General features: G+C 38.2%; 5 protein-coding genes across 11 annotated transcripts; 2 read left to right on the top strand and 3 right to left on the bottom strand.

Moving 5' to 3' along the window:
- Positions 1–3,315: 3,315 nt before the first annotated feature.
- On the bottom strand, positions 3,316–16,707 carry ppil6 (peptidylprolyl isomerase like 6). Of its 3 annotated transcripts, none has more exons than XM_018094316.2 (8): positions 13,424–13,598; positions 13,063–13,158; positions 12,037–12,225; positions 10,790–10,852; positions 7,655–7,802; positions 7,119–7,175; positions 5,141–5,276; positions 3,316–4,547 (listed from the first exon to the last, which is right to left on the bottom strand). In XM_018094316.2, exons 1-8 carry the CDS (start codon positions 13,535–13,537, stop codon positions 4,436–4,438), a joined length of 915 nt encoding a protein of 304 aa, XP_017949805.1. In that variant the 5' UTR covers positions 13,538–13,598; the 3' UTR covers positions 3,316–4,435. The 3 variants fall into 3 exon arrangements, with proteins under 3 accessions (XP_017949805.1, XP_031758453.1, XP_031758454.1); XM_031902594.1 differs by lacking the exon at positions 13,424–13,598 and adding an exon at positions 16,624–16,707 and having other exon boundaries at positions 4,409–4,547; XM_031902593.1 differs by lacking the exon at positions 10,790–10,852 and having other exon boundaries at positions 13,424–13,603.
- Positions 16,708–22,968: 6,261 nt separating this feature from the next.
- zbtb24 (zinc finger and BTB domain containing 24) lies at positions 22,969–39,448 on the bottom strand. 2 transcript variants are annotated; one of them, XM_004914556.4, is made up of 7 exons: positions 39,294–39,448; positions 32,428–33,380; positions 29,960–30,127; positions 28,052–28,135; positions 26,904–26,987; positions 26,735–26,816; positions 22,969–23,874 (listed from the first exon to the last, which is right to left on the bottom strand). In XM_004914556.4, exons 1-7 carry the CDS (start codon positions 39,431–39,433, stop codon positions 23,091–23,093), a joined length of 2,295 nt encoding a protein of 764 aa, XP_004914613.2. In that variant the 5' UTR covers positions 39,434–39,448; the 3' UTR covers positions 22,969–23,090. The 2 variants fall into 2 exon arrangements, with proteins under 2 accessions (XP_004914613.2, XP_002940597.2); XM_002940551.5 differs by lacking the exon at positions 39,294–39,448 and adding an exon at positions 39,113–39,170 and having other exon boundaries at positions 22,970–23,874.
- A 10,436-nt stretch (positions 39,449–49,884) lies between these two features.
- On the top strand, positions 49,885–57,952 carry LOC496998 (uncharacterized). 2 transcript variants are annotated; one of them, XM_012962944.2, is made up of 7 exons: positions 49,885–49,907; positions 49,996–50,164; positions 50,381–50,589; positions 51,914–52,040; positions 53,849–53,943; positions 55,504–55,684; positions 57,777–57,950. In XM_012962944.2, the coding sequence occupies exons 2-7, from the start codon at positions 50,008–50,010 to the stop codon at positions 57,899–57,901; spliced, it is 894 nt and encodes a 297-aa protein (XP_012818398.2). In that variant the 5' UTR covers positions 49,885–49,907; positions 49,996–50,007; the 3' UTR covers positions 57,902–57,950.
- A 2,096-nt stretch (positions 57,953–60,048) lies between these two features.
- Positions 60,049–115,326, bottom strand: ak9 (adenylate kinase 9). 2 transcript variants are annotated; one of them, XM_031901891.1, is made up of 39 exons: positions 115,225–115,326; positions 112,386–112,499; positions 111,900–111,963; positions 110,595–110,647; positions 109,551–109,647; positions 106,151–106,263; positions 104,384–104,566; positions 103,011–103,121; positions 102,774–102,848; positions 100,850–100,951; positions 98,465–98,604; positions 98,212–98,392; positions 95,657–95,801; positions 94,228–94,293; positions 92,948–93,090; positions 91,759–91,915; positions 88,893–89,007; positions 87,634–87,731; positions 86,419–86,514; positions 85,339–85,431; positions 83,084–83,290; positions 82,587–82,726; positions 80,238–80,450; positions 79,422–79,676; positions 78,126–78,247; positions 76,330–76,549; positions 74,732–74,800; positions 74,350–74,559; positions 72,888–73,106; positions 72,426–72,639; positions 71,825–72,026; positions 70,137–70,283; positions 69,535–69,752; positions 68,878–69,074; positions 68,034–68,203; positions 66,937–67,035; positions 64,274–64,376; positions 60,834–60,948; positions 60,049–60,349 (listed from the first exon to the last, which is right to left on the bottom strand). In XM_031901891.1, exons 2-39 carry the CDS (start codon positions 112,491–112,493, stop codon positions 60,147–60,149), a joined length of 5,463 nt encoding a protein of 1,820 aa, XP_031757751.1. In that variant the 5' UTR covers positions 112,494–112,499; positions 115,225–115,326; the 3' UTR covers positions 60,049–60,146. The 2 variants fall into 2 exon arrangements, with proteins under 2 accessions (XP_031757751.1, XP_031757752.1); XM_031901892.1 differs by having other exon boundaries at positions 94,228–94,284.
- Positions 115,327–115,384: 58 nt separating this feature from the next.
- On the top strand, positions 115,385–235,759 carry fig4 (FIG4 phosphoinositide 5-phosphatase). Of its 2 annotated transcripts, none has more exons than XM_031901894.1 (24): positions 115,385–116,391; positions 118,358–118,473; positions 134,745–134,843; positions 135,861–135,984; positions 145,663–145,819; positions 146,161–146,211; positions 147,461–147,603; positions 150,193–150,321; positions 150,823–150,923; positions 154,993–155,155; positions 163,085–163,182; positions 184,905–185,038; positions 185,861–185,977; positions 186,504–186,549; positions 188,440–188,588; positions 188,761–188,927; positions 191,137–191,275; positions 197,536–197,594; positions 199,417–199,564; positions 199,652–199,735; positions 208,424–208,619; positions 211,471–211,553; positions 215,667–215,753; positions 234,886–235,759. In XM_031901894.1, the coding sequence occupies exons 2-24, from the start codon at positions 118,411–118,413 to the stop codon at positions 235,061–235,063; spliced, it is 2,715 nt and encodes a 904-aa protein (XP_031757754.1). In that variant the 5' UTR covers positions 115,385–116,391; positions 118,358–118,410; the 3' UTR covers positions 235,064–235,759. The 2 variants fall into 2 exon arrangements, with proteins under 2 accessions (XP_031757754.1, XP_031757753.1); XM_031901893.1 differs by having other exon boundaries at positions 147,461–147,612.
- Positions 235,760–264,654: the final 28,895 nt, after the last annotated feature.

Below are 264,654 nucleotides of genomic sequence, written 5' to 3'. Positions count from 1 at the left end.
CACAATGTTTTATTTTGTTATATAGGCGCAGGCAGGCAGAAGCAAATACAGAAGCGGCAGTACTTCTCCAGAATACCAGCTGGAAATAGAGGTTAGAATGGCAAAAGCGTAAAATGATGGCGATTGCACAAGCCAGGGCCAGGGGCTCTGCTGCCATGAGGCGAGTTTCGCGCAGGTCTCCTTAGTGACCAAAGCTCCTGATTACTTCAAGAACTGAAAATCCATTTTTTTAAATCAGAATTTCAGTGCAGAGAGCGGTATTGCCCATCCTGCACTGGCGATTCAGCACCCTCCCAACACAAAAAAAGGGGGGGGGTGCGCGAATGCTGAACTGGCAGCTACAGCTTGTTGTCTTGCAGCATTGTAGTCCAGCCGTGTCATTAATTTCCTCCCTTAAGTTGGCCATACACGCACCGATAATATCGCACAAAACCTCGTTTCGTACGATATTCGGTGCGTGTATGGTATGTCGGCGAGTCGACCGATATCGCAGGAAGCTGCTGATATCGGCCGATCGGACCAGTTTGAAAATTTTGATCGGGCGCCATAGAAGGCGCCTGACCAAAATCTCCCTTCAGCGCTGAATCAGCAGAAGGAGGTAGAAATCCTATTGTTTCTACCTCTTACCTGCCGATTCAGCCCTGAATGGTGTGTGGCGGATCTGACGATGTTTCGTGCGACCATCGCCATGTGTATGGCCAGCTTAAAGCTGGCCATATGCACCGATGATATTGTACAAAACCTTGTTTTGTCAGATATTTGGTGCACGTATGGTGGCTCGACCAGGCAACCGATATAGCAGAAGGCTGCAGATATTGGTCGACTCATCGATCGGCCAGGTTAAATGCACCCAAACAAAATCTACATTCAGGGCTGAATCGGCAGAAGGAGATAGAATTTCAATTGTTTCTACCTCCATATCTGACGATTCAGCCCTGAATGTCAGTGGAGGGTGGGAACAATCGGTCGCACAAAAGATCGAAAATTGCTACGTGTATGGCCACCTTTAATCCAAAACTGTAAAGGTAGGATAATTGGCTCCTGAAAAAGTTGATCACAGAATACATATGACAGGGGCCTTAAACTTAAGCTCTTCGGGGACAGTGACTGATGTGTATGTTAAATGTCATTAAAGCGCTGCGTGTGGAACATTGTCACTATATAAACAAAAGGTCATACAGCGCAGGCAGGAAAAAGCGAATATGCTCTCATCCACAGCTCCCTGTAGTCTCACTGATAGGCACAGCTTTGGCCTGAGTGCAGCTACACAGAGCGGAGATTGGCCTGAAAAATTCAAAAGCAGGCTTTTTCAAGCCGGCCTCTGATTTGCTCAGTGTAACTGCTGATACTGTGCCAGTGCTGCCTATTTTTATTTTTGACTTTTCTTCTGAATTTTAGTTTAAACTTTATCATCCTCTAACTGGTGTTCCAGTCTGGCAGTTTAGCAATCTAGGTGCATCCTCTGAACTCCAGGGATTTTGCTCAGCAGTGCCAAAGATAGAAATGTATCATTTTATGTATCAAATTAGAACTTACAGTTGGTGATGGCCCTCTCAGCAGCTTCAGCGATACATGAGAAGGAGAAGTATTAATAAATGTAAGTACTGTATAAGTCAAATTTTTTAGCACCCAAAATGTGCTGAAAAAGTCACCCTCTGCTTATACTCGAGTCCCTCCAGACCCTAGCCAGCACCCCCTGCTAACCGATTCCCGCTGCCCCTGCCAACCACGGACCCCTCAGGTACCTACGGCTGTTAGTTTGCTCTTCTGCGCGCCGCAGTATATCTTTCTTCACGCCTTGCTCCGCCACAGGCGTGACAAAGTGACATCACGTGCCCCTGCATGTCAATCCAGGCTTCCAACACAGAGCTACAGTAGATCCTAATTATAGTTACCGCTAATCGTAACTGATACATATCATGTGTGTTTAACTTCAATCAATCAATAATTACCTATAATTAGTACCTAAGTACAGTATTTACCACTATTAGCAATGCTGACCAGGTTTATCCATATCATGTGATCAGCGTTGCTAATACAGGTGAATACTGTCAATTATTATTAATTTGAAGTTAAACACATACAGTACAGTAAACTAGAGAGGTACATTTCCTGAAGAAAATGTGAGTGGTGCTTGCCGTGGCAAAACTCGTGCCCCAATATTACAATGTTTCCTTCAGTTCGGTTAATTGCCCCCTGCTGGGGCAATTTATCGCCCACCCCCTAGAAAAGCCATTGCACCCCATTCCCGAATAAGCCGCACGGTTTGACACCTCATTCATGGGTCTACGACAAACGTGGTTAATTGCCCCCTGCTGGGGCAATTATCCGCCCACCCCTCAGAAAAGTCATTGCATCCCATTCCCGAATAAGCCGCACGGTTTGACACCTCATTCATGGGTCTACGACAAACTAATTATTTGCCAAAATCCCCATTATAAGTCAATGGGGCAAATTTGAGGACCTCTCTTGCCCCGGGGGTAAAACTTATACTCTTGTGCGGGGTATCTTCTGACACAGGTTGCAAACCTCTTCAAATGTGGTAAATTTCACATTTCTAAAAAATTCACTCTCTGCGCTACAATCCGTCAAAGTTGGCCTCAATGTTAAGTCAATGGGATTTTTGGCCCGGTTAATTGCCCCCTGCGGGGGGCAATTAACCGTCCACACCTCAGAAAAGTCATAGCATCCCATTCCCGAATAGGCCATACAGTTTGACACCTCATTCATGGGTCTACAACGAACTAATTATTTACCAAAATCCCCATTATAAGTCAATGGGGCAAATTTGGGGACCTCTCTTGCCCCGGGGGTAAAACTTATACTCTTGTGCGGGGTATCTTCTGACACAGGTTGCAAACCTCTTCAAATGTGGTAAATTTCACATTTCTAAAAAATTCCCTCTCTGCGCTACAATCCGTCAAAGTTGGCCTCAATGTTAAGTCTATGGGATTTTTGGGCCAGTTAATTGCCCACTGCAGGGGCAATTAACCGCCAACCCCTTAGAAAAGACATAGCACCCCATTCCCGAATAGGCCGCACGATTTGACACCTCACTCATGGATCTACGACAAACGGTGCGGGACAAGTTCCGTGCCGAACTTTTGTACGGAAGAAGAATAATAATAAGCCTGTGAGATAATAGTAGTGATGCTTTGCAAGCACCACTAATAATATACAGTATAAGATCTGTAGCATTTCTAGGCTTATTCTCGAGTCAATAAGTTTTCCATTTTCTTAGGTAAAATTAGGTACCTCAGCTTATATTCGGATCGGCTTATACTCGAGTATATACGGTATTAAAAAAACATTTTAAAAAAGCAACTGAAAGTCTTTATTTCTGCCAAAAAAACACGAACTGTAAAAAGTGTTTGGAATGTAAGTAACCCTTTAAGCATATAATTCAAAATGTGTTATTGTGTTAATTATATTTATTTTTCTCTGTAATAATAAAACAGCACCTAACTGTAACTAAGCTTATGAATCCATATTGGTGGAAATTAGGGATACACCGAATCCAGGATTTTGTTCGGTATTCAGCCTTTTTTAGCAGGATTCAGATTTGGTTTTGTTTTCATGTAACCCTTCCAAAACCTAATTAGCATATGCCTATTAGGGTTCGGTCCGTATTCAACCTAATCCTTTACAAAGGAATTGAGGGTTCGGCCGAATCTGAAAAAATTTGGTGCATCCCTAGTCAAAATCTTATATAGGGTGTATTAATTTAACAGGTTTTATTTCGGTTTGAAGAACACATAACAACAACAAGGGAAAAAGGGCTTCGGGGTTTAAGTGGGCATCATCACATGTATAGAAGAGACTTGTACAGTATATTTAGTGATAGCAGTGATACCTTAAAACAATGCACAATGTTTACACAAAGGTCTTACATCCTGTTTGGTGATTTAACATAAGTAAGTTGAGAAGTATATTAAACAATAAATAATTTGTTCACAAAACAGTGTCTGTCCAGTTCTCCCAAATGTTTTCATATTTTTGTGGACATCCCACAGTCATGTAGGTTAGTTGGATCAGAGGTAGCATAGAGCAGATTAGGCTGAACCATTTTTCAAGTGTTGGGGCATTAGGAGACCACCGTACTTACGTCAAGTATACGAGGGTTAACCAGAGAGTACATTGGGAGTTGGTGGGGGCTATCTCAGCTACCACTACCAACATATTTCTGGTGAGAGTATTTTGAGAGAACAGATCCTATACGCTTATAGGGTGTTTCATGCACAATAAGCAAAGATCCCTTTTCTTTACATTAAATCCTCCTTTAAGAGATGAAATGATAATTATCTGCTGTGTGTTAGGTACGCTTGCAGATTGTTGTTATAATATAGGAAGCGTAAGTTTAAAACTTTTGAAAGTTCATATAAAAATATACCATAGAACAAGAAACCACTTTAACATAATGACATTGTTTTTTAAATTAAGGCGTAAAAATGCCGCAGTCTGTGATTTTACAATCAGTGGTTGGTCTCTCATTGTATGTTGGAATATCTTCAATTTCTTTAAGAACACCACAACCTTCAACCAGTTGCCTAAATCGGGAAAGGAATATAAAAAAGGTATTACAGTTATCTGTTTAAATAACATTAATCTTTTTTAAGCCAGGTAATAATGTTTTGATTTATTCTACATAAACACTGACAGGGTTAGATGAGAAATACACAAGTAATTAAGGAACAGATTAATAAACGACTAAATTCCTTATGTTTAGCACTGAACGGGTCAGGAAATGTTTCAAGGATTGCGGTTTAGTGATTTATTTAGCATGTTTGAGGATTCTACAGACCGTAGTCCCTCTGAATGCAGTGTGCTCCATTTCCTGCTATTTCTTTACTTGTGCTGAATGCTGGAAAGACAGAACAGCTTATCTGCTGCCACAGCAAGCTAAATAAAAATTATTTGTCTGTGCAGCCTTATCACAAAGGTACACCTCAAACCACACAAAAATTTTACTTTTCATAATGAAACACAATTGATGTAATCAAACACTTTCAGTCCCTTCCCTACTGAAAGCTATTGTATGGAAAATAATTTAACACAGAATTGCTAGACCTTATTTTATTCTGTAACAAAATATGTGCTTTCTTTTTAACAAAATGAGGTGAATTTCAGATTATGAACTCACCCAAAAGCCACACATCTTCGATCCAGATATGAAGTGGGCTGTAAAGTGATGTAGAACTGGGAGCCATTTGAGTGACGTCCTTTATTGGCCATACCAAGAATACCTCGCTTACTGTGAGGAACTGCGAAATTTTCATCTGCAGAACAAATTATTCTTAAAATACAACCTACAATAGGTTTTTCTTAAATTACACTGGAGACAGATATGTACAATAGGAAATGTTTTGAGCTTAAATGAGCTCTATACCAAAAAATTGCATTAATGTAAACTTACTCAGAATGGTCCTTTGACCACTTTTGCAATTTATATTACCAGGCCTGGAATTTGTAAAATCCCAGGCCTAGGGTGGCATGCTGCCTGCTTTCTGCAGTAATAGGGAACTGCATGGGGGGACTGTACAAAATTTCAAATGTCCTGTCCCAGTGCATCTGTTTCTTCATGTAGAGTAGACTTACAGTGTAGACACAGCCCCCTATTGGTTATTTCTCTTGTGCTTTCATGCGCCTGTGTGTGCGTTTACATGTGTGTGCTTGGTAAGGGAGGGGGCAGCAGGCTGGGTATGTGTTTGTATGGCAATTATGGCCAGAGAAAAGGTGTAAAATGCAGGAAAACCTAAAAAGGGGGCATGTAAATTTGAGGTTTCTCTTTACAGTATTAAGAAGTCAATGAGATGTTTATTTATCTGGAGGAACAAGCAAGATACTAGAACTCAGGTATAAACAATATTCCTGAACTTTATATTTTGCAACTGAAAAGACATTTCAGTGGTTGTGTTGTTTGAGGTCAGTGCATTCCTTAATGGGGGTGATGATGTATAAAGACTCAGCTGAGAATGACTGTACTATGCATTGTTGTTGTTATTGGAAGTAACCTTATGAAAATTAACCTGATCTCAGTTATTAAATCAGAACTACAGTCATGAAAAAACTGACCTGTCCTTTTGCCAGAATATACCATTACTTAGCATAGGTTGAAAAAACTCCCACACTGAATACAAATAGAGACTTGGTATGCAAGCAGGAGCATACTACATAGGGTTGTCCTGTTCAACGCTTTCTAATCTGGGTAGTGACATCACAGGGGCGGGAAAAACAACAGTGAGTGGTAAGTTTTTTCTGGGGTGGAACAATAATGATTTAAGACACTGCACTGACTACAGGGTTAATAATGTGGCATGTGGGATTGATTTTGGAAAAACCTGGATAGGCAATTTTTGAATTAGACAGCCTGGGCACTTGTCATAATTAAGAAGCGAAGTTCTTGGCGTTATTTATCTTACAATGACATATTTTAATGAAAAAAACTATGCGATAAGCGTTATTGACCTTTAGTGAATCGGCCCCTATAACGCTTATCGCATAGTTTTTTTCATTAAAATATGTCATTGTAAGATAAATAACGCCAAGAACATCGCTTCTTAATTATGACAAGTGTCCTTTTATTGAATCGAGTGCAAAATAAGAAGTGATAAGATTTTTAACGCATGCTATAAATAGCACTCCTTATTTATGGCAACCCTATTACTACAATTGCTCACTTTTTCATCAATTTCATATTCAGCCCACATTTAATATGAAATATATGCTGGAGATGAGTGGAATTGTTTTGCAGCACTGACATTCCAAGTCTCTATGTATAGACTATGCTGATTTTGGTTAGTGAGGCACACCCAAACTACCAACACTGGGCACCAACATGATGTGTAAGCATGCTACAAGTTGTTTGCTTACAGTAATGAACAAGTAAAATATGACCATATTTGTTCATGTTTTAGTACAGTCACCATAATAAGAATGTACAATGATACAATTTAAAGGAAATTATCTGTGATAAATGGTTTGCCTTAAGATAGGCCTTGGGCCCTCCACATTCCTTATCTTATTTATCACTGGCTTAGAAAGCATGAAATATGGCCACATGAGGCACCTTAGTCACTAATGCAGGGTTGAAATAAACAGACACAAATATATTTTGTTACCTTCAAATGTTTCTCCAAAAATGGATTCCCCTCCACTTCCTTTTCCCGATTCTATATCTGTTCAATAAAAATTGTTTTCTATTTACTCACATTATATATGTATATATTATAGCAAAATGTTTTACTTTTGTAACATATATATTTTAAGTCATGTATACATATTTCACTTGATGGTGTTTTTCAATGCATACATTTTGGTTTGGAATTTGGGAAAGTGTTATTTCATACATAGAAAAGATAGTGTTTGATCACTACACATTCCCTGGCCCTGGCTGTATTATTATTCATTTATTACCCTGATGTGATATGGTGGCTTGGAAATTTTGTGATCACTACCTTGTAATTTAAAACTAGCCACGCCATTATTATTGACTTATATTTAACTTATCCTTGGAGCGCTCCCACAACCCCCTTGTAAATTCTTGTAACAAGAACATACAGTTATTACACATTCAGCTTAGCAGTAAATGTGAAACAACAAATAAGGTTGAATATTTCAGATTGCATGTTGCATGGTTTTATGATTATTTAATTACCTCCTCCTTGTATCCAGCCATTTTTCACAATGCGATGGAAGATGGAATCTTTGTAATGCAATTTGAGACCACTGAGTGACACCCCTGCTGCCCCAGTGCATAGGCTCTGAAAGTTTTCACACGTTTTAGGGCACAGATCAGAGAATAACTGCAATAAAGGCATCACAGTGAGCAAGAACAATCTGTACCTGTGACCTGTGAAATATATAATTCACATAATTTTGCAATATTATATAGCTGTATGATCTGCACTTGTTTTTGAATACACATGTGGTGGGTCATTTATTACCATTACCATTTAAAACCATTTGATACAAGGTCCCCCTCAAAAAATTATTTTTAGGGGTCTGGCATGTACCACATCCCCTGCACGCTCGCATAGTTGTACACCCCGCCTGCTCACTCTCAAGTATGAGAGCACCTGGCAGGGGGGATGTCGCAATTGTCACAGAGAAAGCAGTCCTGCACCCCCCCCCCCCATCCCCCAGATGGTCTGCTTTCTCTATAGTTAAGCCACTATGCATATACTACAGCTAATGGAAAGTAGGCAAAGTATTACAATTTTTAAATGGAAGAAATATTATTATTGCAAATTTTAATGAGGTGCTTTAGATGTTACATCTCCTATGAACTGAGGTTTCCTACACAAAACACCAGAACATGTATAGAATAAACTCTCATGTATTGGCATGTTTCAAGGGTAACTAAACCTATATCTTCTATACCTTATCATAAAAGAACTTCTTTTAGCCCCTATAGTTTATATGGGGCTAATTAACATCATTCTCCAGTTAATATTTATTATGGGATGCTTTGCTTTATGTATTATGGGCTACTAATGATATGGTCTGTGCTGTTTCTTAATCACTGGAATGGGTAAATGTTTTTAAACATGGGGCTCATGGTAGTTTGGTATTATGGAATACCATACTTGCTTCTGAAGAAGTGGCGAAGGCCATGAAACGTGTTAAGCATATGGTATAAAACTAAGGTTCCAACATTGTGATGCTGCTATGTTTTATTGTTTTACTGACAGGTCAAATACTCTGTTTCCTTTGCCTAAACAATATATTAGAGCTAGCTGTCTTTCTGAATAAACTCCAACACAAAGCAGCAAGAAGAGAGATAGATTGCTACGAGGAGGAGGTTGTTGAGGAAGCATTAAAATAAAAACTATGGTACCATGTTTATGCCAGTGGCAAAAATAATAAATAAAAAAAAAACATCTACATTCGGCATGTATATAGATCAAGACCAAAGCGTGTGATACACCAGTGAGACAACACTCGTGCAATCAAGACCACATGCTTCAGGACATGAAGGTGTTAATTCTAAAAGGGAACTTTAAAACTGAACAAGAAAGAAAGATCTATGAATTCAAATGTATGTAATTATTTAACGCATTAAGACAGGGCCTTAATTTGGGGGTCAGGTTTCATGTCACACTATTTGACCTGACTGAATCCAGAACCCTGGACTATTTACAACCCACCCTCCACAAGTTATCTCTATCTGTAACGTCCTATAATTCATTGCTCATGAACACTTTTCTCTAATCTAACAATACAGGTATAGGATCCATTATCCAGAAACCTGTTATCCAGAAAGTTCCGAATAATGGAAAGGCCATCTGCCATAGTATCCATTATAAGCAAATAATTCTAATTTTTGAAAAATTTCCTTTTTCTCTGTAATAATAAAACAGTACCTTGAACTTTATCCTAACTAAGATAAAATTAATCCTTATTGGAGGCAAACCATCTTATTGGGTTTATTCAATATTTAAATTATTTTTAGCAGACTTAAGGTATGGAGATCCAAATTATGGAAAGACCTCTTATCCAGAAAACCTCAGGTTACAGGCATTCTGGATAACAGGTACCATAACTGTATAATTGTTGTGCCATTCCAGCTTGCATTTGTATTTTGGCTGACGAAGGCTCCTTAGAGCTCCAAAAGCTTGTAATGTATTTTTATTCTTAACCAATATAGGCATCACTTCTACAATACTGTTTTTTTAATTATTTGTTGAGGAACATGCTTATTTTAGAAATTGTACAGAATTATTAATTAGTCATATTTAGAACTTTTCTTATTTCCATAAGATAAAGTCTATATTAAATATTCATTTTTGCAACAGTTGCCCATTTAATCTTTACCACATCTAGTAAACCATAGCAAGCAATTACCTGACCAGTAAATGCTACCTGCTGCTTGGTTGCTATGGGTTTATATACAAGAAGCCTGCTTAAGAACATTTATTACTGTATTAGAGTACAGCAATGCTGAAGTTCCCCCCCCCCCATTCTATTTACACACTGCTTTCTAAATTACCAACTATGTTGACTTCCTGTATGTCAATTTGTCAAACCATGCCAGTGCACTACTGTTCTGTATAGGGACTCAAATGTATAGCTATCTTGGCTACCGCAGAAGACAAGTCTTACTGAAATGCTTTCCCACAAGCACTAATGTGAATTGCTGGTGGGAAAGCACACACAGTGCTTTATTTTCCAAAGTTTCCTGCACATAATTTATTCAAATTAGAAAAAAAAATACAGATTCAGAAAAAATTCACAAAATCAAATTTAAATAAATATGCATTAAGTCATTAATGCTTATGGTGTATTTCTACACCAATCACCCTTTGCCTCCAAAAGAATTTAACCAAATGATGAAGAAACAGACTCACTTTGGGACATATTTATAAAGATGTGAAGCTCAATTTACATCAGAAAAAGTCTAAAATCTGGAGTCAAATAAATAACATATTTTTAAAAATAATACTTATAAAAAGTTTCCTTTGGAATAACATTCATATGTAAAAGCCTGTGTGGCTATTTAGAAAAGTGTGTATATTACACTGGAATGAATGCCAATATAATACCCTTGTATTGCTGCTTTGTAATTACAGTTTATAAATATGCCCCATTTGTATGTGATGACTTGTGTTATATAAATTAAGCTTCTTCTTTTGGATAAACCAATGTCAACTCCAAAAACCATAAGGTCCAAACATCCAGCACCACAAAATATCCGTGTTAGCTAGATTTCTAATAAAGCACTCTAGATACTGTAAACCTTTGCTATATATATATAACATGAAAGAATGCCTAAAGGATTGAATCATCTTACCTCAAAGAGTAATCTTCCCACTGGTTTTCCTTGGATCGATATGTCAAGGTACACAAACACATGCTGTAATATTATATTGATTGTGTGATTATGAGCAGCTATTTTTATCACTTTTATAAAATGAATGTTTCTCAGATAAATGAGAAAAAAAGAAACCTGTTTTAAAACAAAAAGATTTAAAAATTCTATTTCTAACATTTAAGGGGGCATTTACTAACGATTGATTTTTTTTTGGTTGACATGAAAAAAAAAACAATTTTTTCGCGATTTATTATGCAACAAAACCACAACAAATCTTAAAGAAAAAAATACATGTAAAACTTGTCGAGATCATGTAGAAGACAATGGCAGATGTCCTTTTTACAACTGGAAGATCTGTGGGGTTTTAGAGGTTTTCCGGTTTTTTAGACACTGTAGAGCCACAAAAATTCAAATGTTAGTAAATGCCCCTTTCAGTGTTATATAAAATTATTTTAAAGTATTTAAAGTATTTTTTTTACTGAGTGACATGGTAATTATAAAGCATTGTTTTATCAATATCCACATCACACAAAACTAATAAATGTAATGGTGAACGCACACAGACCAAAGTTTTGCATTGGTTGGATGGTTGTATGCTTCTTATATTGCAGGAACCTGCAGTTTATCACAGGTAAGTTTACATAAAAAATAAAAATGAAATCTAAATATTTCTTATATCTAAAAGATGGCATTTTTTTACATTCAATTTTAGGATTTTTGTGTAGAAGAAAATAAAGTGTAGTCATTTTTTTCTAGCTGAGGGACAAATCTGGCGAGTTTCTGTTTTAGGCAATCATAACTTACGCAGCCACAATGTATTTTATAGATGGTACATGCTCTTATGGATAATGGTAAAATGTGGAAACAAATGAATCTGTATGAAAAACTGTGTTTGGTCAGATTTACCAGTTTAGCTGTACTTTACAGACCAATTTAAACCTTCTCCATACACACTTGTTCAACTTTTGTAAAGTATTCTTTTCTGGTACATTCACTTATGTTTAACTGCAACCAGTCCAAAAACAATAGTGTCTTTACTGTTATCATAAATTAATTAAAAGAAATTAAAATAGGGGTTCAGACTTCGGGTGAGGGTCACCTTTATTATATGATCAATTGACCCATATGAATGACTAAATAAGCCAAAGATCTCTCCAAAAAAGTGGATCTGTTCAGATATGCCAACCCATTTAGTTCTCCTATAAACACAGCTGGTCTTCACTTACTTTTGCATCGCTCAAATGCTTATTGTGAAAATCTTCAGCCAATGCTTTGTATAAGGCTAAAGGTCTGTAATCCCTGTATCCCCAATTCATGTTTGCCCATGATAGCAATGCTGCTTCGTCTCCAAGAAACTGACTGTTCATGAAGCACATAACACTGGAGGAATACTCCCATGTCTCCCCTTTAAGTTCCTAAAGAAATATAAAAGAATGTTTTTACTGCAGTCAGACATAATTTTCTTAAACATACATTATTTTATGCCATATGTATCTTCTATTACCAGACATGAAAACATATTATATAAAATATCTAAGTTAAAATTGAGGTTCAGCCAAAAATCTTGTGCTTTTAGTACTTTTGGGGTGAAGACACATGGAGCTACTTGTGGCTACTAAAATAGACAATGCTGATCATTTACTGATAATCGTCTCTACATGTGTTTTAGCAGGGGCAATTCTCAGCATTGTCCATGGCAGGGTATTTTCTGGAGTTTAGTAGCCGTGAAAAAGTAGCTGCTATTAGTAGCTCCATGTGTCTTCACCCTTAGTGCTTTTAGTGAATGTCTTAAATGAATTATCATTCTAATCTAAAAACTCAACTTTTCATTACACGCAGTTATTAAGTGGTTGATAGACTAATCAGTTTTACTGGCTGATATATTAGATAGCTTTAAGAAGGGGTTGGATGGCTTTTCAGAAAGTAAGAAAATACAGGGTTATGGAAGCTAGCTTATAGTACAAGCTGATAAAGGGATCCCATTGCCACCTAGGAGTCAGGAAGGAATTTTTCCACCTCTGTGGCAAATCCTCCGGATCAACCAGCAGTTTGGTAGGATATATATACATCAAAGGTTGAACTAAATGACCAAATAACTACATAGAAGCACTCTTGCCATACACTGTTTCCAGCACATCTTGTGCCAAAAAGGCATAATACATACAATATTGGATCTATCTGTGAACCTGTTTGCTTGAGAGAGTAAATAAATCAAATGTATAAATAATAAATATAATAACATAAATGTATACCTTTTTCTTTTCAGATAAATAACGTTGCCATTCACAGTCCAGTAAGGGAGTCACAACTGGATGATCAAATTCTGCATCAAATGATCTTTTAAGTACCTGAAAGGAAAACATATATATATTAGATAGATATTTAGATAGATATTTAGACACTGAAAAAAGAAAATACTTTATAGGGAACTACACAATAGCCATTTATTGGACAATAGCGTGCATCCTCCAAGTCACGTGTATTTGCACTTTTTACAGTAATGTAACTGGTTACATATAAGCTGCACTTCTGCATAAAATAACAGGTTTCTAACAGTCATAACACCATAGCAAACAGGCAATAAGTAGCAAAAAGCAGCTTGGGTTGGGTTACCTCAGCCGCACACTTGGCGACGTGAAAAGAGGGCTCGCTAAGGAGCCCCACAACCTGTAGTTGCACCTGCTCAGGAGCCATGATGCGATCTTCTGTGCCAGACTCCGTCCCCATGGCAACAGGACGCCGAGAGAGAGAAATAGAGAGAGAGGCGTGAGTCTATCGGTGGGACAGTGACGCAAGCGCTTGCTGTGATTGCCGTGACAGCTTACGGCTAGTGGCAGCACACGCGTCCCCTCGTTTATGACCTTCACTTAATACAAACAAATGTGCAAAAAAAACAAAATAAACTACATACGCTGATTGAAAGGAGTTGCTAAATCTGCTGTGGAAGTCGGGAGTTTCCATATTTGCTCCTGAAGTTTTAAGTCAGCGTAACAATATGCTGGTTGCTATATTGCAGATTTTGGCAAACTGGCCGCCTGGCATTGTGGGCCGTGCCTAGGATTACAAACAGGCCCTGACATTTCTAGGAAACAGGCCCAAACAGATCCCCAGCCTACTAAATAGTTACTGTCTAGGCATCACCATTAATGAAAGGGAATTATAAAGCAAATTACCTAGACCCTGCAATACTCACAAGATATAGGGCTCTACATAGTGGAAAAACAACAACATGTGGCTATAGACTGGAAATATTTGCAATGTGCCCATCCAAAATATCTAAGTTTATGAAGATTTCTGACTTGCATAGTTGAAACACTGCCATCAGTACACTACCACATTTTCCAAGCACCTCTCCAGAAATCAAAATGGCCTCAGAGCTTTCAGTTTGCAGTATTGTATCCCCCACATGTCACAGTTTGTTGCCCTGTATGTAAAAGATTAACAAAACTGGTAAAAACCCTTAGGGCCGTGACACACGGGGAGATTAGTCGCGCTGTGACAAATCTCCATTGTCGCGGCTGACTAATCTCCATGCCATCCCACTGGCTAGAATGTAAATCGTCGGTGGGATGGCATACGTGGCACCGGGATTTGCCGAAGTTGCCTTGAAAGGAAACTTTGGCGAATCGTAGCGCCGCGTATGCCATCCCACCGGCGATTTACATTCTAGCCAGTGGGATAGCATTGCGGGGAGATTAGTCGCCCATGACAACGAAGATTTGTCGTGCGGCGTCTAATCTCCCCTGAACAGTTTGATGCACGAGTTTGCATAGGATACCAAAGTATATGACCCAAAGATGATAACAGTGTGTACAAAATCGTCATGGATGTTATATTAGCTGCTGCAAAATGATTTATTTACTGCATTTTATGTAGCTGAAAGCCACAAAAAAAATACCCCAAAAAAACATTTATAGAAAGTATACATTCCTTCAGCAAAGCTTAGCAGTACAGATGACATATCTGAAATTGCCTTCAAGTCTGCATTTTACAGTATCTTATCGCCTACATGTCATTAGATAAGATCAAACATCCTAAATATGAATGCCAAGGGTCTGCTGAATAGTTTGATGCCCAGTATGCATTGAATTACTCAATTATGTGGCATGTAGGGACCCCCTAACATTATACAGACCCAAGAAAACCATATACGGTGTATTATTGGAACTTTCACTTTCTGACAAATCCAAAAAAGCAAAATGCATCTTTTTACTCCAAACTGCAAAGCTACACTTAAGCAAAAGCGTGCGTTTTACCATTATATGCCTCACACATACTAACATAAAACATCCTAATATGAATAGCAGTGCTTTGTGTGTTCACCAGTATTAAAATATTGCAAAAACAAGTAATCAAGAACAGTGCAGAATAAGAATGCAATAAAATCAAATAAACCAGTCAAATCATTATATATTTTTTCACCTAGTGAGATCAGTGGTCAAAATTACACTTCAGTAGTCTCGCTGTTCTATTGTTTTATAGACAAATTAGGGGGGGGGGGGTGGCTTTAAATGCCTCTTCTCTGCCCAGACAGTAGGAGCTACATTTGGTGGCACTTAGAGCCTGTAATTGCTCTAGTAATATTCTGAGATAATTTGCAGTTGGTATTCATTTTTTATTGTAGTTTTTTAATTAATTCAATTTTTGTTTGGGAGCTCTTCCGCTTGGAGTTTCTGGTTGCTAGGGTCCAATTTACCTTAGCAACCAGGGTGTGGTTTGAATGAAAGACAGGTATATGAATAGGAGAGGGACTGAACAGAAAAATTAATAATAAAAAGTAACAATAACAATAAAATTGTTAGAAGAAGAAACTATGACACTATGAAAACTATGAAAAACAAATAATGAAAACTAATTGAAGAGATGCTTAGAATTGGCCATTCTATAGCATACTAACAGTTAACTTAAGGGTGAACACACACTGAGCTACTAGTAGCAGCTACTTTTTTATGGCTACTAAACGCCAGAAATACCCTGCCATAGACAATACTGAGAATTGCCTCTGCTAAAAAACACGTAGAGACAATTATCAGTAAATAATCAGCATTGTCTGTTTTAGTAGCCACAAGAAGTAGCTGCTACTAGTAGCTCCGTGTGTCTACACCCTAAAGGTGAACCACCCCTTTAAATGTATAACAGCACAAGTGTACGCAGTACTTTACAAAGTGTAAACACAAAAACAGATAAAATATAGGGAAGCCATTCTGGCAACACAGCCCAGGGCTGAAGCTATAGTTAATTCACCCCTGCTCCACAGCCCAGAACTGCTTTACTCCTCATCTGCTACTGCTTCCCATTCAAATTAATAGAAAACCTACCTTCCACCTAAGCTGTTTAGACTGGGCATGACAAAATAGGTATGAAGCTGCGGAAATTTGCTATTTTCCTCCACTCATTAACAAGTCCTCATGGTCATCCAGGACTCACAAAACAGGCAGACAGTTATGGCCTAGACCTGATTGTTTATTAGACACCGCAGGCACGATAGAACAATATATTTAGCAGGTCCAGTAGATCCCTGGGGGCCCAGAAGGATATAGATCTAGTGGATAAAGATTATACTATAATGCCCATATCTACTTGCCACTATTCTCCTGTCAAGGAAATCCATTTAAAAGCACTTTGTTTAACAATTTTTATAAAATGTTTGTGTAACTTGTATCTGTAAATTGTTGGGAGGCCTAACTGACCTGCTCACCTAACTCCCTTGGAGCCGTAACTTGTTACCTGCTCTGTTAGGTTTTTTTTTTGGCCCTGGCTGCTAAGAGGAACAGAATTTTGTAAAAACCAGTATTACAGGTTCTGTCACATACCATTTGGTGCTCCTAGATCAGATTTACTTCCTTTCACTCAAGCACACTATGATCACATGCATTATAATTAATACCCTTCAGAGTAAAATACACACATACCTGGCTAGAGACACACCCTTCATTTCTTTAGTTCTACTTCAACCTTTTCCCCTGTAAATGTGCAGTAAAAGAAATATTCCTGGGCCAAGTAGTATTTCTGGCCATCATAATTAGAATAAACTGGGTACATTTAGTGACCTAATTCTTTTCATTATCAGGGTCTAATCAGTCAGACAATCAGGATTCCTTGCAGTAGTTTAAAAGAGATACAGGAATATGAATAGGAGATCATTGCCGAAACCGACACTTTGTCAATGGAATTTTCCACCTTTTTGGCATAAACTCATTTCACTGGGTTCATGTAGAAAAGGTGCATAAACACTTTTTTAAACTTTGAAAAGAACACAGATATACCTTGTTTCACAGATTGAAAGGAAGCCCTGTTACTCATAAGAATCATTTAAAAAAAACCCTTCAGCTACGTTAAATAGTTAAGCTGAATTGAAAAAAGGTCAAGGTTCATCAAGTTTAACCCCTCCAAGTCAACCCCAGTTCACATATATGGATTTATACCAACATATCTATACACTCACATATATAAAATATATATGCCAACATCACTGCCCTCACTGTGAAAAAAAAAAAAGTAGAGTAGATCGCTTCACAATAAACTAAAGCTGGCCATACACGCACCGATAATATCGTACAAAACCTCGTTTCGTACGATATTCGGTGCGTGTATGGAAAGTCGGCGAGTCGACTGATATCGCAGGAAGCTGCTGATATCGGTCGACTCGCCGATCGGCCAGGTTAAAAGATTTTGATCGGGCGCCATAGAAGGCGCCAAAATCTGCCGTCAGGGCTGAATCTGCAGGAGGTAGAAATCCTATTGTTTCTACCTTCTTATCTGCCGTTTCAGCCCTGAAGGTTAGTGGCGGATTTAACGATCTTAAGATTTAAGATCGCAAATCGCCACGTGTGTGGCCACCTTAAGGGGATTGAGGGGATTAGATCACTCTGTGAGCATAAAAGGGGTGGGGTGTGTGGTTTCCAGCTATCATGGTTTCCTCTTAATCTGTGGAATCAGGTATGTTTGTATGAAGAAAAATATATGTATTTAATTATTGAAATTCAGATTGTATTTATGAACCTTTTTACATGAGCTTGTGCCTAAATGAGGGATATTTATGTTTTTAAAGGAGGATAGGATTAACCCTTTCACTGCCAGCCGATTTGTCCCAAAAGAACATCTACTGCCAAGCCATTTTTAGACATTTTGCACTCATTACATTTGCTTCGGTTTCTTGACAAGAAAACCTACATGAAATAAAGCATGTTATATATCGTTTTTTCCGGAACGAATTGGGTTTGAACATTGTAATAAAATTTTGTACTTTTTCTGGAGATTTAACACATTTTTTGAGTGAACTATGTTAAAAAAAAAAGTGAAATAAAGAAAAAAGTATTTTTATTTTGTGTTTTTTTTCCAAGAATGATTACATTAACATACAAAAATTGTACTGTTTGTAAAAGCCCCAATTCTGCTGAATCCAACAATACCAAATATGTATTGGTAACCCACTTTTCTTGTACACAAAAAAACACCCCAATAATAAAACAGCATTTAGTGCAATTTTACATCGAAAAAAAGTGAAAAGGCCATCTCTATTTTAACATGGCATATCCTATGACAGAAATGGAATCCCCCCATAAGTCACACATTTTTAGAAACTGCACACCTCTAGATTTTTAGTTGTGGTGTAGTTTTTGCTCTAAATGTAGCTCCTGTCATACAGATGCCGTAAATACATACACCATATTTTTAATTTTTTTTTTTTTTTCCTGAAACACTATCACAGTCACAAAGTCCAAAATAAATTTGACAATAAAACACCAATGAAAATTTTCAAATGAAGGCAGGTTATGAAAGAACAAGTTATCCAGAGTAAAACGATATGCCACATGCATGGGTGCACCTAAAGAAACGGCTTCCAAACAGCCCACAACAGGGGCAATGCATAAGGGCAATTTCAGCTGGAAAGTGCACACCTTGCAGTTTTTCAGTCTAAACTACCCCTTACTTGTGAAATACCCCCACAAACTATATGTTTTCTGAAAGTGCACATCAGTAGCTACTCAGCAGCACCATTCTTGCTTTCCTACATGCAGAATTGTGGACACAGTTCTCCGTAGAAGTTTGGGTTTGGCCGGAAATAAAGAAAAAAAAAAAAACATCCAAAGTTAGATTTCTCCACGAAATTGCCATAACAACGAAAAAAAAAACCACTAAAAAATCTGCAACTTGTCCTGAACAAAACGATACCCCACATGCATGGGTGCACCTAAAGACACGGCCTCCAAACAGCCCAAAACAGGGCAATTTCAGCTTAAAAGTTTGGAGGTGCACACCATGCAATTTTTCAGTGTAACACCCCCTTACCTGTGAAATTGCAAAAATGCAATAAAATCCCTGAATATACAAAAAAGTGATTATGACCTAATTACTACTGAGATAAAAGTTACACAAGCAAAGTTCTCTAAATACAACCAAGAACAATAAATAAGCAAGAACAGTAAGGGGCTGATTTACTAAGACACGATTTCGAATCCGAATTGGAAAAATTCAGATTGGAAACGAACATTTTGCGACTTTATCGTATTTTTTGCGATTTTTTTTCGGCGTCTTTACGATTTTTGCGTAAAAACGCGATTTTTTTCGGCGTCTTTACGATTTTTGCGTAAAAACGCGAGTTTTTCGTAGCCATTACGAAAGTTGCGCAAAGTCGCGATTTTTTCGTAGCGTTAACACTTGCGCGCAAAGTCGCGCCTTTTTCGTAGCGTTAAAACTTAAAAGGCGCGACGTTTCGGGCAAGTTTAACGCTACGAAAAAATCGCGACTTTGCGCAACTTTCGTAATGGCTACGAAAAACTCGCGTTTTTACGCAAAAATCGTAAAGACGCTGAAAAAATCGCGTTTTTACGCAAAAATCGTAAAGACGCCGAAAAAAATCACAAAATTACCGATCATTACGAAAAAAACGCAATCGGACGCATTCGGCCCGTTCATGGGTTAGTAAATGTGCCCCTAAATGTACAGCAACACAAATCTAAAAATGCAATGGAACCACTGAAAAATGCAATAAAATACAAAAAAAAATATGTGATTATGCCGTGTGACTTGCGTTCAGGGTACCTGATCACTTGTCACACTGCAAAATCAAGCTAACACAAGTAATAAAACAGAAATAAAGCACAACGCAGAACTGAAAAAGCAATGAAACAAATAAAATCAATAATATAAAATAAAACTGATCAAACAGTGATAGTGTATAAAGGCTAAAAATGGAAAATAAAATAAAGGCAAAGTAAAAAATATGTATGTGTGCACACTTGCCAAAGGAGTGTATGTATGTGTGTGTGTGTATGTGTGTGTATGTATGTGTGTGTAAGTGTATGCCTGGGCAAAAAAAGTAAAAAAAAAAAAAAAAAAGTGGAAACTGCAAAGAAAAGTAAAATTAAGCAAAAACAAAATGTACAATTAGTGTGATGTGTATAATGTTGCAAAAATGGTATCTGGGGGCTGGTAAGGCAGATGTCAAAGGCAGGCAAGGCAGATCTCGGTGCTGGAGGGTCACAGGGGGTGCAGGCAGGCTCCACAAGTGAGGGGGCGGCGCCTGGGGCTGGCTTTAAATACCCCATGCAGCAGGCCATCCTGATGACGTCGCTGCACCTTGGGGTCATTCCAGGGGCGATCAGAGGGGCAAGAGGACGTGTCCGATCCGGTATGCTCGTTGCCTAGGGGGTTGTGTGGCGGGGAGCGGTGAGTGCAGAGAACGCGCTTCCTTAATGGAAAACTTAGCTCCTACGTGCTCGGCACATAGTGACTTTTTATGCCAGCACGTAGGAGCTACGGTCTTGGCAGGGAAAGGGTTAATCACTTGAGAGGTGGGGTGTGTGTAAAATGTTAGACAACACCAGTGATTGTAATCACTTACCTGACACCCTGGGCTAGTGCTCCTGTTAGTAGAAAAATGCACCAGCCTGGGGTTTCTCCATGCAGTGATCCTCTTCCTGCTTCTTGTTTACACAGATGCGTTTGTGCAGTAAAGTGAAAAGCCAAACTTTAAAAGCAAAGCCATCTTTACCACTGGCCCCAGGCCACGGAAGTATAAAGAACTAGCAGAAGACAAATTGCTCTGTGGTGCTGTCTAAGGCCTGCTAATTGGCTTCTGAAAAAAATGACCCTAATGTTCGTGATAGGGATCCTAGATTGGAAGCTTCACTGGGGCAGGGAATGATGCAAATGATGAGTAATCACTTTAAAGCGCTGCAGAAATGTGTTGGTGCTATTTAAATACCAGGAAATAAGGCAGAGTGGGCAATTTTTGGGCTCTGGCACTTTTATATTGTACAATAAATGGTTTGTTCATTGTCATCACGCATCTGTAAGAAAAGGAACACACCTAAAGGACAGAAGGTTGGAGCATTAGATATGAGGCTATGGGCAGTCTTAATAATATAAAGGTAGTGCCCTGGATGAACACACTGATAGATGGGGCAGTGACAGCTCTAGGCCATTTGCTGAGAATATATCCACATTATAATTTGTCATAGCTCAAACATACTCATGTGTGTAGAAGCAAGAACATTAAAAGTAGTCAGTATTTCTTTATAAAATAGAACATCTAAAAAAAGAACAAAACAATCAAGACAACCCCAAAAGTGTGTTAAAAGAGTTTAATGGAACACAGAGTATTAATCCTTTTTCTATAGCTTAATGTTGTGATACACATGGCAACTTGCATAGCCTTGGATTCTCCATTCGTTGCACCTAATAAACTGTATTATTGCACTTTATGATGGCTCCCTGCAAAAACTTGAAAAAATAAAATGACATTTCCATATGGAAATATATTACATTTGTTTCCTAGTCAGATGTTAATTGAAAAAACATTAATGGTCTCCTCCAAAATACATTTTAACAAGTAGGTCACAAAGAAAAGTAGTACAGCCCATATTTTTTAACCTTTTTATGTCTTTTAAAGGACATGTCAACCCCAAAAATTATTTTTTTGCCCAATAAAGGAAAACTTAATTCTAGGCAACTTTGCAATATACATTAATTACATATTTGTATTGGTTTCTGAGTTATTTGTATATATAACTGCTATTAAGGGCTGTGACACAAGGGGAGATTAGTCGCAGCACGACAAATCTACCTTGTCGCTGGCAACTAATCTCCTTGAAATGCCATCCCACTGGCGAGAATGTAAATCGGCGGTGGGATGGCATACGCGGCGCTGCAATTTGCCGAAGTCGCGGAAGTTTCCTCTCAATGCAACTTCTGTGACTTCTGCAAATCCCAGCGCCACGTATGTCATCCCACGGTCGATTTACATTCTCGCCAGTGGGATGGCATTTCAAGGAGATTAGTCGCACAGCTGCTTGTCCTTTTCTATTCTCTGCCATGGTGGCTCTGGCGTTTCTACAGCAATTACATTTACAAGCAACTTTTAAAGCACTAATAATTTTAATAAGTTGTTTAGAATTATGTTTTATTAGGCAAAACATCATTTTTGGGTTTGACATGTCCTTTAAACATCTTTAAAAATACACATATTGAGATTATGGATTATCTATTTTAAGGAAAACTATATAAGAACTTTATTCTTAAACAGACTATTTTATTTATATTTCCCCTGATTACAATTTAGTGCAAACCTTCATCCCTGCATACACAAATATGTTTAACTGTATACATTGTTCTTTTCAGTGTGGTTCAAATTTTCTGGTTGTTGCTGACAAACAAGCTGTTGTTGGCCTACTGACTGGCAGTTGTCATACAGAGGAAACACAGTTATGCATTACTACTAGCAAGACACACGTTGAGCTTTACTCACTCTTCTTTTGTTTTCAGGAAGCCAATAAAGTAAATCCAAATTGCCCTTTACCTTAAAGGAACAGTAACACCAAAAAATGAAAGTGTATAAAAGTAACTAAAATATAATGTGCTGCTGCCCTGCACTGGTAAAAGTTGTGTGTTTACTTTAGAAAGTCTACTATAATTTATATAAATAAGTTGCTATGTAGCCATGGAGGCAGCCATTCAAAGGAGAAAAGGCACAGGCACATAGCAGATAACGGATAAAACACTATTGTATTCTACATAACTTATCTGTTATCTGCTATGTAACCTGTGCCTTTTCTCCTTTTTTCCAGCTTGAATGGCTGCCCCCGTGGCTACACAGCAGCTTATTATATAAATTATAGTAGTGTTACTGTAGCAAACACACCAGTTTTACCAGTGCAGGGCAACAGTGCATTATATTTTTATTACTTTAAAGCTCTTTCATTTTTTGGTGTTACTGTTCCTTTAAGTTTATTCACTGCAAAGGCTTTTATCAAACACAGAATGCATGCTGTCCACATTATAAATTTTCTGTGTTTATGAAAGAGTTATTGGTATGTATTACAATAGTCTGTGGCTGGAGTTGTGCAGTTCCATGCCGACTAGCCTGATTCACAGATAAATCGGGCTGCCTGTGTTCAGCAACACGGACACTTTGGTTCCCCAGATTATGAGACTGGTGAGAAGGCCCATGGATCAGTGGCATTTGTCTGACTGTTTCAGACATTAGAATCTCTGAAGTCTGACTTATGACTTTCTCTGAGAAGGTGATCACGTGCATTTGTTTAGGTTGCATGGACTGAACTTGGTTTTCCAATAAGTCCATGTTGTGAATATGTTCCACATGCTGAGGGTGGGTTGTGACAGACAAATTGTGCAAAGGAGGAGGCTGATGGGTAATCAAGGTGAGGTTGTTGGCCTGGTCTGCTATCCCTTGGGAAGCATCGGCAGTAACAATACTGATACCTTGATCGTGTCCAGACATAAAGTTCAAGTTGTGGACAGTGTCTGTCACAAGTAATTGAATTTCCTCTCCATCTGTTGTTGCAAGCTGGTACTGCTGTAGCTGAAGGATGTTGCGCACCTCATCAGCACCTCCACTTATAGCTTCTTGTACCTGAGAATGCTTTTCTTTGCTGTGGATTTTCATGTGGGTCTTCAGGTTGTCCATTCGGGAAAACTGTAAACTGCAGTCAGGGCATGAGAAAGGTTTCTTACCACTGTGTAAAATGCAATGTCTTCTTTTGGCACTGGAGTCAGAAAAGGACTTTCCACAAATACTACAACTGTATGGCTTTTCTCCCCTGCAAAAGAGAAATAAAATCATTCATTGCAGTAACCATCTTTATAGATTTTTTTTCATAGATTATTATTCATGAAGATGGTTATCATTTATAATATATAACCAGAAGGGGAACTCTCATGTAATTGTAAGGAAAAATAGCTGTCACCTCCTATAAAGGAAAAGAACATAATAAATAAACTATCACACGCAAACAATGCTGTGGAAAAGGCCACAGATTAATTCAGGAGTCTACATAACAAATAAACACTTAACAATTAACACATCCTAGGAAAATATATGTATAGGTTGTTGGTCCCAATGAGCCAATTGCTCCCTGCCTATCCCAAGAAAAGTAAGAGTTTTTTATACTGCAGCTAAGTTAAATTCAGCACAGCTAAATATGAAACCTTATATGCCTCTCACTATACCCCGTGTTCCCTTGACTAGTATGCCTATCCATGGCCATTCTATTACTTTTCAGTTGTGAAATCCATCTTGTAATCCAGGATTTGCAGATTGCTACAAATTTGGGCCTGGCACTAAATGCCAGAAGTTTTTTGAACATTTGGTGCTCTCTCACTTTAGGGTAATTTTCTGGGGGGAATATTTACTTTACCTAGAAAAACTATACATCATTTTTTTCAGGAGAACCTGAGCTTTCTAAATCTGTCTGAATCTGAGTTTTTGTGTATTTCCACTTCTGTAACAAGATTTAGAGCTTTAAATACAAAAAAAAAGATTTTGCTATGATTTTTTTGCTAAGAATTGCTATTTTTCATGATATAGGGATTTTTACCACAAAATATTTTATTTTATGGACAAAAATACAACTTATTTGGAAAGACTCAAACATGCCAATACCAGATATGTATAGTTTTATGGAGATTTCTGGCTTCTATAGATCAAAAACTCCCAGCAGTAAATTACCAAATTTTCAAAGCAATGCAGCAGGATATTATATACTTTAGATTCCAAAGGTTTTACCCCAGGAAATCATACATTTTTGAAAAGTACACATTCTGCTAAATCCGAAATGGGTATCATGTTTTTCTACTCCCTGAGTACCTAACAGCAATCCTTTTCTGAACTTAGCAGTTTCTATAAAAGTCTACTGAATGGGAGTGTGTTGGGGGTTTCCTTAATGGAGAAGGATCTAGGGGTTTTTGTTGATAACAAGTTGTCTAATTCCAGGCAGTGTCATTCTGCGGCTACTAAAGCAAATAAAGTGCTGTCTTGTATAAAAAAGGGCATTGACTCAAGGGATGAGAACATAATTTTGCCCCTTTATAGGTCCCTGGTAAGGCCTCACCTTGAGTATGGGGTGCAGTTTTGGGCTCCAGTCCTTAAGAAGGATATTAATGAGCTGGAGAAAGTGCAGAGACGTGCAACTAAACTGGTAAAGGGGATGGAAGATTTAAACTATGAGGTGAGACTGTCGAGGTTGGGGTTGTTCTCTCTGGAAAAGAGGCGCTTGCGAGGGGACATGATTACTCTGTACAAGTACATTAGAGGGGATTATAGGCAGTTGGGGGATGTTCTTTTTTCCCATAAAAACAATCAGCGCACCAGAGGTCACCCCTTTAGATTAGAGGAAAGGAGCTTCCATTTGAAGCAGCGTAGGTGGTTTTTCACGGTGAGGGCAGTGAGGTTATGGAATGCCCTTCCTAGTGATGTGGTAATGGCAGATTCTGTTAATGCCTTTAAGAGGGGCCTGGATGAGTTCTTGATCAATCAGAATATCCAAGGCTATTGTGATACTAATATCTACAGTTAGTACTAGTGGTTGTATATATAGTGTATGTATGTGAGTGTATAGATTGGTAGGTGTGGGTTAAGTGTGCTGGGTTTACTTGGATGGGTTGAACTTGATGGACACTGGTCTTTTTTCAACCCTATGTAACTATGTAACTAACTATGTAACTATGAAAATTAAAAAAAATCGCCTTAAAGTTTCCCTTTTCAAGCACCTTATTTCCCACATAACATTAGGTACCTAGAAAACACATCCTAAATATGAAAGCCAAGGGTCCACTGAACAGTTTGATGCCCATTGTGCATAGGATCACGAAAGTATTTGGAATTTAGAGACCCCAAAATTAAGTTAGTGCATGTATATTTCATGGCATATATAGCTACTACAAAAAAATACACCACCTGATTTATGTGTGGTAAAAGTTGCAAATAAGTAAGTCTACTCCAGACTTACTTTGACTCTAAAATGGGTGAATTTGTCTTTGAATGGCAAAGCACCAAACAGCAAAGCTAAGCTAAATGTAGTGATTTTTATGTAATTTCTGGAAATTGTCTCAAAGCTTGCAAATTACCCCATTATATGCCCCACATTTCGTAGTGTTCCAGCAAAAAAGCATTCTAAATGTGAACGCCACCAGTCTGCTAAATATTCATAGATTTACCAAACTGTGGGTTTTTTTTTTTAAGCAACCTGGGGTATGAGGCTGCAAATCCGACTGGAGGGGTAGAGGATGAAGGTACTGAAAGCAGGCTGTGACCTTTGCTGGATCCCCTAGGGGAATGGTGCTAGGGGGGTCCAGGAAGTGGAGGAAGCAGCAGGCATGTAGTTTCCACATGCTTCCTATGGGGCACCTCAGGATTCTGACATGATGCTCTCACTAACTTACAACATTTATATTCTATTGGTGAGAGAAAACATCATGTATGTTGTCAGTGACCCAGTTTCTTCTGACATTGGGCTTTGACGCAGGGCAAAGTTTTCACAGACTAAGGTATTGTTTATTTGTCTTCAGTCGATCAAATCAGTGTTGACATTTTTTGCCTGACTCATCATACATTTTTAATCAGCTCTGAGTAGCAGGACCGCAATATTTTGTGTGTTAGAGACAGGTGGAAAGTTATATTACCTGTGTATCCTTATATGCGTTTGTAGAGAACTTTTAGCTGTGAAAGACTTTCCACAAATCTCGCAAGTAAAGGGTCTTTCACCTAAATAAAAACAATTAAATATTTATATCATATGTAAAGAAAAATTTTATGAGATCCACACGATAATAATGAAAAATCATTCTGTACCTGTATGAGAACGCAGGTGTTTTTTTAACTGAGCACTGTCCATAAATTTCCGTTGGCAAATAGTACATTCTGGTAATGTCCGACCTTGGCATCATATAAAAAAAACAAAAACATTCTGAATGAACTGAAAGTGTCAGTTGTTAAAGAAGCAAAGTCTTTGTCTTCTGTAAAAAACTATACTGTACAGGCCATTTATTTTAGATGGGTTATTAGATTAGTGATTAAAAAAAAACTAATGCACTGTGTGCATAATGCATGGTGTCTTTGTAAGGCACAAGGGGCATTTGAACCATTAAATTGCTTTCATAGATGTCATCAAATTAAGAATTGCCCTTTCCTAAAATATCCTATTTAAATAACCAACATTTCTGTTTGATTTTTTTTCACTATTTGAGTATTTTTACGCTAAGAAAACGTATTTTTCAAAAACTCGAATGTCTGGTATTTATTACCTGCAAACAAACTGAAAACTTCTAAAATCATCTAAAAACTTGTGAGTTTCTACAGAAGTCAATGGGAGTTGTCCTAGGCAAAGTCAAGTCAAATTTGTGTTTGTAAACTCAAGAAATTAGAAGTATTCAAGTTTTTTTTTTTCAAATTAGTGTTCCTTATTAATAAACAAGCATTTTATATGCAAATTTATTTGATTAAGAAAAACAAACTTGAAATTCACAAACTTGAAAACTGAGAAAGAAGCCCATTAATGTGTGGTGTTTCACATTATAGAAAAACCCCTTAAAATAATGGCACAAGTACTGATTTGAGTGTTTGGTTACTTCTTGATTAGTAGCTCTGGGGGCAGGTGACAAGGGTGCTCAAAATTGCTCCCCTCTTATTTCACAACTCGGCACCATCAACTGTGGTTGCACCTCTCATGTCCCAAATGGCAAATGCCTACACATAGGTAAACCAGCATTTCCAGATGATTACAATATAGCAAGCAATTCGAAGCACTTTATCTCCTGACAAAATATGGTTTAATCACTACATGACCGCCCTTATTCAGAAATTAATAAGTCCTGAGCATTCTGTATGATAGATCCCATACTTCTACTACACTTACTGAAAAGCATGCCGTAAAGTGACACCGCACACTGCATATTGGGACTAAATATATGAAAGGTGGCCTCAGAGCCACAAGCTCTCACCTGTATGAACACGATAATGACTTTTTAACTGTCTTTTCTGGCTAAAATATTTTCCACACTGGTCGCATGTAAATGATTTCTTTCCTGTGGGCAAAAAGGACAGTGCACTTAAAGCGCCATTTCACACTAAACATTAGGTACCTTTGTTGCAATAAAACAACAATTCTGCTTTTGTTATAGGCTACAGCTGGGTTAAAATTGCAGGGACAGAATGGTGATTGTGCTTCCTAATATTATAATAAAAAAAAGAGACAACAGGTAAGGTTCACAAGAATGTATAGTTTAGGTAAAAATTAAAGAACATGGTGCACATTTAAAATTTTAAAGAATATAAGTTACGAGCCAGGTTAACTTCTTAATGATGTACTTGAGGTTCAACTGTCTTATCTCAGGTAGGGTAGCCTCTGAGAGTTTCGGCACCTGTTCACATTTAAGGGACACAATAATTCGAAAACACATTTTTACTTCAAATAAATTTTAGTTCTGCATCTAACTGGTAACACCTTAAGTAGGAAGATATGCATGCAAGTGTAGGGAACTGGTAAATTGTACCTTTTCTAACTCTGGGTTCCCTAGTATTTGGACAGCTATGAAGGGTCCTAAATGTAATAGGAAGTAAGTCCCTGTTCCTGGGTCATAGCATGACCCTTTGTACATTTTCACAGTTTGTCCATAAGGTGGCACTGTGGTATAAAAGGCTAGAGCCATGAGGCCAGACAGCCATTTTGGTGAAGTCTCTGCTGAATAAGCAGGCAGGCTGTGGAATCTGGGAGTAGGTAGGTTCAGAAAGAATAGCCATCTCCTGTTATAGATCACACTAGAGGGCTGATTTACTAACCCACGAATCCGACCCGAATTGGAAAAGTTCCGACTTGAAAACGAACATTTTGCGACTTTTTCGGATTCTGTACGAATTTTTCGTTACCAATACGATTTTTGCGTAAAAACGCGAGTTTTTCGTATCCATTACGAAAGTTGCGTAAAAAGTTGCGCATTTTTCGTAGCGTTAAAACTTACGCGAAAAATGCGCAACTTTTCGCGTAAGTTTTAACGCTACGAAAAATGCGCAACTTTTTACGCAACTTTCGTAATGGATAGGAAAACTCGCGTTTTTACGCAAAAATCGTATTGGTAACGAAAAAATCGCAAAACATACGAAAAAATCGCAAAATACCGATCATTACGAAAAAAACGCAATCGGACTCCATTCGACCCGTTCGTGGGTAAGTAAATCAGCCCCTAGGTGTGATAGACAGGCAGGGCTATTTAATGAGCCGCATTTGCTCCAACCAGGATTGTAGAGGCATTTTAAGCCGGGTATAATATTGCCCAGAGTAGGGTTAACAGTGTACAGACCTAGGGTTATATAGTGATCACCCAGGTTCCACTGGAAGCCATAACCTGAAAGCTGGGAGTTAATCCATTGTGCCCTGCAGCTAAAGGGTTATTGTGACTATTTCTTGTAAGTACTACCTATGCTGTGAAATGCTACCTGCCTATTCTATGCTGTAATTACTCCTAAGTGGCTGTGTAAATAAACAGTTCGTGGTTTCAAGGTTAAGAACCACTGGCGCCCATTTATTGAGAAATACACACATCCACCTGGCCTCCATACAAAGCGAGGGCTCACCCCTGAAAGATCCAGTCTCATCCGGGATAAAATATGGTGTAGCTTGTGGTAATTGAAGGGCTAATTTACTATAAGCTTACACAAGTAATGGTGCTATTAAGCAACATGGCACTGTGATGGGACAAGGGAAGACCTTTTTTCTTCAGTGTATTTAAAGCCTCAACTTAATTAGCAGCATGATATTTGTTTACTTTATATGAAGCGGCTTGTGCCATCCCTCAGTTTTAGTGATGATGTTCAATACAGTAACTTCAGTAAGATTCTTAGAATCCGTATACCTGCATGTAGGCTCATGTGCTCCATGAGGGAATGCTTGGTGGCCAATGCTTTGTTGCAGACAGTACAGGTGTAGGGCCTCTCTCCAGTATGTATGCGTTCATGAACTTGCAAGGAATGCTTCTGGGAGAAACCCTTTCCACATTCAGCACAACGGAACGGCCGCTCTCCTAAGTTATTCAAATTTAAAAAAAAAACATGAAAACAACTAATAAAACAAATGTTTTCCCCCCTTTCTGGCACTTATTCCAATCTCATATGAACAGTCCTTTCCCACTTGATTGTTATTATAAGTTTATTTGCACAATAGCAGAATTCTATTGATAAGCCAGCATCAAGACCCATTGGAGATACAGTGTATTCTCCAAAGGCAGTTTTCAGGCAGTAGAGATGAGCTGAAACATATCTGCATCTTCTAGTAAATAGCAGGCTGCACTTCTACTACTGGGCGCTTCTTTGTTACCTGGAAAATGCCCTGTTTGTCATGGGCCTGAATTATTAACAATGTTAACCTTAGTGAACTAACAGCAAACATGCGATCTAACATCTGCAAATATACGCCACTAGCATCATAGTTTTCCTTTGTAGGGCATTGAAGAGCTCAAATGTAATAGATGAGAATACAGGCACTGGTGGGTATAGGGCTCCAATTGGTGGGTTTCCACATTCCCTCACCCAACAACCTTTTGACCGTACTAACCTCACCCTACTTAAAGGGATTCTGACAGTATACAAAAGTCATTCCCAGGATATCAAGACCTGGGGTTGATATGGACATGACTTTTCATATATTGTCAGAATCCCTTTATTAAATACTCATCACTGTATATATTAGCCCTGTCTGCTTGGAAATCCAAGTGTCATAAGGACTAACCTGCCGAAATGAAAAATCCATAGTCTGTATTAATGTAATTCTATTATTGCCTTTAACTGTTGCATTTTCTTCTCTCACCCTCCAGCCACAATATTCCTGTTAGTTTGTAGTGGAATGAAGAACAAATCCTTAATAAAGAAGTTGGGAGGAAACATATTTCATTTGATCCATCCATACAGGATCTTGTATATGTATTTTGTAGGATGAAGAATGTATTAACTCTACCAGTCCTGCATGTGCTGGATATTCCCCCCCCCCCCCCACAGTGCTTGTAATCGTTTACCTTATACCCTGTGCTGATGGTCCTGTTAGGAGAAAACCACACCAGCCAGGGGTAGCTGCGAGTGAGCTATCCTCTTCCACCTGTCTTTGTTCTTCCAAATCCCAGGCGCAGTAGGGTCAAAATGCTGACTTACAAGCTCTACTGCACTAGCGGCGCGAAGACAGAAGAAGGAAGAGGATTGATCTCTTGCAGCTACCCAGAGCTGGTGCGGTTTTCTCCTAACAGTAGCACCAGCCTGGGGTATAAAGTAAGTGATTACAATGACTGGGGAGTGGCTAACATTTTGGCACACCCCCAGTGATTGTACTTTTCCTTCTCCTTTAAATAAATGGGTGAAAGAGATTTGCCCAGGGCTCACAAGTACAGAGTGAATCACCATTAGCCATTTAACTTTAAGATGTGTTTTTCTTGAGGTGCCACATGTAAAAGTAGGCTGTAAGGTACTGCTTGCTTCTTCTGCCAGGTCTGAGCACAAGGTTACAAGATATGTTGGTTGTTTTCTTTTCTCTTCCAGGTGTTGAAGAGCAGAAATAGGTGGGAATTCAAGTAAGTTGCAGATATAACCCTTTACATTATTTAAAAAGGTGTGCACAATTCTTTAGGAGCAATGCAGTGCTGTAGAGTTTATGCATTCTTAGTCCCAGAAAATGCATACTTTACTCTTACCTTTACTTCTTTCTTAAGGATTTGCTCTTCTCTCCACCACAATTATAGTGGTTGGGGCCTAGGAAGGAAATACAACAGGTTAAATAGATAGTAATTATAGTAGAAAGAAAGTACTAAAAACAGCACTGATTCGTAAAGGAGATTTGTATTTTCCATTTAGTTAAGTAATTCATAATAACACATGGATGTTGTAGGTGCCATTTCCAGCATTAGAATTACATATGTTTGTGTATGTTTAATTAAGGTAAATACTACCACAAATGTAATAGTGGGATGAGGGGACTGTGGGGGCTTACCAGTGGAATACTGACAGGCAACTAAGTCTGTAGGTCCTACACTCAACTCATGGATAACATACTTGTACATACTTAACCTCACAGCCCCTTACTGCCTAGGATGCTATAAGAAAAATAACACCTCCGCTTACCTACTGAATTGGTGTGAATGCACAAAACTTGAAACCGTGTGTAAAAGGGACAGAAAGATAGAGTTTTCAATATCTATTACACTTAAAATCACTGAAAGAGTTAATGTGGACTTTATATACAGTATACATGATACAAGATCTGATGTAAATCTCCCCATTTCTAAAGCATATCATACCCTACGATTTGGGCATGTGTATGTTAAGACAAGCATTTTCTTACCCGTGTGTATTCTTTGGTGAATAGCTAAAAAGTGATTATTTTTAAAACTTTTTTCGCAGTCCTTGCATTGAGCCTCCAGACTACTTTGCTTTCTCTTCTTGCTTGTTAATTTTACTGGCTCTGCGTGACACTCATCTCTATCTTCCATAAGTCTGTAATCTCTCAACTTGATGGATCTCTGCAGTCTGCGTTTGCTGTGCCTCTTCAGGAGAGCATTTCCTTCCTGAAAATTTGGACTGGTGGCTCCCTTTAGCTGAAAGCCCTCCTCTGAATCACTTGCCAGAGCTGCTTCATGACCATTTGATGTATTTCCTTTAAAAAAACTTTTGCTAGGCTCTGTGCCATGTTCAGTGAATTTATCGGATTGCTGCACATTGGTTTTAAGAGAATTCTCCCCCTCTTTCTCATAACAGTGTTTTTTTGGCCTTCCTCTCTTACGTTTCTGAGGAATACCATTGATTCTATCAGTTGTGGTAATTACTGGGGCACCAGAAGAGATTTTTTCTGTGTTTTGATCCTCCTGATAATTGCCATATGCTTTAACCAAATCCTCTACTTTTAGAATCTGTGCAGTTGCCAGTATTTGTTGGAGGGCTTTTTCACCTACTTGGACATTGCCAGTGTAGACAAACTGCAACAGAGCTTCAAAGATCTCAGCAACCATCCCTTCCATCACATATACGGACTGTCCTACATCCCCTTCTTCAGCAAACATCATGGAGAAATATTCACTAGTGGCAGCTAACACAGCCTTATGGGCCCTGAACTGTACATTTTCTACGATCAATGTTATGTCACAGAGGAAATCCTTTTTTCTCTGCTCTTCAAGGCAGGTGAGAACTCTGTCAGTGTGAGCTTTGGAACTGATATTCACCTGCACCTCTATGACTGGTTGAAACTCCAGTGTGGCTTCTTCCATTTTTTTCCATGCGAAAAGAGCATAACTGCAAAGTCTACAAAAATACAAAACAAAACCATAACATTAGAACATGATAATTGTGGTAAGCAACACAACTGATTTTTCTTTTTTTTTTTTTCAAACAATTAAAAATAAAATATTGTCAGCAAAACTGTGTGATTCAGTTTAGCTAGCCATGTTGATTTACTGGTCAACTGATATTTCAGTTCAAATAATTCACGGTCTACAAGCCCCTGTAAGTTATGCAGCCTGTTGCCTTCTAGCTACTGCTGAACCAGCTTCACCTGATAAGTCCCCCACAATCACAAAAATAAATGTATTTTCACTGTGTAGTATTTAGACATTTAAACAATGTAGAGAATGTAAAATATGCATTTTAACCAGTTTATTTCTTTTCTCCCTTTTTTTTCTGGTTGTTGCCTTGACCTTCCCATACTAACACTCCTTCGCTTTTCTTCTTTGGCCTGCCTAGGAACATAAATATATTGTTTATTTGGATAGCATTATTTACTCTATCATGGAATGCTCCTTTCTATCTTGCTTGCTGAAGAAATCAATAAAATACTATTTTGGAAATATGCATTTTATTGCGATTGCATACATATGGGAGCCTATGAAAATCCACAGTAAAAGTATGTTTATAAAAATAACTCCCACTTCAACGCTAATCAATTACATGGTATAACAATTTAGAGGTAGCCATATATGGGATGATAAAGTTCCTTCAAACCAAGTCAGCAGATTATTGATACCTGTAAGCACTCACTAGAGCATGCCTGACAAATATCTTGGGCAGTCTAGAAAATGCTGTCTAGAGATGACCCAATCGGCGTGTTAAAGGAGAAGGAAAGGTAAAAACTAAGTAAGCTTTATCAGAAAGGTCTGTGTAAATACAGCCATAAGCACTCACAGAAATGCTGCACTGACTTCTCTGTAAAAAGATTAGTTGTGTCTGTTTTCCTCTGCCAAAGACACACAGCTTTCAGCTCTCTCCTCTCTGCTGCTCCCCCCTCCCTCAAGAATGCTAAGAACTCACTCTCTCCCCTTAGGAATGTGGATCTGAGCCAATCGGCAGGAAGCTGATTCATAGTATAAGCATGTTTACTTGGTCTGGGTGTCTGTGCAGGAGTGAGGCATTATGGGAACTTTCTTTACACAGCTCAGCGTTTTTTCTTCCTGTTTGGCTTCTGATCATCTGTAGCATCAACAAAGCCCAGCAACCAGTGTATCAACTGTACACATTGGTATGTTACAGAACTTAGTAAAGCGGAGTAGGAGCTGGGCAATGTATCAACTAAAGCAGCGTTTTTCAACCACTGTTCCGCGGCACACTAGTGTGCCGCGAGATGTTGCCTGGTGTGCCGTAGGCAGGGCACCAATGTACTAGGGGGGCACTGCTCTTGGCACCAATGTACTAGGGGGGCAGTGATGCTGGGCACCAATGTACTAGGGGGGCACTGCTCTTGGCACCAATGTACTAGGGGGGCAGTGATGCTGGGCACCAATGTACTAGGGGGGCACTGCTCTTGGCACCAATGTACTAGGGGGCACTGCTGCTGGGCACCAATGTACTAGGGGGGCACTGCTGCTGGGCACAGAGTTAAATTTTTTAACATTTTCTAATGGTGGTGTGCCTCGTGATTTTTTTCATGAAACAAGTGTGCCTTTGCCCAAAAAAGGTTGAAAAACACTGAACTAAAGTATCAAAATTTAAGAAATCTGACAATCTGTCTTAAAAGCAAAGGTGAAATTACTGGGTTAACCATTTACCTGATACCGCAGGCCAGTCCTGTTAGCAGAAAACTGCACCAGCCCAGAGTGCTTCTGAGCGAGCACTATGGAGCTAACATGTTCCTTTTCACATCAGGACAGCATGCGCAGCAGAGTGAAAGCCATTTTTTTTTAACTCTACTGCACCAGCACTGGCCCAGGGCAACTAAAGAATGAAGATGATGATAGCTCCAGAATGCTCACTTAGAAGTACCCCAGGCTGGTGCAGTTTTCTGCTAACCAAAGGCACTGGCCAAAATTATCAGGTAAGTCAGTGCTGTCCAACTTCTGTGTACCGAGGGCTGGAATTTTTCTGGCCTACATGGTAGAGGGCTGCTAATGTTGACCATTACCCTTTTTTAAAACTGCACCTATTTCAAACCACACCCATGTTTTCAAAAGAGCTTTGGCATTTAGCCTACTGCAATGTGCAGTATGAAAGTATAAAGAAGCCTGGTGTATATAAAAACATTATGACAGTTTTATAAACAAAATATCACGAACAAGGTCATTCTTTATTTATTCCCTGCTAACTTTAAATACCAGTGTTTAGCAATGCTTAAAGGAAAAATAAAGTCAAAGTCACTTGGGGGTGCCAAAATGTTAGGCACCCCCAAGTGACTTTGACCGCCTACCTTTTACCCCGGGCTGGTGCCCCTGTGAGGAAAGAACAGCACCAGCCCGGGGTAGCTGCCGGCGCTTCCTTTTCCTGATTCGCTGCGCGCGCATGCGCAGTAGAGTGAAAAGCCGAACTTAAATGTTAAAGTCGGCTTTTCACTCTACTGCGCATGCGCCCACCGCTGGCACTCAGGAAAAGGAAGCCAGGAAGACGGAAGCGCTGCGCTCCAGGTGCCCCGGGCTGGTGCTGTTTTCTCCTAACAGGGGCACCAGCCCGGGGTACGAGGTAAGCGGTTAAAGTCACTTGGGGGTGCCTAACATTTTGGCACCCCCAAGTGACTTTGACTTTCGTTTCCCTTTAAGCATGCATATAATATTGTAATTAAAATATTATGCTTATCTTGAAACCCATTATCCAGAAATTTCCAAATTATGGAAAGGCAATCTCCTATAGACTCTATTATAAGAAAATAATTTTTTTTTTTTTTAAAAATCCTTTTTCGCAATAATAATAATAATATTATTATTATTATTATTATTATTATTATTATTATTATTATTATTAAGAGTACTTTGTGCTGGATCCCAACTAGAAATAATGAAACCATATTGTAGGGTAAATGATTAAGATCCCCCTCCAGTAATTTAACCTTTCCTTCTCCTTTAAAAGTCACAAAATAATTGTTTCACTCACTTATGCTGTAACCCAGTGCTGTGCAACTGGTGGCCCGCGGGCCGCATGCAACCCCCCTCTGTGTGGCACCCCCACCTGTCTGGCTGCTTTGATAACTTACCTTTGTGTAAGCTTTAAATGGTATCAGTACTGGCCCCCTGCATGATTAACACCTCAGATTCAGGCTGTAAACCCCCTGTATTGTTTAAAAATGTAATCCCCTATGTTGTTCACACCTTTTGTATGTATGTATATCTTTATTTATAAAGCGCTACTTATGTATGCAGTGCTGTACAGTAGAATACATTAATACAAACAGGGGGTTAAAGATAATGGATAAATACAAAGTACAACAATAAATACAAATAAATACAAGGTACAGTTGCAATAAGAGTCAGAAACAAGATGAACGAGGTCCCTGCCCCGTAGAGCTTACAATCTATATACCTTTTAATCCCTACATTGTTCATCCCCTGCATTGTTCACACCTCAGGCTCAGGCTGTAATCACCCACATTGTTCACACCTCAGAGGAGCAGTAGAAACCCAAAAATAAACCCTGCACACTATAAAAAGAACATATACTGAGGTGGTACTGCAATTAAAAAGTTTTTTTAATATATAGTTATTGTGCAGACTGTAGGAGCAGTGGCAGCATTGCGTCACTGTAGGCTGCCTGTGTGTGCCATACTCTGCCTGCCCTATGCTACCTCTGTGTGCCTTACACACAGGCAGGGTAGGGAAGGCAGAGTATCGCACACACAGGCAGGGTAGGGAAGGCAGAGTATGGCACAAACAGGCAGGGAAGGGAAGGCAGAGTATGGCGCACACAGGCAGCATAGGGCAGACAGAGTATGGCGCACACACAGGTAGGGTAGGGAAGGCAGAGTATGGCACACACAGGCAGAGTATGGCAGGTTTTTGCTGTACTACCACCATTAATATGGCTATGGTCATGCGATAACATGGGTGTGGTTTTAAAAAGGGGAGTGGTCAAAACTAGCTTCCATTGTCGGCCCTCCACTACGGAGGCCGGAAAAATTCCAGCCCTCAGTGCCACAGAACTTGGACAGCACTGCTGTAACCATATTGTGCCTTTCTAACACTGCTGTGTCAGTGTTCATGCTGTGGCATGAACATGCACATACTGACCGAGTGCACAAGAGCCAGGACACTTATTCAGTGTGCGCGTACTTGGGATCTGCATGACATGTATGCATTGGGTGCAAGTACTGGCTCTGGCAAGTGCTCAGTAAGTGCATACCTGTGCCCTAACATGGCTTCCTACAATGGATAAAAATAAAGCAGTGATAGAATTTTACCCTTTATATGCCACAGACAGTAAAAGTACCCAAGTACCAGAGTGCCATAGCCGCAGATTTTATATTATTAGGTTAAATCAGGAATCCCCAGCCTTTTATACCCGTGAGCCACATTCAAATGGAAAAAGTTTTGGAGAGCAACACAAGCATGAAAAGAGTTCCTTGAGGTGCCAATGAGAGCTATATTTGGCTATTTGATAGCCCGATTGTTGACTGGCAGCCCACAGAGGGCTCTGCTTGGCAATTACACTGGGATTTTATGCAACCAACGCAAAATAATTATTAACACGGGAGCACTTACCGCCTTTCATCCATGTGTGCTACTCACAGATCAACTCCCAATGGCCTCAAACAAGTAGAGAAAATCCAAAGAAAGCGGAGCACACACTCCCTTTTTGATAACAATGAAAGCGGAGCACAAACTCCCTTTTTGATAACAATGATATATATGTATAGATTTATACTTTTTCTATGGTTTTTGCTATTTGATTTGATGTGTTTCTGTGGTTTTTCTGATATGTTTAGGGGGGTAAGGGTTGATACATTTGCTAATCCCATCTGGCACCGTTTAGAGTGCTGATTTGGGTATAAATAATTCCTCCCATACTGGAACTGTTATAAGCTTCTGATGAAGTGACGTGAGGTCACGAAACGCGTTAAGCTTAAGTCCTGATGCTATACATGTGCCGGTTTTAATATGACTGAATAAAGACTGTTTTTATTTTTCACCATGTGGTGCTCCGCTTTCTTTGGATTTTCTCTTTTATGCAACCAAAACTGCTTTGAGGCCACTGGGAGCAACATCCAAGGGGTGGGTGAGCGACATGTTGCTCATGAACCACTGGTTCGGGGTTTTAAGATGACATTTTAATTTTCTGCCAGTGTCCAACGCAAATGAACGGTTAAAACAGCAGCAGCAAAAGCCCCAATTAGCCACATGCTATAGCATTTTCTTTTAAAAACAGCTACATTGATACTTGTCAAATTAGACCATTGCATCTGGACTGATTTCTTCCCACTGTTATAATGAAACTATAATTGTACTAATGCATTTGTACTTTTAGAATGAAAATAAAAAAATCTGGATTTTGAAGGGAGGGGGGTTATTCCTAGCACAAGTGCTGTGAAAATGTTCACTTTGACATTAGAACTATAGAATACGTTGCTTCATAATGTGTCTGAGCCTATTCTGCAACAGGTGGGAGATCCTGGACTGAGCCCCCATTAGCTGCTACAGAACAACACTATACTCTGAGACAGGTTTGTCAGGACCAGAGGAAATGTTTATTTGCAGAGAGAATGCATTATTTAGAATGAAAGTCAGTACATACAATGTATAGGGCAGTAGTGATTCTACATAACAAGGACTCGCTTCATCACTGACCTGCTGGGAGCCCTCAATTCAATGGCAGTTTCTTCAGTCTTAAAGACAATTCCTCTGTTTTTTCATGCTGTGACAAGGGAAATATTTCATTTTACGAGCCACACAATACAGCTCCCCCTTTCTTCCCTTCTTGTTTCCTGGAAAAAAACACTAAGCTGCCACAAAGTCCCCTACAACCTACATTAAGCCTGCCTGCGTCCCTGTGTGTCTCTCTCCTGTGCCGGCAGCTCTGCTCCAACCTCCCCCTCTCCCTGCTAGGCCTTCCTTCCTGAACTGCTCACAGGGCGGGTCTCCTCCCCCTCCCATCACAGAGTCTGGCATTCAGTGCGCAGGGTGGCTTGAGCTGAGAGGTCACACTGAAAACAGCACATACAGTAGATACGGGCCAAGGGTAGAATAGCTAGGGAGAAAAACCTAATGACTGTCGCACAAAAGCAGAAATTTGACAAGATTTGTAGTGAAAAAATGAAAGGCGAACCTATCAACTTTGCTTGGGATATCAAGGAGAGAATCTGAATTGTATATTACCCTCTGTAACAAAAAATGTTATTTAAAGAAACACCTTTATATTATTTTTTCTAATAATGTCATATAAATAAAATATCTTTAAATATTAATATGGTTGCTTTACCTACACAGCCTTGTTTAGGGTGACACCAGACACAAAATACAGTGCTGTACCTGTGCTGTGAGCCCTAATATAAATACATAAGATTAAAAAAACATAGCTGCAAGAAGCCACTATCTTGGGCAACATTCATTTGACGCTTTGCTGGCCCATAGCTACCAAGTCAGACTGACCCGTTTGTTTATCCAAAGACTCTTGTATGCTAAAAGAATTAAACCCAAAGGGAAAAATGGACACGTTCCAGGAGACTTTCCTGTTGAAACTCACACAATTTAGTGGACAAGCATATGTCATGAGTAGTGCTGTGTATCCTATCGGCTTAGTTATAAAACACAGGCAGGGCCACTGCTGGCCAAATGGGTGCCCTAAGCAGAAATTTACTTTTGTGCCCCCTCCCTCAAATATTACGGAAGTAAAAATAAAATAATAAAAAAAACACCTACTATAGGGGCCCCACACACAGTGCCCCCAATATCCCCCATAGACAATGCCCCCATAGTAAGTGCCCCCAATAGCCCCCATAGACAATGCCCCCATAGTAAGTGCCCCCATAGATTGATTGAACTATCCGGGACAGCGGGATGCACTATAAAAACCAGCGGGACAGTGTTGGGGGGTATGTTATAATATATAAAAACAATTTTTTTGAGCAGCTGGTATGGTGCCCCCCTGGGAGTTGGTGCCCTATGCAGACTGCGTACTCTGCTTATAGGGAGCGGCAGCCCTGAACACAGGCACAGCTATGGAATGAGGGGAGAACTACACCCTTAAAGTCACACACTTTTAAGAGGCAGTACACACCCTGGTATGCAGTCGCACACGTCAAAGTATGGAATGAGGGGAGAACTACACCCTTAAAGTCACACACTTTTAAGAGGCAGTGCACACCCTGGTATGCAGTCGCACACGTCAAAGTAGATGATAGGTTATTTGTTCACACAAGAAGTAAGCTCTATCCAAATCAACCAATGAGCATTATACCCAACAAAATTACAATCAAATGCATTCCAGTATGTAAAGCAAGCACTACACATGTAGAATGAGCCTAACACAAAACATAGAGAAACTTTCTTGTGGTCTAATTTAAAGGGATTCTGTCATGATTTTTATGGTATACTTTTTTATATTTTACACTGTTTAAATAGCAAATAATTCACTCTACCATTTAAAATGTTATTCTTGGACCAGCAAATGTATTTTTTAGCTGTATTATTGATGTGTAGGCGCCATCTCAGTGCATTGTGCCTGAGTCTGAGCTTTCAGAAGGAGCCAGTGCTACACATTAGAACTGCTTACAGGTAACCTATTGTTTCTCCTACTCCCATGTAACTGGAGGAGTCCCAAGCCAGACTTGGATTTCTTACTATTGAGTGCTATTCTAATATCTACTGGGAGCTGCTAGCTTGCTACTTTCCCATTGTTCTGCTGATTGGCTGCTGGGAACTTGCAGCTCAACAGTAAAGTGTGACTGAAGTTTATCAGAGCACAGGTCACATGGCTGTGGCACCCTGGGAAATGAAGACTATGGCTAGCCCCATGTGAGATTTAAAAATTTAATTTAAAAAAAATCTGTTTTTGAAAAACAGATTTCAATGCAGGATTCTGCTGGAGAAACTCTATTAACTGAGGTTATCCCATGACAGTATTGCTTTAAAATGTAACTAAAAAAAAAAGAATCCTATTTGAGACTAATTAGTAACATTATATTTTTCTGTTAAAACACTAGAATCATACATATTGAATATGGCATATATTACTAGAACATATCTTATGTCAGAGGTCTGGCCCATGGGGATCTCCAACTTAACAATAACTACTGTTTACTGAATCCAGTTTGTCTTTGGACATTACAGATCGTTGGCCTATGTGAATGACTGACCTCCCACAAAAAAATATATCCTGACATGATCCTAGCAAGTTGCACATGATCCAGGTCATACCAAAAGAGTTCGTTGACTTTCATGTGTTGGTGTTGTGCAAAAACCTAATATTTTGTCACCCCCCAGTGATTGTACTTTTCCATCTCCTTTGAGTGAGTTATTGCTTTTTAGCAAAGCTATAAAAAGGGTTTTTTTTCTCATTGCCTAATAAATATGTTTACCAAGAAGATGTATTTTTGGGAGGAGATTTGGGATAACTGAGTCACTGGGTTTATGATATCAATTATTTTGAACAAATCCACTTTAACATTTACCCAGGAGCAATTACACATAAATTGGAAGCCTCTTGTACATATGATTCTTCAATTATACCCACTTTCTATGCATTATAAATATCCCTCTACTCCCTCTAGTACTACATTAGCCACTTATAGTTAAAGGAATATCATAGTCTAAAGCAGGCATGAGCAACATGCCTCTCAGATGTTACTGAACTATTTCCCCAGCCTGCTAATAGTGTCAGGGGGTACTGAGTGTTTAACAATATCTGGTGGGACACAGGTTGACCAACCTTTCATTTTGCATTTTGTTAAAATCATGAGCAAAGATATGCTCTAACAGCCACTTGGGGCTTTGCTGTAATTAATTTTAATGAAAAGCAAGTAATAGGTTGTTTGCCTGCCAGCTGGAGCTCACAAATGGAAAATCTAGGAAGTATTCACCATTAGTTGAAGTGACGTTACTCTTCAGGATGTCAAAGATGCGAGGTGTAGTGATATCTCTGCACACGTTGTGATTTGGTTTCTAGAAAAAAGTAAAACTATTACTTATATATATTTACATTTCAGTCATCGAGATTTTTTGAAAAATCCTCTTACAGTGCCGTTTGCATAGTTAGATGTACGTCTGGCTGCCATTAAAACATTGTGAAAGCAGAAAAAGATGTGTTAATAGCTGTTATGGCCTGCCACTCAATTTATTTCCAGTCCGTCACAGAAGAGAATCCCTGCAATAAACTCTAATTTAAAGTGGAAACTAATTACTTCCAGTCCTACTTTAATAGACAATTTTAATGCAACAATTTAAAGCACCTGCTATCTTAATTTTTTCCCTTTTATTTATGCATTTTTTTTATAGTTTGTCTATTTTCTGATTTGTAGTGCCCCTTTGTTTTAGGGAAGCAGAGAGATTTGAGGCTTTGACTCACTGGTGCAAACAGAACATGCAGGTGCCATAACATCAACCACATTGTGAACATGGACGTGGGCAAATAACTACACTGCCCATGAAGTATTATGAGGTCTTTAGTAACAAGAGGAGAAGTATGAGCCACTTAGCTCTTTTTGGATCCACAGTTTTTAAGTGTTGTGTAGTTACACAGTAGCCATGGCTAAAAAAATTTTGTCACAATATGTAAACAGAGTAGAAGAATTGGCGTAAAAAAGAATTGTCCAAACAGTTGTCCCTGCACAGATGAGCTCATAAAGACATTATGAATGACCCAAATGGGCTTTGCCTACCACAAATGTGCCTGATTTGCCAAAACTCTTTGGGGCACATTTACTAATCCACGAACGTCCGAAAAGCGTCCAAATGCGTTTTTTTCGTAATGATCGGTACTTTGCGACTTTTTCGCGAATTGTCGCAACTTTTTCGAGCTCTCAATACGAAAGTTGTGACAATTCGCGAAAGTCGTAATGGCAATGAAAAGTCGCGACAATTCACGAAAGTTATAATGGCAATGAAAAAGTCGCGACAATTCACGAAAGTTATAATGGCAATGAAAAAGTCGAGATAATTCACGAAAGTCATAATGGCAATGAAAAAGTTGCGACAATTCGCGCAAGTCGTAACGGTTTCGAAAAACTCGCGACAATTTATGGAAAAGTCATAACTGCAACGAAAAAATCGCAAAAAATACGAAAAAGTCGCAAAATGTTCGTTTTCCAATCCGAATTTTTCTCATTCGGATTCGGATTCATGGATTAGTAAATCAGCCCCATAGTGTGCTTTGTTGCAGTTTGAGCACAAAGTTTGTCTGACGTTATTTCCAGTGTTTGGCGTGTGACTGAGATATGTGATCAATTCTTGATGCAGGGCGCAAAGAGAACCTCAGAGCTACTGCCTGGTCAGGAGTTGGTGATAGTTTCAGGCTTCCCCTTCGTCTATAGGGACAGCCCTTAGCAGTGAAGATCTGTGTCTCCATCTTCTTTTCTGCTTATTCCCTGAACATGCTCTGTGCTTCCTTCAGTTACCTGAGCTTAGGGGCTGACTCACATACAGACTGTACTGTACATACAGTATATAATATAAATGTCATAATATTAGGCTGATTAGTAAATATTTCAGATTATTAGTACATGGCAGCTCTGAAACCAGTGTAATTAGCATCATAATTTAATAATCAGCCCTGTAGCACCAGCAAACCTATTTGCTGCTTGATTATTTGGGACAAACTCTAAGCTTAGCCTCTCAACAACACACCAAGCATGTGAGTTTCAGTGACACTTCTTACAAAATCCAAGATGTGGAGCTCCTGTGACAACTTGTGACAACCTGAATCATTACTACTATACTATAAGGTCAGTATAGAAAATATGGCATTTCCAGCCATAATCATTTTTTAGGGTTTAGTTCTCCTTTAAAATTTGCTTTCAGTGGAACAAAGGGCCTTAGCCTAAACTATGGAAAACAGCCCCAGACCTGTTTTTCTATTCCCCAAACTTTACTATCTGCATTATGCAGTTATGCAGGTTGTGTTCTACTGGCATCAACAAAATCCAGACTTATCCATCAGGCTGCCAGATGATATCATTACATTTATCACTCCAAAGAACTTGTGTGCACTGCTCCAGAGTGCAATGACTGTGACCTTTACATAACTCCAGCAGATATTTGGCATTGCATATAGTGATGTTAGGTTTGCCAGTGGTCACCAATCAAAACCCCAGTCTCCCTGCAAATAGTTATTGTGCTGAGATTACTTCCAGAGACAGATTGGACCTGTGATGAAGTTAATGAGTAAATGAGTGTTCCAACTGACCAGTTGTGTAACCATACAACATGGGGGCTGTATTGTAATAAACTTGGGAGATCTGACTGAATATTAGTCTGGAGCAAAAAAACTGGAGCAGAAAAAGTAGGATAAGCACTTATGTAAGGTCTATACATGTGTCTGCAGTGACAGCAATTCTTATATATGAAGACATAGGTTTGTTTGTATGTTCTTTATACCATGAACAAATACAATGAAATGTCTCAGGGTCCAAACTCTCATTCACAAGTATGTCACAGGTACCTTAGTTAAAAAAAAAATCTGTCACGCATGCAATTGCCCAGCAATTCTCAGCCCTTCATTTGAGGTGTTATTTCATGTTGCCCCATCATTAATTTCAATACAGAATGCAACAAAACTTTAAGGTTAATAGCTACTTTTGTTAACAAAACTTTAGTCCCCCTGCCTTTGATTCTATCTGACCAGTCAGATTTTAGCATTCCATGGGTATTCTGTGGGCATTATATACTGGAAAAAACATGTCCCTTACAGTTTTAAAAGCTGCTGATTTGAATTTTGACATCCATTTTCACCAACACCAAATCCTGCCCACTTAAACAATGAGATTGGCAATCCATTGTATCAGAGAACAAGTATGCAATGCATTTTGTTTAGAAAAAAATATTAGCTTAGCTGTATTTAGGTTTTGAGCTTTAGACTGTCATATGTTTACTACAAAATCACTTTATTTTATTACTAAAAACTCTTTTAGCCCATGAGATTTTGCCTTTTCATAGTTTTGAAGCACTACTCAGCAGCACTCCATTGCACATAAAAACTGCATACATGGTCCACCCACATGGCCAAAGTAGCAAAAACCTTTTTTTGCAGCTCTGAGTGCCATTTGCATTTTGTTGCACTTTGGTTTTGGGAGGGTGCTGGTCCCTCCAGCAGTGTGCACCGGGCGTTTAATTATTTTGGAGAGCCAAAGGGTGTGCGGGATAGGTCTCTGTTTTGTTTTGCCACCCACACTCACCACCGGAGGAGCATTTTTTGGCCAAAATAATTTTGTATCCCCAACCAGAGTGTGGGTTCTATTAGCCTGTACCTTTGGTGGGGGAAACAATTTTGCTGTGATAGGTGGCCCTTTAATTTCCCTGGCAATGCCAAGCTTATATATATATATATATGGGCTTTGACAAAGGCTGGGGTGCCAGCCGAAACGTTAGTCGTTTGTTCACCTTAATAAATTGATTTTCAAGTTGCATAAGACCTGAGTGAGCGGTTCCTGTATTTGGGCTACAATTTACATACTGACTTTTTGAGGTATCTGCACCCAGGCGAATTATACTTGATTTAACGTGAGTGCCGGCTTCCTATGATCAATATATATATATATATATATATATATATATATATATATATATATATATATATTTAGATACAGATGACCCGTAAATGCTACCTGTTGATTGGTTGTTATTGGTGATTAGAGCACTAGCAAACTTTGCACCTTTTATTATATAACCCCATAGTATAGTACGAAAGTGACATATTAATGTTGATAAATTGGTGGTTTTGGGGGAAAAAATTAATTAAGTAAAATAACTGGAAGAGGCAAAATGCATTGCTTACTACTACAACTAGGTATTTGCAACTATTTTCCTTTTTCGACTTTAGTCATACCAGTAGCACTTTGCCTCATATTGGTTTTGCAACAAGAGAACCTTCTAATATTTATCAAAAAACATGTTACAGCCAGTTGCATAATCACTCTGCACCAGGCCCCCCTGCATACAAACCTTTAGAAGGGCCTGGCGCAGAGTAGCAAACTCACCCAACCCCTTCAGTTACCTGCAATATTTCTCTGCTTCGAAATGCTTTTCCACCGGCAACAGCAGGAGTCGCCAGTGGAATACCCTTCCCATTGCTTTGGTGCAATGTTGCTTGCAAGAGGAAACGTTGCATGACTTCGGAATACGGAAGTGATGAAATGGCGTTTCCACTGGCACCTCCTATTGTTGCCGGACATTTTGGAGTGGTTAGTCGCCCTTTGTGGTAATCTGTGGTACTATTTGAAAATTAACGTTCCCAAGTGTCTTTTGAATAATAAATCTGCCTGAAAGTATAAGCCAAATACACTCCTGAACACTGAGCAAACCTTGTAAATACTTACCACTAACAAAACATTTTTGTCTTATGAAAGATGTAAATCTAAGCAGCATCTTTCCAATGTACACTTTTTAGAAATGCTCAGTGATTTTCAAATTACCATATACCCTCGGCTTATACTCGAGTATATGGATGTGCTGACTCTGGCTTGATGTGCAGACGTGTGTCCATGCATACCTGCACGCGTCCGTCCACACACGTCCGTGACTTTTCTTTTGCTTGCAGAGTGCTTCTGCAGATACAGAGGCCAAGAGTACAGAGCTTACAAGGGCAGTGGAGGAGCTTCACAAGCTTCTCAAAGAAGCTGGCGAATGTAAGTCAGACTATGCCATAGGTTCTAAGAATTCTGCAATATGGTATAAGTGTTGCACTAAATCTCATGGGAAGCAGATATGGCTGTTTTGACCATGAGCCTTTCTGGAGCCTGTGCATGGGTTCTGTGGTCTATAACTGGCTTTACTTCTCCTTTTAAGATACAATCTGCCCTCAGCATAATGGCAATAAACATTCATTTTTTCAATTTGAATTATCAGTCAGGCCCTTACCATGCCACAATGACAGGTAATTAGAGCATTGAAGTAAGATATTATGTGATTGACTGATATATCTTATAAAAGGTGGCTTATTACATTAACTAAAAAAATCATTATATGAACTTTATTACCTTCATTCACTTAAATGTAAAGTGGTTAATTACATCATTCATAGCACAACATCATGCAACAGAATCTAGATTTTTTTTTTTGTACATGTACATGTAGATTTTTTTTTGTACATGCCCTTAAAGAGAAAGGCAACCTTTTAAGTTAACTTTTAGTTAAGCATGCCCCACATTGGAAAGCACTGTTACTCACTGCAGACCAGCAATGTAACTCTTCTTTACACAGTGGCCCAGAAACACGTCACATTGACCCCAACATTATGTGATATAATGGCACCAGCAAACTATGACACAATTGCCCCAGCATTTCATGATAGTGACCCAAAAAAGGTATCAAACTGTGCCCCATGCAATGTATAACACAGATACTGAAGTATTTACTTATACAGTGGCCCTCAGTGACATATGACATGGTATATGGCAATATATGATCCAGTAGCCCAGCAATATATGACACAGTAACAGTGACACTGATGTGGCTGATATCTCCTTCCATGTATGACATTTAATATATAGGTTTAATGATTTATTTAATTACAAAAAAACAGTACTAATGATAGGGTGTGTTAAATGCCTACAGTGTATCTGCACAACGAGCTAGTAAGTGGTCAAATAACTTGTTATTTAAAAAAATTAAATTTGTACTAAGTCCAGCATCAAGAATTATTTTGCTCTAGTAACTACTATTGTAGTACTGTGGTGGGACTTGTACACTGGGGTCCACTGAGGACACCCCCTCACGTGAACTGATACTGGTACTTGATAATTAGTATGGCAGCTTTCTTAGCCTTCCCAAACTTGTTTTTGTCTGCTGTTTTTTTCTTTCCCTAAAGTTATCTATTATTTATTTATCTGTTATTTATTTGATTATTGAAACTTAGCAGTAGCGGCTGCATTTCCCACCCTAGGCTTATACTCGAGTCAATAAGTTTTTCCAGTTTTCTTAGGTAAAATTAGGTACCTTGGCTTATATTCGGATCGGCTTATACTTGAGTATATACGGTACTTGTAATTGCAACTGTAAACAGTATACATCTGTCCCTTTCTACTTTGTTGCTTCTGCCAATTAAAATAATGTAGAAGAAGGCAACCTTGCTTTTTTCTCGAGTCTGTTAATCCACTGGCTTTTGCTACATTTTATTAAAAGTCAGAACCACCAGTGCAGAGAATAGAAAGGGGTAGTTAGATACTGCTTTGAATGGTAGTAATATTTACAAATAACTTTTAAAAACATTGACAGTTTTTAATTAATTTACATTGTAAAAAGTAGTAATTTATCTTGGGGTTTACATGGGGGGGGATTAAAAAAGAGAAGGGGAAGAAACATGTATTGCACACATACAGGCAGGCAAAGTAATTCACTGTGCATTTCCCAACAGACGGATCTGCAGGAAAGGTAATTAAGTTATATAGAAAATAGAAGCAGACAGTGATTCTGGAGGTGATTCTGGGTCAGTGCCACAGCTAATAAAGACATCTCTGTCATGGCAGGGTGTTACTTTTCAAAGGTCATTCTTTTGGTTGTTTGTTTTTCCCTAACTATGCAATGTATCTGTATATTGCAGTCAAGAATTTAAATATAAATGATTAAATATAATAATAATACTTGTATATTATACATGGTATGTGGTTATATACATATAAAAAAACTATTTGCAAAACAAATGTATTAAATTACCATTATAGGTTAAGTTTTTTTTATAACAGTGCTTGCTGTTTACAAGTGATTTCTCTTGTTTTGCTCTTCATCTTGGTTGTTTCTGCCCAGACTTGTTGCCTCAACAGACTACAGCTGCACTAAAGGTGGCTGTACATGTATCACCAGTTATGTGAACTGGGTTTGTAAACAGGGGCATAGCTTGCTTTATCAATTTTAGCTATGTGTGTAGAAATGATGCTAGCCAACCAATAGTGCCCACACTCCCAAATGACAATAGATGTGCTTCTGAGTTGAAGGCTACATCCATCCCATAGACCAGTGATCCCCAACCAGCGGGGATGTTTACTTACTGTGATAAATGTGCTATTTAAAGATGAGGAATCAGGTGCTTAATGTTGGCTTCAAGAAGGTGGTGGCCAAGTACAGGCCTGTGGGTTTTTTTGCTGGAATCTGGAGTGAGCCAGCAACTCTATCCTATATGTATCTAAGCTTTCATACCCTTACAGAGAAATATGAGGGCAAGGGTCCAAAATTAAAAGCCAGAGACAGAAAAAAAGGCAAATAAATAAAAAAATAAAAAGCTAATATTACTGAAAAGAACAGGTCATTGTATGACATACTGAAATTTAACCTGAAGGTGAAGAACCCGTTTAAACGATGCCAAAGTCTACATGAAAGGCCAAATTACAAAAACAGGAAATGTACAATGACATTAGGAAAGCTTTTGGATTTGTATTCTATAAAAGCCCTTTTACACAAACTGATAACACTATTTCTAGTGCAGACAGGAAAGAAACAGGTACAGTTACTCTTTGTTACTAATAAGCTACTAGTAAACTCGTTTATTAATGGTACATTTTAATCATTGTTTTTTTTTTACAATCTAGGTGTGGCAGAAAATGTCTGACGTCGATGTCGATGCAAATGATCCATTTGTGTTCAAATATCGAGGAGTATATTTTCAGACTGAGTATACTACTCCCCAAAAAATAGATTCTATCCAGGACTTTAAAGTAAAAGACACTGATGTTTTTCTGGTTACATATCCAAAGACTGGTAAGTTATTTTACAGTACATATTTTACATACAGATTATCCCCCTTCGGCTATATGGGTATACAAACCTTACTGGGTGATTTCGGTCAATGGACAGTACCCCATTCTATTATTACAACCTACAATACCCATATAATATATTTAGATGTATTTCTTTTCAGTTAGTTGAGTCATTCTGTTAAAGTTATTGTATTTGCATATAATTTATCTTGTGCAGGGACAATCTGGACACAGCAGATTCTCAGTCTAATTTTCAACGAAGGTCATCGAAATGGAACAGAAGCCATTGCTAATGTCTTCAGAGTCCCATGGATTGAATATACCCATAGCAAAGTAGACTATGACAGTCGCCCATCTCCTCGTCTTTTTTCATCGCACTTGCCTCATTATTTAGTTCCAAAGGATCTGAGGAACAAGAAAGGCAAAGTAAGTATCCTTGAATACAAATACTTATTTTTCAGTCAGCATTCAGAAGAAATTACTGCTAACAGCTCACCTCCATGTTAACATCTTGGATGCATGTAAATCACATTCCTTGACATGCCAAAGTAGATACAAAAGTGCCATGTGTGCAAGTATATTTTATTTTAATAGATTTATTTGTTTTAATTTGACGTACCCACCCTACACACTAATATATTTAACAGTGGCAGCAGCTTATTGGTATTGTACAGATGGAGCATTTGGTTGGCACAAAATGTGTGAGATACAGTCATGTAATCAAAATGCGTGAGATACAGTCATGTAATCAAAATGCATGTAATCAAAATGCCATTTATATGGCACTTTTCTCCCATGAAGGCACTTTACGGCAACCAGGGCATCCATTATTGGTGCACTAAGTATGCTGGAGTCAAACCAGAGTCTCTAGAACCACAAGGAATCAAAGCAGAGTCTCTAGAATGAGATTTCTTGGTAGCTTAATTCTCAGAATGTCTTAATGTCCTCTATATATATATATATATATATATATATATATATATATATATATATATTGGTAATGGGTGAGTGCAGAGGACCTCTTGTTCTCTCTCTAGAATGAGATCCCTCTAGGCCAACTCCTTCTCAAAAGAGAAAATTGTGTGTACAACTTAAGAACAGCTTGTTAAAATCCAGATATAATGTCATACAACAAGGTACATCCTCAATGTATTATTGTTAATAAATGCCTGTTGTATTCAAGTAATAATGTTTTAGGATTTATATTTTTTTTACCATCAGTCCATGCAATGTTTCCCATACTCTTCTGAAAATACCGTCTACACATCTGTACCGCCATTTAAATGTGTGCTTAATGCTACATTATATATTTTTTACAGGGATTTAGTTTTACCTACAACTTGGTTTAAAAGGATAAAACTTTCAAATGGGTGCCCTTTTTATTGACCACCACTGGGATCACCTGACTGTAGTTAGGGATGATGAGTGCTACAACAGGGAGTAGTAGAATCCTTATTGGAGGACCAAACAGACCAGGAATGACTTGATGGAGTTGACCAGTTATATTATATATTGCAATATATGAACAAACAATCCCTGTTTTGTTTGGGCATTTTTTGGTAATGCACAAATGTCTTAATGTCCTTCATATATTGATAATGGCTAAGTGCAGGTGATATTTTGTCTTTGCATGAATTATTCTGGTCACGGCCTTATTGCACCACCGCCTAATGGTTTGAAATTGTTTAATGGTGAGCACAACTGTTTTGTTATAATGCTATAACAATTATTTTGCTCTTTGCATCCATAGATCATTTACGTTGGCAGAAACCCAAAGGATGCAGCTGTATCATATTATCACTTTTATAATGTAATTGTGAGACTTAAACAAGTAAATGACTGGGAATCATTCTTGGATCGTTATCTAACAGGGGAAGGTAATGTATCTTTGTTAAGTAAGCAAGAAAAGACAGACATAAATACAGTGCTTTGCAAAAATATGTAGACCTGTGACCAATTATTTCCTGTTACTGGACATTTGCTACACTGAAATTTGGTTCTCTGAAATATATTTAAAGCACTAAAACTCAAATTAGGTGCAGATTCACTTAGCATTAAACTGGAGATTTCAGATTTTCAACTAATTAGATTTTAACAAGACTTTTTTTTATACTGTCTGGGAAGTGTTTTATTGACAAGTTTATCAAAGCAGATAGATGTGTCCATTCAACAGAATGTGTTTTATTACAAGTCACAGTCAATCACATTTATCATCAGTGGGTGTTAGTTTGCACAAATCAGCAGCAACACTGAGGAATAACATACATTTGAGAAAAATCTCAAGATATATTAAAAAAAACTCAAATATTTAAAGGAACAGTAACACTAAAAAATGAAAGAGCTTTAAAGTAATAAAAATATAATGCACTGTTGCCCTGCCCTGGTAAAACTGGTGTGTTTGCTACAGTAACACTACTATAATTTATATAATAAGCTGCTGTGTAGCCACAGGGGCAGCCATTCAAGCTGGAAAAAAGGAGAAAAGGCACAGGTTACATAGCAGATAACAGATAAGTTCTGTAGAATACAATAGTGTTTTATCTGTTATCTGCTATGTGCCTGTGCCTTTTCTCCTTTGAATGGCTGCCTCCATGGCTACATAGCAGCTTATTTATACAAATTATAGTAGACTTTCTGAAGTAAACACACAACTTTTACCAGTGCAGGGCAGCAGCACATTATGTTTTAGTTACTTTTATACACTTTCATTTTTTGGTGTTACTGTTCCTTTAATATTTAAATGCTCTCATGAGTATTCAATGTAATATTTTGTAGAACCTCATTTTGCAGCAATAACAACTATAAGTATTTTAGATTAAATATTCACCAAGTTTGCACACTAGGGGACACATTTACTAATCCACGAACGTCCGAAAAGCGCCCAAATGCGTTTTTTTCATAATGATCGGTATTTTGTGACTTTTTCGCGAATTGTCCTGAATTTTTTGAGCGCTCAATACGAAAAATTCGCGACAATTCGCGAAAGTCGTAATGGCTATGCAAAAGTCGCGACAATTCACGAAAGTCATAATGGCTATGCAAAAGTCGCGACAATTCACGAAAGTCATAATGGCTATGAAAAAGTTGCGACAATTCAAGAAATTTGTAATGGCTATGAAAAAGTCACGACAATTCGCGCAAGTCGTAACGGTTACGAAAAAGTCGCAACAATTTACGAAAAAGTCGTAATGGCGACGAAAAAATCGCAAAAAATATGAAAAATTCGCAAAATGTTCATTTTCCAATCCAAATTTTTCTCATTCGGATTCGTGGATTAGTAAATCAGCCCCTAGGAGTAAATTTGGCTCAGCAGATTTACTCAGGTTTACTCCACTGTTTAATACTGCAGTAACTCATTACAAAGGCTCAACATCAAGAAATGAGTTAAAAATATTCCTAAAGAGAAACAAATGCATTTGTTCTATACACGGGCTGCAGGAAATCATTGAGCTGAGGGAGGCCTGGGGGCCACAGTTCCACTGGTGTCCCTAACACCTATGGTTCAATAACAGTTGTCAAGCTCCATTCTGCAGGTCATTTTTAGACTCATTTATAAACCCCAACTTAAAAATAACCTGTAAAATGTTGTATAGCATACGAAACAATGGCAATGCAAATGTTTTATGTCGTTTATTAAAAATTGAAAAAAATGTCTTTTGCAACATTTTTTTTTTATCCCTTACAGTGCTAGGGGGTTCTTGGTTTGATCATGTTAAAGGATGGTACACACACCAGGAAGATTTTAATATTTTATTTGTGACATATGAGGAAATGAAAAAGGTAAGACCTGTTATTCTACCTAAACAGGCATTTAATAGAAATCATAATGGTGTAAAATTGACCAATAAGGTCAACTGAATATTTTTTAAGTCTACACAAGATATTTATGTAGAAAGAAGTTAAAGAAATAGTTCACCCAAAAAAATGACTTTTAGGAATCTATATATCGGTATTTCCTTTTCACTTTGCTTTTATTTTTTGGTGGGGTGAGGGGGGGGGGTGCAAATGAAATTAGTGAATCAGCTTTACAACATTATTACTTTTTTTTACTGTAGAAAACTCATATTATTAAAGGGGATCATGGGGACCTGCTCTGAGGTCACTAGGAACCATTTTAACAAAGTTGGAACCCACTTTGGGTTCTGAGTTTTGGGTTAAGAGTCCCTATACTATTTAAAACATAGCAAGTTGCAGGAAACCAAGAAAAACAAAAACAGAGGTAGAAAAAAACCTATATATAAAAAATATAGTGCAGTAGCTTAATATTATCCAAAGACACAGTGCAATACTCTTCTGACATTTTAAGATAGTATTTATTAACACTGGAGACGAACATAACAGGTAATGTTGCCCATAGCAACCAATCAGCAATTAGATTTGAACCGGATTGGTTTCTAAGGGGAACATCACCAGTGCTAATAGATACTCCCCTTAGTAGAAAAGAAAATGTTAGACAAATAATGGCACTGCCCTACTGAGGGAGTTCAGTTAAAAAAATACATGAAAACCAATAGATATATACATAAGCACCTACATAAGTGATCTGGATCTCAATGATTGTGCTGATTAGGAAAAATCTGGCTACGTTGCAAGAGAGTTTTACTAGTGTGGTATTGCCAACATTCTCTACAGGACCTCAAAACTGATGATACTACTGTATGATACCACTGATGATACACTGTCTGATGCAGAAGCTTATGGACATATTAAGACATACTGAGACCCACCCCAGATCTAAGAATGCAAAGGAATTTTAAAAGACGACACTGCTGAAACATGGGAAAAGTCTAACAAAATGTTGGCAACTTTCATGGTGTAGTCCAACTGGCTTTTCTAAGATCAGTGAATATTCAGTCATATAACTCAAAGATATTAAATGGAAGGATAGACAGTACTTTAATAATGACACAAGGAAGCTCAATTGTATTACACTTTCACCTTGAAAATTCACGGACGCGTCTAAAAAATCCAGCCCTGCTAGTTGAACTAATTCTGCTGCCATTATAGTTATAAAACCAAAGCAGAAACTGCCAATGCCTGGTTGTTTATAGAAAACAGCATTTGAAGCTTTCCCTTGCATTTGCACTTTATTTCTAAATAAATATTTACATAAGGCTCATTTATTTAATGGGCCAAACTGCAAAGAACTGGCATAATCGCCATGTTTTTAGGTCAGAGGAAACCTTGCCCCCTTCCTTAAGTGTGTCTAGTGCTGTCAGGCCCAACTCTGTCGTCTCTAAATGGCCCATTCAAAAACAAGTCTTATACTAGCTGCCAGAATTTGGAAAATGTAGTCTTGACAATGTGCAGCTAAATGATGTGTATTTGCCACTGTTGTAGGACCTACGATCCGCTGTTCTAAAAATTTGCAAATTTGTGGAGAAAGAACTTAATGAGCAAGAAGTGGACACTATTGTAGAAAAAGCAACCTTCAAAAACATGAAACATGACCCTCTCGCTAATTATACTAATGTGTCAACAGACCATTTAGACATGAAGAATGGAACTTTTCTTCGGAGAGGTATCTATCTATCTATCTATATATATCTACTTCTACAAATCATTTTTTTTTGCTGCCTGTATTTAATCAATGAGATATTAAGGGCATCAGAAGTGAGTTCTACAGCACATAGCAAGTCCCATTGACCGTGAGAGCAGATCTTGGTGTATTATTGTTACTGGCACTAGCATGCCCACTGATGAGGTAGACGTACCGAAATCTAGAAACATTTTGAATTCAGTTTTTTCTTTTTGTTAGGCTAGCCATTCATCTGGCTTTTTGGGTTTCTTACTATAAAAATATGTTTAAGGCTAATTTACCCATTAAGGCTGATTTTTCAATTTACAATTTCCATTTTTTTTCTAATTTAAAGTGATACTGACACCAAAATTTTTTTTATAAAAATATGAACCTACTTCCAAACCTACCTATAGGTCATGTTGACTGTTTTTTCTTAATAGTCCTATTCCTCTACATAAATCCTACTGAAGATCCTGAACCCGACAGTCTGGCATCCCGACTGTAGCTTCTCAATCTGTCAAAAGGACTACGTCATAAACTGGGAGGATTCAGCAAAGAGTTCCCCCTCCCTCCCTTGCATCGCATTGTAAACTAGATAGCAGGCAGGCTTGACCTTTCCATTGCCTGCCTACTTCAAAGGGCTGACCCCCCTCTCTGCTCTTCGCTCGAAGAATTAAATAGCAGGCCACCTTAAAGGACAAGGAAAGGCTAAGTCACTTGGGGGTGCCAAAATGTTAGGAGTGACTTTAATCGCTTACCTTACCCCGGGCTGGTGCCCCTGTTAGGAGAAAACAGCACCAGCCCGGGGTACCTGCGAGCGAGTGCTTCCTCCTTCCGCCTTCGTTTTGCCGGGACCCCAGGACCGGCGCATGCGCAGTAGAGTGAAAAGCCGACTTCTCTCTTAAAGTTTGGCTTTTTCATTCTACTGCGCATGCGTGCGCGCGCATGCGAAGCAGGAAGGAGGAAGCGCTGCAGCTACCCAGGGTTGGTGCTGTTCTCTCCTCGAACAGGGGCACCAGTCTGGGGTAAAAGGTAGGCGATTTAAGTCACTTGGGGGTGCCTAACATTTTGGCACCCCCAAGTGACTTTGCCTTTCCTTGTCCTTTAAGCTTTCCCGTGCCTGCCTGCTTCTAAGGGCTCTCCCTCCCCCCTCCCCATTACACATAGACAACGTAGCTGAGCTTATGTCACAAAGCAGCTGAAAGCAGAAGGGGTGTTGCAGGTTTGGGATTGGGCATATTTATTCACTTGGGAGGCATTTAAATTAAAACCAGGAAGAGGGGAACAAACATGGCTGCTCTGTGGGTCTGTAATTCGTGCTACCATAATTATGAAGTGAAAAAACTTTGCAGATTTAGTTTATAAGGAATTTAAAGCTGATACAAATTAAAACACAACAGCAGGTGTAAAAACATTTTTTAAGTGGCTGTCAGTATCACTTTAAGAACTCTAAAATATTGAATGTGTGCTTATTTAATAACAAACTAGAATTTTAAAAAACGTGGAAAAACATTAAACGCAGTGAAATCACATTCGACTCAGATTTCAAATTTGTATCTCAGTAACTCAAACTGAAAAATAGCTTGAATTGTGCTAATACGACTCCCATTGAGCTTTTAGATTTATAGATGACTTTTCAAGTTTTTTGCAGAAGTTTTACTCTAGGTTACCCTTAGAGTTGCACCTACCTTTAGTCATTCATGCGACAATGCCATTATAAATGCAGCATACAGGAAGTGATGGCATTTACCCACGAATGCTGTAGGAAAAGCTTGCCTTGCAACTTGTGTGTGAGTTACCAAAGCAGACGCTAATTTGTGTCCACAAAAGTTGCTGCGCACACTATTTAATAAGCATCTGCAATGATGCTGGAATTCTGAGGAAAATGCTGCATTGTGGGTGCAAATATGGCGATTGACTTCAGATTTTGCAGTTACATTTGTAAAATTAACCCTGTGGTATGATTACACTACCAGCTCCTATTGACTATTGGAAATAACCATAATACTGCGTAAAATATCTGGCTAATTTTTACTTACTTGTGCAGATTATGATGTACAATCTTTCTTTGTTTCTTTCCATTAATAACCAGGTACTGTTGGAGACTGGAAAAAGCTTATGACTGTAGCACAAAATGAGAAATTTGATAAGATTTATAGTGAAAAAATGAAAGGCGTACCTATCAACTTTACTTGGGATATCAATGATGGAAACTGAAGTGTTTATCACCCTCTCAAGCAAACAAATAAAATGAATTTTGAGACTTTACTTTACTTTATTTTTTATTCACAATTTAAACAGAGGAAATCACGGTTAGGTGTATCATATGGTTCATCGGTGTTCATCTCTGGGTAAGGGTGAGGGGGGAAAACGGGGGAGGGTTGGGGGTGAGTATAGATTAGTATGGGGTTGAGGGGGCAACACTTGTTGCAATTGGCAGTTGAGATTGTTTCTTTTGGCGAACGTAATAACAATCCCTATTTCTAGTGACTTCAGTTGGAAATTAGTAGACGTTGTTCTGCCTACACATTCACTAAAGCGTGAACATTTTTAGGGATATTTTCAGGTGCATTAAAGTCCAACCCAAGGAGTATTCCCTCTCTGTAACCAACAACTGAACCAGTTACTTTGCTGAATGATCTATTAAGTCCTACATAACTAGCAATGCGTTGCCTGTTTTTTCTATGGGAGGTGGTGGCTTTTTTTTAAAGCAGGGCAGTCTAGCTGGGGCCCTGTCAGCCAGATCTGGGTCTACACAAGTTTTATTATTGCCCCAGCATACCCAAGAGTTCTATAGCCCTCTTTATATGACATCTATATAAAATATTCCAGCCCCCATCCCAAACATGTGTGAAAGAGAAGAACTTTTTTCCACAACAGAGAAAATACCCAATTGCACTAATAGGGATATAATATGCATGGAATTTTGGTAGGTGGTAGTGTCTAGCAAAGTACTGTAGATAACATCGTGACTTGATACTGACTGCAAACTTAAATTAAGCAAATTAAATGGGCTGGCAAGCAGTGTTTTAGGGGATCCCTGCCCTGGCACCAATGCAAAACGTAACACCTGGCTACCAATGTTTTAGGGGGGCCCTGGCTACCAATGTCCGTGTGTCCTTTCTACTGATGGGACTTCATTTGTTTAGAAATGGGTATTAGAGGTGCTGAGGGTCAATATGTAGCATGGATGCTTGTGCTACACTGAGTCTGTCATGATATACAAGTGCCACAGTGCATAATGAAATCCTTAGGGACACAATGTCATAAAATGATTGGGGTCACCATGTCTGTCTTCTGGTGCACTTTGTGCTTTTCAGGTGTGGTTTTGTAAAATGGGCCTGTTTTTGGGGCGTGACCATAAAGTGGGCGTGACCTGAACATTTTTTTGCCCTGATTCGCGCGGCAGATATTCTTATTCTACTCTATTCTACTTTTCAAATGTTGGGAGGTATGGAACAGAGTAGATGCAGATCTTAGAGTTTAGTGTTTTAACAGCCAATTTAGTTGTCTTCTCTGACAATGTGGACCATCAGCCACAACATATTATTGAATACCCACACTGAGCAGCCTCTCCCGCTTTGCATCCTCTGGCAAATTCAACTATAGTCTGGAATCGTTGGTAGGCGGACCTGCAGCCCTACACGTGCTTGAGGCATTGGACCTCATGGAGTACATAGGCTTTTTTTTACACTTGGACCCATAAAGTGACCCGCTATCTAGGTGTGTGGGTTTCCACAGCAAATTGCATCAATAAACACAGCAGCAGCTTGCACCAAGAATCAGACACAGTGGCATAACTATAGGGGCCCAAAGCCCCCCACCCCACATCTATATTTGCAGGTGACCCACTGCATGAGTAAAATCATGCTGCATGCTGGAAGAGTTAGTGACAACGCTGGGGCCTGCTTCCTCTGGATTTATGCCACTGATCACACACTAATGCCATTTTAATGCAGCTTGCTGGAAGCGACTCATGTTAGTGCAGCTTGCACCCAGTTTGCGAACATGCATAACTAAATTTGTTTTAAAGCACTGAGTGCAACTGCAACAGGCACAACTTCTCACATGGCTGCACTTATGCTGGAGAAACATTTTAGTGCAGAATTTGTTATTCAGTGTAGTGAGAACATTGGAAAAGGTGTTTTGCAAGGCACTGCCCAAAGGCTGATGAACAGTGTCTTCCCAGCCCAGATATTAATTGGGAAAAACATTCTGGTTTCATTTGGAAGCTTCAGGGTTGCCTGTGTAGTCCAGAAAGGAAAAACTGCCAACAGATATCTGCATTAAGGAAGATATCCCTCTGAGTTTTCTGGTTGTTCCTCAAAGAAGAGAACTACTTAGGAAAACACATCACACTTTTCTGTAGTCTTAAATTCTTTAACGCAAAGACTTAATACAGATGTCTTACAACAATTTACAATAAATGAGAACTATTGTACAGTATACATTAAAAAAAAAATTAAATGCAGGTTGGGTCCATGCCTTTCAATGACAAGAAAGACTGCATCTTAAAGTCAAAATCAATGGGCCTTCTTTGGGGTTCTTTGTACTTGCGAGTCATTGTGTCTCCAAGGTATGTTATAAGTTCACATCGCTCCACAAATTGTTCCAGCTTTTTCTTGTATTTATTTCGTATGTAATCAGAATTCCGAGGATTAAAAGCTAGAATAAATAAAGTACCTTTAGTATGCACAAAGTGCAAAGTTTCATTCCTACGATTACATCTCTATGTATACAATCCAGTCATTTGATCCTAGAAACCAAATCTGTGGTTATCCATACATGAAGGCTTCAATGTTGTTAATTGGGTGGTTGAATGATCAGATCAATGGAGAGAAAAAGCAACAACACATACCCATCAATGCTATTATTAGTTAGTTTCATGCCAAATGGATTCTGTCTGGGCAACCCAGTTATTTTGCACCTACACATGTAAGAACAATTGAAACATTTACTGGAAAATTATAATTTTTCTAGGCAATATAGTGTTTTGTGTGGCCATCTTAAAGCGTATGGAGATTACTCAAGACATGGCCAAAATCCATATGCTGAGGTATCGCTGTGGCTATGTGTCCGAATAAAAAATGTAGTAAACATCAAATCTACAGCAATAAAATGTTGATGTAGTAATATATAATGCTCTTACCTTTTAAATGAAAAGCAATATAGAGCAGAGCAGATTGTTTGATGTTTAGATATGGATACTTGGGCTTTAGGCAGCCTACATCATTCATTGCTTTTATTAAAGCAGTTGCAGCTCCCTAAAAAAGGAACAAATTGAAATGGTTTTATAGCACGTCAGTATTATCATGCACTGTGATTTTTATATTAATGTGATTTCTTGAATCTGCCTCCTTGTTTGATGCTCTCCCTGTGAGAGGTATGAAAAGGATATAAAATATACAGTTTACATGGGGAAGCATTTTCTTTTCTAAGCACACAAGTCTTGATTGTGCGCTTATTTATTAATAAATTAGAATCTCAAAAAACAGGCGTAAAAACATGAAAAACAAAAACTTTTAGGTGCAAATTTTTTTTTGCACTTAATAAATCTCAAAATTCTAGTTGTGGAAACCCACATTTGTGATTTTTGCTGTAAAAGGTAAAATTTACATTTTGATAACTCTGCTCCTTAGTGTCAAAAATAATTCTGCTAGTGGCCAACATTGATCAATTATATCTGCCCCCTTTAACACAGGTAGGAGTTTTACAGTGTTTGTCCCCACTGCTTTCCCAAAAATAGGTTGGCACAGGAGGTTATATAAAGGAGGTGAGGACCAGTCATTTCCGCTTTGGCCAGAAGGATGTCATCTGGGGAAAATGCCAGAAGTGTGGAGGCCATAGACTAGAACTAGAAAACCAGCAGGTTAGTGATAGGTTTAGCCAGAAGTAGGCAATAATGTGTCGTAGCTAGCTGCAGCAGTGAGAGGCAGTAAGACATATCTGGACTGAGATTTAAAATTATGCCTAGGTATTATGGGCAGTATGGTGCCCAAATAAAGAGGCAGATAGCAGATAACCCCGCTTAGGGTTAGTGGCTAGTATCGGTTAGCTAGCACATACTGAAGAATTAGACTGTAAAGCACCAAAATAAAAAGGTTCCTCATGTAAACATGTACCAGCACCCCAGGATATTAAATTAAAAGCTAGAGGTAAAAGAAGGAGTCCCCTTTTTGGTAATAAGGTGACTAAATGGGTGAGAGATGTGTGACTGTAAATACTAAAATATTTCAGCCAGCACGTAAAGTAAAGTGCAAGCAGGGCTTAGCCCTTGCGTGTTTATTCAAAATGCAACGTTTCGGGGGCGTACCCCTTCGTCAGGCATACAGACACACACCAGTGCACAGGATTAAATAGTCACAACATTAACATATGTGATTGTTTGGTTGATATATTAACCTTTAAAACACTCTAAAAAAACTTTTTCAGAATTGTGCAATACATGATTCACAAAAACTTTGATGAATTATATTATACAGAATTAACCATCCTTCCCAGTATTCAGTGTCCATAAGTGAAACCTCCATAAGCAAGGCATAATTCAAACAATGCGTATAGATCTGCAAAAATGAATACATAAAAATCCATAAAAACATACTCCATCAGTCTTATCTAAAAACATTATCCCTTTAAATAATAATAATGTTTTTAAATAAGCCTGATGGAGTATGTTTTTATGGATTTTTATGTATTCATTTTTGCAGATCTATACCCATTGATTGAATTATGCCTTGCTTATGGAGGTTTCACTTATGGACACTGAATACTGGGAAGGATGGTTAATTCTGTATAATATAATTCATCAAAGTTTTTGTGAATCATGTATTGCAAAATTCTGAAAAAGGTTTTTAGAGTGTTTTAAAGGTTAATATATCAACCAAACAATCACATATGTTAATGTTGTGACTATTTAATCATGTGCACTGGTGTGTGTCTGTATGTCTGACGAAGGGGTACGCCCCCGAAACGTTGCATTTTGAATAAACATGCAAGGGCTAAGCCCTGCTTGCACTTTACTTGTCGTGCTGGCTGAAATATTTTGACCAAACTGTGTGGAGAGTGCCGACTCTCTAGGCTGTGCACCAAGTAGTAACTCTCTGGAAGAGGTAAGGGTGTGCTGGTGTACATATTTTTCCCATGGAAATACTAAAAACCAGCTTCTGTGGGCACAAGTGATATAAAAAGAAATAAAAAAGTAGTGAGAGGTTCTATTCCTAAAGGTGGCCACACACGTGGCGATTTTAGATCGTACAATCTGCCACTAACTGTTCAGGACTGAAACGGCAGATAAGGAGGTAGAAGCAATAGGATTTCTACCTCCTTCTGCCGATTCAGCACTGACGGCAGATTTTGCTCAGGCACCTTTTTTTGAGTTAAAATAGACTCGAAAAAAACGCACGATTCGCTATAGTATTATCGCATCCGTTAAGTTGCATATCGCGTGCGTTAATTAGCACGCATGATTCACAAACACTTAGGGGCAGATTTACCAAAACACAAATTCGAATCCCGAATTGGAAGAGTTCGGATTGGAAACGAAAATTTCTGAAGATCGCGACTTTTTCGTCGCCATCGCGACTTTTTTGTATTGAACGATCGTAAACTGCGGGAAAACCTTTCTTACTTTGCATGATTTTGGAAGCCTCCCATAGGAATAAATGGCACTCTGTAGCTCCAACCTGGCGCAAGAAAAGTCACGATGCCGAAGCTTGACCGCAACAATGCGATTTTCTTGCGACGGCGATGAAAAAGTCGTGGAAAATATGTGCAAGATACGAAAAAGTCGCGACAGCGACGAAAAAGTCGAAAAAATACCGATCATTACGAACAAAACACATTCGGAGCTTTCGTGGATTGATAAATCTCACCCTCTGACGCACTAAATATCGCATTACTCTATATGAAAATGAACACCTACTTGAGGCAGGCGGTAATTATAGAAAAGTACAGTTCATGAGCTTTTGGCAACACAATATGGACTTTGCAGTGTGATTTATTCAAGTATGTGTTGGCCCTAGAGTAATGCATCCTCCGTTTTGCAGGGAAATGGTCATTTGAAAAAAAAAAGTAGTTTTACGAATGTAATGCTGTGTATGGCTAATATGGCGTGCGCGCGAAAAGTATCGCTTGTGCCTTAATTAGCGCGTGCGACAAGTAACGCACATGGGTGAATACCACACAAAAATAGTCTTTGCGACTTAAATAACACACACAGCACTCGCAGCTAAATTAACGCAAATATACTTTAAGTGAATCGTGCGGTAAGACACGAAAAATTAGACGCAATAAAATTTTTAGCGCATGCTATAAATAGCACACGTTTTAACGCACTTTAGTGAATCAACCCTAATATGTCTTCATGATTTGCACTTTATTTATAAGAAATAAATGCAGGATTACATTATTTTTTTAAAACTACATATGATACTTGCTGAGCCTTGTAAATATCATATATGACCAACCATATGCCAGGGGGACATGTTTGGAGTAAATACTGTTTTTATTTGGCATTTGACTGATGCACATCATTGACCTATACATAAGCACGAGAGCAAGAGAATGTTCAACTTTAAGATAAAAACCAACCTGCTCAAGGTATCCAGTTAATGGAAGTGAAGTCAAAAGCACAGGTTCTATTTTTGGTGGAAGTTTGCATGGAAGCTTCTGATTGTAGTATTTCTCTGGAAGTCTAGTAACATAAAAACATTACATGCATTTTACTAGTGAGACTACATAAATAAAAAACATACTTTGAACTTATTTATATATATATATATATATATATATATATATATATATATATATATATATATATACATACACACACACACACACACACATGAATAGTTTGAAAGTACAGTACTCAACAGGCCTTTCACAAAAAGGGAAAAAGTGTATTTACAAACCCAACGTTTCAGTAAAAATAAAAAGGCTGCAGTTGGGTTTGTAAAAAAGGTTTGCCTTTTTCTTGAAAGTCCTGTTGAGAACTTTACTCATATCATGTTACCACACATTGCCTGTGTTAAGTCTAACTGGGTATTTACTCTGTTTTTATCATCTTAAAGTAATAACTTAGAAACCAATTAACTTTAGATTTTATTTACAATATATTATTTCCTGTGTGTCAAAAGTTTGAGGGAAAGGTAGTAATTCTGAAGCAACACCTCAAGACATCAGCTAAAAACTTAAAAACTGGTTGCAACTTTGTCTTCCAGCATAACAACGATCCAAAGCATACCTCCAAAGCAGTGACAAAGTAGCTTAAATAGTGGAGTGGTAATCACAAAGCTCAGACATGAATTCCACTCAAATTTATCGACCGAACTAAAAAAGCACATTAGAATAAAGAGACCCACAAATTAGACTGACTTATACCAATTCTGCCTGGAGGAATGAAAAAGTATTCTAGCAGCATATAGGGGATGAATATCCTAAGCCTTTGATTCAAGTTTGAGGGACTAAAAGCAGGAAGGAAAAAACAGCCTTTATATTTACTTTATATGAACTTTTGTTAATTATTTCTAGTGTAATGAGCACAACTGCACTCTTTACACTAGTGATGTGGCCCCCCGGACCCCCACTGGGCCTCTGATGCCAGTCAGTACTAATAAGTAAATTATATTGACTAATTCTGATTGATTTGTACAAGTTTAAAATGACTTTTTGTAAAATGATTTCTATACAAGAAAAAAATGTAAATCGCAGGCCTGGATTTGTGATGAGGCCACAAAGGCCTGGGCCTAGGCGGCACAAATTTAGGGGAGGCATGTCGCCCAGCTGCACCTAAAAGGTTGCGAAATTATAAATCTGGCATTGGTAGGTTACCTTTATATTAACATTTAGGGGCACATTTACAAAGGCACGTACTCTCGGAGCGCATTTTTGGCAAATTTTTCGGGCGTCCGCGCGATTTTGTCGTACGGCGCACGACTTTTCGTATCGTGCACGACTTTTTCGTACACTTGCACGAAAAAATCAGAAAGGTTTTACCGCTGTTTACAAGTGTATGGTACAAAAATTTTGTGACTTTCAGATCGCCAATACGATATTATTGTGATTAATACGATTTTTTGTAAGCTTTTTTGTGATATTTGCGATCTTCAGAAATTTACCCATTCGGGATTCGAACTCGTGATTTGATAAATCTGCCCCTTAGTATGATGTACACATTCATATACTAAGACTATTTTTAATCTTTTCTGTTTTTTGAAATATTTAGCTATTAGTTTAACAGTTCTCCAGTGTGGAATTTCAACAGCTATCTGGTTTCTAGGGTCCAGTTTACCCAAGCTAACAGGCAATAGATTAAATAAGAGACTGGAAGATAAATAGGAGAGGGCATAAATACATAGTAAAAAGTAACAATAACAAAGTAGTAGCCTCACAGAGCTTAAGGGGGGAATTCACAAAAGTGGAGATAGCCCCCTCTTTAATCACTTCACTGACATTTGCCCCAACTTATCTGTGCCCCCCATAGCATGTCCAGAACTACAGAGCTGCTTGACAGCATTGGTCCCAACCTGTTCCCAGCAGCCATCTTGGGGATCAGCAAACAGCACATACACAGTGGCACCCAAACTGGGATATTGGGGTACAGGGTTGGACTGGCCCAACAGGGCACTGGATTAAAACTCAGTGGGCCCTAGTCTTTTTGGACCTCTATTAACTGGGCAAGTTGGTATGTGGGTTGGATTGCTGCTGACCAGTAATGAGTAGGAGCTGGAGAAGAAGGTATTTAGACCCTTAAATCTTATTACAGGAATGGAATTACACAGCAATATAGAAAACATTAGAAAGCCCAATTGTACTAAAAAAATGATGAATAGTTTCCCTGGGAAAACTAAAATTACCCTTCAGGAAATGCCCCCGATGTGAAATGACAAATGGCATATGAAATGCAAAATCCTGCTGTAGATGTGGGACTGGGTTTGATGGCACCAACAGATTTACTAAGAGCTAAAGGCAAATTCATAAAAAAAAAATGTCTGGAAAATGAAAAAATCTGAAAACTGTCTGTTTAAAAGACAAATTCACAAAAGTGGAGATAGAGGTTTGTGAATTAGGTGGAAAATCCGACAAATCTATCTCCACTTTTATTTTGTCTCAGTATCAGCACTTTTGTGAATTCCCACCATAGTGTTTTGGCTGCTGGGGTCAGTGATTGCCATCTGACAGCTGGAAAGAGGCAGAAGAAGAAATCAAGTTTGTTAAGCTAAAATATAACAAAAAAAATTAAAACTAAAACTCACCTCATGAACTTCTGTAGCTTTTCCTTGGTCTCAAAAATATAAATCTTATCTCTGTATTCTACTGCATTCTCAATATGACCAGGGACCAGTGCTTCGTATCTAAGGGGCAGAATACAGAACAATAAGTAGCATGCATTAGATGAAATCATTTCATTAATAATTCTTGAGATAACAAAAGATCCTGTGGGGGATCCTTGGTGGGATGTAGTAAGTTGTCCCTTCTCCGCCTACACAGGATCCCTATCCCCTGGCTACCTTTACAAATATGTGTTATAACCAGCATGCAAGATAAAGCAGTCACATGACTTGGTAAATTTCAGTTGTAGGCCGTGAGCAATCTGTAAGGATTTGCCTCAAGCAGAGGGAGAAGGTGTGCTTTTCTGCAGTTTGCAAGCAAGATTATTGGTGTTAATATTATCCTAAAAAAGTGGTAAAGCTGGCTATAAATACAGGAAGGCAAAATGGCTCTTAAAAATAATAACTTAAGAAACAACTACTGAAATGAATAAATACATGCAATTTATGTAGTTTAGCCCATAATAAATAGAAATTGGCAATGTTTTCTCTCACAACTTACTTCTGCCAAAAAAAGGCTGCTGCAAAGTTGCTCAGATTGATTTGCGCTAAATCTGCTCATCGATAAAGTACAAGAATAAGTGGGCTGATGCTAAGCTGTTTAGCACTCACTGTATATCAGTATTCTGATTTCACTATATTATGGTATCATTTACAAACAGAATAGTTTTATTTCTAAATCCATCAAAGACTCATATCCATTGTTTTATTATCCCTCCTTTATAAAGCCCAGGCATATTTAAGCAGCCAGTTGGAGAGATTGTTCTTCATTCCTGTGGAGCTTCACACTCTCTATGGTCAATATAATAAGGAGCCAATTAACCTGCCTGTATATTTGTAGAAGGCTGGAGGAAATAATGCACTCAAAGGAATCCCATGCAGATATAGTGAAAACATACAAACTCCCTGCAGATTGTGCCCATGTACTTAGAAACTCCAGGGCTACCTTGGTTTTTAGCTGCAAATAAATCATAGCTATAAAATCACTATACCAGCAGAAAAAAAACTATTACTTTACAAACCTTTTATTACCATCAACATAGGTAACTGGGCAATACCCCTTCATTTCTGCATTTTTAGGAAATTTTGCCTTCACATCAGCCACAGTTAGCGTTTTTGGTAACAGCTCAGGAGGAGGGATTGGGCGCGGTGCAAGAGGTGGCACATATAATTCAGGACTTTTCAAGAAAGCCTATAAAGCAGACAAAAACAATCACTTTTAGACAAACATAGTGTTTTACGTAAAAAGGCCCAAATTTAGAAGAGCTGCTATAAGCTTCCAATCATAAGTACTGGCACTCAGAGGTTTCACCTTGTTGCTACTGCCATGGAGCTTTGCATCGTAGTGTGTGACCTTCACAGATATGGTTTTGACCCTTCGCTAATAGGACATTCTCAATGGCAGAATTCATGGGTCTGACCTCTGTAATCTATTAGACTGAAGGGGACCTGTCACCCTGGAATTGTTTTCTCCACCAAAGGTACCAGTTATTAGAGCCCATACTCTGGTTGGTGGAAACAATAGTTTCCCCCCTGGAAGGGAGCTCCAGGTGCATGTGGCCATGCTGTATAACAAGCCTGCACATAATGAGTCAGTCTCCCCACTTGCTCATTATGGGCATGCGTAAGCGCACTGAACACGCCTCACAAGCTTATGTCATAAGCGTGCGCATAATGAGCGAGTTGTGGCAAACCAATTTTTTAGATTAACATTTGTGATTTCCGGGTCCTATTGCAGTTCTTTTTTCTGATCTGATTCTCCCTCCACCCTCTTCTTTATCTGATAGCACATAACTTTTTAATGAGAGGAAATAACGCTACACGTATTACCACAAGCAGAGTACATACCCAGGGAATTCTACTTACATCCAGCTCCTTCTGTGAAGCCATCTTGTAATAGTGTCCCCGGAATTCTGCAGCAAACTGCAGGGATGGATTTCCAGAACAGTCAACAAGCTCTCCCCTTTGTGCTAGACACACAGGGCAGTATTGTCCAAACTCACCCAGCCGAGAAACTAGCTCCTGAGGAGTGATGCAGAAGTCAGCAATGCCAGCTGCCATACCTGTTCAAATAATTCATTCAGAGAGTATATTTACATGTGCAATAACATTGCCACCCAGTGAATTTATAAACTTGTTTTAATGCCATTGTGCTCAAAATGAATATAATTCCATTTCTAATAATAAATACTTTCTTCTTGCATTGAAAGATTTAATTGAACTTTAAATCTGCGCACCTTAATTTATTACTTTAATTAAATATATTTTCAATATCAGGAAACTGAATGGTTCTTTAAGTATAAGGTGCACACATAATACTGTATTTTGAAATCTAAACTCTCTACCAGCTTGAAGTCTCTTTTACAAATGGATTTATTTGTGCATGTATAAAAATATTCATTAAAATAAGTATTTTAAGGTGATACAATGCCTTTTATTTGTTGTTTTGATTTAATAAAACATGCTACAATGGTTCTGTAAGCAATATTTCATAATCATGTACTCTTAAAAAAATTGCCGTACCTTCTTTTATTCTCTCCAAGTAGGACTGTATTTGATTGATACTTTTCTGAACTTCTCCAGTAATTTTGTTGGAAACCCACCATTTACTCCTTAAAGAATCAACTTCACACCAGTTCTGATGCAGCTTTGAGTAGTGTTCTTTGGTCAGAATGACTTCTTGTTTATAACAGGAGTTGCGTACAACAAGAATTTGAGCACTATCATGCACAGGGTAAGGCCTACATTAAAAAAAAATACAATTTTTTTAACATTTGCATTCATTGACATCATGCTCTTGTACAGGCTGATTTGGAAATGTTTGAAATTTGGAGGCCCATTTATTTAGTTATAAGGTGCTAGCTTTCTGATAGCAGCCTTGCAAGGATCAGCTTGTTAAATTGGAGAAGGAGGTAGTGAAATACATGACCCACCAATGAGGAAAGGTAAGGGGACCCCATATGGCTGTTGCTTTATAATTGTCTGAAAAGTGGTCCTTTCTCAATATTAACTTTTTCTTGAACTTCATCTTTTTATACTCTGTTTATATGCTGTTACTCCATGTTTAGTTTGCACACGATGCACAAAGAACAAAGGGCCTAATGTATATGTAAGCAGAACGATACCTGTTAGAGTTCTTCTTGTCTTCCAGTCCTCTTTTTAACACTTCCTTTATAGGGGCTTGCAGCTCAAATATTTTTATAGGAATTATACTGCAGGCTTCCAGAAGATCTACTTGATGTTTGGTAACAGGAAAACCATCAAAAACAACTCTGTGCAGGGAGAATATACAATTAAGTTGTTGTCTAAATGATTTAGAAAAGATCACATAACATGGATACCCCTGACACAAATGCAAGAGAATATAGGGTGTACCAAATCGCTGGACATTCAGCAAGTACTGTCTGGGGCAAATCTACACTCTGCACCTCCCCCAATCTGCCCACATTAATACAGCAATGCCATATGCAGGTAGCACTGTATTCATATGGAAAGCATAAAACCTTTTGCTCTATTCTCTACAAGGACCTATGCCTGCAGGTGCTGATGGCAAGGCACAGTGCAAAGTGCAAAAAGCATGGGAACTTGCACCTGTTTTTTTTTTTTTTTGCACTCTGCACCCTGGCCTCTTTTCTATTAAATTGTTCTCACATATCTAAAACCCCAGACTTATTTGGGAGTTAAAAATATTAAAGTAACTCCAGGGCTGCAGTGCAGGGATGTGCATTTAGTTCCCACTTACAGACCACATGCAGCCCCAGGTTTCCTAGTCTCTGCACTAAGTGCTGTATCAGAAGTTTGGTGCTCAGTGCAGAAATCAGTATCTGGAGGCAAAGTTCAGTCCTGTCCTAACTGCCTGCCTGACGTGCAAGTTAGGGAGGGGATAGGGGCAGGTGGTGGTAAGCCTTAATGCCTCCCCCCACTGACTCCTCATAAATACGGTGCTAACTAACACAGTCAGCACTATACTGGTCCAGGTCTCTGGAGTACAGAGGCCTGTAGCAAGTTAAACAACACAGGACACAGCCTGTAAAGTATAAAAAAAATGGGCAATAGCACACAGTATCCTGCATTTTAAATGAGGTGTTTGGTGTATGGTGTATTTGACTCAATACTGCCTTGGTTACCTTAGAGCAGATATAAATCCAAGTAAGGAACCAGGAACCATCAACAGACACTCTTACTGATAATCACTGATCTTCCTAAATGCATTGCCTATGCATGTACATTGCCTGCCACTATAACTAACTCTGCACATAAAAATTACATAAATCATGTAAGTGTTCAATACTTCTCAATGCTTAATATATATACAGTGCACTCTAAGGAGTGCATTTATTAATGGTTATAATTATTAATGTTCATATTTTTTTTCATGATTCGTAGTTTTTAGTGCTATAACTAAAAAATTTCACAACTTTTACGTGATACAGTATGTGATAAAACAATTCCGAAACCGTAAATACTCCAGCAAAAACCTGTCAAAATAATGTAGATGTCAATGGCAGATGTCCCTTTTACAAGTGGAAGATCTTTTAGAGGTTTTCAAGATATTTGACGCTGGCTTTTGTGTGACAAAACGAAAAAGTCGCAGTTTTTGTGACTTTTTTGCATCTTACTCCCACTTGCTTTTTCAGTTCAGATATTTTGATAAATATGTGACATTTGTAGAAATGTCAGAGTGAGTGAGCTCTGGCATACTTGCCAGAATGACCTACATCCATGCAGAAACACCTATTTTGTTATGTAGTAAGCTTATTTTAAACACAGTTTAAAAGAAAAGTATCTATTTAAGATCAAAATTAAAACTTACCCATTTGTATTAGAAGTTAAATCCATCAAAGCTACTTCTAGACACTTAACAGAAAGATCATCAGGCAAAACCAACCCTTTCCGAAGTATAGAGTTTAATTCTGTTGCCAATTCAGTGTTTGGCTGATTTTCCAAAACAGAGCGAATGGCATCTCCAATTGAAAGTCTTTTCAGCCCATATAAACTCGTAAACATCTTAGCAACTGCAATGAAAAATGTAATAGTAAAAGAAATGCGTTGTGTTCCACCACTCTTTTGTATATAAGATTTGAACACGGCAACATTAGCCCATATATTAGATATATATAATGCACATGCACAAAACTGAGGTACACCAGTCACAGGGTCTGCTCCCATTATAGTTACACCACAAATGGCCAACATACGGAGTGCTGAGACACGTGGCTCATGACTTCTCAAAACATCAATGCACAATCGATTTAAATAAATGAAAGAAATACAGTTTTTTCTCTTGTGCAACATTTAAGGAGTAATGTGTGAGGCATTTGCAGCATAGTCACTGCCTGAGAGATTTCTAAATGCTTACATTATATCCAATAGTTACAGCATAAAGCATTACATTTGTAAAGGCTTTGATTTACCTGAAGTCTTGCCAGATTTAGGAGGCCCAACAACAGCTATTCTTATTGGCACTGATGGCTTGGGTTTTGCCTGCTGGATGTATTTGATAGGATTTTTCATAAATAAGTTCCTGTTTTCCTTTGTCGAGAAGAAGTAAATATATTGGCGGTATAGTAATGGAAAGCCGGGATTTTCTTGGGTGAAAAATGGTTTTATTACCTCTCCTTGGCTTAGCTAAAAAAAAAGTTTGAATAGAAATTACATTATTCAAATGAGAACCTAAAATAGCCTAGTATATATATATATATATATACTAAGCTATATAAGGCTATTTTTAGCCAAACCACTGCGTTCCGTTCAGATCGAACTGTTTCATATACTTGTCCAAAAATCACAAATATCTTCATTTCAAAAGCTGAAAATTGCTTCATTGTGGTATATTTATACATGATTTGTAAACAAAAGGAATTCTAAACATGTACCTTGACTGGGTCCCACCGTCCAAAGACACTAGGCTGTTTGTAAGACATTTGGAGCATCTTATTAGCAACAGCAAGGCTAATGGGGTAGCTTTTTTCAAAGAGGCTTTCACGGTTTTCTACAAGATTTCTTAGCTTCTCATATAACTGGTAGTGCACAATATGTCGTTTCCGGCCTCCATTTATTGTCACAACAGGGATCTTAAGTCTCTGAAGCTCATCCTGAAGTGAGACAAAGGAAAATTGGCCCCAGTCGATTTTTGTAGAGATTCATTGGACACAATTTAGTTCCAAACTAAAGACTTTAGATTCAGAGATACAGAGATATTAACCTTTCCATATCCAATTAATTAGAATCTGCCAGATTAATAATCGCCTCTTTATGATGAGGAGGACTGGCTGGCATGTTTGCAAAAGCGCTAAACTTTTACTGTACCCCACTGCAACCTAAAGAATGTGGGGCTACCAGGGTTCCCTTATAGAAATTCATTCCAGAAAAGGAATTTAAAGTAACATTTGTACAATAAACAGTTAAAATAGAACCAATGTCCCAGGTTAGTTTTGTCATTTACGATGACATTAGTAGCACAGCTGAAACTGAATTAAAAATGATGCCTGTAATTTTGCAAACCCAGCACTGATTTCTGATTTTGGGAGAGATGTAAATATCAACGCCTTTATTATGGATGCCACAACAACACACCAAGGCTGGTAACATAATTATTAGCACGAACAACTGTCAGGGGACCTGTCACCCACACATCAAAACCTGTATAAAAAGAGTCCTTTGCAAATTAAACATGAAACCCAAATTCTTTTTGAATTATGCTGAACTAATCCTTTAATATGGACATTTATATTCCAGAGCTCTTATTGTGCATAACACTCGTTTTTTTTTTTTTTTTTTTTTTTTAAATACTTGATAATAAGCTCCTATTTTGCAGAATAATGCTCTATTTTACAGATATTTTACTGATTTATTTTGCAGGAGTGGAAACCAATAATAAACCCCAACTACAGTGTATGTATTTCAAATCTGGGATACAACTTAAAGTGATACTGACACCAGAAAGTAAATCTTTTTTTACATCTATCATAACATTATCTTTGCAAGAACTTTATAATTTTGCCATAAAAATATTTGCCTGAGGCATTTACATAACCTGTCTGATCCCCCGTGTTGCTCTATGAGGGGGCTGCCATATTTGTCCAGCAGGAGGCCGTTAGCATTAGAAGCTGTAACTGACAGGCTGAGAAGGGACAGTCAGGTTGGCAAAACAGTCAGGTTTAGGAACTTCAAGTAACAATTACTTACAAAACCAAACCTGTCAGCGAAAAACCATCAACATGACCTATAGATAACTTTTTATGTACATTCATATTTTGAAAAGTAGTTTTTTCGTGTCAGTATCACTTCCTCTAACTTGCAGCTCTTATTTTACTAGTTGCTAGATAATGTCCCTACCTTCACTGTTTCTAGAGACTCTGCTTCAGCTTCACACTTCTCCCCTATTTCACTTTTCATTCTTTCAACTGCATCATATTCTGACTCCTCTTCTTCCTCATCATCTTCTTCCTCATCTGGAAACTCTTCTGAAAGAATGAGTTCAATATCATCCCCTTCATCACCTTCTTCCTCCTCCTCCTCCTCCTGTTCATCTGGGTTTTTTTGATTCTACAGAAAAAGTCACAGTTTTAATGTGAAATGAATACTGTTAATAAGATAATTTTAGTTTATACATTTTTATCCTATAAATAACACAGGAACACAGGAGACATTGATTATGTTCCTAAATATATAATGAGAGGTATTACACTGGGACTGTAAATAATGTAGTTGCTCTCACCTCTTTTTCTTCTTTCATTTTATTTTGTTCAGCCATTAATTCAGCCCTTCTCTTTGCAATCTGATCGTCCTTTAAAAGATTAAATGGCAATAGCTTATTTAACTGCAAAGAATCTAGCTAAGAACTGGTTCAGTGTATCTTGTATTCAAAGACATTTTGTGAATAAGGGCATAAAATATCAATGCAAAATATATTCTTAAAGTCACTGAGGCTTATTTAATAACAGCGGCCTAATTTGCACTACAAGCAGGCTGTTCAAATAAAATAAATGTTGCTAAAAGTTATTGCCGAAATTTGCCCAGTGTTATCAAATAAGCCCCACTAAGTTTTAAAATTTTGTGGGCATACAACTGTAATTAACATTTTAGTAAGTACAGGTATTAGATCTATTATCTGGAATGCTTGGGGCATGAGATAATAAGAGATTTAATAAGAAGAGATTTTATTAATAAGAGACTTTCCCTTAATTAGGATCAGCATACCTTAAATCTGCTACAAATCATATAAACATTACATTTCAATACAATACCAAGACATTATTTAAAAACACTTTAAAGGGGAAGCAATCACTTCCTGGCATATTCTTCCCTTTAGCTCAATTGCACTTAGTCCCCTCCCAAAATGAATCACAGGTGTTTCTACAACTTAGCTCTTCACAGTTGAATTTCTAGAACTTCAGAGCTGCGCATTGGCATTGGGGACCATCATGTTTTGTCCTCAGCTTTGGTTTCTGTATGCACAATGGAAGCATATCTGTAGTCCTGGCCAAGTGAATATGCTCCTGGTGGCTGATCACTGAGACAAGGTCTGAGAATAGAAATAACTCTGCCAAAAATGGCAGCCCGTCAGTGTAGCTCTGCAATTCTGGATGCATTCAGGGGTAACAGCTAAGTTAGGGAGGGACTGGAGGGCCTGTGCACTGAGGTTTAATGGGAATAATTAGCTGGAGAGAGTTAACTTCCCTTTTGCATAACTACAAGACTTATGTTAGTACTCTAGACTATAATACCAAACAAGGTATATGTGTACTGTATAAACTATATCTCCATACTGCTTTTTTCGAGGTAAATAAACAATAAATCCTAGTTTAAAACAGTCTAATTTATATCTCTCAGGGTGTGCACTTTTCATTGAAGCCACTGGCACCTTTTTTTAAATTATTTTGAAGTGTGCTAGGTTGAAATTGTGACTTACTAAAGTGATTTCCAGTAATTACAGGATGTTGCTACCAAAGTTGTTTTGACTGAAGAAAAAGCAACAGGAAAAAACACACTGCAAACAGGGATGACAAGATTCAGGCTTTTTCAGCAGGATTCAAATCCAGCTCAATCCACATGGCTGGCTGAACCGAATCCTTAAAATCATGTGACTTTTTGTCACATAAACATGGAAGTTTCACCCTCACATAGAAATTAGGATTTGGTTTGGTATTTGGCCAAATATTTTATAAAGGATTTGGGGTTTGGCCCCATCCCAAAATAGTGGACTTGGTGCATCCCTACCTGAAAAGCTTTACCCTGAACTTTGCAAACTATTTTCTTAATTTCTGGTAGGATAAACAAACAGAAAAAGGTCCCCCATATCCCCCAAAAGGGTACCCTTATTTGTTTCTTGAGTGCTTTTAATTTTTGTTTGCGCTCCTCTTTTCTCATTTGACGTTCTTTCCATTTTGCCAAACGTGGAGGAAGAAGGCGGTCGCAAATGGCACTTTCTTCTACATCAAGAAAGACAGCAATGTCTGGGAAAAAGCCCTTCTCCCCTAAGTACTGTGTCTCTTCTGCTGTATTAGGAAAGCCATCTAATATAAACCCAGTTGAGCTAGGAGGGAAAGACAAGATATATGTTTATTTACAATAAATTTAAAACAGTATTATCATATTAACTTCCAATATTATCCTTCAAATCAAAGAAATGACAGTCCTTTGGGGACACAGTAACTTGCCTGCTAGTGAGTAAGCAGTAAAGTGGTACAAAATCTTTATATTTATGTTTCAAATTATAATTCAGCTAAAGTACAGTTACGAGCATGGGGCTGCTATCTTGTAGGCTTTCAAACAGATCCTTACTGTAATCAGCGTCAGACTGGGCCATCAGGGTACCAGGAAAAAACCCGGTAGGCCCCGGTGGCCCATATTTGATATTACCCAGGGTGCCCCCATGATTCGCTGTCTCTCTCCCCTGACGAGCCGCAGGTAAATTTCTTTCAGGAGCGCTCGGGGGAGAGGGTCAGAGGGTGTTGGGGGCCTCTGCGGGGGGTGGGGCATTGGGGGATATAGGGCCCCCGGGGTGGAAGCCCTGGTGAGCCCTGCATCCCCAGTTCGACCCTGCCTGTAATGTAGTGGCTCAGTGACCATGAAAATGTTCATGCAACCCTTCTATTAAAGGGGACCTGTCACCCCAAGACATAACTCCAAATTATTTTCTATATTGTTAGTTGAGCAAAATAAACTTTACTTACTCTATATAAATAATATAAATGTTGTTTCCTTCCGTCTTGGAATTACTCAATCAAAGCAAGCAGGCAGGCACCATTTTGTGGACACTGTTATGAAGGCAAACTTTTTATCATGCCAAAATCTTGTTTATGTGCCAGAATGGGGGACCTGATGCCCAAGACCATGCACTGGCTACACAATTAGATGATGAGGAGGGAGGGGGAAAGTGAGATATGCAGTGACATCTTGGTAGTGCTGAATGGAAAGCTAACGTTATTGTCTGCCCCGCCTCCATGCCTAAGGCATAGAGGTGGGGCAAGCAATATATGATTGACAGCTGGGATTTTTAAATGCCTTTTTTATGGGTTTGGATGTGTTAATATAAAAATGAATTTGGTTTTCATGTTTAATTTGAAAAGGACTTTTATTATACAGCTTTTTATGTCTGGGAGACAGGTCCACTTTAAAGGGAGAAAATTAATAATGAAATGGGTTCAGAGGCTATTAAGTAAGTGCAAGTTGCAAAAAACAGCCACTGGGAAGTCAACCGTTTTGGCTGCTTTGTAATCCCCACCTTAAAGTGATATTGACACTACAAAACTACTCTTCAAAATATGAATGTACTTTAAAAGTTGCCTATAGGTCATGTTGATCATTTTTCGCTGATAGAGCTGCTTTTGTAAGTAATTGTTGTTTAAAGTTCCTAAACCTGACTGGTTTGCCAACCTGACTGTCCCTTCTCAACCTGTCAGTTACCTGTCTAAAAGACTATTCCTGCCCAAATATGGCAGTCCCCTCATAGGGGAACAAGGGGGATCAGATAAGTAATACAAAAGGATCCGGCAAAATTATAAATAGCACGCAAGGACAATGTTATGATGTAAAATCTATCTAACATCAGCATCTCTTTAAGGAATTAGACACTATAACAACCTTTACATTTGAGAAGATAACATTACCGAAAAGGTTCTTCTGACCACCAGTCTGTTACAATCTGATCCAGCAGTTCAGCTGGCAATGGGGATGCATCTTCTAAATATGATTTGACTGCTTCTTCTTCATCTGTTAAAACCACCTCTTCCTTTGTGGCACAGAAAAAAAAAATTACCATTAAGCCACTTGCTCTTCTTCTCTTTATGTTGTATGTACAATGCATTAAACCTGAAGTACATATATTAAAAAAAAGAAAGTTTCCACATAGCCTCTAGCGTGGAACAAATAACAATGAATTGTTTTACTGAACAAAAACAAGAGGTCTTCTGCACTCACCAATTATCACCCAAGGTTAAGGGCTGTGACACACGGGGAGATTAGTCGCCACGCGACACATCTCCCTTGTCAGAGGCGACTAATTTCCCCAAAATGCCATCCCACCTTCTAGAATGTAAATCGCTGGTGGGATGGCATATTTGCCGAAGTTGCCTTGAGTGGAAACTTCCGCAACTTTGGCAAATCGCGGCACCGCGTATGCCATCCCACCGGCGATTTACATTCTAGCCGGTGGGATGGCATTTTAGGGAGATTAGTCGCCTCGACAAGGGAGATTTGTTGCGTGGCGACTAATCACCCTGTGTGTCATAGCCATAAAACCTTAAAAGCAAACAAGTTGCAGTTAAAACTCAGTCCCTTTGTTAAATGTACATTGAAGCAGTACAATTCTTACTGAATCAGATAAAAGTGAGTGTAGGACTGGCCAGACCAGGGATGACTTTGATGGAGTTGGCCAGTTTGAAGTATATTGCAATACATGGAGAAACAATCCCTGTTTTGTTTAATAGGGAGGGCATTTCTTGGTAGCTTAATGCACAGAATGTCTTAATGTCCTATATATATTGATAATGGGTAAGTACGGAGGATCTCTTGTTGCATCATGGCAGGAGCAGCCCTGGTGGCGAGCACAACTTCCCCTTTTTTTGTACTTGGCAAAACCCACATAACCCACAAAGTTTACAGACAAATTTCAGAAGGGTTCTTAATTGAGATAAATCCAAAACATTTGGATCTGGTGCACCCCCAGCTTCAACACTTTTATGGTCGGTTAAATGTAAACCCTCTAGAGGGCAAATAAAGGATTCCTTTGGGCCCCAGTGTGCTGTGCTTTATACCTGATGCACTAATTGGTCAGCTATTTTGTACAGTTTTTTCCATGAAGCAACAATAAATTTTGTTACTTCAACTGTACCTCTACTGTGTAGTAAAATGCCAATGTTGAACTAGATTAGATCTTTGATTGTAAAATGTTACTGCATATTTACCTCTGCAGTGTTTTCTTCGGCAATAGCTAAGTCACTATTTTCTAGTTCCATTAGAGGAGTTTCCTCATTTGGATACTCTTTTACTTCCTCAGCATACTGTGGTCCAATTTTCCTTTGAAGTTTGGAAAGCATTATCTCTTGCAGGTACTCTCTAAACTGTATGTGGAAAATGCCTAATTTTTCTGCCAACCACCTTGCACAAACTGTTTTGCCAGCACCACTGTTTCCAATTAAAAGCACTCTCAATGGTGGAGCCTAGTAGAAATAGAAACAGATCAAATGGAAAGAAAATACACACAAACATGTTCATTGTACACTTATAAATAATCTGGGCAACTACAAATTACAGAACGTTTACTAAAACTGTGTCAAATTATTTAAGCGATTAAGCCATGGAGGTATGTATTTGCACTGGTCAAACTGATAAACATAGTAAAATTTTTGTCAAACAAAAACAAAAATGAATGGTACTGTAGGACACAATGTTCTATTGCAGTTAGCAAAGCCTGCTACAGGAAACCATTAACCTGATGTGTGTGTGTCATACATACCATAAGTAACTATGACTAAGGGCACAGCCCAAAACGCATCAGGTTAATAGCTTCCCGAAGAAGGCTTTGCTAACTACAATAAAACAGTGTATCCTAGAGTGCCATTCATCTTTGTTTTTGCTTTAAAAAATTCTACGGAGGCAGACAGCTGGTTCATGTGCAGTAGGACCACATCCAGCCAGCAGAGGGGGAAGCAACGATGGGGAGTTCCCATCTAGAGAGGCCCTATATTGTTTCTTCTGTATAAACATAGTAAAAGTCTAACCTTTAAAGGTTCTTTGTTAATTATATAATTCTCAGGATTGTCTAGGAACTTGTCCCTTGCTTCAGGAGTTGAACAGTAATAAAGCTTCTCCCTGTATACTGCTGCATATTCAGATTCTCCAGGATACAGCACAAAATTATCTTTTAGGGCCACTGGACAAAAGTGTTTGGAATCCCCATAGTTTCTCTTCCTTTCACGAATGCGATCTTCATCCTGCATGCAGGAAAAACAATAATAATCAGTGCCTTCAAATAGCTAGTGCTTCAGTGTTTACCTGCTTTATTTCTCACTACTCCTTTTAATTAACTTACCAGTCCCTTGTACACTTCTTGTTTTCATTTATGCCCCTTTCCCTATGTTTCCTCTATACTTATTTAGTCTGGACAGCTTTAGTCCCATGCCATTTGCTCCTGTGAATCACTTGTACACCATTAACACCTTTAAATTTCTACTTCTTTATGCCCCTTTCCCATATACTAATTCTTTCTGAAGTCTTGTTCCATTACCTTCTCTTGTCCTTCTATTCCACTAAGCTTCGTCCACTTGCTGCAATTCATTCTTCCCTACTTAACCTTTTCTTTATACTCCTCCTCCTCTGATTCATTGTGTTCAATCTCACAACCTGTTCCACACTTTTAGGCTCAACACCAGGTCAAAGAATAGGGCTTGTACTGAATATACTATTGTTGTTTTAATCATGAAAAATGTATGGATTTTGTTATTTCTTAAGGCAAACAAGCAAAGCAGGGAAACTGAAGTTACTCCATGTTAGATTCTTGCCAGGTAGATAATTAAATTTCCAGTACACAACTATACAGATCCCTAACCCTAGGGGGTGCATAACATTTGGCACCCCTCAGTTATTTTTACCTTTCCTCCTCCTTCTCCTTTAACATACTATGCAAAATAAAAACATAGCAATCCAGTAAATGGGGACATCTCTACCAACCGTATCATCCTGTTTACAACTGGTTAACAAAGTTATTTCCCTTAAGTTAACAAGCTAACTTTTTTGTAAAAAAGAATTTACAAAAATGGACTTGTTATATTAAAGGAGAAGGAAATGGAAAATCACTGTGGGGTTTAAGGCACCCCCAGTGATACCCCGGGCCAGTGCTCCTATTAGCAGGAAATGGCACTAGCCTAGGGTACATGCAGAAGAGTGATCCTTTTTCTTTCTTCTCCTTTCGCTGTGATCTTGCGAGTCAAAAAGACAACTTTTTTGTTAAAAGTGCAGCTTTTCACTTTACTGCACATGTGCAGCCGGCATGGAGAAAGAAGGCAGAAGAGGACTGTTGGCCTGCATGTACCTGGGTATAAGGTAAGTGAATACAATCACTGGGGTGTGCCTAACATTTTGGTACCCCTCAGTGGGGCCAATTCACTAAAGGTCGATAACGATTATCGCATGCTTTTTTGCGTTAAAAAGCATGCAATAAATAAGTACCGATTCATCATTTTCGATTCATCATTTCGCATGTGTTAATCCGCATATTGCATGCGCAAATAAACTCATCATCGCAAAGCATTATTTATAACGCATTGCGTTAATTAGCGAATAGAAATAGTACTAACGCATGATTCACAAGCACATACGAAGCGTTAAACACGCAAAATATTGCGTTAATCTGTGCGAATATTAACACCTACTTGGGATAGGTGGTACTTAAAGAAAATTGCGGTTTGTGAGCTTTTGGCAACACAATATGGAGTTTGCAGTCGGATTTTTTCAAGTATGTGTTGGCGCTAGAGTGATGCATAAAATATTGCCCTGCGTAATATATCGCTTGAAAATATGTCATCGTGAGATAAATGAACATTGCTTCTTAATTATTACAACTGTCCTTTTAGCATGCTATAAATAGCACTCATTTTATCGACCTTCAGTGAATCGGCCCCAATGATTCTACCTTTCCTTCTACTTTAATAATATTTATCATTACAGCTCATTCTATCTCAGAGCAAGTCTATAATGTCTGGATGTGAACTTCAATTATCCTTGTACAGCATTATTAAGTTACAAGACAAATGCATAATTATGTTACAACTTGGTCATTCCTTTACATTAAAATAAAGTTTTCCTCGAAAAAAAAATATACAATTAACTAAAAACGTTTGTGACCTTTTTTAACAGGAAATAGGCTGTTGTACTGGTGGGTATTTTTAAACCATTTTTGGGATCTATTTTTAGTGATGCAGTCAGACTAAATAAATAATGTTCAGTAGTCTGATCAGTCAGATCAAGTCGCTGGCAATAACCTCTACGTTTTCCATTAATCATGCCAGGTAAGGCTCCAAATTCTATTTCTGTTATAAACCCACATGAACAAATTAAAGAACAAATCTTACTTCTTCTTCTTCTTCTCCTCCACTCTCATTTTCATTCTCCTCCTGTTCTTGTTCCTCAGAATCTAGCTCGGCTTGCATGTCTTCAGCTTCTTCATCTATGTCTTCTGATGTCATTTCCCAGCCATAATACTTAAATGGTTCTAGGGTAAAGCAGAGATGTGAATCACCATCTCATTAATAATAAGAGACAAGGATACTTTAAACCAGTGATATCAGAATTTTGTCCCTCTAGTTCTTGTGTACTACAAGGCCAGCATGCTGGCGTATATACAGTAGTATCCAGCAACTAGAGAGAGGTGCTTTCTCTTATTTGCTGTAAGAAAACTAAGTAATCCACTTGTTGTCATTTATTTTTTTTTTTGTAAGAATTTTGTCCTAAGAATACACATTAATTGTAATTTTACCACAGTATAAAATGAAAATTTGTTCAGTTTGCATTGTTAGACCAATTTGCCATTTTCAATAAAGTACCAAAAAAACCCATCATCCAGACTTACTATCCATAGAACTGATGGTTTCTTGTAGCATTGTCTCAGGTGATTTCTCTTTTATCTCCAAATATGTGAGAATTGGGTTTCCTGCATCATTAAGTATTGGTTCTATCAGAATCCATCCTTCATTAAACTTGGTAATAAACTCTTTCAGTGGCTCCATTTCTGGCACATCTGGGAATCCGCCCTCTGGGACTTCTGGCAAAATAATTTCTAGAAGCAAGATAACTTACATTTAAAGAAATGTATTTGTGTGTGCAACTGTGATTGCAGATAGCAACTACTGGTGCTACAGAATGACAATTACAATGTTTAATGTATGCACAGTTAGAATCTCCATTACAAAACCTGTGAATACATGCCCACTACCAATTAAAGAACATGTAAACCCCCCACACAAAAATTGAATTAGTGAACAGCCTCTTTGAAATCTTTCAGTACCTGCCAAACTGGTTGTCCAGAGGATAATAGTAAAGCTGCAACATCTCCTTAACCACTTAGATTTCCTTCTCCTCCTGTAACCCTTCTCCTAACTTCCTCTCCTGAGCTCAGCTCAAAGAAAGCAGAACTTTTATCAGAGACAGTTCTGCCTGTGTGAACCTGTATTCTTGATGAAATGTATGCTGAATAAGAGTCTGTGTGTGTGTATGCTGTTTTCAGGTTTAAATGTATCTGATTATGTATCAGAGGAAATATGGCCACCGGGTAAAGTGAGGAGACTAAAAAATATAGTACTGATCCCAGAGATTCCAAGTGCAGCAAACCATAGCCTCAAAATTGACAAATTGGTTTCTACTCATGACATGAATTTCTAATCCCATATGCTGCAAAATGGAGAAACGACATATGTACTTGACTCAAAAATACACAGCTGTCTGTGTTCAGCAACATTGTATTTAGAATAAGCTTGGGTTAGGGTTAGGTTGTGGTTGTAGTAAATGACAGCCTCTATCTGTCAAAAAATATTACATTTGTTTTGCCTAACAACTTCAGTAGCTTCAGTTGCTTCAGTAGGTGCCAAAAAGGAACTACTATGGCGATTTTAAGCAGAAAAATATGACATAAATAAAACCATGGAAATGGCAAAAATATTAGCTAACTTCAAACTAAATAGTTAAAGAGGGTAATATCAGGAAAGAACTGTGAGAAAATATACTGTAGACAAGCAGAAAGAGAAAATGCAGAAAGGAAAAACAACAACAACGTTTACTTTTGAATGCAAGCATAAATGGTGCAAAAATGGGTGTGCATTGATGTTATGCACACATATACTTGTGCCCTTTGCAGCTTGCACCAGCATGCATGCCCTGCATTCACTGAAAAACTGTGCTACATTATGTGCATGGATACAAGAGAACCCTGGCATTACTAGCAACTAGACCAGACAGTAGTTCCAGGGTTCCCTTAGTGCAGTGATCCTTAACCAGTAAATCGCGAGCAACATGTTGCTTCCCAACCCCTTGAATGTTGCTCCCAGTGGCCTCAAATCAGGTGCTTAATTTTGGATTCCTAGCTTGGAGGCAAGTGTTGCTGAATAAAAACCAGGTGTACTGCCAAACAGAGCCTTCTATAGGCTTCCACTTGACATAGGGGATACCAAATAGCTAATCACAGCCCATATTTGCCACCCCCAGGTACTTTTTTTATGCTTGTGTTGCTCCCCAATTCTTTTTACATTTGAATGTAGCTTATGGGTGAAAAAGATTAGTGGGATGCATCAATAGCTGCATCTTGACTGCAGCTGACTTGTAGACTGTAGTACTGTAGATTAGACACTCATAAATTAATACAGTTAAAACCATTACTGAAGCCACACATCGGAAGTGGTAACATCTGAACACAAAGTAAGTAAAATAAACATGTGTTGCAAGTGGCGTGCAATTTGTATCCAAATTTTGCACATAGCACATTACCAGCAATAGTATGGAAGTGAACACCCTTACAATACAAGAACTGTTGTAAAATGCTGTCTATTCAGACCAGTGAGCCCATTGGTGATGACTTCAAATATGTGACATGGTTTTCCCTCAATCTTTGCAAAGCTCAATATATTACATTATCAACCTCAATATTCTATTCAGTATTGCTTAAAACAGAATTTTGTATCTTGTTAATCACTGACAAGGACATTGTGTAGGTACCCATGCAATAAAAATTATCTAGATAGGAGAAAGGGAGAAGCTCCCACCACTTACTAAATTGCAAATCAAAAGCCAGTTTATGGGAAATGTATAATATAACAATATGACGTTTTAACTCACCTGGCTGTGGTTGGGGCTCTGCCAGGTTGTGCTCATCCTTGGAAGAAATCGGCAGTGGAGCTGTGTTACTTAGAAGAGTCTTGTCACCAGCCTCTGAAAGAGAATTAACCTATTAATTAGTTTCTTTACGTTATACATATTTAATTACTGTTGCTAGATATCTTTCAGCAGAGCTGGACCAAACAGTATTGCTTCCCAAAGCAATGCCACTTGGCTCAGTACCCTGCCAGCGAGCTCACATCTCCATTCCCCCTGCTGTCACCATTGCCACTGCTTCCATCCCAACTATCACTAAGTTAATTACTTCACCTTTTCCCTACAATACATTATTCACCTCTCCACCACAATACATTATTCTTAATTAATGGATAATTTTGGATCTTGTGTTTGGAAAACAGGATATTCAACAAGCTCAGAAATAAAGGAAGGTAATTTCCCGGAGAGCCCACTGTAAATAAATTGTTTTATTTCTTTTTCTCTGTAGTAATAAAACGGAACCTTGTACTTGATCCTTAACTAAACTCGTATTATTACCGGCAAAACAAACCTATTGGTTTTATTTCATTTTTTTTAGTAGACTTAAGGTATGGAGATCCAATTCATGGAAACCGCCAGGTTCCAAGCATTCTGCATAACAGAACTAGCGTTGCCACCTATGCCGGCTTTCTCGCCAGGCAGGTGGGTGGTGACGTCATGGGGCGTGGATGAGATGGGGCTGTGATATCACAGGGCAGGGAAGAGGTGGGGCTGTGATGTCACTGGGCAGGGAATAGGTGGGGCAGTTGCGTCACTGGGCTGGGCTATGACTGTTGTCCGATCGCCAAATCAATCTCAGTGAATCCTGCCCAGTTTTCCCAATTTGGAAAACCGGGCAGGAGGTTTTGACCCAGGCAGTCTTTCTAAAAACTGGGCTGTCAGAGTCAAAAGAGGACAGGTGGCAACCCTAAATAGAACCCATCCATTCCTGTAATCTGAAAACGCAAACTTTTCCTTTTGTATATTTATCTCATGGCACAAATGATTTAAAGATGCGTCCCTTTAGTTTTCAACAGATCTTGAGAGAGTTAGATGTTTAGATACCTAGTTCTGACATGTTACTTTGAACTTCTTCATTTGGAGAAGGCACCGAAGATATAACTTGCTCTGAAACAATGTGAGAAGGCTGTTCACTCAATTCTGTAAGAAAAAGAACCTCATGATTTCTTTTCATGTGATATATTTTAAAGAGGTCTTAGAGCTTGAGCAATGTACTACTAGACATTACGAGGGTCTGTAGGTCCACAAACACATTAAGACACACAGAAATCAATGTTATATGCAATACATGGCAATTATGCACAAACATATAAATATCTTAACTTGGAAAATGACCTTTTTAAAGCTATTTGGGCTCTATTATATATTTATTTTTATTATGTTAACATAGCTACTCTTTGTATTTTCACAACATGCTTTAATGTGGGTTGAAATATTGTAAAATTATCACACCTAGCAAAGATGCCACTAGGTTCCATTAAATAATCTCATTTTAGGGATACCCCACATAATGTCACAGAAATGTAACCAACAGCTGAAGACTGACACACCCATCCACTGATATAACTAGCAATTATTAATTATCTTACTGAACTCAGCAAAGATGTTAATACCAAAATATTAAATAACCAAACTCAACAAAAAGTAGTGTTATCGAATACAGATTTCAAAAACTGAAAAATCTGCAGTTTATTTTTAACACCACCCTGAATCTTCTGTGTTCGGCAGTGCTGTATTCATTGCAGGTTTGATGGAGTAGTCACTTAGGTGTTCCTCCTCCTGTCCCCTACCCTAACTTGCACATGATTCACAAGTTAGGGAGCAGCGATAGACATATACGGTATAGCATACAGTAAGGACAAGTCTGGCATGTGCCCACTGATGCTTCACTGCACCCTCCTGATGGATTTTTTTTATCTGCCACATGTTGCAGAGCACAGTCAGACCTGAAAAAAGTGCCCCCTAAATTATCACTAAAGAATGTGTTTTTTCCCCCTTAGTGCGTGGGCACTTCTTCCCTGTGTCTTTGTAAATTACCTCTCATATGCAGAAATGCAAAATTATAAAACTGGGTGTCACATAAGCCACAAACTGTTAAAGAATGGGGCAGTGCTGATCCCTATAAATTTAGGGGATGCTTTTAACATAGTTCTCAAAATATGTAGAAATAAACCATTACTGGGCCCATTCTACTAAACTATTAATCCACTGAGGAATCATAATTGTGTTGCTGAAAGTAGTGCAACAGTGCTACCTTACCTGTAGACATTTCCATGCCATCCTCTGAGCTTTCCTGCTGCTCTTCTTGCCTCTGTTTTTCCTCTTGTTGCAATCTCATTATTTCTAGCTGTTCTTTCCTTTAAACAAAGTATAAAATCTCAAAAATACTGAAGCATGGGCCTATTAATGCAAAGTATCTATGACCTTGCTAAGAGGCCACCTCCAACTACATAATGAATAGAAACAAGCACTTTCCATAATGAAATACTTTTTAGAGTTCATATCCAGTTATTTCATTTTATCCATAAAACAGTTCACAGTATTTCTGTCGAAAAATGACAAAACTTGGAACATCTGTATCTACCCATCTTACAAAGAAACCACCTTCAGCAATTCCAAAGTGCTGGATGACATCAGAATGATCTGGCTTTGTAAAGGTCTTTAACTGTGTAAAGTTCAGGGGTGGGTATTTTCACAATTTTTTTTCAGAAGCCAAATTCATTGCAGTTTTCATTGTAGTGAAAAAATAGAAAAATGTATGTACAAGTCCCATATCTATGCTGTTATAGCTTTCGGTCAGATAGAATTGTGACAAAAAAAAACAAAAAACAATAGACATAAAGCTGATTTAGAAGGTTTTAAATGGGAAAAATCTTAGTATACACAAGCCCCACTGAATGCCCTCCTCTCATTGCTCTCTCCCATGGAACTGCGCCATGGGCAATTGCCTCTGCTGCCTTCCCCAAGTTCCAGCACTGACAGTAGTCTTTCACACAAACTTAGTTGCTCTCACAGTGAACTCACTTAACACTAAAATATTGTCTACCAGATAATTAGAATCATGGCTTTGGAAAGTTAGCCTAAATTATATACTATTATTGCATTTCAGAGGGCTATCAGGTCTAGTTGGGGCATCTACAGCAATTGCATTTTTAATATCCATTATTAATATAAAGATGACATTCTACAGTTTTTTTTACAGAGATTTGACTGCGGTCAAATTGTTGTGGAGCCAGATCTCTTGTCTGCAGGTTTTTGGAGTGTAGTACCCAGAGGTAACCCTAGCAAAGAAGGGTAAAATAACAATTTCATGCATATATGCCCTCTTCACATTTAAACCCATGACCCTAGCACTGTAAAGCAGCAATTACAACCGCTATATCATCATGGCCAAAATACTGTAATCTTCTGGTTTTAGTTTTAGCCCTACTAACTTTTGCAATTAGTGAGGGAAAAGGGTGATGGGGTAAGTAATGGTGTTGCATGCAATGTTTGTTAAAGGATGGTACTGTGAATACCTTGCCTCCTCCTCTTCTTGTAGCTTCCTTGCTCTTTCTTTCTGAAGTCTTTGAATGATATTATCATTAATGTCTTGTTCATTCATAAGGTACAGTCTGTTCAGCAAGTACTTTCCTGAAATCATTGCCAGTAAGAGAGTGAAATTACACAGGGAATGTATTATGTTCATACCAAAGATGTTGATTACCATTTCGTGCTACACAAAAGCTCTACATCAATGTAAAAATCTGTTATCCAAAAAGTGCATATTTTTGTCTTCTTTCAAGTATTTTATTTAATTTCTGACATCATATAATTTGTGTTCTGTAAAAATAGTTCTTTAAATTCTAAATTTGGATTAATTTGGTGTAATTTGAAATCTGCATCAGTGCTCAAACTATTTGGGATTAGAAAGGCAGAGTTAAAGGACAAGGAAAGTCTAAAAACAACATGAGCTCAATAACTTAGCCTTAACACAGTCCTTAACATATTTCCTGAACTCACCGTGCTGTTGCTTAATCTGGCTCTGACATGGAAAAGTCTTGTCAGTAAATGCAGTACCTGCTCTAAGCCTGTGCAGCTTCCTGTCTCACTGAACACAGATTGTCCAGGACACAGACATGCTCAGTGCGCAGCAGAGAGCTCTGTTTTTTTTTTTTTTTCCTTTCAAGATCTGCAGTCTCTGAAGAAATGTTTGACCCCCCTTAGCCCCGCCCACTTCACTCTACTGTCCAATCGGAATGCTCCTGTGTTTTTTCTAGTCCTGCACAGTGCCTCTGGCTGCATTTGCTGTGCTGAAATCGAGCTGGATAGAGCAGAAAGCTGCTACCTGCTATCCCACAGCCCCAGTCCCTTCCCAGAGGCTATTATCCCCCCACTGCTACTATAGGCACCATCTCTCCCTACTATACCTGCTATCCCACAGCCCCAGTCCCTTCCCAGAGGCTATTATCCCACTGCTACTATAGGCACCATCTCTCACTACTATACCTGCTATCCCACAGCCCCAGTCCCTTCCCAGAGGCTATTATCCCACTGCTACTATAGGCACCATCTCTCCCTACTATACCTGCTATCCCACAGCCCCAGTCCATTCCCAGAGGCTATTATCCCCCACTGCTACTATAGGCACCATCTCTCCCTACTATACCAGCCATCCTACAGCCACAGTCCCTCATCCCACAGCCAGTCCCACTATCCCACAGCCACAGTCCAACTATCGCACAGCCATCCCACAGCCACCAGCCATCCCACAGCCACAGTCCCACATCCCCAGCCTTCCCACTATCCCACAGCCACAGTCCCACATCCCCACTATCCCACAGCCACAGTCCCACTATCGCACAGCCATCCCACAGCCACAGTCCCACATCCCCAGTCTTACCACACTCCCACTATCCCACAGCCACAGTCCCACTATCGCACAGCCATCCCATAGCCACAGTCCCACATCCCCAATCTTACCACACTCCCACTATCCCACAGCCACAGTCCCACATCCCCAGTCTTACCACACTCCCACTATCCCACAGCCACAGTCCCACATCCCCAGCCTTCCCACACTCCCACACTCCCACTATCCCACAGCCCCACATCCCCAGCCTTCCCACACTCCCACTATCCCACAGCCACAGTCCCACATCCCCAGCCTTCCCACACTCCCACTATCCCACAGCCACAGTCCCACTATCGCACAGCCATCCCATAGCCACAGTCCCACATCCCCAGTCTTACCACACTCCCACTATCCCACAGCCACAGTCCCACATCCCCAGTCTTACCACACTCCCACTATCCCACAGCCACAGTCCCACATCCCCAGCCTTCCCACACTCCCACACTCCCACTATCCCACAGCCCCACATCCCCAGCCTTCCCACACTCCCACTATCCCACAGCCACAGTCCCACATCCCCAGCCTTCCCACACTCCCACTATCCCACAGCCACAGTCCCACATCCCCAGCCTTCCCACACTCCCACTATCCCACAGCCCCACATCGCCAGCCTTCCCACACTCCCACTATCCCACAGCCACAGTCCCACATCCCCAGCCTTCCCACACTCCCACTATCCCACAGTTCCACATGCCCAGCCTTCCCACACTCCCACTATCCCACAGTCCCACATCCCCAGCCTTCCCACACTCCCACTATCCCACAGCCCCACATCGCCAGCCTTCCCACACTCCCACTATCCCACAGCCACAGTCCCACATCCCCAGCCTTCCCACACTCCCACTATCCCACAGTTCCACATGCCCAGCCTTCCCACACTCCCACTATCCCACAGCCACAGTCCCACTATCGCACAGCCACCAGCCATCCCACAGCCACCAGCCATCCCCAGCCATCCCACAGCCACAGTCCCACATCCCCATAAAAATCTGGGTGCTTCAAACCCTTCTTTCCCCAAACTTACTCAGTGCAACTATGGCAAGACGAGACCTGACAAACGAGCGCGCCAATATGACGAGCGTTACGTCGAAGGGGTCACGAAGCTGCGCATGCGCAGTAAGATCAGGCGAAGGGGGAAGTGACGTCAATGGTTTTGAAAATGTCGGCGCCAAACAACAAACACGGGCAAATCTTCTTAGGGATGGTGCGCCGATCCAAAAGCAGCAGGTAACTTTGTAATGTAGCGATTCATGACAGGGGCTGGTGCCCTTTCCAAATATATTAATATCATTTTTTTACTTTCCTTCTCCTTTAAGGATGAGATGGCATGAAAGCCATTCCCCTCTATTTCCTTCCTTCCCCAGTTATTGCATTCTCTTTCTGTAGATCAATATAATTATGACCTACAAAAGGTATGTAAACCTCAGGCACCATGGGGCTGATTTATCAAGGATCTTTTTTTTAAAACAGGTAATACAACATATACTTGCCATTATCTGCTGAATCTCTTAAACAAATGACAGTGTCTGGGAGAAATCCCCTGTCCGCCATTGCTAACCAGCAGTTTGGAGAATTAGGAAAATTATCCAGTACCCATCCCCCAGCTGGTGGATCACTTGTAAATCTTTCTTTATTTTCTTCATGCAACTGCAAGAAGAACACAGACGTTTAGAAAGAAATCTTCAGAGCGACTGACTGAAAGAAAACACATTAATAGACAATTTCTGCTTCAGGAACTAAAAAAAATAAGCATTGAAACCTATTTATTTTCATAAATAGGTTTTAATGCTTCTTTTTTTAGTATGTTAGTATGTTTATGTTTCAAGCAGAAATTGTAACTATAAACACACAATGCAACAGTTACAAGTCAGTAATAATATGTAACTGGCATATCTCAGCATTTATAATTAGATACCATTTTTTATTTTTATAATTTAGCCATTTTGCAATGACTAAAAACTGTTCATGTTTTTATCAACTACCACCCAAAATAGGTATACCGTCTTCAAATAAAATAACAATAAAAACACATCCACTGAAATAATCTGCATTCTAGTACTGGCCATAGCCATAGGAAAACTATAGAAAGACAACTAATAAAAAAAGTGAGAGAGAAATACCAACTGCAAAATGTGCTAGGATATCAATGTCAAACACTAAAATTTTAAACATGAGCCTTTCATTTAACAGAGAAACTAAAAGAGAAGATCCTTAAAATGCCAAATTGAACTGGAAAATGTCACCATATGTTTCATGGCTGTGTAACAATAAAAACTGCAATAAATGTCTTTAACTTTTTCAAGAAATGGGCATATTTAGCACACTGCTAACCTTTTCCTGTAACTTACTAAATCATGTTTTAAAGACCATTTAAGTTGATGTGAAATATTTCAGTTTGGGATGCAATAAATTCTCTAAGCTCCTTCTGAAAGAAATTAAGCAGAAGAAGCCCTTAACTTTATAGTATAGTTTATAGTAATTATGTGTCACATAAACAGTGCTCTACAACATGCTAAATGTTCTTCATTCTGCTGATAACAAATTATGACTTACTGATACATTATTCTTCAATACTGTAGGTTACATTTATATCTCTTTATTTAACATTATTATTATTAATACATTTTCTGATTACTACACCCCAGTAACCAAAGTTGTATACATGAGTACTATGAGTACCTTGTTTATTGCTTGTTCTAGTGCAGCCATATAAAGATCTGGAGTAATGGTCACAGGAGTCTCACTTGCAGCTTTTACAGCTTCAGCCACTATTTCTAAGACCTCTGGATGATCAGCAGTAATTTCTTCCAATACCTCTGCAGCTTTTTATAGGAGACACAGTCTTTATAAGTTAAAACTGCCTTGGCCTCTGTACCCAGCACATCAATTGAATAGTGAGATTTAGAGGCAGAGTTTCTAACTTTTCAAATTTTTTTCTTTTTAAATTTAAATGAACTAATTTCCATGAATTTCTGACATTTATCCAAAAGCCTGAACTGAAAAAGCATGTACTGGAAAAAGTTGCAAAAACTGCAATTTTTTTTCAAATTGCTACACAATAATCGCAGCTTTTTTGAATTGTTGCACAAAAGCCAGTGTCTAATTTCCACCAACCTCATCCAGGGAAAGGACATCTGCCATTGACTTCTCCATGATCTTTTTATAGAAATTTCAGATACCAAAAGTCGTTTGAGGTAAATAGGTAAGATTTATTTGACACATACGTGGGTTCTGAACAACATAAAGCTCTTATATCATACTCATGCTAACCTTTGAGTTATATTACTGATGGAACTGCATTTTGGTCACCAACACAGCTGGCTAAATCACACTTTTTAATTCTTCTACACCAAAGGCAGCAAAGGCTCACTCTCTCTAAACTACATGGGTATATTTGGTAATTGCCATAGGACAGAACACGCCTGTCAGAAGGCAATGTTGGATGCTGCATCTGCAGCTGAGTGCAAGATTTTGTGAGTCAGATAAAAATTGACCTCTTTCTTAGCTGTGAATACTTCAACCAAGCACTGAGAATGGGCATCAGAATATGTAATACCTATAAGATCCACCTAACAGCAATTCCCCTGTTGGATTTAAAAGCCTTGTGTGCTATTATGTGAAGCCTATTTTATAATTCCCATGTCATATCATAATAAATAGGAATTATGCTTGTTATCTCATGCATGATTTTGTTGGATCCTGAACCAAATGTACTAAAAAAAATCTATATACTAGTACTCTAAAAAAAGTACTAAAAAAAATCTTCTTATGGTTGCCTGGAAATGCTATTTCAGGTTAGCCAAGAACCAGCAGAAATGTTTAAAGGTGATTGCCATGCAAGTTAGTAGGGTTCCTGTGTGTCATTACCATTACAATTAAAAAACTACTACAAATTAGAAACATCATAGTATCTTCCTGAAATAAACTTGTCTTTTGTAATTATGTATAGTGACTGGTACCTAAGGTTTCTGGCATTTCCTTTTGATACTCCAGCTCTTCTATCCCCTCTGTTTCTTCTGGTTTGTGGAAGAAGACATTAATATTAGTTGGGGTAAATAGCTTGCAAGATGGGTAGCTGTACAAGAAAATGGGTAATGTCACATTCTATGAGACATTATGAGACATCTGTGTGCCAATTTAGTATATCACAAAAGGACCAAAACAGGAAAATTAAGAGGAGACTGTTTATGGACCAGCAAGTGTCAGTTTCCCTTTTAAGTGAATGACACACAAGGAGATTAGTCGCTCATGGTAAATCTCATCTACCACAGGCAACTAATCTCCTTAACGTTGTTTGCCACTGGCTAATATGCAAATATGCTGGTGGGGAAACATACATGACGTGGCTACTTTGAGAAGTTTCCTCTGGTTTTTCCCCACCGGCAATTTGCATTTTTTCCTGGTGTGTCATTGCCCTTAAGAATTATATGGGATGGACAAATTATATAGAGAGAGGCATGAAAATCCACTCAATGGGAAAAAAATGTTATTGAGGAGTGTGGGTGTCTCATTTTGCTTTGTTCAGTCAGGGAATATCAAGGGCATAATGAGCACTTAGTCTATCAAAGGACAGTCCATGTTAGATTATTTTAATTAGTGTCCCACCAATTAAAAGCAAGTATGACACAAACAATAACCAAAGGTGGGGGGATTATTGTTAACATATGCAAATGTAATAGATCAGTAGTCCTTAGACCATAAAAACACAGAAGATACATATCCCAAATTAGACTCTATAGGACACATATGCCAACACATAAAAAATATTTGTACATGCTAAAGGTTGCCATACATTTCAACAGACAGGCAGGAAACAGTCCCAGTAACATTGAGTGCAGTACTTATATATTATATAAATATATATACACACACACATGCATATAAACACTATATATATTTCTGCCCCAGTTCTTCAAATTCATGGTTTTACCGCTAGACAGTGTAGTGCCCATGTGCAATGAGTGGCTTTGATGTGGAATATGATTTGGCCAAAGCGTGGTATTAATACCTAATTTTTGGTAACATTTATTTATATACAGTATATAGTTTCAAGGGCTGAAATTGTGCACTGGTAAAGATGACAATTTTGTAGTTTATGAAATCTCAGTGACAAAGGGTTAAAGGGGTTGTTCACCTTTGTACAACATTCACAAATCTAACAGTTCACATTAATAGAACAATCTTTGCCATATAGATAGTTAACAAACAATGTGCAGCTGAAGAGATATTCACCTCAGAATCTTCCCTCTGCTGATGACCTGTGACAGAGTGCTGCAAATCTAAACTAACAGTACGTGTATGTTAGATATGTGATGCAGAGTCTGTTTGCCTATGCCATAGAACCTTCAGTTCTATGATAATCAACAATGCTGCTACACATAAATGTACCTTGTTCTTTTAAAATCCTCTCTTCTTGTAACTTCATTCTCACAGTTTTAATAGCCAGTTCAGTTGCTTCCTCCACCGCTTTTTCTATAAAATTTTTCTTAGCTTCTTCAGCAAATGGTTTTATAAGCACAGACATATCAAGGACCTAAACAATTAACAAAGGGAAAATATGATTACCGTATATACTCATGTATAAGCCAATCCGAATATAAGCCTAGGTACCTAATTTTACCTAAGAAAACTGGAAAAACCTATTGACTCGAGTATAAGCCTAGGATGGGAAATGCAGCAGCTTCTAAGTTTCAATAATCAAAATAAATTCCAATAAAATTAGGATCTATCAATCTTACTGAACAAATACGTGCAGGGAATGAGTATGCAAGATGCCAGGCTCCCCCCTACTCCCCCCCCTATTCAGTGTGAGTTTTACTTTAAAGAGTTCCCCCTCCCTCTCCCTCTCTCCCTCCCTCCAACACTCACCGTTCGGTTGCCTGCCTGCATCAAAGAGCTCTCACCACACAAAGAGATAAATAGTTGGCCAGTTTGAGCTTTTCCGTGCATGCCTGCTCTCCCTCCCCCTATTACACACATAGAAACCGGAGCTGAAGCAGGGAGCGTGTGACGTCACGCCGGGGGGTGGGGCAAGGAACCAGGATGGATTGGCACGCAGAAGAGAGCGCAGGGAATCAGGTAGCAGAGGGACTCGAGTATAAGCCGAGGGTTAATTTTTCAGCACATTTTGGGTGCTGAAAAACTCGGCTTATACTCTATCTTAAATTATAATCACAAAACAAAAACTGTAGTACCGTGTTAGCCAGTGTCAAAAATAATAATAAAAAAACAACAAAACACAAATACGAGAGTATTGTAGAAATGATACCTATATTGGCTAACAATAAAAATACATCGCAAGCTTTCGGAGCTCTAAGGCCCCTTCATCTGCATTTTGCTCCGAAAGCTTGCAATGTATTTTTATTGTTAGCCAATATAGGTATCATTTCTACAATACTCTTGTATTTGTGTTTTGTTGTTTTTTTATTATTATTTTTAAATTATAATTTAATCCTAAACAGACGCATGACTCGTATAACCATTCAGGGAATTTAATCTATTGTGACTCCTGTAGTCCTTGATAGTGTCTAGTGCACCTGCAGCACAGCCAAGCGTACAAGGGCACATCAAAGTTACTATCTTTTTGGCCTAGTCTAAGCTTCATACTGACCCAGAGAAAATATTATCCCAAAATTTTCTGCCATGGTAAGTACATAACCCACAGAATATAGAAATGAGGACAGCTTGTAACTGCCTAAAATACATTTGTCACAGATATACATTCCCCTCTCATATCATGCTTTGATGCCAGAGTTGTATAAAAAAGTGTATAAAAAGTTGTATAATAAGTTTTTTTTTAAAGTGGCACTTATTACAGTTGAGTTTTAAAGTTTACATACACCATTGCTAAAGATGTTCATTTTCTGTAAGAGGAACTGGGGCATTTAAAAAAAATTGATGGCTTCATGAGGAGGGAGGGTTATGTAGAAATTCTAAAGCAGCACCTCAGTAAGTAAAGTGCAATTGCCATGTTTTGTTGCCACAATGCAGCATTTTCTCCCCAGAGTTCCAGTGGCATTGTGGTCACAAGGTCACAATGGTTTTAATGTGCAACTCACTTTGGGAAAAGTGCAAGAGCGCAACTGTGCTTAAAGTAATAAATAACCCCCTTATGTCTTCCAGAATTACAATGATCCAAAGCATACCTCCAATGTTGTAACAAAATTGCTTAAAGACAACAAAGTTAAAATACTGAAGTGACCATCCCAAAACCCAAATGTAGATCCCATTAAAAATTTGTGGACTGACCTAAAAATGCATCTCAGAGCAAGAGGCCAACAGAACTGACTGACTTACACCAGTACTGTCAGATGGAACGGGCAACAATTCCAGTAACATATTGTGAGATGCTTGGCAAAGGCTACCATAAGTATTTAATTCAAGTCTAGCAATTAAAAGCCAATGCCACTAAATACTAGCAAATTGTAAATAAACGTGTGACCCACAGGAAATCAGATATGATAAATAAAAGCTGAAAAAATTGGTCCTCATATAGAAATAAAGAAGATGCTCTGTTTGACTAAGAACATGGAATGTATGGTAATATGAGTGAAGTTGTAAAAAACGTATGTCTTTTGTAATGATTTTTGTAACCTTTAGGATAGATCTAGTATAGATGTGGATTTTGATATAAGGTATTGTATTATTCAAGGGAAAACAATATTGAGTTAAAAAAATCAGAACTCTAGAAGATTCAATTACCACATCTGTTTAGTTGGACAGCACTCAATTTTTTATAGACACAACAGGTTTTGGATACATGTTCTTATGAGGGTTTAATCCCAAATGTGTCTGTCTGTGGGTACACTATGCAATAGGAGAAACTTAATTATATTGTAATTTTGAGCAAGCACTTACCACGTTGATAAATGTTTTTGAAAAAGCAAAAACATTTTGTAAAATGAACTTACTCCAAATGCAATAAATCTCTCTTGAAAAGTTACCTTTCCTGCATATTTATTGGCTATGAAATTGCAAAGGGTGGTTTTTCCAGAGCACTTCGGTCCAACCACTGCTACTTTACAAGGTGAAAGTGGCATGGGAGGGAGAAGATACTGACGAGGATTCTGCATAAATTTTCTAAGTGCCTCTTCTGAAGACATCAAATACATTTTATCCAGGAAACTGGAAAAAAAAACAAAAAGTCAGCACAAGAAAGTCCATCTGAGTAGATGTAGATAACCAAGACATGCTTACCTAACAGCAAACTCCACAAGTCCTCTTTTAATAAATCCTTCCTTTAAAGCAACAGGACATGTCTGACCCCATCTGCTTCTGCGCCACCTATATCTTGGAGCAATCATAGAGCTAGATGCCAGTAATCGCAAGAGTTGATCCTGTAGGGTAAAAAAGTGTATTCTTCAAATAAACATTATGAAAATAGTAGAGGATTTATTAAACATGTCTTGCAAATCCTATCTAATAGTCTATTCTGCTGTAACAATTTTTTTTCCTTAAAAAAATTGTTAAAACGGTGGTGTGCCCTTTCTTGTACATAATGCATAATGCTTACATTTTTTTTGTATTAACATGAAGTTCCATATTATGGAAAACCCCAGGTTCCAATCAGTTCACAAAATGGATCCCATATCAAACACTGCATTATTCAGTGTGTTAAAAAAACAACACATATTTGTAAATGTTAATGCACAGTTCATTTAATTTCATGAATTTTAAAATATTGGAACAAAAAATCTCTACTGTGGCATGTGCAAACACTGAGACACGCTAGTAAGTCAATATTTAGTAACGCAGCTTGTAAATGGTTGTTGTAGTTACTGATCCTTCAATTCTTATTATAGGAATTTTTGCCCACTTTTCCTTGCAGACTATTTCTAATTCCGAGGACTTCTTGGGCAATCCAGCTTACTTTTCTTTGAGTAGATCACATCAGTTAACCTGTCTTGTAGAAGCCACCCCATTTTCAGCTGCAGTCTTTTGGCTGCTTTTCATCAAATGCTTTTCTTTTTGTAATAATAACAAACTTTTGGTGATTGTGACCAATGTGTTCAATATTTACTTCATCAGTTTAGAGCACTTGTTTCCAAAAGGCCACCATTTTGTTATATGTTGTCTTGCATACCTCAGCACTGAGGTTTGTGATGAGGTCACAGGTAAAGTTACCTCCTGATTCCAAGCAGATCATGTTTGTGCAAGCAACTCTGAGCTGTGGAACTGTGCAACATCACTTCTGTGTCAGTCAAACCTTTAGGTTCTTTGCAGGCGTATGAGGATTTCCCTTTGCCTTTACGGCCAACATACAAGGAGTTTTCGCTAATAGTTTTCTTAATCTGCCAGATCTTGCCTTGAGCTTCCCTTAACTGCCATTTCTAAATAACATTACTTACCATGGAAGTTTCAAGCTGAAAACATTTTGCAATCTATTTTTAGCATTCCCCTGTATGTAGGAATCAATTAGTTTCATTTTCAGATTCTTAGTTGTTTAGAAGGGAATATATTTGTTGAGTAACAGCCCAAAGTTTTGGGTAAGAGATTTTATTGCGTTTTGCAACTGTCAGGTGCAACAGTGTTTACCAACAAGTGGAAAGTTGTCCATACTTCTACATGCCACAATTACAATTTTCTTGTTTCTATGTTTTAAAGTTTGTGAAATAAAATGTGTACATTAACATTTGCAAATTTGTTTTTTTTTTAACACACTGATTCCTGGACTAATTGCCGTTTTTTTCGATTAACTAAATATGTAATTTGTGATATTATGTTAGAACAAAATTATACGAAAAAGAAAAAAACTAAAATGTGTGGTTTGCCTAAGAATTCATTCCCCACAATAATATTTGTATTTTAGAGCATCCCTTTGCAACAGTAACAGATTTGAGCCTTATGTCAGTAACATAACACTTGTGTTCCTCAATTTTTAAATAATGGCACACAATACTGTATATGTTGGACTAGGATCTGGGCTTTGGCTGGACTGTCGTGACTCTAGTGTTACTGCCAAAAGTTACTACCAAAAGTGGCCTTTTGTTTGCCCTGAAAGATGAACTTTTGCTGAAGCTTCAGTTTTTAGAAGATCGAAACAGGTTCTCTTGAAGTATTTCCAAATATTCTGCACCATCCATTATCCCTTTTATTTATACCAAAATTCCCAGCACCATTGCCCTGTGCCAAGAGTTCATAATCAAACCAAAAGGTTAGGGGTGAGAAGGGCTAAAAGGAGAAAAAAAACTCCACAATTCAAAAAAATATAGTGAACATTCTATGAAAACAGAATGTATCCAAATACCTCATGCAAGATACATAACACTAATTTAAAACAAATAAATTCCTTTTCCTGTAAATGCAGAGGAGCAGCTTATGATAGGAAGCGTATCTGCTTTTCTCCGGTTGTGGGGAAAATGCAGACGGAGAGAAGCTGTCCTTGCGCTTTGTGTGCCCTTAGCCTAAAGATAGGTATAACTTATTGAATTAATTTGATTGAATCATATCTAATCATTTGATCTAATCAGAATAGTGATATTTTTGATATACCAGTTGCCTTGATGCTCCAGTATTAAATATTTTACATATTTTCAGTCTGTTCTTATGATATAATCTGTACATAAAAAACTGAGAACTCACAGTATCTGTTTCCTGCAGTGTTTCTTCTTCCTCGGAATTCTGTAACTTCATCACAACTGATCCAAGTCGAAGCCCCAAAGATACAAGACGAGATAATACTGTCTGAAATTGGATCAAATTATTACTGACTGAAGTAAAGATGCAATACTTGGAGAAAATAATAGTGCTGATATATTCTGTAGAAATTCTCAATCTTGAAAGCAGGAACATAAATTGTGCAACAGCAATAAACCAGTCAAAGGGCCCTGCTCCCAAGAGTTTGTAATCTACAGTTATAAAGGATAAATTGAGGCAAAGGCTTCTGAATGTGTGACAGACACAATATTTTGTCGACTGGAGAAATGGACCCCTTATCCGGAAACCCATTATCCCGAAAATTATGAATTATGAAAAGCCCATCTCCCATAGACTACATTTTAATCAAATAATTCACATTTTTAAAAATGATTTCCTTTTTCTCTGTAATAATAAAATACCTTGTATTTGATCCCAACTAAGATATACAGTAATTAATCCTTATTGGAGGCAAAACAATCCTATTGGGTTTAATTACTGTTTAAATAATGTTTTTAGCAGACTTTAGGTAGGAGGAACATTGTGAATATTGCTCTAATGTATGTAAACATGCTGTACACATATTTTGGGCAATATTGCTTTTTTGCTGTCCTTTTAATAACATTTTTGTGTACTTTTGGCAACTATATTTGGTAACAGGTATCAAACTTTATTGTGTGTATACATTTTCATGTCATGTGCTTTTGATGTGCTTCCAGGGGCGTAACAACAGAAGAAGCAGACTCTAAGGGGCCCATTTACTTACTCACGAACGGGCCGAATGCGTCCGATTGCGTTTTTTTCGTAATGATCGGTATTTTGCGATTTTTTCGGAAAATTATCGCGACTTTTCCGTTACCAATACGATTTTTGCGGAAAAATGCGAGTTTTTCGTAGCCATTCCGAAAGTTGCGATTTTTTCGTAGCGTTAAAACTTGCGCAAAACGTCGCGCCTTTTAAGTTTTAACGCTACGAAAAAAACGCAACTTTTCGCGCAAGTTTTAATGCTACGAAAAAATCGCAACTTTCGGAATGGCTACGAAAAACTCGCGTTTTTTCGCGCAAATCGTATTGGTAACGAAAAAGTCGCGATAATTTCCAAAAAGTTGTAAAGGCGCCGAAAAAAATCGCAAAAAATACGAAAAAGTCGCAAAATGTTCGTTTTCCAATCGGAATTTTTCCAATTCGGTCGGAATTCGTGTCTTAGTAAATCAGCCCCTAAGACTTTCTGGAGGCCCAGAAGTTATGGGAGGACAGTGGAGCATAAGAAGGTAAGCAGTTTCAATATATAGTTACAGTTGTTCCTAAAGTTTACGGGATCCTAAAATTATTTTTCTGTGGGGGCTAGTCACCTCTAGTTACCTCACTGTGCACACCAATAATTAGTGAAAGTCATTCTGTTTCTGTATGGGCTGTATAGAGTTATAACTGGTAAAATGAACCTAGCAGTTTTTATTACTTGAGATCTAAAAACCATGCTACCAATTATGTAAAACTGTTGATTACTTTTAGGAAGGTAACGGCATCAGGATCCAACCTGTTGGTTTGTAAATGGTTATGTGCACCTATATTTGTGACTGTGTCCCCCTATGTAAAAAAAGTACGCTTTAGTTTGTGTGCATTTAAGCACTAATGCATTGCTGCATTCACATGCCAAAATATAATTCAATTTTTTCTAAAAAATGCTTTTGCAAAGGCAAAACTCTCCTACACTATGCAACTATGCACATCTTTTGAACACATACTTTTGTATTAAAAGCAAAAACCAACTGACAACTATATTTTGGCTTGTACACAATAGATAGATAAACAGACAGATAGATAATAGTTAACAGAGAGGCTCAGTGGCTTCCCTGTGCATTACACTTACTTCAAAAATTTTCTGTGGTTTCATATTTCCATCCAGCTCTATGAGATAGTGAGGATCATGGTCAATCATTAGATCCTGAAATGTAACGCAGCATTAGAGCCAAACTCTACAATGCGAACAATCATTATGTTACTTTTAAGTATGGGTATTTTCACCTATAAAAGTTTTACATTTAAACATATCACATATTTGCTAAAATACTAATATCAGCACATAAAATATCTGTATAAACTTTACCTCCACAGGGCGCAGAAGAATATCTTTGAATAGCTTTATGCGTTCTTTAACATTTTCAGGAAAGTCTTCAGGCCTATAAACAAGCTTTTCTGTTAACGACATTTCTTCTTCCTTAGGGTGAAAAAAGAAATCATCAAAATAAGATAGAGTTTCATTAATCTACTTTGTGTAAAATCTTTAGCCCTAATAAAGGTTGTTTTCATAATTGTTGCTCTACTAAGGAGATGCATATATGAATATAAAAAAATGTAAAAGCAGTATATATTCTAACATATAATGGGCCTGATTCACTAAAGGGCGATAAAAATTATCGCACACTTTTTCGCGTTAAAAAACGCAAAATAACTTGCGCGCGATTCACCATAGTATTATCGCGTGCGAAAAATCGCCATTTTCGCATGGGGTATTTCTCGCACTAGTTTTACCGTTTTGCGTTAATTTCCGCGCTGAAAAGAATACGATCGCATGATTCACTATAACTTTTGCGTGCTAAATATCGCATTCGGCTATACGAAAATTAACACCTACTACAGGCAGGCGAAAAATTATACAAAAGTACAGTAAATGATTTTTTGCAATAAAATATGGACTTACAGTGTTATTTATTCAAGTCTGTGTTTCCCCCAGAGGGACGCTGCCGCCAGTTTGCAGCGAAATGTTCATTTTTAATACAGTAATTTTCCGCAAGTATTGGCGTGTATGGCCAACATGGCGTGCGTTCATTTGCGCAACTATTTCTATTTGGCTACAAGTGATGAAATGTTTCGCCAGGCATGGATTCGCAGCGAATTTTTGGACGTGCGTTGAATTTTTTCGCGGCGGATTTTTTCATGCGTTTCGCAAAACAATCCGCCAATGGCAAAACGCATGAAAAAATTCGCCATGCAAAAATTCACCGCACATCCAAAAATTGATACAAGTGCCCGCACAACATTTTTGCCGTTTCGGGGATCTTTCGAAAGATTTGCTAATTTTTCACTAAAGAAACCAGAACACATTTGCTCATCACTAGTGGCTACTATTTATAAGCATCTACTATTTATATGTGGCTAATATTTATATACACCATTTATATGCTTCGACAATTTTTATACACTATTTCTATGCTACCATTCATATTCGGTGATTATTCGCGTAATTTAGCGCATGTACAGGCAAATACCGCATTGAAATCGTCTTTCGCGAGTTAAATAACGCTTGCAATATCGCGCGTAAAAAAGCGTGAGTATGCTTATAGTGAATCGTGCGAAAAATCGCCAAAATTAAGCGGCGGTAAAAAATTTTAGCGCACAATAAGAATAGCGCACGTTTTATCGCCCTTTAGTGAATCAGGCCCAATATATTTATTTTTGGGTTAAATGGAATGATGATACCTGTTCTTCTTCCAACTCTTCCTCCTCCTCCTCCTCCTCCTCTTCTTCTCCCTCTTCTCCTACTTGCTGCTTCTTCTGTTTTTCTTTCAGAGCAGGATCCCAATCTTCTCTTTGATAAATAATGCCTGTATTTGGATCTTGCTTTAGGCCACACAGTCTTTTTCCTAGATCTGTGTCTGGGCACTATAAGTAGGAGAAAAAAATCACTGTTACAGCCCCTTTCCCTCACTTCTTCTCTTGGATGTCTATAGTGTCCATTTGACAATCAGAATTCTGCTAGCGCTAGCGCTATGTCTTTGATCCCAACAGATTAAGCCTGCCCCCACCCCCATCCTCATGTCTTCCTGCTCCCAGCCTGAACAAGTACCACTCCTAAAGGTGGCCGTACACGTAGCTATTCCGATCTTTCATGCGACCATTGGTTGAATGGTCAGATATGGCGGTAGAAACAATAGAAATTCTACCTCCACCTGGCGATTCAGCCCTGAACGTAGTTTTAACCTGGGGGATCGGTGAGTCGACCGATATTGCAGACCTCTTCGAGCCACCATACACGCACCGAAGTTTCGTACGATAATATCGCTGCGTGTATGGCCGGCTTAAGAGTCTCTGCTCCTAGTCCCATCAAACTTTGTCACATTGTTTCTGCAGCATTTCTCTGGAGCTAAGATTCTATTGTATCCAATTATGAGCTATTATATTTTCAGCACTTTTATTTGCACATCTTATATAATAGTTGCCCATAGGACATACCCCTTCCATTAAAGCAGCAGCCCGACTAATATGTTGGGGCTCTCTTGCTGTCAGCTTTAACTCTCTTCAACCAGCACATCATGATGTAATTACAGCTAGAGTGCCAGCTCCTGATGTCTTTTTATAACTAGGTAGCCACCATCTGTCACAGAACAACTACCTACCAGCCAATGGTACAGTCAGTGCTGGATTTCACAACTGAGCACCCATAGGCTGGCTCCCTTCTTCGCTCCCCTCCCGACCCCCCCCCACACTGATTGCGCGTTTATTTCGCTCACATGTGGAGCACTGGGGACGGGACGTGCTGAAGTTTTCTGCGTGTCCCGTTCCCGGTGTTCCATATGGGAGCAAAATTTACATGTGGCTGGGTGGCATGCTGCACCTAAAATTAGGCTGCCTTAGGCCCGGGCCTTTGTGGCCTCGCCACAAATCTGGGCCTGGGTGCAGTATTCAATTCTTGTTCTCAAACAGATTAAAGGCCACCTGCTCACACTGATATATATGCTTTGTTGTTATTATCCAATAGCACATTATGAAGCTGTCACATAACAGGAACTGCCTGCACCTAGGGTCGCCACCACTGGCGGCTTTCTTAGCCAGGCAGGGGGCAGGGGTTATGTCATGGGGGGGTGGGAAGAGGTGGGGTCGTGATGTTGCAGGGTGGGGGTGGGGGCATGGCTGTGATGTCACAGGGGGGCTATGACACAGCGATCATCGTTTGGCCGATAGCTGCGTCAATGTTACTGTGTCTTGCCCAGTTTTGCTAACTACCTCCTGCACCCCTGGCTGGAGATAGCTATTCAGGGAAAGATATAGAGCTACTAGTACTGGGTAATGACAAAAAAAGCATGCTCTTGCATGTGGCCCTCCAGCTGTCACAAAACAATTAACTTCAGTTTTGAATAGAAGCAGATGTTTTTCGGTGGCCCACTTCATGTTTTCAAATCACTGCAAGTTTTATATTTAAACGTAATAGCTATGTATTTAATTAAACAGTACATTTATTAAAGTTACCTTAATATTAATTATAATATCTGGGGTTAACTTGAAATTTTTAATCAGTTCAATTTGTTGGGGGATCTTTACATATTCTTCACATAGAGAGGGAAACCCGCATAGCACATATCCTGTAACAGAAAGAAATTATTCTTATACTATATAGACTATAAAGCAATGATTAGTTCAATGATATGGCATTAACAATAATAAATGATTATTAAAATTGAACAATAGACTGTGAACTTTACAGGTCTCTATAAAAATATACAGGTATGGGATCATTTATTCGTTATCCAGAAAGCTCTGAATTACGGTAATGCTATTTTCCATAGACTCAATTTTAATAAAATGTAGCCCATTTTAATGAAGGGTGCTGCTACTGGTGCCCTCTAGGCTTACTCTTGGCACTAACGGGAGTCCTGAGCCCCCGCTTACTGTGGGGGTAACAGGGAGTCTTCACTCTAAATGACGTGCCTCCACCCAGGGGTGATGTTGAGGGACTATAACTCCCACCCTGGGACCTGATATTACACTGTAGCCTTGTCAAGGACTCCACACAACTCCCGGCACCTTGCCCCTCCCTGGGGTAGATGCTTACCGGCGGGTATGTGATCCCTGGTGCAGGAATGAGCCGGACACACAGAATGTGATGAACCAGATGAATGTCTTTATTTGGGCAGAACCTCTCCAGGAGTGGCATACATTCGACAGGGCATATACTCCTCAGCTTCACCTTAAGGGGCTGATTTACTAATCCACGAATCCGAATGAGAAAAATTCGGATTGGAAAACGAACATTTTGCGACTTTTTCGTATTTTTTGCGTTTTTTTCGTCGCCGTTACGACTTTCCCGTAAATTGTCGGGATTTTTTCGTAACCGGTACGACTTGTGCGAATTGTCGCAACTTTTTCATTGCCATTATGCCTTTGGAGAATTGTTGCGACTTTTTCATTGCCATTATGCCTTTGGAGAATTGTCGCGACTTTTTCATAGCCATTACGACTTTCGCGAATTGTCGCAGCTTTCGTATTGAGAGCTCGAAAAAGTCGCGACAATTTGCGAAAAAGTCGCAAAGTACCGATCATTACGAAAAAAACGCATTCGGGCGCTTTTCGGACGTTCGTGGATTAGTAAATGTGCCCCTATGAGTACCTCCCTCCTAACCTACGGTACTCCCGCTAAATGATCCCTTCTTGGTGCTCCCCCCGGTACTCTCACCGAGAGACCATCTCTTAGGGCTCTCCCGGGTACTCTCGCCAGGCTGACCCACCTCCAGGACTCACCCCGGTACTCACGCCTAGGTACCCTCAGAGTAGGACTCCTTCTAGTGGCGGCTTGATCCACCTACCTAGACACTTTAGGCCCTGCTCTCCAGCAAATATAATGCTGGGGATCTTAACCCCAGTACCACTCCTGGAGGGGCAATATCTGCCCATTCTAACTTCCACACCTACATGTCACTCCTTGAGTGACCTATCACCAGAACTGACTATCTAATAACTGAGCCTGTTGTACTCCTCTACCCAGAGGCAGTCCCAGGCCTAAGACCCCACAGCACATGGCTGCATCCCTTTATATAACCTTGCACACCACCCTGTGGCTGTAACCCGAACTGCAGGGATACTCCCTGTTAACCACTAATATCCCAGACCATACCAAGTGTCCCAATTACCAGCACCACCCTGGGGCCTATACTAGGGGTGTCCATCCTACGGGGCCCTTTTTTTGTCAAACCCCTACACAAATAATTCAAACTTTTAAATATAATTTCCTTTTTTTATCTGTAATAATAAAACAGTACCTTGTACTTAATCGTAACTAAGATTGAATTAATCCTTTTTGGAGGTAAAATAAACCTATTGGGTTTAATTAACGTTCATATGATTTTTCAGTAGACTTAAAGTATGGAGATCCAAATTACGGAAAGACCCCTTATCCGGAAAACCACAGGTCCCACACCTGTACTACTTAAAGCAGCCCACATGCAAAGCACTGCTTTGTCTAAAGAAACCATTTTCATAAAAATATACTTTATTTGTAGTATGTGCCATTAAAGGAGAAGGAAAGGCTAAGTCACTTGGGGGTGCCAAAATGTTAGGCACCCCCAAGTGACTTAGATCGCTTACTTTTTACCCCGGGCTGCTGCCCCTGTACAGAGAGAACAGCACCAGCCCGGGGTAGCAGCAAGCGCTTCCTCCTTCCTTTTCGCTTGCGCACGCATGTGCAGTAGAGTGAAAAGCCGAACTTAAACAAGAAAGTCGGCTTTTCACTCTACTGCGCATGCGCCGGCCAACGGATTTCGCCGGCAGAAGAAAAAGGAATGAGGAAGCGCTTCCTACAGGTACCCTGGGCTGGTGCTTTTTTCTCCTAACAGGGGCACCAGCCCAGGGTACAAGGTAAGCGATCTAAGTCACTTGGGGGTGCCTAACATTTTGGCACCCCCAAGAGACTTAGCCTTTCCTTCCCCTTTAAATAATCATAAATAAAAAATAATGCATTTTTAAGGAGAGTTGTCCCCTGGCTTGTATGATTTACTGTTCTCAAACACAAACCATGGGCACACTTTTACATACATGCTAGGTTATGTCAGCCAATGAATGGTAAAAGATTTAAAAGCGCAATACTTATTGATATGTATATGCCAATTAAGTAACATTATTTAATAGGTTGGTTATTATAATTTATCTCTTAGCAGTTAAGTTCTCATTTTGAAGGTATAGTTCACCTTTTACTCTTATTACTTAAAGAACTTTATACATACATTACAAGTATTCCTAACAGGGAGTCCCAAACCAAAAGTAATTTTTTTTTCAATAATAAAACAAAGTGTTATTCAAAGCAACTTTACAATATGATTTCATTAAAAAAAAGCTTAATGGATTTAAAGTTATTTATATATGTAATTGCTACTGAAAGTAGTATCTGTCTGTTTATATTCTGACGCCCGAAACAAAATAGCAGAGGCTAGCTGATTTACAAACCTGGAGAAGAACTGACTTCTGCTCATTGTCAAGTGACAGACCCAGAGAACAGAAACAGATAAACATATACGGTTTTCAATTGCAATTATATTTACAAATAACTTTAAAAATGTTTCTTGAAAGGAGATCCTGTTTAAACTTTTAGAATAAATATTAAGAAATTATAAAAAAAAACTGGGTGGGTCAGCATAGTCAAAAAGCATACAAATCTACTGCAACAGCAGCCAAGATAGGAAGAACTCAGCAACAGAAGTTAAGGCATTCATAGAACTTGTCAAAGAAATGCTTATAAAGTAACACTCCAAATTAATTATGAAGTTTAGGAGAGCACTTCTGCTTCATGCAAACAAGAATTAACACTCTAACAGGAAAGTGTCAGTCCTTATAAATCTTACCAAATTTGAGATTTAAAATATTTGCAAGGGGGCCTTACCAAGATGAGCAACCTCTGGAGAATTTATCTTGTCCAAAATTAAATGTGTTACTAGTTCCTCAGGAATACTCAAGCCCTGATGAAGGAGCGCCTGCATCTGCAATTTAATTTTTTTTTATAAGTTAACTATATTGATAAGAAATTATTTTATACTGGTAATCTTTTTTTTTTTTTTTACATAAACCATTGCATTAGAAAGTAAAGTACATTATAAAATTGGGAACCCAGGCCAGTATTCCCATGCAATTCCCATGCAAGCAAAGGTAACTTAGAAAAAGCACAGACACAATACAGATATAATATCACACTGCATTAATGCAGTTCTGTGTGACTTTTCACTTCATTCATTAAAGTTTTCTTAGCATTTATACCATAATATATGTAAAATTAGTTGGAATTTTTACAAAACAGAGTGAAAGCAAGTATGCATAGTAGAGTAACATTTTTGCTGGGGCAATGGCAGTGCAGTGTCGCAGGAATGGTACCCCCTAGGCTGGTATAAGATTAGTGATTATATTTATTATATTATATTTACTCTGAGGGGTTGCCTAACACACTGGCACATTAAATTTCACTTTACTTCTCCTATAATATATAGAGAGGTATTCTGTCACCCTTATTTATTAAATTATTGTAAGACCCAAGTGTAAAGATGTTTTTGTTGCTGTTTGGCCTTAACAATAAACTTAGATGCTTAAAGGAACTGCTGTTATACAATTGGTGCCATGTATTATTTGGCAAAAGCCTACCTTAGGGTTTCTTATTATAAAAATTAAATATGTCAATAAACTGACAGGTCTGAAAAGTTATTGTTAGAATATATTCCCACACTACTCTCTTTCCCCATTTTCCTTCCTCGCTAAAAAAATGCTAAATAATTATATAGAAATTTATAATTAGAAGAATAAAATGAGTATATAAAATATTATATGTGAACAGTAACAGGCAGAATGAATCTGCACTGGCCCATCTTTTACCAGGTTCCTCCCTCTCTAAAAAAACATTAAAAAAACATTAAAACCCTGGAGATTAAATTTCACTTACCTTATTGCCCTGATCCGTCCCTCTTTTAATATGATCAGTAATCAGTTCTTTAGCTTTGATCAATCAAAAACAAAAATTGAATTACACAAAGTCGTCACACAATAGCTACAATTGTACATACACTGTATTCACACACTGTACTTCACAACCGTAATGTATAGGCGCTGCTGGCTAGTGGAATGGAGGGGGGGGGGGGCAGGTAAGAAAAAGTTCTTAACATATGCACAAATGGCATTACTGTATTTTTATAATTTTTGTATATGCTTATCCAACCTATGTACCCTATTTTGTTGCTGGACTACAACAACCACTACATAAACAGTTTTAGAGATACAGGTATAGGACCCATTATCCAGAATGCTCGGGACCAAGGGTATTCCGGATAAGGGGTCTTTCCATAATTTGGATCTCCATACCTTAAATCTACTAAAAAATTAATAAAACATTAATTAAACCCAATAGAATTGTTTTGCATCTAATAAGGATTATTTATATCTTAGTTGGGATCAATTACATGGTTCTGTTTTATTACTACATAAAAAAAGGAAACCAGTTTTAAAATTCTGAATTATTTGCTTATAATGGAGTCTATGGGAGACGGGCTTTCCGTAATTCGGAGCTTTCTGGATAACGGGTTTCCGGATAAGGGGTCCGATACCTGTATATTATTTTATCCTCCATATTAAATAGAAGCAATAGTTTGGTGTTATACACACATATTTATGTATCAAAAGGGCACACAACAAAAACAAAAACAATTAACTCCATTGTGATTCACGTCACATATTCAGACCTTTATCAAATGCATCAAATACAAAGATGGGGTTTGCTCACTATAATGCATCTTGATAAAGGTTCAAATATGTGACTGAAACTTTTATTTTGCACAAATAAAAGAATTTATTTTTTTTAAGCATGTCCTGTGAGTGATCGGTTAATCTTGTGAGTGTGTGTGTATATACAGATATCGAACCCCTTATCTGGATACCCATTATCCAGAAAGTTCCGAATTACGGAAAGGCCATCTCCCATAGACTCCATTTTAATCAAATAATTCACATTTTTAAAAATGGTTTCCTTTTTCTCTGTAATAATAAAACAGTAACTTCTACTTGATCCCAACTAAGATATAATTAATCCTTATTGGAGCCAAAACAATCCTATTGGGTTTAATTACTGTTTAAATAATTTTTTAGTAGACTTAATGTAGGAGATCCAAATTAGAGAAAGATCCCTTATCCGGAAAACCCCAGGTCCCGAGCATTCTGGATAATAAAATAAATATAAAATATAAATATTTATTACCTTCAATAAAAATAGAGTTCCATGCCTGAGAAATCTTCTTCCCTAAAGTAGCTTTTCCAGTTCCCTGCAAAGATAGAAATGTTATCATGTTCTGGAAAAGAGGCATAAGTTTCACTTGCTTCCACCAGAACTACTGAAATAAGTGTAAAGGCAATGGGACACACAGAAATGTATCACCTGCAAGAGATTGCTGGTCCTACCAGTGACAGATTGCCAGAAAATACCTTTACATTTTTAAGCATGAACGTTTTTAAAAGATGATGAAATTTGTATAAATACTTCTGATTTTTATATATTTTTTTTACTTTTCAGATTGAGTACAGACTTTCTTCACTGCTATGGGGCCACTCTCTTTTTATACCTAGCCTTCATTTCTGTATATGATCTCAGGACAAGGTCTACACTCCCCACTGCTCCATATGGGACTTTTACTGTTCTGGTATGTCTGTTTCCAAAATAACAATTTTATAAATCACTCAAACTTACAGGTTTTCCAACAATGAGAAAGCAAGTGGGTTTGGACATGAGAAAGGATTGTTGTGCTTCATCTTCATCAAATATGTCTGCAAAAGTTGGCCTTTCTTGAGAAGCCATGTTAAACTGATGACATTAAAGAAAATAAAGAAGCAAAGCATTATTGAATATAGTTAATGCAACAATACTTATAAATATACACTAAAGGAAAAGTATATTGACCTTTATTTAAAACATGAATCCATCACAGAACTAAAAAGAAAACTTTCAAGCTAAAGCCATTCAAATCAGTCTGCAACAGCATCAGCACTACAGATGGACAAGTTGATCAACTATTGGATGACCACTTTTAGAAAACATGGAGAGTAGCATGATAAAAGGTTTGATTTTTTTTATTTTAATTTAATTAATTATAAACATGAAAGTGAAACAGCAGTTTTAGAATTCTATTTGCGGGATTTATTACCCCTCCAGCAATTTACATTGCAGTTGTGGGTAAATAAACAAGGGGGATTCTCATTGCAGCTATTCCCAGGCAAAGCTGGTATGGCTTGTACGTGACTTAACTCAAAAAATCTGCAAAACTCAAATGTATAAAGCATTTTCTGTTATTGGCTATATTCGCCTTTTAATGAAGAGACATTCAATTCAGTGCAAATGGTAAGTGATGCTTATATGCTATATGTGGTACTGTTTTTTGCATTGCTCTGCCTATATACTATCTGACTCTGTGATACTGTTTTTTGTTTTGCCTTGCCCTGCCAATATCCTATTTGACTCTGTAGTACTGTGTTTCACCTTGCCCTGAACTGCCACCAGATGTCACTGTTATCATGAATGCAAATTTCATTTATGTGAAACAAAGAACATGTGAACCTAAAAATCAATTAATTGCAAATGTCCCTATAACCAATTCCTAAAGGACATACTGCCATTCCTGTTTTCAACAGGTTTTGGGGATATTCCCCAAATACGTTTCTGCCATGCAGCACTGGGGTCCTGAGTTTAATCCCAGCCAAGATACTATCTGCAGGGAGTTTGTATGCTCTCTCCAATGGGATATATTTATTAAAGAGTGAAGTTAGAGCTTGTCACAGACCACTAGAGTGAAATTCTGCCACTCTCCATTCATTTCTATGGGATTTATAAAAGAATATTTATCAACAAGTGAAAGTTCACCCTTTGATAAATATGTCCTTAGACACAGCTAATAAATGTCAGGAAATACCCTGCCATAGACAATACTGAGAATTGCCTCTGCTAAAACACACGTAGAGACAATTATCAGCATTGTCTATTTTTGTAGCCATGACAAGTAGCTGCTACTAGTAGCTCTGTGTGTCTTCACCCTAAGGGCTCTGGCACACGGGGAGATTAGTCGCCCGCGGCAAAGCTCCCTGTTCGCGGGCGACTAATCTCCCCGAGTTGCCTTCCCCTGCCATCCCACCGGCGAACATGTAAGTCGCTGGTGGGTTGGCAGATGCGGCGATTTCCTGAAATCGCCCCGCTGCGTCTGCCATCCCACCGGCGAGTTACATTGTCGCTGATGGGATGGCAGGGGAAGGCAACTCGGGGAGATTAGTCGCCCGAGAACAGGGAGTTTTGCCGCGGGCGACTAATCTCCCCGTGTGCCAGAGCCCTAATGGTGTAAGTATGTACTTTAATGCCACATGTTGGCTCCTGATCTTCCCTATTCCCACACCTTGGGGCTGATTTACTAAGACACGATTTCGAATCTGAATTGGAAAAATTCTGATTTGCGATTTTTTCGGCGTCTTTACGATTTTTGCGTAAAAACGCGAGTTTTTCGTAGCCATTACGAAAGTTGCGCAAAGTCGCGATTTTTTCGTAGCGTTAACACTTGCGCGCAAAGTCGCGCCTTTTTCGTAGCGTTAAAACTTAAAAGGCGCGACGTTTCGCGCAAGTTTTAATGCTACGAAAAAATCGCGACTTTGCGCAACTTTCGTAATGGCTACGAAAAACTCGCGTTTTTACACAAAAATCGTAAAGACGCCGAAAAAATCGCAACAAATACGAAAAAATCGCAAAATTACCGATCATTACGAAAAAAACGCAATCGGACGCATTCGGCACGTTCGTGGGTTTGTAAATGTGCCCCCTTGTGTCTCATGCCCCCTGCTGTGTTAAGCTGTAAGCTTTTTATCCCCTATATCAGTTCATATGTGCATGCCTTTTATTCTAGTTTGATGCATACATACAGTGATACATATATATTATACAGTGCTGTAGAATATGATGATACTTCATAAATGTGTGTCTTATAAGTTAAGTATCCAATTTACAGTCTGCATTGCCAGTCAAGGACATACAGTTCTGGTTGGTGGGCAGTTACTTGAGTTCCCATGCAAGTTTAGTAATTAGTTTGATAACTCCATTACAGAAGGTATTGGAATGAATGACTGTACAATCTGTGAATCACTAGTAAATAATAATAATAAAACTGCATCCTGTTCATACTAGGAATGAATCAAAGCAAAATATACCATATGTGTGGTTGGTTTATACTAGAAATATGTTATTGAAGGTTTACTCCTATTATACTATTCCATTAGTGCTGTTGAACTACAGAGTCTTTGTAGCCAAATGCAGAAACATACTGAATTGGTTTCAGATGTTTTAACATTGTTTCCAGGTTACAACCAGGATAAATGGAAACTTTGTTGGTGGGATAGTGCTGAGCTGTCATTCTTCAGCATAATAGTGGCACCAGAGAAAATGCTGTGCATCTTAGAAACCATGCTATACGATAATATATGTGCAACTGATAGCTTATGCTGAATATTAATTCATTTGGGGCCCATCCCACCCCGATAAAATGGATTGTACTTACACTGACTCCCAGCACTATCCCTTCTCCGCTGCTCGGCACTGATTTGTTTGCAGCCCTACATCCCTCTCAACTGTTTCCAAGGCAACAGCTCCTCCCATTCAAGCTGCTAGACTGGGGCAGTATAGCGTCACGTGACAGATAACGGGAGGAGGGGGTTCTGGTTTGAGTTTCTAGACAGCTCCTGCAGAGATACAATCTATTAGCCTGAATGTTGTTGGAGTGTGAGAGAAAACAGGAATATACAAAGGAACCTTACAGCAGAACTACCTAGCAGTAAAATGCACAGACACGGTGTTTACTGTTTCTCTTTACACGTCTCCTAACTCGCCGGTCTATTGTGATAGATGGCACACGTTAAGATTAGGCAGAGAGAGAAGCGTGTGACAGGTTCAGCCCCCCCCTCCCTCCGATTTTCGAGACCTGTCTGCAACTGAGTAATGAAGTCTCACGGTTACCTAGGCACAGTAAGAATGAGCACTGTCAGTGGCCAGCTAATAAGGCTCTAACTAGGTTGTTTGCCCGCCTGTACAGAAATGCACATGGACCTGCAATAGCAGAGCATCCATGTACTCCGGATTTCGGTGTAAAGACGAATTATGCTTGATGCCAATGTTATAGGGGAAAAATATATTAATGCCCGTATTTTTTTTTTTTTAGAAAAGGTAGCAAACCTACGGCCTTATATCCCACAGTGGAGAGACCACAGCACATCTGTGATTGTAATGAGGTGGACAAGAAGGGCTAAAACTAGCAGCTCGTTTATAATCCAATTTATACTGCCACTTTCGCACTACATAGTGGGGTTAAAATTCACTGTTCTTCAGGCCTTCATTGATGAGTAGGAGCTCTGAAGTTGGCATGACGCTTTACATTTAGACTGTTTTAACTTCACTGCACAGTTTAATTTCTGACACTTTGATACAAATATTTTAAACCTATTAACATTTTATTTGTATTTAGGAACGTGTTAGCAATTGCAGCGTCCGGCCTGTAGATTTTCTGTGTCACCTGTAAACAGAATGTATGGCACAAGCGTTAGTTTGCTTGTCAGACTTCAATAAAGCTTGTTAAAAAAAAATAAAAAAAATCAGCTCTAGCTTGAGCGCATGCTCAGTTTGGTGTGTTAGTTCCTGCATTGGGTGCTGACGTCAGGGACGTGTGACCCAGGTGAGTGATTCCGCCGAATATGAAAGCTTTAGAGGAGATGCTGTTATATGTGTGGACTGAGAGCACTGACAAATTGTAAATGAGACAGCAGGAAATGTCATTGTACTATACAAAATGTCTGTCTAATTGCAGTAATCTTTACTAAACAATAAATGTATTAAAAGACTATACTTGCATTTAAGTGTTCATCTATGAAATGACAGGTATGATACATGTTTCTACTCTAAATATAGCTTATTGTACACAAGTGCAGCAGTACTTTCCCTCAGCATGACCCACCATAACTTGATATAATCATATGGGGTCACCCGGCTCTGATGATTTCATCTGTCAAAAAATGTGAATTCTTTTTGTCACTGGAGTAAAAAAGGGCTAATGCACAGCACCCTTATTTATAAAAAGGAAGTGTTGGTGTCTGTGCACAGTATGTTTGTGAGCAGGATAGGTGGAGTGTAAGCAGAGTTATAATCATGTCTGTTTAATAGAAGCACTACCTTAATTTCAGTGCAAGTTGTACTTGGTCTTGCTGTGCTTGGTGACTGCCAAGGCTGAGCAATGTCTCCATACTCAGCTGCAGTCAGGGTTTAGAAGGGAGGGGTATGAGTGGGGGTCTGAACTGTCTCCTATACTGTTATACCTCTGCCTGATCTTACTAAGCATATCAGCTGAGACAAGAGTAATGAAATATGTTGGTGCAGGTACAGGACTCATCCAAATGCTCGCTTCCAAGGGTATTCCGGATAAGGGGTCTTTCCATATTTTAGCTCTCCATACCTTAAAGGAGAAGGAAAGGTAAAAATTGGCACCAGCTCTGGGTAGTCGCGAGTAAGTGTTTCCTCTTCCTTCTGTCTGCTGAATCTCGGGGCCGGCGCCAGCACAGTAGAGTAAACAAAAAAGATGGCTTTTTTTGTTACAGTTCTGCTTTTCACTCTACTGCGCATGTGCAAGTGCTCAAAGGCAAAAGAAGGAAGAGGATCACTTGCAGGTACCCCAGGCTGGTGCGGCTTTCTTCTAAAAGGAGCACCAACTTGGGGAAAAGGTAAGCAATAAAAGTCACTGGGGAGTGCCTAATATTTTGTCACATAGCCTGACATAGTCTTTCCTTCTCCTTTCTGTCTAATAAAAAAATCAATAAAACATTAAATAAACCCAATATAATTGCTTTACCTCCAATAAGGATTAATTATACCTTAATTGGAATCAAGTACAAGGTACTGTTTTATTATTACTGAGAAAAAGGAAATCAATTTTAAAAATCGAGTCTATAAATAAATCTGAGTCTATGGGAGATGGGCTTTCTGTTATCTGGAGCTATCTCCGGATTTCCGGATAACAGATCCCATACCTGTAGTATAATCCTGTGGGGCCCCTTAAAATAGAAGGAGAAATGAATGTTGGAAAGTATTGCAATAGAGACTTTTTCAGTATGCTAAAAATCTGACAGCTCGGCAAGGAAAACATGAAGCCAAAATAACTCAGGGATAGCTCAAACACACAAAGGTTAATCACCGACTGAAATTTCTGATCCCAGTCAAACTGAGAATCTGTAGCACTGTTTAAAAACTGCACAAGGGTAATATAACTAACATGAACAATATGGAGCACATCAGCCTGAAAGAATGAACCAGTATTGTTATCGTATGTATGTAATTACTTGTACTTAATAGGGCAAAATCTGAAACTAGGGGTGAATTATAATAAATTTTGGCTTTAATTCATAAACATTAAGAAAAATTATGTTCTTCCTTTTAAAAATGAATCTATTCAGAAATAGATATTTATGCTGTTTAGGTGTGGATCACCATAGTGAAATTTGTCCTACAATAAAAAATGGATTAAACAAGTACCATAGTTAGTTCTAAACCAATGTAGTTGTGGCAAAGTTGGTACCTATAATTAATTTTGGTTCCTAAGAAAAGGTAGAAAGGACTAATTTTTTAAACTGTGACTGGTCTGTTTTATGCAGGGCTTGCATAAAGAACTCATGTAACCCTCCAGCACCTGAACATTACCTTCAAGATGCTGCCCGCTGCTCCTATTATAAGTGGCATTCAAAAGCTAATACTTTATGAGACCCGAGCAGTAAGTACCCGAAAAATGTGTTATGTGTGTCTGTGCATATTGGTTTTTTATTTTCTTAATTATTCGGTTAATTTATACTGTGATGTTATTTGCAGTTAATGACATATTTTTCAAGTAACAACAAACGTAAGTTTATTCCTCATCATTCCTAGTCCAATGGAGTGATTTCATTATGCACTATGACTTTTCTGGAATATTGGAATAAATTGTTTTCTTAAAGTGGTAGGGGCCCACCAGAAACCCTGGGCAATGGTCCTGCTCTCAAAACTTCAATTCCTCCTCTCCTCCTTCAAACTCATTATTATCATAGTCTCTTTTCTCTACATGCTATTCTCTGTTCTTCCTGACTATCAAGCTTCCATGTTCCCATACAGAAATAGGGAATAACCTTGAAATTGACTTAACAGATAGAAGCAAAACAGCCCACTGAAGCCCCAGACCTTCAGCATTAGGAGTCAACTTAGGGAATTTCCACAAAAAAGTGCGTCTGGCACTACTCCAGATCCTGGTAGGCCCCTCCAACACTGATCGCATATTTAAGCTACATAAATATCTTGGCTAATGCCATATATGGCTACTTGGTAGTTGATTTTTTTGTATTTTATGTGGTTGTGGTCACAGCTTAATGGCACCATCATTGATGTTTCTTGGCACCATTTTCTTACCTCCACAGTGTTTAGTGTTTCCAGCTTTAGTATTCTGGTATACTATTTATTGATACATTCTTCCTGAGTGGAACAAAAACATTGAATAAAATGAGATTTTAAGACTTTTTTTATGGAAGTCCATGAGTTCTCTTTATTTTTTCTAAATGGATATTTCTCATTGAAAGGACTTTTACATAAATGGACTTTACATCTATACTTCTGGAAGAAAATAGTTAAGTAGTCATTACATCAATATCCTGGCACTGAACCCTGTTACTTAGTTTATTGTCAGCTCTGGTTCCTAAAAACATACTCCATTATACATGCCACTTTATTATTTTACTATTATGCTTGTTTATCTATTCTCCCAGCATTTATCTAATTGTTAATGTTATTTTCTTGCCCAGCTTATCCATATCTTCCAAAAGGAAACATATCATGTAACGGTATTACTCTAAACCAAAATTGGTTTGTCTCTTTAAATTAACTGCAGATATTAATTATAGAAAAACACATACTTGTAACTGCAATTGTTATTATGGAAATACTGACATAGAGTGATGAAAGAAGGTTGCCATTAATAACTGATGTGGGCTGCCCTTGTATGACTTACTATGTAGGCTGGGGTTCTATTCTTTGTATAGCAGTGTATGTTTTCAACAGAAATAAGCACATGTTGCCTGCCTGTTTTGTGTGGCTACTGGCTATGGAGAATGGGATTTACTTTCTAATTAAGCTACTGCATTCTTGCCTTAATTCAGAAATGCAAAGTTTTTTTTCACAGAGCTTTTGTGTTAAAATGAGCCAAAATGAGTATTTTTTACTTATGTTAGGCTTTAACAAATTACTTTTTTAGTCCCCTACTGTGTTTTTTTTAAACAGATCAGAATCATAACAAAAATAGAGTTTTTTTCTTTTCATTACATTCCTGGTTTAACCAACAGGTGTCACTGTGTATATAGATAAAAATTAAAAAGCTGTACATACAGTTACTGAGGTGTCAGACAATGATTTATTAAGCTTCCTTAGCTTTGTGCTCTTTATGTAAATTTTTCAGGGGTCTTAATTAAGGAAATATAATAGGGTGTGAATAGAATCTGACTAACATGTCATTTTCCATCGTTTTCTTGTACCTGTCTCTGTTGGAGCAGGCTTGCTGAAAGGAGAAAGAGAGAGCAGCATATGGGCATTCCACGTGACGATCGGTTGGAGCACATCTTTATAGGCAGGAGGCAGAGGCAGACAAAGATCATGGGGAAAAGAAAATTGCTTTGCTTCAGTCTGTAGATTCCTGACCTGTTGCAATAAGACTGCATACATTCTGTACCCTTTAAAACTAGAATTCTACATTATAGAATGCCATTTTATTTTAAAAGAACTTTTTAGCATCAAGCTGCTCTCACATTGCAAGGAGTGCTGTGTAAAAACGATGACTGATAGACCTTTGCTTTTTGTGTTATTATGTGTATTGGTGCACTTTGGTCCTGGAATTCCTGACCTGTTGTAATATGACTGCATACATTCTGTACCATTTAAAACTTAATTCTACAGAATATCATTTTATTTTAAAAGCAGTTTCTTTGAATCAAGCTGCTCTTTTATTAAGGAGTGTGCTGTAAAAGCTTTGACCGTCTGGTAGGCCTTTGCTTCCTGCGTTATTAAACCAACATCTCCTACACAATCAATTTATTGCTAACCTGAGTGTCTCTGTGTGTGCCATAATCTGTGTCATTCTCAAGAGAGGCAGGATGGGGGTCCTGCAAAGCTTTAATCATTTAAAGGGATCATATGAAATGTGCTTCTTCATGAAAAGTCTTATAATGTTTATATAACAGGTTTTAAAAAACAGGGTGTTTACTTGTACCTTGCATGGTAATAGGTCTTACCCAGGCTTGCTTCAGGCAGTAGCAACTCCCTGTTACTCCCTGTACAGCATGGGTTACGTGTGACTCTTTCCTCTCAGGTGGACCCTTTCCTGTTGGAGCAAGGGTTAACCACACTGATTTTACAAATAGAACTTGATCTCAAAAACAAATTTGGCACTAGTGGTTCTTAAAAACAAATAAAACTATTTTTCAATAGAATATCTTCACAATCTCTTTTGGCTGGTGCTAATATGTTAGGACAGGCATCAGTCACTTTACAGGTATTTCAGATACTTTCTGAAATCAGTTGTTATTTACACAATCTAGCTGTAGTGTTTACTGCCATGGTGAAAGCTAGTGGTCCCAAGCTCCAAGGATCTCTCTATCCCTGAGCCTAACTGCTTGAGTCCTTACACTGGCCTTGCCACCATAGGATACTAACCCTTATTAGTCTCCATGTTGGATTTTATGGCTACTCAGGAAGTACATACGCATTTTACATCTCACAAGCAGGAGCACTCGCCCGCACATCGAACCTGTGACCCTGCACTACAGGCACGCACAGTGGGTCGCACTCGCGTCTAGGGGGAGGGAGAAGATTTGCGCATGCTCGTTTACTTACGCGGCGCCATGTTTGACTTATTTAAATATCCAGTATGGCGTCTGCAATAGGCGATATATAGCGTTTATTAAAGTCGGAGAGTGCAGACAATATACAGGCTATGAAGGTATAAAAAGGTAGCAATCAGCTACAGGGACATGAGGCCTTTCTAGTTAGTCACACCTTTAACCCTTTCCTTCTTTAAAATCTCGTGACTTTTGGTCACATGAACACGGGAGTTAAAATAATTTTAACAAAGCAATTTTTCAATATACACTTAGGGGGCCATTTCATTAAAACACGAGTTTGAATCCCGAATGGAAAAAATCCGGATTGGATACGATATTTTCTGAAGATCGCAAATATCACGAAAATGCTTACGAAAAAATCGTATTGGCAATCCGAAAGTCGCAAAATTTTTGTACCGAATGATTTTAAACAGCGGCAGATCCTTTACGAATTTTTTGTGCAAGAGTATGAAAAAGTCGTGCGGGCGTATGAAAAAGTCGCACAAGGGCAAAAAATCTGCAAAAATACGCTCGGAGCATTCAAATCTTAATAAATCTCCCCCTTAATGTAACTGCAATTTCTGTCTACTTTCTTACTATTCTTACTATTTGTAATTGTTCTGATTAGACTTAAAGTTGAAACATTGTAGTTCTCATTTAGTTAGTTTAACCACAGTCACGCAAAGATGGCACAGTTGTGTGAACTGAAGGCCTATTTTTACTTAAGGGTACCTTCATCTAAAGCAACGCTTCATTCTGCATTTTGGCAGACAACATTTTTGATGCAGGGCCTCAGAAATGACGACATCCTGACGCAAAAGATTTTCAGGCAATTGTGTTGTATTTACATTAAAGCACACGTGCAGTTGCACATGTTTTAATGCGTTTGTATCATTTCCCTCTCCAATTATGCTGGAAGCAGGGGAAGCAATTCACTGTGGGTACAAACTCACGGTGACTTTCATCAGTAATTTCTTTATGCACACTGCTCTTAAATGCCCTTTAAACGTCATCTGTTCTCCAATTCCCACAATGCCTTACACATTTTTTGATTTATAGACAGGGGAAGGTGAACAGCAGAGGTGTCCAAAGTATTGTAAAAATTGAGTCTTGGCTGGAGGAGAGTTGATTTTTGTTACATTGCTTTCAGAAGCAATTACATTTACAAATAACTTACAAAAATCATTAAAGGAGAAGGAAAAGCTAATAAAGTGTTAATCTCAAGATGCAGGCATACCTTCAGTTCTCTCAATAGTGCCCTTAATTCTCCCCATATTTCTCCTGTTCAGATTATCAGAAGCCTCATAGGAAAAGAAACTTCCCATAATGCCACACTCCTGTACCAAGACCAAGACCCCTGTACATGGGCAGTGTGTAAGACTATGAGGAAGCTTCCTGCTGATTGGCTTAGATCACACATTCCTAAGGGGGGGAAGGAGTACTCAGCATTCCTGAGGGAGGGGGAGCAGGAGAGGAGAGAGCTGCGCAGACTCTGGCTCAAGAAAACAAAGAGACAAGAAATCCTGTTTCTGTTGACAGAGGGCTCAGTGCAGCGACTTTATTTGCAGCTTACTTTATTTTTATCTTTCCTTCTCCTTTAAAGATTGTTTTTAGGTTGTATTTTAACATATTAAGCAATTAGCAGTAATTGCTAAGTAAATGGTTTAAATGATAGTGCTATAAACTGACCAGAAGGAAGGACAGTACAATGTGTGTTATCTAATCCCACATGTAAACCCACCTGAATTTGACTAGACATGTGGTGTGCATGTGCTTTCTGAGGCAATTAATGTGCTTCATCCTCAATAGGTGTTAGTCTGTGATTCCAAGTGACATTGTTTATGGTTTTCAGCTGGCAGATCAGTATTTTATTCCAGAAGAAATAAACCCTTTATGTTGTTTCTAATTAGCTTATGATTTATTTTTCTCTTTCAGCGGTATTTGCTGCTGTAAATATCTACCATTTCCATGCAATATAACATCAGTCTGTTCTTTTGCAACTTCGAGCAATTAACTTGTTTCTTATGAAATATAAAAATATGCATGATAAGAATAAGTACTTGATTTTTGCCCCTTTGGTGACTTTCATCATTTGTTCACGTGTTCATATGTTTGTACACTTCAGCATAAAACCAGTTGTGAGCCATGCTGACATTGTGCACAATTTAAGTAGTTTAACTTTGTTTATCCTTTACATAAACAGTACAAATGATAGACCTTAGACCAGTTTTGGGCAACATGCAAACTTTTAGGGTCCTCACAAATAGCCCCTGCTGTTCATAAGAGGAATGCATTTACAACTTTAAAGATAGCACAAAATAATATGTTTTAATAAAATGAAAATATCCTTATACAGATACACCTGCCCTGTTGTGCTGTCAGTCGCTCAGAACTTGCTAAATTTGGCCCATAATGTTGCTTATAATTTTATGTATACTTTTTGTGCTTGTTAGTGGGCTCTATAGCATGGGGGCTGCAACTGAATATAAAAGGGGTTCCCTGTTTGGCACCTCTGCGATAGCTTATCATGAACAAGGAACATTCATTTTTTTACTTTTTGCCTTTATACAATGTTTGGAACCACTATACCTTATCAGATGCATTCTCAACAGACTGCATTTGGTTTAGGATTCTGCTTAATCCCAGTATTTCTTGCAAATTTTGGGTTTGGCTAAACAAATCCATAGGAGTTGACACAGTTGCGATTTGCATTTTTGGAGGTAGTGGCAACTTTAGGGTTTGCCAGTATCAATAGATGCACTTGTGCGTAAAGGAGAAAGAAAGGTAAAAACTAAATAAGCTTTCTCAGAAAGGTCTATGTAAATACAGCCATAAGCACTCACAGAAATGCTGCACTGACTTATCTGTCAAAAGATTTCTTATGTCTGTAATTCATGTGCTAGAGACACGCAGCTCTTTGCTCTTTTACCTCTCCTGCTCCCCCCTCACTCAAGAATGCTAAGAACTCACTCCTTAGGAATGTGGATCTGAGCCAATCAGCAGGAAGCTGATTCATAGTCTTACAAACTGAGCATGTAAACTTGGTCTAGGTCACGGTGCAGGAGTGAGGCATTATGAGAACTTTCTTTACACTTGTTGCCTTTAGTTGTCCAGATCTTAAAATTACCATTATGTCAAGGGTTTAGATTTAATTCAGCTGTACACGAATGATTTGCCTTAGCATGAATCTTTCAAAAATTGCTGATATTTGACAGAATGTTGAATGGAATCCTGAATTTATTGCATTCCGAAAATGTATGTTCCTGGAAAGAATTTTTTGTATTGATATTGTATTGATATTGATCCACTAGAATATACTTTAACAAATAACAATAATACTATTGCCTTGAATTTTTAAATCCTAAACGGGCCAAACAATGTTAAGTATTCAAAAAAGCGGGAACTGATCAATGCAAAAACGTTTATCATCGTAAAATTGCCAATCCACCACAAATCAGGGCGGGGTTTCATAGGCTGGCACCTCCTAGGATGGTTGCATTTCTTAGGAAAAAAGTCTCCTGACCAAATCATTGGTCTCATAGGCCGATCATCACTTGCTGTAGGTATTATAGTGGAGAGATATCCAAGACCATAAGACAAAGCAGGTGTTTTCAGGTGTGCCTGCATGTGCCACCAGGCTGAGCGCAGCGGAGCAAACACTCCGTGGGGTCTTACCCAAAAGTCCAAAAATACACAAAAGGGGAAGTGCTCCAAGGCTTAATAAAATCTAAGTCAATACAATAGAGCTGTGACTGATCTGGTCAAATTTGCTTCAAATGTACAAAAAATATTAAATGCTGATTTTGTTAAAATCTAATCATATTGAACAATATCGATTCAGTCAAAACCATAGAATAATTTGATTGAATTAAAATTAAACAATGGCATTATTAGGAAAGGGCAGAATTTACTTGTCAATTTTTGCTCTGTAGACTCATTTTTGTGGGATTTTAGATGTGTTCTAGGACTAGGGCAGGCTAACAACTCAACAGACCTGATTATTACTTTAGTTAGTAATCATGGCAATCGAATGTTGGTATTCTTAGTCATCCGAATACTGACATAGTTTTTGAGTGCCCCTTTAAAGGGGACCTGTCACCCTAAGAAATAATTCCAATTTCTTTTTTTTATTGTGTTTGTTAAGCAAAATTAACATCACATACTATATAAATTATATAAATCTTGTTTCCTTCAGTCTTGGAAATATACAATCACAGCCAGCAGGCAGCTGCCATTTTTTGGGCACTGTTAATAAGGCAAGCTTTGTATCACCCCAAAATCTTGTGTATGTGCCAGAATGGGGGACCTGATGCCCTTGCCTCAGGCATAAAGGCGGGGCAGGCAGTATATGATTGACAGCTGGTATTTTTAAATGCTTTTATAATGGGTTTGAATGTGTTAATATAGAAATGAATCTTGGCTTCATGATTAATTTGAAAAGGACTTTTATTATACAGCTTTTCATGTCTGTGTGACAGGTCCACTTTAAGCACTTTGACCACTCCTACTTTCAAATCCAATTACACCGTTATCAAATACATTAAAATGATTTGTGTGTTTTCCTCTTAAATGCAAGTTACGGTCACCTAAGGGGGTCCCAGATGTACTGGGTTATGTGGATCTAATGAAAGAAAGCATGATTTGCTTCCTATCAAGCTGATTTATATTGCAAAGGCCCTTGCATATGAACCTTGTTCTTTTTACATTGGTGATAATTATATAATCAATATTTCCATGTAGACTGGTTATTGATAATGAATCCTCTGCTTTCTAGTGCTTAATGGTCTTTTAAAGGGCCTCGTCTTTTTTGTTAGTTGTTGTATAACAGAATCAAAGAAAATGCTCACTCCACACATCAATCAATTTGACAGTATGAGATTGGAAATCTTTCTAGTGAACTAGACAGGTGCCAATTTTTCTCTTTAGCAGGTCTTATTTTGTTCCTGTTTTATTTGAAGAAATCATATATGGAATGACTGTACTTGTATCTCTGTCGAGGTGTTAAAGCCTCAAAGCGAAATTAAAGACCTGATGGGAAGTGCAAGGAGAAGCTTTCAACTCAAGTAGCTCTAAAAGTGATATGTACAACAACTTTGGCAAAATGTGCACGCCTGTAACTGCAGTTTGTATATAACCTTTATGATGTCTGGCACTTAGGTGATACCATGTACATGCAGAGACTGGCACTCTGTTGGGGGAAGGTCAGATACAGTTACATGCGTTTGCCTTGTGTGGTAAATACTAGCTGCTCATAAAGGAAAACTAAACTCCTAGTAAATATATTGCTTCTTTTACCTTGAGCAACCATTTTGTGATGGGCTGTGTGCTCCCAATACAATAAAAGAGAGAGGTAAGGCTAAGGTTTCTAAATATACTGGATGGCTAAGGATTCTAAATGGGTTTAAGAGTTTTCTATAATCAAAGATATAATAATTCCAACCATGTACACCAGTGCTGTCCAACTTCTGTGGTACCGAGGGCCGGAATTTTTCCGGCCTACATGGTGGAGGGACGTTAATGGAAGCCACTTTTGACCACTCACACTTTTTAAACCACACCCACTTGAAACCACACATGACCAACCCCATATTAATGGTCGTAGTACAGCAAAAACCTGCCATACACACAGGCAGCATAGGGAAGGTAGAGTATGGCACACACAGGCAGGGTAGGGCTGGCAGAGTATGGCACACACAGGCAGGGTAGGGCAGGGTAGGGCAGGCAGAGTATGGCACACACAGGCAGGGTAGGGCAGGCAGAGTATGGCACACACAGGCAGGGTAGGGCAGGCAGAGTATGGCACACACAGGCAGGGTAGGGCAGGCAGAGTATGGCACACACAGGCAGGGTAGGGCAGGCAGAGTATGGCACACAAAGGCAGGGTAGGTCAGGCAGAGTATGGCACACACACACAGGCAGGGTAGGGATAGCAGAGTATGGCACACACAGGCAGCATAGGGTAGGCAGAGTATGGCACACACAGGCAGCACAGGGCAGGCAGAGTATGGCACACACAGGCAGCACAGGGCAGGCAGAGTATGGCACACACAGGCAGCATACAGTTACACAATGCTGTCACTACTCCTACAATCTGCACAATAACTATATATTAAAAAACTTTTTAATTTCAGTACCACCTCAGTATATGTTCTTTTTATAGTGTGCAGGGTTTATTTGTGGGTTTCTACTGCTCCTACAGGTGTGAGGAGGTGAACAATGTGGGTGATTACAGTCTGAGCCTGAGGTGTGAACACTGCAGGGGGTGAACAATGTAGGGATTAAAAGGTGTGAACAACACAGGGGATTACATACAGCCTGAATGTGAGGTGTAAACCACGCAGGGGACTCTCAGTACTTATACCATTTAAAGTTTACACAAAGCTATCAAAGCAGTCAGACAGGTGGGGGGCCCACACAGAGGGGGGGTCGCGGCCCGCCAGTTGAACAGCACTGATGTACAGACCTCCATGGGTTGATAAATTTGATTTCCATTGATAATTTTTGTGATATTTTGTTGTCAGCACATTCAACTATGTAAAGAACGAAGTATTTAATAAGAATATTTCATTCATTCAGATCTAGGATGTCTTATTTTTGTGTTCCCTTTATTTTTTTGAGCAGTGTATAAAACCAGAAAAGGGGTTTGGGCAGGACTTGTCTGTAGAGAAAAGACTCCAGAGTTTTTTTGGCTATCCATAAAGGCCTTGCAGGAAATTGGATATTGAAGGCATGGTATAACTGCAGGAAACTGAATAGCATGTTGGGGGGGGTGCACCTCTTGTCGCAATAAGTCATAGGTTTTACATTCGCCACACGTGACATTTTTTGAAAACAGATGAGCAGAAAAGCAGATGAGTGCCCAAGAATGTATGTATGTTATGTAAAGTGCAATGCTTTTTTGTTATTTACACACTTAAAGGAATACTGTCATGGGAAAACATGTTTGTTTGTTTTTTTTTTTTTTTTTTTTTAAACACATCAGTTTGAAATCCATTTTCCGACTTGAACTCAAACAGATTTTTTTATATTTAATTTTGAAATTTCACATGGGGCAAGCCATATTCTTAATTTTCCAGGGAGCCACAGCCATGTGACTTGTGCTCCCCCCAGCAGCCGATCAGCAGAACAATGGGAAGGTAGCAAGATAACAGCTCTTAGTAGATATCAGAATAGAACTCAATAATAAAAAAATCTAAGTCTGGCTTGGGACTTCTCCAGTTACATGGCAGTAGGAGAAATATAAAATATGCAAAACTGTACTAGGAATTCCAACATAGCAGAAGAGGAATATATACAGGGCTTCTACTGGAAAAGTTAGGGCTAGTAGATTAAAGGGTTTCTCCTACATTTCTGTAACAAATAGTATGAAACGTGGATTTCAGAAATCATTATTTCCACAGCATTAAAACAATCCTCCATTATTACTAGAAAGAATGTTGTCTGGCTAAACTAGTAACCACTGTTAACACTTGCATTTATTTAGCTTTTCCCAGAGTGGTATAATTTTGCAAGTAAAAAATGTGATTCAATAAAAAGCACAAATATTTAGTATTTATTGGAGGCACTGGCGTAAATACTTAACCACAGACCCTGTAACCGCAGGGGAACCCGGGAGGAAGGGGGATCCATAAAGCACCCAAATGCTGGGTTGTGGTACCGTGACATTGCTTTGAGAGTTGTAGCCATCATTATTTTTTGCCATGGAGAGTTAAAGCTGGTTCTAATGGTATTTACCACAATTCTGGGAAAAAAAAGTATTTTGGAAATGACAAACAAGTTAAAGGTCTAAAAGAAGGATGGAAGATTGGTATGTAGTGGTATGGGAACGCACAGCACTGTGCAGAGGCCTGTGCCAGGAAGAAAAGTGTATCTTGTTTCTAGGCAGGACCACTTTAAATTATCAGCTGGCAAAATTTCCCTGGTGGGCCCCCTTGGCTTTGAGAAATTTGTTATAGAACAACTCTCAAGCACATGAAGTTCAATATAGTAAGGCAGGCAGTGAAGAAATGGTCTGCGCTCGCTAAAGTAGACATGACCCCAGGTGTGCCATCCCGGATTAACAACCCTGGGAGCAGAAAATGATACCACAGGAAATGGCAAAGAAATAAAATAAACATATTGTAGAACTTTTCAAGTTAACTCTCCAGGATGCTTCTGCCAAACGTTATCCCCCAATGAATGGTATGATAGTGGCCCCCTATAGTGGGGACCTGGGCAAATGCCCCTTTTGCACATTTAGTAACATGGCCCTGGTTCCCATACATGCACTCCAAGATGTGGATAGCAGAGAGTAAGACATTTTTTGATGATAAGGCATTACTAAAGAATGCCTTACACTGTAAATGTGATGAATATTATATGTATGATGTGTAGTTATTTGAGAAAATAATGCTTTTTAAACACATCAAATGGTTTATCATCTAACTCCAACATGCAGAGCTTTACATTGATTTTTTTATCTTTATTACTTTAGGACTAAACAAATGCTCTTTTTCTCTACAATTTTTTCTGTGATGTAGCAGCAGGTTCAGTCACATGGCTTTACATGTTTTCTCACTCCTTTGTACATAATCAGTGACTGTACCCCCCACAGAGCTTCGATCTACGTATAGAGTAAAGAATCTGAAAAAAAACAACTGCTTAAAAATCAACATTGCTCCTTGCATCAGTTGTTAACGTTACACTGTATAAGGCTTAGCAATACTTGGCTTCAAACCCCCAAATAGGTTTCTGATTTGTTTTTGGTATTTGAAAGAGAATTGAATGCATTGCTGGGTAGTTTTTAGAGACTACAAAATGGTGAAATCTCATTGATCTTATAGGCATTTATCTTTGGAATAAAAAGATGGCAAACTCAAAACGACAGAGTGATGCAAAAAAACAACAGAGTGATGCAATCAGATAAGTCAGATGTGAGGCATGTGCGTTTTGGAAAAAATAATGTCAGAATCAATTTCTTTGAAAACCCCAGGTGAATGTTTTGCTGTGGAAGAATGTGCTGTTCATTGGTTCTCTGATAGTATGAAATGGTCTGATTGCCAGATAGGCAGGCATGGAATTTTGGTGTAAACAAATGTTTGGTCGGATGGGAAATGTGTGATTTTGGGGTAAATGGTACATGATTGGCATTTTTTAGCCAGCTTCAGGTGAAACAATGAAAGAAGACATTTGACTGGTTACCATGTGTTACTGTCCAGGTGCAAGTTTGTCCAGTGTTTATAAATGAGCCCCAGTTCCATACTAAATACATCTAGACACAACATCAGTTCAGTATTAAGGAGTTGGTCACAAAAAGCTCAAATTCAGTGCCCATCCTCACAAAGGGCTTTTAAAGAACAAGGAAAGGCTAAATCACTGGTGGTGCCAAATGTTAGGCACCCCCCAGTGATTGTAATCGCTTCTGGAGAAAATGGTGCCAGGCCGGCGCACTAGCCGGGGATTTAGGTAAACGATTAAAGTCACTGGGGGGTGCCTAACATTTTGTCGCCCCCAGTAATGTAGCCTTACCTTCTCCTTTAAATATAGGCCTGTATGCATGCCATACATACAGGTGTCAATGTGTGCGCATCTGTTCCATGGCTTTTTTTATGCGTTCCAATGCACGGAAACATAGTTAATAGAGCCCTTTCTTCTGTATAAGTATCGCTAATACTCTCATGTTGGTGATTGCCTTCACTTGCCTACTATTAAACTTTACCGGAATGCCTCTGAGATTTTCACATCATAACATCCAGCTGTAAAACTAAGATTTTTTTTCTGCTACCTTTTCACCAGCCCACATCTACAGTTCGGCCTACGCAGAAATTCTAGTGAGAACAAAACAGAGAAAATCTATCATTCTTCTTTCTGTTTTCACATCATTTGCCCACCTGCACCAAAAACATTCTGGATTCAAAAGAACACACATCTTATATGAGATAGGAAGCAACATATGGTGATTGAAGCAGTGCATGTGAAAGACTAACACATGCTGCTTATTTTTACTGTTTATTTGTTAAAAAAAATCTCCAGCAAATGCAGGCTGGTAATGGTAATAGAGATGGCTCTGCTCATCGTAGAGGATTCAGAGAGTGCAGTCTTTACAGCTTTAAAGAATAGGTGACACCTTGATCATACCACATTGCTTATATGAATATCTATGGAGTCACCTGTCCTTAAGATATGTAAGCATACATTAGCTTGCACTAAAAGTAGCAAATTATCTGCAAATGCAAAACTAAGGAATAGGTGTTTGGCAGGGAGGCAGAGGGTTTAAAAACCCATAAAGAGCCTCTTAACCAGTTTATTATATCTCTTCCTTCTCTTTTATTCAAGGTTGCAGTCAGGGTTAGCAGCTGTGGAGAATAAGAGCTGGTTTCAATAAGAAAACATGACATTTTCAATAAAGTAAAACATTTTGATCATAGGAACATATAGCATCATAAGTTTGATTTCAAACAGCAGACCACTAAATGCTGCTTGCTGATTGGTTTCCATAGGTTGGTATAAGTAAAGCAAACATTGCCTGACACGGCTGAGTGTTTTAGCTCCTCATTGGCATTCACCTATGCCTTGTAAGATCCAGCCAACCCATTAAACCTTGTCCAGGTTGTCCAGATTGCCATGTGATAAGTACAAAAGAGAGCCTACTAAAGTTTCTGAACTGGAACCTTTTCTGAAAGTTTGGATTGTAAATTTACATGGAGCATTCAATGCCATCAGAAAAAAATGGTTCTTTAACAATTTTTGGTTAAAGGTCACCCCCAATTTATGTTTCATAATTGTAAGCTCTTGCAAGCAGGGTCAATTGTAATGTTTTTTATCTGCATTAATGAAATACAGTGATTACCGTTTGTATGTGTGGAAATGTTATATTCTTGTGTTTGTATTGCCTGATAATTCTGATATTTCTGATATGATAGGTCAGCCCTGTCCAACTTCTGTGGTACCGAGGGCCGGATTTTTTCTTGCCAACACAGTAGACGGCCAAAAATGGAAGCCAGTTCGACCACTCCCCCTATTTAAACCACACCCACTTAAAACCACACCCATGTTATCACAAGAGCTTTTAAAGCGGACCTGTCACCCTAAGAAATAAGTCCAAATTATTTTCTATATTGTTAGTTGAGCAAAATAAACTTTACTTACTCTATATAAATAATATAAATCTTGTTTCCTTCCATCTCGGAATTACTCAGTCAAAGCAAGCAGGCAGCTACCATTTTGTGGGCACTGTTATTAAGACAAGCTTTGTATCATGCCAAAATCTTATTTATGTGCCACAATGGGGGACCAGATGCCCATGCCCATGCACTGGCTACACAATTAGATGAGGAGGAGGGAGGGGAAAAGTGAGATGTGCAGTGACATCTAGGTAGTGCTGAACAGAGAGCTAAAGTTATTGTCTGCCCCGCCTCTATGCCTAAGGCATAGAGGCGGGGCAAGCAATATATGAGTGACAGCTGTGATTTTTAAATGCCTTTATAATGGGTTTGGATGTGTTAATATAAAAATGAATTTGGGTTTCATGTTTAATTTGAACAGGACTTTTATTATACAGATTTTCATGTCTGGGTGACAGGTCCACTTTAAGTCTATACCCACATTAATGGTAATACCACAGCAAAACCCCAAATGGTTGGTGCTCACTGTAGGGATATCACCCTTTATTCATATGTGAAAGAATTATATTATGTCATATTAAGACACAACCTTAAATCCCTATGCCTCCTCTTTCCCTGTGGATAGCACAGCAACCCCCAGCACATAATTACACACCTTAGGGTCCATATAATGACTATTTTCAAATGCTAACAAAGTCCCAGAACAAACCCCTGCCAGGTTCACCTCCCACAGGCAGCATAGGGTAGGCAGAGTATGGCACACACAGACAGCATAGGGCAGGCAGAGTATGGCACACACAGGCAGCATAGGGCAGGCAGAGTATGGCACACACAGGCAGCATAGGGCAGGCAGAGTATGGCCCACACAGGCAGCATAGGGCAGGCAGAGTACGGAACACACAGGCAGCATAGGGTAGGCAGAGTATGGCACACACAGGCAGGGTAGGACAGGCAGAGTATGGCACACACAGCAGCATAGGGCAGGCAGAGTATGGCACACATAGGCAGCTAAAGGCTGGCAGAGTATGGCACACACAGACAGGGTAGGACAGGCAGAGTATGGCACACACAGGCAGCATAATGCTCTGAGGTGTGAACATGGGAACAATGTGGTGATTAGAGCCTGAGGTGTGAACACTGCATGGATTAAAAATTGTGAATAGTACAGAAGATTACATTTTTAAACAATACAGGGGGATTACAGCCTGAATATGAGGTGTGAACCATGCAGGGGGCCATTTAATCTCAGTACTGATACAATTTAAAGCTTCCACAAAGGTAAACCATCAAAGTAATAGCACAAAAATACCGGAACAACAGGACTTGTTTAAGCGGGATAAACCCTGCTGATTTTTAATAGTAGCAAATCACATTTAATAGTAGCAAATCACATGGTTTGCTACTATTAAAAATCAGCAGGGTTTATCCCGCTTAAACCAGTCCTGTTGTGTCGGTATTTTTGTACTATTTGGATCGTGGTGGAGAGTGCCGAAGTCTCTCTAAATACTTTGCACCAGGTGGAACAGAGTGGAAAGGCCAGGGTGTGCTGGTGAGTGAATTGGCAAAACCATCAAAGTAGTCAGACAGGTGGGGAGCCACACAGAGGGGGGTCGTGGGCTGCCAGTTGGACAGCCCTGTGATAGGTGGAGGTTTGGGTACACCATTCTATAGCTACATTGCATCATTTTTTTATCCACCTTTGCAGCAGTTAAATAGAATTTTGTGAAACTTGAACATGTGATCTTATTGAAATTTATTTTTCATTGTTATTCTTTATCTTTTTTGTGCTTTCTTTACAATATAAACTGAAATAGATAACACTGGTTCTTGTTTACATGTTCCTGTTGTATATGAATTGAATTTCTTTATATGTTTATGCATTCAACATTCTCAGCTCTCAGAAAACAAGTTTTGTTTCATGAAAGCCCTTGCTGAAGGGCTATGTAATAGCTTAATATGATATCAAATATTTACTATCAGCTTAGCATTATATTAAACGAGGAAAGCACATGATCTTTTTCTAAAGTTCATCTCTTTTTTTTTATCAGAGGTACTTTCTTGTTGGAAGTAATCATGCAGAAACTAGGTACCGTGTTTTGAAAATTGATCGTACTGAGCCAAAGGATTTGGTTATTATTGATGATAAGGTAAGTGTAATGCAGTTCAGGAACACAGAGAACCCAAGACAGGGCATAATAAACTATGATGTATTGAATTTCAGGTTGTCACTCATATGTTCTGCAGGAAATTAGATGTTCCTGTAAATATTTTTCTTTTTGTCTATTGTGTTTCCCTGTAATACCTATATGTTTGTATGCTTCTGAGGAACTACTTGTTTACATAAATATCAGGCTGTCATATGACAGAGCATGTGTATCATGTGAAATCTCCAGGCCAGTTTAAAAAAAAGAGGCTCCACTTCCTAAGTATAAAAGTAGCCCTACTAGTGGATTGGGAAAATATTAAAAGCTGATTCATGGGTATAAGTTACAAGGCCCAAAAGCAAAATCATTTTAGGCCTCCTCAAACTTTGGAAATAACTTGTCATTAACTTGCATTAAAAAAATGCTCCATCTGGGTCTCTGGCCCCCCAGTATTCAAACTTTGATTAAATATTTTGAAATCAACTGGCCAGATAGGATACTGTTACATACAGTATCTTTGTTTAAGCCTTTAGGATATTCGGGATTCGGTATCCCAGACAATTCAAAATAACAACTGGTCTAAGAGAGAAGACTGTGGGCAATGCCCAGGGGGTTTTAAGCTTTTTTTTTTTTTCCTGTAATTGATCAATATTTATTGGATGAAAACCTTCCATTAATCACTATGAAATCAATTTGGATATTGAACTGTACAAGGTGACCAATAATCCAGTCCAGAATTTGAACAGCTAATTGGTTGCTAGGATCTTGTGATGTGTGGGTTGACCCGCAGTTTTACCCTTAGGTCAGACAGTTTAGGGTTAAAATTTGGCAACCATGGCGGGTTCAGGTTCGTACCATAGCCCCAACAAATTGGCAACCTCTATATTTTTAAGTTTGGTTCTCCTTTAATACCTCTTATTTATCAAATACATCACAAACTGTTATACTTTTCATCAACGTTTACCATCCGTTTTGCAAGCAAGGGTATTTATATTTCAGAATTAGTCTTTCTTTCTTTAGCATGTTTACACTCAGCAAGAAGTGCGAGAACTTCTTGGTCGTCTTGATCTTGGAAACAGAACGAAGATGGGACAAAAAGGTTCATCAGGATTATCTCGTGCTGTGTCTGCTTTTGGGATTGTAGGTAAGTTAACATTTTTTAGGTGTTGTTTAATTGACTCTGCAGTAGGTAGCAATTGTCCTTATGCTCAGACTATGTCTATATAAAGAGTCTACATGCTTGATGATTTTTTTTCCATGGATTTTAAACATTTTTTTGTGTCTGATGGTCAAACGCTAACAGGGAAAGCACTTGTTTATAGGACATGACATTTTTGAGGATATTGACATGTAAGATTGATAGTGCTATCACTTATTTCAAAATCATTCTCCTAGAAACATTCACCTAATATTGTCTCTCCTTTTATGAAATTAAGTTTTTGTTACCTTTTTGTATTTCCATAAAAAGCACATGCAGACTTGCTTGATCTACACACTATCAATGCTGCACAGTGCAATGGGTGTGCACTTTGTTGGCTATATATATATATTAAGTTTATTACAATTTATTAGTGAATGTCTTTATCCTATTTTGTTTTTTTTACTTGTGAAAACACAGAGATTCTACAAATATATATATTAAAATGCAATTCAAGTCCTATAAAGTACTCTAACCTGTGAATTAATTGAAGGGTGAAAGCATACAGACTTAGCACATTTAGTTTGACAATAAAATCATCAGCTATAGAAATCAGAATGTACAAAGCTCTTTGAGGCTCCATGAACAGACACCTTTGTGAATAGAAATCTAAAGCCCAACTTAGATAAAAGCAGCTCCCAGATGGCACACACACCAGCAGCATTTTTCAGCAGGGGAGCATTTTCCTCACTTTCCCAGTGTTTTTCTGTAATATTTCAGAAGTGCTTTAGTGCTTTATCCACTTTTCAAAGATACACGTGCGCTTTTTAAAAGCAAAGATTTCCAAGGCTTAAGAAATAGAAATGAATTACAATACAGAATATTAGTGGATGCTGGTTCATGGATGTAACAATACTGGCAGCAGACTCAGTGGCTGCAAGGGGTGGGGATATGAAGTATAGAGCTCAATGGAGATCTTGACTTTATATTTTACTACATGTCTACAAATAAGATCATCTTCCCCAAAACAGATTTTACAGATTTGCGAATCTTTTTGTGACCACTATTTGAAGAGCAACTAATAACTCCCTCATAAACCTGCAGTTTCACTGTAGTTTCCAGAAGAGCAACACATTTGAGTGCGGCAAACCTGAGTTCAAAAACTGCCAGGTATTAGGAGCTTATTTGTTGAGGTAGAATAAAGTATAATGTCGCCACATTACTGAACTACTGAACCGTACAGACATATTATTGAAGACTGCCGGGGCTATTATCTTGTTTACAAAATAGCTATTGGTACACAAAGGTCTGCACATACTGGCTATCCTTGTAACATAGTAAGTTAGGTTGAAAAAAGACGTACGTCCATCATGTTCAACCATAATGCCTATATATAACCTGCCTAACTTTTAGTTGATCCAGAGAAAGGCAAAAAAACACATCTGAATCTAATTTGCTGCAGAGGGGAAAAAATTTCTTCCTGACTCCAAGATGCAATCGGACCAGTCCCTGGATCAACTTGTACTAAGAGCTATCTCCCTTGTACTAAGAGCTATTCCCTCACTTGCTAAGAAGCCATCCAACCCCTTCTTAAAGCTATATAATGTATTAGCCAGCACATCTGATTCGGGGAGGGAACCCCACAACTTCACAGCTCGCACAGTAAAAAATCCTTTCCGAATATTTAAATGGAACCTCCCTTCTTCTAAATGAAGTGGGTGCTCTCGTGTCCGTTGGAAGGACCTACTGGTAAATAAAGCATTGGAGAGGTTATTATATGATCCCCTTATATATTTATACATAGTTTTCATGTCACCTCTTAAGCGCTTTTCTCCAGTGTAAACAGACCCAACTTGGCCAGTCTTTCTTCATAACTGAGACTTTCCATACCCTTTACCAGCTTAGTTTCCCTTCTCTGGACCCTCTCTAATTCAATAATGTCCCGTTTAAGCACTGGAGACCAAAACTGAACAGCATATTCTAGATGGGGCTTTACCAGCACTCTGTAAAGGGGAAGAATAACCCCCTCCTCCCGTGAATCTATACCCCTTTTAATACAGCTCAATACCTTGTTTGCCCTTGCAGCTGCTGCCTGGCATTGCTTGCTACAGCCAAGTTTATTATCTACAAGGACTCTAAGGTCCTTCTCCATTATGGATTTGCCTAGTGCAGTCCCATTAAGGGTATAAGTGGCTTGCATATTTTTACATCCCAGGTGCATGACCTTACATTTATCCACATTAAATCTCATCTGCCATTTAGCTGCCCAGATTGCCAGTTGGTCAAGATCCTGTTGCAAGGATGCCACCTCCTGGATAGAATTGACTGGTCTGCAGAGTTTTGTGTCATCTGCATACACTGATACATTGCTTATAATACCCTCTTCTAAGTCATTTATGAACAAGTTAAACAAAAGTGGATCCAGTACAGAACCCTGAGGGACCCCACTGAGAACCTTACTCCAAGTAGAGAATGTACCATTAACAACCACCCTCTGTACCCGATCCTGTAGCCAGTTTTCTATCCATGTGCAAACGACTTCATTAAGACCAATAGACCTTAGTTTAGAAAGCAGTCGTTTGTGGGGAACGGTATCAAATGCTTTGGCAAAATCCAAATAGATTAAATCTACTGCATCCCCACTGTCCAGTTTCATACTCACGTCATCATAAAAAGCAATTAAATTTGGTCTGACATGACCTGTCCTTCATAAAGCCATGCTGATTACTGCTCATAATGCCATTCTCCAGTACATAATTTTGTATGTGATCCCTTAACAAGCCTTCAAATAACTTGCCCAACATGGATGTCAAACTTACAGGCCTATAATTGCTAGGCTGAGATCTTACTCCCTTTTTAAATATAGGAATGACATTCGCCTTCTTCCAATCCGTAGGTACCATACCTGATGAAAGAGAGTCTGAGAATATCAGAAACAAAGGCCACTGTAAATCTGACCCTAGCTTTCTCAGTACCCGAGGGTGTATTCCATCTGACCCAGGTGCCTTGTTCACATTTATCTTGTGTAACCCTTTAAGCACCATATCCTGTGTCAACCACTGCATAGTTTGAGCTGAGGCAACAGTGCAGATATTGGATGGGACTTGGCACTCTGGCTCCTCTACTGTATACACAGAAGAAAAGAACTGGTTAAGCACATCTGCCTTTTCTGTATCCGCTGTAACCATATTGTTACTATAACTCAATGGGGCCACACCCTCAACCTGCATCTTTTTACTATTAATATACTTAAAAAACTTTTTGGGGTTAGTCTTGGCCTCTGCTGCAATGCGCTCCTCATACACCTGCCAGCATTTAAAGTGCCTCTGATTAACCCCAAATAAAGTTCAGCTGCTCTAGTTGGTCTTTCCTGACATTTTTTTAGTCGCATCCCACAGCAAAAGCCATGGTCCACAGAGAGCTTCCAAAGCATCAGAGGGATCTCATTGTTAAAAGATATCAGTCAGGAGAAGGGTACAAAAGAATTTCCAAGGCATTAGATATACCATGGAACACAGTGAAGTCAAGTGGAGAAAATATGGCACAACAGTGACATTACCAAGAACTGGACATCCCTCCAAAATTGATGAAAAGATGAGAAGAAAACTGGTCAGGGAGGCTACCAAGAGGCCTACAGCAACATTAAAGGAGCTGCAGAAATATCTGACAAGTACTGGCTGTGTGGTACATGTGACCACAATCTCCCGTATTCTTCATATGTCTGGGCTATGGGGTAGAGTGGCAAGACGAAAGCCTTTTCTTACGAAGAAAAACATACAAGCCAGGCTGAAGTTTCCCAAAAGCATGTGGGAAAAGGTGTTATGGTCTGATGAAACCAAGGTTGAACTTTTTGGCCATAATTCAAAAAAATATATTTGGCGCAAAAACAATACTGCACCAAAAGAACACCATACCCACAGTGAAACATGGTGGTGGCAGCATCATGCTTTGGGGCTATTTTTCTTCAGCTGGAACTGGGGCCTTAGTTAAGATAGAGGGAATTATGAACAGTTCCAAATACCAGTCAATATTGGCACAAAACCTTCAGGCTTCTGCTAGAAAGCTGAACATGGAACTTCATCTTTCAGCATGACAACCACCCAAAGCATACATCCAAATCAACAAAGGAATGGCTTCACCGGAAGAAGATTAAAGTTTTGGAATGGCCCAGCCAGAGCCCAGACCTGAATCCGATTGAAAATCTGTGGGGTGATCTCAAAAGGGCTGTGCACAGGAGATGCCCTCGCAATCTGATAGATTTGGAGTGTTTCTGCAAAGAAGAGTGGGCAAATCTTGCAAAGTCAAAATGTGCCATGCTGATAGACTCATACCCAAAAAGACTGAGTGCTGTAATGAAATCAAAAGGTGCTTCAACAAAGTATTAGTTTAAGGGTGTGCACATTTATGCAACCACATTATTTTAGTTTTTTTTGTTTTCTTCCCTCCACCTAAAAGATTTCAGTTTGTTTTTCAATTGAGTGGTACAGTTTATAGGTCACACTAAAGGTGGAAAAAATTCTGAAATGATTTATCTTTGTCTCGTTTTTGTACAGCACAGGAACCTGACATTTTACCAGGGGTGTGTAGACTTTTTATATCCACTGTATGAAACCTAAGTGATTTGATTACTGTGTAAAATTTGGTAACCAGAACAAAATCAGCATTCTGCCCAACTGTCAACCCCTTTTTTATGTGTTCATCTTTCCACATATTTTTTGCTTACTGTTCACAAACCACATTTTTATGTTTCCATATATTTGTTTGAAATATTTAGTGATAAATACATAGCTAAATTTATATTGTAGGGCTTTTGTTGCTCAAATTCTAGATGATATGGCAGATTTACCTATTGTACTTCTGTTTATCTAATCATTTTCTTACAGAAAATGGGCAGGTGGGTGTAACTACATAAAAAAGAGCCTTGACCTGATTGTCAGCCAGACGTTTCAGTCATACCAGTACATAAACATGAGGAGAAACCCTGTTATTTTGCTTTTCACTTGGTAAGATTTTACCAAGCCATAGCTGTTTCAAAGAAATCTTCGTAAACAGCATGGATTCTAGTTATACAAGAAAATTAATTTTGTTGGGAACCTTAATGATAGTGTTTTCCAGGGCCAATATAGCATTTTTTCAATAAAATGGGCATTAACAGTAAGGATCAAATGATAATTTTGAAGGATGAAGAATGACATCTGTTTTTGTTAGTTTTTGTTCTTGTAAAATCTTTGCCCTACTTTAATGCTGTATTTAATAGATAAGAAGTTATTGTAAATACTGTATAGTTGCTGAGTAAATACAGCAAAATATATTTTAGCAAAATTCAAAATTTCATAATTTCCTTTTTTGGCTCTCATGTCCACCACTGCAGCATTATTAGATTATTATTATTATTATTAGCTAATTAGATCTCTTAGTTAGCTTGCTGGTTCCGGTAAAGTGTGTTGTTAATTTATGTTGTGTTGTTAATTTATGTTGTTGCATGTATGTAGCACCTTGGTCCTGGAGGAACGTTGTTTCGTTTCACTGTGTACTGAACTGTATATGGTTGGAATGACAATAAAAGTCTACTTGACTTGACTTGACTGACCATTGCATCTGGCAGCTTACTCTGATATCCCTTGCAGAATATTTAAAACCACATTCCACTGCTAATAAATCCTCTGCTTGAGCATAATAAGCACCCCTACTCTTCCTGCTAAAAAGAGGCTTCCCCTTTAGACTGGTGGAACCACCATTTTTACATTTGACCCTGGGATCAGTTGTGGCTGGTCAGGGCCAGTTGGACACAAAAAAACAAAACCAACTAGAAAGGGAAGTTTGAAAACAAACTTCATGTTGGGTTGAAAAACATTAAGTCACTGAATGAAATCTGATGTGTTGTTGGCTCCGCCCAGTGTTTCTAACCTTGGACCACAGTTATAAAGTAAAAACCACTGTGCAAAGTTTGGGGCCGTGGTTTTAATAGCGTCTAAATAGCAGCAATTTAAATTTCCCCATTGAAAGTCAACAAGTGACATCTGATTGGCGGTTGGTGGGCCCGACCCACTTTTTCACTCTGAACCACATTTATCTGGTGACTAGATCTGCAAAGTTTGGGGACCTTAGTATTAATATTTAAAGAATAGCAGCAGTTTAAATTTAAACATATGAAGTCTATAGGTGAAATCTGATTGGCTATTGTTGGCCACCCCCACTTTTCTAAACTTGCAAAGTTTGGGGACCCTGACATTAAACATGTGAGAATGGCAGTAGTTAAAATTTCCCCACTGGAAACATTGAAAGAAATGCGATTGGCTTTTGGCGGCTCCGCCACCTTTTTCTAACCTTAAGTACGTAGTCACTTAGTGCAAAGTTTGGGAACTCAAACCAATAAAATTCAATAGGTAAAACCTAAATGGCTGTTGGTGACTCTGCCCACTTTTCAAAACTAAAACTGCAGTCCCCTAGTGACCAACTTTGAGAAGTTTGGGGACCCTGGTGTTAATACTGTGAGAATGGCAGCAGGTTGAATATCCCCATTAGTACCATACAAGGTTATCACTGTAAAAGCCAAGTTGTATGATCTTACCCCTGGTAAAGGTGGGCCCAGGTGCTCGTGCCCCGGACCTTCTGCTTAGGGAGCCATTTAGGAATTCACAGAAAGAAAAGCAGCCAGGAACTCTGGTTCCCACAGGATGTCAAAAAAGGTCAAAAAGCAGCTTATAGTGAATAAAAAAGGTTACAATTTATTTACTCCATACATAAAACAAAAAAAGCCTTACGCGTTTCGTACCTAGAGGGTACTGAATCATAGACTGCATTACACTCTCAAATACACAATATTTAAAGCCAAAGTAGCCAATAAGGAGGCTCCTAAATTGGCCAATCACAATATACATTTAATTAAGTAATTTAAATAGTCAATTGTGAGTACTTAAAAGGATTATGTAGGGTTACATGTATATCTCCTATGTAGGAAAGTGGGATGAAATCTACCATTAAGTATAATAGTCAAAAAACATATTGAAATGATCAAATAAAGAATTTTTTAAACATAACAGGTTACATCACATTCGTAGTTAAGACCAACTGGTTGTCTGGTCTGTAAATAAAATATCCATTTCGTCTCTTTTTTGATTAATACATGAGTAATGTCAACTCCACGTGGATTGGGAGTCATTATGTCAATTCCTATAACTGATAGGTAAGACAGTGATCTATTAGAGCATTCTAAAAAGTGTTTTGCTATTGTAGTTCTGCAATTTTCATTAGTGATATTTAGAATGCGTTCACAAATTTGTTCTTTCAGTTTTCTACTTGTTTGGCCAATGTATTGTTTATTGCACTTAGTGCAGGTAAGTAAATATATCACATATCTTGTATTACAATTAATATAGAGTTTGATTTGGTATGTTTTCTTTGTAGTTGAAAAAGTGAAGGATTGGGTCTAAAGGACAAAATTGCATGTAATACACTGTCTAGAGCCGCATTTGTACATACCCTTGGTAGATAACCAAGTGTTGGTAGATGTATTTTGTTGAACAAGGCTGGGAGATAGCCTATTATTCAGTGTTTCGGTTCTTCTTGTCACAAATCTACAACCATTATCTAAAACTTGTCTTAATACTGGATCTGTTTTAAGAATAGTGAGATTATTATTAACAATATTTTTTATTTTATTATACTGAGGGCTATAAGTCAAAATGCATGATAAAGCTTTTGAGTTATATTTTATCTTTTTTTGTAATTCGATCATATTAGGAGAAGAAGAATTTCCAGCATTGACAGTTTTATATCTGTTGGTAAGGTTAGACCTTTTAGTTGTAGCAGCCCTCTTAAAGGCTTTGAGTAGGATTCCATCAGTGTAGCCTCTATTTTTTAATCTCAGGAAAAGATCTTTGGATTTAGATAAAAAAATCTTCTTCTTCAGAACAAATACCTCGGAGACGTAAGAATTGACTGTAAGGAATGTTTTGTATCAAGTGTTTGGGGTGACAGGATTGTGCATTCAATAATGTGTTAGCTGAGCAATCTTTTCTAAAGATTGTGCTAGTGATGTGTCCATTTTCAACAGATAGTGTGATATCTAGGAAATTAATGAAATTGGCATTTATTTCTGAGGTAAATTTTAGATTGTAATCATTAGTGTTGATGTTGGTGATAAAATTAGTGAATGATTCATTAGTGCCAGACCATACTAAGATAATATCATCAATGAAGCGCCCATAGTATTGGATGTTATTAGAGTATGTATTATCTTCATTGTATATATGTAGTTCCTCCCACCAGCCTAAAAAAAGGTTGGCGTAAGACGGAGCAAATTTGGCACCCATGGCTGTACAGAGGGCAGGCCTTGGTGAAGTCTATTTAGGCATACATATGACAGCATAGAAAATGACCACATGCTTGAAAAAGGGGGTCACTTTGCCCTGAAACATTGCACCTCCGCAATAAAGGTTTTTAAAGGGCTTGCTTCCCTCTTTTTGCAGCTCTGAGTGCCATTTGCTTTTTGTTGCTAGCATAGAAAACGACCACATGCCATTAGATGTGAAGGCAGACTTGTCAACATACGCATTTTAGTGGTTTTTGAAACCACAAATAGCCTCATTTCCACAAAAACCACATCGCAGGCCAAGAATCCGCCAAGTGTGGTGTAAGCCTTGAAGGGAAAATATACCCATTTTTTCATACAAGCGCATTCAATTGAGGTTATTTAGTGAAGGATTGTGAAGTAATAGGTTTTGGGACTTAAATAATATATGCACCACCCACTATGGAAAGCAGGGACTTCTAATACCAGAATGAATTACCTTACAATGGGACAAGTTGAGGCAGTCTGCAGTCAGTGGAATCAGGTATGCTCGGTACAGAAAGCAGTGTTGGGAAGGTCAGAAGAGCCCTATTCGTATCACCTGCTTTAACAACCTCTTGTGGGCTTTCCCTTCTGAGACTCCCTAACTTGGGCATCTAAATGACACACAAAGTAGGGGGAGGTAGGAGGATTGCATACAGCTTTCTCCTGCCTCTGTCTTTTGGATAAAGCACTGGCAGCACTTGGGATCCAAATATGACCTTTTTTACTCTTTGCACACTGTGTTCTACATTGTAAATGACCCCAGTATTGTTTTGTACCTTTTTTTTACATCAGCCTATCTGAATGTGATCATGTCAGAATGGGGGGGGGTATATATTTTCCCTGTAAATTCTTAATCATTTTGATCTGGAATATCATCTGATGTTTAACGGATAACTCAAGGGATAATGGGTAAGGGAGTGGCATGCTTAAATGCCAGTATAAATGTAATTATTGTTTTCATTAGATATTGATTATTATTAATTCAGTCACTTCACTGGATATTCTGTAGACACAAAATCTGCACGTGTTTTTTTTACCCTTGGTCTCTGAAAATAAAGTGAGTCAACAAATAAAGCCATTTAAGCATCGTTTGTCCAGCTGTGCATGTGAAAGACCTGCGATCAATCAAATCTTAGCATCCCACGCTTGGCAAATGTTAATTACAGTGCTATATACTTTTAATGTTTCTTGAAGCCTACACACATTTTCTTCATGATTGTTTGCATCAGTTCAGTAAATGTTCTTTTAAAATATTATCTTTTCTTGTTAAAATGTAAACTACTCTTTCAAGTCTAATCTGCTTCTTCATATATGCATGATATGCAATGTTTCTGCTATTTTTACAGGATTTGTACAATTTTTAGAAGGTTATTATATTGTGCTAATCACAAAAAGAAGAAAAATGGCTGATATTGGAGGACATGCAATTTACAAAATTGAAGATACAAGCATGATTTATATTCCAAATGATTCTGTTCGAGTTACCCATCCTGATGAAGCAAGGTAATTTTATGAATTGAAGTTTAAAGAAACAGTTCAGTATAAAAATAAAACTGGGCAAATAGATAGGCTGTGCAAAGTAAAAAATGATTTCACTTCACCAAAAATATAATTTATAAAGGCTGGAGTGAGTGAATGTCTAACACTCCAGAACACAACTTCCTCCTATGCATTTCTCTAACTTGTTAGTTGGCGACTAGAAAAGCAGCCACATGGGACATAACTGTTCAATCAGTTTGCTTTGATCCTGACCTGGGTGCAAATTAGATTAATTTCTACATAGTTTGTGTAGTCCTCACTGCTGTGTTCTTGTTTAATTTTTGTTATCTTTGTTGAAATTTTAGGTATCTAAGAATATTTCAGAATGTAGACCTGTCCAGCAATTTCTATTTCAGGTAATGCAGTAAAATATCCCCATTTACTAATGAGTTATTTTGTAGGAATAGAAATGTGTGTTTTAGCACAATACAGCATGGAGCTCAAAGGCAGACTGGAAGCACCAAAAATACCTTGGGGGGTTTTGCCAGACTGTTCAGGCATTTGATGATGTATTAAAACAGGTAGGTTTTTACAGCCATCCTTGTCTAGGCTGTTAATAAAATACAGTAGGTTATTATTAGGTGATGATGTCTTATTATACTTGTATTGCATTGTTGGTATTTTCAAATATAATTAACAGAGTTCCACCAATGAACAAAGCTTATCTCTTCCAAGAAATAATATAGTCATCAGGCAATTTATGTGATATTTCTATTACAACAGTATATCAGTTGACATTACTAAAATAAATGTGGCTCAAATGTTATATATTAATCTAGTTTTGAAATAAGAGCGTAGAATCTTACCAGTACCAATGCATATTCTGATTCAATCATGTGAACCAGTCACAAGGATCTAAAGGCACTCAATTAGGCACTTATTCCTAAATACCTAAATTCATTTTTTTAAATTTGATCTGCAGTAATGCAGTTACTACTTATATAAAGCTGTTTACCTTACATATCCATCTCATAGACTGGTCTTCTGGGAACCACTGGTAATGTTTATGTAGTTACATTGATAGCATGTGATTTAACATACTATATCTACCAGCATTTAAAAATAGAAAATCTGAGCATCTTTCATAATGCCAATCCCTGATCCAGGTCATACTCATACTCAGCAGTATTAGCATGAAATCCTCAAAATCCTACCCAAACCCCATAAATTTTAGCCTAGTAAATTTAAAGTGATACTGGCACAAAAAATACTTTTCAAAATATGATTGTACTTTAAAAGTTAGCTATAGGTCATGTTGATAGTTTTTTGCTGATAGGGCTGTTATTGTAAGTAATTGTTACTCGAAGTTCCTAAGCCTGACTGTTTGCCAGCCTGACTGTCCCTTCTCAGCCTGTCAGCTATAACTTCTAATGCTAACCGACTCCTGCTGCACAAATATGGCAGCCCCCTCATAGCAGAACACGGGGGATCAGATAAGTAATGTAAAAGCATTGGGTAAATACTTATATGGCAAAATTATAAATAACATGCAAAGACAGTTTATGATAAAAAAAAGGTTTAATTTCTGGTGTCAGCATCTCTTTAATAAATATTTCTCCAGAAGGTATGGCTTTGCTCCTTATTTTCTTTCTTTTGTTATATCAGCTACAGCTATGATTTGAGCCACTCTCTCCAGTACAATCTAACGATACTTAGGATGCCAGCTGAAATGCTAAAATCTGAAACAGCACCCCATACCCGACAAGAAGGCTTTGATATTTTTGAAGATGAAGAATTAAGCAACCAAGGTGGGTCTGGTGAGTATGTTTCCTATTATGGTTTTCAATGATTTTTTTTTTTTATACCTAGTATAATCCTGATTTATTCGTATGTTACACTGACTTATATCTAGGTTCTCCTGTACAATGGAAACCATTGGTCAGCATGTTGTCAGCAGTATGTTTGATCGATTGTAGAGTCTTTGGCTTATTCCCATCAAACGCTGATGTGTTTATCTTGAAATGTGATGTTCAGTTGTTTATTGATCTGCCTAACTTTCATTTTGCACTTGGTTGGATCCATTGCTTTGTGATTCCAAAGCCAAAATATGTGTGTTCTATATAACTCTTCTAGTTCCTTTCAATATAACTTCTAGTGAAAAACTCTTAGTCTGTGCAGCATAAGCAGCCGTGAAAAATATTACATTTATATACCCTGGCCACATGATCGCTGTTGGTAGCTATGGGCATGTTGAAGGGTATTCAGACGTGCATCAGTGACACCCTATGTTTAACCTATCTTTTAAATTGAAAGTATTGCTGTAAAACTGTTCTAGAAGTTTGTTCTGTGTTCATACTCTTTAGTTCCTGAGTACCTACTCAGCAAATGGGTCAGTCCTGTCAGTATCTATTATACTGTACTGGTATTTATCTATGAAATATCTTACAGTGCTAAGATTTGTAATACTGGCATTGTGGAGTATAATTGGTCGCGATCCTTGAATTAGTTGTATTCTTTGATATTAACATGGTATATAAATAGGAGTGGGCCTGAAAAGAAAAGAAAGTTACAAAAAGTAACAATAACAAAAAAACTGTAGCCTCACAAAGCAATAGTTTTTTCGCTGCTGGGGTCAGTGACCCCTTTAAAAGCTGCAAAGAAATTCTGGCAGATAGTATCAGCACTGCTCTCCAAGGTCCTTCTTAGCCCAATAGAACCAACTCCGCAATCATTCTTGCTAGGAATGAAAATGAGAAATGTACAATCCAAACAATCGTGTAAACTAGTCACGCACATCCTAACAGCAGCAAGATCACTATTGGCAGCCAACTGGAAACACCCCTACATACCAGGCCTAATAACAATAACCACAAAAATAAACTGGATCAGAGCCATAGAGTCAATCAAAGACAGAGTCCTGGACAGAAGCTACGAGGGGGAACTGGAGTGGTATCCATGGGCCACCGGAGATACCCAATAAAATACCCCCCAGTGGCTTAGCCTTTACTTTTATATCCATAAATTCAACCCCCTGCTATCTGTCAAACACAGAATTAATTCAAATTCACTTTTATGGCATGCATTAACTATTTATAGACACAACCTGTTATGTGCCTCCATTATCATGCAAAAATGAGGGTAAAGATTTGAGAATTTGCTGTTTTTCTTTTTTTTTTTTGCTTCTCTTCTAAAAGAGGCACATAAACCTACTTACCACCATATTTGTTCTTATTTGCCCTTATGTAAATGATTTTTTTTGTCCAAATTAACAAAGTTTAAAAATTATAACATTTAATTCATGATTAGATTCGATATATCCATTTTTGTTTATTTATAGTCATTCTCTACACTGTATTAGCAGAGAAGATGCAGACCGGAAATTGGAAACACAGGATTGAGACAGTTCATTTCTGTTCTTTCTATATAGTTTGAGGCTGAATCATTTGTTCTTGCTTCCTCCACCTTTACACTTTTCAGTTTTATGTCAAAGGCAGTTATATTTCTAATTATAATTACACAGAGGAAACTGTCACATGCACTGTTCCATTGTATTGACTTATCTATTATTATCTTGTTACAGGAATCAAAATGCTGAATCTGACAAATTTGCATTATTCTATTTTTAATTCATTTCATTTAAGGTTGATTAGCACATTCTTTCTTATTTTTGTCCCCTATGTTTTGTACAGCAGTTTACCTGTCATTTTTTTATTTGTCATTTACAAACAGGGATGTGACTTTTTGTCTGGTTTTAACAAACATTTGATTAAAGGACATGTAAACCCCACACACAAAAATTTAATCAGTGAACAGCCTCTTTGAAATCTTTCAATACCTGCCACACTGGTTGTCCAGTGGTTAATACTAAGGCTGCAACATCTCCTTAATCACTTAGATTTCAGTGTAGTTTTGACATAATGAGTTTTTGCAGGCAGTGTAAATGTTACGCAGCAAGGTCACCCTGCTTTTGGTTGTGTTTTTGAATCTTGCCTTGAAATGTTGGTAATGGAAATAGAGTGATAAAACATTTAATAAAAGAGAGTAAAATAGTTCTGTAGTATTCTATGGAATAACAACTATGAAGTTAATGTGTTATGGTGGAGACAAAAAAATAAAGTCTTCTTTCATAATAAAAAATGTTGAACCAATGTCTGTGAGAAACTTGATTTATGTAATTGCTCTGTTAGGTGGAGAGATACATTGTAATGAAATGGTATTACAGTGCAACCTGAATAATGTATAAGCTAACCTGCTTCTGAATATCTTTAGTCCTTCTTAAAAGACAGATACTGTATATACTAGCTTTTAAGAAATAATTTTGCACAGCTTTTTGGAGAATACATTCTAGTGCTGTCAAATATTCATTGTTCTTTTTTAATATACTTGTATCTTTACAGGTGTCTTTGGAATATGCAGTGAGCCATACATGAAATATGTGTGGAATGGGGAACTGCTGCAGAATGTGAGGGATGTAGTACATCGTGATTGGCTACTTTACATCATCCATGGATTTTGTGGACAATCAAGTATCCAATTTAATTGAAAAACAATTAGCATATTCATCTAAAAGCAGTTTCTCGACTGTACTGCCTGACCATCTTGGCATGTATGACAAATCCTAGTGAATCAAGGGTTATAGGTCCTGATGGAAAAATTCTGTCAGGCAGCTGAAAGTAAAGAAGGAAGAGCCCAAGCTTGTGTATGGTACCTCATATTGTAGTTGTCTGTTCGGTCCACCGGTCCTGTTTTTGACACATTCCCAATGGTAGGAAAGGAATGGGCTCAACTTTGGTGCTGCGCTCTGCATCTCACTTCAGATTTTTAGTCCAGCAAAAGGGGCAGTTTACGCAAGGGCACAAGCACTTGCTAAGTGAGCATTTACTTGGACCCCGGGGTAAAGTAAATGTGGCAAGTAAATGGTGTGTTGATTTGTCTAGATATCACATTTGTTAGGTAATCTCAAATGAATCTTTTTCTTTGGAAAGGTGATTTCTTTCATCTGATTTTCCTTAATTATGGTTTCTAAGAACTGCTAATTTATGGTCGGCCAGTGTACGTGACTCTAATGGCTAGAAGATCAAGCAGATTTGCTGGGACTCGTTTCCTGAAAAGAGGAGCAAATTGCGAGGTAAAATATAATTACTATTAAATAAAACTTCTAATCTAAAATAAATAACACATCTTTTACTTTTATATTATTTTGCAATTGAGTGGCAATAGTTGCAAAACTTAAAAACAGGAATAATGTTATGGGAAAACATGTTTTTTTCAAAACGCATCAGTTAAAAGAACTTTTCCAACAGAACCCTGCATTGAAATCCGTTTTTCAAATCCATTTTTTTAAATTTAATTTTGAAATTTCACATGGGGCTAGGCATATTCTTCATTTCCCAGGGTGCCACAACCATGTGACCTGTGCTCTGATAAATTGCAGTCACACTTTACTGTTGCACTGCAAGTTAGAGTGATATTAGCCCCAACCTTTTCCCCCTCCAGCATCCGATCAGCAGAACAGTGAGAAAGTAGTATGTTAGCAGCTCCCTGACAGCTGTATTGCTAAAAGTGGTAGATATGAGAATAACACTCAATGGTAAAAAATCCAAGTCTGGCTTGGGCTCCTCCAGTTACATGGAAGTAGGAAAACAATAGGTTATCTGAAAGCAGTTCTAATGTGTAGAGCTGGCTCCTTCTGAAAGCACAGGATCAGGCACAATGCACTGAAATGGCTGCCTGCACACCAATATTACAACTAAAAAAATAATATAAAAAAAAATATTTGTTGGTTCAAGATTAAAATTTTAAATGGTAGAGTGAATAATTTGCTATGTAAACAGTGTAATTTAGAAATAAAAAGTACACCATAAAAATCATGACATAATCCCTTTAAAGGGGAACTCTGAGCCAAAATTTGCTAAAGAGCCCCGCACAACACAGAAACCTCTAATATACCCATCAATGTAGCTGTATGAGTAAAAAGTAAAATGAGTGTAAGTAAATCTTACATAGTTAGAAGAGGTATTCTTGGACCGATCTGTTTTCTAATATTGTCAAAAGGGGAACTATCGTGAATGGGAATCTGCTTACCTTGGCTCAGTACTGACAGGCAGCTTGTACTCTGAGCAGAGAGGAATAGGAGTGGTCCCACCACTCTTGACTGACATCTGATGGTTAACCCCCACCTGTCCATCTTTCCTACCTGATAGAAAACCTGGAAAAGACTTAAAGAAGATGTAAAAATTCAACCGGGGCGAGGGTGATGTCACATGATAGTCAGTTAGACAGCCGAGCGAGTGTGAATGCACTGAGAATAGGCGGCTCTTGATAGCCGCAGATAGGAGTGGGGTGGCGCGTGTTGAGAGGGGAGCGGGTTCCTTTACTTGATTTTCGGACTGAACAGACGGCTCATCATAGCCGAGCTCAATATGGGGTTGGTGGTTGGTGTAAGGAGAGTGGGTCACGCTTAATCGAAGCATTAACCAATTAGATCCAAAGTTGTGGTCTGGATTGTGCACACCTGCGCTACTTTATTCCCTGCCTCCCCTCTCAGAGAGACTGCATGGGCTCTGCCCAACATGCGCTTGTGAGATCTCTTTTGGTGTTTCACACTAGTGTTCCCCTACATGAGTGTGTGTGTGTGTATATATATATATATACAAGTCCTGGTGTGTGCAGCTCACTGTCTTGCTTTATATATATATATATATATATATATATATATATATATATATATATATATATATATATATATATATATATATATATACTTTATCTAAGGACAAATATGTTTTACATAAGCCCCCCTCAGACATTTTAAGTGTAAATAAATCTAATTGACTCCTGTGCATCGGCCCTCCTCTAATCATGTTCTGAAACTTAATTTTTGATTAATCAATCATGTGAACAGATGAACTCAGGACATATGTATGCATCAAGATAATTGTTTTTAACTTTCTAAATCATTGGATGACAAAACTTGATTAATATCAATATTTATTTTGTTTTATAGAGACATGAATTAAAAGTTTAAGTTTTATTAAATTAGATAAAGCAAAAAACGTTGTTCTTGGTTGTTGATTACTAATTATGGGTGGTAGACACCTGTGCTAGTCTGACTTAATCAAATCGGGTGTTTGAGTGCTTTCTCTGTTAATCCTATTTTTTTTTTTTTTTTTACTTTGTTTCCAAACTGGGAATCACAAATCCAAAAGAGACATCACTCAGAAGGCAAATCAACTAGGTCAGGGGAAAAACAAAAATCCATTAGAAAAATAACTGTTCCTAGTACCATGTAACTAGGAAAGGACTTCATTAAGAAAAAGGAGGGTTGCATGGAGGGTGTTCAAACACTAGTCCCTAAAGACTTCCACCTAAGGTAACCATAGCAGCTCATGGTCGTAGCATAGTAATCTGTAAGCGTGCCGAATCTCGAGATCCATGTATTTATATGCAGCTAGGATTTGATCAGAATGGCCAACGGTTTAGATTTTCTCACTTTATAGAAAGAATTTTGGGTAAATTTTGCACATATAGTACAGATGTCAGATACAGACAGGGTTGGCATGGGGGGTGCAGGGCCCACCAGGGATTCTGCCTGAAGGGCCCTGCACCCCCCAATGGCTCCCACCACCTTCACACACCTTTTCACCCCCCACAGGGGCTCCCACCACCCATCTGACCCCCAGTGCATACCTGCAGCAAGTTGGGGAGAGAGACCGGCGATACGCCCCCTGCTCTCCTTCTGAAGACGCTTCCTACTCCCCTTCTGGACACGCCTCCTGCCCCCCTTCGAACACACTTCCCACTCCCCTTCTGAACACGCCTCCTGCCCCCCTTCAAAGACGCCCCCAGTTCCCCACTTGAACACCGATCTGGTGGAGCAGGCATTGGGCTTGGGCTGCCAGGGTCCACCAGGTTTTTTCGTGGTGTCCTGGCGGCCCAGTCTAACCCTGGGTACAGGTATGGGACCTATTATCCAGAATCTGATAAAATGCCTTATATTGCTGAGAAATATTACCTGCCTCTCTTTGCCAGGCTATTTTAAGTAAATAAACCAAAACATTAAAAAGAAAACCTGACATTATTGGCAAATAGTAAAACAGCATAGGTAAACTGTGCATATAATAGACTCCTCAGGGTCTATCTAAACTGACGGAGAGAGACAGCATGGCTGTTCTTTGGTACTTCAGAAGAATAATAGGTATAAATTAAATTCATTTAATTTGGCGAAAAAGTGAATTCTTCCCTTAAAATGTTCTAATGGGAGCAAAATCTCCAAAAATTGGAATTATCTTAAAAAAAACTCTCTTGCATCGTTCTGTGTTGAAAATTTTAAGAATTCAGATTCAGTTTGGCTAGGAAAAATATGACGGTGGATTTTGAACAATCCTGGTTTTTCTTTATAAGTGCATTAAGTTTTGCAATACTAACTAATAAAATTACTTTGCCTTAGAAATGTCATGGTCTAAAGTTTAACAACATTTGGTTAGCATTGGTTAATCCTCTGAATGGGGTTGCCACCTTTGGCAACCTGGAGAAATGGTTGTGCGTTATGACGCCATGGGATGATGTGGGGGGTGGGGTTATTGCACCCCCCGGACAGAATTCAGAGAATTTGTGCCCAGTTTTCAGAATGTGGAAAACCAGGCAGAAGGTTTTTAACCGGACAGCCCCTTGAAAAACTGGCTGTCAGGGACAAAACATGTCAGGTGGCAAGCCTACCTCTGAAGTAATGAAACCTTGGTGAGCTCATGTGCCAGTATCATTCCGCTGAGTTACTGTAATGTAGAAGCAGAAGATTTGATCTGATTATTGTGTTGGAATTAATTTCAGGTGTTTAAGGATTTACATAGAGGAACTTTGAACAGAAAAAATATATAATTAAAACCTGTTAATAATAATAAAAATGAATCAGAATGATATTGCTGCCAGGGTTACTGAGCCTGTTTATTATTTAATTGAAAATATAAGTACTTTTTTTGTGTGTGGTTGTGGGAGCTCAACAAAAAATGTTATGCTGAAGACCCTTAGTAATTAACAAGCCCCTTAGTAATAAGAATTTTGGTCACATAATATTTTGTCTGTAACGTTCATTTAACAACATTTTTATATCTGTGTTTAGATTAAATTTAAGTTCACTTAAAAAGTTCATTATTCCTTATACATACTTTGTAAATTCATGTTCTGTCCCTCTTCCTTAGGGAGATGTTGCCAATGAAGTAGAGACAGAACAAATTGTACATGATGCCTCGGTAATGTCCTTCACAGCTGGAAGTTATTCATCTTATGTGCAAGTGCGAGGTTCTGTTCCTCTCTACTGGTCTCAAGATATCTCAACGATGATGCCCAAGCCACCCATTACATGTAAGAAAATAAGTTTTCTTGATTTTAGCAATTCGTTTAACATGAAAGCAAATCTTTGAAATATTTTAAATGTTTATTTTACTGTTTTGAATATAATACCATTTTTGTCTAAATATATTTATTGAATTATTGTTAATTTGATTATTAATGTGTAGCAACATTTCACTGGATTTGGTGGAGATAGCTGTGAAAATCAATTAATGCCATACATTCTTAGTTCGGGAGGATGAATCATTTAAAAAAAAAAAAAAAAACCTCTATGAAAAAATAATAACTGCTGCCTTGGCAATTACATACTGCAACCATTTAGTTCCATGTTTTGAGAGTCAACACAGAAGCCAACACTGTCATACAGAATAATACTTATAGATATGACTTTTTATATGTCAGTGGTAAGAGAGGAGAGTTATAGCATAAGCTGATTTTACAGCGTCCTGATCTGCAACGGCCTTTGCTGAGTGAAGTTAATAGTGGGAAAAGTTCACAGAAGGGTTAGGATGGTATTGTAAAAACACTGCTAAAATATTATCTGATTAATCATTTTTTTATTTTGTTTTCATTTAAGTAGAAGTTTAAAGGAGAACTATACCTCCTTTTGACATGAGGTCATTTACTTTGTTTTATACTGTATATAAAAGATATAAAGTCCAGATTCCACAGTTTGAGAAAGGAGAAGGAAGCCAATTCCTCACCCCCTTAACTGGAAATATATATATATATATATATATATATATATATATATATATATATATAGCAAGTAGAACAAAAAAATGCCGCACTCACAGGTCTTAGTGAAGAAAAAGAATATTATTTATTTATTGCAACGTCAAACTAACGTTTCGGCTGCTGCTGCAGCCTTTCTCAAAGTGAAAAGACAAACACAAACTACAACTGATAAATCCATAGTGGCGCCAAACCAGGCTGATGACGTCACCCTGTCGTCAGCTTAAACCCACCCCCATCCGTGTATAACCCCAAAGAATCAAGACATAACAAAAAAATATAAAAAATATATAAAAATTCAAATCAAGTAACAGTGATTATAATAAGCACATAAACACAAGCACCCCCCAAAAGTTATAAATGAAAAAAGCGCTAACTGCACCCTGGTAGCGAGCGCTAACTGCACCCTTGCACCCTTATCTATACAGCGCGCACTTTGAGAGGTGTGTAGCCTTACGTTAAGTGAGGTGCGCATTCTCTCTTATAGCGAGCGCTATTTGGACCCTTGCGTCCCCAGAACTTCGATGGGCCCGCTCCTCTTTATCTACGGGAGGGACCTTATCAATGATAGCCGCGTAAGCTGCAAACGGATGCTAACAGACGGACAAGTCTCCGTTCAAAGAAGTGGTGACTCGCTGGGCTAAGTAAAAAGTTCTCCCAATATTTATTTTCACTCTAGTTATGCTCTATTCTATTATCTACTCTATTCTCTACAGCTCACAATACCACCAAAGGACCTATTTTGGGAGTTGCAGTTCAGCAATAGGGTGTTTTCTGCTCTACGTATCTCTTTTCTTTGACTTTGATCGCTTCCTTATGATTTTCATTTATAACTTTTGGGGGGTGCTTGTGTTTATGTGCTTATTATAATCACTGTTACTTGATTTGAATTTTTATATATTTTTTATATTTTTTTTGTTATGTCTTGATTCTTTGGGGTTATACACGGATGGGGGTGGGTTTAAGCTGACGACAGGGTGACGTCATCAGCCTGGTTTGGCGCCACTATGGATTTATCAGTTGTAGTTTGTGTTTGTCTTTTCACTTTGAGAAAGGCTGCAGCAGCAGCCGAAACGTTAGTTTGACGTTGCAATAAATAAATAATATTCTTTTTCTTCACTAAGACCTGTGAGTGCGGCATTTTTTTGTTCTACTTGCTGTAATAGATTCTTTCTAATACTGCACCCAGGCAAATTTACACCTTTTTAGACGTGAGTGCCTGTTACCTTTGAACTTTTGTATATATATATATATATATATATATATATATAGTCTTGCAAAGAATCGGCACTCACCAGTATCGGGCACAGGCTGGGTGCTGACAAAAATAATATATCAAACTCAACAGTAGAAAGCACTCACAGCTACAGCATCAATCAGGTCAGTGATTTATTTCAGCATACCATCTACGCGTTTCGATCACCACAGGATCGTCATCAGGATGATAGACAGGAAGTGAAGTGTCAGGTTAAAAACCCGCAGTATCCAATCAGTGTTTATACAACATTAACCCATTCAATAACATGTGCAAAGTGTAATCAAATACCAGGCACTTAAAAAATCCCCATATGATCAAAAATAAAATTATCATCAAACATCTAGACATATTAATACATAAACTAGGACATATCCCATATATATCAATGTAGTAAGCCACATGGCACAACTCATAGTGAAATATAATTTTAAAACACATATAAGTCAATCTATCAAGACACATGACAAAGTCACATGTCATGACTAAAAATTGAATTTATAAATATCACCATTAACTTCAATACTCATCTAAACTCATAATAGTGCATAAAATAGGACATATCCCATATATATCAATGCGATAAGCCACATGGCACAACTCATAGTGAAGTATAATTTTAAAACACATATGAGTCAATCTATCAAGACACATGACAAAGTCGCATGTCATGTCTAGAAATTAAGATGATAAATATCACCATTAACTTTAATGCTCATACACATTAGCTATTACATATTAATAGGGAAAAATAAGTTACCCACCCAAAGGTGCATAAAAATCCATCTGCCCCTCCAGGCCGGCCTATTATATCTGCTAGAGATTCTCTCTTTTCAAATGTGGCTAGATATCTTGATAGCTTTTTACAACCACAATGCGCCCGTATGAAATCCTATTTGACTGATACATCAGCCCTGCTGGAGATTTTAAGGCAATGTGATACACTGCCTGATGATACACTATTTGTGACACTTGGGGGCTGATTTACTAACCCACGAATCCGACCCGAATTGGAAAAGTTCCGACTTGAAAACGAACATTTTGCGACTTTTTCGTATGTTTTGCGATTTTTTCGGATTCTGTACGAATTTTTCGTTACCAATACGATTTTTGCGTAAAAACGCGAGTTTTTCGTATCCATTACGAAAGTTGCGTAAAAAGTTGCGCATTTTTCGTAGCGTTAAAACTTACGCGAAAAGTTGCGCATTTTTCGTAGCGTTAAAACTTAACGCTACGAAAAATGCGCAACTTTTCGCGTAAGTTTTAACGCTACGCAAAATGCGCAACTTTTTACGCAACTTTCGTAATGGATAGGAAAACTCGCGTTTTTACGCAAAAATCGTATTGGATCCGAAAAATTCGTAAAGAATCCGAAAAAATCGCAAAACATACGAAAAAATCGCAAAGTACCGATCATTACGAAAAAAACGCAATCGGACTCCATTCGACCCGTTCGTGGGTAAGTAAATCAGCCCCTTGATGTGTGTAATTTATACCATTATCCCTCTGGATGAGGGGATTACAGCATGCAGGGAGGCACTTATTGATGGACACAAGGGGGCTCCACCAATTGAATTTTTGTGCTCTCTGTTGCAGTTGGTCCTGACATGTAACTATTTCAGATTTGAGCAGAGCTTTTACCTACAGCGGACTGGCACGGCGATGGGCTCCAATGTGGCCCCCTCATACGCCAATCTATATATGAACTCCTTTGAATGTAAATATATCTATCCTAGATATGCAGACAATTTATTGTTATACCGTAGGTACATTGACGATATCTTCATTATTTGGCGTGGGGACCAGATTGGGGTCGAATCGTTCGTGGCCACCCTGAATGATTTACCTACTCCAGTAAGGTTTACTTTAAATCAGTCAAAAGATGTTATTGATTTTCTTGATGTTAGGATTTACCGTACACCTGTGGGGGTGGGGACCACACTGTTCCGTAAGAACACAGATCGGAACACTGTTTTGCATGCCCATAGCTTCCATCCACCTATGGTGATTAAATCTATTCCTTACACTCAATTCTTGAGAGTATTCAGGATTAATACAGATCCCATAACTGCACTTCAACAAGCTAATGAGATGCGGGACAGATTTCTTGAGAGGGGATACTCTATTGACTTTTTGAATTCTGAATTGAATAAGGCAAAAGAAAATCTACTTAAAGATTATCCTAGGGGCACACGGCCAGGAGACAAATCAGATCGGATGGTATTTGTGAGTGACTTCACACCGGGAAGCCATGATGTTGAAATTGCTATTAAAAAACATTGGCCAATTTTACAATTTGATTCGGGTTTGCCCTTTACTAACATGCCACCTCCAGTGTGTGCATATCGGCGTGGACGTTCACTTCGTGACATACTTATGGTGACAGATTTAAAACCGGAGATACCAGACACATGGCTAAGGAAGAGCAAACCTGGTTGTTATCGATGTGGTAATTGCAAAACTTGTGGTTGTCTGATCACCGGAGTGACATTTGCTCATCCACACTCCGGTGATCCACACTGATTAGACATAGACTGACATGTATTTCAGAATATGTGATATACTGCATCATGTGCCCTTGTGGCCTTTACTATATGTGTAAATGCATCACAGCTTTTCGTACAAGAATGAACAATCACAGGTCGGTGATTCGTCTGGCCCTGGCATCTGGGAAATCAGATATTCCACTGGCCCGACACTTTGTACAGTGCAAACATTCACTGCCTATGTTGAGAGCAATATTGATTGATCATATTCCCCCCCTTGCACGGGGTGGAGACAGATCCAAGCTACTGCTGCAGAGGGAGGCCCAATGGATCCGGAGACTTGACACAATTGCCCCTAGGGGATTAAATGAGATGTTATCACTATCTTGTTTTATATAAACTGACTGTTGTGTCCCTGGGTATTTCCTATATGATGGCCTTATGACCATTTTTTTAGATAGCATTGGTTATGTAATTTGAAATCAGTTAATTAACGTGATCCTAATTTAAGATATTTGATGCTATTTTGATCATCCACTATCCTAAGTGATGTTTCTTGGTCTTTATGTAGTGATTTCCTTAAATGTTTTTAAGTGTGACTGCTTTTAACTTTATAAAGATTGTAAGAAATGCTTTTTTATTAGTATTGGACAATTTTTGTCCGTTTATCTGTTCACATTTCCTAAATCTCACTATGAATATGAAATAACTTTTTACAACACGCTAGTTTTTATCACGTTATAACTTTGGGTGGGTAACTTATTTTTCCCTATTAATATGTAATAGCTAATGTGTATGAGCATTAAAGTTAATGGTGATATTTATCATCTTAATTTCTAGACATGACATGCGACTTTGTCATGTGTCTTGATAGATTGACTCATATGTGTTTTAAAATTATATTTCACTATGAGTTGTGCCATGTGGCTTATCGCATTGATACATATGGGATATGTCCTATTTTATGCACTATTATGAGTTTAGATGAGTATTGAAGTTAATGGTGATATTTATAAATTCAATTTTTAGTCATGACATGTGACTTTGTCATGTGTCTTGATAGATTGACTTATATGTGTTTTAAAATTATATTTCACTATGAGTTGTGCCATGTGGCTTACTACATTGATATATATGGGATATGTCCTAGTTTATGTATTAATATGTCTAGATGTTTGATGATAATTTTATTTTTGATCATATGGGGATTTTTTAAGTGCCTGGTATTTGATTACACTTTGCACATGTTATTGAATGGGTTAATGTTGTATAAACACTGATTGGATACTGCGGGTTTTTAACCTGACACTTCACTTCCTGTCTATCATCCTGATGACGATCCTGTGGTGATCGAAACGCGTAGATGGTATGCTGAAATAAATCACTGACCTGATTGATGCTATAGCTGTGAGTGCTTTCTACTGTTGAGTTTGATATATATATATATATATATATATATATATATATATATATTCTCCTTCAGAAAGCACTCACGGTATTTGCAAAAAAGCAAGTATTTATTTACACAAAAATGACATTTTTGTGTAAATAAATACTTGCTTTTTTGCAAATACCGTGAGTGCTTTCTGAAGGAGAATATGTTTATTTATGGTTAGCACCCGGTTCTTATTCGCTATTTTGGTGAGTGCCGATTTTGGGACTGTATATATATATATATATATATATACATAGCTGCAGCAGAAAGCACTCACGGCTCCAATTTGTGCAAAAGTATCAAAAGTTTTATTGCTCCACGCTCACATCAACGCGTTTCGATCCACCAGGGACCGTCGTCAGTGGTGGATCGAAACGCGTTGATGTGAGCGTGGAGCAATAGAACTTTTGATACTTTTGCACAAATTGGAGCCGTGAGTGCTTTCTGCTGCAGCTATGTGAATACGTTTGGTGAGCACCCGGCGCGTGGCTTGCGATTGGTGAGTGCCGTTACTGGAACAGATATATATATATATATATATATGTTATTAACATAATAAGGAAACAGAACTCTGTCCATTAAATGGCTGATGTGGCCTAGCATGTATGTGTGTCTTGGCTTGTTTGGTGCACTGTGAATCCTGTGATCCCAGGAGGCAGCCCTTCATTCTTAAAATGGCAATTTTCTATTTAGGTGTACCCAATAGCACATACTACTAAAAAAGTACATTTGTATTAAAATGGTTTATTTAGATGAAGCAGGATTTTACATATGAGCTTGTTTATGTTTGGGGGGAGAGGTATAGTTTCCTTTTAAGCTCACAGTGTAATGCAATTGCTCTCTCACCCTTTTCCATTGTGGAGTAATGAATTCTAAGTCCCTCTCCTTTTCATTGTGTGCCATGCTCAGAGACTTCAACTCCCAGAATCCATCACTTTACAATGGAACAAGGTAGGGGATGGGTTGAATAACTTTGTGAGTCTAAAGCTGGCCATACACGCACGATAATATTGTACGAAACCTCGTTTCGTATGATATTCGGTGCGTGTATGGCATGTCGGCGAGTCGACCAATATCGCAGGAAGCTGCTGATATCGGTCGACTCGCCAATCGGACCAGTTAAAAAATTTTGATCGGGCGCCATAGAAGGCACCTGACCAAAATCTGCCGTCAGGGCTGAATCGGCAGAAGGAGGTAGAAATCCTATTGTTTCTACCTCCTTATCTGCTGTTTCAGCCCTGAACGGTGTGTGGAGGATCTGACGATGTTTTGTGCGACCGATGGTCGCACAAAAGATCATCAGATCGCCACGTGTGTGGCCACCTTAAGGAGTCTGGTAATTGGTTCCTGCAGCACAAGCAGACTATCATGGTTTCTTTTCAGTCTGTAATCAAGTATGTCTTAAAAAAGAAAATGTACATTTATTTTTGAGTATTTAGACAGTGTTTATAAACCTTTTCTAACATAAGGCCAACTAAATGAGCTACTTATCTATATGTTATGTTAATCATTTCCCTGGTAATTGCTTAGACAAAAAGGTATCAGGGAAACAAAGAATAAACTGACTCAGCAAAGAGGCTGTGTAGGTAGTTGGAACATCACACTCTCAGCTAGCTTAATGGAGGCTTCCTGCAAGCCATGCATTCTGTCAAATAACAAGCCTACACTGTTGTAACAGAACAGATTGTGTGCCCCTTAGACCCTGATAATTAGAGAGCCCTGCCATCCAATCCTGAAACCTGTTGGACCTTTTTCTTCACCATCGCATTTCTCTTCCTTTCTCTGTACTCTCCCCATATGGTAGGTGTGACCTGTTGCAGACCTCCAGGGTAGGGGACAGAATGATAGCTGTCAGGAGATAGGCAAAAGTAACAGGCACATTGAAATGCAGCAGCCCTAGGGAACTGCCTTCCTGATATCTTAATATATTACTTTTCTTTAAAATAAGTATTGTATGTATTTGTGGGTACATATGAATGGTTGCAAATAAGTAGTATTATTACTCAACTTTGTATATTTTCAATTTGCAGTGGACCAAGCTGATCCATTCGCTTATGCTGCAGCTATCCATTTTGACAAAATGCTTCAAAGATTTGGATCACCCATTATCATTCTAAATCTTGTAAAGGTAAAGTAAAATATATTTCAGCTGAGATTTTAAAGCACGTTGACATTTTTTAGTGAGAATCAAATCTAATTTTCATTAAGTGACAGATGCCCTAATTTGTACATTATGACTCTAAGGCAGATCAAACACTTTACATTAGATATTATGATTCTACGCTTTTTTTTATCATTATTTATTAGTCATTGCAAGAAACAGGAAATGGGATTGCTGCAATTTATCTGCTGGCAATATAAAGTGTGTGGAGGATATTTTGTTTTATCTCTGCATGACAGTTTCCACACATATTAACATTTAGAAAATAGAAATAAAGCTTTTCCTACCTGATGGACCACAGTGACAGACTTTCATATTTATACTAAATGATAACACAGAGAAAGACTATCTGTGTCCTCCATAGATCTGGGTTATGAACCCACTCTCTATTTTTACTTTTTATATACAAGGAAAGCATATATTTCTTGTTAGGCTCGCTACAAGTTGGAGAGATATTATCCCCCACCCTTTTCCCCCCAGCAGCCAATCAGCAGAACAATGGGAAGGTAGCAAGTTATCAGCTACTGACACCTGTAGAGTGGTAGATATGGGAATAGCTCTCAATAGTAAGAAATCCAAGTCCGGCTTGGGACTCCTCCAGTTACATGGGAGTAAAAGAAACAATAGATTAACTGAAAGTAGTTCTAATGTGTAGCACTGGCTCCTTCTGAAAGCTCAGAATCAGGCACAATGCACTGAGATGGCTGCCTACACACCAATATTACTACCCTAAAAATACAAAATTTATTTAGTATTGATATACCATCGCAATTAAAATTTAAGGCGGGCTGGTAATTTAAAAGAAATGTTAGCTCCAACAAGGTTAAGACAGGTCTGGGGAACGTATGTGGAGAAAATCCCGTACGCAAGCAGACATTATCCACTATAAATTCCTATTGGCCTGCCTCAATTCTGCCCTGTCGAAGGCTAAACAGGAATACTACAACACCCTCATAAACAGTAATAAATCCAACCCTAAACGCCTATTTTCCATATTCAATACCCTTCTGCGTCCCTCGCAGACTCCATCACCTGACTTTATGCACTCTCCCCAGGACTTTGCTGATTTCTTCCTGAACAAAGTGGAGTCCATCCGCAATCAAATTCCCCCCTCTAATAATACTAACCAGCTCCTCCTTCCTCAGCCCCCCTCTGCATGTCTTAGCTCATTTGGTCCCGTAACTGGCTCTGAAGTCTCCCGGCTTCTTTTGTCGGTTCCGCTCACCACTTGCTCTCTAGACCCCATGCCTTCTTCTCTGCTCAAACACTGTGCTGCTGAGCTTACTCCGGCTCTTACTCACATCTTCAACTCTTCTCTGTCTTCTGGAAGTTTCCCCTCTTCATTCAAACAGGCCTGTGTCAAGCCCATCCTTAAAAAGGCCACGCTGGACCCGTCCTGACTCTCTAACTACCGTCCTGTCTCACTTTTACCGCTCGCCTCCAAAATCTTTGAGCGCATTGTCTTCTCCCGTATAACTAACTTTCTAAATGCACATAATTTACTTGACCCGCTGCAATCTGGCTTTCGGCCTGCGCACTCTACTGAGACAGCGCTGTGAGTTACGAATGATCTTCAGGTTGCCAAAGCCAATGGTCACTTTTCCATACTAATCCTCCTAGATCTATCGGCTGCGTTTGATACGGTTGACCACTCCCTCCTGATGCAAATTCTGCATTCGATTGGTCTCCGTAGTCAGGCTGCATCCTGGATCTCTTCCTACCTCTCTAACCGTTCATTCACTGTCTCCTATGCTAATAAAATCTCATCTCCAGTTCCTCTTAATGTGGGGGTACCCCAAGGCTCTGTACTTACATAGTAACATAGTAAGTTGGGTTGAAAAAAGACATACGTCCATCAAGTTCAACCATAATGCCTATATATAACCTGCCTAACTACTAGTTGATCCAGAGGAAGGCAAAAAACCCCATCTGAAGCCTCTCTAATTTGCCGCAGAGGGGAAAAAATTCCTTCCTGACTCCAAGATGGCAATCGGACCAGTCCCTGGATCAACTAGTACTAAGAGCTATCTCCCATAACCCTGTATTCCCTCACTTGCTAAGAATCCATCCAGCCCCTTCTTAAAGTTATATAATGTATCAGCCAGCACGACTGATTCGGGGAGGGAATTCCAGAACTTCACAGCTCTCACTGTAAAAAATCCTTTCCGAATGTTTAAATGGAACCTCCCTTCTTCTAAACGAAGTGGGTGCCCTCGTGTCCGTTGGAAGGACCTACTGGTAAATAAAACATTAGAAAGGTTATTATATGATCCCTTTATATATTTATACATAGTTATCATGTCACCTCTTAAGCGCCTCTTCTCCAGTGTAAACAGACCCAACTTGGCCAGTCTCTCTTCATAACTGAGACTTTCCATACCCTTTACCAGCTTAGTTGCCCTTCTCTGGACCCTCTCTAACTCAATAATGTCCCGTTTGAGCACTGGAGACCAAAACTGAACAGCATATTCTAGATGGGGCCTTACCAGCGCTCTGTAAAGGGGAAGAATAACCCCCTCCTCCCGTGAATCTATACCCCTTTTAATACAGCTCAAAACCTTGTTTGCCCTTGCAGCTGCTGCCTGGCATTGCTTGCTACAGCCAAGTTTATTATCTACAAGGACTCCAAGGTCCTTCTCCATTATGGATTTGCCTAGTGCAGTCCCATTAAGGGTATACGGGGCTTGCATATTTTTACATCCCAGGTGCATGACCTTACATTTATCCACATTAAATCTCATCTGCCACTTAGCTGCCCAGATTGCCAGTTGGTCAAGATCCTTCTGCAGGGATGTCACATCCTGGATAGAATTGACTGGTCTGCAGAGTTTTGTCTCATCTGCAAACACTGATACATTACTCATAATACCCTCCCCTAAGTCATTTATGAACAAATTAAACAAAAGTGGACCCAGTACAGAACCCTGAGGGACCCCACTGAGGACCTTATTCCAAGTAGAGAGTGTACCATTAACAACCACCCTCTGTATCCGATCCTGTAGCCAGTTTTCTATCCATGTGCAAACGACTTCACTAAGACCAATATACCTTAGCTTAGAAAGCAGTCGTTTGTGGGGAACGGTATCAAATGCTTTGGCAAAATCCAAATAGATTATATCTACTGCATCCCCATTGTCCAGCTTCTTACTTACCACATCATAAAAAGCAATTAAATTGGTCTGACATGACCTGTCCTTCATAAAGCCATGCTGATTACTGCTCATAATGGCATTCTCCACTACATAATTTTGAATGTGATCCCTTAACAAGCCTTCACATAACTTGCCCATCACGGATGTCAAACTTACAGGCCTATAATTGCCAGGCTGAGATCTTACTCCCTTTTTAAATATGGGAATGACATTCGCCTTCTTCCAATCCCTAGGTACCGTACCTGATGAAAGCGAGTCTGAGAATATCAGAAACAAGGGCCACTGCAATTCTGCCCCTAGCTCTCTCAGTACCCGAGGGTGTATTCCATCTGGCCCAGGTGCCTTGTTTACATTTATCGTGTGTAACCCTTTAAGCACCATATCCTGTGCCAACCACTGTGTAATTGGAGCTGAGGCAACAGTGCAGCTATTGGGTGGGACTTGGCTCACTGGCTCCTCTACTGTATACACAGAAGAAAAGAACTGGTTAAGCACATTTGCCTTTTCTATAGCCGCTGTAACCATATTGTTATTATAACTCAATGGGGCCACACCCTCAACCTGCATCTTTTTACTATTGATATACTTAAAAAACTTTTTGGGGTTAGTCTTGGCCTCGGCCGCGATGCGCTCCTCATTTTCTATCTTTGCCTTCCGGATTGCTGTTTTACAACACTTGGTATAGTGTTTATAATCATTAAATGCAGCTACTGTCCCCTCTGACTTATATTTCCTAAAAGCTTTCCTTTTTCTCCCTATTAACTTCTTTACCTCAGAGTTAAGCCACATAGGGTGATTCTTAACACTTCTACTTTTTCTTATTAATGGAATGAATTGAGAACAGTAATGATTTAATATCTTTTTGAATGACAACCATTTCTGCTCTGTTTTTATCAGAAAACATAATGCCCCAATCTATGCCCTGAAGCACTGTTCTTAAGGAGCTAAAATTTGCCTTCCTAAAATTCAGTGTCTTTGTTGCCCCTGTGTAAATTTGTTTCCTGCACCAAACATCAAATGAAATAACATTATGGTCACTATTACCCAGGGGTTCAACCACTTGCACATTTGCTATACGTTCTGGGTCATTAGAGATCACTAGATCTAGTATAGCATGGTTCCTGGTTGGCTCCTCAACAACTTGTGACATAAAGTTGTTATGCAGCAAGTTTATAAACTTGTTCCCATTTACTGTCCTGGCAGTACTATTGGGCCGTTGTTGTTCTCCCTTTACACGCTGTCTTTGGGAGATCTTATCAGTTCATTTGGCTTTAAATATCATCTGTATGCTGATGATACCCAAATTTACTTTTCGACCCCTTCATTAAAGTGATACTGACACTAAAAAACGACTCCTCAATATATGAATGTACATAAAAAGTTGCCTATTGGTCATGTTGATTGATTTTCACTGAGAGATTTGCTTTTGTAAATAATTGTTGCTTGAAGTTCCTAAACCTGACTGTTTTGCCAACCTGACTGTCCCTTCTCAGCCTGTCAGTTATAGCTGCTAATGCTAACGGCCTCCTGCTGGACAAATATGGCAGCCCCCTTATAGGGGAACATGGGGGATCAGACAGGTAATATAAAAGCATTGGGCAAATACTTTTATGGCAAAAATGAAGGTCATGCAAAGACAATGTTATGATAGATGTAAAAAAAGGTTTAATTTCTAGTGTCAGTATCTCTTTAACAGTTGAAACTGAGACTCATATCTCTAACTGCCTACTGGCTATCTCTAATTGGATGAACCAATGCCACCTCAAATTGAACCTAACAAAAACTGAAGTAATGATCTTTCCGCCTAAGCCTGGTCCTACTCCCCCCTTTTCTATCTCTGTTGAAGGCACCCTCATCAACCCTGTCAATTCCATGCGTTGCTTGGGGGTGATCTTTGACTCCTGTCTCTCCTTCTCTGACCATACTAACACCACTGTCAAAACCTGTCACTTTTTCTTACGCAATATTGCCAAAATCCGTCCCTTTCTTTCTACTGTAACAGCTAGGCTGCTCATGCACGCGCTCATCCTATCCCGACTTGACTACTGTAACCTGCTGCTAACCGGCCTCCCTAACTCCCATCTTTCCCCCCTACAGTCTATATTAAACACTGCTGCCAGAATTCTCCTCCTCTCATCCATGAGAGTTCAGGCCCTTCCCCTGCTAAAGTCCTTATCGTGGCTTCCTATTAAACAAAGAATAGTGTACAAACTCCTTCTCTTAACCTTCAAAGCCCTCCATTCCTCTGCCCCTCACTACATCCCTTCCCTTGTGTCTCCGTACGTTCCTGGCCGACTCCATCGTTCTTCGCAGAGCAACCGTTTGGTTGCGCCCCCCACTACTACTGCTGTTTCCTGCCTTAAACCTTTCTGCCTTGCTGCCCCTTACATTTGGAATGCCCTCCCCGATTTCCTCCGGAGAGAATCCTCCCTCAGTCTTTTTAAAACTAAACTTAAAGACTACCTTTTGGAGCACTCACCCAGCACCTGATCGGGGAACTGGCACTTATATTGTAGTGTCACCCACTGTGACCTACAGCACTTACATTTGCCTATTTGTGTCTGTTAGTTACCCCTCCCATATAGATTGTAAGCTCTACGGGGCAGGGACCTCCTTCATCTTGTTTCTGACTCTTATTGCAACTGTATCTTGTATTTATTTGTATTTATTGTTGTACTTAATATTTATCCATTATCTTTAACCCCCTGTTTGTATTAATGTATTCTACTGTACAGCGCTGGGTACATAAGTAGCGCTTTATAAATAAAGATATACATACATACATACATACAGAAGAAACAGGATTATAGAGAGAGGAACACTGTACAAACGATGCCCCCCTCATTAGGGATGTTTATTGCTTCGATTGGAACAAATAATTATATTTGAGTGGCAAACTACATATCCCTATGGGTTAAATGAAGCCATAGAATTGGCACCTTTTTTAAAGTGTAGATAAAGGGTTAAGTGCACATGAGCAAGATGTCCCACCTCTAATGATAGGTTTAAGGAAAAGGAAAGGATAAGGAAAAAGGGAGGAGGATATATAGGTTGTGGTAAAAGAGAGACTGTAAAGTAAATTAATTGGAGAAAGCCTGAGGAAGCTCATATTTGAGCGAAACACGTAGCAGTAATCTGACTAATTTTCCACATCATTGTGTGTGAAGGAGAAATCACTGATGCGTTCCACTGCGGAACGCATGGGATATTAACAGGAGGCGCCATTTTGGGTGAAGGAGAGAGGAGGAGAGGTGTCGCAGGTGCAAGCAAGTAACATCGGTACTGGTGGAAAAAAATGAGCGGAGTGAGATGGTTATCAGTGCGAGAGAAAGTGTGGAGGTTTAAGACAAATGCTATTAAGAACATGCTTGAGCTGGGTGTGATTTTTCTATTTTTTCATCTTATTACAAACTCTACGCTACACGGATATAATGACTGGGGGACGCCCCATATCAGTCGCTAGTGTATGCTGGAAGTAGTTTGAATTGGTGGTGGTAGGAACGATCACCTAAATAACATCTATTATCTGTGCAAATATATTGGCCGCTAGAGACTGTGGTAATTTTGCGCGATATATTGCAGCACAAATAAGTAAAATTGAACTTTATTAGTGACATCGATATGCACAAACCTCACCTGAATTATAAAAGAAGTTAATTCTGCAAGTTGAGAACTGGTTCTCTCATTAACCCCACCAAGTTTAATACTGTGGAAACCGGCATAAATCATATAACACCTCTCTCCTTCAGGAGCAAAAAACAATACAAGTTATTTTTGGTTATTATTTTTATGTTTATATTTTGTTGGGACTTTTCTTGACTTTTAATTTTTTACCTCCTGCTGTACAGTACACTTATGGTATTAATGTGATTAAATGTGATTGTGAATGATGGTAGGCTGGCCAGCCAATTTTTTGGAAATTGATTTTAATGCGATGGTATATCAATACTAAATAAATTTTGTTTAATCTCAATTGCCCCTTTCTATAGAAAGTGGTCGAGGTGGGAGGGGTGTCCCAACCTTTTAGTATTGGTATTGTGCAACACTCTTTTGAAGGATTCATTTCTGGAATAAATACTACAAAAAATACATTTGTTGGTTCAAGAATTAAATTTTAAATTGTAGTGTGAATTATTGGCAATGTAAAACAGTATAATTTAGAAATAAATAGTACACCATAAAAATCATGACACAATCCCTTTAAGAAATAAAAAAAAATAGATTTTTTGTGTTTAAAACAATAGGCAAAATGTATGTTAGGCACAAACCTTATTCACTGACCTCTTGTTGAACACGGGTTATACTGCATCTTTAATGATTAACAACCTTCCTATGCAAACCCCTGACGCATTCTCACATGCACCTTCACCTAAAAATATGTACTGAATGTTTCCCATATTTCCAGGTCGCACTAACTTTGGAAGAAACTGTGTTGCCATTGAAATATCAAACACATTTTCCCATCCTTTATTTAGTGTCACTTTGTATTATAGCATGTGAAGCTCAGAAGTGCTCCATTTGATACCTGCCAGTTTGAGCTCTTTTGTTGCATATTTCTATAGGTGATCATCTCCATACACTACTAAGATTAAGACACTTTAGGGCCGATTCACTAAAGTGCATTAAAACGTGCGCTACTTATAGCATGCGGTAAAATTTTTAGTGCGTCTAATTTTTTGCAACGCACGATTCACTAAAAGCATACGTGCGTTAATTTACGTGTGATACTGCATGCGTTATTTTAGTCGCGAAGACTATTTTTGTGCGGTAATGGATGGTACATGGGCTAATCAACACCCCGCGTATAAATAGTCGCCACGTATAAATAGTGCATATAAATAGTCGCTGCATATAAATGGTAGCATATAAATAGTGCATATAAATAGTTACCGCGTATAAATGGTAGCATATAAATAGTCGCTGCGTATAAATGGTAGCATATAAATAGTAGCCGCATATAAATAGTCATGCAAATAAACGCACGCCATGTTAGCCCTACTTGCCAATACTTGCGGAAAATTACTGTACTGAAAATGACCATTTCCCTGCAAACTGGAGGCTGCATCACTCTAGGGCCAACACATATTGTGTTGCCAAAAGCTCATTAACTGTACTTTTCTATAATTACCGAAGTAGGTTTTAATTTTCGCATAGACTAATGCGATATTTAGCGCATCTAAGTGTTTGTGAATCATGCGTTAGTGTTATTTTGGCGCGCAAATTAACGCATGCGATGTGCGACTTAACGCATACGGTAATACTGTAGGGAATCGTGCGCTAATTTTCATGTCTATTATAACGCAAGAAAGCGTGCAATAAAAATTAACGCAGTTTAGTGAATAAGTCCTTTTGGGTTTAATATTATGTAAAGTTTTCTACAGGTTTAGTAACCAGACAGTAAAAACCTATCTTTGAATGGTTGCTATGGGTTACTACACCTGACCACTTATAAGGTTATTATACTTGAGGCCATTTACACAAACTGCACCCAGAATGAAAGTATTTTGAATATAAATTCCTGCTTTTTATCTAGTTGTTTAGAAAGAAATCAGCATGTTTTGTAAGACTGGAGCACACTGTGTTGTTTCTCTGCTGCGTCTATGTACTGTATAAGTAGTGAATTGATTACTACAGTCATTACAGTGTTCTTCTCCCCCACAGAGTTTGCAATTTAAATTTTGGTGACTTAATTTTGCTGAGGAAGGGCTCCCAGGGAGATCAAACTGTATTCATACTTTAGTCTCTTCACCAAGGTGACTGCATGGCACATGTTGAGCAGTATTAGTCATCAGGCAGATAGCATTAGTCAATGATTTCATTTAATGCTGAGATGAAATGTAAAGCTTCGGTTAAGTTATCAGGTTTCATATATTATAGCTGGGCAGAAATGAATAATCTAGTATTATGTATTCTCAGTGTTCCTTGTTTTTCACTACAGAATAGATTATTACCCTAACAAAACACTTATCAGTGTCGTACTGGGACACCAAGAGCCCACCAGCCCTAAAACCTTTTATTGAGAAAAACCCTGGTAGCCCCATGTTTGTTAATTTACATGCAGTTTATTAATATAGCCTAGAAGGCACTGTTCTTTACCCACTAGATGCCAGTTCACTGAAGTCCATGGGGAACTTTAATTCATAGAGATATGACAACATCCAGAGTGACTGCTTCCAAAGGCTGTGCTCTTCTGCATGTTTTGTTTGTTGTTTTATTGCTAGTACATGCTGTGTGAGCACGAATAGCAGACTGCAGACGGTAGCACTGACAGAGAGACAGTGTGGAGGTAGAACATCTCTCTCCCTGTGCTGTTGACAGCTCAGACTATATTGTTGTTTGAAGAATCTATTAGCTCATTTACACAGTGCAAATTCCTCCTGAGAATTTCCCTCTGTCAGTTCTACATATTTAAAGGAGAAGGAAAGGCTAATAAAGAATTAATCTCAAGCTGCGGTCATACCTTCAGTTCTCCCAATAGTGCTCTTAAATCTCCCCATATTTCCCCCATTCAGATGATCAGAAGCCTCATAGGAAAAACAAACGCTAAGCTCTATAAAGAAAGTTCCCATAATGCCTTGCTCCTCCACCGAGACCAAGACCCGTGTACATGCTCAGTTAGTAACAATATGAGGAAGCTTCCTGCTGGTTGGCTCAGATCCACATTCCTTAGGATGGGGAGTGAGTTCTTAGCATTCTTGAAGGAAGGGGGAGCAGGATAGAGGAGAGAGCTGCGTGTCTCTGGCACAGGAAAACAAAGAAAGCAAATCTTTTGACAGAGGACTCAGTTCAGCGTTTCTGTGAGTGCTTATGGCTGTATTTACACATAGACCTTTCTGATAAAGCTTACTTAGTTTTTACCTTGCCTTCTCCTTTAACAGCCTTCCTGGATACTCTTATTTATCTGTGGCGATAAATTTTGCCTCAGACATTTTCCTGACCCAATAACAAACTTCTATTCTAACTCGTCCCTATCTTCCTCACTGCTGGAAATAAATGAAATATAAGCAGAATGCCACTCTTGTGTTATTATTCCTGTATTCTAATTAAAAAAGAACGCAAAAATAAATCTATTCAGGCTTACCATAAAACACAAATAATCGAAAAATACATTCTCATACACATATCCATTTAACTTAAGTATCTCTCAGTCACATCAGTCAAGCAGTGCTGGGCCCAGTGTAACAGCTATACAGTAACATCAGAAGTTTGTTGTCCACCAGGGTTTTGTGTTGGGTCCACTTTTATTTAATTTGTTCATATTATAAGTAATGTATCTGCATTTGCAGAACTCCACAGGTATGGAAAGTCTCAGTTATGTAGAAAGACTGGCCAAGTTGGGATTGTTGACACTGGCTTCAGAAGGGATTTGTTTGCCTTCCTTTAGATTAACTAGCAGTTAGGCAGATTATATATATAGACATATAAGGTTGAACGTGATGGGCATGTGTCTTTTTCAGCCTAACTTATTTTGTTATATATTGCAGCTCTATGACAGGTGCTATTTGCACGCTTTAAACAAATAGGTTAAAATTTGAACTGGTTTTTTTTCTAGGCACACATGCAAAGGTATTTTCATTACCGTTTACCAGCCCTGATCCATGTGAAAAACTTTATGGAGACAACAGTTCCAAAGTGCTTACCTCTGTGGAGATTGTTACACTGCGCTTAAAGGAGAAGGAAAGTCAAAATCTATTAAGCACACTATTAAATAGTACTACTATTGCTGTGTAAAAACGCTATATTCCTGGCTTGCCTAATGAAAGATTTAGAGAGATACACATACTAGAACCTACGTATTTGTTTCAGTGAACGGCGCCGCCATCTTGTCCAGCGTGTCTGTATGGGCTGAAAAGCACAAGCCAGCCCCCCTCCTCCCCGCTCCTGCCACAAACCCCCCCAAGCTCCCCGCTCCTGCCACAAACCCTCCACCGCTCGCCACACCTGCCCCCCCGCTCCCCCCACCTGCTTGTCACAGAGTTCTCCGACGCTGTGTCGCCATGGCAACCGGACGCTCCTGCTGTGTGCACATGCGCTGCCTGCAGTAAGAAGTCGCTAAGTCTTGAAGGAGCAATGCATTATGGGAATCTTCTCTACACTGCTCAGCATTTTTTTTTTCCTGTTTGGCTTCTGATCTTCTGAACGGGTGAAGTATGGGGAGACTTAAGGGCACTATTGAGACAACTGAAGGCATGCCTGCAGCTTGAGATTAACTCTTTATTAGCCTTTCCTTCTCCTTTAATCGACAATCTTAAAAGAAGTCTCTTGATTACTGAGTAGGTGCTAGCAGGGTCAGATAGTTTGGGGAGGCGGAGAACAGAGGCAGGATTATGAGGCAGTAAACTGGGTGACAAAAAAATCTACTGTGGGGAAAAGGAAAAGGGAGGCTTCTCCAGGCTTTGTGCATCCCAACAGATTTGCCAGATTGTGTGAGGAAGATAGGAGCGTGAACTCTTGACTGGTGGTTCTAGAAGGGGCTGATCTCTCTAACAGCTGGGAGCCCAGTTTCTCTAGTAGTGGAATGGAAAAGAGCAGAGCTAGGCCCAACCAGATTGTGGCTAGAGGTGATTCAATTATTAGGAAAGTGGACAGGCTAATCTGATGTCCTGATCGCTACAGCTGAACAGTTTTCTGTGTTGACAAATTATTGGATGGGGCTGGGCATGACTCAACTGTCTTGGTACATATTGTGCCATGTGCAAGTTTAGGCAGACAGCGGGAGCTTAGGGAGCTAAATGCATAGCTAAAGTCTTGGTGTAGGAAGGAAGGGTTTTGAGTGAGGGTAGGCATACAGTTTACCAGTTAAAAAGATTCCTCTGTTACTAAGAAAACAGCCTAATAGTACAGTGAGGAACATAAGTATTTGAACACCCTGCCATTTTGCAAGTTCTCCCACTTAGAAATCATGGAGGGGTCTGAAATTCACATTGTAGGTGCATTCCCACTGTGAGAGACCACATTTAAAAAAAAATTCGGGAAATCTCATTGTATGATTTTTAAAGAATGTATTTGTACATACAATGTGAATTTCAGACCCCTCCATGATTTCTAAGTGGGAGAACATGCAAAATCGCAGGGTGTTCAAATACTTATGTTCCTCACTGTAACCTTAGATCTAACTCTCTGTTACCTAATGTAAATATCAGAGGGAAAGTAGTAGCCTCTGCTGCATGCTGGCTAAAGAACGGAGCTTATCATGTAAATTAGGAGAGTTGATACATTGCAGATATGTCTATTGCATGTACTGAAAATTATGATATAATTGATAGCACTGATACCTGGTGGGATAAAAAACATGCGACTGGGCTGTGAATTTAAATGGTTACACCCTTTTTAGCAGAGACAGAGGAATTAAAAGGGGTGGAGGGGTATGTCTTTATGTAAAGCCAGATTTAAAGCTATGTGCTACAGAAATTACCTGAGACAGCAACGGGGAGGGTGTGAAATCCCTTTGGATAGAGATTTTAGCAGGGCTAAAGGTTACAAAGAAAATGATCATTGGTGTATGCTACAAACAATCTGGTATAGGTGAGGAGAATCAGGCCAAGGTATTATTACAAATGGAGGAGGCTCCACATCTAGGTCAAGGTGTTATTAGGGGGGGGGTTTAATTATCCAGACATTGACTGGAGTAATAGGGTGGCCAAGTCAGAATAATCTAGTAGGTTTGTTAACATTTTGAGATAATGTTGCAGAGACCGCTCTATGAGGGAGTAACTAAAACACTAAATTTTAGACGTGCAGACTTTTCCAGTATAAGAACATCTCTGCAATGTGTCAACTGGTAAAGTCTTTTCACAGGGTTAAACACAGAAGAAAAATTAAATATTTGTAAAATGTTGCTCTACAAGTATACAGGTCAGTATATTCCCCTTGTAAGCAAGGATTGACAACACAAAGCAAAACCTTTATGATTGGATAAAAGTCTTAGGGGCACATTTACTAAACCATGAACGCTCCGAGCGTTTGATCAGCGTATTTTCAGCGACTTTTTCGTATTTTCCGCAACTTTTTCGTAATTTGCGACAAATCGTATTGTCACGCCGAGTACGAAAGTTTCGGATTCATTCAAGCTTTGGTATCGTGACTTTCCTTGGGCCAGGTTGGAGCTGCAGAGTGCCATTGAGCCCTATGGGAGACTTTCCTTGGGCCAGGTTGGAGCTGCAGAGTGCCATTGAGTCCTATGGGAGGCTTCTAAAATCATGCACAGAAGGATCAAAGTTGGAAAGGTTTTCCTGCATTTTACGATTGTTCGGATACGAAAATTGTGTGACTTTCGGGTTGCCAATATGATATTATCGTGACTAACACAATTTTTTGTAAGCATATGCGTTCCTAAGGAATTATCGTATCCAATCCGGATTTATCCCATTTGGGATTCAAACTCGCGTTTTCATGAATGTGCCCCTTAGTGTCGAGTTAGGTCGGTAAGAAAAATCCTGCCTTTAAAGGACAAGGAAAGTGCAATAAAGAGTTAATCTCCATGAAGAGCATAATGCTACATTCCATAATAGATATACCCATAATTCAACCCTCCCGCACCAAGAAGGTTGACATGCGCATTAGCTAAAACTATGAGGCAGCACATGCGCATTGAAAAACTCACTTAGGAAGAGCTGCAAAGGAGCTCTCACTCACACTGATCACTCTAAGCCCTCCCACCACTACATGCACCAATAGCAACTCAAGAAGATGGTTGTTTTGGTGACGCACAAACAAAAGTGTCTTTATAAGCACCGATTGTCTCGTTGACATTATAAGTACTCAGAGATGATCGGTTTGTGTTGTCTGCTTTATCAGCACTGAGCATCCTAAGCTGTAACCGGGCACAAGAGTGCTTGCGTCTAGGGGAAGGCTTTAATTTAAACTATCATGTTAGATTGTCAAGGTTGGGGCTGTTTTCTCTGGGAAAAAAGGCACTTGTGAGGGAACATGATTACTCTGATCAAATACATTAGAGGGGATGATACTAGACAGTTCTGGATGTTTTTTTCCCATAAAAAGCACCAGAGGCCACCCCTTTAGATTAGAGGAACAGAACTTTTATTTGAAGCAGAGTAAGTGTTTTTTTATGGTGAGGGCAGTAAGGTTGTGTATATATAGGTCAGTATAGATTTATATGTGTGCTGGATTCATTTGGTAGGGTTGAACTTGATGAACTTTGGTCTTTCTTTTACCCAACTTAACTATGTAAATATCTAAGTAGTCGACTGTCCTCAGCCTACATCCTCCAAACCCCACAATCCCCTGATGTCAATAAGGAAGGGAACATCACAAGGTTATGTAGCTCCTGCATGCTGTCTGTAAGCTGTGGAGAAGTTTTAGTCCCTCCTCCCCTGCCAGGATTTCAACTGATGCAGATAGTTTCTGTATATAAATATGGTATTTATTCATACTTTTTGAAGGAACAGATTACAGTGATATAGGGGGGTATATTAGGGGTTTCAGTGTTGTTTGGGGCTCTTTAACAAATTTTGATTTTAAAGTCAGAATTCCCCTTTAAGAAGAACAAGGGAGCATTATGTTTATTTCATCTATACTGAATGAAAAGTTCTTCATAAGACATCTACCAGACATTGGCTGGTTGACATAGGGAAAAAAAAATATAGTGATAATTAATATCTGTTCAGCTTAGAGCTGTAAAATATCAAGTGATCAATATACCAAATTCATGTAAACAAGAAGCGATATTCTCAGCATTGCTGTTAAATAAAAGGATTGTGTCTTTATTTATAGATACAGCCTTCAAAGGTCAACAATGAATGCAAAGCTAAAAGACTCACCAGGCTCTGCCATGTGACTTGTTAAGTGTTCCATTTTTTTTAAGTGAGCAATTGTAATGTAGATGAAAATATGCTCTTTTACAAAGACATAGTCACATTAGGATTCTCTATACCAGTTAAGCAAATGCTCGTCACTGAAACGTGATCTTCAACAAACAAACATCCAATATCCAATTAGTGAATTGCAGCTTTCTGAATCATCCTCTATGTACAGAAATCCAAAATCTGATATAAAAGTAGTAAAACTACAAGGAAGCGCACATTAAATAAAAACTATATTGTGTAGTACAGTGCTGTTCAACTTTTGTGGTAGAGAGGCCCGGAATTTTTTTGGCCTACATAGTGGAGGGCCGATAATGGAAGCCAGTTTTGACCACCACCCTTTTTTAAACTGCGCCCACTTCAAACCACAACCATGTTATGACAAGAGCTTTTAAGACAATACTCACATGAATTGTGGTAGCGCAGCAAAAACCCATATGGTTGGTGCTCACTGCAGGGATATCACCCTTCATTCAAATAAGAAGTTTATTATGTCACATAAAGACATACCCTTAAATCCATATGCCTCCCCTGTGGATAGCACAGCAACCCCAGCATATAATTACACACCTTAGGGATCATATAATGACTATTTTACAAACTCACAGAACAAACCCCTGCCGGGTTCACCTCCCACAGGCAGCATAGGACAGGCAGAGTATGGCACACAAATGCAGCATAGGGTAGGCTGATTTTGGGACACAAAGGCAGCATAGGGCAGGCAGAGTATAGCACACACAGGCAGCGTAGGGCTGGAAGTACATACAGTGACTCAATGCTGGCATTGCTCCTACAGTCTGAGATGTGAACAATGTGGGCACTTCAGCCTGAGTTGTGAATAATGCAGGGGGTGAACAATGCATGTACTAAAAGGTGTGAACAATACAAGGGACTTACTACACTATATAGTTATTATTTAATGTCCACAAGGATTCTGGCATCTCTTCTGTGGTAAGTGAAATGTATGAGTTTTTGATATTTACAGAACCAAAGTATTAGACGCTTGATACTCAACAACTAATTATTATTTCTTAAAAACACTTCTGTTTTATTGCTATGTAAAAATGTCAGTAATGTTTACAAACATGCAAATATTATTTACTCATGAAGGACAAATTCACATTTAGCTACAAGTTGGTTGCATCTTATTCCTAAATGCTTTTCTTTTTTCCTTACAAATATTATGTAATAATACTGGGTGCAGTATTTAATCATGTTATTGTATAGTAGAGGTAAGTAGGCAGACTGTAGACTAAAAGGGGGCTCTGTTGTATGAAATCCGTGGAGACCTCCCAACTGAAGCTTGCCTAGTCAAAAATAAACTTTTTGTTTACATAAAAGAAATAAAGCTTTCAAAAAAAAGAAACCTTAAAGGAGAAGGAAAGGTAAAAAAATGATTTTAATTGCTTACCTTTTACCCCGGGCTGGTGCTCCTGTTTGGAGAAAATCACACCAACCCAGGGTAGCTCCAGCGAGTATTTCCTTTTCTTTCTTTCTTCTGAATCCCGGGGCCGGTGCATGCGCAGTAAAGTAAAAAAAAAAACTTTTCTGTTTAAGTTTGGCTTTTACTCTACTGCACATGCGCAAGCACGCAAAGACAGAAGAAGGAAGAGGAGACACTCGCTCACAGATACCCCAGGCTACTGCTTTTTTTTTCTCAAAGGAGCACCAGCTTAGGGTAAAAGGTAAGTGGTTAAAGTCACTGTGGGGTGCCTAGCATTTTGGCACCCCCCAGTAACTTAGCCTTTCCTTCTCCTTTAAACCTTTCTTACAGTCAAACATGGAAGAGATTTGTAGATGTTTTAGGGTTCCTTTGATGTCCTTAGAACTGGGGTGCTTTGAGTCTTTTATGGCATCACAATCAGGAAAAATCACCAAATGGCTAATATTTATGGTGGTGACCAATGCAGTACTTAAACTGGCAGCTCATATCTCAAAATGCTACCAGTGTAGTGGATAGAAACAGTACAATATATTTTTGTACAGATCTCTGGATCAAAAAATATCCTGTTATGGCTTTACTAAATGAATGGCACCCAAGAACAACTTGGGTTCAACTTTGGTGCCAAGTTATCATGAAATAAATGGTTAATATCAGGGCCCAGCATTTGGTAGCAAGAACTTAGGAGGCAGCAGGTGCTGGTAAACAGTAGACCAATGATCGCACAGGCCAAGCCACTTAGCACAGTGGCATCCTGGGATGTATTGCGTGGATGTTTGTTCCATGTAGCTGTATTGGTACAGGCTTTTTGGTGTGGGCACAATCAGCACCTCTGTGCTAGTGGAGGGACCTTGTCAGAACCTTACAGTACTACCCACCAAAGGGGTTCCTCCACGACCTCAATGTTAGTGTTTCTGTGACTTGTAGGAAAGTGGGAAGGTGTGAGAGTTGCAGACAAAAAAATATTGGTGGCAATATGAGCTAAGAGATCAAATTTCCCTGATAGACTCAAATGTAGAGGGATTGTGGAAGTGGAGCGATGGTAGTGACAATTTTATTGGTGTTGAGTGACTGTGAGTGATAGTAAAGATAGTCTTTTTTAATGCAAGGCCCCCACCAGCTGTCTCCAAGATCTTGGTTGTTAAAGGTTTATATATATTTTTTTTTTTTTTTTTGCTAAATACATAAAAGTGCAGACATGACTTGTAACAGTTGTAGTCCATGAAAATGGCAGCAGCTCCAGAGTCATGCATAATGTTTGAGTTTTCTCCAGAATATACATATACTAGCATATGCTATATACTATATATATACTAGCAGAATATTTAATTACAATAAAGACAAATGCCGGGTTTATAAAACCTGTACAAAAGAAAACATAATATAAGCTTTTTCTGATCACTGATATGCAAATTTTCATTTGCATGGCCTCCTCCTGTGGATCATTTGATGAAACAGAAGATGGAATCAGGTGTCCTTGGAATCATTGGGCCAAAAATTAACTCACCTACCATTTTTTGCTCTGCTTAGTGTTCACAATGGGAAGGGTAAGCTTCAGTGCACAGTTAGTGCACAATTATATATTCAAAGGCAACAGGCAGATCTGTGGATAAAAAGTAGTCATTAAGTTTGTTTTTCTTCGCTAGAAAGCTGCCACCAGAGACTTATTACATTCAGGGTTCGCAATAATGAATTTGATAGCATACTGGCTGGCAGGTTGTAGGACAGGAGGTGCAATACCCACCGCTTCTGCAGTGGAGTCTATGACCTGATTGTACAGCACAATGCTGTTAGAACTGGGACTTACCCAAGCAGTGTCTTAGTCCCAGTTCAGGTGTAGTTTAGGAAGAAAACCATTAGTTGTGACGTGGTCTATTTATTTGAATTCCACAAGAAACATGGCGCATTAACATACTTAGTTTGTGCTCATGTAGGTGCTGACATTTGTTTCATGTACTCATATTGGTACCAGCATTACTGTTTATTGCTATTGAAAACAGGTCATTTATATGTATTACGTATAAATTCAGAAATTTGGTATTGTGCCCTTCTGTGATTTTATTTATTTTATGGAGTTCATTATGGTTATGATCGAGTAACATTTAAAGTTTCAGAATATTGGGCCAAATCCAGTTTGATGATAAAAGCTTATCTTCTAATTCAGTTCCAGATTTTCTTAAGGGCTATGACCCACAGGGTGATTGCTGGTGGGTAAGCATTTTGGCAAGATTATTCACTCACAGTAGTCGGAATTTAACCGTGGGCGACTGATCTCCCCAAAATGCCTACCCACTGGCAACTCACTTTATTACCGGTGGGTAGGCATATACCGGTATATTGTATATGTATTGCTACATTTTTTAAGGAAACTTCGGTTGACTTGCCATGTATGCCTTCCCTCTGGCAAATAACTTCTTTGCCGATGGTTAAGCATTTCAGGAAGATTAGTCGCCAGCAGTAGCTGAGATATAACCACAAGTCTAAGGGGAAAAAATTGGAACTGAATTAGGAGAAAGTTTTTTTCTTCTCAAATTGTATCTTGCCCAAATGAAATACCATAAAATAACTTTTTCTCATGGAATAAAATCAGGACCATTATATTAAAGTGAATATTATATGTTAATGCTTTTATGGTATTTTCTTTTTCATGTTTTATAGGCCATTGTAGGGAAAATAAATTAATTGAAAATCTGCATTCCAAATCTACTTTATATTCTTCTAAAATATAAATACATAGAATTATCATGATTTTTCCCCTTGTTATATTTCTTTTTACAGTCTGAGGGCATTTAGGTTCCTTGGGATTTGAAATATAAATCTTAAGGAAATATCTGCATGTGAAACTATAAGAATCGCCATGGCAACTGGCTGTGCAGAACTGCTCCCTCGGGACTGCATTATCATTTCATTTGTTACCATTTGCATAACCAGCCATTAGAAAGTCTTAACATTATACTGCCATAGATTCTTGAATATTCTAACTTTATTTTAACTCTTAAAAGTAAATATTAACTTTTCACAGCATTTAAGAACTAGTATGTAGCATGGTTTAACATCTAACCTTTCTGTTCGAGAACATAAGTTGGGACAGGAAAAAGAAGTTATTTTCCACTATCGATGTAAATGTTACGAACGGCAGAGATATGTTTTGCTTTGTTTCTGGGGAACCAAGGAACAAAAGTATCAGGAAGGGAGGATAGGTTTGTTGAGCTGTAGGGGATTGGGGAAGCAATACTTGAATTTGTGGGGACTAGAAGAAATATTAATGGTTAGGTGCAGGAGACAGGGCAAGAAAGGCAAGTGGGTAGTGGCAATGGTCAAGATACAAAAGAAAATGTAAGAAGATTGGGTTAGGGGTCAACCATGTAGAAAGCAAAGCAGAGGATTTGAAAATGTGAGACTATGTGGGAGCCCTGACCTGATCTCATGTGATGCTGAGGGAAAGGACATTTTTTTTTTAAAACTGGCTTCCATGTTTAAAGAAATACTGACACCAGAAATTAAACCTTTTTTTACATCTGTCATAACATTGTCTTCGCATGACCTTAATTTTTGCCATAAAAGTATTTGCCCAATGCTTTTATATTACCTGTCTGATCCCCCATGTTGCTCTAAAAGGGGGCTGCCATATTTGTCCAGCAGGTGGCCGTTAGCATTGGAAGCTATAACTAACAAGCTGAGAAGGGACAGTCAGGTTGGCAAAACAGTCAGGTTTAGGAACTTCAAGCAACAATTATTTACAAAAGCAAATCTCTCAGCAAAAATCAATCAACATGACCTATAGGCAACTTTTTATGTACATTCATATTTTGAGGAGCCGTTTTTTAGTGTCAGTATCACTTTAAGAGCATGGTAGTAGACGGAATTTGTATAAAATGTCATGGTGGAAAGGTGCATTAGTCCTTACAGGAAATGTCAAAGAGACAGTGTATTGGAGTGGACCATGTAATCCCCTGCTCCATTCTTGCCCAGAATGATGTATGTATTGTTAGTGATGTTACAGGTTTGAGGACTTGTGCTTTTAGGGTGTGTGTGTGAGTGGCTGATTAGAGTTGGGAAGGTGCTTGGAAGTTTAGGTAAATCAAGTTATCTATTACAGAGGCCCAGTTTCCTTCTTTTTTTATTTCTGTTTACTTTTTAGTTGGGGTTAGTTATTATTTTTTTTTTTTTTTTTAACTAAGACCTTTTTAAGATAACCTCTTAATTTTGACTTTGTTGAATTACAACTAACTTTTATGTGTATGGGTTTCTAATAGGGTCATGTATGAGTCATTAACCAAGCAGACTCAGGGTTGGACTGACCTACCAGTGTACCAGAGGATCTTCTGGCCTAAGTCATTTCCCATTTTTCTGTTGCTATTTACGCTGTGAGCCCTTATAAAAACCTGTACCATTTGACACTATACATTTCTAGTTCTTAGTGATTTAGCTTTTTGGCTTTAGCTTGCAAAATACAGTTTTATGGGTTAACAATACAGTTTGGACCTGTATAGTTATTATATAATGTCTGGAGACAGTATATAATAACAGTAATGAAAAAAAGAGAACTAAAGCTGAACACAGAAGTATGATAGAAATGATGCACATACATTTTTGAGATTCTGTACCAGTCCAAAGCAACCATAGCCACAAACCTTTAGCAGTAAATATTTATGCCTCTATATTTGCTTTTAGAAGCTCCCTATTTTTTTCTGCTGATTCCCTGCACATCTTCTGTGCTGCAGTCAGTTATCTGACAATACTGTATGTAAACTGCCCAGAGCACAATGACAGATTGTGATGCTGATTCTTTAGACTAGTTCAGTAATCTCTAAAATGTGGCATTTTTACTTATATATAGGTTTACATGATACTTGAGTTCTTTTTTCTTTGCTTGTTTCATTTTTACACTCTTGTTTCATAGGGCAGAATGGTGTTTAGAACATCAGTGCATTCTGACAAAGATAAATGTATCAAAAATCTGTCAGTTTGTTAAAAATTTCTTTACAGGACATTTTTAAACAAAGCAGGTACCAGTGTCAATGTGTCAGAATGTGATTGACTACCCTCAACTGTTGAATGCCATTCTGTTCTGTGGGGTGTTCTGTGGGGTGTTCTGTGGTTTTATCACCCATCCAAAATGCTTACTTGTTTTGTATGCAGAAAGGAAGGATTTGGGCATATATATATAGTTAAATTCTAAATTATTGGTAAATGTTTACTACACAATATAAATTATATTTATATAGAAATATGTGTATAATTTGTCCTACTTCTAATGCTTATGTGTTGCAGGAGCGTGAAAAAAGGAAGCATGAGAGGATACTGAGTGAAGAATTAGTTGCTGCTGTTACCTATTTAAATCAGTTTTTACCCCCTGAACATTGGATTGTCTATATACCCTGGGATATGGCTAAATATACAAAGAGGTAATTAATTCTCTGAATTAGAATAATACAAAAACCTTGTGCTTTAGAAAAACTGTTAAATTCAACCTTAATATCTATATATATCCTGCCTAACTGCTGTTGATCCAGAGGAAGCCTTCTAACTTGCCACAGAGGGTAAAAAAATCTTTCCTGACTCCTAGAATGGACCAGTCCCTGGATCAACTTGTACTAAGAACAATCTCCCATAACCCTGTATTCCCTCACTTGCTAAAAAGCCAGCCAACCCCTTCTTGAAGCTATCTAATGTATTAGCCTGTACGACAGATTCAGGGAGGCAATTCCACAACTTCACAGCTCTAACAGTAAAAAACCCTTTCCGAATATTTAAATGGAACTTCCTTTCTTCTAATCGGAATGGGTGGCCTCATGTGAGTTGGAAGGACCTACTGTTAATAAAGCATTAGAGATATTATTATGATCCCCTTATATATTTATACATAGTTATCATATCCCCTATTAAGTGCCTCTTCTCCAGTGTAAACAACCCAAACTTGACCAGTCTTATTTAGTTTTATTCAAAGTTACCTTTTTTCATCTTTGTTTTTGCTTATTCACCAATTACTTAATTCTTCCCAAACTGTTAGGATCTTGTATTTTCTTTCATGCCAACTTTGACACAATGAAGTGTTGTGTGTCTTATTCACGTTGCTGGTCAGGTGCTCATTTGTTTTCTTCCTGCAAAGGGAAAGGTGGCTTTGGCAAGTCTCATGTACCCAATCACTTTCCAGGTGATTGTCTACAACATAAGTATTAAGCAGTCAAAAACCTTTTGTAACGCTTTTGCTTTTGTCTGTTTTTCAGCAAACTGTGCAATGTACTGGATCGTTTAAATGTGATTGCTGAAAGTGTTGTGAAAAAAACAGGTTTCTTTGTTAACCGCCCAGATCCATATTGCAGTGTCCTACGGCCAGATGAAAAGTAGGTATTGTATAAAGTAAAAGAATGCACAAAATAATTTCTGTTTACTAACCTTTTAGAACGTGATTCTATTTAAACATGAAGTTGCAATCCCACAGCAGTAGTTAGAACATGTTTGTATTTTTCAGAAACATTCTTGGCTAATGTTAATCTCCACCATATTTTACAATAAATAGGTGACTTACTGTTTTAGATAGTTACATGTGCACTTATGCACAAATACTTATAAAAATGATTATAATAATGGCTTTTACTGCAGCCATTTTAGGCCCAAAGCTCCCACACATACCCTGAAACGTGAGCCAAAGCCATATTGATATGTGTCTTAACCAAAACTGATTTACAGTTTCCTATTTGCCCCTCGTGTCCTTTCTCAAAAGCTGATTTCATCCGAGAACAAGTGGGTAGGCACAAAACTGTACCTCATATGATGAGTGGTATAACATTTCACAAGGTTTACAAGGAACAGTCTCTTCAGGATTGTAAAATCAACAGTGAAGTAATTTGTTTGCATTCTCTCTCATAGATGGAATGAACTTGGAGGAGTAGTAGGACAATCTGGACGTTTACAGGTATGGCCATTGGCAGGCTCCTTATTACTTTTTCCTTCAAAGGCAAAATTGCAAATTAATTTTGCATTTTTTTTAAATGTCAATATAAAAAAAAAAACCCAAAATGAATACATTGTATATTAGTGCCATTTGGACATCACATTAATTTCTTTGCCATTAGCACAATTATATTAACTGCATATATTTTAAATAAATTCTGCAGTGTATCTATTTTTTTATGTTGTTTTCCGCTTTTACCTCATTTTCGCTCCTGCCACATGTGGCGGATTCTTGGCCTGTGAATAAACAGAAAAATTCCAGAAGAACAGATTTTCACTGCAAGCTCTCACAATGTTTTCGGGCAACAGCTGAGATATTTTTTCTCTGCAGCTATAATAATGGAGACTGCTCACACTGGCTAGAGTCGGAACTCTGATCACTCACCACCAGGAAGTATTGATGAGAAGATTATTTAGTGCAATGTGTTTTTTTAAATCTTTCACTGAGGGACTAAAAGGGGTTTGGAAGAATACTTTTATTCTTCCTACCACAGTGACCAGCTGTTAATGTATGGGGGGTGACGTTCTGTGCTAGGGATGCACCGAATCCACTATTTTAGAATCCAACTGAACCCCAAATCCTTTGTCAAAGATTTGGTTGAATACCGCACCAAATTGGAATTTGTTTGATGAATGGGGTCTTCATTTCTTCCCATTTTTCACCTCCTTTAAAACCTCATTCCATCTAGTTTTGGCAGTCTTCTTGACTTATGCACTGCTGATGTTGATTTGTGCTGCAGTGAACAGCCTGTCATCTATGTCACCAACTTTGTCTATACAACCACAGAGTGAGCCAAGGCTCTTTTACTTCCGAGTGTCACAAGCAAATACCTGCAGTTAGCAATGAGTGTTTAAAACTTTTGTACATCTGTCTTTGGTAATACATATTTTTCTAATGTATTCTCCACCACCTGTTTACCAATATTTTCTATTACTATACACAAATCAAAGTATTAATTTTGTTTTTATCAAAACTGGTTTCCTAAATATGCACTTCTTAATGTTCTTTTAGAATTGAAGATATATTTGCATTCAGCTATGAATATGATGCAAGTCTTAAAATGCAGTGTCACAAAATTGTTTTCTTATGTCAGGAGGATCTTTCACAAATTGACACATTTTTTAATTGTAGTCTTTACTTCTTAATAAATAATACAGAATCATTTTAATTCAGATCCATTTGATTGCATAATAGACTGCAGTTGCAAATGTAGTAGAAGTCTACAGTTTCCATTCTTGTATAAATGCAAATATGATGAGGTAGAAGTCCCTATGATTCTACAACAAGCATGTGTTCACTATATCACCAAATATCAGGCCAGATTTGTGGAGCCCTGACCTCTACCCAACTTCTGAGGGATGACAACAATGTTTCAAAATTTAGTAGAAATCCATTACATTAGATGATATTTCTAGTATAAATAAATTTGAAGCAACTGGACTTGTTTAGTAATCATTGAAGACGTTTCACTACTCATCCGAGCAGCTTCTTCAGTTCAACTGAAGAAGCTGCTCGGATGAGTAGTGAAACGTCTTCAATGATTACTAAACAAGTCCAGTTGCTTCAAATTTATTTATACTAGATATACCATGACCTGGATGAATGAAAATCTTCATAGACATTAGATGATATTATAGCAGCAAAGGTGGACTAACATCATATTAATACCTATGACATAGGAATAAGATCTTGTATATACAGGAGTCTGGATTCTATAGGTCATATAGTAATATAAATATCCTCATTTTGGTTAAAGTCAAGATAAATAAATGATAAAATAACTTGGTTATATTATGTGCTTCCCTCCATAATTACTAATGTCTACTCTTATTTATTTTTATCTCTTTTTAGACTGGTGTGCTTCGAACAAACTGTGTGGACTGCTTAGATAGAACCAATACAGCTCAGTTCATGGTTGGAAAATGTGCTTTGGCTTATCAGTTGTACTCTTTAGGACTGATAGACAAGCCCAACCTGCAGTTTGACACTGATGCAGTTAGGTAAGTATGCATTTAAGAATGTTTTTGGTAGGTTTAGTTTTTTTTTTAATGATGCTCCCCTCAAAAACATGAATTACTGGGTAAAGTTCTTTAACTTTCATATAATGCTTATATTGCACTTTAAAATAGCTTTAATATAAATAAATGTTTAATATTTTATGTTGTTTAATAGACTATTTGAAGAACTTTATGAGGATCATGGCGACACATTATCTCTTCAGTATGGGGGCTCCCAGCTTGTCCATAGAGTTAAAACCTATAGGAAGATAGCTCCATGGACGCAGCATTCTAAAGACATCATGCAAACACTTTCTAGATACTACAGTAATGCTTTTTCAGGTAAGTCGTTATTCACTGATATCTCTACTCTGTTCTGTCTGTGGCAATTCAAGGAGGGTGTAAAAAAAATTAAGATTAAGCCCATTTTTTGGACTTTAAACCCTACCTTCCACTTGCTAAATGAGCCCTTATGCCCCATCTGAGTCATAATTACAATTAGAATTACCTGAAATAAATAGTTGATTATGGTCAAACTTGAAAATATTGAGACATAGCATCAAGACCAAGGATGTACCTAATGCTTTTAATAAAAGTTTGCCTACATCTAGTAACCCATAGCAGCCAATCCAATCTTTCATTTAAAAAAGCTGACTTAACTAAATGCTACCTGCTGGTTGGTTGCTTAGGCTTACTAGACAAGAAGCAAACATAAGAGATTACAGTGCCTCATTAGATTTTTGTTTTTCAAGAATGTGTAGCTGTCATTGGTCAGTTTTACTAGGCTGTGATGTGTGGAGAAAGGTGTTGGACTACACCTCTCATGCAGCAATTTATTAGGATATGGATGCCAGTAGTTCTCAACCATTACCTCCTTACTGCTGCTGCAGTAAAAGACTTTAAAAGGGGATGTCCTCGAACTATGTCCTTTCTTTTTGGTAGGCTGAAGGATGGTTTCACTTCACTAGAAGCACAAGTCCCCTGCAAGTGTTTTGAACAGTTAAACACCATTATTCTGTAGTGGGTGATAGTTCACAGCAGCAAGGTGCACTCTTAGGTAATGAAGTGTAAGCATACTTAATTACAGCACTGAAATAGTTTTACCAGTAGGTAACAATCATCACTGCTCAGTATAAATTACAGAGCAAAAATAAGAACAGACAGTACACTAGTAAATCCTACCTGTTGGTTGCTATGGGCAAACTTTGCACAAGTGTAAACTCTACAGGACAGGAACTTCCATCCTTGACATGTTGAACTGGTTATTTTTGTAATGATAAATGTGTCTATTTCTCAGTTCCATTCCCCTGTCTGGAATATTAAATTATTATAAAATGTATTCTACTGCTTATTAAAATAGCACTAAAATATACTTGCCTTAGCCAAGTAATGTGTTAAAAAAGTTTTTATTATAATATTCATATGTTTAAAACCTTTAACGGAGAGTTAAAGTTTTTATAAAGAATTTGGCTAGAAATCTTCTGCACTAACCCAACAGCCATCATAGCATGAAGTAAAGTGCGTTGAAGATCTGTACCTTCAATATTTCCTCAGTATCTCCCCATCTTCTTTTGTTCTGATTTACTGCACATACTGTAAGATTAGCTAAGTAATGGACTAACTTACAATAAAAAGTACACATACGATATAAAATTAATGGTATAAGTCTGATTAGTAGTTAATTCAGATGCAGCGTGAAGCTTAGATTTTTAACAGCAGCACATAGATTTTAGCTACAGTATATATTTATTGAGGCTTTTGTTCTCCTTTTAAAAGGGTCCTCCAGCTTAAAACTACCATATGTTTAAAACAAATGTAATTCTAAGTAATTTTCTAATATACTTTATTGCATAGTTTTAATGGTTATTTTTAATTGCTGTTAAAAGCAACAGTAATTTGGAAATGTAATTGCTCTTAAAACAGTATCTGTATTGCTGTTACATTCTTGACACTCCTGACACCTAAAACAGTGTTTCAAGCCAGCTGATAATAAGACCTGAAAGAGACCTGACTCCTGTTGTAACATTTTAGGAGTCAGACCCAGAGAACACAAAGGGATAAAGAAACAGTGCTTTTGACTGCAATTGCTTTTACAAAGTGTCCAGTCTCTATCAGGCAGGATTGAATTTAATTTATGATTAAACTGATGTCCGGAAACCCGTTATCCAGAAAGTTCCGAATTACGGAAAGGCCATCTCCCATAGACTCCATTATAAGCAAATAATTGATTTGAAAAAAATGATTTCCTTTTTTTCTCTGTAATAATAAAACAGTTCCTTGTACTTGATCCCAACTAGGATATAATGAATCCCTATTGGAGGCAAAACAAGCCTATTGTGTTTATTTAATATTTGAATGATTTTTAGCAGACTTAGGTTATGGAGATCCAAATTACGGAAAGATCCCTTATCCGGAAAACCCCAGGTCCCAAGCATTCTGGATAACAGGTCCCATACCTGTACAAAAATATATAGTTAAAACACCAAAATACACATTTACATATTTTTATAAAATATATTTTTGAAAAAAAATGATTTTGTTTTTGCCTCAGATGCCGACAGACAAGACGCTATCAATCTATTCCTGGGTGTTTTCCGGCCAGCAGAAGGTAAACCTCATCTTTGGGAGCTGCCCACAGATTTTTACTTGCATCACAAGAACACCATGGGGCTTGATCATGCAAAAAGAAGGTACACTTTGTTCTGTTTCTACCTGTTTTAAATAGATCTAAATAGATCATTTTTCCTTTTACCACTAGAATGAATACTGTGACGTATTGTGGCATATTAATATCAATTTCTGTGGAAACATGAGACCAACTTTTTGGCTTGAATAAAAAGTGTTTGGTAAAAGGCAAACACTGCATTTTCGCATTGAACCTTGTCCCATCTATAAAACATGGTGGTGGCAGTATTATACTGTGGACCTGCTTTTCTGCCACTAGACAAGGATGTTTTTCCATCATGGTATTGGCAAATGCTGCAATAATATGTCAGGGTATCCATAACCTGAAGCTAAAGAGAAAGTGTAGCAACAGATAATTACTTTAAACACACAATATAAGCTACCAAAGAATAGTTAAAGCAGAAAAAAATTATGTTTTGGAATGACCTTAATCCTATAGAATCCTGTAGAAGTTTTGTGAAAGAAACTGAAGTGGGAATCATTCCTCCAAATCATGTGCATGGCTGATAAACCAGAAACATTTAGTTGTGTGTATTGCAGCCCAAGGCACACCAGTTACTGAAAATAAAGGCTCAAATACCTTTGCCACTTCAAATATGTAACTTTGGATCATGCTCCTCCGAAAATAAATGAATAAGTATAATGTTTGACTTTTTTTAACTGGTTTTGGGACTTGTTTGAAAAACAGATTACATTATATGCCTTATTTATTCATAAATATTGAACATTCATAGGGTTTACACAATTTTAAGCACCACTTTGTTTAATATACAGGAATAGGATCTTATATCTGTAATGTTTGTGACCTGGAGTTTTCTGGATAAGGGATTGTTCCATAATATGGATCACCATACCTCTGCTTTATTTTTCCACCAATATGGATTAATGCCACTAAGTTACCATCAAATACAAGCGCTGTTTTATTATTGTAGAGAAAAAGGAAATCATTTTTAAAAATGCATGTCCATTCCTGCAATGTACTATGTTAAACAACAGTGTTCAGCCTGAATTGCCATTTCATTCAAAATAATAGCAGTATTTGCATTACTTGTGTATACATTACCTACTTTTCTATTTTTTAACATAATAGAATCATTCCTCTTATTTTCAATAAAATCATATAGCATGTTTTATACTCTGTGTGTGTGTATATATATATATATATATATATCTATATATATATATATATATATATGTATATATATATATATATATATGTATATATATGTATGCATGGGACCTGTTATCCAGAATGCTCAGGACCTGGAGTTTTTCAGATAAGGGATCTTTCCATAATTTGTATCTCCATAACTTAAATCTGGTAAACATCATTTAAATATTGAATAAACCCAATAGGCTTGTTTTACCTCCAATAAGGACTAATTATATCTTAGTTGGGTTATAATTAGTTATAATTATTTGCTTATAATGGAGTCTATGGGCAATATATATATATATATATATATATATATAAATCTTCCAACCGAGTCGCACTCCAAATTCGTTAAAAAGAATCTTTTATTTGCACATATTTAAAAAGTTCCATATGGAATCATCCAACAGGGTAAATATGAATAGTAGTCAGACATACCACTTAAGCGCAACGTTTCGGGAAACTTTGTACCCCCTTTCTCAAGCGCAACAGCATGGCCATCTTACATATTTCAAAGCACATCAACTTGCCGTTCCATACTTAAGGAGAAGACGGAAGTGACGTAACGAGTCACCATGGAGACCAAACACATCAAAGCGTTCAGCCTACATGGAAGTCGATACACCAGTCCATCAGAAATGCTTATACATTAGCAAAATTAGTATAGAGTTTTTCTTAGTGACATATATATCATAAGGGAAAAGGCTTGGCAGTGTATATATATATATAGCAACCTCCATATTAGAAAAAGCTTGGAAAATAGCAAAACATCGTGCATAATTAACTAGGAAAAAAAGTCAAGTCAAAATTACAAAAACAGATGTAAATCAAAATCCCTATTTAACCCCTTAGGGGCAAGTGTATTCAGTCGATGTATCCATTCAACCTCGGTTCTTTTTAGAATAGAAACACGATCACCACCTCGTCTAGGAGGAGGGATATATTGTATAACACGAAATCTTAGATCTTCTGATGTATGTCCCATCTCAAGACAATGTCGAGAGATGGGCAAAGTAGTGTTACCTGTATTAACAGTTGATCTATGTTGGGAAAACCTATCCCGAACCTTTTGGGTGGTTTCACCAACATAGATCAAATCACATGGACACACTAACATGTACACTACAAAGTTAGTGTCACAAGTGTTGTGGTTACGGATTTTATAAACTTTCCCCGTAACAGGGTTCGTAAAATTGGTACCTACCAATACAAAATGACATTGAGCACAGCCTTTACATTTATACATGCCTTCTTTTGGCGGACCAAGAAAGGTGAACCTTTTTGGAGCAGGAGGGACCTCGGCACGTACCAACTTACTGCCTATAGTACCCCCCCGACGAAAGGACATCATAGGTGGTTGTTGAAATGTTGAAATAGAAGGGTATGACTCTCTCAATAGGTGCCAATGTTTATTCAAAACTGTCTGTATCTGATGGCTATGTGCATGATACTGTGAGACAAAAGTCACACGTTGTCCCACCCGATTCTTTTTCATTTTGCTTGGGCCACTATAGTTTGACACTTAAAACAAACCTTCTTGTAATACTTTTTTAGGGTAACCCCGGTCACCTAATTTCTTTTCCATTTTGTTTAGATCATCGTTCACAGTATCCTCATCATTGGCTATTCTCCACACCCGAGTAAATTGGCTAATAGGAACAGATTTTTTAACTGATGAGGGATGAAAACTATCATATCTAAGTAGTTGATTACGGTCAGTAGGTTTCGTTTATATACGTGTGTGGGAACGGTCAATAATTTTAGTAATTTCAACATCCAAAAATACAATTTTGTGGGTATCCGCTGTCATAGTGACTTTTATATCCTGATGGACCATGTTTATCTCATCACGGAAGACGGACAAGGACTCCAGGTCACCCCGCCACAATAGGAACACGTCATCGATGTACCTCCACCATGCCCAACAGTGCCTGGTAAAGAGTACATTCGAATACACATGCTCCTCCTCAAACCAACTCATAAATGAGTTGGCATAGGCTGGGGCGACCTTGGAGCCCATGGCCGTCCCCCGTATCTGTAGATAAAACTTGTCCTGAAATTTAAAGAAATTTTTATGTAGAATGAAGCTCTAGATCAACTGTTAATACAGGTAACACTACTTTGCCCGTCTCTCGACATTGTCTTGAGATGGGACATACATCAGAAGATCTAAGATTTCGTGTTATACAATATATCCCTCCTCCTAGACGAGGTGGTGATCCTGTTTCTATTCTAAAAAGAACCGAGGTTGAATGGATACATCGACTGAATACACTTGCCCCTAAGGGGTTAAATAGGGATTTTGATTTACATCTGTTTTTGTAATTTTGACTTGACTTTTTTGCCTAGTTAATTATGCACGATGTTTTGCTATTTTCCAAGCTTTTTCTAATATGGAGGTTGCTATATATATATATATATATATATATATATATATATACACTGCCTTTCCCTTATGATATATATGTCACTAAGAAAAACTCTATACTAATTTTGCTAATGTATAAGCATTTCTGATGGACTGGTGTATCGACTTCCATGTAGGCTGAACGCTTTGATGTGTTTGGTCTCCATGGTGACTCGTTACGTCACTTCCGTCTTCTCCTTAAGTATGGAACGGCAAGTTGATGTGCTTTGAAATATGTAAGATGGCCACGCTGTTGCGCTTGAGAAAGGGGGTACAAAGTTTCCCGAAACGTTGCGCTTAAGTGGTATGTCTGACTACTATTCATATTTACCCTGTTGGATGATTCCATATGGAACTTTTTAAATATGTGCAAATAAAAGATTCTTTTTAACGAATTTGGAGTGCGACTCGGTTGGAAGATTTGTGTATACACGGAAGGACTCGCTGTGAATGGAGTTTAATACGCACCCATACTTTTGTACTTAAACTGAGTGCACCGCAAGTTGGATTGTTTATATATATATTTATATATATATATGTATATATATATAGTATAATATTGTATACATGTTTGATGTGGACATACATGCATAAGCAGTGGCCAGTCTGTCAAAACATTAGGGTTTCTACTATCACTATTCTTTTGCCATCAGACCTTCACAAATCTAATATAATCTGCTCTAAGCTATTACAGTTTATTTAGAAGGCTGTAAAGGTTAGTTTCAATGATAACTGCAGCTTTTGAGCAATGCCATTTTGTGAGGCTTTTAGTAGAAACCTTTCTATCTTGTAAGAGAATTTAAAGGACAACTAAAGGTAAAAAAAAATTATAGCTCCAATTATTGGCAGTTAGATGTACATATACTTACAGTTAATGATTCATTCTAGTGTTCAGTGGTTTCTGCATAGTGCTCCTTCGTTTTCTAAAAAGGTTTCAATGTGCAATGCACAGTAAGCTTCTCTTTCTTTCTTCTTCAATGAAACTTTTATGGGCTTATAAATCAATTTTTGAGTTTGTGAATTTGAGAGTTTTTTCCTAATTCGAATAAACTCACATTTTTAAAAACATTTGAATGCTTGCTTATTTATTAATATGGAAAACTGGAGAACTCAAAATAGTTAGAATTAGCAAGTTAACAAACTCATAAAACTCGAAAATCTTAAATTGACTTTGCCAAGAGCAACTCCTACTTGACTTTTACATAAACGCCCAAGCTTTTAGAATGCCGAAGTTTTACATTCAAATTGTTTGATATTTTTGACCCATAATTCATATTTTGCGAGTTTTAGGGAAAAAAAAAAAATCCTTGGGGCAGATTCATGAAAGTACAAGTTTGAATCCCAAAATGGGTAAAATTTGGATACAATAATTTCTGATGATCGGAAATGTCACGAAAATGCTTATGAAAAAAATCGTAATAGTCTCGATAATATCGTATTGGCGATCCGAAAGTCACAAAATTTTCGTATTCGAACGATCGTAAACGGCGGGAAAAATTTTTTGACTTTGAACCTTCAGTGCATGATTTTGGAAGCCTCCCATAGGACGCAAAGGACTCAGCTCCAACCTGGCCCAAGGAAAGTCACGATACCGAAGAATGAATCCGAAACTTTCCCACTCGTTCGACAAATACGATTTTGTTGCGTAAGTTTTGACGCAAAGTACGAAAAAGTTGCGCAAGTTAACAAAAAAAACACAAAATACGCACAGTTCTATAAATTAAAAAAATACGATTTTTGTTTTTTTGTATTCGGACTCAATCGTACTTTGATAAATGTGCCCCTTAGTATCTCTTTAAGAGTCATAGGGGCTGATTTACTAACCCACGAATCCGACCCGAATTGGAAAAGTTCCGACTTGAAAACGAACATTTTGTGACTTTTTCGTATGTTTTGCGATTTTTTCGGATTCTGTACGAATTTTTTCGTTTCAATACGATTTTTGCGTAAAAACGCGAGTTTTTCGTATCCATTACGAAAGTTGCGTAAAAAGTTGCGCATTTTTCGTAGCGTTAAAACTTACGCGAAAAGTTGCGCATTTTTCGTAGCGTTCATGTTATTCAGAATATTTATATGAAAACACTTGCTTTCCCAGGCTGGAGAAATGTGTTCTCAGAAAATGTAGATGAATTAAAAGATTCTGAATATATTTTGATGTTTGCTTCTTTTGGTTGCTGTTCGTGATTATATCCTGCTTTGATGGCAATGATATAACTCTCATGTTTGGTGAAAGGAGGGTTTAAGGTAGAAACTATTGAAATGTGCAGTTTCCAAGACAGCATGACGGTTCTAAGAAATGGCACCTGTTAAATAGAATTATCTGAATTTTAAATTACATTTATTCAAATCTTCATCGCCAAGATGCATTTTTCTAAACAAATACGAAATGTTGTACCCCATCCAGCTTTTTTGTTCAATTGCCTCACCATGTCCTTTAATGTTTTTCCACCTATGTTTAGTATCTCTTAATTCCTATTAGTTTTAAACACTTGACTAGAGTGTAATTTTTTTTTTCTACTCAAAGTTCTGAATTGCAAGTTATCTTGCATCTGAAGGTCACAGTGCAATCATTTCTAGCCAATGCATCTTTACAACTGAAGGTCTTTAATGAAACATTTGGTATGTAGAAAAATGAAAAAACTTATTAAGGGTTTAATTGGTTTTGCAAGGCACTTAATATCAAAATATTTTTTTTTATTTCTTAGTTATACATTTTGGTGGACTCCAAAGGTCTTAGAGAACCTGCCTTTACCTCTTGACGAAGGTGAGTAAATAATTTCTATTAGAAACACAGGCATTTCTTTTGGCTGTGGCTGTTGCTTAATTTTTTTTAGCTGTAGAGTAGCAGCCTTGTCCAGTGCTACTGTGTTTAAGGAAATGTGGCATTATAAATACCATTGGTGGTTTTGCCCAGATACTTCAAATGGCCTTTCTCTTGTTTTTCCTGAACTAGGCAACTTCCGAACATTTTTCTGTTTATCTTCTGAACGTTCTCCTTTTCTGTACATTTGAAAAAACTGACCAGCAGGTGACTTTGTTACATAATTCATTGGTAGTAGTTTATAAACAGCTTAAAGAACAGTGACATAAAAAAAACACGTTTTCTAAAGTAATTAAAATATGACCCACTGTTGTACCACACAACAGCTTACTTATAAAAACTATAGTAGTGTTTTTAAAGCACACACACCAGTTTTACTAGTGCTGGACTACAGTACATTACAGTACATTTTTAATTATTTTAAAACTCTTTATTTTTTTTTAGGTTCATTTTTTTTCTATTTTTTTCAACTTTTTATTAGTTTTTACAATACATGTAAACCATAATAATTGCATTGCTTACTTTATCAATATCTCCAGAGAGAAAAGAAAAACACTATAAACTGGTAGCTCCCAAAAAAAAACCCAGACACATCAAACATAACTATAAATTATCAAGACCAGAAATGTTCTTCCATATTTTTTGAGCTTCCTGTACAAATCTTCTTTCTGAAATATTTCTTGGAATTGCCATTTCATACTCTATATTACTTTTAAAACTTTTCTCATAAGCTGGGAAATATTTGGAACCTCCTGTTTTTTCCAATGCCTGGCAATTAAAAGTCTGACTGTATTTGATAATTGAAAAATTACTATTTCCAGAGCTTTGTTAGGAATTTTGTTTTAAATGTTTAATAACACCAGTTCTGGACAGAAAACAAAATCTTGTGAAATATAATTCGATAGAGAAAATGCTGAAGTCCAGAAGGGTTGGATGATAGAACAGGACCACCATATGTGTAACATATCTCCCATTTCTTTGTTATATCTCCAACAAGTATTAACAGTTTCTAGATAAATCTGTGACAATTTGAAGGGGGTTAGGTACAAATTGTATAACATTTTGTAAAAATTCTCCTGGTGTGTTATTGTGTTATGTATATGTGTTTGTATAGGTCTGTGTCCTGGTTATTGCTTGGTGCCAATCTTTCATAGAAAATTTAGACATTTTTCACATTTTCTCTTTTAAAGATTATAGATCCTTGCCATACCTTTTTTAATTTTTTTTTTTTTTTTTTATAAATGATTACATTTCCTTCGAGGGCAATGGCACACCAGAATATTTCTTATTTATTGTAGTTTTCAAGTCAAGAAGTAACATTCAGGTTAACATAATATTTAAATCTGTTAATCATTTAATCTTTTGTTTTACTATTCGATTTTCATGTGGTCCGTTCAGTCAGCCTTTTATATCTAGGTTTGAAAAGATTCTGTATTTGCTTTTGGAGAAGATTCCATAGTTGAGGGTCAAATTTGAAATCCTAAAATTTGGTATTTTCTTTGACCTGTGTTTCTCAGGGGACCCATATTTGGTGAATCCATGAAAACTTGGTGCATAACCAAGTATTTACACCTCATTTTAATATCTCTTTTGTATAGTTGAAACTACCCTAAACAGCATGGGTATGCATTTCTAGGTCCTGACACATAGGTGAAGAATTCCTGCCCTATAACATAGGAATTTCATGTGACAGCCCTACAGACATATATAAATATCACTGCCTGATTATGCTCTCTGATTTAACTCTCTGATTCTTCCTCTTCAGTTCATAGTTCTGAAAACCTAAAGAAGATGACTATTAAAAAATGTAATAGGAGCAACGACGAGACAAATATCTATAATGAGTTTTTCCGTCCTTATGAATTGAGTAATTTTGATGACACATTTTGCCTGGCCATGACAAACTCTGCAAGGTATAAATTAATCTTGTATTTTGCAAGAGAATGTAATTTGTGACTTGTTGTGTTGTCCTACATCAGTGTTATGTTTGTTTCTTTCAGAGACTTTATGCCTAAGAGCGTTGCCATTGATCCAAGTCCATTTACTGTTCGTAAGCCAGATGAAACAGGGAAGTCTGTTTCAGGGTAAGAGTAACAGAAGTCCACTGCTTCGTGTGTGTGTGTTTGTTCTTAATTAACATAAGACATTTTGTTTGGCTGTTAGTTTAGGAATTATGTACATGACTTCCAACAAAGGCACTTATTTAATAGTAACTGAGATATGGTGTGAAGATAACATTTTCTGTTTGTTACAGTAACTACACAATAATACAGTTTATCCCATTAATTATGTGAATAATTTAGTCGAAATATTAATTCTGACCAATTTTTTTTTAGATTTTTTTAGATGTTATTGGCTCATATATGGCCAGCTTAACTCACACCTCTCTTCCCTAGATAATTCCTGTCTGCTTTTCTTACTTGTAATATAGGTAGTCTCTCAAAGCTCAGAGAGAATACAAGATAAAAATAATAACCTTGGAAAAATGATAGCTCATATCAGTGCAATATTTTCTTAAAATATTTTTGTCAAGAACATGTAACATTTGCTATTTACTAATGGAAATATATGTATGAAATGTAAGATATCATAGCTGGGTTTATTTGGGAGCAAGGTGAGTGTGCTTGTGTTACCGGCATCCTGTGTTAGTACAGGTATTGGACCCCTTATCCGGCATCCCAATATCCGGCACGCTCCAAAAACCGGCACTCTGGGGGGCCCGCTCCAAAATCCGGCATCTGGTCTCTCAAAAAAAAAGATCCGGCAATCCGCTCCAAAATCCGGACATTTAATCCTTTAATGAGTTAAGCCATCGCATGTTCAGTAACCTTTTAACATCCGAACAAGCAGAGAACTTTTACCGATGTTAAACTCCCCCAGTTTCTTGTGGTATGCGCTGACTTCCGGTTCCCCTCTGCCACAAGAAGCTGTCTTCCTAGCTGTGCCTCGGAGCTGCAGGTCAAGGGTTACAGCCTCCTGCTCGCTCGCCTGTAAGATGCTTTTAATTTACTGTTTGTTGACTGACTGGTCTCTGCTTCTCCCCCCTGATAATTTAAGTGTGTGAGCCAGCCTTACACAACATAGCTGAGTACCGGTACCTTTTCAATCAAGCTAAGGGCTTGCAGGGATGGAGGCATGTAGGTGCAAATGACCCTGGTTATGCACTGAAAACTGAAACACCCCCACTTACAATGTTTAATTGTTGCCTCACATTGATCCCAACTCCTCAGCCTGACAAATATATTTTTCCCTGTTGTTAAACATACCCAATTATATTGGTGCAGAAATGGCAGCAGTACCATCCATGACTGTGAATTATTCTTATGTCAAAATGTTTTGTTTCTCAATGTGTTTTTGGTGGCACTGAAAAATTTAGGATATTCTGAAACTACTCTGCAAGCACTATGCCCAAACCCCTAGCCATTTGCAATAGGAGTGTTACAGAAGGGGCTATACATTATACAAATAAAAGCTGTTGTTGTCAAAATACTGTTTTTTTGTTTGTTTGTTTTTTTAAACAAACTGGTAAAAGTGCTCCGAATTACGGAAAAACCCCTTATCCGGAATAGACCAGGTCCCGTGCATTCCGGATAAGGGATCCTATACCTGTATTGGGTACAGTATGGGTATCGGTCACAGTTGTTATGCATAGTGTTCAGTATGCATACCATAACTGCGAAATGTCCTTATTCTGAGTAAAATGAAATCAGACTAAAGTACTGATTGTTTGTCTAAACATTCTGAGAAGTTGGAGTTCATCAACAGTTGAAAGGATTCAGTTTGCAAATCCTTGATTTTGTTCTCTCATTAGAACCTGATGACAGTGAAAGTTAAAATATGATGAATGATTATTATTACAGCATCATAAATAGGGAATATATGAGTAGACTTTAATACTCTTGCAGTTTTTGTATCAGAGAGACTAGTTTCTATACAGTTTGTATACTTTCTTTACAATAATTTCACTTAAAATTGAATCTGTATGTGAGTTTGAGTGGGCATGGACATGTTTTTAAAGGGGTAATTTACCTTTAAGTTTTCTTAGCAACTTTTAAATTGGTCTTCATTTTAGTGTTTGAAATATCTGCTTTCCTCTTCCAACTTTTACCAACTTTCAGATGGTGGTCACTGACCCTGTTAGCCAAAAATCTATTCCTAGATTTATTGTTATTGTTAGATTTTATTACTTACTTTCTATTCAGACACTCTCCTATTCATGTTCCAGGTTTTCATCTAAACCACTGCCTGGTTGTTAGGGTAATCTGGACTACCTAAAATTCCAGACTGGAGATCTTCAGAACAAAAAGCTTAATAATTAAAAAAAACATATATCGTAGAGGACAGTTAATATCAATGTGAGTGATAATAGTAAATTCCTCTGAAACTCTGTATTTTTAACTGATACCAGAAATATTTTTGTTTCCATCAGAAAAAAATGTATGCTTATGTCTTGTACATAATAGTCTGAACATTTAAACATGAACATGATTTAAAATAGTTTTAATATAAATTGCTCAAAACTATATTGCCATTTAGTAAAATAGAATAGCATTGCTTTAATGAAGCAAATTACTCTTGTTGGAATGGTCATTAGCACAGTTTTAAATATAACTCTCAATTTGCAAGTCAAACAATGTAAACAAGTGGCATATCAGGACTGTTTAAAAACAGATACAGATACAGACAGATAGTCCTTTTTGTCCTCATGTGTACCTACAAACTTTCAAAGATTTTATTTCTTGAAATACCGAGCTTGAAGAAGGGCAGCTATCTTTGATGCTTTTTTACTAGGTCAGTGTGTTCTTACAGTAATGGTAAAATTATGGTACCATTAATACAGCTGGCTCAGTAAAGTACTGCTAACAACCATACCCTTTTTTCAAACTGTTCCTTGACTAGTTTATTTTCATAAAGTACCACTATATATAGATTTTGCTCCAAAAATATATATATAGGGGCATATGCATGCTGGCATAAAACCTTGGTGTCTCTTTGTAAAAGCTATGAAAAGTTGTTCCTGCTATGGAGCTTACCATTTACTAACACAGGCAAGGGATGGGGAAAGTAAGTAAGCAAATGATAATGTTTTTTTACTTAATATCTTAAAGAGGCATTGCATTTAGGCAACTGATGGCAGCACAGAGCATGTGCTGCAGATTGGCAGAAAATATGACAAGCAGCTACTAGGGCCATCTTTGGAGACACAGATCTTCACTGCTAACGGGCTGTGGCCATCTTGGTCTAATACAGAAGCCTAAAACATTATTTGTAGCAGCAGTTCTAGCCTACTTCTTTGTTAAGATTTAGTTTTCCTTTGAGCCTGGAAGTTTGTGGTCTAAAGTAATGTGCTCAATAGAAAAAAAATTAACTTTCTCAAAAACAAACACCAATAATATAGTTTTTTTTAAATTAAAGCAAACATGTTTTTAGACCAGAGCTATTAGTATCAAGGGCCCCACAAGGAGATTAGTTACCTGTAATAAATCTTCTCCACAGACAGCTAATGTCAAATGCTTTCACATTACGCATATCACTTCGTTTTGTCGAAGTTGCCTAGTGAGGAAGCAGGTGACGTAGCAATGCATATGTTGCCACAATGTGTATGTTGCGATTTATTCTAATTCTGGTGGGATAGCATTTGTGGGAGATAAGTTGCCCATGGTAGAGCAGATTTGTGGTGGGCAACTAATCTCCTTGTCTCTCATTGCCCTAAGGCTACACAAACTAAGGTTAGGTTTTATAGTAATTCAGACAGTTGTTTCTTGGCTACATTGCTTTTGAGATTAAAAAAAAAACGTAGACCACAGTTTGTAATTATATTTCCTCAAGAGTTGGATTTATTCTTCTTGTTGATCACATCCTAGGTTTACTGATCCCACACCAATGGCTGAAATGAACTCTCATCTTTGTTCTTCTGTGATGCTTTCATAGTTCCTTGCTGTGTGATCTGTGCTTTGAAACAGAGACTCAAACTGAATGCAAGAGACTTGAAAATTGCTTTTAAGTGGTATTGTTGTCATTAAACTCTTATACCTCTTGACATTATTTATACAAGGTTGAAATGCAGAAATAAATCTTTTAAAAGTGCAATAGTAAGTTTGAAGCACCAGTTGTCCTTAATAAAAATGAAGAAACAGATTTTTCAAAATTCTGTTACATTTCTTGACCCTTTCAACTTTTTCTTTTCATAAAATGTTTTGTTTTTGTCTATTGGCGTTATTGGCAACAATTATTGATTTCTGCCTTTCAGAATTGAATTATATTAGGTACCTAGCTATAGCACATATGGTTACCACATTGATTTTTCCTCTCCATGATAGTGCAGCATTGATTGCCTTCATACACAGATTAGTTCCTGCAAGAATAGTTAGCATCTTTGGTTAGGGGTAAGTTATTAATCACTTTAATTTGTACATTATTGAGTGTTACAAGCATGTTTTATATAGCACTCACAATTAGATATTCTCAAAATCTTGCTTTATAAACATCTATTTTGTTGTTATGTTTTAACTATGTTAATGAACTAGCACTTATCGGTACAATTTGGAACATTATATGGCAATATCCACTTTAAATCACTTTGAATAGATGCTGAGCTATTTTACTATGTCGCCATGGGCAAGTGACCCTGCCAACTGGATTTATCATCTAACCTTAATCAGTTTGATGATCACTGTGAAAATCTTATGTAAGTCTTATGGCAGTCTTACATAAGTTATAACTATTTTTAAAATTGACAGGTCATAACGGTTTTTACACTGGAGAAAATTTTCGACTGAAATGTTTGACTATTAATGCTGGCAAAAAAAAATGGAAGAAAATGTTCTCTTTTATCATTTTGCATTATCATGAATGTATGTATGAATTAGTGGTTGCTTCCTCTATCTTGGAAGTCTCTGACAAACTTCATCTTTCTCCTTGTTGGAAGCTTAGTGATGACAAATGAGTGTTTTTGCACTTTGACATGAATCATATTGGCATATTTTCTGACGTGAGAGTGATGTGTGCACCCAATTCTTATTGCACAAATGTGCTGTGGCAACCCTGGAGCTACCACCTGGTTCTGACTGTGGGGAAATTTGTGGCCCTGCAACTGAGATCCAAAAAATATATGACCCCATGGGCTTGTCACCTGGCAGGCATTCAGTATAAGACTTGCCTTGTGGTTAACAACAAACTTTTCTGTACTTGTATCCAGGGCAATAATAAATGAGCCCTCTGGTCTGGTAATGCTTAAAGAAACAGTAACAGCAAAAAATGAAAGTGTATAAAAGTAACTAAAATATAATGTGCTGCTGCCCTGAGCTGGTAAAAGTTGTGTGTTTACTTCAGAAAGTCTACTATAATTTATATAAATAAGCTGCTGTGTAGCCATGGGGGCAGCCATTCAAAGGAGAAAAGGCACAGGCACATAACAGATAACGGATAAAACACTATTGTATTCTACAGAACTTATCTGTTATCTGCTATGTAACCTGTGCCTTTTCTCCTTTTTTCCAGCTTGAATGGCTGCCCCCGTGGCTACACAGCAGCTTATTATATAAATTATAGTAGTGTTACTGTAGCAAACACACCAGTTTTACCAGTGCAGGGCAACAGTGCATTATATTTTTATTACTTTAAAGCTCTTTTATTTTTTGGTGTTACTGTTCCTTTAAATGTATGTTTCTTTTGACCACATAACACACCCAGATTGTAATCAGTATTTCAAAAGTCTACAGATAATGCATAAAATATATCTATAACAAGAGAAAAACATAGATGTTGAACAAGAAGGAAGGAGTGTGGGAGGAAGTATACACGAGGTCACAAAACTGTGATTCTAGCTGTTTCATTAAACATAGATGTAATAAAGTCACTTGAATGTAAAATAATACATTCATTCTTGCCTATTGTTTCACTCTCATACTGAAAGTTTTGATTGAGGAGGAAAAGATACAGTAATTGTTATACTAGTATGAACTTACAATCTCTTGGATTCTGACAAAAACAAATCCAAAGCAGGCTAAAGAGAAAAAAAAAACAGACAATAACATTTGAGGGTAATTTTATTGTGTTTAAAAAAAATGTTATTTCTGCAGTCTACCTTTTAGCCATTGGTGTATTTTTAGAGTGCCATATTCGGGCATATTAGATTATGCATAATAATAATTAAAAAAAATAATAATTGTGCAAATAAAAAATGTGCTACTTATAGGGCTCTAATACGGGGTAATTATAAACAAAAAATGTTGATTGGTATGAGTTAAAGCAATTTTTCATTGCAAATTAAAATTTGATTTTAGGGTCTCTGAGGTCCACATACTTTGGTAATCCTGTGTACCTTAAGTGTCAAACTGTTCAGATGACCACTGACACACATATTTGATATGTCTCTTGATCATATGTGGGAGATACAAGACTGTAAAGTATAAGCTTTGAGGCTATGTATAGAAAAAATAGTGCCTGAAAATTTGAAAAATGAATTCATGTGATCTTGCTAACATCATTTTATTGTGCAGATATGTGCACAAAAGAAACAATGCTGTCATAATTAAATTTCAATTAAAGGACAAAGTAACCCTAATCATTTGCCTTCTAACACCTTAGATAGGCTTTCATACTTGGCAGTACAACACTTTTCAATACAGTTCTGTACTGCATATGCACCATGTGTTACTAGTTGTAAGGGATGTATAGGGGGGTGGGAAAGATGGTAGTGACCCACCCTGCAGAAAACTATCCTGGGTTAAGAGCTAAGCAATTGTATAAATGGACACCTCCTTAGGGAAAACTCAAGTGAAGTCAGTTTTATTGCCATTTGTAACATATATCATGGTACATTGGAGATCTTATTTAACATGAGGGACAGTGATCGTAATACAGCTTCAACAAAGTGATGCAACAGCAAAAAATAGGGTATCGTTTTAGCAATTTCATAGCAGTAGTATAAGTCAGCTTTTTCATTATTTACAGTTAACCTTTAAAACATTTCGAGATAGCAACAGAATTCTTAATAATATATTTATATGAGATATGTATTAAGCTGAATCAAGCTACAAATTTGGCTATTTATTTTGTTTTTTGAGGGGTCACGTGTATAGGCCATGGTCATAGACACATTTCTTCATGTAATCATACAGAACTTAATTATTCCTTAGAAAATTGATCAGAGTACTTGGAATTTGAGGCCCTAGAAATTGTACTGCCTCCTTAATTCTGAATATCTGTAGAGTAATACTGGGAAGGCTTCGAACAATTTGTATAAAAACAAGTTAGCTGTTTCCAGTGTTCTGGGGAATTGATTAAGACAAACCCGACCATAATATATGAAATTGCTTTGGCTTGTAATGTCGTTTTTCTGTACAGTTCGCTTTGAATTATTAAAGTTATATTGACTGAAAAAGTCTGTACTACATTTTAAAAGCAAACAAAAATATACATTTAATATTAACTTCTAATAAGACAAGGCAAATAAAGAACTGCAAACATGGATGTCTGGACTGGGACTTTATTACCTACCAGGAGACCATATTTTACTGTTTAAAGGAAAAGTGTAATCAGTTATAATCAGTCAGTTAGAAGTGGATTACAAGTGGTAAATCACTACTTATATTATAATTTGAATATGAGATTTATTTAGAAAAAAAGTGCCCTGAATATAATGTTTCTATAGCGCACATCGTACTTTTTATACTAGCACATGCACTAAAATATCAAGGCAACGATGATTTTAATTAATATGTACTTTAATTTATAAATTTATCACATCAAGTTTTTACCATTTGCATTTTGTATAACATTATAAAAATGACAATGTAATTATAAAGCTTAGGTTCCCTAACCTTTGGTAGACCAGACCTTTTTTCAGACTGGCTATTATCCATTATTAGGTGGATATCAATGTGGTTTTTACACCTGATATCAGATGAACTCTGCATAATGTAAAGATTATCTTTGGTGCTTCTGTGGGGAAAAGACATCCTTACATATGTCACTCACATCACAGGGTGATAAATATAATTTTAATTATATATATATATATATATATATATTATAATATATAGCCGTATAAGCTATTCATTGGATCTGGAATTATCCTTAAAAAGGAGTTTAAAAAATCAATAAAGATGTAAACGGAGAAATACTTTTATAGAGTTAGTTTGCAGAAAGTTACCGTAAGTAATAGAGAACAAGTTCACCCTGAAGCTAAAGCGATTTCTTCGCTGTCTTCATTATGATCATTTGCAGATCGGAGAAAAAGGATACATTATAGCAATCCATTTTAAAAGGGTCATCCATTGTGCGTATGAGGGTATGTGAGGACACCTCATTTTTTTTAGGGGAATACAAAATCAGAATATTGGAACTTTGCTCATTTTGTAATTGTATTATAATAACTTCCAATATCTAGACAATGAATTTTTCAGTATCTAGGAAGTTTTTGGTTTTTCTGGTCTGATCTACCACAGTGAAATTTTGGGTTATTGTGTTGCATTTCTCCTGCTTGTGTTCATTTTTTAAGAGGTCATTAAGTGTTTGACACCTCATTTTTTAAGAAAGGAATACAAAATCATTTTGGATTTTTCCTCATTTAGTTTTTTACGTTTTATAACTGTTTATTCATTGTTTAAAGACAGTATTTATTGCTCTAAAAAACAACGCACAATAACAATATTTGGGCATTTTACTTAAAATTATCACATTACAAGAACCTGTGCATTTGTTATATTAATAGTAACTATAATTTTTTTTTAGAATTCCTAATCACAACATAATGCTTATATTTGTAGCAATAAGTCCAACAAAGAGGAAACTGTATTACAAAGAAAAACTGCAGCAAGTGCACCACCCCCCCATGGTGAGGAAGCAGTATCTAGCAGCTCTGAGGATGACTCTGGAACAGATAAGGAAGATGAAGGTTCAGTTTCTCAGCGCTCCACACCAGTAAAAAACTCAGATACTGGTGACAATACAAAAACATCAGAGGTAAAGCAAACTTTTAACGCTACTGCCAGGCATTGCATCTACAGGCTGAGAATTTTGCATTTATTTTAAAAATTGACATTTTATAAATCACAGTTACACCACCTGATACCTGTTGTGATGGCATAGTAGTCAATGTAAAGTATATCCTTAGCATTCAAGCAGGTAGAAAATCACAAGGTTTTTTCTTCTCACAATTTTGACACATTCATAAAGTAACAATTTGTGACAAAATGCATATTGAGTAATTTTGTAATTTTGCTGAATTGGATGCTGTTACAGTAGGCACATTGCAATTGTGCCAAGCACATAGCCTTCTTGTGGGAAAAATGGAACTGTGAATAAAACATTGTGATTGCACTTGAAATTGCATTTTTCTCACTGCACTTTTGGATGTACATGTTCCCTATTGGCTCATTGGTACACTTTCCATAAAATAGAACTAAATAACCTAACTTCTAGATCATTCTGATCCCCTTTTAGTTAACAATAATGTCGTCTTTGCATTTTTTATATCACCAGGTTTGCCCTGTATGGACTCCATGGTCAATATTTCCAATATGTTACAAACATACTGAGCCAGTTGATGTTTTCCAGAACTGTAGATTATTGCTACAGAAGCTAAAATTGTGTCCTAGTAGATAGTAGTAAAATAGCCTTAAAGAAGAATGCAAGTAAAAATTTAAAAAGCATACTGCCCAATAGTCCTCCTATTGTTTAGTAAAAACGCCACACTTTTGGCTCACCTAATCAAATATTTACTCAGTCACACTTACTTCACATTTTCTAGAACAGGCAGCCATCTCTAAAAAGGTATTCTCCCTTCCTTTCCCTCCTTGCTTCATACTGCACATGTGTTTCATTCCCTCCCCCCCTCCCCTCTGCCAGATCCGCTTCTGATTGGCTGGTGGGCATGTGTAGCTCAGAACAGGAGACAGGATCAAGTTACACACATGCTCAGAGAATAGGAAGGCTGCCGCTGGCAGCCTACAGGAAGGGGAGAGACATTTCAGTGATGTCACTGTAGTCTTCACACTGCTGTAGGCTGCCAGCACCATATCTCAGAGAAGCAAGCAGGGATCTGGGAATTTAGACATGCAGTAAGTACTTAAAAAGAATGCCTTTAGACTTACTTTTAATTTATATTAACCTTTCTTTGTCCTTTAAGTAGCCTTGATTAAATGATTTAATAGGCATCTTGAATGATAAATACTCCTAAGGCCAAGCTATACTACACAACACAACACCTCTATGATTTGATTGGTGTCCCTTAACTTCTTGCCAAAGCAGTAGCACATTTACCCAAATATCCATGGCCTTAATGCCGAGCAAAATACTGGGCGAGCAAAAATATAACACACTTGCAAATTTATTATTTAACATGTTCCTCTATAAATCAAGAATTATGGGTGCAAGAGGAAATCATATAGGGAATAACACCTCTTACCAGGCTTCCCTTATGCACTCATGTGGCCTGCTCTTTTTTTAACATCACTGGGTTATTTGCATAGATACATACAGGATGTTTCTTGAGGTTAAAAGTCATTTTTATAGTGTCAGACTAGCATAAAATAACACTAAATTGAATATTAATACACATTGTTTTCAGATACAAAGAGTTTTAATTCTTATTTCAGTTACCCTAATTCTTATTTCAGTTAATTTAACTATTCTGAATGTATGGTTATAGTGCAGTGTTAAAAATACAATACTAAATACAAACTGAATCCAAACCATCTAGATTAACTTATTATTTTGAATAGTCAGAAATTTAAAACTGTCAACGGAACAAATTGATTCTGTAAATGTTAATTACAGTATAAAAACATAGGTTATGTCTTTCTGAAGCAAGTAATTAATTGGAACACATTACTTAGGAACTTTTCTTTCATCTGAACATATAGAGAGCTGGCTTCTTTACTGGACAGATTAAAGGTCCAGTATTAATAAAATCTGAATAGCTTGTAATCAATCCTAGAAGCTAATTTCAGATTTTGTTCAAATGTTATTCATAATTATGTTGTAAATGTAAATTTTTTTTAAAAAAGTGACTAAAGCGTGATTCTTGTTTCCACCTAAGTGGATGTACTCATCTAGCTTCATGGCAAAAATGACTCCAGGTCATTTTTTATAGTGAATTAGTAAGTGCAGGTCAATCAAAACCCGTCACTTGCAAAGGTTCAGGCTAACAAACTGCTTCAAACACAGGTAGTGGGTTTACAAAATGTCTGCATTAGGCTACAAAACAAAGCAACATCTGGCATCACTGTAGGGGGCCGGTGGGGCTTAAGAACCAATATGGCAGGTCAGGTGCAACCTAATTATGGACAGTTTAGGATGGTGAACCCTTGCATAGCAATGGCAGAGGATATGTTACTGCTACATATGTGCAACCTTTTCAGCACAAACACTCCAGATGTTCCATTGGTACCTTCTTATCCCACAACCCACCAGAAGTGCTACTAATGAGCTAGGCCCTGGAGTATAATAACGCACAAAATAATATTACCAGGACACGTTATCAACAGCAGGTTACTTGTCTCAGACCACCATTCACCTGCATAGAAGTTTTCGTGGGCAAGTTTGGTTAAGGAACTGAAGCCAGCAAAATAGAAATAGCTGATTTAATTTCATGCTATTCTGTTTGACCTGTGACTGACTGATTAATTTTATCCACATGTCAGCAGTGAATGTTAATAAAAGATTTACTTGGAAGCGCAGTAGGCTGTCATCTATCTCTCTGTTGTGTTAATCTTGCTCTGTAAAAATAATATCCCTTGCTTGTATGAGCCCATATGAGCAGATTTGACATGTTTAGCATGTGTGATATGTAAATCTTTATCTCCCCCAACAGAACTATATGCAATCAACAAAAGATTCATATGGAATAAATCTTTCAGATGTTCCTTCTGAGAATGATCTGCAGATATACACAAGGTAAGATTTTTAAATTAAAGTTCTATATACACTTTTCTTCAACAGAAGTGTAATAAGTTAGTGTGTTAAAAATAGGTTCTGCCTATTCTTTAAATTTACAAAATCCATATTTTTCAATTAAAAATTCACATTTTGCAGTGTAGTATTCTTCATTAAACTCTTATTGCACTCATTGATTTTGATGTGCATTGTGCAGGCTTACTTGAAGGTGGTAAGGATTTTTATTACAAACAATGGACACTGGTGCAAACTATGAAATTCACTGTCAGAAGAAATTTCTGAACAGTTTCTGAGTTATTAAATTTGCGCAAAGGAAAATTTGTTTGCACAAAGCCATGCATTTTTACACTGCTAATATATTTCGTTACTGACTTCTACCGGGAGCTGTTATCTTGCTCCCTTCCCCTTTGTTATGCTGATCGGCAGCTGGGAGGGGGGATAATATCACTCCAACTTGCAGCTCAGCAGTAAAGTGTGACTGAAGTTTATGAGAGCACAGACACATGGTTATGGCACCCTGGGAAATGAAGAATATGACTAGCCCCATTTAAAATTAAATATTAAAAAATCTGTTTTTGAAAAATGGATTTCAATACAAGATTCAGTCAGCAGTGGGCTTATTTGCTACATAACAAATATTGAGATTAATTGCTGTTTATCAGAGCTGTAAGTATACCCACCCTTAGGTATGAACAGTGGAACTTGCCCAAAAGTATAGCACATTGGATTAAAGTAAATGTAACAACTAATCTTTTTTTTTTTTTTTTTTTTTTTTTAAATATACCTGTTTTTCTTCTAATTCACTAACCTCAATAAGGCAGTGACTGATCACATTACACAAGATATTACAGAAAGAGTGATTTTATAAATGATCTCATCCAATCCTAAAATAAGGTTTTTACTCAGGTGGTGTATTTGCCTTCATGATATTAAGGGACAGACTGTGCATGTCTTGTTATGTAACATCATGCCGGTTAAGGTCAGCACATTGCATAACAGATGATAAACTGTTCTCTCTATAAACTGCATCATTAATTGAAGGCAGGCATTTTGTGTTGGGGTCTGCATAAAAGTAACACCTGTTTTTTCTATGAGATGCTGCTATTTGAAAATTTAATTTTGCAAAGTTAATGGTTGGTATTGAAATATATAATTGTTTTGTAATAATTCACTCATAGAAGGAACAAACTGACAAGGGAATTAATTTTGGCAGAAAACTTTGTGAGATATTGATTCCAAAATAAAACTGGTGTGTTTAGGGTTTTTTGTTTTTTTTTTTAAACCTTTAATTTAGGCAGGCCCCATAAGGGTTTATCCAGTTAAGAGATGGTCCTGTTTTGCAGCTGGGAAAGGGAGGTTTTTCCCTGGTTATGTAGTTGGCCAGGTAGTGTCAGGTTTCCATAGTCTTTAAAAGAGGAAGTCACCATATACTCAGTCTCTTTGTACCTCACTTGCTGGAGGGGGCGACTGGTGCCAGAAGAGCCAAAGGTAGAGTTAGGCCTAGGAGTAGGAGTAGTCAGGAAAGATCTGTTACAGCTCCTTCTAGCAGAGAGAGAGACAAAATCAGTAGAGCAGCCAAATGTTCCAACAAGAAAGCCAGAATAGTTAGTACCTCATGGTGTCAACTGCCAGTATAGGGACTCAAGCTTCAGGCTCAGAGATATCTAAAGCATTATTGCGAGTATCCACTAACAAAATTCCTATGTAACATCATTATGTGGATTCAATTGCCTGAAGTATTGATCATTGATCATATTAATAATTATTACTATTATTAATAATTATTGATACAATCTTTTATTATGCTGTAATGTTATAAACAACCTGTATTCAGGTTCACAAAGCAAAAAACAAAAAAAAACAAAACTATAGAATTTAGTTAAGGAGTATCATATTATCACTGTAATTGTTGCATACTGAAAATGTTTGGAAAGCAATTAGAAACAATATTTCACAGTAGGCCACAGAACACTGGAATACTTTGTTCTTTTAGTTATTAAAATGCAATAAAGCTAGGCAAGTACATTGGTCTCAGAAATGTATTAACTAACTAATCAGAGCACAAAGTAGATGAAAAAATGCAGAAAAAAATTCTACCCTTTTTTCTCTACAGCACCTTCAATGCAGTGAGTCCACCTACCAGTTGATGGCACATGTACATCCTAAATGCAATTTCAAGCATAATTGCCATGTTTTTTCCCACAATGCAATAGGTTTTCCAGAACTCTAGCATAATTGTGCTCGTAGGGGGGTGGTGTACATACTGCAATTAGGGGTGATTCATACACTGGGTGTACAGGGAACCTGGAGCTTACCTGCTAGTCAGGAGGTGACGGTAGCTTCAGGGTTCCCCTGTATCAATAGGTGTAGCAAGACTCTATTTAAAATAAAACACAGGAAGCATTTGTAGAGCATGACTACAAAGAGTGTTTTTTTTTAAAGTACCTTTAATGAAGGTGGTTTTATGTGCAGCTGACTGTGAGAAAATTGTGGGTGCCTCAACAGTTCTTGTTGATGTACTTTATGGATATGAAGGTTGGATTCATGGCACAATGGATAATACTAAAGTGTTTTTTCTGAACAAGGCCATTGTGTAGATTAAAAGAAAGCAGGGATGTAATAAAATAATTTTAAATTAAATTAAACTAATGCCAACCAGAATATACAGTCCTCTGTGGTTTGCAATATGTAGGTGTTTTGCAATATTTATGAAAATACATAAATAACTGGGTGAACATTTATGCAAAATATTAACACCTCAAGCATTAAACATTGAGATTTATGTTATAAGTTTCTATAGTAAGTTATGCTTCCTACAGTAGTGATTTGCTCTTCATAGTATGCTGTATTGTATCCATATTCTTCCAGGTTGTATGAATGTTTATTTTCTGTTATTACCCCTGGTTTTTAACACATTACTTTGGTACTTTTTTAGCACAGATGCAGTGTGTTCTATGCAATATTGCAGCACAATTGGACACTGCTAAACATTGCTCCTTGCAGCACTGTAGTTCTACATTTGATTCCAGCCAGAGCACTATCAATTAGAAGTTTGCATGTTCTACTTATGTCTTTGTGGGTTCCCTTGGTTTCCTCCTACACTTCAAAACATATAGGCAGGTTTATTGGCTTTTAATAAACATTGCTATAGTGTTGCACACACTATAGCAATGTTTATTAAAAGCCAATAAACCTGCCTATATGTTTTGAAGTGTAGGAGGTGATAGAAACATTAGATTGTAAACTCGACTGAGGTAGGGACTGATATAAATGAAGTATAATGATGTATAAGTAAATATAATGATTGGGATGTAGATGTTTTAAAAATGTTTTGGCAGCAAAATGGTTAAGCATATAATATAACTAAATGCTCATAAGCATAGAGAAATCCCTGAGAAACTATAGTAATGTCACACAAAAGCCATCAGATAAAACCAGAGAGTAAGTTACTACATGTACTAAGAGTTTGTGTCAGTAATGTTATTGGAAACCCTGCTTGTGTTTTCCCTAAACTTTGCTGAGTGAACCAAAAACTACAAACTCCAGTATCACTCCAGTATCACTCACTTTATTCAGGACCTTCTCTACAGGATCAGTAGAGAAATCTAAGACAATGCTATAAGCAGAGTTATAGGCATGCAGCAGTGTGTCTGAACACCAGTGTTGCCCCATATGGATAATCTGTACTTTGTCTGAGAGTGGCAATGACACTTTTTATAGTGAGTACCATGGGAACATAATCATCCTTTTTCATTTTACTCATTAGAGAGAAAAGCTCATTGATGAATCTCATTTCCATCTATTTGTTTGCAATAGTGTGATGATGATTATTCATGTTTTATGACTGTAGATACACCCTTTATGAGGATTATTCAGAGGGGTATTTTAGGCATGCAAAAAAGCTGCATGTAGTTTTTCGTAGCTAAAGTTAGCCTTAATTTTAATATTCCAAATTTAAAAAAAAATCTTGCCTAAATAAGAAGCAAAATGCTAAAAGTTTGGGTTGTATAGGTTAGCAGCAAGCAGATTTCATTAAAACCTTTAGAGCTGATTGTACAGTGAGTTGTACAGTATTAGTGTTGAAGTTATATTTTATATATCATTTTTTTACAGGTTTGTCCATTTGGGAATTTGTCAGCAGAAGCAAGATAAGAGAACCCTACATATAAGTTCAAAACCCTTTGAGAGTTTTGCAAAACTGTAAGTACCAATATCAAGAATTTCTAACAAGCATCAATAGGTGTTTGTAGCTTGCAGATTTTTCCAAAGAGGTGCATTTCTAGGACCCTGGGAATCAACTTGTTTTAATTATGAATAATGATGGTATTATAACCTTATTAATAACAAATATGATGTGGGTATACATTTTATGGTTAGTGCATATTAGTTATCACTAAATATTATAGTAAAGAAACACAGATTTCTACTCTGCACTTATGGGGAAATATGATTTTCTTCGGCTTCATTTAATGTTCCCATATTACCCAAAGCACCATATCTTTTTTGTGATTGTAAAATCAACCCTGTTTTCAAATTAACAATGTTGCCAGGGTTACAATTTGCTTTTCATCTTAAATATGTTTACAACTATCATAACATTGTCTTTGCATATGCTTTATATGCAAATGCTCAATTCTTTTACATTACCTATCTGATCCCTGCCATATTTTTGCTGTAGTAGTTTGTTGGTGTTAGTCAGATTGAGAAGCATCAGTCAAGTTGGCAAAACAGGTTTAGGAACATGTCATGTTGATCATTAAAATGATCAACATAACCTGTAGATAACTTTTTGGGGACAGATTTATGATTGCTCAAGCCTTTTGGCTGAAAAAAACCTTAACAAACTATGTATTTTTGCCTGAAATCTCTCATGACTTCCTTTACTAACACAGGGTTTCCTACTTGCTCGTGTTTTTCTTATTAAGAACTAAAACTTAACCAAAGAAGTTGGGCAGGAATGTTAAGTGTGTTAAGTTTTGGGCTCCCATACCAACCAACTGCACTTTAGCAATGGCCCCAGTAGCTCTCCATAGTCTTTTCTGCTGATTCATTGCACATGTTCTGTGCTGCTTTCAGATACTAAGCTTAGGAACCGATGCACATTATACTTCTAACAAAATCCAAGATGGGAAGCTGCTATCACTAGCCTGGATCATTACTACTATAGAAATGGTAATCCTTTACGCTGGGGCAATCGGTTTGGTTATAAAAGAGCCATTCCTAACCATATTTATTATTAAGGTTTAGTTCTCCTTTAAATCTTGTTAAAGATATACAAATATGTCCTTTAATATGTTAATGTTATTTAAACACTGAACAAAGAAATATTTTAGTCGGTCAGCCTGTCCCTATCCCTATTAATCGTTATAGAAAGCTGGTAATTGAGTTTCAGTGGTTTGTCATTCTGTACTTGATTTTTGGGATTACTTTTGGTCTGTTCTAGTAAGTGAAAATGGAACTCACCTTTTTACTGATTGTGTTGCTTTCCCCGTTCCCACTTAAAATGATTCCCCTGCTTTTTCCATCAAAAAGGTAATTGAGAGCACAGTGTGTGTCTCCATAATGGAAATTGGCATTTGCTCTGTGTATCTTGCCACAAATGTCTTTTTGGAGAAAAAGTACAGGGGCCTAATTACTTTGAGAAATGTGAACAAGTTGCCCTAAAAAAATCTTGTAACTTTCAAGAGGATGACAGTGGAGTTTGAAGAAGAGGTTGTGCAGGGATCATGTACTCAGCTAGGTCACTGTTGTTCTAGGAGGCAGGTTAAAGTGGCAGTCACAGGACGCCTTTCAGCTTTTTCATATCGAACAAATTACAGAAACATAATACAGAAGTTTCACCTTGAATTTCACTGTGAAACTGTACTAGGTGAAAAGGTTTGCTTATCCCCATTTAGCCATGGGTCAGAGTAATCCATCTAAAAGGTCTGTCAATTTTAGCATACTGTGGTTTGAATATGGATAATGTTGATGGTAGTGGCAGATAGAGGACAGCAACCATATTATGGAATCATAATATAGTCATCAGAATAATATAAAAGAATAATATAGTCATCAGAATAATATGAAAGAAATTATGCTCTGGGTTCTACTTAAAAAATGTTCAGCTGCAATAGTTCTCATTAAATTATTTACATAGCATTAAAACTACATCTCAGGTGGAATAGGATTGAGTTCTATAAGGACTAATCATTTTTTAATGCAGCCAGAACTGCCTCTCAGCTATGTACTGTATCTCTGCTCTTACTTGTTCCTGCTTGCTGAGTGTCATTCTACCATCATCATTTTCTCCACATTCAAAAACTTCTGACAGTTGGGTTGCTATTTTTGCTATTTTCTGGACAGGGAGCAGAGCGGGTGACATTGGGGATAGAAAAATTAAGTTTAGAGGGGGATTGATAAGATCAGGGGACAGCCTGCAATTAGCCGAATTGTGCATCAGTCAGTCCAGATTGATTTGAACCTGGTCTAGTCACCCAGACTCCTTTTTTTCTTTTTTATCTCACATTTTAACCCATGTCAAAATCTGACAGATACAGGTAGGTTTAACAGTTTTGGCATGCTATTGATGATATCTTGTTTAATCTTGCCTTTGTTGTTCTGCCCATGCACTTGCCCTGCAATATATTTTACTTAATGTATTTTGATATTTTTACCATTCCGACTAAACAAATCTTTTGAAATACAAAAAGTTTCAAGTCATATCCTAGAATGCCCTGTGCATTGCTTGTGAACTTCTGAACACAGCTTAATTATAGACTTAACTGAGAAAAGACTGAAAGCTAAATGTTCTTACACTGAGTAACATTAGCAGCGAATAAATGTTAACATTATGTTAATATTAACATCATTTTACACTGAGTAACATAAGCATCACCTTAAATGTTAAGCTTCTGAACTTTACCATGAAACATATTATAAAATATGTTTTTGATTGTATAGGATATAATGTATTAGTGTTTTGTTCATTGGTTGTTTTTGTATGTGTATGTTACATAGAAGGTTTATGTAAAATCTAATGAGTCCTTACTATACTATTATTGTATTTCAATCTTGTTTTTAGAATCTGTTACTCACCAACATAACATTTTGTTGGATTAGACAAGCATTTAGTTGTAATATATTTATATAAGATGTATCATTAATAAAGAAGAAAACAAAAGATTTTATCATTTTGCTTTTGAAATAATTATTTTGCTCAACTGTCACAGAAGCCCACATTACCAGCTAACCTAGGTCCATTCCCATGAGGAATTTGTAACAGGTCAGTGCTGAGCTGTAATACCCCATTCAAACGAATGAGTTTAAATTTTCAGACAAGTCAAATATATTCAGACCAATTTACACATCTTTGATTGGCTTTTTCTGACAGTCAAATGTTGGGGAACATTTGGGAAAATATAGAATTTTTTGTAATCTTTCTGAATAACGGCAGTTAGATATTTTAGAAATCTGGCCTTAGTTTTTATAATTCACAGAGTGTCGTACATGTAAATAAACTATAATTCTGTCTGTTAAGACAAAAAAAAAAGAGACAGCACAAACTGCTGTCTCTTTGTTAATTTGTTAAGGCTTGAATGTGTTCAATTCTCTATGGGCAGGCCCCTTATTTAGTATTCTATAAACCTCATTTTGGCCCACACTCCTAGGTAATCTGCTGGTTTGGCAGCTTTGCAAAATAAATGGCTCATAGCGTGTTTGGCCAGCTTAAAGCTAGACAAGAAGTTCCCATTGGTGGTATTCCCTGCAAAATGTTGGAATGAGTAGATGATTAAACATTCACTTCAAGTTGAACAGAAATGTTCAAATGCTTGGAAGGACTTAGATTTTCTGCCTGTGGAACCTTGCAGTCTCACATTGGTCCCAGAGGTGGATCATGGGCCTTTTGGGACCCAGGCCACTGTGCTCATAAAATCAGCATTGGAGCAAAGAGCCAAAGTTCTGTTTTTGCGCTAAATTCATGAATTTGAATTAGTGCTTACAAAACTTGAATGTTCAATATTTATTAAGTACAACAAATGTTAGTCTTCTAAAAGCTTGCAAGTTTATGTAGAAGACAATGGGAAGTTGTTCCAGGTTTCATTTAAGGGATTTTTTTTTTTCAATTCAATTTTTTCAAATTTTTCGAATTCTTGTTGAGAGTTTGTAAACCTATTGAAAATGATGAGTAGTATACAGATTTGGTGCATTCACATTTTTATTTTTTTTTCGGTTTTATTCAATGGAGGTTTTTAGGTTCAAATTGCATTCTTGCCATCATCTATGCGAGCACCCTGTGCCAGTTTTCCATTTGCACCTACTTTGGTGTTAGAAGAGCAAGGTGCATAGTGTCCATCCATCTATCCCCTGCCATGACTTGCCAGTGATCACAGGACTTCCTTTAAGTTTACCCACTATAGACACCATCTGCTGCACCATGTCAACTGCATGCAGCTGAAAGGCATGTAAATGTAAGTCATTCTACCCACATGTAACTCCTTCCCTAACCATGGAAATCCCCTGCCATGCCCTGTCAGTAATTACAGGGTTCCCTTTTGAGGTGGCCCCTAAATGCATCCTCTTTTGCACCACGTCAATTGCATTCAGTTGGAGGCATGTAAATGTAAGTCATTCAACCTGCATGCCGATTCTTCCATAGTGCACAGTTTACTAACCGTGGAAATCTTTGCACCTCTGGTTTTTGGTGCTACATTTTGCATCTGATCAGAGAATTTTGCATTGCTTTAAAAACAAGACGTATTTATATTGCTGGCATTCTGCATGCTTTTAGTAAATTAGTCCTGTGCCGTCACAGTGGTTGGTGTTTTCCTTTATCAATGTTATTTTATTGATAATAATGCTCGAAGAGTGTATTATGTGGTCCTATCCAAGTCTAAGCAATTTTGTAAGGAAGTACAAGAATTTTATTTGTAATATTTCCCCTTTCTCAGTCATTAGAGCAATACATTTTTAATGAAATTCTGGCAGTTTGGATTATTCACTATAGAAGCTTCTCATCGTCTTTGTGTTGAATTAATAAAGACACCAATACAGACACTAATAAAGTCAGATCCTAATCTCTGCAGCAAGGGTCTATGCTAATGGGCACATAGATTACTCTCTTGTTTAATGCGACTTTTTCTAGAGCAGAGTATGTTACTTTACAAAATTTAAATGCAGGGTTCTTGCATCTAGGGAGGGCAAGAGCATATTGGCAAGCAATTCCATGTGTCTGAGGACTTTTACAAATGTGTAGTTTTATACAGGTTTCTGTCTTTAACTTATACTGGTTTCTGTCTTCTGTTTGGAACTAAATAGAGCCTTCTGGGATTTGATACATATAGCGATATTCAGGGTTAGTATAATATCTGTAATTTGATACTCACAGATAATAAGACCAAATTTAGAGGCTCATGTCCTGATGTAGTGAATGGACGTGTCTAGAGGGATCACCAGCCTAGGCTGTGCTTTCTTGCTTATCTTTCTACCCTTTAAAGTGTAAGATGGGAAAACAGGGTTGCCACAAGCTAACCAAATTGTGGAGCTCCAGGGGCTCCTCAAAGATGCAGAAAACCACAGCTAGCATAAAAATGTCCGAATAAGAGGCCTGCTTGAAGATATCCATATACCCGAAGTCGGAAATGTCTCCTGAAACCCCTCACACAAGTGCTACAGGACAAGCAACTGCATTTCCCGTTAGCCTCACAAGTGTTCCAAAGAGGATGGCTACATAGTATTAAAGGAAAGGAAAACTATACCCCCAAAAATATAGGTCTCTATAAATATATATTGTATTAACAAGCCCATATGTAAAACCTTGCTAAAAATATACTTTTTTAGTAGTACGTGCTATTGGGTAATCCTAAATAGAAAATTGCCATTTTAAAGTGGATCTGTCACCCAGACATAAAAAGCTGTATAATAAAAGCCCTTTTCAAATTAAACATGAAACCCATATTCATTTTTATATTAACACATCCAAACCCATTATAAAAGGCATTTAAAAATCCCAGCTGTCAATCATATATTGCCTGACCCGCCTCTATGCTTTAGTCATAGAGGAGGGGCAGACAAGTACTTTAACTTTCAATTCAGCTCTCACTTTCCCCCTCCTTCCTAACCATCTAATTGTGTAGCCAGTGCATGGGCCTGGGCATCTGGTCCCCCATTCTGGCACATACACAAGATTTTGGGGTAATACAAAGCTTGTCTTAATAACAGTGTCCACAAAATGGCAGCTGCCTATTTGATGTGATTGTGTAATTCCAGGACAGAAGGAAACAAAATTTATGTTACTTATTACTTAAGTGAAGTTTATTTTGCTTAACAAACACAATAGAAAAGAATTTTAAATTATTCCTTAGGGTGACAGGTCCCCTTTAAGAATTAAGGGCCGCCTCCTGAGATCATAGGATTCACAGTGCACACAAACAAGCCAAGGCACACATAAATGCTAGGCCACATCAACCAATTAATGGACAGAGTTCTGTCTTTTGCTTCCACACTACTTACTGTTATATTTACAGTTGCATTATTTATGGTCATGTGATCTCTGAGGGAGCACCCATCCCATCACTTAATGGTGATCAAGGGATAAGATGTAAAAGTGCAATATTTACTGATATATATATTTTCCAGTTTGGCGAGATTCTTTAATATGTAAATTAACATAATATCACCACCATTCTGGTGGTATAGTATTCATTTAAAGAAACGCCTCAGTGTTTTAGCCATTGACTGTATCTACTGAGAAATGTACCTCTATGGAGGTCTCTGTCCCCAGTTGCAGATGGAAGACAACAATAGCAGTTAAAGGAACAGTAACACTAAAAAATAAAAACGTTTTAAAATAATTAAAATATAATGTACTGTTGCCCTGCACTGGTAAAAGTTATGTGCTTGCTTCAGAAAGACTACTGTAGTTAATAAAAATAGCTGTTGTGTAGCCATGGGGGCAGCCATTTAAATTGAAAAAAGGAGAAAAGGCACAGGTTACATAAGAAGATAACAGATAAACTGTGTAGAAAACAATGGGAATCTATGCTACTTATCTGTTATCTGCTTAGTAACCTGTGCCTTTTCTCCTTTTTTCAATTTTAAGTAGCCCCCATGGCTACACAGCAGGGTATTTATATAAACTGTAGTAGTGTTTATGAAGCAAACACAAAACTTTTACCAGTGCAGGGCAATAGTACATAATATATTAATTATTTTTATACACTTTCATTTTTTGCTGTAACTGTTCCTTTAAGAAGAAAACTTCAAACTATGTAAATAACTTTAGCTTTTACCTTTGATGCACCATTGAACACTAATTAAGTCACATAATGAAAGCATATCATTGATCAGCATCAAGACACTCACCGCTTTTGCCACCCTAAGTAAAATGCCTGAAACATGCACCATAAGTCCACTCGTTACATGTCCATGTGCAAATCCCTGTTATGCTGCTGATTATGCTGAACGTCTTATGTAAGGATCTGTTATATACAGGCATCGGCAAATGAGACAGCCTTAATATATTTATTGACACACTATCTTCCTCTCACCAAGGCCCACTGTGGGTGGTACTAACATGGTATCTGCTGCTACTGAAACTGACTAAATAGAGGAACAAGATGACGAATGGCCCTTCTTCAGCTTGACACTGGGCCCTTTTCTAGTACATAATATTGATGCAACTTCTTCCTTATCCGTTCAATACTGTTGACTTGCTTTAACGTTACCAGTTACCTTTTTGGTTTACTTGATATACATAACCAGGCCTATATACCTTCATTGTCTTGATGGCTAATATTTCACTTGTATCTCTCCTTTTGTTTTTGCATTTTATTACTTATCTATGCAAGCCACCTCCCTCTTTGAGATTATAGTGACCCCCCCCACCACCACCACTATGACTATATGCCATGATTCACTATCTAGGGTGCAGCTGTGAGACCTTCTGAATAGCAGCAACCATCTCACTTTCCTTCCACAAAACACACAACCCACCCCCTCTAAACTGACCCAAATAAACCTTTTGTCTTTCTCTCTAGGAATCTACTGTCACTGCTTATTTCTTATTGATCCCTGTTTCACTGCCTTACCTTCTTCTCTCTTTACCTTTTTTTTTATATTATTTATTTTTATTTTTCAGTGGACATAACTCACAGTCTAAACTTGTTTTACTCTTACAACATCCTATTGCTTAGCCTCTATTTAAGAAAATCACTTAAAAAAAATCCACCCATAAGTGGAACATTGGCTGGTAGCCAGAGGCTTATTTTCTTACACCGCAACCAACCTACCAAAGTCCAGTTATATAACTGATCATATAATCGAGACAGATGTAAGTTTTGTATTTGTAAACAGATCAAAAAAGGCATCTACAGATTACAGGCAACTTGTCATTGTTAACTTTAATTTTGACCTATGTGTCATCCATATGACTTGGAGCTGTCCCCTTGAAGAGGTTCGCGGCTTTCTTTTCCACTTTTTCTATGTAAAGGTTTGCTACAATGGGAAACACGTGTGAACCCATGACACAGCCATGTTTTTGTTTATAAAAAAAATTTCTTATGCTTGAAGTAAGTGGTACTAAGACATAGATCTGGTAAAACTTGTTTTGAGTTCAGCTTTATTCTGCTGCAAAGGGTGGTGTCTTGTTTTAGACATTTTTCTCATTGTTTCAATTGCCTCTGTCATGGGTATTCATGTGAAAAGTGATGTCACATTATAGGACACCATTGTCTTATTGCTCTCCAGTTTTACCTCATGCACTTAGTGCATGTGGAGCCTTAAAGGAACGCAAAGTGCGCAAAGTATTCAGAATGTATTGATTCTACTGCTTTTTTACAACACACTGCTGTTTCTTTATCATATATGTTATATAACCTTGCAGTAGTGTATCTAACCTGTTGCTTCGCCTGTGTAACTGTTTACTTAAAGGTATGTTTGAACGAAGCAATGGCTTTGTAAGTTTATTACATAATACTTTAATCCTTCAATAAGCATTTGCTGTGTTTGTATCAAATGCATATTTGTGTATAGGCTATTGCGTCAGTAAAAATATTCATACGTAAGACAAATTAGATTGATACACCAACAAACCCAACAGTGTGACCTTGCACTACCATATAATCATCTGCCTTTACACCCCATGTCCCAGCTGCTGTACTTACACAATGAAAGAAGGCATGTGTAATATTTGTTGTGCAAGGTGTTTGTATGTCTACCTCCTAGGGGCTGATATTCTTATTACACCATGTTCCTTTTCTCGGTGGGTCTTGGAATAAGCAGGGGTATAGTTATGATTAATTTATACATTGAAAATAAATCTAGAGGATACCAGTATTTTTCTAAATAAAAATAAAAGATTTTAGGGATCTGGCTGGTGGGTCTTGATGTCAGGTTCTCTGGTGGACTGACACTGGTTTCTTGCTTCTTACCACTAGTGATGAGTGAAATTTTTTGCCAGGCGTGGATTAGCACTGAATTTCCACGGTTCACCATTGGCAGATCTTTTTGCAAAATTGGCGCAAAAATTCACCACGGGAAAAATTCAGTTTGTGGCAAAAAAGTTGCACGCGTAAAAAAAAAAATCTATGTGTCAAAAAAAATTGTTGCATGTGTTGAAAAAATGATGCACAACAATTTTTTTTGACTCACACCACTTTCTGTTTTTCACTAAATGGACAGATTCGCTCATCACTACTTACCACTTAAAATACACGGTATATTGCTGAAGGCTGTCCTTTTCTATTCATGTTGGACTCGCACCAGTCTTGCCTGGATACATTCACATGCTTTTCATTTCAGTGGTGTGGTGTTGTGTGTTTCTATTTTACCAAAATCATCATACATACAAGCAGTAGTTGCTCGTCTCTCACACAGTTTTAGTAGTTAAAAAAGAAATATGTTCACTCTGTTTTAATCAAATACATTGTGCTGAAAAGTTTAAATGAGATAGTAAATTATAAATGTGATTGCTATTGAACTCAAATTAGCAAGAGGAAAAGTGAACTCAAAGGAAGTAAAACAAATCAATTCTATTTTGTGACCTGAAATTAATAAAGAAAACCTATATAGTCATTTCAATACATTTTAATTCAGTAATAGAAATTGCATCTGCTCCTTCATATTTTAATGGTGTTTTATGCAGACTCCCAAGTGCTTAAGGCATGCAGGAGTTCAGTAGGGACAGCTGGAGTCTCCTTTCTTTCCTGTGCGAATTTGTACAATAATTGCAGCCAGCGCTTCATGCTCTGAAATTATTCCCCTAAGAGTAAAATATCCTGTTTGCATTATTTTTTTATATTCATTTCCATCTCTGACTTATTATTAATATAGATTAATACAGGTATGGGACCCATTATCCAGAATGCTCGGGACCAAGGGTATTCCGGATAAGGGGTCTTTCCGTAATTTGGATCTCTGTACCTTAAGTCTACTAAAAAATCAATAAAACATTAATTAAACCCAATAGGATTGTTTTGCATCCAATAAGGATTAATTATATCTTAGTTGGGATCAATTAAAAGGTTCTGTTTTATTTCTACAGAAAAAAAGGAAATCAGTTTTAAAATTTTGAATTATTTGATTAAAATGGAGTCTATGGGAAACGGGCATCCCGTAATTCGGAGCTTTCTGGATAACGGGTTTCCGGATAAGGGGTCCGATACCTGTACTAGATACTACACCTCCCTTTATTGCTGTCAACCAATTTTGTGCTTTTTTTGTATATTGTACATGGGAATTGATTTTTTGTGAACATTTTGTGCTCTTTTAAGGGGGCATGTCCTAGGAAAGCTATATATTATTTTAAATGTATAACATAGGATTTAAAAGAAATTACTTTTCATAATAGGAAGAAATCTTAAACATATATATAATATGTGTGTGTGTGTGTGTGTGTGTGTATATATATATCTATTTATTTACTTATTTATTTCTAAGCCCCATATCTTGAATCTTGTATAGATCAAAAACCAAACACTCCCCTGGAATAAGAAGAATGTAGACTGCAAGGCCAAAAAGACCCCTTTGTTGACTCTGAACTGAAAAATCCTTTCTAAAGCTATGGTTTTTGCAAAATTCCTAAAGGGCACCTGTCAACCAGAAATTGTTTCCCCCACCAGAGGTGCGGACTATTACAACCCACACTTTGTTTGGGGAAAACAATTGTTTGTGCACACTGCAAGGGAGCTTTCGGTGTAGGCACCCATGTTGGGGCACATACATGCGCATGCCAAAACTCACTGGGATGTAAGCTTGTGAGGTAGATGCACTGCGCCTACATTGGACACATGTGCATAATGAGCAAGCGGGGAGCCTCACTCATTATACTCGTGTGCTATACAACATTGCCACTCGCACCAGTAGGGAGCTCCATTGGCCCGTAGCTCTGGTAGGGTAAACAGGGTAACAGGTGCACATTAAAATTGACTAAAAACAATGTATTGTGGGAGGGTCGGACATTATACTAGGTCCCAGGATAGGTAATATTCAAAGATAATCCTCTGATTATCAGACAGGCAAGACACAGGAACACCACAAGATGCTGGTGGTGCATCACATGGAGAAAATGACTGGAAGGCAGCTAAAAGTGCAAAGATGGGAGCAGGCACAAGGCCACCACATATCTACTGTTGTGCAGCACATAGATCAACTTCTCTGCTTTTTGAGAGAATGAATAATAGGTACTGGACTGGCTTTAAATGCTGCTTTAGTGCCCCCTCCATGTGTGTGCACGCAAGTAAAGAAGAAATCACAAACTAGGGGTAGGCAGAAGAGTAACTTGCCCCCAGTGTTGCAGCATTGTGCCCTTGGCACTGGACTTTTTTCACCAAAATATGCCAGTTAAAGAAAACAAATGTTGCTGTCACATACAGTTGCTGTGCATCATAGGCAAATCTGGAGCTTGAGTTTCAAAAGTGGGGGGTGGGGGGTGGGGGGGTGCAGGAAAGTAAGTTGCCCCAAGTGTTGCAGCATTGTGCCCTTGGCACTGGACTTTTTTCACCAAAATAAGCCAGTTAAAGAAAACAAATGTTGCTGTCACATACAGTTGCTGTGCATCATAGGCAAATCTGGAGCTTGAGTTTCAAAAGTGGGGGGTGGGGGGGTGCAGGAAAGTAAGTTGCCCCAAGTGTTGCAGCATTGTGCCCTTGGCACTGGACTTTTTTCACCAAAATAAGCCAGTTAAAGAAAACAAATGTTGCTGTCACATACAGTTGCTGTGCATCATAGGCAAATCTGGAGCTTGAGTTTCAAAGGTGGGGGGGGGGGGGCAGAAGAGTAACTTGCCCACAGTGTTGCAGCATTGTGCCCTTGGCACTGGACATTTTTCACCAACATAAGCCAGTTAAAGAAAACAAATGTTGCTGTCACATACAGTTGATGTGCATCATAGGCAAATCTGGAGCTTGAGTTTCAAAAGTGGGGGTGGGGGGGTGCAGGAAAGTAAGTTGCCCCAAGTGTTGCAGCATTGTGCCCTTGGCACTGGACTTTTTTCACCAAAATAAGCCAGTTAAAGAAAACAAATGTTGCTGTCACATACAGTTGCTGTGCATCATAGGCAAATCTGGAGCTTGAGTTTCAAAAGTGGGGGGTGGGGGGGTGCAGGAAAGTAAGTTGCCCCAAGTGTTGCAGCATTGTGCCCTTGGCACTGGACTTTTTTCACCAAAATAAGCCAGTTAAAGAAAACAAATGTTGCTGTCACATACAGTTGCTGTGCATCATAGGCAAATCTGGAGCTTGAGTTTCAAAGGTGGGGGGGGGGGGGCAGAAGAGTAACTTGCCCACAGTGTTGCAGCATTGTGCCCTTGGCACTGGACATTTTTCACCAACATAAGCCAGTTAAAGAAAACAAATGTTGCTGTCACATACAGTTGATGTGCATCATAGGCAAATCTGGAGCTTGAGTTTCAAAAGTGGGGGTGGGGGGGTGCAGGAAAGTAAGTTGCCCCAAGTGTTGCAGCATTGTGCCCTTGGCACTGGACTTTTTTCACCAAAATAAGCCAGTTAAAGAAAACAAATGTTGCTGTCACATACAGTTGCTGTGCATCATAGGCAAATCTGGAGCTTGAGTTTCAAAAGTGGGGGGTGGGGGGGTGCAGGAAAGTAAGTTGCCCCAAGTGTTGCAGCATTGTGCCCTTGGCACTGGACTTTTTTCACCAAAATAAGCCAGTTAAAGAAAACAAATGTTGCTGTCACATACAGTTGCTGTGCATCATAGGCAAATCTGGAGCTTGAGTTTCAAAAGTGGGGGGTGGGGGGGTGCAGGAAAGTAAGTTGCCCCAAGTGTTGCAGCATTGTGCCCTTGGCACTGGACTTTTTTCACCAAAATAAGCCAGTTAAAGAAAACAAATGTTGCTGTCACATACAGTTGCTGTGCATCATAGGCAAATCTGGAGCTTGAGTTTCAAAGGTGGGGGGGGGGGGGGGGGCAGAAGAGTAACTTGCCCACAGTGTTGCAGCATTGTGCCCTTGGCACTGGACATTTTTCACCAACATAAGCCAGTTAAAGAAAACAAATGTTGCTGTCACATACAGTTGATGTGCATCATAGGCAAATCTGGAGTTTGAGTTTCAAAAGTGACTGATTTCTCAATTTCTAAATTATGGTACTTCTGTATCCATCTTGCATAAACTTTGTGCCCTAAGGGTTTATACACTTACATTGTGCGCCAGTATTTGTTAAATCACTTTTTTGTACACTTACCACTGCACTATACATTCACAGATAGAATTCAGGCTGTTTTGCTTAGGACTAAGGAGACTTTAAGAGGGAGACAGTTACTAAGCATCCTTGTTGTGCCAATTAATATTAAGGTTTATATCTGGGGAGAGGAGGGGGTTACATTTTATTATTCTCTCTCCATAAAGTTTTATTATTTGTTTTCAGTTGTACAGAATATGTTCAGTAATGTGACGATTAGCCAGGATTTGCTTAGCATAATTAGGTATGACTCAGATTTTCTGCTATTCTGATCCATCCATAAGAAGACATTGGATTTTAAAATGCATATATATAGTATGTGTATTTTATGATGTACTGATTTGTTGCATATTCTGTTGACTTACTTCAATTACTACTAGTGATACTACTAGTGATAATATGTATGTTTGCAGGTTAAACCAGTTGTTGAAGTTTTTTCATTTACTATTTACTTTTTTTTTTCTTTTTGGCACTAAATTCGTAGGCTTAATTTCTTTGTTAATTCCTTCATGAATATTTTGTGCACCATATGCAAGTAGTTGTTTTGTTGAAACATCTGGGTTAAATGTCTGTTTTTTTCCCTGAGATTTTTTAAAAGTAGCAGAGCAGGCTTACATTAAACAAATAAGCAATCACTGCTAGACAGTAATAGCCAAACTGCTGAGAGGTGGTTCAGAGTAATATCAAGCCTGCAGTCTTGCAAGAATATGGTTGAAGTTAATACATTTTGTCTGCTGTCGTGCTCCCAGTAAGAAAGAATCTTGTAAACAAGCAAATTTACTACCTAGTGTGCTTGGGCTAGTTTCCTGGAGCTCTGCTTATTTCCTGGAGATTTTCATTTTTGCATGGACCTGCACCACTATGGTAGCACACTCTTTCATCGATTAGCACTTTGTTTATTGTCTAAAAGTAATTACATACACTGCCACACTGCTAGAAAACAGCCCTGCAAGTAAAATGTCTAAAGCAGGGCATACATTTTAAGATTGCTGATTGGATCTTTCCCTAACGTGCCTGCCTAAGGTGGGCGATATGGGCCTGATTTGATTGTTTGGCCTCAGGGCAGTAGTTTTCTAAATACAAACTGCTACTCAAGGAGTAGGCTCTGTACAATGCAAGTTTCTGAGTGAGATTATATTTACTTAATGGAAATAAAGTTGTCAATTGCTGCAAACTATGAGTGACTTAATAAGCAAATGCAATAGGATCCACTAGCAACATGTTGTTATTGCCCACAATTGTATGAGGTTGTTGCAGGTACCTATGTCTTCTTTGCTCTGTATGGAATGCAAGGCCCCTCACAGTGATCACACCTGCAGAAAATAAAGGCCATACACACAAACTCTTACCAGAATTGCTAGACAATTATATATTTGATTGGGTCACCTAATCATAGACAGCTTTTTGCAGGATCGCTATTTTTATCATATCATAACATATGGGCTTATTAGTCTAGCTTTCATTATTCTATATACAAAATATATTTAAAAATAAATATGAAAAAGTTCTCCAGATACCACTCTAACCATTATAACACTTAGCCAATGTATATACAGGCATAGGCATCTCCTATAAACTTTAGCATATTAACATTATTAGCAAATAATTATAATGTTTTATAAATAATTACCTTTTTCTCTGTAATAATAAAACAGTGCCTTGTACTTGATCCCAACTAAAATATAATTAACAATAGGCAAAACAATCCTATTTGGTTTATTCATGTTTAAGTTATTTTTAGTAGCCTTAAGATGTGAAGATCCAAATTCCAGAAAGACCCATTATCCGGAAAACTCCAGGTCCCAAGCATTCTGGATAACAGGTCCCATACCTGGGTATTTCAAGATTATTTAAGGTTTTAAGTGTATTCTTAATATTATATTTCTTTAATACAGTGACATGTTTATATTTCTTCTTGGCAGTTTCATTGCCAAGCAATGTCATTGCAGCATGTATATAATACCTTCTTTTACATGCTTTTAATAATATTGGTAATTATAGAACGTGAACACTCTCTGATTTGTATTAGAGCAGAAAGCCATTGAAAAGGCTTAATATATTTTTTCCTGAGCATCCTAATCATTTTCTGTTATTTTAACATTCTTTGAATTTAGCTGGAAATAGCTATGTTCTTGGTAACATTTGTGAGGCAAAAATGTACAGGGAATCTATCATAATTGGTCCTTATGACAGGAGGATGACTCACTGGTTCCTTTCATGGCCTGGACTAAGAAATAACCAGCATTAGTGTTTTGTATGAGGGACCTTTCTGAAAAATGTTTTTGCAATTAAAAGTTTAAATTAACCAACAAAAGAGCTCTAGGCCTTACAGGACAAGCAAAACTAGGAAAAATAAGCTAGACAGCCAACATACGTATTTACCAGTTTATCCCTGTGTTCAGTGAAAAATAAATGTTAAGGGACTTATCAAAACTGTATAAAAGTGACCATACGTAAATTTAAATAATTGAATTTGATAATGTCTACTTCTCCCTGTGGCTTCATCTTAAAGGGATGGTTCATCTTTAAAGGAACAGTTCCGTGTAAAAATTAAACTGGGTAAAATAGACAATGCAAAATAGAAAATGTTTTCCTTATGGTTAATTAGGTAAAAATGTTATCTATAAAGGCTGGAGTGAGCAGATGTCTAATATAATAGCTCCATAAGCTGTTAGCAGTCAGTAACCAATCAGTGACTTGAGGGGGAGCCATATGGGACATAACTGGTCAGTTAGTTTCCATTTGAATCTGACCCAGTGCTCACAAACTAACTGAACAGTTATGTCCCATGTGGCTCCCCTAATGTCACTGGCTAACTAAAATGTTAGAGAGCTGAAAGCAGAAAGTATTGTTTTGGCTATTATGTTAAACACCTTCTCACTACAGCCTTTATAGATTATATTAGAAATATTTTTTATTTTGCATAGTGCATAAAATGTAGTACCCTTTAAATGCATATCTTTTTATTATGCTTATTATGCTTTTTGTAGTAGGTGATTGTGTTCATTTGTTTATAAACTGTATATAATTACAGTGAAGAGTGGGTGTGAAATGAAATAACATTACTTAATGATGTTTATTTTTATAAGCACAAACATTCAGTACTATTCTGGTGCCTTTTTTCTGCTTCCTTAAAGGCCCCAGATGAATGATGGCACTGTCCTTTTTTTACACATGACCCTAAGCATAGTAGAAGGTTTACTTATAGTGACCTTTATGCCATCCTGTTGCCTACGACCTTTATATTATTGCAGAAATCCCCTATTTATTGTACAGCACTGCTGAATACACTGGCATATATGTGTTTACAATAATAATAAAAAATTACTTTGCAATTGTTTCAAGTTTCACATACTTCACATCAGTGCCAGGCCAAGCTGACTGGGCGCTCTAGGCAACCTGGTCAGCTTGGACTGCCCCCCTGCGTGTACACGCGCAAACAACCGCACAATGCACGCACACAGGGCGGCGGGGTTGCTGGGGGGGGGGTACTACAGTGAGGGGGAAAGGGCCCGGAACTAAGTGTAGGTGAAAGAAGAGGCACCTGCCTGGGGTCCCCCCACCCATTTGCCTGGGGTAGCTGCTTCTTCTGCCTACCCCTAGTTCCGGCCCTGCTTCACATAGCTACATTCTGGAAATAAAAAGAAGCCTAAAGTCATTCTAACCTGAAGGCTTGCAAAAAAAATATTGACTTATTTTTATAGCGTAAGAGCTGTTAAGCATAGCCTTGAACATGCACTGCTCATTTTGTAATGAATAAATTATTACATTCAGTTATAAATACATGTTTGTGATTGTGTAAGTGTATAAGACCAAAATCAGTTGTTTATTTTTGGACTTTCTGTTCATTATCAAATGTTTGTTATCTATCTATCTATCAGATTGATTGTTTGTTATCTGATAAGCAGAAGATAGACAAACAATGCTAGATATATAGATGATAGAAAGATAGATCTATTTATTTGAAAATCTCTGCTTTGAGGTAAACCATTTGGTTTAATTTCAAAATGATATTAACCATTAAAATTCCAGTTTATCTCTTCTTTTGACTTTTTTAATTATGAGGTTCTGTCCTCAGAATACAGTACATGTGTGATACTGTCCTCATAATAATAATGGGTAATATTGAATGAAATGTAAAGTAATATTTCGTAAAAGGTTTATCATTTAGTTTGCTTGTGAAAAGAATGGTACTCATAGGACTGTCTCTATTTCCTTTTGGTTAGTCCTTTTATCACTTTATGGCAAAAACTCCTTGTACAATGCTAGGATTCTGGCCAAACTCTCAAGACACACAATGTAAACAATTACACATTTATCCAAAAATTCTGCATGCACTCTGAGCTGTTGCCTAGACAATTCTGCATGTCATTTAGATATTGGAAATGGTACCATAGTTTGCTGAGGCACTGTACCCTTAAAGTACATAATTTTATGAAACTTGGACTTCTAAATTACAAAACAAGATTATTATAAAATCTGGAGTATCCTCAACTTTTGTTGGGGGTCAGTCATTTTTAATAAATTGGGGTTATTTGATATATATATAGAAATGTGAGTAGGAGCCCCTAGGTGAATTGTCTGCAACCCAAAACCTTTTTAAAAGATGTAGCATGTTCTATTGGTTGTATTAAACTGACAAACCTCCATGTAATAATCTGCAAATTTAGGCTGAATGAGAGAGCAGGTTGAAATATGGACCTTTGGCTCTCTTAAATTACATCTTCTTTCCACTAAACCAGCAGGCTTGAAGTTCTTTTATGTATGATTATGTTATTTGTTCATTACTATAATTTTTTTCAAATTATTTGATTGCCACTACTGAGCCACAAAGGTAATCTGCAACAAAAACATTTCCATTTTCAAGTACAAAGTTTGAATAGGATTATGCAATATTCTTTCAGTAACTGTTATTAGGCTCACCAAATGGCAGGGGGATAGGCAAACTTCCTGCTGTTTAAACACAAATTGTATTAAAGATGGTTTCATTATCTTGGGACTGAATGGACTGATTTAGGCTGTGATGTCAGATTATAAAATAAGGTTGTTTATTTGAATTTGTCCCTTATGCATATTTACGTAATATAAATGTATTCATTTTGGCATTCACTTGCACTGCTTTTTAATGCACTCACACTGACCTTTAAAATTGCTCTGTGTCATAAAACTGCCAGCAAAACACTCTACTGACTGATGTCTTCAATAGCAGTGTGAAGGAACTAGCTCTATAAGATCACATCACTGAGTTATATGATTTTTCTTTCCATAGTTGGTTGCTCAATAAGTAATAACAACTACATCCTACATGCAGAATTAAAGTATTATTTCACCTGTCCACTGGTGGAGGAAAAATATGCAAAAACGATTTGGTTCGGTTGATGTTGTTTCTGCCTTTTTAGAATTTCCCTCATAACACTTACTAATAGTTCAGGAGAGCTCTGTACAATGAGGATAGCAAGCTGCATCATACATGGGTAGTTTTATGTACTTTAAACCATATCATTATGTATCGGTCCTTATCTTATCTCTATATAATTACTGGTCCGCCAGTGGTAAATGAGTGATATATGCGCCGTATGGTAGGCAGCACAGCAATACAAACACTTCCAACTGAAGTTATTGTGTTTTAAAATGTTTTTAATTGTCTTCCTATAGGAGCTGTATATCTTCATTCTCTCATGACAATATATATGAAGTTCAACCACCCAAAGTTGACAGGAAGTCAGTAGAAATCTTTACTGCTCATATCCAAGCTGGACACGGTATTATGCAGCCACTCGGGAAAGAGGATATGCTCATGTACAGAGAGTACATCCGAAACCGCTACATGTAAAGCAGGAGCCAGATAACATCAGCAAGAATGAATGTGGATAAGATGAAGAACAAATGCATTCCATGTTGAAATTTTGAAAATCTGAAGTTACCTACCATGACACAAATATTAGCGTACATTGCCAGTATTTTTAATTATACAAAAGACGCACAATGAACTTGCTCCAAGGCTTGGCACTGTCCTTGCTGCCTCCATGTGTCATCAGTAACACACAGTGTGTCTAGCAAGGCCATCATGGCAAGCATTCCATCTTGGTTTAGGAATTAAACATAGTAAGAACTTATTAATCACTTATTAATCACTGCACATATGTACAGTATGGATACGGCTGTAGTCACTGCAGTGCAAAATTTGGAGTTTGCTTATGTGCTCTGATGTGCTGATGTGCTCTCCTGCAATGTTCTGTATATTAGTGATTCTTGTAGATGTTTAGAATTCACATATAGATTGCTGCTCTCTGAGGCGCTTTGCCTATGTATGTGTTGTATAAATGAATTTGCATCTATATCAACGTATTCCAGGGGCCATGTCAGAAATATGCAATAAACACATAATACTAGTGTTGCTAGGCAGCAGCCGTTTTATGAATCAGTGCAGATTCTTTTATTTAATCATATCAGAAAGCGTGCTGGATAGTTGCCATTCATACCAGGGCACATTAAAGACTAAACATAGTAAGAAATAAATATTTAAACTCACTAAAGTTTCCCGTTCTTTTGTTAGTAACAACATTTTGTTTTATTTTTAAGGTTTCTAAATGTAAACTATACTTGATATTTATTATATAGCTTTATTATTATTAAATTTATCCCTTAACTTTCTTACAGTCCAGGGACTATGTTCTTGAAACAGCAGAAAAAAGCAAATAAATCATTAACTTAACATGTATATGGAAGGGTAAGGACATGCATAAAAATAGAGACGTATGACTGAGTATAGCACAGGATTTTATATACTAAATCATTTAATACCAACATTAAAAGATATTGCACATCTTTTTGTAATACAATTACACTTAGAACAACATGCAGTAAAGGGACTACAGTCTTGTTCATATCCATGTCCTCCTGCACAGTTAAAGAATAAGTAAGATTTTTTTTTCTATCAGTAAAATTATTCTAACCAGCCTCCAGAATTACCTACCTTTGTCCCAGCATTCTCTCTGATCTGGTTCCTCAGAAGTTGATCATTTTTCTTTGCTTCCTTGTGCAGAGTGAAGCCCCGCCCCCTCTTCCTGTTCAGTTCTCTCTTCAATTGGATGATGAGAGACCTAAACAGGAAGTGGGGGCGAGGCTTCACTCTGCACAATTAAGCAAAGAAAAATGATTAACTTGTAACTGAGGAACCAGATCAGAGAGAATGCTGGGACAAAGGTAGGTAATTCTGGAGGCTGGTTAGAATAATTTTACTAATAGAAAAAAAAAGGTTTACTTATTCTTTAAACCAGTTTTCCTGAACCCCTAACTTTTGCTGGCACCCAGTGGTGACAATAATGCCATAAACATCTGGGCAGCTAAGATGCTATCTGATATAAGCACCAGTCGATTAATGCTAGCATTGGGGCAAAGGGTTTACTGGATTGCGCCTGTTTGGTGCTCCTATAATAAATGAGCTCCAGAGAATTGCAGTGGTTTTGTCTTGAGAATCTAGGATTTTCACATTTCTAAAAAAAACTGTACCTTAGAAACAATTTCCTATGATTTGCATTTTAAGAATCAGTACAGGTATGGGATCTGTTATACGGAAACCCATTATCCAGAAAGCACTAAATTATGGGAAGGTCGCCTCTCATAGTTGCGACCAAATGAAATAATTCAGTTTTTTTTTAGAAATAATTTCCTTTCTCTATAATAATAAAACAGTACTTTGTACTTGATCCCATCTAAGATATAATTAAAGAGAACTAAACCCTCATTGGAGAGTCTGTATGAACTCTATTTTACCAACAATGCACTGCAGAATATGTGACTACCACTTAAATATACAGTAAATATACCACATAAATATAAATAAATTGACCCTTGCCTATTAGACTTTTAAACCCTAAAAGGTTGTACCTTTGTGATCTCTGGAGAGTTGATGCATTTGCAACCTTCCCTTTTATCTAACACAACGCGAGTCTGGGTTTTAGCTGTGAAAAACATACAATCCTACCTAGAACCCTCCAAATTATAAGAAACAGAATGCAAACTGGTCCCCTCACCCAGTAAGTATACTGGTTGAACATCCCTATGTGCCATTACTAAATACTGTCAAAAAGACACTCCAGTGTTCAGCAAGGAAAGTGTCATTTACTAGGGGTGCCAATTTGTTGGAATGAATATAATCACTAACCTTGGACTCTGGTTCGGTGCTTCTCTTCTTGCCCTAGCCTAAAGTACTATTCTATTGAGCAGCATGCACAGTACTCTTACACTGGCTTTTGCACAGTTATAGCTCTACTTTACCGCACATTTGACCATGGCCATGGGGTGCAGCACTAAATAGAATAGTACTCCCAAGTGTAGTGATTATATTCATGGGCGGAGTTAATAATATGAAACTAGATGGTTTGCTTGTCCCCGAGGAAGGCCACTATTGCTGACAGGAACATCCAGCTTATTTAAAAACTTTCAAAAGCCCTGTAAGTGCAGTACTTTCTTCAGTGATGCTAATATTACTTAATGGCAAAACATTTTATAAAACAAAAAGAAAATACATAGCAAAATTGCTCAGGAAGCACTTTCTATTCTTTCATTTGTTTGCCTGCATTTAGTTCCCCTTTAATAAAATAGGTCACATTCCCAGCCACTGCTTCAAGCAAAAAAAAAAAGGAAAATAACTTGTATTTTGTTTACTAGGACAAATGCCACACTGAGTTCCATTCCCATGGTGTCTCAATCCACTTAAAAGCGCCAGGTTCACTTTAAGCCAGAATAATAGTTTTCTTTCCAAAGTGCATCATTAATAATTAGCACACGGGGAGTGCGATTGGGTTCTGTGTGTTGCTTTCCCGATCATGCCAGGGATAAGAGGTACATACTCATTTGGGCAGTCTATGAGTAATACATTCTCCCACGCACATACTAGGACATTGTGTATAATGATGAACATAATACAGCGAAGGAATTCAAAGCCCCTTAAAATAAATATTAGTTGAATCTAAATATAAATCAAAAAAATGTTTGAGGTTCTAAATCTGACAAAACAAGAGCCTAAAATGATCCTAAGGTAAATGACATACAGTCTACACATTGGCTTCAATTGTGCCTGTCACGCCTATTCAGCGCTGACAATGGCTGTTTCTGTGAAATTATCAATGGGTAAATGAAATATTGCATATTAGTGTAGATGTAAGAAACTGTAAATCCATTAAGCTGAACCCAGTGCATTCCCTTAATCAGATTTATGCAAGAAAAAAATAGAGTAGCAGTAGGATCTAATTTACTAAGGACAAAAAGCTGAGCCATGATTTTTAATCACAGCGGTGTTTTTCCCAGAACTTCAGTGGCACTGCACCTACAAGTGAATAACAATTCTTACAGATGCAAAAAAAAGTGCATGTGTTTTCCATCGTGCTATGCCCATGTTTTCTAAATAAGGCTCACAATCTAAGTAGGGCAAATTAAAAGATAAAATGAATCATCTGCAAATGCAGTGGGCTACTTGTGCTTTTCCCTGCAGTGAGTTGCTCCTAAAAGCTCTTTCATTACATGTATTTGCATCAAAATGCGCTCCTTGCGCTTCCATATAGTTGCACTCGGTGCCGCTCAGTCCTTCCTGCCTTCCTTTCTGAATCATCTATTGACATAGCAGAACCCTGGAGCTACTGCCACCTCTTGACCAAACAGTAGTTACAGGGTTCCCTTTGCACCCTGTGTCACCCTGTGTTTAACAAATGATTAGGATGCACACATCACTCACACACCCAACACCAGAAATGATGCCAGTGAACACTAGATGTGATGCAAGACAGAAAATATTCAGCATGCAATTTGCAACTAAGCGCACACGCAGTTTCATCTGTTTTGTGCAAAGAGATTGCCTGTTTGCATCAGCAAAGATGCTGGAATTTTGCAGGGAAAACGTGCATTGTGGGAACAAAACATGTAGATTGCACTCAAAATTGCATTTTGCTCACTGCACTTGCAGATGTGAATGAGTCCTATAGTATGCAGTTTGTCAGATGATGCCATTTTCTGTTATAGCTACAAAAGGTCTTGTCATGTCACTGAATACAACATTGTGCATGCAGTGGCACTATTTTATCTAGGGGAGCAATGTTTAGGGCTTTACTCACTTTCTAACTGCTCAACTTACAGACTTAAGCAGTGAAAAGTTTTTTAACCCGTCTGCCATGCAGTAACTTCTCCCATTCCTCCCATCCATTTTAAATCACCTCATCATGCTTACCACTTGGAGCCTATAAATCTAATAGAAAATGTCATTTTGTGTTAAACCAGTATTGTTGACAGTTGAGATAAGCCAATGAACAACTGACCACATCATGGATGGGCTAGGTAGATGAATGCAAGTTAAATGAAGAGTAAGAATTGGAAAAAAAAATTATCCTTAATTCCCTAAGCCAGCCAGTTGGACAACATGAAATTCGTCAATTTAATGTCAGCACCCCGGCTTTCTACCGCTTCCTAAATCCTACTCAGTGAAATTTGTTAATCAGTTGTTTGCATTAAAGGTTCGGCTTTAAGTTAACTTTTAGTTTGTTATAAGATAGAATAAACTTCTGTGTATGCAGATTCTGCCTTAGACCCCCTCTCCTTCATTTGGATGGATTAAACTAGCTTTGGTTACTGTAGGAGCGCTTCTTTGTTTTTAAAAGGTAAGTCTGGTATGATAGTACATGTTTGTGGGAACTAAAATGAGAAGTGGTCGCTCTCTCAGAAAGCCAATGGGCACAGGACCAGCAGAGAGAAATCTATGAGAGTACATCTGTGAGCACTTATCTGCCATAGAGTTCTAGTTATACTGTTTGCTACTTTCTGCTAATAAGATCTGTACTAACCAACCATTGCCGTTAATCACACAATACTCGAGTGTATTCAATGCTTCCTGGTGCAGGGACAAGTAGTAGTTTTTTTCACGCTTAGGGGCGTATTCTTGGCAAGCAGTTTTCAGTTTGCCGAGAATACCCTATGTGTGGCATCGGCCTTATCTCTTACCTGTTCAGGCAGACTAGAGATATAGGCTTATCCTGTTGTGAGGTTTCTAGGGCTATCCCTTGTGCTGTTTATTACACTTATTTAAACCCTAGCCTGGCTCCTAACCTTGCCAGTTCCTAGGTCTCTGCTCCTGCTGGTCACCCCGCCAGGTTTGGCACCCTGATTAACATCTTCTTCCTGAATGCTGAGTACCCTGACCTTGTTATTGTTACTGAATGCTGGGTAGGCACCCTGCCCCAGTATCTGTTCCTGGTATTGAATCCTGATTCTGGACCCTATATTACCTTGAACTCTGCCTGCATTTTTGCCTGTCTCAGGAATTTTGTTATCCTTGAACTATTCCTGCTAAGCCAGTAAGTGTGCTTAATTTCATTATCCTGCCTGTCCCTGTACAACAGTAGTTGTTCATTTTATGTTGGCTTTATAAACTGTTTTGTGTGTAAGCATCCTTCCAGTCTCCTTGTCAGTCTACTACCTCCTAATCTATACTTTAAACACTAGCCCAGTGGCCCCCAGGTGGTCATTCATGTGTGGGGTTTTGGGCCATTCTGTGTGACAGAGGAAAACCTGTTCTATAAACTAATAGACTTGAAAACACTAGAAAGTAACTTACAGTATTAAACAGCTGTAGGGACCCATAGGGTTAAGCTCCCTATGGTGTTATCCCTTATCTAATCTTATCTGTACTGTTATAGGGCAGAGCCCTCTGTACTCAGGTTACAGCTGAAACACTATCCCTAATAGGTTTAGCCAGGTTGACCACTCCCCTTGGCAGACTATATAGTGTCTTGCAAGGAGGAGTGTCTTCCTCTTTTGGCTGCATGCTGTGTTCTGGACAGAGCTCCAATTGAGCCTGGATCAGACATAGGCCCAGAAGCCATTTTGTGCCCTAGGGGACCTCATACCCTAGTGATAAGTCGGGGACAGGGCCCCGTGAACGAGGTAAAGCCAGCACAGTCAGATTTATATAATAGCACCCTCTAGAAGTGGTGAGAACAGTCAGCTTATTTAGCAAGGGCAGTTAATAGCCCCAACCAGGAGTTGTAAAAGGGTTTAGCCTACCCCGGCTCTGTTGTCGTTCTTTAGGGACCGGTTTTATTAGACGCCAGGTACCAGTGTTAGGAGCTCTCCCCTGGACCACAGTCGGCCGGAACACTCCCTTCTGAAAGGTCTATATCTCGGGTATCAGCTAATCCTCTGTGCATCCTCCAAGTGGGATATTCTGTTCCTAAGCGTCACATCTGCATTCTCCATTGTGACAAAATCCTATACTGCTGTGTCTGTGAGTATAATCCCTGCTGCACTATTAAATTGTGCCTTGTCTAATAAACTTGTACTATAGTTCATCAGCAAGAACCTTTCTGGCGTCCATTATTCTATCTGCACCACACAAGCTCTATCTAGTTGTAGTCCAACTACACCCTCAGCTCCAGTAATACCTCCCATATAGCGGAGGCCCACTCCTGTGTATTAAGGATGCATGTAACACATGCTCTATACCAATCACTAGCCTGGGTTTTGCCATATCTAAGCCAAACAAGTGTTACACAGCTAACAGGCTAAACTGTTTTTTATCACTCTGTGTCACAGCCTGTAACCCTTTCTTTTACTCTCTCCCTCTACTTTCTATCAAAGCCTTTCTACAATTCTTGTTGAACAAACTGGATAAATAATGAAACTTCAGTTGTTCTCTCTTGCTTGTTTAGCATATTGTGACGTTAAAAGGTATATCAACAGGGTGTGGTAAACAGTATGGTGTCCGCCCTCCCTAACAAAATTCTTCATTTCCTAAAATGATTCCAATTATTCCAAAATCTCTAGCAGGAACACTTCTACACAAACATACAGGCAATCAGTCTGGCTGCACTAGGCTAGTGCAGGAGTATATAATATGGTATCTTTATACAGTGATACATTTGATATACAATGCCTTTTGCATTTTGTAATTCTAATGCATTGTTGTTTGTTATACATAGATGTTTATGTATTGTTTTGTTACTCGGTAGCTCTTAAGTCTCTTGTCTAACAATGCAACAGCAGTTACTTGATAACTTGTAGCTCAAATATTTTTCTGCTGTTCCTTATTCACTTGGGTTAATTTCTTACCATTAAGGGGTTAAAAAAGAAGGAAAGGCATTTTGGCATTTTAATGCCAATAGATTAGCCCCATCAGTGCCACCTAGAACACTATATTTATCCTGCAGAATAGCAGCTGCCATTTTAGCTTGGTCTCAGTAGCTTCCGTGCTGCAGCTCTAGCCGTTGGTAGCTCAGATCACACATTCTGATGGGAGGGGGAGTGAGTAGTATGAATTCTTATGGGAGGGGGAAAAGGGAGAGAGCTGCACAGACTCTGGCCCTGGGAATGAATAATTTTCCTGAGAGAGGATGTCTTATACCAAAGAACATGTTTATAAAAAAGGAGAAAAGAAATCCTGTGTTGTTTTGATAGAGGACTCAGTGCAGCTTTTCTGTGAGTGCTTATGGCTGTATTTACATAGACCTTTTTGATAAAGCTGCAGCCCTAACAACCTAGGCAGACCTGTTTATTGATGGCAACGTTTTTTCTTATAATTATTTTTAAGCCTTGCTCCATCGAGCTCTACGTTTGGTTCCAAACCTTCTGGTTAATAAATGCTCTCTCCCATAGGCCACTAAGCTACAATATTATTGGATGCAAACTTTTCACATTGTTTTGTCAGGGGTATTTGTATATCTTTAAGCAGCAGTCTTTTCTGCTGATACAAAAGAATTTTGTTATGTCTGTCCCCAGCAGTTATCTCTGTCATCATAGCATCTTCCCAGTGTGTTTAAGGGTGCTGCTCGGATAACTCTGGCTGCAGCAAAGATCTCTCTGCTTTTTCTATGGCAATTGAGGGCACGTCAAGTAAAATTTATCTTTTTGGCCTTAGGCTAAATCCATCTGCCTCCACTGACAATGTAACATTTTTATTTGTACAATCACTAGGTGACTTTAAGAAACTTCAGTCAAGTGGAAAAATAATATTGTTTGGGTTGCACTTCATTGTGTGCAGGAAAGAAGAGTAGCACTCCAGTGAAGTCTCTTTTGTGATACTTAAATTGGCTCACTTTTCAGGCTACAGCATATCCAGGACTGTACTTTACTGTTTAATCTTCTGAGATATAAATGGAAACACATAAATAGGGATTTTATGTCCAAAATTAGTTAGAAATAACAATAGGTAGGAACACAGCTAGTAGTTTAACTACCTATCAGCAGACCTGGGACCACAAAGACGCACACCCAGGGTCAGACTGGAGGGTGAAGGGTCCACCGGGGCTGCCACCCCAGGGGCCCCCAGCCATGGGCCATGCACCCTGACCCCCCCCCCAACAGGGGCCCCAGCCACTGCCCGACGTCCTCCCCTGAGGTAAATGAAACGCATCAGGTAGGGACACCTTCAGGGGGGCAGCACCGACAGGGGTCGGGTCTGGGCTGCCGGGGCCCACCGGGTGTTTTCCTGGTGTACTGGTGGCCCAGTCTGACCCTGCTTTTACCCTCATAAGGAACACATAAGTGTAATTCACTTCATTTGGAGTTAGTAATGGTGCAAGATGTGCAACTCCCCCCCACCTCTTCCAGACACTCACTTTTTCACCACCTTGGAATCGAAGTACTTTTCCCGCAGAGTCTACTAGATAGAAATGCAGAGTAGCACACTGGGTTTCATAGGCACCATCTTCTTGGTCTTTGGATCCTCTTTTTTCCCTTGACTGACGGATGAAGCCTTCTGGCACAAGTGCAGTTGGAGCTAATCCAGCTAATACTATTTTGTATATTCTATTGTGCAATGTTTAACATCAATAAAAATTGATACTAAAAAATCCTTGTACTGCTTTCATGTGAATAGGAAAAGTAGTAGAAAGAAATGTCTGACTGATTCTGAAAAACACATATCCCCCCCACAAACCCACATACAGTAACCTTAAAGAAACAAAAGACAAGTAAATGTTGTAATTCAGGGCATAGGAAAGTAACATTTTTGCTTCCATTGTGACCTTTTATTCAATTACTGCCTGACTATATTACTAAACTAAAGTAGAATGCAATATATCTATTTATAATAGATGAGGTAGTTGGCATTGCCTGGGATATTCTATGTCACATCTGTAAAATATTAGAATAATAAGAAATAAACTCTGTCTTGTAAACTATTAACCATAAACCACAAGCTGCTGAGCAGTTTTCCAATACAATGGAACACGATATAGCTGAACAGAAAGGGAGATGACTCTGTATCCAGTATTTGCCATGAAACCAATAAAGCTGAGAAGGGACTTTATTTTATCAGCACACGATTGGTCCATTATGGGGACCAATGATTATATTTGTCCTTTCCCACAATGCCCTGCAACTTGAGTCAATTTTTGAAACAGGAAGATACAATTTCATAACATTTCAGAAATAGCTCTTAGCCTTTTATTTATATCCAAGGATATGACACCGTGAATTTGTTTTGGTGGGGTGTTGTAGGGGGAAGGGGGGTTGCGTTGCGCAAATTTCTCAGCAAAGCAAAATAGGGCAGATACGCTCATCACTAATTAATTTATGTGAATGCCTTAAATCTGTCTTTAACAAAAATCACTTACATTTGTATGCTAACATCTTCATGTATCCCACAGATACAAATTACAGTCTCCGTTGCCCCAGATTTAAAGATATTTTTTTCTGGACAAAATTTGCGGATGACATATTTGTATTATGGCAAGGAGAATAGGAAGAAATGTGCCCATACATTAACATAACACCCAATACTACATAGGACAAGCATACAGAGACAATCAGCTGCAGTAGAAACACAATTTTACCCCCGGGGTTTTTGCTTTTTCCCAGAATTGATGCCATTTCTTTCCCAGTCCCAGATCTTACTGTTTCTGGGAATTTATGGCAGTTTGATGCGGTCACATTCATAATTGGGGTTCTCCTGTATCTAGATGTGAAAGTATGGAAGTATGGAGTGGAAAATGGAAAGTTACACACTGATACATATTGAAGTCATCTTTCCATCCCTAGGTGTTACAATGGGGCTTACCCAAAGTCAGTTTATGAGTCAGGAGGATGACAGCTACAGATCGGAGATAGGAGGCTAATAACATGGGAGCCTCAACTAATGTAATCATAGAATCTGGTGAACATTGCGTATCATTGGGCCACCCTGCCAGGTGTCTAGGGAATACACACCACCATTATACCTGGTGTAGTGAATGCTTTGTATTGCTAAGCAGTTCTCTTATTACTATGGAATTGCACAATTTGACTCATTATATGGGTGGGCCAAGGATTTTGGTTTTGGGGGGAAACAGATAGCAGATTGATGCTCAGTATCATAGAAAACCCCTATGCACTCGTTTTACCTATGACGCAATACAATGTTTAGTAGTGTTAGGACAATATGGAATGGCACTATTTCATTGGTCCGATGGGCATGTTTGTAAATTTAAGGGTCAATGCATGGAAGATTGAAATCCAGTACCTTTCAAAAACTGATGCAATCTGACTGGTTAGATGGGCAGGCGTGTGATTATAGTGTAAACGAATGGCAGAAGTAAACCAAGCAACTTGGAAAACCTCTAAGCGCATGTTTTCTTGCATATAATTTTTGGCTATGGGATACTGAAGTCAAATAGTCTCTGACTTCTTCATGTATGGGAGGCCAGTCCTGGACAAGGTTTTTTTGTGTTCAGTATTTGTATTTGTAGGTAGTCTATTTCCCAATAATAATAATGTACATACATAGGCCAGATTCTCAATTGCTAATTATTAATTATGAAATGGACAGATCCCTCCTGTAAGCAATGCCAGATGGCTTGAATACATTAATAAGTTGTCCCCTTTGAGTAATATTTACATAAAAAGAATTCAGAAGATGTGGAAAAGTTGCTTTATTTTTCTTTAAAAGACATAAAAGGGCTAATTTACTAAAGTTGTGCAAGTTTACCCACCTTAACTTTCTACTCAATGCAAGGATTTCTCAGAATTCCACATTAATAGAAAATCCCACTCTAGTGCGCCATTAGCATTGCATGTATAGGTGCAAGTTATGTATGACGATTGTTTGTCCATTGTAGCTGCGCCAATAAATAGTAAGCATGGGCTTAAAAATGAATTCTAGACATACTTTCCCTTTAAAGACACTTCCTTACAGCCAAGGAAAGATACAGTGGAAGTAAGTGTTCTCTTCATCTGTTTTTCTTGCATTTTTTTGTAGTAACTGAAAACAACCAAACTGGCCTCACCTGATGCCACAAATGGTTTATTAGAATATATTTAGATTTGTTTGCTTATGGAATCAGATAGATTTGTGCATGTAATATCTATGAAAAGACATGGGTTTGCATGCAAAGATGTAATCCATTTTCTTTACATGAAGGCAGAACAGGTAACATTGGGGCTGTTTCTCATTCTACAGACGCTCCTGCATGAAATGATCCACTACTACCAGCAAGTCAGAAGAACAAGTGACTTAGATCAGTGCTGTCCAACTGGCGGCTCACGACCCCCCTCTGTGTGGCCCCCCACCTGTCTGGCTGCTTTGATGGCTTACCTTTGTGTAAAATTTAAATGGTATCAGTACTGAGATTAACTGGCCCCCTTCATGGTTCTCACCTCAGATTCAGGCTGTAATCCCTCTGTATTGTTTAAACATGTAATCCCCTGTGTTTTTCACACCTTTTAGTTTCTGCATTGTTCACCCCCTGCAGTGTTCACACCTCAGGCCCAGGCTGTAATCACCCCCATTGTTCACCTGTTCACACCTCAGATATTGTATGTACTGCCTGGACTATGCTGCCTGTGTATATGGCACACACAGACAGCATAGGGTAGGCAAAGTATGGCACATAGGCAGCATAGGGCAGGGAGAGTATGGCACACACAGACAGCTATGGGCAGGCAGAGTATGACACACAGTCAGCTAAGGGCAGGCAGAGTATGGCACACACAGGCAGCTAAGGGCAGGCAGAGTATGGCACACACAGGCAGCATAGGTCAGGCAGAGTATGGCAGCACACATAGGCAGCTAAGGGCAGGGAGAGTATGGCACACACAGGCAGCATAGGGCAGGCAGAGTATGGCACACACAGGCAGCATAGGGCAGGCAGAGTATGGCACACACAGGCAGCATAGGGCAGGCAGAGTATGGCACACACAGGCAGCATAAGGGAGGCAGTGAGAGGTGAACCTGGCAGGGGTTTGTTCTGGGAGTTTGTTAGCAGTTGGAAATAGCCATTAAATGGTCCCTAAGGTGTTTAATTATGTGCTGGGGGTTGCTGTGCTATCCACAGGGGAGGAGGAGGCATATGGATTTAAGGGTGTGTCTTAATATGACATAATATAATTCTTTCATATATGAATAACTGTTGATATCCCCGCAGTGAGGACCAAGCATTTGGGTTTTTGCTGCACTACCACCATTGTGATAAAATGGGTGTGGTTTGAAGTGGGTGTGGTTCAAAAAAGGGGAGTGGTCAAAACTAGCGGCCCTCCACCATGTATGCTAGAGAAATTCTGGCCCTTGGCACCGCAGAAGTTGGACAGCACTGACTTAGATCATGGCCCAACCTTTCAGTTTCACATGGAGCAAATCAAGAGAGAAAGTGGAGCAAATATAATGGTAAGTAGTTTCGTATATATACAGTAGGTATATCGGATCCCTTAACTGGAAACCCATTATCCAGAAAGTTCCGAATTACTATTGGCTTTAAATACTATTTTAATAATTTTCTTAGTAGACTTAAGGTAGGAGATCCAAATTACGGAAAGACCCCTTATCTGGAAAACCTCAGGTCCCAAGCATTCTGGATAATGGGTCCCATACATGTATATACAGTACATACACGCACTCATACATTACATTGTATATTACCATTAATTTCTATTATTATTTTATTAATTATTCTTATTAATGTATCAGGTTCCATTATATTTCTGTTGTTATTTTATAGATCTATCATGATTTCATTCGAGAATATGAGTCACTGAAGCGCCACTGGTGGAAATGCAATGGTCCCTGTGCACAAGTAGTGAGGCGGCTTATGAACAGGACTCCGTGCCCCAAGGTGCATAAGCACAAATGCGGAAGAGAATTTATAAAGGTCCGTGAACCAAAGAGAATGAGAACTGACCTACAGAATCACTTAAGGAATATTCTAGAGACTTTCTCCTTGGCTAATAACAGTTTTGCCAGGAAATAAGGCCATGGTCCAAGAATGCCCAGCACTGGCATTTCAGGGGGATTAGTTAAATGCCCATGACAAGGGAGATTTGTCGTGGGCGACTAATCTCCCGTCTGTCACAGCCCTTTACCGAAAAGAGATACCTTAATGTTTGTATATATAAAAAAACGAATATATGGTCTGATAATTGCCCTGATGTGTGTTTTGCCAATGGCTTTCTCAAAATGACAGAGCCTTTGGCGAAACATGCATCAGGGTATCTGTGTGTATGTATGTGTATCTGCACACAGGCCGGAAAACAGCCCAGCGTGGCCCTGGTCTAAATGATTGTATACAAGCTTTAAGTGCCCTGATGCATTGAACTCCATTTGTTTCTTTTCTTTTTTTTCACAGATGTCAACCTCCCCCTTGTACCAATGTTTCAACACCTGAAACCAAAGAAATGCAAATGTTGCCCAAGTACTTTCAAACAAACTTTGGAATGGTTTGTAATATAAAAGCAAGGCAAAATGGATAAAAACACCTAAATGGCAGAGATTTAAAGACAGAGTTTTATTAAAAAATAAAGTTTCAGATCTGCGTTCATCTGATTGCCGTAAATGCAGGTTTATATGAATTTCTATTCATAAAAACATTTAATTTATCCCATCTTAATTGTAAGAGGGCATGCTGGATTACTGGCATTGTGTGACCTTTCCAACATGTGTGTTCCAATTACTAGGTCACAAAGAATTAATGAGTGTAAAATGATACAAAGTAGATATTAAGTTTGGATGACTGTCATTAACCTAAGACACAGAGAGGCTGCCTTTCCTTCTAGCTCAGGGTTTAACCTTTTTACTGCCAATGATGTATGGGATACGTCGTGGCAGAAAAAGGGCTTAACTGCCAACGACGTGTCCCATCCGGCGACGCGATCGTTGCAGGACCATCCTAGAAGCAGCAGACGCGATCGCATCGCGTTTGCTGCTTCCTGCTTCCCCCCAACGACGACGCCCACTGAGATCCTGCAGCCTTGAGGACAGGGCCAAGCGATCGGTCCTTCAGGACAGGTAAGGTGTTTTTTTTTTTTTTTGCACTTACACACTTTCACACACACACACACACACACTTGCATACATTTATACACACTTACATACATTTACACACACTTACAGCACACAATTTAGCAGGTTTTTCATACTTATATACACTCATATACACACTTACACACTGTCACACAACTTTTACACATGTACACACATGTATACACAAACACTTTGGGGGTTTTTTTTTGTTTTTTTCATTTTACCACTTTGTTTTTAGTTTCTTTTACCTAAAAACTGTTTATTTTGACATTGTGACTATTGGATCAGATATTCTGACCACTAATTACACTGTTGTGTGACTTATTTTGTTGTTTCACTGATTTGCACAATTTTTGTGGTTTTATCTCAAATAAGTCACACTGTTGTGTGACTTATTTTGTTGTTTCACTGATTTGCACAATTTTTGTGGTTTTATCTCATTTTATCCCTGTATAAGTGTTCCTAATCTGTTTTTAGTATAGCTTTGCCATATGTAACTTTGGTGTACAAAAATAACTTTACCTATTTTGAATTCATCAGAATGTGTACTTTCCAAAAATATATGGTTTTCTGGGGGTCTCTGTATAGTTAGGGGGTCTTACTGCACATAATACGCTGACAGGGGGCTCTGTATGCAAAAGCTGAGTTGGCAGGCGAGAAATCCATATGCGCTATTTTCATTTTGGGGTCAGTACATACCGCAGACTTTGGTATATCTATGCATATTGGGCATCAAACTGTTCAGTAGACCTTAGGTGTTCCTATTTGGGGTGATTTGCCTTTGTACACAAGAAATTGTGTGAGATAAATGCGGCAAATTGCAACATTTTTAGGCGATTTTCTGAAATGTCATAAAAACCAATAACTTTAGGAAAGCTTTGCAGATTGGTACTTTGGTGTAGAAAGGACTCTTTACCCTTGTTGGATTTGTCAGAATGTGTACTTTAGTCAGTAGACCTTAGGTGTTCCTATTTGGGGTGATTTGCCTTTATCTGATCTTTATCAAGAAATTGTGTGAGATAAATTGCAACATTTTTATGCGATTTTCTAAAATGTCATAAAAATCTGAAAACTTAGGAAGACTTTCCAGCTTGGTACTTTGGACCAGAAAGAAATGTTTACCCATTATAGATTCGGGGGAATGTGTACTTTCCAGAAATATATGGCTTTCTGGGGTAAGTGTACTTTTTTTGTAGCATTATCCCACATAATGGATGTAAATGTGTTGATTTTGCAGGAGCTGAAATGATAGATCATATGGGGGTATGTTCCCATTGGGGCCCCTACATGCCAAATATTTAGGTAAACCTATACATATTGGGCATCAAACTGTTCAGTGGACCCCTGGCGTTTTATCTTGGTACCTAACACTATGTGGGAGAAAAGATGCTGCAAAGTGGAAGCTTTGGGGGGATTTTTGGAAATGTCATCAAAATTGCTAACTTTAGAAAAGCTGTGCGGCTTGGTAGAAAGACATGGGTACCCATTTTAGATTCGGGGGAATGTGTACTTTCCAAAAATATATGACTTTCTGGGGTGAGCGTACTTTTTACTTTATCCCACATATAATGATGTAAATGTGTTGATTTTGCTGGAGCTGAAATAACAGAAATGATAGATCATATGGGGGTATGTTCCCATTGGGGCCCCTACATGCCACATACTTAGGTAAACCTATACATATTAGGCATCAAATTGTTCAGTGGACCCCTGGCGTTCAATTAGGGTGTTTTATTTGGTTACTTTATGACCTGTAGGAGATAAGATACTATAGACTGGAAGCTTTGAAGGGATTTTTAAAAAATTTCACAAATTTTGATAAAAACCAATAAATTTAGGAAAGCATTGCGGCTTGATAGTTTGGAGTAGACAGACAGTTGTGCCTATTCTGTATTCCCCAGAATCTGTTATTTCCAAAAATGTACAATTTTCTGGGATAAACCTTCTGTTAGTGGAATTTTTATCTAAAGTATGCAGCTTTCTGAAGCAGTGCTTTGGAAATTTGGTAGTGTACTGCTGGGAGTTTTTGACCTATACAAGTGAGAAATATCCATAAACCTATATATATTTGGTATTTGGTATTTGCAGGAGACATGGGACTTTATATTCCTGCATAAAATAATTTTTGTTTCTAGTATGTGTTTATATTATGGAAAATGTTCCACTTTGACCAAACGGCTGGCAGTAAAAGGGTTAAAGTCTAAGGGGCAGATTTACCAAAAGGTGAGCTTTATGTATTTAGCTGTTAAATCCCATTTTGATAAATCTGCCGTTTAGAGGTTAAACCCTGCACTAGAGGGATAGCAAATCAGTGGACTTAACAATAAATCTAACTAAAGTAGCAGGTGAGTGTGATGGTTTTAATTTAGTGCCTACTCCTCATCTGTCTGATTAAAGTAACCAGCTATGTTGCTGTTAAATCTAAAATTATTCAAGGGTTGGTGGTTATAAATGTATGTTTTTTAGGCTACTAACAAAAAGGCCTTGTAGTTTGGCTAGATCAGCGTATTTCATTTACAAAATCAAATCAAATCAATGATGAAAAAAGTTTAGTTGCCTCTGGATTTACAAATGGAAATATTAAGCAAGACCATGCAAATGGCACAATGGCAAATGGAAATAACAATCCCTTTAAGACATTTCTTGGGGCTACTGTATATGGGCTCATTTAGATGAGCTGCAAATCTTTCAAGGCAGGCCTGCAGATGCATTATGCAGCCAATGCACTGCATTTATCATTTTTAAGCTGCCAAATCTCCCTTGCTCAATTGAGCCCTGCGCTCTGGCCTTTCATACAGCTTGAGCTTTGTTGGGGTGGGTACAAGTGTACTGCGATCTAACAGAGGCTATTTTGTTTACCTTCCCCTTTGTAAATGTGCTCTCTAAAGTCATCTGCAATCACATGGCTTAGAATCTTCATAGAAAGAGTTTAGGTACACTTGGCATTTCACAATATTTTCTTCAATAAATGTGTGAACTCGCTAGTAAAGACTTTCGGTCCAGGTGCACATGCCCACACAGCTTAAGGAGTACATTTTTGGAGAAAATAACGATGCATGGCTGGCATTAAAAGCTAGGCCACAACAGTTGAAAAAGTGCAGTTTTTAGTGCCACCACACACCATTATTTTCTCCAACACTAGGCATTTGAACTACATTGAATTAGATGCCAAACAATAACTGTTTAAATCTATAAAGATTTTCTTTATAGGGCATGATATATAGTGGCCGGTTCACTAAAGGTCGATAACGCTCATCGCATGCTTTTTTGAGTTAAAAAGCACGCGATAATGAAGTCCAGATTCATCAAAGTCATTTCACGCATATCGCATGTGTTATTTACCTCGCATTGCGTTAATTAGCGAATAGAAATAATACTAACGCATGATTCACAAACACATATGAAGTGTAAAACGCGCTAAATATCGCATTAGTCTGTGTGAAGATTAACACCTACTTGGGGCAGGCGGTAATTATAGAAAATTGTGGTTCGTGAGCTTTTGGCAACACAACATGGAGTTTGCAGTGGGATTGGCCCTAGAGTGATGCATCCTCCAGTTTTCAGGGAAATGGTTATTTTCAGAACAGTAGTTTTCCGAAAGTAATGGTTACGTGCGTAAAATTGTACACTAATATAGCACGCAGCATCGCAAGTTAAACAACACAAAGAACATCGCTTCTTAATTATGACGCCTGTCCTTTTAGTGAATCGGAAGTTAAGTCGCAAAAAATATGAAGCAATAACATTTTTAACGCATGCTAAAATTAGTGCTTGTTTTATTGACCTTAGTGAATCACCCCCCATAGTATCTAGGAGAAATAAGACTAAAGCACCTGGACTTTTGCTGGACCGTTTTGTAGTGAATGAAAATTGCTTGCCACACATTGCTTGCTCTGTATCTCTGGAGTAGTAAATAATTTATTTAAGTTTATTATACAAGAAATTTATCTGTAAAGGTGCCATGTTGTGATCATCTTTTTCAATATGCCCACCTTTCGGTAGGCAATATTGGACTAATTAGATTGTCCCCTAGGGCCAAATGATCAAATCAAAATGGCAGGCATAAGACTGAGGACTGTGGACAAGTGCAAAGTTATGCACTTTGGTAGAAATAATATAAATGCAAACTATCTACTGAATGGTAGTGTGTTGGGGGTATCCTTAATGGAGAAGGATCTAGGGGTTTTTGTAGATAACAAGTGTCATTCTGTGGCCACTAAAGCAAATAAAGTGCTGTCTTGTATAAAAAAGGGCATTGACTCAAGGGATGAGAACATAATTTTGCCCCTTTATAGGTCCCTGGTAAGGCCTCACCTTGAGTATGCAGTGCAGTTTTGGGCTCCAGTCCTTAAGAAGGATATTAATGAGCTGGAGAGAGTGCAGAGACGTGCAACTAAACTGGTAAAGGGAATGGAAGATTTAAACTATGAGGTTAGACTGTCGAGGTTGGGGTTGTTTTCTCTGGAAAAGAGGCGCTTGCGAGGGGACATGATTACTCTGTACAAGTACATTAGAGGGGATTATAGGCAGATGGGGGGGTGTTCTTTTTTCCCATGAAAACAATAAACACATCAGAGGCCACCCCTTTAGATTAGAGGAACGGAGCTTCCATTTGAAGCAGCGTAGGTGGTTTTTCACGGTGAGGGCAGTGAGGTTGTGGAATGCCCTTCCTAGAGATGTGGTAATGGCAGATTCTGTTAATGCCTATAAGAGGGGCCTGGATGAGTTCTTGAACAATCAGAATATCCAAGGCTATTGTGATACTAATATCTACAGTTAGTATTAATGCTTGTATATATAGTTTATGTATGTGAGTGTATAGATTGGTAAGTATAGGTTGTGTGTGCTGTGTAGGGAATGATTCCATATTCTGATGAATGAGTAAATAAGGCGTTTAATGCATTAAAGGATGCATTAAATTGTTTTCTATTCTGTTTGTCAAGCAAAATAAACTTAACTTACACCATATATATTATTTTAATCTTATTTTCTTCAGCCTTGGCATTCACAATAGCAGTAAGCAGGCAGGCGCCATTTTGTGGACACTGTTATCAAAGAAGCATTGCATCCTGCTAAAATCTTGTTTCTGTGCCAGTATGGGGGGGACCTGATGTCCATGCCCATGCACTGGTTACAGAATTACATGGTGCGGAGGGAGGGGAATGCAATGAGAATAGCAACATCTAAAAAGTTCTGAATTGAAAGTGAAAGTAACTCCGGCAGTATATGATTGACTGCTGTTTTTTTTAAATGCTTTTATAATGGGCATGGATGTGGTAATAACAAAATGATTTTGGGTTTCTTTCTTGGGTTTTCTCAGGCCTAATGACAACCATGATTTGGCCATGATACCCTAGATGCTTTGGATGTTGCTGGGAGTATACTCATGTATTTGTCTACAACACTTACAACTCTTGTGATATAATATCATGCTGGCATATAGCACTACCACAGATACCATGTTTTTCACAACAAACTACAATAATATTGAAACAAACAATATTAAAGCTCACTTTAGCAATAACCTCATAATACACAGTCTCTCAATGGAACCTTTGTTAAGTAGTTTAATAATGTATTCACTATGAATACAAATTTGCAATTAATTATAATCAAAGCCGCGGCGGTATGTTTATTCTGTGATAATTAGAAGCACACAGATGATTGCAATTTGTTTTATTGTTCCCCAGCTCGGTGCTCCTTCCACAGTATGTGTTATAGCTCAGAACTGTCAGCCTGCTGTACTCTATTTGCATTTTTTCGTGTGTATAAGGCATATTTTTCATCAATATGTTGACAACTTACTGGAAGCTGCATTAAAATATAATGCACCTGGAAATACAATGGGTTGTGTTTGTTTTCATTGTACAATTAAAGAGCTCTAATATGGTTTCATTCTTTATTCATATGGGTGTGTCTGAATAGGGCTTTATCTTTTAATAGTGATATATCTTTATTCATGGCATGTAAACACTATTACACTATTCCCAGTATGCAACAAGATGTTATCAAGGCTAAACATAAGCAATGTTTCTCTTTCCTTTTCTGCAGATCAGTGATACCTCCAGAAAGTAGAAGGAACACTGCCCTTAGTGAAAAAAATTCACAGAAGAATTAAAGGAAAACTATCCCCATGAACAATGTAGCTTTCTTTAAAAATATATTGCATGAAACAGCTCATTCGTAAAAACCTTGCATCATCTAAATAAACCATTTTCAAAAAAATATACTATAGTGTATATGTGCCATTAGGTACTCCTAAATAGAAAACTGCTATTTTAATTACTAAGGGCCGTCCCATGGGATCATACAATTCACAGTGCACACAAACAAGCCAAGGCACACATACATGCTAGGCCACATCAGCCAATGAATGGACAGAGTTCTGCTGCCTTCACACTTCCTCCTGTTACAGTTAGAGCTGCATTATTTCTGGTCATGTGATCTCTGAGGGAGCACACAGCCCATCACTAAATGGGGGATCAAGGGAAAGGATGTAAAAGGGCAATATTTAATTAATTATATGTATTCCATATTCTTTAATAGGCCATTTAGTTTATATAATATTATCTGTTGGTTAAGTATTCATTATGAAGGTATAATTTTGCTTTAATTCCATGCTCCCCAAAATTTTTATACCCACAAATTTTGGGAACCAATTCCCACTTGGTTAATTTTATTCTAATTTGAAAAGGGGGACCATATACCTGTTACTGTCCATTTCCCTGAGCTCCGTGCCTAAATATCACCCTGAGCTTCGGGTGGAGCAATGCACCAGGAGGCTGTACTGCAACAAGTGATTCTGTAATTCCGCTGCCTAAACACATATCTAACATATACTACTTCCATTGGAAGAAACACCCCCTGTAGGAGGATATTATATTAACGCCTTCTCATGAAATATTCTCAACATTATTTATCTTTTTGACCTTTCTGACCCAGTTAACCTTCTGCTCGCTCATTAGTTTCAATGAAACATATTAACTTTGCTCATTTGCTTTGATGACCTGAACGAACAACCTGGTGTGAATTTCTGTTTAATTTGTGTTGCTATGGTTACAGCATTCATCTAATTTAGAGGCAAGAGAAATTAATTGCTTCTCTTGATTTTTAACTAAGATGTGACTGGGACATGATTAAGGCAAGGAAGATGGATCCTGCACTTCTAGGCTTCTTCTTCATCAGCCACATCTTTTTATCTCTATAACTGCCATCTAAAGTACATGTCACATATCTTCATCTATTAACAATAAAAGACAAAATTGTGTGCAGTTACATATAAAATGCCATTTTCTCATACCTAGAATGGAGTTTTAGTTCAAGTTTAGTGATGGGTGAAATATTTCGGCAGGCATGGAATCACATCGAATTTCCCCGTTGCGCCATTGGCGAATTATTTTGCGGAACGGATGAAAAATTTGCCGTGGAAAAATTTGCCGGCGGGATGGCAGACGCGGCGGCGCGATTTTGCGCAAATTGCCGAAAAAGACTTGCGAGTCTTTTTCGGCGATTTCCCGAAATCGCCCCGCCGCGTCTGCCATCCCACCGTGACTTACATGTTCGCCGGTGGGATGGCAGGGGGAAGGCAACTCGGGGAGATTAGTCGCCTGCAAACAGGGAGTTTTGCCGCGGGCGACTAATCTCCCCGTGTGCCAGAGCCCTTACAGACAAACAGGTGGCTCTGTATTCTAGTCCATGGTGTTGGTAACCAAGGTTAGCTTGTGAACATAATCTGCACACACAGAATTCATAAAACTAAAACAGTACGATTCATACCAATTCCTTTAAAAAAAGCCAGAGCCCCAACCCACACGTTGGATAGCAAATTCTTTAACCCATTCCAACGATCCTTCCAAAAACAGCCAAAGGGCAATGAAACATTTAGTCCCCTTGGTTTAAGAGTATTTAAAGTATTAAATGTGTATATCCAAAAGCACTCTTTATGTAGTAACCTCCATTACCTTTCACCACCATTCTTTAATCCTGGGATATGATCAATCACCAGTGTTGTAACTGATTATTTTTTGTGGTTTTTTTCATTTAGCTTTTTGTTCATCAGCTCTCCAGTTAGAAATTTCAGCAGTTATGTGGTTGCTTAGGTCATGTTCACCTTAGTAACAGGCAGTGGTTTCAATGAGAGACTAGAATATGAGGGACTAAAAAGAAAGATAGAAAGTAACAATAATAATAAAATTGTAAGTCACAGTGCAATAGATTTTGGCATCTTGGATCAGTGACCCCCATTTGAGAACTGGACAGATGTAAAAGTTACTCAAGTATATTTCCCACAATAACAGTAGCAGACACTATATCTTTTTATGAGCAATAAATACACACAAAACAAGATATCCTCTGCTTCACAAACCCACAGGTGAAAACTGCCTCACGTGGTAAGAAATCATCACCTTTTAAGAAATCAGATACAACAATTAACAATTCACTGGTAATTGGATTGCTGCAACTAAAGTATGCCCAAGCTTTCAAAAGCAACACCCACGCAATGAAACTCCAAGGGCTAAACTCCACAAGAGATTTTATAGGATATGTTGGACAGACAAAGCACATACTACAAACTGAATGTAGTTGCATGAGCTAAATTATAATGGAACTGAAAAACAGGATATATAAACTACATGAAAGATTTGCCACCTGACACAACACGCCTGCAACGCTGCATGTGATGTATTTTTCTTGCTGAAACAGTGCAGAACATAAATCTACAGATCTTTTCTCCCCACTTGCCATAAACATTGGGGAGAAAGGGTTAAGACTGAGGAGCACTACCACCCTAAAGGCCAATAATGGAGTTCTGCTCAAGCAGTCAGACACATTCTGACAAACTGGCAGGTATCAGGTCTGAGCTGTGGGTAAAGTTATGATAAAAAAGAAAATACCAGACTCCTTGGATCCTTCAGTATTCACCCACTTAATATGTTATAAATCAGCACCTAAATGTTAATTTTGTGTCTGTTGTTCCATACGTTATGTTGTTAATTTACTTTTAGCATTGTATCTGCCAGAATTTTAAATGTTTCTTATGTGAAACTTCTTTCCGGTGTGAATCACAGATAATTTACAAGGCTTGTGGTGTTGCTAAGGGGATGTTTAAAGCGTGAAAGGTTGGCAGTCCTTGAGGAGTTACTTGAAATGTGACAGTGGGGGATAAAACTACATGTATCTGTTTGTCAGCACCAACTTCTGGCCGCAAATGATTCTGAGATGTCACAGCACACGAACACACTTACTGTGCTCCAGGACTGTATTGGATGCACCAAAAATATGTATACATGTGCTACAATGTGAGAGACAACCAGACAATAAAAATTTACATCCAGATCTATTATTGCTTTATAGTCATAAATATATTATTTTATAAAGCATATCCTTATAATTGGAGCAACTTGTGTATTATAATAAATAATGTAACCCCTATATGAAGATATCAGAAGTCACCTCAGAATTCCATGACTTTTACTTGGTCATGGAACTCATTTAGGTTTCCAATATGTTTATAATTTGCAATAGGGAACATTAATCCCTATATTATACAACAATTTTGTCATGCAGAAAGAAAGGTAAAAACTAAGTAAACTTTATCAGAAAGGTCTATGTAAATACAGCCATAAGCACTCACAGAAATGCTGCACTGACTTCTCTGTCAAAAGATTTGTTGTGTCTGTAATTCATGTGCCAGAGACACACAACTCTCTGCTGTCTCCCCTCTCCTGCTCCCCCCTCCCTCAAGAATGCTAAGAACTCACTCCCCCCCTTAGGAATGTGGATCTAAACCAATCAGCAGGAAGATGACTCATAGGGGCTGATTCATTAAAACAAGAGTTTGAATCCCGAATGGGAAAAATTCGGATTGGATACGATAATTTCTGAAAATTGCAAATATCACGAAAATGCTTACGAAAAAAACGTATTAGTCACGATAATATCGTATTGGTGATCGGAAAGTCACAAAATTTTCATACCGAACGATTGTAAACAGCGGTGTACGAAAAAGTTGCGCAAGCACGAAAAAAATCGGCGAAAATGCGTTTGGAGCGTTCAAATCAAGTTCCCATCAAGTACAATGTACTGTGTTATAATTACAGAGAAAAAAGAAATAAATTTTAAAAATTATAATTACTTGCTTAAAATGGAGTCTATTGGAGATGACCTTCCTGTAATTTGGAACTTTCTGGATAACAGATCCTATACCTGTATTTACATGCAAATAGGCGATGGGCTCTGTAGGAACAAAGAGTGAAGCATGGGTTTTGTATTCAGTGTGAGTGAAGCTATATCTGTAACACACAGTAATAATATAGACTGTTATGCCCAGAAAATGATATAAAATAAGTAGGTGCACTCAGAATCCATTTTCTTGCTTTCTGTTTTCAGCACAGAAATGAATTGCTCTATTAAGAAGATTGGTGCAAAGAGAATTCCTTATAAATACAAGGCTTTATTAGGCTGTTTCAAATGCACAACAAATGGTGGCACTTAAAATAGAATTGAAAATTTGGCACATTATATCCGAAAGTTTGATAGTTAAGGTCTGGGAATATGTCTAAAGCCTGTGGCATTTACTAATACTTTACATTTACTAGTTAAGCAGGTGCTGCCCTGAATGATAGACATTGAAGAACTACAGCTTATTGTGACCACAGTGCTAAACCGATCAACAACCTACAGCAGGGGTCCCCAACCTTTCTGACTTATGAGCCACATCACACCACATACCCCCCTTGAAACCCCCCACCAGTGTTCCTGCTAGGAGGAAACTGCACCGGCCTGGGGTGTACTCGGTACTCATTATTTAGCCTTTCCTTCTCCTTTAACCCTTTCAAAATTCTCTTGACGTTGATTCAGATGAAGAAAAGTTTGACACTGTCAGTAAATATACAAGTTGTACTGGAAAATATCAACAGAATAAATGAACACCCTGTGAGGCACAGAGCTAGAGACATGGAGATGAGGATCTTGCTGAAAGTGGGTCTTTATTCATATCATTAGTCAACTAAAATGTTATGCTTTCAACATGAAACTTCTATCTATAAAATAAATGTTCATACACATATGGAACAATTTTTTTGTTGCCTGGCCCTATAATGCTTTATAAACTGCTACACCTAAAGGGTTATGTAATAAAAGGTACAATGTTAGGTCTAGCCTCCTTTAGTAAATAGCACATCAGAAAAAAGCATTTACTGGTTACCTGTTTAAAAGCACACTTTTATTGGTTGCTATGGGTTACTGCACCAGACTAAATGGATAGCCTTATGTTATAAATAAGGGTTTGATTTCAATTTTGCTTCAAGAGTAAGGAAGCAATAAAACTGAGTGTATTAGTCCTAAAGAACCATTTAAATGTTAGAAAGGGGTAAATGCATTATGAGTGGAGGTGGCACATGGGATTCCCTTTACATTTGTACATTGTTATGAACAATGATTATTGATTTTTTTAATGTTAAAGAGGAAGTAAAGCCTTTTATATACAATACTCAGCTATGTCACATTTCTATAAAAACCACCACAGCTGTTATCACTGAGCTGGAGTACTTAGAGCTAGAACCATGTTGGCTTGCAGTGCACATGCTCTTTGTCACGGTCGGCACCCAATACCAGAACAAGTGCCAAACACCCTGGTCTCGGCTCGTGCTTCACCAGTAGCGTGACCGCCTTTGGCTTTGGGAGGAGCCCTCAGCTACTCGGATGCCACCTGGACTTATACGAGAGGTGCAGAGCAGGAGTTCTGGCTAGCAATGGGGCACGACGGTAGAAAGTCTTAAGGCCAATGGTCACGGTACAGATAGGAGTAGGCAAATACGTGGTCAGACAAGCTGGGTCGAGGCGGGCAGATAACTAGGATCGTCAGGCAGGCAATGGGTCAAACCGGATAATCAAACAGAAGGATGAGGCAGAAACAGTAGTCAGGGACAGGCACGGATCAGGATACAGAAATCAGAGTCGTCAAAGCCAGGCAGGGTCAAAACAGGAGCAACAGGAAGCATAAAGCACAAAACAGGCACCAGGAGTAAAAACCTATCACGGGCAATGAGTAGCAAAAGAAAGGCCCTTAAATAATTCAAATTTGGCACCATTGCGCGCTGACGTCATGCGCCATGCGTCATGACGTCATCCGTCAGTGCGCCTGCGCCTTTAAATAGGAATAGTGCGCGCGGCGCGCGCACTAGCAGCAGGCCGGCAAGACGGGCGGCGCGGCGGGCGGCCCCGCCGATGGCAGCGTGGCGGGCGTCCCCGCCGCACCGGTAAATTTATTACATTACCCCCCTCTCTAGGGGGGCCCCAGGACCCCCAGGTTTCTCAGGAAACTTGGCATGAAATTGCCTCCGAAGGCGATCAGCCTTGATGTCATCTACAGAGACCCAAGAGTTCTCTTCAGAGTCATAACCCTTCCACCTGACTAGATACTGGAGCCGACCACGCACCACACGAGAGTCCAGAAGCTCCTGGACCTCAAACTCGGACTGCCCGTCTAATACTGGGGGAGGAATCGGTAATGCACGGACCTGAGGAGCTGGCTTTAAAAGAGAAACATGGAAAGAATCAGAAATCTTAAAGGTTTGCGGAAGCTTAAGACGAACAGAAGAGGGGTTTATAACCTCAGTAATAGCATAAGGACCAATGAATCTAGGCCCCAACTTAAGAGAAGGGATTCTCAACTTAATATTCTTTGTGGATAGCCAGACAGAATCACCAACTTGATAGTGGGGAGCCTCCCTGCGAGATCTGTCAGCAGATTTCTTTTGGCTCGCGGTGGCTTTAGAAAGAGAATCATGAACATCAGACCAAATCTTAGCAAACAAACTAATCGAGGAATTAACAGAGGGCACAGACGACAATAAACCGGAAAACGAAAATGCTTTTGGGTGAAGACCATTAACAATGAAAAAAGGAGACTGACCAGTAGAGGAGTGAGTGGCGTTATTATATGCAAATTCTGCCCAGGGTAATAGCTCCGCCCAAGAGGACTGGTTGTTAGCCACATAACACCTCAGGAATTGTTCAAGTGACTGGTTAACTCTTTCAGTTTGGCCATTAGTCTGAGGGTGATATGCGGTGGAAAATGATAATTCAATCCCCACCAGAGAACAGAATGCTCGCCAAAACTTAGAAACAAATTGCACTCCTCTATCAGAAACAATGTTAATCGGAAATCCATGCAACTTGAAAATATTAGACACAAATAAATCAGCCAAGGATTTAGCGGAAGGGAGGTGTGGGAGGGGAATGAAGTGGCTCATCTTACTAAACCTATCCACTACCACCCAAATTACAGTTTTCCCTTGGGACGGAGGAAGATCTACAATAAAATCCATCGAAAGATGGGACCAGGGTTTGTCAGGGATTGGCAGTGACCGTAACAATCCCTGTGAAAGGTTTCTAGAAGACTTAGATCTTTGACAGACAGAACATGAATTAACAAAGGCTTTGACATCTCGAGTGAGAGAGGGCCACCAAACACTACGAGACAGGAGAGACACGGTCTTGGCAATGCCAGGGTGCCCCGCCATTTTGGAATCATGAGCTTCTTTTAACACCTGTTCTCTGAGATTTTCAGGAACAAATAGCCTCCCGGAGGGAGTCCCAACTGGGGCAGAAGACTGAACTGTGGACAAAAGGTTGGTAAGATCAACCCCCAGAGCTGCCACAATCAATTCACCCGGGATAATGGGTATGCACTCCCTAGGGTCAGGAGGATTAGCTTCAAAACTCCTAGAGAGTGCATCAGCTTTAGTGTTTTTGGAGCCAGGCCTATAAGTGATAGAAAAATTAAACCTGGAAAAGAATAGAGCCCACCTAGCCTGTCTAGGGTTCAACCGTCTGGCCGACTCAATATATAATAAATTTTTATGATCTGTAAACACAGACACAGCATGTTTAGCCCCCTCCAGTAAGTGCCGCCATTCTTCAAAGGCCCACTTAATTGCTAACAGTTCTCTATTACCAATATCGTAGTTGGCTTCAGAAGGGGAAAATTTTCTAGAGAAAAATGCACAGGGATGCAGTTTGTTAGTTAAAGGGTGCCTTTGAGAGAGAACCGCCCCTGCCCCAACCTCAGAGGCATCAACCTCAACAATGAAGGGGAGGGCAGTATCTGGATGACGGAGAATGGGGGCAGACACAAATTCTTTCTTAAGAAGATTAAATGCTTGCACAGCTTCAGAGGACCACAAGCTAGGATCTGCTCCCTTCTTAGTAAGGTCAGTGATAGGGGCCACAATCAGGGAGAAATTCTTAATGAACTGACGATAATAGTTGGCGAAACCTAAAAACCGTGGGTAGCACGTAAGGAAAGAGGTTGCGTCCAGTCAAGAACAGCTCTTACTTTCTCTGGATCCATTTCTAGACCCTTACTGGAAATATGGAACCCCAAAAACTGAACGGAATTAACCTCAAAGGTGCATTTTTCGAGTTTTGCGTACAAATTATTCTTTCTTAATCTTCGTAACACCTCTTTAAAATTAGAATGTCGTCCAAGTAGACTACTACAAACACCCCTAGTAGGTCCCGGAAAATATCATTGACAAATTCCTGGAACACTGCAGGAGCGTTGCAAAGACCAAAAGGCATAACTAAATATTCGTAGTGGCCATCCCTTGTGTTAAAAGCGGTTTTCCATTCATCCCCTTCCCTGATACGAATGAGATTGTAAGCACCTCTAAGATCAAGTTTAGTATAGATGCTAGCACCCTTAACGCGATCAAAGAGCTCAGAGATTAGTGGAAGGGGATAGCGGTTCTTAATAGTAATCTTGTTAAGCCCCCTATAGTCAATACATGGGCGAAGACCTCCGTCCTTCTTGCCCACAAAAAAGAATCCAGCACCGGCAGGGGAATTTGAGGGCCTAATGAACCCTCTTTTTAGATTCTCAGAAATATACTCTCTCATTGCCTGGGCCTCGGGCAATGAAAGGGGATAAGTTCTCCCTCTGGGGGGAGTAGAGCCGGGAATTAGGTCAATTGGACAGTCATAATGCCTATGAGGTGGTAGTGTCTCGGCAGCTTTCTTTGAGAATACATCAATATAGTCATTATAAGCTGCAGGTAACCCCTCCAGGGACGTGACTGCCATTATAGGGGAAATACACGAACCCCTACAGTTAGGTCCCCACTGAATAATTTTCCCAGATGCCCAGTCAATTGTGGGGTTATGAG

Source organism: Xenopus tropicalis, chromosome 5 (genome assembly GCF_000004195.4).
Source record: "Xenopus tropicalis strain Nigerian chromosome 5, UCB_Xtro_10.0, whole genome shotgun sequence".
NCBI classification, from domain to species: Eukaryota; Metazoa; Chordata; class Amphibia; order Anura; family Pipidae; genus Xenopus; species Xenopus tropicalis.
The sequence above is the reverse complement of the archived record's forward strand: the minus strand, read 5'-3'. Positions and strand labels throughout refer to the sequence as shown.

What these genes read in the sequence shown, in the direction of transcription:
- ppil6 (XM_018094316.2), bottom strand. Translation starts at nt 13,537, where the DNA reads ATGGGGACGGAGTCTGGCACAGAAGATCGCATCATGGCTCCTGAGCAG. An exon ending in TGGGAAGATTACTCTTTGAG is followed by an intron (nt 7,803 to 10,789) that starts GTAAGATGATTC and finishes CCTTTATTGCAG; the next exon opens with TTATTCTCTGATCTGTGCCC. An exon ending in CGAAGATGTGTGGCTTTTGG is followed by an intron (nt 4,548 to 5,140) that starts GTGAGTTCATAA and finishes TTCCCGATTTAG; the next exon opens with GCAACTGGTTGAAGGTTGTG.
- zbtb24 (XM_004914556.4), bottom strand. Translation starts at nt 39,433, where the DNA reads ATGCCAGACTCTGTGATGGGAGGGGGAGGAGACCCGCCCTGTGAGCAG. An exon ending in TCACCAAAGAATACACACGG is followed by an intron (nt 30,128 to 32,427) that starts GTAAGAAAATGC and finishes TGAATAACTTAG; the next exon opens with GAGAGCGGCCGTTCCGTTGT. An exon ending in GCACATGAGCCTACATGCAG is followed by an intron (nt 28,136 to 29,959) that starts GTATACGGATTC and finishes TTTTGCCCACAG; the next exon opens with GAAAGAAATCATTTACATGC.
- LOC496998 (XM_012962944.2), top strand. Translation starts at nt 50,008, where the DNA reads ATGTCTGACGTCGATGTCGATGCAAATGATCCATTTGTGTTCAAATAT. An exon ending in GGTTACATATCCAAAGACTG is followed by an intron (nt 50,165 to 50,380) that starts GTAAGTTATTTT and finishes TATCTTGTGCAG; the next exon opens with GGACAATCTGGACACAGCAG. An exon ending in TGAGGAACAAGAAAGGCAAA is followed by an intron (nt 50,590 to 51,913) that starts GTAAGTATCCTT and finishes TTGCATCCATAG; the next exon opens with ATCATTTACGTTGGCAGAAA.
- ak9 (XM_031901891.1), bottom strand. Translation starts at nt 112,493, where the DNA reads ATGGCTTCTCAAGAAAGGCCAACTTTTGCAGACATATTTGATGAAGAT. An exon ending in GGACGGATCAGGGCAATAAG is followed by an intron (nt 109,648 to 110,594) that starts GTAAGTGAAATT and finishes ATTAAATTGCAG; the next exon opens with ATGCAGGCGCTCCTTCATCA. An exon ending in CACTGCAGGAAACAGATACT is followed by an intron (nt 98,605 to 100,849) that starts GTGAGTTCTCAG and finishes TTTACCCTACAG; the next exon opens with GATCAACTCTTGCGATTACT.
- fig4 (XM_031901893.1), top strand. Translation starts at nt 118,411, where the DNA reads ATGCTGCCCGCTGCTCCTATTATAAGTGGCATTCAAAAGCTAATACTT. An exon ending in AAAGAGGAGCAAATTGCGAG is followed by an intron (nt 150,924 to 154,992) that starts GTAAAATATAAT and finishes CCTCTTCCTTAG; the next exon opens with GGAGATGTTGCCAATGAAGT. An exon ending in ACAATACAAAAACATCAGAG is followed by an intron (nt 208,620 to 211,470) that starts GTAAAGCAAACT and finishes CTCCCCCAACAG; the next exon opens with AACTATATGCAATCAACAAA.